Raw genomic sequence first — 288,358 nt, 5'->3', positions numbered from 1 at the left:
CATAGTTTGTAGCTAAAACTTAGGCACAATTTCTAGTGGCCAGCACTTTCCTCCTCGCAGTTCTTGGAAACGAGAGAGGACAGTGTTTTCCATTTTACAAATGAGGAACCTTAATCTATCAGCAGCTTCCACTCACAGTTACAGAAGATGATGGGCTGCCAGGCCACCCCAAAGATAAGAGCAAAACCAAGATGCAAACCCCCAACCTGATCATCTTGAGAAACTGATTAAACGTATTAAAGCCATTCAGGCAGCATTTGAATTTTAGAAAGTCAGCCTCTCTCATCACATCGGAGAGATGGTGCCTCTCCCCGGAGCACGTGATGCTCTGCTTTTGGCTGAGAAAGCTGCACCCTCTAGCACACAGCTCCGCAGCAGGACCTCTCTACTGAGCACGCTCGCTCCCCACATGAGCTGCCATATGTCTTACCCTTCATAAGAAGTTGGGTGTGAATCCATTTTTATTTTAGCAAGGACTCTGATTCTGTTCGTCATTAATCTTCCCCCTTTGTCTCATCCCTCATCTCCTGCCAAATGACTTTTCAAGTACTCGCTGAACTTATTTTAAAGGACAAAGCAGTCCTATACTCCCTCTGTGAAGAGATGCTGTGAGAAATGAAGAAAAGGACAGGAGGACTTTTTGTTTTGTTGTTTGTTTACTGAAGGATTTGTGGATAAGCTTCCACAGTTGAATAAACGGGTTTCACTAAAGGGAACCCATTAAAGAAATTCAGTGAAATGTACTCTAGTCATCTCTAAGTGGACACTGGTACAGGCAGTCTCAAACCTTACTATTCTTACAGTGTCTGGTCACTGTGTTCAAAAGGTAAAACCCGGGGCCCCGCCCCCATCTGGCTCAGCGATTCCTAGGGCCCAGGTAACTCTAATGCAGGTGGTCCTTAGACCACACCTTGCACAGCAGGGACCCAGTAGATGTTTATCCACGTCTCAGAGATAATTTGCAGTCCTGGCTTGAGCAGGGCCTGGCTTCAGGATATTGGAATGTTAAGAGGTCAGGGCTGAAGGTCTTGGGCTGAGACAAGGGGGCCAGAGATGTCAAAGGTCACCTGGCCACTTCTTTTCTGAGTCTAAGGAGTAACTTAGGTTTTCTTGTTTCCATGAGTTCCACACTCACCCATTAGCGAAATAAAGAGCGGCCTGTTCAGATTCTTTCTGTGAATCCTTCCCTGGGTCCCTCAGAGCAAAAGGCCTGTGTTCTCCCAGGAGTCGGCTCTGCTCTTTGTAGGGCTGTTTTCTCCTTCCACTCAGCTCTCAGTACTCAGCCTGTACAGAGCAGCGTTCTGGTTCCGAGTCACATTTTTCACGTGCACCGTAACTAATCTGGACTTTGAAAATCAAAATGGGAAGCACAACATGTGACCTGAATGCAATTTTTTTTTTTCAATAACCAGAGCTCTTAATATTTAGTTTTGCTTAATGACCAAAGACGCAGATCCACACAGATTACAATTTCTGCCCCATTCAATTCATGCACTGGGTAGGATTCATATAACGCGCCTTTAATTTTTTCACATAAATAATTAATTCTACATTGAAAAACACGTTAGGATGTTTTATTTCTTAATCAGCTAATTTGACTGGGAAACAAAGATGCCTTTTATTCCCGTTTTCTTTGAGTCGTGTTACTGTAGTAAAAGTTCCCCACAAGATTTGGCCTTCGCTCACAAGTTTCGCGGCTGCCAATTAGTTTCCAGAGTCGCTATTTTACAAAAATGCTTCTCACTTCTAAAAAATGTAATTGAATGTCTGTTCATCACAGAGTTTCTTGTGTTCAAGCCCAGGGTGTTAAACATTTTTCGGGTTGACTTGGGTCAGCTTTGAAACGTTTCAGACAGTGAAACTTGAGAAGGGACCGTATGCTATACTGTATCCCTCACATCCTGTTAAGTATTAAGTGGATATTTAAATGGACTTGTTATACCTCGAGACCGCCTTAAAGTGAGCCATATAGTTTACAAGACTGTTCATTAAATGAGAGGATTGCATGGGATGCACATGTATTTTCATCATCTTTCACGTTGGCCCAGAGTTGCCCTTTAATTTTCAGACTAATTAAAGTAACACACTGGACTGCAAAGGGTGGACGCCTGCGCTTCTACAGAGACGCGAGCACTGATGAAAGTGGAATGGTGGATTTTCTTTTCTTTAAAAGGAGTGGGAGAAGAAAGAATTCGCCTGAGTGGACCTGACTCTGTTCCATTCAGGGCTCCTATTTGTTCCACTCCTGGATCAAGTTTTTAATTTAACAAGACTGCATTTTGGGGGAGTTTTCGACCCCATCTGTTTGGGGCCAGGGTGTGCCCCACCTGGTGGGGCAATTGATTTTCGAATTAACTGGGCTTTATTGCAGAACAATAGAGTGATTGTTTCGTTGCTTTTAAGCACTAGGATTCTTGGAATCTGATGGGCAAAAAAATAAATCAGACTGCAATGCGCAGCTCTCCGGGCCGCTAATTGCATTTGACCCATTATCCTCCTCCCCAGCCCCGGTTCAGACTTTGACACGGCTGACTTAGAGTTTGAAATGTAAATGGAAGGGCTGCTTTTGCAGGTCATCATACTGTGGAAAGTTCGTTCCTGGAACACTCTTCGAGGCCTGGAGAAGAGAAGAAACAGATATGAGCAATTATCCCAGGATTGTGCAGCTGCTGGCATTTGATGGGCTGGCAGACTCCGCTCTGGGCCCTTCTCCGCCAGCACCACCCAGAGCAAGGAGCGGCGACGGGGGGACCGAGGGAGCTGGGCTGCCCAAAAGCACAGCAGCAGAGGTGCCAACTGCCCAAGGCTCATCATGCCCAAGGAGGTAGGGGCTGAGGGCGTCTCCCCTCCTGCCTCCCCCAACCCACCCTTAAAAAGCATGTTGTACAGGCTTATAGTTAACTCTTTGCTGCCTCTCCTGCTTCCGCCTCACCACAGTGGCTGTGCCTTGCCACCCATAAGGCCTCTTTGAAAAGAGCACAGGGTTTATAAAGCCTCTCTCTTTCTTCACAAAGGAAAGCTCCTCCACTCCTGGGAAGCTCATCTGAAAGCTATAGCTGGTGCTGCTCCCCAGCCTGGAACTAATGACGGATGTGAGTGTGCACCCCAGCTGGGCTCCCCTGCAACCACAGCTCTCTCCTAAGGGTGATCCTCAGTTGATTTTGCAGTCACTTTAAAAATAGGGCCAGGCCACGGCTACTATGGGATGGAGTTGGGCCCTGAGAGGAGAGAAGGAAGAAGAAGGGAGAGCACTGGTGGGGAAAGGGTGATTTCCGTCAGGAGGGGTTCCGGGGCTCAGAGGCAATTGCAGCCAACCGAGGAACTGGGTCCCACCCCAACTCTCCAGGCTGGGAGGAAACTGGTCTTGTAAAAGAAGGGGATGGCGGACCCCTAGAGAGCAGGCTGCTGCCATCACGCCATCACAGAGCCACCTGAGCAAGGACCCCCCTAGCACCGGAGTCTGCAGTAGCCCCTGGAGCTGCACCAAGGCGGCAGTCTAGAGAGAGCTTCATTCGGGGAGGCAGCTGCGTTCAAATCTCAGCTTTGCTACTCACTTACTGGCCTTGGCAAGGTACATAACCCTTCTGTCTCAGTATACCAAATGCTCACATGTGTATATACACAATCGTATAGTCGTGGGGCATTCGGTGCTAACGCCCGGTGCATGGTACGTGGTACGTGTTTGATAAGTTCCAGGTGATGTGATTATCAGAACCAAGGTCTGACCTCATCTTGTTTGCTGAGGAAAGTTCAGGGTCTTCCAAAGCAAAGCACAAGTGCAATCAGCAGAGTCAAAGCAGCACCTATCTAGGGAGGCCTGGCTTCTGGCAGGCGGAGCTCCTGCCTGACCCTGCTCACCGCCCTGGCGAGGAGACAGAGACAGCGACACCTATAAAAGAACAAGGGCCCCACACCGGGCTGGGGAGGGTTCCCCGACTGCCACTGAACTTCGGCCTCCCTCAAAGATTGGGAGTCCAGCCCAATGTTGCTATGGACTGGGTTTGACTATGATTTATTTTCTCAGTGGGACATCAGAGGATGATGCTTTCATGAGTTTAATTCTAGCTCTTGCACGTATGAAGAGGTGTGGAAGGCCCCCAACATTGGCAGTGCGGCAAGAGTCATCCCGCCCATGTTCTCAGCTCAGAGGTGGAGGGATGTACTGTGTTTGGGGCCAGGTCTACACTGCACCTGGATCCCTATATTTGCCAGTAAATATAGAAGCACATGGAGTTATTAATTAGCATTTATGAGCTCATTAGCATTCATAAGAAATGTCAACACAAGATGATGAAGTAAGCTGGATTGTTTGGGAAGGGGAGATGAGGGAGAAAACTTGTCTCTCCACTTGGATTCATATAAATGTTACTTCTCTAGAATCCACCCCCACATAGGAGTCAGCAGAAATAAACAAATACACAAGGCAAGTCAGTAAATTCCCTATGTGTGAGGGTGGCCTCTTTAGAGTTTCTGGTTTCCATTACTAATCTATTTCATATTGAATGGGTTTGAAACTCAGTTTAAAGAAAACACACAGTAGCAATATTGCCATCCAGGGTGGCCATATGTGATTCTTTGTCACGAGATTTTCAAGGTGAAAGGAAACTCGGAGGTCATGACATCACCCTACCATGCACCATGCTTCAGGTGAGGTCCTAACGTTGGAAGCAGAGCTGGGTCTGAAATCTCCACCTCTCCACCTCTTTTTCTAGAACTCAAACCTTCATAAAACAGATCCATAGGTTTGGGGCTGAAAGTCTATCTGGGTCCAATGTTATCTCTTTGTTTAAATTGTCCTCTCTGACAAAAAAAAAAAAAAGACATGGTGGTTGTGTTTTTTCCATTCTAATGTCTTTTGGGAACCAAGCAGAACGCACTTCCCCTTTTGATCAATCTTTCAGTCCAGCTCAACAAGAATTGTTGGCAGTTGATGTTCTGTACTTTGGTCCCTTCTGGGCAGGGCAACCAAGTGAATCACTGTGAGAACCACCTGGCTTCTAATGGAAACAGGATGGAAATTATACTGGGCTTAACAAAATCTAATTTGCTAGGGACTGAAAGGGGCTTTTGCAGAGGAGAGAGCAGCAGTTGGGTGAAGGAGGGGACAGAGACGGGATTAGAAACCTAAAGACCCCCCAGAGGACTTTCAACTCTCCGTTCTTCGAGCCACTTAGAAATCTGACCATTTTAATGCAGATCTACAACATTTGAATTAAATTTAATAGTGGTTTTAATAGGTTAAAAAGAAACCACATTTTAAAGCTTGTCCCACATTCAATTTACAGCAGGTGTTTTGCTTACAAAAAGCTACTCACAAGAGGATGGTCCCACAGTTTCGGTTGAAGCCCTCACCTTTTGTGATTGTCTTACACAATCTTAGCTGTAATAAACTTTTATCTAATGTCTAAAGGATACCCTGTATCTCTCAATTATCATGTCTAATTTCAAACTTGATTTTCACTAGCAGCCCATCACAGACATTCGGCTCTGAGTCTCTGTGTGTAGTATGTAGGTTGACACCTTGGGCTATGTTGGAACAAATTTGGCATTAGATCTGTGTGGACTAGATGGGAAATGAGGGAAGACCAAGTGCTAACCCAGGGTACAAACTGCTCAGTTCTTAGAGGTTTTTATGGATCCCTAATTTGGAACAGTTGGCCCAAGTGGGACATTCTGGTGACATAATTTTTCAATACCGCACTTCTGCAAATAAGCATGGTTTCCATGCTTGTAGAATGGCAATAGTTCTTAATCTGATTGCTGATTATTCCTCAAACCATTATGTTGTGTTTTGCATGTTATTCAGGAATAAAAAAATCACCAAACACAAGAAACCAAAGGTGACCTCTACCTCATATTTGAATTTATCTACATAGAACTGGTGGATTCTACCTGGAAGCCAGTGTTGACTTTTAACTTGGTCAGGAACTTGTTGCCAAAATAGTTCACATGTCTCCTTTGTTTCCTAATACATGATGGTTTTTCTTGACTTTTTTTTTTTTCCTTTTTCACCTATCAGTTCATCCCTGGCTACAATATTGTCTGATCGTTGGAGTTCATAGCCTTTCTTTAGGCTTCCTGGGGATGCTGAAATCTTGGTTTTTGTAACTAGAACTGGGTGGTAATCTTGTGTGGGTTCTCTGTCCTCAGAAGGATCATCAGTGAGTTTTACTAACTCAGTCAAGTGGCCCATACCACCAAGGTCTTTCCAAGCTTCAACAACACCCAGAAGCTTCTAGATGGCTATTTCAAAGAACCAATGTTCTCCTGGAGCTCTGAGCCTACAATCCATCATTGGCTTTCCTTGCTGTAACCTTTGGACATTGCTGTTTTAAATTATTAAGGGGAAATGGGGTAATTGTCAGCAATATAGAAAAGCTAAAAAGGCATCAGCAAGTCCAGTGCTGCAGACCAACCTCAAAGATGTCTTTTCAGCAGCCGGATTCACTACTATCTGCCAGAACTGAGGTCTGCTATCTGTGCAAAATGCTTTTGTAAGGTGTTATGTTTAATGACCAAACAACAATCAGGCAGCTGCCTTTCTGGGAACTGAGAGAGAGAGCTTCAAGCAGGAGACAGAAGAAAAAAGACTGAAGGACACATTAGAACCCCATTCCTCACTGAATCCACATCACCCCCAGGAGAGAGCTGATGCTCCTCCGCAGGAAGAGAAGAGCCCTGCTTTACCTGACCTTGTTCTCTATGCTCCAGCAGCATCCAGCCACGCTATTTTTACCTGTACCTTTGCTGCATCTGGAATATTCTTCCACTGCACCCTGATCTTCTTTTCCTTATTCTACAAGACTAAGCATAGGTATCAACTCCCCCTGGAAACTGCATTCCCATGATTCCTCTCTGAACACCAGATTGATAAGGCATCTTTTCTCTATGATCATCTCTACCACTCCATTTACCATAGTGTTTGTAATAGTTTGGTTAAGTATCTTTTTCCTTCACTTGACTGTGAGTTTCTTAAGGGCAAGAACTATGTCTTATTTCTCTTATTTATTGTCTTATTCCTTGTGCTAAGAACAAAGCCTAAGATATAGAAGTGTAAAAAAATGTTTGATAGATGAATAATAGGCTTCAAATAATATAAATGGCCTGTGGAGAGATGGTAAATGCCATCCAACAGCCTTACCTGATATATCAGCCTGAAAGACAAAAAAGTTGAGCCCCTCAGCGTAGCAGTATTCATCCCCACCAGCCCAGCCTTGCAGACACATTCCCTACTACTAGAGCAAACTCTATCTGCAGCTGGTTTCAGGACTGCAATTCACATCATTATCTCCCTCTTCTCATTACCTTTTTAGATTACCTTTATTCTCAACTTTCTGACTTGGTGGTTTACCTGGTGGAGTGACCCAGACCCTCATCCTTAGGGGCCCTGAGCCTCTTCTCAGGCCATGGTTGTTACATTTGTCCATTTCCCATCAAAACTGAGCAAGAGAATATGTAAAGATGCCCAAGTGGTTCATCTGGGTGGTAAGCATAGGTCTCCCTGCTCCCATCATGTAAGTGCAGTCCTACCTCTTCTTGGTCAGGGTCAAATCCTGCTATTTGCATTGTGGCCCTTGGCACATGAAGTTTGAAGGGCTTAGCCAGTAGCCATAGCCTACAGTTTATCTCCTTTCTTCAGTTTTTTAGACTTTTGCTGTGTCCCCCAATGGGAGCTTTCTTCCTTTGGAAACCAAGACCTCTAAGCCTGCAGAGTCCAGAGTTTGGGAGAAGGGAAGTACGAATTCCCTGAGTGGGTTACAGGGAGTGATGGTAAGCAAAGCCACACTACTTTCGCCCCTTGGCTCCTGGACCCATGTGTTCTTCCTATTGGGTTACAGCTCCATTTAATGGCCAATGATTTAGAATGTAGTCTGCACCCTAGAGGATGGTGCCTGATCTTCACAGGCAACAGTGCTAAGCTGGTGCCTCAGCTTTGCCTTCAAGAGGCCATTCTATCACTCCAGCAGACCAGCATCGTCTAGGTAGTGCTATATGAGAGAGGTAAGGATATCCCATTGCCATGTGCCCTCTGGTGCACCTCCAATGGCGTAAAGTAGATCCCTTGATGTGACAGGATGTGATGTGGAATCCCTGTCAGTAGATACTCTAAGCCCTCAGATGCAGATGGTGGTGCCATCTGAGGCTCTGCAGGCAGGAAAGGCAAAACCTGGAATATTATTTTTTCAAGTTAAAATTAATTTCTGCCCCTTATAGCAATGCAGCCAACTTGCCACCAATTGGCTGGTTGGCGGTCTCAAAGGATAAGGCCGTATTAGCATTGTTCTCTGTTTCGGACAGGTTGGACACTTGGCAGCAGCAATAGCTGCATTAGTTTGGTGAGTGGGAACCATGCTGTGGACACATGTATAGCTTCCAAATCCCCCAAGGCTGCTCCATTTATGTACCTATTGTGTCAGAGCTCGGTTAATCTATGGCAGTGGCTAGTTGAGGTCAACTGGCCTAGCCATGCTATCTTCATGTTTATTTAGTACCTTTTCAGTGCTGGGTGTTCTCTAGTAGATGTTAACCTTTGATACAAAGATTGCCACACTTTCACACCCATTTCCACAGGAATACCTTTTTCTCAGAACCTCTTGTCTTTCCATATTTCTTCTGGCTCCTGATCATTCAGCCAATGACCATGAGTTTATATATATATATATATTTATTTATTCTATTTCCTCACAAAGTAGATGAGCAAGTACATCATTTGAAGCTATGCCCATAGGGAGGATTTCTACTAATTGCTGACTTCAAGGTCACCACTGAGTAGGGCTTTCATGCAGCAGCAGTCCATTTTCTGTCTGCAATCACATGCCAAGTCAACACATTCATGAGCCAAGCTCAGCCTTTTACATTCTCCATCAACTGGTCATAAGGGACTCCCATGTGGCCACAGGTGTGCACTGAGGAAGAAGTGGTGGATGATGACATGGGGGTCTGGGCTATCTCATTGGGTAGTTTACTTATGCCCTCTGGCCTGCTCATGTCCAGTCCTGAGTGCACCCCTTTCATCTTGAAATGGATTATTTCTGGGCTTACCCACTCAACCTATGACTTGTTGGGTGTGTCAGAAAACAGTTTATGATGGACAGTTCTAGCTTCATAATCATTTGACGACTAATAGGCAGAGTACCAGAACATATCAGGAACTGCTTTTCAAAATGTGCATAGTCTGTCTTCTGGACCCTGCCACTGAGTATAATGAATGGGTGGGATTTCTGATCTTACTGTGATATTTCCACTCTCTCATGCCCACTCCTCTGAGACTTTTCATTCTCCCACCAACTGTCATAGTAATTTATTTCTACTTTATTTTACATAGTCTATTACTTTATCCAAGTTTCTGAGAGTCATCCTATCAGAATAATAGCAGCATCCCAGGACCATTGTCGGATGTCCTGTATCCCAGAAGAGTTTTCCCATATAGATAAATTCCCTGTAACATAACATTATATTCCACCCACCTTGATCCAGTACTCTCAGACCCCAGTCCCTTAAATAATGACCAAGATCCTGCCAGTATTTGTTGGCTAGATCTTGCAGTTCCTTCAAAGCATAGTGACTTTCTTCCCCTAGGAGGCCCAGCATTTATATTAGTCTGGCTGCCAACAGAGGAGACATAAGGGCAGATCTTTAAGAGAGGGGGACACAGTTGTACAAGGCAGAGGCCTCTGCTCCTTCCTCAAGCAAGAAAGGAATAGTGGTAGTCTTTAACAGAATGGAGTGGGCGTCCTCTGTAGGCTCAAAGAGTTTAGTGGAATCTGAAGACCCATGATGTTCAAATGTGTCAGCTCAGATGTCACTGTCTCTTATCTCAAAATCCTGTTCTTTTCCAATCAGAACCCTGCTGGCATAGCACACCTACCAAGGATGAGCATTCAATCTTCCCTGAAACTCCACTAATCTTATAATTAGGTTCTAGCCCTAATCTTCAACTTTAACTAGAAGAAATGAGGCTCACCCTATGTCCAATCAGTGAGGCCTTCTGGTTTTCACACCAGGCCTTTAACTGCTAGTTTATTGCTCTTTTCCCCCAAGCATTAACTGCCCCCAGCAATAGCCATTCAATGCCATTGCTATTATCATTACTATTTCTCCGTATTTCTCAAATGCCTGATACATTCACACACTAGTGCAGTCCCTTCCATCAGCAAACTGTTCCAATTCACCTCTGCTACCTTGTGCCAGGATCTTTCATTGCTCTGTCTAACCCTAGAGATGGGGTTCTTGTGGCCAGTAGCTAGCAGGTGATCAAGATCCAGAATCCCTGTTTAGCATCACCTTTCTCAGACTACCTCTGGCACCAACTATGTAGATTGGGTTCTCTGAGAATCTGACTTTCAATCAGATATTTATGAGCAGGAAGTTTATTAATGCATGCTCTTGCTCAAATCACTATTTTCAGAGGAAAAGCAAACGGAAGGGAAGATGACTGGGCCAAGGGAGAAGCTGGGCTCTGATGTAGTGATGACAAAGGCCTCAACCAACCTGGTAGAGAACTCTAAGTTGGTTTGCACTTAGTAATTGTCCCAAGCTGAGGGGAGGTAGACAGACCTTTATGCCCCCCTGGAAATCAGTCTTTGGATACAGGTTTCCCCAGCAAAGGGATGTGACATTGGGTGAAGAGGTTCCCTTGAGCAAAGGCAATTAGCAGAGGGGCTGACAGCTAAGGCCTAAAGGGCAGCAGCATTCCTAGCAGCTGAAGGATTAAGTCCTTCCATCCTGATGGGATTGGGTGGTGTAGCATACTGATGGCTACAGAACCCAGCTCTACCTCTTATCAACTGTGTGACCTTAGATAAGCCAGTATGCTCTCTGGGTCTTAGTTTTCTGATCTGTAAAATAGAAATAATAGTAATGCCAACCTCATAGTGCTGTCATGAACATTAAACGAAATAATAATGTGATGCACCTTCATATCGAGCCTGGCACACAATCAGCACCGGAGCTTCTTGTAGCCGTAAGAAGCTTAGTGTTTGTGTGGGAAGTTAAGACTAAGCTATAAGATACAACAGACTTGCAAAATTGTGGGTAGTAGATGCTTAGAAGAAGAGAAAATCAAGGAAACAAAAAAGGGCAAAAAAGAGGAGATGGTCCATAGATACATGAAGTTTAGAAAGGTGCAACAGAAAAGGACAACTTCCAGGGAGGATATTAACAAGAGTCAAGGCCCAAGAAGCAACAATGGCCTTTGCAGGACAATGAGGAAGTCATTCTGGCTGCTATAGTGCTTCCTGCCCAGAAGTAGACTAGGAGGGGGTGGGTTATGGAAGTTTAGAAATCCAGTCACAAACAGCTGCTCTGGAGACCCCAACAGACCATAGTATAATTGAGTTTACAAGTTGTGTGAGGGACATCCCCAAGAAATGGAACATGTTGGCAGGAGTGGGAAAGAGAGGAGGATGGAGAAAAGGATGAGAGAGGGCCAAGGAGAGACAGACACAAAGGAGAGAGCCATGTCAAGGAGAGAGGAGGCTGAGAACAAATTAAAGTTAAAAGCCAATCCAGAAAGAGAAAACCAGAGATGAAGAAAAAATGGAGTCGAGCTGTAAGAAATCATGGTCTTCTGATTTCAGAAGTTCCAATTCAATGAGAGTGTTGCAGAAAATCATAATAATTTAGGGCTAGGTCAGCTGTGTTACTTCCTTGGAAAACAACACAAACACATGTATTAAGTAGCCCAGTGTTTTGCTATATTATAAATAGTTTTGAATGAATGTCCCTTTCCAAAATGCCTACTTTTCCAACAGATGCAATATAATACCATCTGCCCAACAAAAGGACCTAAATGTCACTAACTTCATAAGAAAATATAATTGGCTGTTTAGGACCCTAATTTATTATGATGATATTTAATAACTAGAGGCCCAATGCATGAAGACTTGTGCAAGAATAGGCCTTCCGTCCCCTGGCTGCCGGCATCAGCTTCCCTCCGGCACCCAGGACCCGGGCCTTCACTCTGGCCGCCGCCTTCCACCTTCGCTCCAGCCCTGCCACCCTCCTGTAGCTCCCTCCATCCCCCGCCTCCTCTATAGCAGGCATCCCGCCCCGCCCTGGCCACTCTGTGCCTACGCATGCACTGCCCACAGGCCTGGAGCGGCCGGGGCAGGGCGGAATGCCATCTTTGTCGCGTCAATTTGCATATTCCCTCCTTATTGGCTGTGGGCACCGCCATCTTTTGTCATGGAGTGATGGTCAATTTGCATATTACCCTTTTATTAGATAGGATGTGTACTTATATAGCACGTAGGGACCTGAAACAAGTTGTGAATGTTAACTCTCTAACTCACATAAAAGAAAGACAAGAAACATGACACTCCCCTTTTAGCAGATAAATTCATTCCACAAACATTTATTGGGCTCCTACAAGCTAGGCATTGTAACAATGCAGAAATGTGGCTACCTGGGTTGGATTCATGCTGTTGGAGCACCTGCCCTTCCCCCAGTGGAAATGAGAGCCTTCCAAGAGTGGACCATGACCTCTCTGAAGTCCTAGGGGCCAGCACTACCCCTGAAAAAGAAGAGTTTGCCCATAAATGTAGATAGATTTTTTTTTTAACAATTATATGCTGAGAATTAGCTGTTAAAGTCTACACTCTAGTTATTATAAACATAAACGCAGACACTCTTGACTTCTGAGCCATTGCTAGTCGCTGGACCTCACTTCCTGTAGAAACCCCCATCTGCGCTCTTGTGTCTGTTCTACCATAAAGCACTCACTCACCCTCTGAACACTGTGGATTATGCAATTCCCATAGCCCTTTGCATTTATTGGAGACAAGGTCGAGGCTAAGGCTGGGCCCCACACTAAGGTTTGCTTTTTTCTTAAAGATTTTGGCTTCTATGAAGATTTTTATATTGAGCGGAAAAATAGAATTCTGGACCTAGAAATCACTCCAAGTCAATATTCTCTTGTTAGTCTGGGTTGGGTGTGGGAAAGTTCCATTTGGCAGTTCCGATTATAATGAGGTCCCGACTGCTATCAAATGGCCAGCAGAAAACAGGACTAAACTGAGCTCAAGGCTTCGCTCTGACTCAGGCCTTAGGGTCTCACTGTGTGGGTGAGGCCACTCTCCAGAGAGGTTCTTCGCAGGTGCCTGGTAATTGAACCCCTTCTCATGGGGTCCAAAACAAACCTATCATGTGCCAGACAAAAATCCTAGTGAACTGGAGAGACAAATAAAGTCATGAATTTGTGCCTGCATCTTGCACCTTCTGCCCCTCCCACATCCCAGTGTGGACGCCATTAAAAAGCTGGACTGCTGATATCTGGAGGCATCCTTTTCTCTCAGGACGAAGGCAGAGGTGACGCCTGGTCCTGATCATAAAAGCAGAATGTCTCCAAGCAAAGTGGCATGAAAATGCCCACATGCTGCCCCCCTGTCCTGGAGCTACCGCCCTTGGACGGTCACTGAGAAAGGTCCATTCCCTCAGATGTCAAAATGAGGCCCTGAACACACACTTGGCCAGAATACACCCTAATTAAGTTGTTGGCCATTTCAATTATGCAGGTTATCGTTTCTCTTTACCTTTGCTCCCTCACTTTGCTCAGTGAAAGGCTGTATAAACCTACTGCTCTCTAAGGAGCTTCAGATGATTACACGTACACCGTGCATGTGCAGAGGGCTGGAAAAGTCTAAGAAAGAGGCCTTGGCTTCCCTCCTTCTTTGAAAAATATGTCCTGTATCACTCAGCTGAAATTTACAGGGAGGAAAAAGAATCTCGGAGTTTCTTTCTTCTGCTTTTTGGGGGAGGAGGGCGTCACAGTCTGTCTACGGCTGAGCCTACGGTTGTACATGAAAGTTAATATTTCCAGGGCCCTTCGTGGGATACCTTTCCCAGAATTCATGTTCTCACTGGGAAACTGAAATAGCGCACGAGAGTTACCCTAAGTAGATTTAAATAATTAAATTCAAAAATTCTCAAACCACTTGCTGTTTCAAATTTATTTCTTTAATAACAACTCAGACTCAGCAACAGACTGGATTAAGATTTCATTTATTCGAAATTTAAGGTATATCCAGCTCTGGGTGTTGTTTTTAAGTATTTAAGGGGAAATTTGTGCATGGTGAAAACGAAGAGACTGCGGCATTATAAATTCATTTCCTCTATTAGAATCAGGGTCGTGCCTGCGCTGCAGCTGTTGGGGGAGGCAGTCGCCACGGGCTGGAGGGCGCGCCCTGGGAGCGAGCGACCCTTTGTTTCCCCACGAGGGAGACTTGGCCGGCCCCACACCCTCAGCAAGAACTATTTCCTCCGTGGCGCCAGGCAGTTGGGCAGAATCATCTGGGGTGGTTTTTATGTGGCAAAGCAAAGCACCCTCTGGGATTCCAGGCGACTTCTAAGGATCCATTTTCATCCGTGACCTCAAACCATGCCTTGTCCCAGGCCCTGAAAGAGGGAAGGCCACTGTGGCCGGAGCTGAGTTCCCTGACCTCCGAAATAACCCGTCCTGACACATTCCACAAGGCAGAGAGTGACTCAGAAAACAGGTGTTACTTCGCAGGTAACAGCCCCACGGTACTTACTATTCATGCTAACAATTTTACAAACAAGTGAGTTTCTTATACATTCATCGCCACCCCCAGGCATTCATATTCTTTTTAAGTACAGAAACCTTAATTAGATTTTGACCACAGACCCGGATTTGACTTACCCTGACAGGGTTTCCATTAGTGTAATCTGTGGGGGAATTCACTGTTTTAACATCTGTGTGCCTGAGGCCTATCTCACATTTACTGCAAAACTCTGAAAAGCCTCCTTGTATGGCTGTATGTTTCCTCATGCTCCCAATTTCACAGAAGTCATTTCAGCACCAAACGGTAATTAGCAAAGGGATGGGCCTCAGCTGACATGAATGCAATTTATTGTTTTCCACGAGGCCCTGAACCAAGCAAACAAAGAACACAGTCTAGCTGTCTGGCATTTTATTAACTTGTATTGTGCAGTGCACCTTACTGGAGGGAGATCTCCGGGAGAAATCCAGCAGTTTGTGTGTGGCAACACGCAGGCTCCTAGAAGAATATTAATTTCAGTTCAATTAGGCAAGTTTTGTGGTACCTCAGCCTGTAATATAGGACAGCCACTTTTATAATTATCTTCCGTATTAACTTTATCATCACCAGACTTTTGCATAAATGCAACCTTTCATCTTTGAAATGCCAACACTTCTTCAATTTTGGCAACCGTACAGCACTGCTAATTATTTGCTCATTATGTGTGGTTAACTGATGAATCATTAATAAATGAATGAATGGCTAATATATTTTTATGGTAATTGGAGATATAACTGATTGCAGACTTCCTTAGCTTCTCAAAACGGCACTGACTGAGCAGTGGCTGCCTAATTGTTTACAGATGATACGTGTGCCCCCACCCAGCGTTTCCCACAGTTGCGGTTTATCACTGGCATATTCTCATCAGTCCAGGGTGGCGGCTCGCCGAGGACCAGTCTGGGCAGAGGGGAGTGGGCAGCAGCATGACTGTGCTTCCGTTCTTGTGTTTCTGTCACCTCATTTGTTTCGGCTCAGCTGACACGTAACCATGTATGGGCCTCAAAGACATTTGCTAGCAATTCGAAGGCTCCGCGTGGACTCTATTTGCCGAGGCACTGGCAGGGCCACGGCTCTAACACCGCCGTGATTACCCTCCGTCAGAAACAGGGAGAGTCAGATGCTGACACACACAGACACACGCCATCCAACTGCCACTTGTCTCGCCTGGCCTGGCACAGACAAAGGAACCGTGGCCAGTGGCCACCCAGCCTGGTGCCTCTGTGGTTGAGGAGTGAACGGTGACTCTTGGCTAACTTTGGTTCGAAGCCTGTAGCTCAATCTGCACTGACAGAGTCAGAAAGTAAAACCAACCAGCGATCCTTAGCTCCATTCACCGACTCAGCCTTCCACGGCTGGTTAATGGGTCTGGAGAGAACAGCTGCATTACACAAATTACACTGATCATACGGCAACATCAGTCACCACCTATAGTTTAAAAACAAAGAGTCTGTATTTGTTGACAATTCTTGTGGAAATGAAAGATAGAATACTGGCCAAATACAGCTTGTTTAGCTTCATACAAACAGACGGAAGATCAAGTTAAAAATGCAAAGGAGATTACCAATTCTTAATTATAATTATTTAACCAGGTGGGTAGTTTCTCCTAATGAACATTTCCATGAAAACAGAATAACTAATGACAGCCTTAAAGAAGCCTTTGTCTTCCCATGTACTAATGATCACGTTTATAAATATGCAGCAAGGCCCCCGTGTACATTGCTAATGATAAGTAATTAAGCACCGGGCGTGGGAAGCCAGGGAAAAGGGTCATGTTAATGCAAGAGAGGAAATTAAAAATGCAATAAAATAAGTTTCCTAGAAAAGATTGAATAAACTTCTGGCTTCCCCTCTTTCCAGAAGGAAAAGTGGGTTTCCCCACTCTCACAGTAAAGCCACGTCAAGCCATCCAACAGCTAGCTGGCTCCCAAGTCAGACGGTGTGAGTGATCAGCTTGCTCTCTACCCTCATCTCCCCATTACCCTACTGGTGTGCAGGCAGAGAATGTGGATTCAAAGGGCAGTTTGGGTCATTGGGAGAGAAGATGGGCCCCTGGAAAAAGGAAGCAGTCAGTCAACAAGGATGGATTCCTGTCATTGCCAAATTAAACTGGACTTTGTTATTGCTGAGGTACCACTTGCTTAATAAACCATGTTGACAACTTGGATTTTTTTTTTCTTGTCTCCTAGATGAAAAAGAGAGGACAAGATGGGTGCCTCTTCCACTGCAATAGAATAGCCTCTGTCTCTCCTCACGGTGGCTGTTTCCCCAGCAGACTGTGAGCTCCTGGAAGGTGAGGCCGCAACTCTGGGTGACTAGACATTATAGCCGCACACCTAGCACTGCACCACATGCAGCGAGTGCTTCATGAAGGCTGGCTGAATACGTGCGTGAATGAATGAATGGATGTTCAGAATACACAGGCGAACTCTAAACCAAGCAGCAGTTTGTCAAAGAGCCCTTTGACATCACTCCCAATCCAAGCAGCCCCACCCAAAGGCCTGGACCTGGTCGAAAGACTGGAGGCATTGCTCTCCCGCAGGTCCTGAGAAAGGCAGCGATTCTGCACTGTACCAGCACCAGAGGGAGCAGTGGGCTGTGAGATTCCTGTTTGGGGACTGACGAGGAACCTCAGCATTTCTATTAAGCATTAAAGACACATAGAATGGATAAAGGGCTTCTCGGCGAAAGAAAGGGGACTTGTATTTGGATCTCCAAAGCTCTTAAATAAGGACAATTTTGATTCTTTTTAAGTGTCTTAGTGAAGCTCTTAAACCACTGAAGATTTTCCTTTCAAACATTTCAAACTCGTCAATCTCGAGTCTCTCAAGACCTCCCATTCCCTTGCTCCTCTAGACGGCTAATCCCTCAGTGAGGGGAATCTCATTTTCTGCAGCTGAAGTCTAGGGTTAACAAGGAGGCGAGCTTGATGTGAAGAAAAAAAGCAGCAACAAACAGGAATCAAACCTTGGTTGGCTATCTTGGGTCGTTTTTCCCTTTTTTTTTTTTTTTTCTGCCTCTGTTTCCTTAAACAAGTCCTTCGAAACAAGCCACAAGGCAGGAAATCCAGGGCTTGGATCTTTCTGCCTGGTTTTAAAACTCCCTCTGAATTCAAATGAATCATTTCCTCTTACATAAAATCTTCAACAAGGCCACGCTTCTTTTGTTATCAGAGTGTTGTCATCGGCAAGCCTGCTCGACTCTCATAAAGGCAATTTAGTACCTGACAGGCGAGCAACGTGTGTGTGGGCCTAGATTTGCCTTACAAATAGGGCTGCGAGGGGGTCCCCAGGCGCCTGCTCGGGGTGCCTCTCGGAGCCTCTGGCAGGCCCTGGCTTCCTCCGGGCCTGCGCATTTTCCTCCGGAGCAAGTTCTGGCCGCAGCCGGGGCGCTCTGCGAGCTTCTCCTGACCCCCAGCGGCCAGCCCTGTCATCGGGCCCGCCCCGCCCCGCGGTTCCCCGGTCCCAGGGACCCAGGCACCCTGGGCTTTCACTGTCGGTTAAAACAAACTTCGGTTCTCACAAGAATCAACCGAGTGAAGTTTCGCAACTGCCAGTTTCACCATTTCCATTCCCTTGAAGCAAAACCAGCAGTTCCCCCGGGGTTTCCACTCCGCACCTCTCCTTTGGTCGTGGCACTTCCCCCTCAAGTTGCTCTTCCCACACGCAGTCTCCTTTCTCAGTCGGTCCTGGAAACAGCTGAACTGTGTTTCTGGGGTCCCCGCCTCGTGCCCGCCCCGGTGCTGAGTCAGCATTCCCGCGGAGCCCGGCGGGGAATGGGCCGCCCAGAGGTGGGCATCTAGGGATGCTGCTGTCCCGCCCGCCGGGTCCAGCTGGTTCACCGGCTCAGCCACGGAAATCAACCTGCAGAGAGAAAAACAAAAAACAAAAAACGTCGTGGCCATGACTGGGAGTCAGCAAACAGCTCCCACCCTGGTGGTCGGGGTCCGGATTTAGCAGGCAAAAATACAGGACATATTTTTGGACATATTCATACAAAAAAAAAAAAAAAAAAGATATGCTGTTTATCAGAAGTTCAAATTTAGCTCAGGGTTCTCTCTTTTATCTGGGAACCCCACCTGGGGAAGAAAGGAAAGGCTCTGTTTTGTGGTTTTCTAGATCAGCTCCTGACCAGACCCTTGGATAGTCCTAAGCATTAGACCAGGGTGTGTGTGTGTGTGTGTGTGTGTGTGTCGGTGTGTGTGTGTGTGTGTGTGTGTGTGTGTGTGTGTTTAAGAGTGGGAAAACAGAGTGAACGTGACTTCTCCGGAAGCTCAGACCTCCCTGAACACTGGCCCATTTCTCAGACTCTCAGTCTTCCTCCTTTCCTCCCTCCCTACCTCTCCAGAGGGGGGCAGGCCCCTGTCTTAAAGGGTCCCTTTCCCACAGTCACCCTTCCTGCACTGTGTCCTTGCTCACACAACAAGGTAACTATTGTCACAACCAAGGTTACTGTTTTTAGGGGGTAATCGATTACACTGCTTCAGGCTCTTTAAGAGCTAGAACTGCTTACATTCCGAACTGTTTGTATCCACTGAAATGTAAAAAAGGTCAACAAACCAAGTTTTGCATAACTGTTATCTTCTGTTTTTAAAAAAAGGCTATAGCCTTGGGAATAGTGTACATATCTGTTACCGACAATTCTGAAAACCACCTTAGCAAGCTTGTCAGTATAACCAAATGTTAAATGGAAAATATTTGGCGGGATTTAAAATTAGACCTACACACATTACTTACAGATGTTTCCATGAAAAACACTTGAAACTGAACCACACCAAGTAATAAACCCCACAATGGTGTATTTTTTATACCCCAAGTTAATTTTTATTATATAAGTAGCCATATGAAGAAGGGATTGCATACTGCTTAAATTAAATACGGAGGAATGAAATCAGCAGTATCCCTTTACAGCATATGGCCCAGCAAATCAAATTACAAAGCTTTCCACATCTCATTAACTGCAATGAGTACAGTGAGTTTTCTAATAAGTCACATCTTTTTCATGTGAGTGGTGAGCGGTGACTTATTGTAAGAATTCACAGGATGACCCTTGTGCTGAAATTAAGAACTAATCTAAAACGGGCAGGGTCATCTGGTCAAGACTGATCATAACATTTCCTCATTATTGTTTTAGTTGGCATTGAAGCATATGTTTTCCTGGTGCCCCAGCTGAAAAATGCCTTTGATAATTTCACTGACAGCAAATAACCCACACACTGCCATTTAATGAGTTTGGGCAGGATTAGCTGACAATAAAGAATATAGTATAAATGTTTTTATTAGAACTGATTTATTTTTTAGCTATGAAAAAGGAAGAAGTCACATGGAAATGCGGAGCTGACTTCTCTCTTTGCTGCGATAGCCGGGCAAGTAGAAGTGTGTGTGTTGGTGGGGGGGGGGGGGACATGGAGCCCAGGGCTGGCCATGACAGTGTCTTCGGGCTGCAAATGGTGAAAGGCAAATGCCAGCTGGAACCCACACTCAGATGTTGGGTTCCTCCTTTGCACACAAAGAAAAAAATACATCTACAATGGCTCATCATGTGGCCTTTGGTTGAGATGAATTACCAATTTGCAACCTCTTGTGTTTGGAGAGAAGCAAACTGTGCTCTTTTGAGGCAAGAATCAGGAACCTAAAATCATTCAAGCCTTCTTGTTTATAAGGCCAGAGTGAGGCCAAAAATCCATTTCCCTCTGTGCTCTAAGCCCTTTCAATGACGAGTTTCTCACCATCTGCACTAATAAATATGGACTGGTGTGTGCACACCCTTACACTGAGGAGGAGAGAAGAGTGAAAGGATTTTAAATGGCTGCAAATTGCTCTCCTGCTGAGATAACAGCAGTTTGCATATGAGCCTCAGTTGTTACACGTTAAGAATGGGCATTTGGCTTCTTTTCACACAGCTGTGAGAGAAGGGGTGGGTTTCTGAACAACTAGAGAGGAAACGGGTCTGCTGTTCTTCGGGAGACAGGCTTGCGAGTGGCATCTTGCCCGGAAGCTCTTCCTTCACAGCTCCGACCATGGGGACTAGAGACGGGATCAGCAGACCAGTGCCCAATGCTGGGAGCAAAGCAATCACTGGAGCTGGGGAGGGGAGCCCTGAGATGGGGGCCAGAAGCCCCGGGACTCAGCAGAGACAAAGAGAATCTAAAACAGAGGCGAGCCGAGAAAATGGATGTAGCCCAGCATGTAAGAAAGTTATCCTTGGGGTCCAGGTGAGTTGTCTGGGAGGATCTGGAGGCTTAACACTGGCTTTTAGGCACAAGTGGTCATAGGAAAATCTATCTTGGGAAGATGCAAAAAACAGCAGTGAGTGTGGTGTAGGAAAAGCACCAGTGTTGGAGGCCGGGTGTAAGCTGACAGAGTCCTTGCACCTGAAGGGACCGACAAGAATTAGTCCCTTCCCACGCAGTGTCCCCTGACTTGTTTCGATCTAACTTGTTTTGATGGCACATTCCTATTGTCAGCAGATGAGTAGAATAAGAGAGACCTTTCATAGCTTATCAAAAGTCTGTAAATATTTACCGAGAACTTGGCCTCCTGACTTCTCTTAGAGATTAAGAAGAACAGAGAGTACATTCCTCTTTGTTGACCTCCTATTCAGTATTTGTGTATAAAAGGCATTGCATAGTCAATAAAAGTTGCCGCAGTCTCTCGAAGACCTGCCGTCCTCCCGATCCCGCTGTCCTGTCTTTCTTTCTTTTCTCAATTCCCACCTCCCCACCTCAGCCTGGTTCAACCTGTCAGGCTGGTCCCTGACACACCAGGGCTAATGAGACTCAGGGTCTCCTCCCAAGCGGAAAGAAGTGACTCCCTGTTCTCAGAATAATGTGATATGTAACTGCGGGAGCTTCAGAGAGACCACCCAGTGAGCTCTGGAAGAGTCACAGGAGCCGAGGAGCGGCCACGTAGAGGAGCGCCTGTGCATCAGAAAGTGCACTTTCGTAAATGCTAAGGAGCACAAGGAGACCCTCCGTCCTGACACTTCTAAACACTCGCTCCAGCAGAAGGCGGGCTGGCCAGCATGGGGATGTGGAGCCCACATCTTCTACCTCCCCTCTCAGGTGATGAAAATGAGAGGGTAGGGGTCCTGGAAGGCCAGGAGGGCTCTGAAGCATCGGGTCCACGGAGAAGGTGGAGAGCAGGGACTGAAGTGGAAGCAAAGGGTCAGGCCCTGAGCCCTGCAGGCAGCGGGAGCAGGCTTAGAAGACAGAGGCCAGAGAGACCACTGAGGAGCAGCAGCTCTTGAGAAGCACCTGTGGCTGAGCCCAGGGGAGGAGAAGGAGCTGCTGAGGGTGCCATGCCTTCAGGAACACCCAAGAGCAAATGTGGGGGTGGGGGTGGGGACAGAAGTTAAATACAGTCTGTGGTATAAAATGCAATTCTTCTCATCCAGTCCTTGGTGAAAAGGAATTAGTAGTTAGCACCAACGCAGCTGTTCAAGAAACTTGTACAGGGTTCCTCCACAGGGTTATTCTAGCTTTCAAAGTGAAACCTGTATTAGAACCTTTGTCATCTAATTTCACCCTTCAGTTGTAATTGAACCTGCCAAGCCAGGGTTACACAGGCCCTGGCCACTTAACTGGAACCCAGACAAGGACAATTCCTGAGTATTGCTAGGTAACAATAACAAACTAATATTTGCACAACTTTACAGCTTACAAAGTGTTGTCATAACGTTTCTCCTTTGCCCTTTATAACTCTGCTGTGAAGGAGGCAACTTGGCCGTCGCTGGGAAGTAAAAGAGCTGGATCTCAGACCTATGTCTTCAGATTCCCAGCCTGGTGTAATTGTTATCACAGCAAGTACCCCTTATGTACTCTTCAGATAACACTAAAATGTTCTGGAAGTCTGAGGAAATCTCCACGTCCTACTCTTGAGAGAATGTAATCAAGGCTTGAGGCAAAGTCCTCCAGAAAAGACCATCCTGTCCTGACCTCCCTCAGAATATATCTGTCTGCCCAGCCAGTGTGGCTCAGTGGTTGAGCATCAACCTATGAACTAGGACAGTGGTCGGCAAACTCATTAGTCAACAGAGCCAAATATCAACAGTACAACGATTGAAATTTCTTTTGAGAGCCAAAATTTTTTAAACTTAAACTTCTTCTAACGCCACTTCTTCAAAATAGACTTGCCCAGGCCGTGGTATTTTGTGGAAGAGCCACACTCTAGGGGCCAAAGAGCCGCATGTGTGGCTTGCCACACTCAAGGGGCCTCACGAGCCACAGTTTGCCGACTACTGAGGTCACAGTTCCATTCCCAGTCAGGGCACATGCCTGGGTTGTGGGCTCAATGAGGACTGCAGGAGGCAGCCAATCCATGACTCTCATCATTGATGTTTCTGTCTCACCCTCTCCATTCCTCTCTGAAATCAAACACACACACACACACAACAACACACACACACACACACACATATATATATATATATATATAGAATAGGTCTATGTCTGAAGTGCATGTAATGGGCCTCTGACTCTATTCCTCCCTGATTGGCAAAGACACGACAGTGTTGCCAAGATGACATTCTTGAGACAGATGACTTCTAGGATCACCCCTTGGTAGCTGCTCATTGGCTGTTCTTGGAATCAAAGCCACAGTGCCTTTGTGACAAAGGAAGAACATGAGGAAAAGATCATGTACAGATTTGAACGACAAGTAATAAAATAAACCATCCCTAAGTAGTAAGGATAAACCATAATAAACAAGGCAGCATGGCATTTAGAGCAGCCTCAACCAGGGGAGCAGCAGCCCAAAGGGACTGGAGCTACCAGGCAGTGCCCTCCACAGGTTCTTTTGCCTTCCCCTCCCCAGTTTTTTCCTCTTTTTTTTTTTTCCATCTCCACGATGGATGATGCTCAGGGTACAGTCACTGTCTAAAAGGAAATAAGAAACTCATCTTTCTCCCTTGCCCCCCAACTCCAGCAAGTAAACAGGGGCCCAGTTTAAAGAGGGTTCCTGAAGAAGAAAGGCTCTGAGTGTAAAAGAGAAGTGCGTAGATTATAAAAGTTCTGCTTCATGTAGGAGGTTTGGGGACCTTGGTCTCTGCCAGTTTCCTGAACGTGGTGTTAAACACTCCCCATCCATTCACTCAAGTCAACCACGTATGAGAAGCCCAAGGCACACTCATGCAGATATTGACATCAGACATGAGTCCTATGTTAACGAATAAGGAAAAGTCTTAAACCTAGAAAAACATTTCTCCTGTTCTTCCTCCTCTTCTTTCCCAAACCTCCCACCTGCTCCCATTTGGCCCTGCACTCTCTCCTGCAGCCCTCCTCAATGCCAGCCCCACCATTCTCCATGTTACCTCCAAGCTCCCGCCAGTTGAACTCCATGTGCTGGGAGCAGTGCCTGCATGTTCTCTGGACTGTCTTCCTTTTAAGTTCTTCTCACAGATTCTAGGAAGACTTCATGGTACTGTATTCCCAAACCTCCAGCTTATCAAAGCCCCTGACAGTATGTTATGTATTGAGCAATTCAACAATAATTTACAAGTTAAGATTCATACAATCTTAGAGTGTGAAAGGGACACTTGAATTAACAGAATTAGTCAGTTTTCAAATAGTTCTCTACTTTATGACAACTTCCATCTGTAAAATGAGGGTTCTGAGCCTTCATTCCTGATGTTCTGAGGTCTAGAGCTTGCTGAAGGTCTCAAAGTGAGCGAAAATCTTCAGCTCTCATCGAGGCCACCCTAGGCTCTCCATCACGCTGTGTGCACAGACAAGCATGAGCCAACTTGCCTGCCTCCACTCCTCTGTTAAAATGCTAATCAATTTGAGACCAAGGAGCGACTCTTATCTTTTATATCCTTAAAAACTTAATACAGTATGGCTACTGAATTCTGTCTCCTGAAATGCAAACACTCTATATTATCCATCTCTATACCCACCCACCACCAACCCCACCACCTCCTTTGATGTTTTGCATGTTGAAGAAGCCTGATAAATGCATGGGAATGAGCAAATGAAGAAAAGGCTCCTCATTGTTTATTATCTCAATGTATACTGCCCACCAGTGGATGGGAACTGGACTCTCTAACCCCCAGGCTAAGTTCACCCTCCAGATGTGTTCTTCTATGATCTTGACTCCCCCATTTAAATAGCTGGGTCACTCAGCAATTATGTGATCTTGCTGCACCTCATTTCCTCATCTAGAAAATGGGGATAAAAGATCCTTTCCTCATAGGGTTGCTATATTAGCTATTATTATTTTTACATCATCTGTTATGTTATATTTCATCTAGCATAATCCTTGTCACACATAACTGTGATTCTTGTTTAACTTGTGGACTTCCCAAAATGATTGTAAGCTCATGTCTGTATTGGTCTTATCCCCAGTGTGATGGTCTGGCAGGTAAGAGGTGGTCAGTAAATGTTTGGATACATTCATGCGAGGATGGGACTACTTTATGGCTGACACAAATTTCCACAACCTTTGGACATTATTAATGATGGTTTGGGCTCCTATATCATTTGAGAAGCAGTTGGAGGCCCTAGTCAGTTTGGCTCGGTGGATAGAGCGTCAGCCTGCAGACTGAAAGGTCCCGGGTTCAATTCTGGTAAAGGGCACATGCCTGGGTTGCAGGCTTGATTCCCAGTAGGGGGCATGTAGGAGGCAGCCGATCAATGATTCTCTCTCATCATTGATGTTTCTATCTCTCTCTCTCTCTCTTTTCCTTCCTCTCTGAAATCAATAAAATATATATTTTTTAAAAAAAATAAGAAGAAGCAGTTGGAGGACACTATTGCAAAGTGGTTACGAGCTCAGACAGCAGAGCCAGAGAGAATGGATTTGAATCCTGACTCCATCACTAACCAGTGTGTGACCGTACATTACTTAACTCTGTACCTCTGTTTCCTCACCTGTAAAATAGGAATGAAAATAATGGTACCTACCCCAGAGGGTGTTCCTGAAGATGAAATGAGTTAATGTTTGAGAAGTGCTTACGTTATGTAAATGTTCCCTGCTATCATCATCACCATCATCATTGTCACTTGTGAGTAAGGACATGACACAAAGAAGACCTGAAAGTAAAGACAAATGTGTCATTGTTCCTGTAGAAAACCTGCTGCAAATACAGGGAACCCATGGGATGGCTGAAAGGCAGTGCTCAAGTAAACGTGATGCTGGGCCATGACGATTTAGCTGTCATTAATATACTGTTGGAATATTGTAAGTTCAGAGGTCAAGGCTACACATAAGGGTAGGGGGTCATGGGAGAGAATTTTCAGAAAAGTGTCTGATTTGCACAATGCGAACAGCCTCGCCCACCGGTTCCTTGCATTCCAATTAGGTGGAAACACATCTGCAGCCCAGCACCACTCCTCGCGTCCTGCTGTGGCTGGGACCACTCTTCCCTCCTTGCCGGCTCCTCCTGACCTGGATTTTCTCATCACCCTCCAGTTCACGGACCTTTCGAACCCTCGCATGGCAGTTCTCTCCTTTGCTGCAGTGTCTCTGAAGCTGTGGGGCTTGGAGAAGCTCTGACACTATAGCCACCCCTTCACTGGCCTCTTCGTCATAGACTGCAGGTCACCAGGGATGTCCAAGAGGGCAGACACCAGCCTCTCCCAGGTTTCCCACTTACCCCCAGAAGAAAGTGGGAGCAGCAGGACCACTGAGTGAGGAAGGCAGCGGGACTCAGCTTGGGAAACATGGGGATCTCTATAGCTCAGGAAAATTTAGGAAAAGGAATCTTAGGTCTCTGAGCAATTAGAGAACAGGAATTGATTTGGAGCAAGGAATGCTGAGAGTGTTGCAACTTCTGTGTTTTATCCCTTTCACCACAGTGGCTTCCCTCACCCCACAGCCCACAGCAGAAAGGTGATTTGAAGCTCACCACACTGAGCCACAGATTGATTTTAAAATTATTAATCATTGGCCATCTTACCGCTATCTACCTACCTCAAGATTAGATGCTGCCACTATCTTACAATTCTCTTATAAGGGGCGGAAATCAAAATCTTTACATGAATGGAGTTTATCTCACCAGTTGTGAATATGCACTGTGGTTTGTTATCATAGAATTCTTTACTCTAGTATTTGCTTAATCTACCTACCCAGTTTATTATATGCATCAGTTGTTATACTTACTGCACATCCAATGTTAGGTGCAGGAAGAAAATCACAACAGAATCTGGCATGGTTCCATTGTAATCAATACCTTATCTGTTGCATCTATTGCATACTCGACTTTTTGATGGTTGATGGTAATTCCCAAACCCCCCTTACACACACACAAACTAAAATGAGTCTCTGAAGATGCATCATGAATAGGTCAAATTTACTCAATATTCATAGCTCTTACACAATATTACTATTAAACATTGGTGTGCCTATTTAATTAATTTTAACAAGATGTTTATAAATGAAAATTATTTCCTTGGAATAGCCAAACTATTGCATCGTGATTGCAACATGAATGCACACACAGGTGCCTAACTGCCAACAGAAGGTGAAAAACTTAAAATCGGGGAGGGTCTTGGGAAGGACCCAATCATGGCCCATTAGGCTTCTCACTCCACAGAGCAACACAGAAAGCTTCACTCCTGACTCATCCAGTCATGTGCTCATTGCCTGATGCTGGTGGGCAGATTCCATCCACGTAACATATGTTTTTGAAGAGATGATGTCCCTCTTTAAATTGGCCTGGCAATGATACAAAGGCTGAAATCAAAATTTCTCCCGACATTCTCATGAGTGCCATCCCACTGTTGGGAGAGAAAGGAAAGGGAAGGGTGGAGGCCTGGTGCGGGAATGTGCGGGGTTTGGGGCTCAGCTCCTCTGGAATACAGGACAGGCACAAATCTCTTGAAGCCGTTTGGAGTCCAAGGTCACTTCACAAACACTCAGCCAATAAGAAAATGTTTTGAAAAGCACTTAAGCTTAATGGGTTGAGGTGGTAACTCAGGAGAAGCTTCCGTGACTAAGGAGAGGGACTGTGGGAGAACAGCAATGCCCCTGGGCTGGAAAGGGACCGCCTTCAGGAAGAGTCATGCCTCACACAGCAAACACACAGCAAGGAGGCCTCCTGTACACAGTGGGTGGCCACGTCGGGATGATGATGTTGTGCCAAAGGGATGGCCCTCAGATCGCTCGATGCCTCTTGGTTTGAAGCAGACTTCTTGATTCACTCCTCTCCCAGGCCTACTGCAGACCAGACTGTCTAGGGCCAACTTCTATATTTCTCACTCTGCCAACACTCTTTTGGCTATTAGGGCAGGACTATGCCAGACACTCTGGAATGTGTAGACTGGGAAGTGCCTACTGGAACCGCAGGTTGTCATGTTACATTTCCTCAGAATCTCTGACACGAGGCAGGCCACAGAGTCATCATCAGGCCCAGGAAGTTCTCCTGCAAGGACGATGATTCGGGTTCTCCATGACTACTCACTCAGGGATTCGTCTTTTTATACTGTTGTTTCCTATCAAATAAAGCATTGCCTTTAACAGGATCCGTCTCCAAACTTGCTGTGATTGCATCACACCCTGAATGCCCACGTTCTAGCACCCGTGCCATTTGGCGCCCATTCTAGTTCAGGGGCTATGCACCCAGGGAGAAAACTGGTTCATCCTAACACCGTTCAACACTTGCCTTCCTGGAGGCCTTCTGTGGTGCAAGACATTGGGAGGGGCTGAGTCCTCAGCCAGTTAAGTGCCTTCCTGACCCATATTGTTGAGTCATCTAAACAGATTCAGAACCATTGCTGTTGGCTCAGAAATATTTTAATACTTTGAAACTGATCCTCCATCGGGAATATCCAGTCTCCTAGTCTGAGGTCTATAATGTTCTTTGAAACAGATAATGCATTTTTTAATGAAAAAATAAAACGACGTAATTATTTCTCTACAGAATGGGCAGACCTCAGCCAACCCAGGTGGAGATGATGAGCACTGGGGTTGATTTTTCTGACTACCCAGAGCTTCTGGATAGGGGTAGTTGACAGGACACTTTATCCTCCCCATTTTGTCATGATTGCTCCTTTGCAGCTAATCAAACTCTAATTCATTAGAAATCAGGACAAGAAACAGAAGAGAAGAATAAATAATGGCTTCCACCAGCCCCTGAAGCCCTGTGGGAGTCTTTCTGATTACACTTGGTGCCTGGGCCCTGCGAGAATGTGCGCTCCAGGGGAGCAGAGGCCTGTGTGTGGCTGCTTTACCAGCGGACCTCCAACACCTAGATGGGTGCCTGGTGCATTGGGGTCACTTAATAAGTATTTGCTAAATGAAGCAATGGATGGATGCATGGATGGATGGATGCATGGATGGATGGATGCATGGATGGATGGATGGATGCATGGATGGATGGATGCATGGATGCATGGATGGATGCATGCATGGACGGACAAAAAAATGAAAGAACAGCCAGGCCAGAGTCATTTAGAGCAGCAGAGGCGCTAATACCATAGTGGACAGAACGTGCAATTGAAATCAATTGCCTTGGGTTGAGTGCCAAGTCTTCTGACTGAACCAACTTTGGTAAACTACCTTACTCCTCTGAGCTATTTCCCTCCCATAAAATGAGAGTAACAAAAATATATATCCCACAGGGCTATCTTGCATCTTAGATTACAAAATTTGTGTGAGAGTATTTCATAAAGGGGGGTGGGTGTGGGGTGCAGGGGATGAAAGGGGGATAAGGGGACGTATGTAATACTTGGAACAATAAAGATAAGTTAAAAATAAAAATAAACTAAAAAAATAAAGTACTGGTTGCCCACACTCGAACTCTGAGTTACTCTCTATCCCACTACCTTGCTCACCCCAAGCTCCTAACCTCGCCCCTCTCACTTCCTCTCTATTTCCACCACCACTGCCTGAACTGCAGTTCTCATGACTCATTGCCCAGATAGCTCCCTTCCTAATGAGTCCCCTGCCTTGTACCTGGCTCCTCTATAGTTCCCTGCTGCCAATAAGCTTCATGGGTAAGTGATCCTGCAGTTGCACAGGGCCCCACATTTAAGGTTTAAGGATGCTCTGCTGCCATTTTGAAATTCTTAATAATTTAGTGTTTTAGAAATGAAGTTCATGGGACAATAGGCCATGCGCTGGGAACTTAGGGCGTTGGCTCATATGTGCCACTCCTTTCACCACCTCCTGCTTCCTGGGACAGGTTCCCAGCCACTCACTCACCCACACGGTGGCACCGCAGGCCCTGCACAGCCTCCCTCCTTCCCAAGCCCAGTAACCACTGCCAACTCCACCCCTAGCAGGCGCCTGGGCACAGGTGGGGGAGGGTCAGGGTTGGGAACGCATGCCTCACCGTGCCTAGGGTTGGGCATGGCAGTGGCTATCTCCACTCTAGGTTGATAGTGCCACAGTGCATTTGGCAGGTGACTTGGTACAAGCAAGCCTTGTGCCCACACCAGATCCAGATACCTAACATAGACGTTGCAATAGCCCTGTGAGTTGCCTGTCTGCCAAAGGCTGGGACACCAGGTCTCTAGGAAGGATAGACGCCTCACTCCCCTGTACCTCTAGCTGGCATACAGCTCATCAGCCCAGCAGCGAACGGGCCACACGGGCCGCACATGTCCCACGTCTCAGGGCAGAGCCCCAGCTCCCGTGAGGGTCTGCACTTGCATCATGAGCATCCCTGTGCCTGGTGGACGTGACATTAAACAGCAAAGTTAAAAACCACCATGACAGATTGAGAGGCTTCAGAATAAAGGGAAAAGCTCTGCATTTTAGTACCTTTAACAGCATTTTCCTTGGTTTGTGAGTAGGGACCCCCACTTTTCATTCTGCACTGGGCCCTGGCTCCCAGTATGACCCGTCTAAAGCATGACCCTGACCATGTCATTTACCTGTAAGACTCCTGCAATGCTTCCCCATAACTTAGAGCATAAAAATCAAGCTTCCTGGCTAGAGCTACCCACCCCCACCACCACCCCTGCACACACACACCCTCCACACCCCGCCGATACTCGCGTATCTGGCACGTGCTGATTTCCTCAGCCTCATCCCCTTCCACTGGCCCACCCTCACCCTCCTCCTTGGCCATCTTGATATATTAGCAGCTTCCTGAATGTGCCTAACAGCTTCATGTCTCATATTCTTCCCTCTATTACCATTCTCCTACCCCCACTTTTATTTGACTATGTACACTGAAGCCCACTTCCTTCCATGGCCTTCCTGACCACCTCAGCCCCCAGGCTAAGTCTCCTTCACCGGGCTCCACGGCACAACCCCTCCCAGGAGAGCCTTGTCAGGGCCTTAATTACTCTGTCCTACAATCACTGACGTTCCTACCTGGCCTCTCCACCAGACATATGCAACCTGGTCCTGATAACAGGGATCGTGGCTCATGTGACCGTATTTCCAGCATCAGGCACAGAGCCTGGCACTTTGGGGGACAACTGAATTTAATACTAAACTGGACATGCTGGCTCACTCTGCCCAACCCCCTCCCTGCCCGCTAAGTGAGGTGATCTGAATCAACAGGTCAGTCACATCAGCTACTTTCTCCCGAGAGAGGAGTCTTTAAATGACAAAGATGCCCAAGCGCCTTTGCAAGCCTATTTTACAGACTTAACCACTTTCTGACCATGTTACCTTCAAACTCGTGAAACCCTTGGGTTCCAGCCCTGCGGATCACCAAACGCCCACTGCAGACACTGGAGGTGGGAAGACCGGATTCATTTTCTTAATGCAGGAGGCCAAGTGGCTGCCCCTGAATCCGACCCCTGGGCCCATGCTCCCCGCATGGCTCCCTACAGTCTCTTGTGAACAGGGAATATTATTTCTTGGCTTTTAATCTCTTTTACCCACCTGGCTTTGAAGATACAAGGTTATCCTTGCTTCTAAGTGTTTTGTTTTGTTTTTTTGTTTTTGTTTTTCAGGATCTCTAGACCACAATATTATCCCATCAATTGTCTGGTAACTGAAAACCTACCAGCCAGCACTAAACTAACTCACAATTCTGGCACTTTCTATTGTTATTTCCCACCGATGCTTTTTTCCCTCTGAGTGTCCATCAGGTGGCTTAGGGAAAATTGGGAAGGGGAGGGATGAGACTATTGATAGCCATCAGTGATGAGACGATACAGTTTACTAGTACTTCACTAAAGTATGGAGGAGCTGATGATAAAGAAATAATCCTTGTTGACATGAAGTATTGACACAATAGCCACACAAACCACATTCAATATCTCTCTAAACCAGCTGCTTGCTTGCTTTTGGGGGCAATGCAATTACTGCTCCTGCGATTTGATGAACAATCCCCTCTTTACTCCACCTCCATTAATGGATTAGTTAATAAGCTAGCAGGGTTCTGTTCCAGGCAGAGAGGAACCTGCAGGTCAGAAGCTTTCCAAATGGACTGGACATGGGTAGTTTGATTGTACACATCCCCAGTCACCTTGCTTACAGCCCTCTGGTTCCAGAAATGTCATTAAATGTTACTTTAAAGAAACACACAAACCCCTAAATGTGACCTACCTCCTTACCACCCTCTGCACACCTTCTCCATCCTTCAGGCACACTCTGCACTTAGAGGGATGTGGCCAGGAGAGAGTTAGACTATTTAGTGTGATGCAATACAGCCTGCTCAACTTTTGCATAGCAATTCAGCAAACACAGTTTTAAGCATTCAATTCTACTTCTACAGCTTCTTAAAATTCCCTGCAATATAATTATACTGATGGGAATGCAGAAAGATAATTGCTTTTAGAGGAAAGTTTCTCCTTTGTTCCATGTTCATCTGGCTTCCAGAAATGGAACAAGAGCCCTTGAACAGCAGAAATACGCATCCATGTGTCTCTAGTTATCATTTATTTACAAAGATAGACCTTGACAAATGTAATTTGTTCAATAAAATTAAAAGGATGCACGATAATTCACTTAGACAAAGAGACTTGAAAGGGGACGTCATCGGCAGCAGTGCCGTCCATCATTCCAAATGATCAGCTGACTTTGAAGAAGTGGCAGGTGTTCCCCTTTTGGAATGCAACATAGAAATAGTATTTAGAAAGGGGGCGGGGGGGGGGAAGGGAGCTAGGGATTGGAGCAATGCTTTATTCAGGCAATAATTATACAAATTAGATCTCTGAAAGCCAGAGAATGACTGTGCCTTGAACCCTGTCTGTGTGCATAGAACAATGGGGAAATTAATAATTAAATCTATTACATATGCTCATAATTTAATACAAAAGATACCTCAGTAGTTCAAACACTCCTGTATTTTCATTTGAATAAGGCTTTCACACATTCTCCTCATTATATATGTATTATATTTTAAATTTAACAGCTTATTTTGTTGCCTTTATGTTTGGATTAATAAGGGCACACTTTAATGCAATAATGGGGAATTGCATTAGCTGGCTCTGCAGACATAACTTTGAAAAATCTCCAGTTTGCCGAGGGTGAAATCAATTTGCCCCATAACGTGTTGTCTCGCAGACACATCTGGAATCTTGGGAGAATAGCTCCCCTCTACAAGCTTCTGATTTGGGCCTCTGTATCTGTGAGAGGACCCCCAGAGTGGAAACCTGAGCAGACCCACCGAGATCAAATTCTGGATTTTGCACCCTCGTAGCCAGCTAACATAGTTTCCATGCCTGGCCCATGTTATTTTTCCAGAGAACAAAAACAATTTTCTTATGAAAAAGTAAAGGTTTATTTTGAATCCAATAATTCATTTTTTTCTTTTGCTTTCTCGCTCCTTCTCTCCCCCTGGATCTCCTCAGATACCCATGTTTAACTATTCATACTACCTCGGAACCACAGAGAGTGGCAAAGAAAAGGAAGTTAGAGAAGAAAAGAGGAAGTATATCTTATGGTGAGTGCTGAGGTGCCAATTAACAGCTCCAGAGTGAGGGGGGCTCTGGGACAGGAGGAGCGTGGGGTGAACTGGAGCAATGGAACCCAACGGAGCAAAATGAGTCCACAAAGTGGGGGTCCCAAGGACCTGGAAAACTGTGATTTCATCCGGTTCTAAGGACTTAACCAACAGAAAACAGCCATCCTTCTGCAACCCAGAAAAGAGACAAAGAAGCCAGTAGCTGAGAGAGAAAGACAGGAAGCTTAACCAGATGATCACTTCTTGGTGGGAAGCGGCTGCCAGCCTACCCGGGCCCAGGCGGGCGCGGAGGCGCGTGCTGCTGCCACTGCGGTGTGACAAGGAGTTTTGTGCCTTCGGAGGCACGCCAAATCCAATGATGCTAATTGCATTGCAGATTTCTAGCATCATTAGCAATTCTTAAAATTACATTTGCCCAGCTTAAGTTCTCTACTTCCAGCTTGAAAGACGGAGGGGGCAGGTCTCTGAAGGGGGTACGGGTTACAGAGAAATTCAATTGGACACGTTGGCTTCAGGTGTGCAGGTGGACGCTGGCCTGCGGGGATTCACAGTCCAGAAAAAACACTTGTTTGTCTTCTTTTAAATACCGATAGCTGGGAGAATAAACAAAACCCGCAGTTAAATGGGCCTTAAAGGAATGCTGGGAATTTTGGAAAGAAAAAAAGCCTTACGGAATATGGTGGAAACTAGCCCTGCGGTGAGGAGCACCATCCAAACACCCCGCGCAATGGAGTAACTTGCATTTGAAATAGTCCGTACAGAAATAGCCACTTCTACCCTCTCCTTTTGTTTGTTTGTATTTAAAGCAAATGAACAAAATCCAGATGAACTGGTGTTTTGCTTTGTTTCCTTAAGGAGAACATATTTGCTCGTTGGGAAAGCTGTACAGCCAGCTCCAGAAACAAAAGCTCAACCCATGTCTCCTTTGCCAAGGACACTTCCTTCAGCATCCCCCGCTCAAGTGTCTGACACCTTTGGGAAGGGAAAGGGACACCCCAATAGCCTAGAGCAGAGGTCAGAACCTGCCTCTCCCAAGGCTGCTGGCCCCGAGGCTGGGGCAGGGCCCTGTGCAGCTTCCGCTTCCATTGTGGGGTCACTGAGAAGCCACCAGTGCACACCCTTATTGGGGGGGGGGGGGGGTCTCTACTCTGAATCTAGCAACAGGAAGGGGCTGGCTCCTGGATATTTTTCCCAACAATTTGTACCATGCAATTAAATTGCTTAGTGCACACACACACACACACACACACACACACTCACACACATATACATATATACATTATATATACAAAGTTCTATGTATAAACACACACATAGGAGGAATGGATAGCTTTTAATTAGGCCGTCTTCTTAAAATAATTAAGCTAGTATTAATGAGTGACTGTTTAAGGCTGCTGGCAAGCAAAGGAGCCTCTTGTGCAGAGCATTAATAAATGGAGTCATTCGCACTAGAGGAGGCCTAGGTGTATCAGTCACTTTCATAGCAGTTGTTAACAGACGAGCTCAGTTCTCTGCCGTGGGCCAAGGACCGCAGGGTCAAGAGCACTGAGACAGAAGCAACAAGTCCGGCCTCTTCTGCTCACTGCGGTGGACAGTCCTCAGAGCTGTGGTAGGGTTCAGGGTCCCCAGCTGGAGGAAAGGTTAGTTTCCTCTCAGGCGGGATCACAGCAGGAATCCAAGTCCATTTGCTCTGCCCCTGGAATGACAAGGTGACCTACCGCAGGGCTGGTGATATCGTCAGAGCTCCCTGGAGCGCTGTGGGTGCTGTTGGGGAGTGGGAACACCTCAGACTGGTGTCCCAGTGTCCTCATCTACAGAGTAGAAGATATGTGCTTGTCAACCCCATCTATATATATAAAAGCCTAAGAGACCATTCAACCAGTAGCTATGATGCACACTGACCACCAGGGGGCAGACGCTCGATGCACAGGCATGGAAACATGGAATAGAGTGATGAATCTCAGAGGCAAGAGGGGAGGGGGAGGGAGAGGGCAGGAAGAGATTAACCAAAGATCTTATATGCATACTAGAGGCCTGGTACACGTGGAGTCCCTTGGCCTGGCCTGCAGAGATCAGGCCAAAACCAGCTCTCTGACATCCCCCAAGGGGTCCCAGATTGCGAGAGGGCACAGGCCAGGCCGAGGGACCCCACCGGTGCACGAATCTGTGCACCAGGCCTCTGGTAGTATCAGTAAGATAAAAACAGACAGCATTCCTCCAATGTGAGGTGTTGACTGTGTTATTATTCTAAACACTTCAAATGAGGGTAACACACCTTCAACTAATACAAAGTTATATGTCAATATATCTCAGAAAAACTGGAAGAAAAAAGAGAGTAGTCTTTCTCTAACAGCACATGGAGCATCTCTGCGGAACAAAACCAGGAATTTAAATGGGGCTTTTCTTTATATGTTTGGCAGCAAGAGGTGTTCAAAGGCAAAGGAATGCCTGGTTTGATGTCTAGTCAAAGGGATGGTTTACACAGTCTCATACTGAGAAATCTTTACAAACTCTACCGACTTTCACCAAAAGCAAAGAGATGGTCTTGCTGCAACTCACAGGCCCATTCTAATGAGATGGTACAGCAATACGTGGTGTCCCAGAATATTTCATGAAAGGAAGGGGCCGGTGTGAAATCCCTGGGATACAGGGAGGAAGCTGACATATGCGGGGGCCTGAAGCGGTGGGGGCCAAACATGGCGGGGATCTCCCTTTTCCGCGTCCCGCACGGAAAGAGAGATGAACGAACCGGTTCTAAGTGGAGGCGGCCAGGGATTGAGAAATAATAGAAATAAAGAAAACAAGACGCAAAAATAGTTTCATGAAGCTGGGGCTGGGTGGGACGCCATCTTTCCTCTCTGATGGAGAGGCAGCATGACGACGACCCTGAGCCACCCAGCAGGTTTATTTTATATCCCCAAAATCCAGGAAGTAACACCAAAACTTAGGATCAAAGGAGCTTATTTGCATTCTTAACTAGGCCCCAGCATTACTGGATTTACATATCTAGACCCGCCCCTGCTGACACCTGGGCTGCTATGAAGTCAGAACTGATTAACATGTCCAGCCTCATTGGGGAAGCCTGTTCCCAGGGCGTGACTTGGCCTAAGACCTAAGGAAATGCCCAGGTGCCTCCCAGGCAGCCCTCTACAGACATACTCCCCTCCCGCCCTGTTACACTACATCCTTTATCCCCAGTGTCCTGGACACATCATGAATTCTTTTTTTTCTTTTTTTTTCTTTCTTTTTTCTTTTTTTTCTTTTTCTTCTTTTCTTTTCTTTTTTTCTTCTTTTTTCTTTTTTTCTTCTTTTTTTTTTCTTTCTTTCTTTTTTTTTTCTATATTGTACAGCCCCCTTCAGTGCTCACAGCCCAAGGGTAAGGAGGCTGGGCAATGGTTTGAGGCTGCAACTTCCTCTGGCATGGGTCCACTAACATCATGAATTCTTCCTCAAGAGTCCTAGGAGAAGAAAACAAGCCACTTACCCTCTCTCCCTTCCTATGGAAGAGAGGACAGTATAGCCCTGAAACAAAGGAAACACTAATAGTCCGGGGAAAGTTCCTCCTGGTCCCAAGAACAGCGGGTAAAGCTAGGACTTCGGCTGCCTGTAAAATCAGCTTGGTGAAAGACCAGAGCAGTGGCTCCGATGGCATCCCCGCTCACAGCTGTCCTACATCAGCCTGTGTTATTTGCCAGGCGGGCACCTCACATGCACCCGTCCATAATCCTCACCACACCCCTACGAGGTAGCGGCAGTGTTCCCATTGCACAGAACAGGGCACTGAGGCTCAAGAAGTTAAGCGGCTTACCCCACAGCCCCAGAGTGCTCAGACACCACGAGGCCTGCCAACCCGGGGCCCTGGTTTCTGTACCCCTTCCTAACCCCCCTCTCTCCCTTTCTCTTCTGCAAGCTCTTCACACTCTGCCTAGTGCAGGGGTCCTCAAACTTTTTAAACAGGGGGCCAGTTCACTGTCCCTCAGACCGTTGGAGGGCCGGACTATAGTTTAAAAAAAAAAAAAACAAAACTATGAACAAATTCCTATGCGCACTGCACATATCTTATTTTGAAGTAAAAAAAGCAAAACGGCAAAAACACCCGCATGTGGCCCGCGGGCCGTAGTTTGAGGACGCCTGGTAGTGCTTCTTTGACCTCCCAGCTGAGGCTAACGTAGTTGAAATTTCCACCAACTTCCCGGGTCTGAACTAGGGCATTGCAAACGTCTGGGGCAGAAGGAAAAACTGCCCTTATTCTCAAATCACTTCCAGACCTGACCGCCCTGGTAAACAGGAAAAGAATACCTGACGTGTGTACTCAGCGCTAAGAAAGAAGAAAAGGGACCCAACGTGGCTAAATTCCTGATGCTCCTGACTCTGGAAGTGGAGGGAAGCCTGGGTATGGAGAGGAATCCCGGAGCGGGCCTAACCCAGTGCCTGGCGCGTCAAGACCAGAGAGTCCTCCTCCTTCTGAGTAAGGAGCCCGGAAATCGGTGGGATGAGGGGGAGCAGGGAACCGAGAGCCCAGCGGGGCCGAGAAGACCTTTGTCTGGATGGGGCCTCGGTAATGGGCGAGGGGTAAATGGTGACACACGCGGGGACGAGAGAGGACAGCGATTGACTTTGAAGTGGGGACGCTGTATTGCCATTTGAGAGACCACCGGGGACCTCCAGGGATCCCGAGAGGGAAACAGAAAAGTGGAGGCGGCCCCAGGGTGCGGGTGGAGGTGCCCGGTGCCGGCTCCAGGCCCGCCCCCAGGGGGCGCTCGCGGCGGCAGGGCGGGAGGACAGGCCGGCCCCTGGGTCCAGGGCGCACTGGCTGGAGAGCTTGGGGGACCTTCGCCGCCGGGCACCTGCACTCCCTCCCGCTTCACGGTCCCCCCGCCCCCCGCACCCCCTCCCCCGCAGCCTCCCTAGGCCAACTCCGAGGCGCCCATCAGGCAAGCCGAATTGTATCACGTCTGCAGTCTTCTAAAAATAAAAAAATAAAAAATAGGGGGATGTTTTTCGCGCCCCCAAAGCCTTGTAACGCTGCCATTCAAAGCCAATGAGTAGTTACTAGCACAGGGGTCCGGAGCCAGGGCGCCCAGTGACGAGGGACAAACGCCATCAGCCCTTTGGCGTCTAAAAGGTTGAATTGGAAACACCTAACACCAAATGGGTCACGACTTCCGTCGCCGGGCAGGACAGCACCAGGCCTTCCCCCGAGAGGAGCCATGCTTTTGATGGGAGGACAGGTTGGCAAGAGGTGCCCCGCGGGAACCCTGACCCTGCGTGAAAGCCCAACAATTCCGCGGCGCAGCGTCCAGGCCTCCTCGGCCGTGAGCGTGCCTGGGGCCGCGTGGATGTTCCTGTGGCGCCACCTAGTGTCCGAGGCGCAGACAAAGCCCTGGCAAAGGCTGCAAAGACTGGCTGAGATCCCTGGAAACCAGTCCTGGGACCTCACCCTCAGGCCCAGGACCCTGGAATGGGGCTGTCATCCTGTGGACCGGTAGCATCCTTCGCTGGGCAGAATGCCTCCCAAGACCCCTGTTCCTGCAGCCACCAAACCTAAACAGAAATTACCAAAATGAGTGGAACAAGTGACTCTCTTCCTCGATGAGACATCCATGAGGTGATGTCTGGTTTTTCCTAAATACAATGGCAAGTCAATTATTAATTCATCCAGAAAAAATATAGATGCTGTCATCGTATAAACTTGAGTCCCGAGCAGAACTGAGCCTCAGAACATCTGGAGGGGACGCGTCTGAGAAACACCAAACTAGAACGTTGGGTAGTACAAAGAAGAATCTTTCCTTGTTATCAGAAGAAGATTCCACAGTATAATGGAAAGAATAGAGATCTGGGAGCCAGGATACTGCCTGCCCCCAATTATCTGTGTGACCTTGACCTGGGGCAAACAGTTGTTAACTCTCACAACAACGCTGCCGGGTCTGGGCTGTTATCTCCACAGGAGAGCTGCGGAAGTAGGGGCTCCAGGAGATTACCCATGGCCAGACAGCAGGACAGAGTCAAAGCCAAGCTTCAAACCCACGTCTGCCCAACTCTACAAAGCACATTGCTTTCACGAGAGATTGAACCCTTCTGTGTTTGGGCTGCTTGGGGTACAGTATGAAGGGGCTGTGCCACGTGGTCACTTGGCCCCTTCCAAGATACAGCAAACTCTAGTTTGAGGTCTCCCTTGGCCCTTAAAACCCACTTTTAGTGCTCACAAACCCCATGGTGATAACAAAAGGCCTTTAAAAAGGATTTATCCACCTATTTAAAAACACACACACAAAACAACAACATTGGATTTTCTTTTCGGTTATGGGCCAAAGAACACCAAAACAGACGTGTTGAAACATCAAACCTCTTTTGAAATTTAGGACGGTGGGGAAAGAGGAGAAAGCCCGCACTGGGCACGGAGGGACGATGCATGGACCAGTGGCAGAAACCAGACCAGCGGGGCAGTGCTTATCTCTTGAGCCACTGGCCTCCCAGGGGATACTTGCCTTCTGATAATTGTTTGGACTTGATAAATACATGAAATCGGGCAGCCAACAGTTTATCTAGTTACCAGTAGGCTCTGGACAGAACTAGATTAAGGAGTCAGGCACATTTGCAATAACGTCAAAGATAAACCCTTCCTATCTGGGGCAGTTTATCTCCTCCCCAAGGGTCATGCTGCCCAGTAACTGCCTCCTCCCCGAGAAGGAAGGGAGAGAGACACCGAAGGGCTCCAGATGGGCTCTGAGCCCTCTCTTCCTGCTGACCCTCCGAGGCCCCAGCTTGAGAGCGAGGGGGTGGGACGCTGCCCTTGCCTGGAAAGCCTGGGACAATGTTAGCAAGATGGGAACTGGGCAATTAGACCCCAAGGCCAAGTTCTCTTGACTCTTGAGAGTCAATGTTTTTCCTCCTAGGTTCTTCCTCTACCTCTGGTCGGCAAAGAACTTCAAAAGTCCCGGCGAAGATAAGACCAGGAACTGCAGAACAGACTTCAGACCCTGCTGGGCCATGAACGAACTCCCCCTGTGACCAAAAGCAAGTGAACACTTCCTCAGTTTCCTCAACTCTAAACTCAGGGCTCGAAGCTAAATAATCTCTAAGGCCCGATTGAACCATCTCATGGACGGACTCAAACCAGCTAGTACGCTTTGGGATTTCAAAGAGGCCACGGATCTCCCTGAAGGACCATCTTCCTTTCCTCCCTCACATGCTTCCTCAGTTCCCTGCCCAGGAGAGGAGTTCCCTACACTCCTCTCCTCCGGCCACACCTCTCTGGTTCCCTGGTTGCACCCCTCCTTCCTCAAAGGCCTCTGACCGCCAGCAGCTGGCTCTCCCGGGCGCTGAGGCGCACAAGCAGAGCATCGCCTCCCTCGTCAGCAGCCCTGCTGGGGGACCTCGGAGCACTTCTCAGGGTTGGGGACACCTTTCACTTGCCATCTGTTCTCAATAAGTGAGTTGTCATTTCCCTCCTCCCCATCAGCAGACTCTTCTTCCGGCTCCCACAACATTCTGTGGGGAGACGGCAGGAGTCTTCCCCAGACAAGGTCACTTGGGGTCAGATGCTGAGCCAGCCCCTTCCCCCCTTGGGTGCACCCCTCCCTCACGCTCCAGCCCTGCAGCAGGGGTTCCCATTAGGAAGGAATGGACTCAGCGGGCAGCAACCACAAGTCCTCTTCAGCTGCCCTGAAGCCCTGGTCTCTTAAAAAAAACACCACAAAAAAGAAAACAACAACAACAACTTCAGGAGCCCTTTGGGAACCCATAATTGAACTGTATTCCGGGGAGAGAAAAAAAACAAAAAATTTAAAAGAAAGGAATAAAGTACTGTTTTTCCAAGGGCCTCCTCTCCCTAAAGAAACTCCAGGTAAACTAGGACTCCTGCGCCTGAGTTTCCCGTTGGCTGTAGAAGAAGAAGGAAAGAGTCCCGCCTTTTTCTGGAAGGAGAAGCCCCAGTGGGTTGAGGCAGTGCCGTGGCGGTGACAGAATGTCTACTTCCTTCAGTGCCTCTCCTCGGTGCTGGCCTCGCAAGAAGCATGTATAGGTGCTGCTTAATTGAGTGGATGCAACTTTCTGGCAGATTTATTCAGTACACTAGTAGTAGGTTATAGAACTAGATGCCGGCAGTGGCTAACCAGTCCACCCCACCCTTCAGACCAGCCCCACAGCTCTCCACTCCTCTCTGCCCAGCCTCAGGCCCAAGCGAAGGCAGGAGGCTAAGATATGCCGAGGCAGCCTGGCCCCTGGCCCCTGAGCCGGGGGCTGTCCCTGGGCGCCTCGGTGCTCTGCCTTCCCGCAGATCAGTGATTCACGGCACACATTAGGGAGGAAACAGCATCTTTCCATTCTTTCTGCCTCTTCTCTTATCTTTACAGGGTTCTTATTAAGCATCGTCTTCAAACTTACTGATGTTGGAAACAGCCTAGGTGCCCGTCAGCAGATGACTGGATCAGAAAACTGTGGTACATCTACACAATGGAATACTATGCTGCCATAAAAAAGAAGGGATTCTTACCATTTGCAGCAACCTGGATGGAACTGGAAAGCATTATGCTAAGTGAAATAAGCCAGTCCATGAAAGAAAAATACCACATGACCTCACTCATTTATGGATAATAAAGAACATTATAAACGGATGAACAAAAAGATAGATACAGAGACAGTAAAGCATCAAACAAACTGTCAAATTACAGCGGGAAGGCTGGGGAGAGGTGGGGGAGATAAGAGATCAACCAAAGGACTTGTATGCATTCATATAAGCATAACCAATGGATGCAAAACTCTGGGGGGTGAGGGCATGTATGGGAGTGGGGTGGGGGGGGCAATGGTAAGATATGTACACATATAATACCTTAATTAAAAAAATGGGGGGAAAAAACCTTACTGATGTGATGTCATGCTAGGAAACAGTGTTGTCAACATGCCATTTTCCACGAGCAGTGAAGTCAACAGAAATAAGAGCCCAGTAAAAGCCACACGGTGTCCATGCAGAATCTGTCGGCGTGACCGGAAGCCTGGATGGATATTCACGCGGAGCGGTTATGAGCCCCTGACGGTAATCAGAGAAGACAGCTTTTGCTTACTGGGCAGAGCGCTCGCCTTTCCTCCTCTGGAGGGAATGATGTGGGGAGCTCAACAGCAAGACACTCTTAGAAGCCAACTCAAAAGCGGGGACACAAAATCACGGGGTGCTGCCCATGGCCAAAGAGCCAGGTCATTACCCTTCACTTCACATTTTGGTCCATTCCTTTCTGAATGTCCTAAAAGACACATAAATGTTTGTCTTTTCATTTTGAAAACGATTGGACGGGAAGACGTGGTGAAGGGGGCGAAACTGGCCTTGAAACATGTCAAGTGCCGAGCACTGTGTTGGGACTTGGGGTTGCTGCCCAAGCCCTCCAGTCCCGGCCAGTGGGGGAAGGGGCGGGGCAGCAACTCCTCCTTCCCACTTGAATAGATGCTCATATTTGAAAATGTCGTGAACCACAGCCACATATGGTGGGGAGCCTCCCAAGGATCTCCCCGTCTTCTTCTCGGAGAGCATCTCCTTCTTCTGTCACACGGACCCCTCTCCATCCTGCATCCCTTTGACCATGCACTTCCCTTTGCCTTCAGTCCTTCCGACTCTCCACACCCTCCTTCCAAACCCCTTTCCACTTTCCCAGACTCCTTCAGACATCATGCTCAGGAAACCTTCCCTGAGTCTCTCCTGTCCGATTCCACCTGGCGGGGGGGCAGGGAGGGAGCACCCACGTGCATAGGTGTCTCGTATCAGATGTCACCACTGAGCCGTAGTCCTCTGCTTATTTGTCTGCTTCCCCAAGTTACTGGGAGCTCTTGGAAGACAGGGTCCTTTTTGTATTTGCATCCCCTGCATCTGTTGGTTGAATGTTAGGCCACCACCTGCCCACACTACCCCTCTGTATTCTAAGAAAAACAGGCCCCTTCTGGAAGAGAGCAGGCCCATCCCTCCTGCCCACCCCGTTCGGACACGTTCAGCCTCCGGGTAAGTCTTGACCCGCACATGACTCCCTTGTTCAAATCAGAAAAAGGGGCTCCTTCCCCTGAGTGGACGCACCTCCACAGCGGGAGCAGGGCTCGGCCGGGAGCACGGGAGCTGCTTTCTGCACCGCCTGCCCCTGTCCGCCCGCCTGCCCCACTGCGTTGGGTGGCCCTGGTTGGGTCACTCAGCAGGGAGCACAGTGACCCACTTCTCCTGACCTCCGGCTCTGCTTTTCTGTTCTGCTTCCTACCCCGCTCCACCTGACCACAGCCGCGCGGCCAATGAATCGCCTGTGTGTCTCCAAAGTCACCAGGCCCCGGGAAACCCAAGCACACAACCCAGAGGAGCGCGCTGAGGGGGTCCGGTTTCTTCCCGGCCCGTGGCTGGCCTCCGTGCAGGCCCGGGCCCGGGGGCTCACCGCCACGGCTGGGTCGGAGCCCTGGGCAGATGACAGTGCGCGGAGAGCTTTATGTGTGTGACTCATCATTAAACCGCCCCTTCAGGGTTTCTCGCCGCGTTTGGTGTGTGTCTCAATCTGGAGCAAATTTAAGCAAAGGTTTAGGCCTCTGTGTTTCCTTGGTTTAATTAATAATTCATAATAAAAATTTAATCAAGGCGTAAGCTTTTGTGGGAGGTTATAAAACACTTTTATTTGCCCTGGAGATCAGAATGACCACTTTCTAAATCTGTGAAATGATTTTCTTCCCCCCCCCCCCCCGCCCCCGCCCAAGTGAGGAAATTTTATTCTCAACTGTAAATTTCAGCCGTTTGCCATATGTAACCACAGAGAATCTGTTTATTGACTTAGTCTATTAGAAGTAGTTAGGCAGGAAGAAAAATAAACCCAAACTCCAGACAGGAGAAAGTGTGGGGAAGGACAGGAGAGCTGGAGGGAGAGCCGAGTAAAGCCCTGGCCTCGGAGAATAACAAGGAGAGACAAATGACTGAGCCCGCCTCCCAGAGGAGAGGACAGGGATAGTAACCAGATGGGAGGCAAAGGAATTGGCTGGATGGTAATCACAAGCTATTCAAGAACTTCGGAGAAACAAGCGGAGAATGCAGTAGGGGAAATGGAGCGATGAAAGGGTATCAGACCCGGGAAGGGCCCCCCTGAGGGAGGCGCCCTGCTTGTTCACGTCTGCAGCTTCTGGCTGCCTGGAGCAGCAGAAAGGAGTTCTTGCCTCGTGGTGGAGAGAGGGGCTAGACAAAGGCTCACTCAAACCCCATCCATGCACAAGCCAAACCTCCAGGAAAAAAACTTAAAATGCAGATTCCTCGGCATCCACGACAAATGCCTTTTTTTAAAAAAAATATATTTTATTGATTTTTTACAGAGAGGAAGAGAGAGGGATAGAGAGTTAGAAACATCGATGAGAGAGAAACATCGATCAGCTGCCTCTTGCACACCCCCTACTGGGGATGTGCCCGAAACCAAGGTACACGCCCTTGACCGGAATCGAACCTGGGACCCTTGAGTCCGCAGACCGACGCTCTATCCACTGAGCCAAACCAGTTTCGGCACAAATGCCTTTTTTTAAAAAAAGATTTTTTTATTGATCTTTGGAGAGAGAGGAAGTGAAGAGGAGAAACATCCATTGGGCTGTCTCCTGCACACCCTCCCCCGCCACTGGGGTGGAGCCCGCAACTGGGCATGAGCCCCAACCGAGAACCAGCAACCTTTCCGTGCATAGGACAATGCCCTACCTGCTGAGCCACACCGGCCAGGGCGCTACAAGGCTTTGAAAACCCAGCAGGTGACTCTGCTGTGCAGCAGGTCTAGGAACCAGTGGTCCAGATGACTTTTCAAGGATCAGCACTAACTTTCTGAGATTTTAAAAAATTAGGTCAAGAGGGGAAGGATATAGTTAATGCCAAAGGGCTTGGGCACTCTCCACCCAGGGATTCAGACGATAGTGCATAATAATCTGTGTCTCCCATGATAATTATTGTAATAACAACACGTTATTAAGTGTGCGGTTTCCTCCCTTAATCTAAATATAACCCAGAAGGAAGGGGATTATAGTCCCCACTTTCAGAGGAAAAGATGGAGTCTCGGAGAGGTGACATGGCCCAAAGCCACGCCCCGGGAGAGAGGTAGGGGTGGGTTTGAGCGCTCCTGACTGCAGCTCCCGTCCTCAGTGCTTACAGCCTGTGTGGACCAGTCCTCCACGTGACCTCCTTGGAGGTAGACAAGGTGACACGATGGGTCTGAAGGCGGGAAAGGTTGTGAAGGAGAAGTCCTGAGGACCCCAACCAGCACGGGGCCAGGCTTACGAGGCCAGCACAGGGTGCCCAAAAGGAGCGGACTCCTCAGGGCCTCATGGACTTGCCCATGTAGGAAAACGACTCCAAGAAAAACAACTCAGCCCCTAGCTTGGTAGCATTAGCTTTAAAGAAAATGTCTAGCCCAAGCTGGTCTGGCTCAGTGGATAGAGCATCGGCCTACTGACTGAAGGGTTCCAGGTTCGATTCCGGTCAAGGGCCCATGTCCAGGTTGCGGGCTTGATCCCCAGTGGGGGGCCTGCAGGAGGTAGCCGATCAATGATTCTCTCATCATTAATGTTTCTATCTCTCTCATCCTCTCCCTTCCTCTCTGAAATCAATAAAAATATGTGTTTTTTTTAAGAAGTCTAAGCCTTTCCTCATTCAAGTTATACACTCACCTGCAATCCCAGCCTGAACCCCAACTCACCCAAACTTCCCACACACAGCACCTTAGAAAGTGCTAAGTGGAGTCCGAAGGACCTAGATGTTGAAGGTGTTTGTACCCCGGGTTATAAGGAAATACACTGCCTTCAGGATGGAGCCAGTCGTCACAGAAGAAGTGACCAGTGGTGCCCTGATCAGTCCCCTGAGCACAGGAGGCAGGAGAGCCATCTGCTCCCGCGGCCGTGGGTCAGCAGCCTGCCCTGCCTGACCCCCCGCACGGGCCCAGCATGAGGGACAGAGCCCAGGTTAAGTGAGACTCGCCATGTTGCCACTTGACTATCAGCAGGTTAACACTGATGTGAGGCTGACGTCCCCAAGGTCCCCAGCCGTCAAGGCTGAACTCTTCCCTCACCCAGCACCTGTGCCAGGAGGCGGCAGGAAAGCCATTCTTCAGCGGGTCCTTCCCACCACAGACGTCTCTGAGAATCCCGAGGGATGCGTCCCCGTTCCAGAGGTCAGGCCCGTGTGTCACCTGTCACACTGCCCTGGACCAGGCTCCACGCCCCCTAAGTCTCCTCTGGCTCCCCCACACGTTGCTGGTCCCCCCGTATCATCGACACAGGCCCCTCTCCTATTTCCCCAGAATATGATCAGACCAGCCTATCATATGGATCAAGATTTTCTGAAAGCTTCGAGATTGCACAATAGAAACAAAAAGCCGACACCCCGAGGACAGGGAGTCCGAGCTATCTTTGTCCTCAGCCCCCGGTTTCCGCCCCATTTCAGGGGCCAGCCTACTTTCCCCCCGTGCAGTGCTTGCACCGTGTGCCTTCACTGGCATCTAGGTTCCCTAGCACCTCCAGGGTCCAACGATTGAGAGAGGAACCTCTCAGGCTGGCGTCCAAGTCAGTGCGGTGATCTCAGAGGTGCAGCTCACACACAGAGAAGACACCGTCACGGCATTTTACAGGCACCTACCCCTCTGCCGTCTCCAACAGCTCCTTCCCACGAGGCTTTGCTTGAACACGACCGGATGCCCATCAAGGCACTTCCTCCAAATAAGGCACCACTTCCCTCGGCGATGAGTCATGGAGGGGCGGTGAGTGTGTCTCCTGGTCTAGTTACCGCGTTTCCAACATGTGGGCTGCCCTCCGTGTTCCAGCAACACCTTCTCCCACGTCCAGCGCGGCGGAGCAGAGGGGGCCGGCCTCGTTCCGTCTGCCCGGCCTGCGCCTTCTGGCAGTGGGCACGAGGGCTTTGCATGTTTGTGGCTTGGGTAATTTTTGGACTCATTTGCAAGGCAAATGGAAACGGTTCTAAAATGAAGGTTCTGTGATCTGAGGCGCTAGCTGAGGGTTGTTTTTTTTTTCTGTTTGTTTTGTTTTAAAACCACAGTCTTGCTCTACAAGATGGTTATCACGGGTCCAGAGGGCTGAGAGCGTGCAGCCCCTGTGCAGCCAGCCCGTTCTGCGCCTCCCGATGAAGCGTGGATGGACTTGGGCCGAATGGAAGGGACCTGAGGGAGGGTGGTGGCTGGTTGCAGCCGAGAGCCAGTGCCTTTGGGGACCAAGCAGGCCAGGCTGCAGGGTTGGCCGGGCCTGGGGGCTGGTTCTGTTACTGGTCCCAGTCCCCAGTGGCGAGGTTTGGGCTCTGATTCCTCCCAGTGAAGTGCGGGGGTGCAGAGTGTTTGGTCAACTTCAAAGGCCCGTGCGACTTCCTCAGATCTTCATTTCATATTCAACCCCGGTCTGATCCAAATGTGGGGGCGGGGAGGGGCAGTGCAGTGTTCAACTTAATTTACTCTTGGCAAAACAGATCTTCCCAAGTCTCGGGGGGAAAGCCGCTGAGACAGAGGTAAACAGGCGCTGAGGCCCTGTGGACATCAAACAGCACTAGCAAAACAACGCTGCGATGAGTTAAGTGTAAATCAATCAGGAACATATGGGCTCCATTTCCCTGAAAATACACAGGGGTTTACAAATTACAGGCACGGGGGTTTGGCAAATGCAAGTCAGGTTTGGCCAAACCTAAACCGTTTGGAGAAGATTTAAAGAAAGTAGATTGCCCCCAAACGCCTTCAACGCTGCCCATCCCTGACACTGATAATACCCCACACAACCACAAGCCTTTAAGTGCATGGGTTTTAAGAGATTTATTTGTTTAGTAAACTTAACGACTCACAACCAGCTGAGATTCTTTTCCAGACGAACGTCCACAGAAAGCGGGACCTGCCAGCAGCGGCACTCACAAGAGGCAGAAAACATCTACCTTTCGAGGCGGGCCGAGGAGATACACCTACACGCTTAGACTTGCAACCAAAAGGGCTATTCCCGGCCTGAAGCCTGAAATTGCAGGTTCCTGGCGCCCGCGTGAGCCTGTCTTCGCACAACGAGCATGTGTGTCTGAGGGCAGCACGGTGCTAAGTCCGCCGGGGTCTCTGCTGCATGGTGGCTCTTCCACGTGTGGCCGTGGGCCACGACGCAGGACTGTCTCAAGGGAAGGTTGTCCCGTGGGACCAGGGCGCCCAGGACCCAAATGTTTAGCTTTTGAGACTCAAAAGGGAAGACATAAAAGATTTGATGGATCTCGCTCTGGGATGAGATCAGGTCCCCAGGCTGGCTGAGAGACCATAAGAGCAGAAGGAAAATGAGGAGATTCTGAAGGGGGGAGGGGTCCCTGACAAAGTCCTACTGCCGCCACCTCCCCCACCCACCCTGCAGGGTCCCCTGGAGGGCGGAGCGGGGTGAGGGAGCAACCAAAGGGCCTGGGGGACTGAAGAGCAAGGACACCCCTGCCGTCTTTCCTGGGCTCCTAGGGCAGCCAGTTCGAAGAGGCACTGGGCCCGGCATGGGTGGGAGCTCAGAGTGGAAGCGAGTCCCGGGAAGCCGGGGTGCAGGCCTGTGACCGCCCCCCCCCCGCCCCCGCTCCCCCCAGTTTCCACAGCCAGGAACAGTGTGGGAGGCGGCAGAAGGCCCGGCCCTCCTCCAAACAGCCTGCGTGGGTCAGTGGCCCAGTGGCCCAGCCTGGGATGGATGGTACAGACCTGAGAGGCTGGTGTGGCTGGAGGACCTGGGTCAGAGACCCCTCTCTCCATGCTCCCACCCCCCATGCTGCCTGGGCGCTCATGAGCCATCTAGAATGGGACAGTGTCCCCAGGGATAGAACAACTATCGAGCGGTAACTGACATTAGCAGCCACCAAAGCAGAAGAGAGACTTGAAATGGAAATGACATTGACTTAACAAAAGGTAATGTTTCTTACATGCGTGTGCTGTGGCCTGAGATTCTTGCCCTCTCCTCGCATGGGTGAGGCCACAAAGTGGGTCAGACAGCCCGGGGCATACCCTGACTTCCGGGAGGCAGTCCACGCTTCCCCCACTTCCCTCCCTCCACCCCCAGGAAGAAAGAAAACTTGATCTGGGTCTTCCAGGAAAGGCTGCGGTGGTGGGAGGGGCGGGGAGGGCGCAGATTTCAGCTGAAGGACACAGGGATTGTGAAGGGAGCACGTGGACAATCCCCTTTCACTGCTTCTCTCCTCATGGGATCCCACGCCACTGAGCACGATGTAGGACGGTGAGGTCCAGAGACGGTTGGGAGACAACCTCTGTCCACCCTCCCCCTCCCTGAGCCCACCCTCAGACACGGCCTGGAAGGCCCAGAGAACATGCCACAGTAAGGCGGGTTAGAGCGAGGGGCCAGACAGGTCTGTCTCAGGCTCCCTGAGAGGCCGGCCTCTCCTGCCCTGTCGCTTCCTCAGGCTGGACTCCCCCTCCTGCCCTCGGAGGCCCTCAGGGTTAAGGCTGGACAGGCCAGGGATGGGAGGCCGTGCAGGTGCCTCTGGTAGGGAAGACCAGCACCTGCTATTCCGCTGAATAGCACAGGAGTTTGGTTTCCAGTCTTAGAAATCGCAAATAAAACTAAAACAATATAGGGGAGCCCAGCCAGCGTGGCTCAGTGGTTGAGTGTCGGCCTATGAACCAGGAGGTTACCTTTCAATTCTCGGTCAGGGCAGATGCCCAGGTTGCAGGCTCAGTCCCTGGTGGGGGCATGCAGGAGGCGGCCAATCAATGATTCTCTCTAATCATCCATGCTTCTCTCTCTCTCTCTCTCTCTCTCTCTCTCTCTCTCTCTCTCTCTCTCCTTTTCCCTTCCTCTTTGAAATCAATAAAAAATATTTTAAAAAAAAACAATATAGAGGATATAAAATTATTGGGGGGAGGAGTTATTGCCTAAAAAATTCTTGATCCTGTAGTGGGGAATCTCTGAGATGTGGTTTTGATAATTCCACGTGTTGGTGGCTGACAGTAGGGACAAACTGGCCACTCCAAAATGCACAGAAATTGGCATGCTCTGTCCCTAAAGGAAGAAGCTGGATTTGTTTCGGGGACAGAAACTTTCTTCCTTTGGAGGGGGGTTTGGGGGGAGAGGGGGGCGGGTCCTTCAGTGGCTCTCTATGCGGTGTCAGTCACTTGCCTCCTCTGGTCCTGACCTGGTGAAGAGCTCCACATGGGAAGGATGTAGTCACACTGGGATGTCAGGAGCAGAAAGTCTTCGTTGGTTAATAATTCTGGGATGTCCACTTAATAGGAACCTTCTTAAGAGAGAGTTTTATAGTAAACTAGAGGCCCGGTGCATGAAATTCGTACACTCGGGGGGGGGGGGTCCCCCTCAGCCTGGCCTGCTCCTTCTTGCAGTCCAGGAGCCCTCGGGGGATGTCCGACTGATGGCTTAGGCCCACTCCATCAGTCGGACATCCTTAGCACTGCCGCAGAGGTGGGAGAGGCTCCCGCCACCAACACTGTGCTCGCCAGCTGTGAGCCCAGCTTCTGGCTGAGCGGCACTCCCCCTGTGGGAGCGCAATGACCACCAGGGGGTAGCTCCTGCATTGAGTGTCTGCCCCCTGGTGGTCAGTGCACATCATAGTGACCAGTCATTCTGCCATCCAGCCGAAACCAGCTCTCTGACATCCCCCCAAGGGGTCCAGGATTGCAAGAGGGTGAGGGACCCCACCAGTGCCTGATCAGGGCTGGGGAGGGACACGGGAGGTTACCCAGCCAGGGAGGGACCACAGGAGGGTTCCAGGGTGTGTCCAGCCCATCTCACTCAGTCCCGATTGGCTGGACCCCAGCAACAAGCTAACCTACCAGTCGGAGTGTCTGCCCCCTGGTGGTCAGTGCATGTCATAGCAAGTGGTTGAGCAGCTTTAGCATATAATTAGCATATTATGCTTTGATTGGTTGAATGGACTACCGGATGACTGGACTCTTAGCATATTATGCTTTTATTATATAGGATAAGAGGGAAAAAATGGTTTGATTGGGCCTGAACTTGGAAAATGAAACTCAAAACTGAAATTAAGCTTTTAAAATCTATTTAACACAATTTACAAATATGCATTAATTTTTAGGCTGAACAAAGAAATGAATCATTTATTTTAGAAAAAAAATCAAAATATTTGTATAATAGCATTGCTAGTACATCCTTTTATGCTTACAGCCAATCATATGAAGAGACATTTCTGTAATAGCACGTAGGAGCTTTGTGAATTTTCCCAAAGGCTTATCATAATTGTTGTTTCTTTGTTTATTTGATTTTTTGTTAATCCTCGCCTGAGAATATTTTTTCCATTGATTTTTAATGGAAGGGAGGTAGGCAGGAGGGAGAGGGAGAGAGAAAGAGAAACATCGATCTTCCCACACTCAGGCTGGGGATCCAGCCTGCAACCGAGGTACATGCCCTTGACCAGAATTGAACCTGAGACCCTTCAGTCCATGGGCCGATGCTCTAACCAATGAGCAAAACTGGTCAGGGCCATCATTGTTTTTTATATACATATTTCTCTTTGAAGTGCCTCTGGGCTTACTATCTCTGGCGATTTTTTAAATTTTCCCATTGTTAACTGGCACACCTTCACCACACCCCTATTTTTAAGACCTTGCTGGTTTGAGCAATTCTACAACTTCATTCTCCTCAACACCATGAAATCCACCTTGGTTTTTTTTTTTGCAAGTGTTCGAACCTGACTTTGAAATAGATTTGCATAGTTACCTTTGTCCTGTCAGGTGTTTATAGTACTCCACGGTGATCCAGAAGGGATTCGAGGCATGGGCGGGAGAAGGGCGAGATGGGGGATGTTGATGAGCAAATATTTTTGTGTAATCCTAACTTCCCCTTCCCTACATAACCTTGTGACTATAGACTCCAATGGTGAATGTTTGGGTAACCTCTATAATGGTGCTTATTAAAACCGGGGGAAGAAGCAGTATATCTCTACAGGCAGGATTGTCGTTTTGTGTTCTGTTTTGTTTGTTTTTTTTTTTAACTCTTCCCTTTCCTCGCTGCTTCCTCAGCTGGCCTTGTTGAGGAGGACATCCGGCAACTGCAGCCTCTGGTCGAGGCCTTGAATTTGCGGTTCAGGATAATTCCCGGAAGTTTGCACGAGGTCCTGGGCGGTTCACCAGGTACGAAGTTGAACCATGACTGGAGGCCAGAGCTCTGGGTAGAAAGACTGGTCACTCGCCTGGGTGTCCAGGGAGCCAGAACTAAAAGCAGCGGGGATGACAACAGCACTAACATAGCCAGTGTCTTTAACAATCAAAGATGAAGACGGGCATCAGAAAGTCCTTGTGCCTGGTCCTCCCCCACTGCCCGTTGTAGCCGGCCCTGGGGGCCAGTGTTCCCGTGCACCCCTGTGGCATCTCAGGCCAACGGGAGCTTATCCTCTCAGGCGAGATAATTGCGTCTTCTGGTCACTTCTAATCACAGGACAGACCCAGTTCAGGAAGCAACGTGTCCAGCTCCAAGTAACAACCGAAAATGCCAGCTCACGGCACCCATCCTGCAGCGTGGGCCTGCTTCAGGCGGGAGGTCCAGAGGGAAAGGCGGGAGGCAGGAGATGAGGGGTGAGCTCAGCGTTTCTGTTTCTCGCTCCCATATTCCTGCTCCTCATGGAGTCGGTCACGGGAGAGTGAGAGGGGCCGAGAGGAGGAGGGCCCAGGGCTGCCCTGGATGGACGTGGTTGCCTCTGATGTTGGTGGAGAGCGACCCTGTCATTTCTTTTGCTTGTTGTCGTTAACCCTCACCCGAGGATATTTTTTCCATTGGTTTTTAGAGAGAGTGGAAGGGAGGGGGAGGGGGGGGAGACAGAGAGAAATATGGGTGTGAAAGAGACACATCGATTGGTTGCCTCCCGTACACACCCTGATTGAGCCTGCAACCAAGGCACGTGCCCTTGACCAGGATCAAACCTGGGACCCTTCAGTCTGAGGGTCAACACTCTATCCACTGAGCCAAACTGGCTAGGGCCGACTCTGGTCATTTCCTGTCTAATTACACCAGAACAACAGATACCGACTAAGACTGACCGGGGCAAACCCAACCTGGAGACACCCTATTTACAGCTGCCTTGGCCTGGGCGATCCCTCCCCCCCCCCCCCCGCCCCCGCCTGGGTTCTCTCATCTGCTAACCAGGTGATGCGTCCTCCTTCGCTGAGTGGCTCACATTCATTCCCTCCTGCCTCAGGAAGTCTGAGATCACTCCCGCACCCTCCTAGGGTCTCTCTGGGGCCCCACTGCCCCTCCAGAAATCCTCTTAGGCCTGGAAGACACTCCTGGCCACCCTCCCATGGGACCCCTCAGGTTGTCAGGAACTCTGCTGGGGGTGGGGGTGGCTGTTAGGGATGGAGAGAGGAGCACAGAACACAAAACATTGCTTTTGTTGTTGTTGCTGTTTTTATATTTTTATAGAGAGAGGAAAGGAGAGGGAGAGAAACATCAATGTGAGGGAGAAACATCATCAGCTGCCTCCTGCACGTCCCCCACCAGGGATGGAGCCTGCAACCCAGGCACATGCCCTGACCAGGAATCGAATCAGCAACCCCTGGTGCATGGGACGATGCCTAACCAACTGAGCCATACCAGCCAGGGCACAAAACATTTCTTTTGAAAGAAATTTTCTTCCCAGTCTCTTCCACTCTTTTGGCCTCTGAATGGTCAGTGAGTCGTTGGGAACCAGTTCTGAGCCACATCCTGCTTTGCACATCCTCCTTTGTGGCCAGCATCTCACCATGAAAAATGGAAGAATTGGCACTCATCATCTTAAGGAGTTCAGTTGAGACTACAACCGAAAGGGTCCCCTTCACCATCCCTAATAAAAATAATAATCGTAGCTGCCCTCCCTCCTGTTATAAACAGTGACTATCCTGAGCACTCATAGGATCATCTCATGTAGTCCTCACAATAACCCCATGAGGTAGGTACTACCGTCATCCATACTGTAGCGATGAAGAGGCTGGAGTGCGGAGAAGGAAGTCTGCCGCAAATCACACAGTTGCTAAAGGATCAGAGGTCCACACTTTATCTCTCTCACCAGAGAGGATTGGGGAATTCAGAACTTTGACTATCAGGAGACTCTACTCATGACAACCATTGGGGCCAATCAATTGCACCCTCTCTCTCGAAGGTTTAGAGCCGGCTGAGGGATGAAACCATCAGCTCTATTGCTGGAAAAGGCTGGGTTGAAGAATGCAGCTGAACTTACAACCAGGTAAGTCTTTCAGCCCTTTCTCCTCTGAGTTGAGCTTCCTTCTCCACCCTGCCTGCCCCAAACCCAGCGGTCAGAGGTCAGAGGCCCACTGTAAGAGCAGAGCCCAAGGGCAGCTGCCAGAGCCAGAGGCAGGCACAGAGGCGGGGAAAGTGCCGTCCCCTCAGGAGTCGGGCAGATTTCAAAGACAGCATGTGCTTCGGTTCCCTTGCAATAGAAATAGGGTCCAGGCTGTGGCAGTCAGGCCAGCCGCCCGCCACCTGCTCTGGGAGAGGAGAAAGGGAGGGGCCGAGACAGGAGACGGTTAGTGTGCTAGACCAGGGCTCTGCTTGGAAGGAAGATGCTGAGGTCAGAGGAGGGGCCTAAAGACAGAGCTCTGGGGAAGGGAGAAACTGGGAACTCTTCATATGTGTGCCCGTGGCTTTGAGAGGCTGGCCTACAAAGGGGAAGTTAACAGAAAGAGAGGAATCCAGCAGAGGAAATTCCAGGTGTTCCCCCGCTTATGTGGCACACAGGATGGTTCAAAGGCCACCCCACGTGTTTCTACTTTGCCCTGCACCTTGCCTCTTGCCTTGACTGTGGTACCAGGCCTCCAGCACTTGTAGCAGTTGGATGCGAGGTTGCATCCATGTTCAGGAAAGCACCCAGAGATTTTACACGGGTCTCATCAGCACGAAATGTCCAGTGAAGCTACAGTAACCACCCTATCCCCATCCCTCCTCACATTTCTACGGCTGCTGGAACAATTACCACAACCTTAGTGACTTATAACAACATAGACTCATCTAAGGATTCTTCCAGTGAGAAGTCCAAAATGGATCTCTCTGGATTAAATGAGGGTGTCCTCAGGGCTGTGTTCCTTTCTGGAATCTGTTTTCTTACCCTTTTCAGCTTCCCGAGGCTGCCCATCTTCCTTGGCTCACAGCCCCTTCCACCGTCAAAGCCAGCAATGGCCAGTAGTCTTTTTCACATCACACGGCCTGGTGCTAGTTTTTCTTCCTCTTCCATCTTTTAAGGACCCTGGGCCCACCTGGATAATCCAGGATAATTTCCCTTTCTAAGGTCAGCTGGTTAGGAATTAATTAAATCTGCAGCCTTAATGCTCCCTTGTCAAGGAACACAACATTCTCGGGTCCTAGGGATTAGGACATGGATCTCTTTGGGAGGTCATTATTCTGATGAACACACTCCCCTCAACCCTGCCAAGTGGTGGCTGGCACATGTGCACCCACAGACAGGACACACACACACACCCCTACCTAAAAAGTCCCAAAGAGAACATTTACGCCAGGCGGTCACTTATACCGAGTGGTTTCTATGTCTGTTATACTGTATATGGTCCCTCTTCTAAATGAGGCTCATTTTTACTTCCTCTGACTTTGGAGATTCACGGCTTGCTGATGTTTAATCTTATATAAAGCTGGAAATGCTTCAACCCAATTAGGAACAGTGTGTTGCACTGAGATGCCATCTCAAGCCAGTTATTTATCTAGTTCAGTCCGCGGCGCCGAGCAGAGCCCTGTCTTGCCCGCCCCCTCCCGGGGGTGTGCTCCTCGCTTCGGCCCAACCTCCACAGCAGCATCTGCGCGGGCTCAGAGCTGCTGCCTCGCAGTGGAAGTGTTAACTGCATGATTAAAGATCATGAGAAGAGAGAAAGATTTTATATTTTAAAAACCCCACAGTTATCAATCTTTATTATAAAAAACATATGTGCCTCCCCTTCTGCGGTAGACTGTTCCTGACTGGGTATATGTAAATCAAATTCTTTATAAATTGAGTCATATTTTAAATGCACTAGGGGAGCTGGCTATTTAAAGGGATCCTGCTGTGAATCTTTTTGTCAAGCCAAGAGGCTGTTTGTGATGCTAATTTTCACCCCTTAATTTGTCTGTTTTGTAGGTGCAGATTTTCATAAAATCCTCCACATTCACAAACCAAAGCAAGGCACACCTGTCTCCTATTATTTCAAGGATATCTCTTTCAGAAGAGCTCAAAGAGCCGTCGTGTGGATTATCTCATTTATCTTCCCAACATTCTTCCACAGGAGTTTGGGCCAGTCATTATCCTCAAAGGAGGTGTAACTGTCTCCCAAACAGCCACTGCCTCGCAGGGGGCCCCAGGAGAGGAGGCGGTGCTCAGATGAGAGCGATTTATTTTCCAATTAACAAAGGCTCTGTCCTGGGAGCAGTGTTCTGGGAAGTTTTCTTTAAAGCCCAGAATGTGCTTTGTTTGTTTGCTTGTTTTTAGGCCATTCTTTGTCACTACTGTACAGATAGAGAAAGCGAGAAACAGGTAAGTTAAGTGCTTACTATGTTTTAAATGTTTACTGAAGGTCCACTATGCACAAGAGGTTTGGGATTTGGGTGGGGTAAGTGCCAAGACAGCTGACTCAGGCCTTGACCTGGAGCTTGCCCCCTAGTGGAGGTGACAGGTATTGACAACACCTGGAATGCAACCTTAGGAAACATGGATACCTTCACCTCTCTCCCACAATTTTCTTCTCCCAAGCTTATAAATATGACCTCATTCAATCCTCCCAACACTGTAAAGTAAAGTGGACTTTGGTTTTACTTTTTGTAGCACAAGGAAATGGAAAAGATTAGTGATTTCCCAAAAGTCACATGGCAGGTGAGTGAGGAGCTAGGGCTTAATTCCAAGCCTGTCTCATTCCACAAGCATGTGCCTCACATGTCAAAATTATTGAACATAGGCATGAGGAATGGGCTTTGTGGGTATAGTGGCAGGAAGAATGGATTCTGACTCTCGGGATTAAAGAAACTGCCCCAGAGGGAGGCTGCCAGAACCAGGCCTTGAAAGATGAGAAGCATTTCTATTGAGAATTGGCAGAATAAAATGGGCAAAGGCATGAAAGTATATATGAATAATCTGGTGTGCCCAGGTTCCTAGAGAATTATAGTAGTGAACAAGGCTAAAGGGGGACTGAGGGACATATCACAGAAGGTCTAAATGCTTCATTAAAGGAGTAGAAGCTCCTTCCCACGGTGGTAGAAAGCCACTAAGACTTTTTAAAAATATATATTATTTTTATTGATTTCAGAGAGGAGGGGAGAGGGAGAGATAGAGAGAGAAACATCAATGATGAGCGAGAATCATTGATCAGCTGCCTCCTGCACACCCACACTGGGGATCCAGCCTGCAACCTAGGCATGTGCCCTGACCGGGGAATTGAACCGTGCCTCCTGGTTCATAGGTTGATGCTCAACCCCTGAGCCACGCCGCTGGGCACCACGGAGACTTTTTGAGGGAGGGAGCAAATTCTCCTGGGGCGGGGAGACAATTCCGTCATTGGTGTGAAGAACAAGTTTGAGTCACAACATCAAATCTTGACACATAAAGTAAGGCAGTATTTTCTCCTCTAACAGAAAGAAAACCAATTTTTTTGGTACACTGCCTAAACCCCTGGTGAGAAAAGGGGCAATCAGAACTGGAAGCTATGGTGCCTGACTCCAAGTGTAACCTTCTCTCCCTTTTATCAAACGAAACGGCTGGAGCCTTGAGTAAAAGGAAGGTCCTGGTCGAAGCCACCACTGGCTGGCCTCCCCGCCTGTGCCCACCATTGCAGAGGAGTGAGTCTGTATTTCTCTTCACCCTCTGATACCTTCCCGGGTGCTGAGGATGGGGGTGTGTGACCGAAGTCGAACTCTTGCCTTTTAAGCTGACAATCCTCTAAGCCTTAGAGTCTAAGGCATCTGTTGTAAGTCATTCTTGCTGTCTGTCCTAAGCCACAACAACAACTGGGCTCAGCGATGCCTCTGGGGGCATGACAGGCCAACATAATGACACTGCACTTCACCTCTTCTTCTAAGATCCATTTATTAGACTCATCCCAATGGAGTTCCAAGGTCTTTGAGCTGCAAAACCAGAGAAAGGGAAGATGGTGACAGCTGGTGGGGTCTGAGGCAAGAAGAGCGCCTCAGGTCCCTTGTCATCCATACCCGCCCACCAAAGTTCATAAATCTTTAATATCCACCCTTCAAACAACTACGAAAGGCCATGGAAGAGGAGGATTAAAATAAGGTGTGTATTTTCCCTCAGTTTCTATTTTTTGGCTTGCAGCATAATTCCTGCATTTGTTAAAGATCTGGGGATCCCAGAAGAAAGGAAATTTAAGGACAAAAGCCATTATAATCCTTTTGCTATTAGCAGTAGCGGGTTTGGCAGGAGGCCTGGGCCACCCGGACTCCTGAGGCCTAACTGACTAAATGGGAGTCTCCGTCTGACTCAGATGGGTCTGATCTGTCAGCCAGGGAGCGGCTGGGAAACCTCCTCCACACAAAGGGAATGTCGGGGGCCCCGGGGGAGATGAGTTGGACTGGGGACGGGGAGAATGCAGAGCCGGTGCCACCTGTGAAGGGAGGTCTCTGGGGGCAGGAGGACGCTGGGCCCCCACAGGCAGAGGTTTTATCCCTTTGGCTTCAGGCCTTGGACACACTGCAGAAACTCAGCTCGGCCCTCCCACCGGGGGAGGCTGGACTCGCTCGTCCTGGTAGCTTTAAAGCCACTTTGCAGAAAGTCCCACAGTGCATGGAGGGAGAGCGTGTGGACAGTCAGCTACAGAGGGCAATGAGGGGATGACAGGAAGGAGGGGCAGGGATACCGGGCGACATCTACACTTTGCTGGGTTCTCACGCTCCATCTGGGCCAAGTCTGCTCCACGCGGTGCCTGGGAGGAGACGTAAGCTGCTCAGCACCTCCCACCTCCCCAGAGCAGGCTGGACCACCGCCTGCCATGGTGGCTGTGGTGCAAGGACAAGGTTTGCACCTGGAGACCCCGCTAGAATCAAAGAGCCCCGGGAGAATTCGAAAGATACCGTGGCTGACCCCTGGGCCTTGGCCTGCACCGACTCTCAGGCACATTGATAAACAGACCCAAGGCACCGACAGTGATTTTTCCAAACATGGAAGCTGGGAATCTGGTTCCTCTTCAGACAGTAACAAACTACCGTTTATTGGTGTATCGACCTGAGAATGAAGTGAGAAATAAGAATAGGAGGAAGCATTAAAAAAAAAAAAAATTAAAGGCCTAAGCATGCCCCTCCCAACTTCCAGCAGGAATCCTTCGCGTTGGAGGGAGGCCCTGCGGAGTTGCAGCCACAGCTGTAGCCCAGCTGGAGGAGTGCCACAGCGCAGGGTCTCACTTCTGCTGCTGCCAAGCTCTGTGGGGCTGTGCGAAAGAGGCTGAACTAGACATGTGGCAAGGCTTTCTAAACAAACCCTCTCCCCTGCCCATCACAGCTGTCAGAGCTTATGTCAGACAATGATTAGCAGCTGGAAATCTGCAGTCAGACATGGACCTGAATCCTGCCTTTGCCACTTCCCAGCTGTGACTGTGGGAAAGTGGACCTGTGTGAGCCTCATTTTCCTCATCTGTAAAATGGGGCTAACAGTACCTCCCTGGGAGGGTTAAGAGGATGAAATAACAAAGGCAAAGCACTTAGCATACTAGTAGTGCCAGCGAATAGAACGTGCTCTATACCTGGCAACAGTTTCTCTCCTTCAGAAACAACATGTTGAGAATGCATCGCACGCACTCAAAGGCTCCGCCTGCTCCTTCGTTATCTCCAGAGCCCGTGTCAGGGAGGCCTCGCCATGCAGGAGGGAGTCAGTTCTGATTTCCCCGGAGGCCCCTTGAGCTATGGACTGAGCCTTGGTTTGGGCTCTTGCTTCAAGTGGAAAAAAAGATACAGATGGGATTCATGAGAAACAGGTGGGCGCTGTTGTTTAAGCCACACAGCTGGAAGAGTCCACGTGACCACAGGCTATCCATCTCAGCTGGGGCAGCCCTGCCAGGGAGGCGGCAGCAGGATGTCCCAGCAGCTGCGGCGTCCGGCAGTGCCTCCCTCCAGAGCTCCAGAGACTGCCCAGGCTGGGAGCAAGGAGCCCTCTCGGCATTAAGTCCAGCGCAGTAAGATATCAGGAGTGCCCACGGCACATGGGCCTGGAGAAGTTCTGGGTGAAATGTGCTCACTCTGGAGACATTTTGGACCCACAGCTGTGTTCCTGAATGTCCCTGCCATGGGCATCCCAGGAGCCGTAGTGAGGCCCACCTCCAGGTCTTCTCGCCCAGGAAGCGTTAGCTGGGGCAGAATTCAGGCCTTCCTCCGGAAGAGTACATCCAGAGACCTTTCCTTCCTACGGGCCTCGCCTCTTCCCCAAAGGTATTTCAGAGCGGAACTGACCAAGAACGGGAAATCTAAGAGACGACAGTGAGGAGCCCACGGTAGAAAACAGATGGTGTTGGGGGCAGGCTCTCCTGGGTTCAGATCCAGGCTCACGATTTCGGTTGCGAGGCCCTAGACGGCTCACTTAACCTGGCTGAGCTTGTCCCCTCTTCTGTACACTGGGGCTTCGGTCCGGTGGTTCTTGAAGGCTGTGTCGGAGCCCCCTGGAGGGTTTAACAGAAGGCTGGCCCTACCTAGAGGGTGGGCCTACGAACTGGCCTTTCAACCAGTTCCCGGGTGACACTGATGCTGTTGGGCCAGTCAGGACTGCACTTCAAGAACCACTCATTGCAACTGTTGGTCTATGTGAGAGCCCTTGTTCCCTGGGAGAGGCAGGAACACGGCAGGCAGGGCGTTCGAGTTGGTGGACTAGGATTGCGAGGGCTGGGTTAGCCCACCTTCCTGTCTGTAACTCAACTGTAACAGGATAAGACATCCACCTTCTGAGTGAGAATCGAATGAGATGGCGAGTGTGAAAGTGCCTTGTAAAGTACAGCATTCTATACAATTGAACACGAGGATTATTCTAAGGGGTTAAAGTTCATAGTACATGGAGAGGTCTGTAGTGGAGTGCCTGGCACATAATGGGGCTCGATAAATATCCTATATAATAAAGAGCTAATATGCTAATTAGACTGAACAGTAGAACAACCATCCAGACGACCTTCCGGATGAAGCCGAGGCTGCGAGGGGCTGCGAGGGATGAGCCCCTTGCATGAATTTCGTGCACCGGGCCTCTAGTTAACTTATATTAAGAAATACCCCCAAACTAAAAATAGCCATTGACTCCATGCCAGAGATTTCTGTCTCTGTCATACATTAGAACAAAAAATGGTAATAAAGTTACAATGCATGAAACTTATATTCCCGTTGCGGGTGGCGGGGACCTCCTTCTTGGCTTCTGCTCCAATTCATTATTCAATCCTTTTACCACAGAGCCCGGCCGCTCAGTGTGGAGCCAACTGTGGATCTTGATAAGAGGGAAAGGCTGGGGTGTTTCCACTTTGCTCTTGGCAGGCCTCAGGCCTCCAGGATAACTCTCCTACAAAATGAACAGTGTCGGCTCCCAGAGAGACCAATCTAATTCCATCCTGTCCACCCGGAAGATCCGTATCAAACACTACAGACTGTCTGACGGCAGGAAGAGGCATCTGATTCCATCGGGGTTTGGATCTGTGTTTAAATGATCGAGGAGGGAGCCATTAGCATGGTAGACATAGAGGCAAAATATAACTGACCCACTTCTTAAGCATTGTTCTTGTCTGAGGCTTTATTTGAAGAGCCCTCAGATGAAGACAAGAGAGGACAAGAGTGAGGAAGAGCAAGAAAAGGAAGCCTAAAGCCAGTCCATCCCCTCCTTTATAAACACAGGAATGAACCAACCTCCTGCGTCTTCACTGTTGATGAGCATGAGCATCTGATCAGATAACCACGCTATGCCAAGGGAGCTAATTACCAATCCTGTGGAGAATGCACATTCTTTTTAAAGGGAAAAACAAAACAAAACAAAACACCTATCTGGTTACTCGTGGTTGAACAGAACTCCACTTATTTCCAGACGGGCATCTTCAGAGAGGTGCTGCCCACTCCACACGCAATCACTGCTACCCGGGAAAGGTGGACTTCCGCCAGTCAGTTTTGCGAGATGCTGAAAACATCAGTTTCTAACACCTAAGACTAAAGCCTTTCTACATTGTTTTTTACCTCATGACCTGACGTGTTATTAAGCCCCGTGAGCTATGGACTGAGCCTTGGTTTGGGCTCGTGCTTCAAGGAGAAAAAAAAAAAAAATACAGATAGAATTCATGAGAAACAGATGGGCACTGTTGTTTAAGCCACACAGCTGGAAGAGAACGGGGGCACCCAGAATCAGGAAAATGGTATTGGCACAAGCACCTTAATAAATCTCTAGGGCTGCTACATGAAATACCCAGATTTAGGTCAAATTGGTTGACATGTGTGAAAGAAAACCGAAGTTTAGAGGCCTGGTGACTTGGGGACTGTAGGTATACCCTTGGCCAGATTTTAACACTCAATTAGATGCAAATTAGAGCTTTGATTTGGTCCTTTCAGAAGGCACAATCTTTTTCTTTTTTTTTTAATCACAAATTGGGTGTCTAGAAAGTGTCAGAGCTTCTTTGATGTCAAGTTTCCGCCAAGAGCCTGAGTGACTGACTGCTGGGATTTCTGGCCCTGAGATCCCTCTGCTTCTCCCCAACTTTATCCCAACTTCCCTTGAGAACGTGGCCGCCTCCTCAGAGGTGTGCTGATTCCCGGTGTTCAGTCCGAGTCCATTCTCCCCGCTGCTGCAATTATCTTTGAAAAACTCACTGAGACTTCATCCTCTGCTTACAACCCCACCACCCACAAATTAAAATACAAACTACTTAGCTTAGGATTCAAGACGGAAAGATCTCCGTGGGGAGCACATAATCCTCAGGAGGACAAGAGCCCTGAGATTCCTCTGCTCTAAGGAAGGGATAATCCATGCATATTTAACTTTTATGGGTTGGGCCCACACATATAATACTGGTTCTACATGGATTTCAAACAATTAGTTTATAATGAATTCTGAGAACACAACTCATTTGTAAAATTGGGACTGTGTGTAGGGCTTTGGGTTTCAATGACTTTGGAATTGAAATAGCATTAAAAATGACATCTGGATGTCAACAGCGCCTCTCCTAGAAAACCTTACCATTTTAACCTCTGAACCCAACCAGGTGTCTAGAGAAGTGAGAGGACACTCGTCATGGAATTAAGCCTAGGAGACAGATGGTTATGGAGGTTTACATTCTAGACTTAGAATCTAGAGCAGTGATGGCAAACCTATGACACGCGTGTCAGCACTGACACGCGTAGCCATTTCTGATGACACGCGGCCACATGCCGAGGATGAAACATTTGCTGCTCCTGAGGATGAGACATTTGCGACTAGAGTCTTGGAGTTAGTTTTTTCCTCAAAGTGACACACTACCCGAGTTATGCTCAGTTTTTTGGCGAAGTTTGACACACCAAGCTCAAAAGGTTGCCCATCACTGATCTAGAGCAAACAAATGGGTCCTAGGTGTCTAGAACATGATTACAGGGCTAGGTTGGTGCTTATTTTAATGTTAAAACTAAGAAATTAAGTGAATTAAATTAAAAGGCCCCGGGGTGCTTGTGGTTATGACTCCTTACAACAAAAGAGGTGGTTTATCAGTAAGGTGGGGCTTTTTGCACAATGGTTTGTATTTCTTCATCTCTTATCAACCAAGAGAGGCCATGCCTCCTGTTCATCTTTCATGTTCCTCATGCCTGACACATGTTCATGGATTATTGAATGGATATACACTTCCACACAGTATGCCCCAATAGTTAATTCCTCACCTTTTCCTTTCATATTTATCACAGGGGGTATAGCACTTCGTTAGTACTTCACGAACAGCACGAAGTACTAAGTAAACGCACATATACTGTATATTATCTCAATCCTCAAATTCACTGTTGATATTAGTGTTGTTCCCATTTTACAGATGAGGAACCTGAAACTTAGGAAGGTTAATTTGCTCAAAATCAGAAAGCTATAGCACTCCAGAGCCCATATTCTAACTGCCATGTAAAGGGCCTCTTCCTTTACAGCCTCTCCTAGATCTCTCTACGCCTTGCAATTAGGTCTTTCAAAAGTGACTTTCAGTGGTCTGGCTGGGAGGACCTCTGGAATAATAGTACATGGTGAAGGACTGTAGGGGAAGTACTAAATCACATGGGAATATGAGAGAGCACAATGTCTGAGAGCTCAATATTCAAGGTAAAAAGCAAGGATATCAAGTTTTTCCAAAAACAGAGTTGTGATGATCTGGTTTTGAATAAACACATGGCCAAAGGTGAGAAGAAAGGAATAACGACCAGCCAACTCTTAGGGATTATCTTTTATTTTTTAAAATATGTTTGTATTGATTTTTAGAGAGAGAGGAAGAGAGAGGGATAGATAGAAACATCATTAAGAGAGAAACATCAACGATCAGCTGCCCCCATCCTCCCTCAGGGGTCAAACCTGTGACCTCTTGGTTCTTGAGTTCACTCCACCAGAGCCCACCAACCAGACTCTTAGGGATTATCTTTTCATGAATCCCACAGTCACTGTTTTCAAACCAAAAAATAATCTATTCAAGGGACTTTATTCTCTCATAGAATGAAATAGGTGAAAGGCAAAGACAAAAACAAATCCCTCCTACATTTCTCCTGTTGTTTACCTTCCTCACTGATGTTAAGTGCTAAATATCTAATCTAGAAGTCCATTATACCTTAAACAGCTCCTTGAAATTTTCTTATCTATTTAGTCTCATGCTATAAGAATATAACAAACCGAAAAGAGAATAGTAACTTTACAAAAAAATTTTCTTGTTTGCTTAACTGGTTATTTCTGGAATAGAAAGGGGGAGTGTGCATTTTGAAATTTTATTGTAAACTAGAGGCCCGGTGCATGACATTCATGCACTAGCGGGGAGGGAGTCCCTCAGCCTGGCCTGCGCCCTCTTGCAGTCCGGGACTCTCTCTGGGGATGTCCGCCTGCTGGCTTAGGCCCGCTCCCCGCACGGGGCCCTTAGCACTGCCATGGGAGGAGGGAGAAGCTCCCGCCACCGACGCTGTGTTCGCCAGCCATGAGCCTGACTTCTGGCTGAGCTGAGCTCCCTCAGTGGATGCGCACTGACCACCAGGGGGCAGCTCCTGCATTGGACGTCTGCCCCCTTATGGTCAGTGAGCGTGATAGCGACTGATTGTTCTGCCGTTCAGTCGATTTGCATATTAGCCTTTTAATATATAGGATGCTGCTTTATTTGTTGTTTTGTTGCAAGGAGCCACACTTGTGCTCTGTGGTGACAAACGTGGGATGAGGTGTAATGAAGACAAGGCAAGGTAACGGTGGGGGGAATTCCTCCAGAGAAAAATGAGTGGACAGTTATCTGAAATGTGCATTTTTCCATTGTTATTATTGGAAGAAAATTCAGATATTTCAACTGCTGCTTAAAAAAAAAAAAAAAAAAAGCTGGTGCCCCATCGGTGAGGCTCAGTGGGTTAGAGCATCGTCCTGTGGGTTAGAGCATCTCAGGTTTGATTCCCGGTCAGGGCACATAGCCTGGGTTGCAGGTTTGATCCCTGTCCCTGGTTGGGGTGTGTGAGGGAGGCAACTGAGAGATGTTTATCTCTCACACCAATGTCTCTCTCTCTCTCTCTCTCCCTTCCTCCTTCTCTCCCTCCCACCCTCTCTCCCTTTCTCCTCTCCTACTTCCTTCCACTCTCTCTGAAATCAATGGAAAAGAATGTCCTTGGATGAGAATTAAAAAAAAAAAAAAAGGCTGATGATAACAGTAGAGTAAAAACGTGCGGGTTTAAGCAATAATCACTGTAAACTAACTTTATTTTTCAGATAGTCTAAGAACCTTGAATTCTAACATGATCAACTAACTTAAAACTCTAAGGCAAATGTCCTCTTTTCTTTTTTAATCCTCACTCTAGATATGTTTTTATTTATTTGAAAGGGAGGAATGGCAGAAACATCGACGGGTTGCCTCCCATATGCACCCCAATGGGGGATCAAAGCCACAACCTAAGTATGTGCCCTGACTGGGAATTGAACCCACCACCTTCAAATGTCTTCTTTTCCTACCAAGTATGGATAGTTGCCTTTCTGGTAAAAGAATGCAAATCATTTTACTCCAGGTTTCCTGAGTTTTACACAGGCACCACTTGGCAGCCCACACTGCTATGTTACAGCTACTTCTGGAATAAGCAAGTCCTAGCTCCTTTAGAACAATCCACCAGCACCTCCACCCCATTTCACTTAGGAAATCAGTAGATGGAAACAACAGCAGGTATCAGAACCAAGAACATCTAAGCTACAGACACATAAGGAGGCATCAGATAACAGGTTGCCAGTAAAAAAGTAAAATCCAATGGTATTCACAAATATTTCCAGTGCTTTGCATCTATTGCACCCAACATTTCCAGCAATCCTGCTCTCTCCAATTACAAGTCACAGTAGATCTATTTGATCTCAAATTCATGTACTCTGTTCTGCCTCTCTGGCTACAGACCAAATTCTCTGTTTAGAAAACTGATCACTGAACTGGTACTTAATTCAACCCAATCTATATATATAAAAGCCCAGCAACCGGAACAGCAGAACGACCAGAACAACCATTTGCTATGATGTGCACTCCAACAGCCAACCAGCCTGATCCAGGCCCTGATCACTGCCCCCCCCCATCGGTCCCCAACACCCCAATCTTGGATGGGGCCGGCTGCCAACCACCCGTGGCCCCTCCCCCTGCTGGCCCAGCCCAATGGGCCCCCATCAGAGCGGGTCGGCAGGATTCCATCCATGCATGAATTCGTGCACTGGGCCAATAGTCTACACTAATAAAAGAGTAAGATGCAAATTGACCGTACCTCCGTGACGCCCACCAGCCAATCAGGAGTGAGTATGCAAATTAACCCCCAAAAAGATGGTGGGTTAATTTGCATATACAGGCACCCAACTGGCTGGGGTTGGGCGATGACGCAGGTGTTCTGCACCACCTCAGCTGCTCTGGGCCTCTGCGCAGCGTGGGAAGGCAGAGAGGTGGCTCCGGGCCAGAGTGAATCGGCCGCTCTGGCCGGAGCGAAGATAGTGCCGGCAGCCAGGGGAAGGAAGGCCCATTCTTGCACAAATCTTCATGCACTGGGCCTCTAGTATCATATAAAAAGAATCAATTACTTGCTCAAACAATGAGCCTATAGCTGGGAATTGGGAATCTACATAATTGAGAGTTTCTCCTTTAAGGGTGAAAAAATGTTATCATTAGAAATGTGTATTCTCAAAGAAACATTATGGACATTGTCCAAAACTATGCAATAAATATTAATCAGACTAACTTTTTTCTTTCATATTTCCTTTTTATTCTACGTTGTTAGCCCTTTCCTTACTTCCTTTTTTCTTCTAAGTAAGTGTATATCCCCAGTCTACCTTGTAAATTTCCTACCTGGAACTTCAATACCAGTGATGAAGTACATAGCAAACAGCAGCACAGGCATACCCCTCTGGGTAAAAGACTGTCAAACACAATTCCGACGCCTCTCTGGTGGCAGTGATTTCTGAGAATGAGGTTGATGACACTGATCCACTTGGAAAATGTCCACCAGCATCCAGGCTACCGAGGACAATATTAAAACAGGACACCAAAACGCTTTCCCCTTCCCGCCGAGTGTTTATTTTATAGCTTTTGCATCAGGTAATCAACTGAAACACTTCAACAACAGAAAGCTGGCAGAATGTTAAGGAAAAGGAGTGATTATCTCTCCAGCAGATGTGACAAAATGGTTTCACGTTGGAAGCAGTATTGCATAAATGAATCAACTGAATGGGGGAAGGAGGAGGGCAGGGGGAGAGAGCAGAGAAAGCAAGGAGTGAGCATCTTCCAACATGGATTGTGAGGGAGGAAAGGCACTACTCAGCTGTCTGCGTATTTATAAACTAAAAATCAAAATACACAATCCCTGTTTCTCAAAATTACATTCGACACTGCTTTAGAGATGCTCACAGACCTCTCAATAGAAAGCTACAGAAGCTTCTATGAAATCAGACAGACAGCACCTGTGTCTAAATCACAGGCTTACCCAGTGGTGTGGTTTAAAGAGATCATCACCATGGGGCCCTTTTATAAATAGTACTGCAAAGGTCACAAAGCTGCATGAACTTAAATTATAGGATAAATCTGACTAACTGAGCACCCATTTCAATCTCTCAAATTCCCACTCCAGGAAATCAGAAAGCAAGCTCCACTCCAGAGGCGCTGAATTGGCAGTGCAGCTGAAACAGGGTCGCTTTCCCCTCCGAAGGCTGCCTGAGCAGCAGTTTAGCTGGCAGCAGACAGCAACTCCTCACAGGGTAAATGGATGCAAAATTTAACACAATGGCCCCGCTTCCTCTCAAACTAAATAGCTGTAATTTATGAAGAGGCAAGTTTTCAAATCATAAATTAGAAGCAGCACCTGCACCTCTCTTAAAGACAAACTTCCTAAAAGGTTACAGTACCGGGTGCTTCTCAGAATTAAGGATTCGAGGACCATAGATGTGTGTTTGACAATGATCCCTGGGAAAACCCAAATACCATGGTTTACACAGATGCTCTCTATGTAGAATCTAAATATAAATTAAAATACCAGCTATGCATTTGGGAACCAGCCTTTAGTTAAATTCTCTAGTGCTTTTAGAATTTTTATTGCATTTTATTAGAAAAAGAGAGAATCATTGTCTACAAACTATTTTCTTTCTAACTATGCAAATACAATGAGCAAATCATCTGCAATATCAAAATACTGTTTGTAAATCACTGATGGCACTAACAATTTTAGGAATTTTCAATAGAACATATATAGAGAAAGAACAACAGTAGATTTCAAATTGTAGACATTAACTGAGTTTTAAGAATAGAAAATAAAATTTAAACTTTAAAAGTCAGTAAGTTCAAGTTCTCCAATTTTCAAAAATTTAAACCCAATCATCAGGAATTCAGAAGTACCCAATATGTTCAAAGTTGCACAAATGAGTATGGATGATAGAAAAGTAAAGTAATCCCCATGCAATATCTTAAGTGTTGCTATCGGATATATTTAAATGATACTTTACAGATTAAAGCTGGGTAAAATAAAAATATATCCTCTCCATTACATTAAAACAGTCACAATAATTTATCAACAGTTGCCATTTCACAGCAATTAGAAAACAGGAGTTGATACAAGTTGAACAAAAAGGTACTTTTTCCTCTTTTGGGAAATAAACATATAGATAGATATATACACACACACACACATAACATTATCTTTTAAAATTCAAACTGGTTGATTTGCTTTTGCATTGTTAAAAAAAATTTTCCCTATGATCAAAATACTGAAAAAGCACAAAGGCTAAAAAAAGAAAACCACATTTGCCATTTTAAAAAAATACATTATTGTCTCAGTGGTTCTATATATTTGCTATAAAGTTAAGTATTATAAGGACTCTGCGCTTATCAGACTCCTGGGGCTATATTGGACCAGATAGAATTAAATCTGACCCCTTCTCGGTCTCCAGGAAAGATAATCCTAACCCACCCTAAAAGATGATAGAATAAGCCCCTATGCTGAACTGTTAAACTGGGGAAGAAAACATGCCCACCTGGAAGCAATCTAAGCCATAAAAGTTTATGCATCAGTGGGAGAGACTGCCTGAATCAGAAAGCTATTCTTTGGATATAAGTTAGGAGCTTTTCAAAGTATATAAACTCTTTTAGGCCACTAGAGTACAGATTCAAAAATGATTTCTCCATAAATAACCATCTATTTTGGGGGTTGGTAAACTACAACCTCTGGGCATGTCACCTGTTTTTGTAATAATGTTTTATTGGAAAATAGCCATCTCATTTGTTTATGTATTGTCTATGGGTGCTTTTGTGCTAACTGGCAGAGTTGAGTAGTTGTGACAGAGACCACATGGCCTGCAAAACCTCAAAACTTTACTCTCTGGACCTTTATAGAGAAAGCTTACTGACTCCCTGACCTAGTGCACTACGTGCAACTCTGGTTAAATGAAGAGTTAATGCACGTCAGGGAGCTCGCAGCATGTACTCCAAGAATGACCGACACACTGGGGCTCTTTAGCAGGTAAATGTCGAACACCCCACCTGGAAATGGTGCTTTCCTTTGGGGCAAGGAAATAATGTGTATATATTTTTAACAAATATCTGTAAACATTCATACACACAAAAATAAAGAAAGCCAAATAAGAAAAGTATGCCTGTCAATGTTCTCTTAATACCTTCCTATTACTGGGGGGAAAGGGTATGAAAATGATTGTTAACTTCCTCTTCTTTAAATTCGTTAGTAAATGTTTTTTGATAAGTAGTGCTCGCTCCTGGCCTCCCATGTAATTAGTAACGGTAAAAGCAACCTGCCCACAATCCTTACATAGTTTGTTGAGGCCTAGTTTGGGAATATTTATTTAAACTATGCATACTAAAGATTATTCTTTTAGAAAAATGTTTCTAAATTTCTTTATCTCTGTCACTCTAAGAAGGTGAAGAAGGTAAAGAACTCCCAGGAAAATGAAACCCTGCAAAATATACCTTAAAAATTAGAGGTATAAAATAGCTACCACTTCTGAATGGTAATGTAAAATAAGAACAGAAAACTCTTCCAAATTTGAAGAACAAATTTTCCCTGCCCTGAGTCAACTAATGAAGACTTTCTCAAACAGGGAACCTCCTGAACTCAAGCAGCTGCTCATGAATTGTTAAGAATTCACAGGTGCTTCATATTTCAACAGTTGAAACAGGGGAGACAAAACACTGAGATGTTTATCAAACCCAAACCTACATCAAGATTAATTTTTTTTCAACCAGCTTGTAAGTGGACTTTCCCTTTCTTTTTAAAAAAATGAACAGTATGAAACTATGTGTTAAAAATGTTTCCATAATACCTTACATTTATATAGCACTTTACAATTTCAAAGTGCTTGCACATGCCATCTCATTTAATCCTCACAACACCCCTGCGAGGTAGGTACAGCAGGTATTACTACTCTCATTTCGAGATGAGGACATTGAGGCAAAGAAAGGTTAAGTGACTCACCCAAGATCACACGGCTGAAAAGTGGCAGAGCCAGGACCAGGAATCAAGTTTTCTGACTCCTTGTCCAGGACTCTTTCCACTTATAGCGACTGCCCCCAGTTCTGAACAGTGTACTGTGTATCAGAATTGAAAGGTTATTAGGGTTAATTTCAGTGATATCTTAAAGTTAAATGAGAAATACAAGAACAGTAGGTCTGATGGTTTTACTTGACATAATAAAATTGGTGCAAAACCACTTTTGTCTAAATACTTTTAACCTTTTGGTCCAAATACATAAAATATGCAATATTTACAGCATTTTCCTTTTTTTTTTTTTTTTTGTAAATGCAATGCTTTAAAACACATTATAAAGCACCGTAGTAAAAATAGTTTACAAGTAAAAGTACAGAAGTAGGAAAACCCTACCCATACCACAGCTCACTAAATGGAGTTATAATATGGAGTCACCAGTAGCTGTTGACAGCTTTACAGATAACCCGGAGAAACAAATACTAAACTTACTTTTGTTTTTTATATTAATGTGTGGAAGCCTTAACTAAAATTTCAACGTTCTCTGTAGTGTCTCCCCAGTCTTAGATACTGGAGAGACAGGAATGAGAAACACGGCTTTGACTCTTTTTACAGTATTAGTAATAGTTTGAATTGGTTTTTAACACTAATGACAATTATTTTTTTTTAAAGGAAATGAACATGACCTACATAAATATGGGCAATTCCAACTACAGCAGAGACACTTCCTAGCAAACATGATCAAACATTCCAATACGTTTCATGAGACGTGACTCACAGGAACGAAGCCTTCGCACACTGCCCACCAGTAGCAACGCTACTCAGTGCGGTTGCATAACCAACCCTCCAGGTGAAGGCAGAGGAGCAAATGGATTGGTCTTCATTCATGGTTAGTTGAAAAAAAACGCTTTATCAAAAACGGAGTATCAGAATTTTTTCTAAAATTGTATTTAGCCTTTTGATTAGAACTGCTATGTGTTTATTTTAAGCGATACATAGGTTTTTCCCAGGCAGGAGGTTATAACTCCCACCAAAATTTAATTAGGGGGGAAAAAAAAAAAAAAGGCTGAAACTTAAACTTCTTCAACCACTGACATACCAGCTAGCATCTACTTTCCTTGATCTTTTTGTTTGTTTCCTAACTCGGCTCAATATGAACTGTGGACCTGAGAACTAAGGTGAAGACAGGGTCAAAGTTTTAGTTGAAAAATCAAATAGTCACACCTTGTACTCAGTTTGATTTAGGGTAAATCTTTTCATAGAAAAAGTTTTGTGCGAGGATGTAGAGATCTCCATCTTTTTCTCGGACAGCATGGGCTCTGATGAATTGGAACTGCTCTAGTGCAAATTCATAGAACTCATTCTCCATTTTCCAAATGTCAGACTGCTGTAGTTTTGCAATGGTTTGTTTAGTGGGGAGTTTCTTCTCTGTGGTTTTCCTAAGATGAGATTTCTTTCCTACTTATAAAGGAAAAAAAGAAAAGGTAAATAATTCTGAAAACATACAAAAGATCAATGCCTCTTCATTTGAAGAGATGGTTTAAGTTAACAGGGAAGGACAGGCAACAACTGTTTTGTATTATTATCACCGGGGAAAACCAATGCCCTAATCCTACTGAAATTGTGATTTATTCCTTTTAAGGTAAATCCTTAACCGGTGAAAGACTTAATAGGCTGTCAAATAGTAAAAGCAAGGATTGTCCATCACTGAAGGCTGTCACAATATACGCCGTACTCTCAAGTGCTCTGACTAGTTCAATTTTGAAAAGAGGGTAAAATATCTATTTCAATCTTAATACTAATTTCTCATTACCTTTACTCCATATAATTATATGTTAGAAACTAGGACATGTGTATATCTTAGAAAAAGACCTCCTCTGACTGTATCTTATCAGAGAATGGCAAAATAACAATGAACAAAGACACAAAACCACCCAAGGGAGACTGGACAGTCACTTTCAGACGTGAACTACTGCCGAGGTTGCTGAAGCACCTCAGGAGGACTGTAACAGTCACAGCAGGTGATGATCACATGAAAGTAACTGCGCTCTACTGTCCTGCCTCTACTCTAAATGGCATTAGTAGGTCTGAGGGTGGAACACAGTCATAATGTTTGGTATCGGAATTATAAAATACTAGAGGCCCGGTGCACGAAATTCGTGCACGGGGGTCTCTCAGCCCAACCTGCACCCTCTACAATCCAGGAGCTCTCAGGGGATGTCCTACTGATGGCTTAGGCCCACTCCCCGTGGTTCTCTGCTCTCTGCGGGCCTGGAGGTTTCGCTGCAGCCATGGAGATGAAGCCCCCATGCCCTGCTCTCCGCTTTCTGCCGGCCTCCCCATGCGCCATATGAAAGAAGCCCCAATGCCCTGCAGTGTGCTCTGTCTGCCAGGCTGGGGGCTTTGAGGACACTGACACACTAAGGAAGCCCCCATGCCCTCCTGTCCAGGCTGTTTGCAGGGCCTGGGGCTTCCCTGCTGCCAGAGAAGCCGCCATTCCCTGCAGTCCCGGCCCGGCTCTGTCTGCAGGGCCTGGGGCTTCCCCGCTGCCAGGGAAGCCACCATTCCCTGCAGTCCCGGCCCGGCTCTGTCTGCAGGGCCTGGGGCTTCCCCACTGCCAGGGAAGCCGCCATTCCCTGCAGTCCCGGCCCGGCTCTGACTGCAGAGCCTGGGGCTTCCCCGCTGCCAGGGAAGCCTCCATGCCCTGCTGTCCAGGCTCTGTTTGCAGGGCTTGGGGCTTCCCCGCTGCCAGAGAAGCCGCCATGCCCTGCAGTCCCGGCCCGGCTCTGTCTGCAAGGCCTGGGGCTTCCCCGCTGCCAGGGAAGCTGCCATGCCCTGCTTCCCCGCTGCCAGGGAAGCCGCCATGCCCCGCCTTCCCGCTGCCAGGGAAGCCGCCATTCCCTGCAGCCCGGCCCGGATCTGTCTGCAGGGCCTGGGGCTTCCCCGCTGCCAGGGAAGCCTCCATGCCCTGCTGTCCTGGCTCTTACTGCCGTGTCTGGGGGCAGATCAAAAACCCCTCCGGAGGTGGATCCAGCTTCGCTGCTCCTGCTGACAGGCTGGACACTCCAGCAGTGGAGCTGGGCGGACTGGGCGCCGCCATCTTGTGGCTATGGGGGTCGCCATTTTGTCGCGGAGGTATGGTTAATTTGCATATTACTCTATTATTAGATAGGATTACACATTTCTGAGATTGGTTCTGTAGTTTGTATCTTTCCACTATTCCTACAATGCCTTCTAATTCTCACCTAATAGATGTCCATTCATTCAAAAAATATTTACTGAACACCATCTGTGTGCCAGGAATCGTTTTGTATTGAAAATGTTGAGGAGAAACAGATAATTTACCTTGAGTACAGACAAGTTCCTTAAGAAACTTCAAATCACACAGATTTCTCAATTTGCAAACGAAGAGAGTTAAGGACAGCTTTAGAAAGAAACCCATCATTTATATACCTGTACGGTAGAGGTCTGTAGCACCCCTGAAGAACCTGGGCAAAGCTGCTTCCAGTAACATGATAAAATCTTCAAGCTCTTCAGTAACTCCCACCAGAAAGTATTCATTAATTAGGTTATACTTGGCTTGATCCATAGCCCACCTGCTTCCCACATTCCTAAAACCAATAAAAGAAATTAAGAACCTGGTTGTTCAATCTGCTAGTATATTTGATGTCTTTGCCACTGTATATCAGAGGAAAAACAGACAAACACATGTCCATCCAAAGCCTTAGCACTTTTATTCACGTCCTTTAAGAGGCACACGTTTTTAGTTTTCTTTGCCTCTATCCCCAGTTTCTGCTCAACTATGCAGTGCGAACTCAGACTTTACAGTTAGTTTAATATTATCAAAATTTAGTTTGAGGGCAGTTAAAAAAATGTATACACAACACATATATTTCTCTTATCTGATTTAGTGTGCACTTAATTTTTTAAAATTAAAGTAACTTTGTTCATTTTAAAAGGTACCTAGTAAGGTCTAAAAGCACTTTGTGTTTAGTGTTTATCTTAATTTAATTTGTGAGCGTAGGTTTTTCCATCATTTCTGAGGAACAGAAGTAAGATAAGAAATGGTCCTGCCAGGAACCTTTTATTTTTTTACATCTTCAGCTAATGGCTCTTAATAGGGTTGGCTCTAAGTAAACTATACTTTTCAGCTGGTGACTTTACCTCTCTAACTTTGTCTTCTCAGCCATTGAAAAGTTGCGGTGATGCCCTAGCCGGTTTGGCTCAGTGAGAAGAGCATCGGCCTGTGGAATGAAGGGTCCTGGGTTCGATTCCGGCCAAGGGCACATGCCTGGGTTGCGGGCTCGATCCCCAGTGTGGGGCGTGCAGGAGGCAGCCAATCAACGATTCTCTCTCATCATTGATGTTTCTATCTATCTCTCCCTCTCCCTTCCTCTCTGAAATCAATAAAAATATATTTAAAAAAAAAAAGTTGTGGTGAGGTGTAGGGAAGAATAAATGAGTTAATTGAGCTTCTTAAGTATGTTTTACAGATTCATAGAACTGGGAGGTCCTATGAATCTGTAAAACATACTTAAGAAGCTCAATTAAAATATCCTCAATAACCCCCAACAGAGCAATACTCTTTATTGTTTGAAGGTGGAGGTTGACAAACTTTCTATAAAAGGCCAGAGAAGAAATATCTTGGGTTTTGCAGGCTATATGGTCTTGGTTCACAGTTACTTAATTCTGCTCTTGCAGCATGAAAACAGCCATAGAGAGTAAGTAAACAAATGAATGTGGCTGTGTTCCAATAAAACTTTATAAAAACAGGTGAGGAGTCAAATTTGGTCTTCAAGTTGCAATTTACCCATCCCCTGTTCTATAAAAATGATTAAAAACTAAGACATTCTTCCTATGCCTTCAATTCTTCTTAAGCTATTATTATACTTTGATATAATGTATTACGTAGGACTTTTAATTTCACAGTAACCAAATAATATATTTCAAACAATGAAGAAAAGAACAGAAGGCGTTTCTTGAACCTCATTGTGGTTTTAAAAAAGATACTTTCAATGTGTTCCTGTTTTTTTCAACTTTTTCTATTAAAATTGATTAGATCAAATGAAGACATACCATTATTTTTAAAAACTGAAAACTCAGCACATCCCGAGGAAATAAACTATTTATAAAAGATAAAATATCTTTATTTTCCACCTTATGTTTATTAGCAGACTAAACCACAACCATAACTGTCTCTCCAAGTCAAAATCAGTTTAACAGTGAAACCAGGTGAATAATTTACCCAGTGGGACAAAAGTCCTACTTGATCTAACATGAATGGCCAAAAGAGTAAGCTTGGGGGAAAATGAGGTTTATGAAATGATCTCTGACCTCTAATTAAGAGCTCTGCTGGAATACAGAAAAACGTGTAACACTAAAAAACAAACAAAACATTAAAAAAAAAATCAGCATCTGAGGAAACAGTGCACGGATATTTATACATGAAGAATCTTTCGAATGCACTTAAGGTAATCACAAGATGAAGTATTACTTAATCACATGTTATTTTTAGTCTGGACTTTCATTAATTCCTTATATCTTACCCTTGACTAACACATTCACATTTGTGAAATACCGATTATAGAGAAATGAGGAAGTTTAAAATGTAAGCCAACTTGATCTCCTTACCAGCATTCCGAGCTGTGGCCGCAGAAGAATGGGATCTGAAGCCAGAGCTTCTCTGGAGCACAGTCTGAGCCGCCCTCCGCTACACATTCATCAAACGTCTGGAACGAAGACACAGCAGCACGTATGAGCCATAAACCCAAGTCAATGTGGGTTCCCAGTCACTGAGATACTGAATTAAAGGGACAAGCAGGTTATGAACACATACCTGAGATCGTTTCCACATAACTGAGGAAAGTGAAACACGGATCTTTCTCACGCCTTTGTCTATGCCAGTGTTTGTATGAGTTATTTTACTATATGAATGGAAAACCCCCAGATAAAAACTCTCCTTAAAAATAAGTACTGGTTTATGTTAAGTTTGTATATTTATAATTTCTAACCTCTTAACTAAATGAAAACAAAGCTAAAGATACTATCATTTCTTTATAATCATTTTATTATAATCATCTATGAAATAATCATTTGAAAAGAACATAAAGTTGGGCTACACTTAAGTCTCTTCATTGTACAAAGCAGAAGTGACCTCAGATACTTACAACCTGCAAGTGCACCTGACTGAAGTAATTAGAAGGAAAAGAGACTCACAGCTTATGTTTCTAAAATTACTCAATTCCAATTTTGTGAGTACTCACTGTCTGTCACAGGCATTTTAACAGTAGCCATTATCTATTGGAAATGCTATAATATTGAGATACCAGAGAATAAACTTGGAAGCTGTGGATGCTGCAATGAGACATCTACAAAGACCACCTACTATTTCTGAGAGGAAGCAGATGGAGTAGAATGAGTCCTAGTCAGAGTCCAGGCTCCTAAGTTTCTAGATTCAGGTTTCTTTGTTTTAGAAGCTTAGCATCTACTCTAACTCATTCACCTACCAAATGTTTTATTATCCTATATAATAAAAGGGTAATATACAAATTGACCGAATGGCAGAATGACCTGTTGCTATGATGCGCACTGACCACCAGGGTGCAGATGCTTAATGCAGGAGCTGTCTCCCCCCCACCCCACCCCCGTGGTCAGTGCGCTCCCACAGGGGGAGCACTGCTCAGCCAGAAGCCAGGCTCATGCCTGGCAAGCGCAGCAGTGGTGGGCAGGAGCCTCTCCCGCCTCCAAGGCAGCACTAAGGATGTCTGACTGCCACGGGAGCAGGCCTAAGTCATCAGTTGGACATACCCCGAGGGCTCCTGGACTGCGAGAGGGCACAGGCCAGGGTGAGGGTACCCCCGAGTGCACAAATTTCATGCACTGGGCCTCTAGTACAATATAAAGCAGAAAAATATGCCCTGCGAGTTTGGCTCAGTGGATAGAGGGTCAGCCTGTGGACTGAAGGTTCCGGGTTCGATTCTGGTCAGGGACACATGCCTGGGGTTGGGGGCTCCATCCCCAGTAGGGGGCGTGCAAGAGGCAGCCAATCAATGATTTTCATCATTGATGTTTCTATCTCCCTCTCCCTTCCTCTCTGAAATCAATAAAAATATATTAGAAAATAAAAAATAAAATAACTAGAAAAAATAAATATAAAAATATTCTTGAGGCCATTTAGATTATTAGTTTAGATATTTAACTCCTATAATTGAAGGTTAAAATAAACAAAATTTGATGCTTGATGGTAATGGCAATTATATGTACATTGCACCCTCTTCTGCAAATGCTTTTGCTTCTTACTTTATATAGAAAACTGAAACTAAGCATGAGCTTCCTCAATTTCCTGCTTAGATAAAAGTTTATCTGCATCTGTAGCCCCCTACTGCCCTCAGCGTGAAAGAGCCATTTGCTTCTCCTATCTTTGAACACCATTCTCACCCCCTTCTGAGACCCTTGCTCCATCAATTTCTCTCCAGTTCTTTGTATGATCACCCCTTGCTGACTTCAGATATATTAATATGCCAAGTGTCTGTCATCTTAAAGAAACATTTCCTGATTTTTTTGTTTCTTTCAAAGTCAAACTTCTATTTCAACAGTAGTCCTTCCTTGGAGTCAGTCTTAACTTACCTCTCAGTGGCTTACCAACGTTTTGGATTCCACCTGAACTCCTTTCTCTGACATCCCTGATGGACTTGCCATTGACAAATCAAAGGGACAGATTTGAATCCTCATTCCACTAACCTCTTTGTAATTGAAATTATTTTCCTAGCCATTTCAAGGACTTGCCAGGTTTGTCTTCTGATTCTCTGACATTAGTCTCCTTGGTATGCTGCTCTTTACCTGCCTGCTCTTTAAATGTTGGCATTCCCTGTGCTACATTATCTGCATCCTCTCTTTTTCTTCTTCCTGTTTCACCTGGTCCTCTTTTCATACTGTATATGTCTCCAAGTGCAATTTCATTCAATCCCTTTGTTTCAACTCCCACCTAATGTTGGTGACTCTCAAATCTATGATTTAGTATAGACTTATATTTTGAGGTTCAAATACAATTTCTAGTGGATACCTCCACTTACTCATACATGACTAAAAATAATGTCCAATTTTATCTCTTTCTTCAACTCCATTACAACGGAATCTTCCTTCTGTTTTCTCTTTCTAGAGAAACCACCAAGATCCAACCAGAAACCTGGGAAGAAGACCGGCCAAGGCTAACTCTGGATTACACACCTTTTACTGAGTAGAGAAAACTCATCTACAATGAAAAGCTCCTGAACCTGTAAATATGTCAACTGAAAAGATATTATATTGCTTTCTTGTGGTGCCTTTTACATATAAAATACTTTTTAAGCAAACATTAAGTTCTTAAATGCTTTTGTGAGACAGCATAGTAAAATGCATGTTCGATAAGCAAACCATTGCCAGGGAGTAGTGAACTGCTGAGGACTATGGAGGCAGTATTCTGTAGACAATGGTAAGATCAGGTAGTGCTAAGTATGGCCTCCTTTCAACCTTATTTACTATATATTTATTATGCAAATTAGTATATATAAATTACTATATATTTTAAATTCATTATAATTCCTATAGCTGTTGACAAGCCTAGTTAATTTAAAGAAATACAAAAAGCAAATTGGGGCAGGAACTGGGATCTCTGGGACCAATGAGTACTTCTTCACATAACCTGACTCTTCTTTAGATTGTTACTTAGAGCACATAACTACTTACTCTTTCCATAAGTATACACCCCTTGGTATTCTGTTAACAAAATAATTAATAAAAAGTGTTTAATAATTGATAGGGCAGTACAAAGTTAAAATCATAAAAATAAATAATTACACACTTAGAAAATGTGAGTGATGAGATTTACCAGTGAAATTACTGTATTTTCCAGCGTATAAGATGACTGACTGAGCGTATAAGACGACCCCCAACTTTTCCAGTTAAAATATAGAGTTTGGGATATACCCGCCCTATAAGATGACACCCAGTGTATAAGACGACCCCCGACTTTTGAGAAGATTTTCCTGGGTTAAAAAGTCGTCTTATACGCCGGAAAATATGGTAATATTATTTGGAAGCCATTAAGAAGGGCATGGAGACAAACTATGGTTATTCAAACTTAGGTAATTGGCAGACATTTTCTCAAAATGAACAAAGTGTGCCTGCCTGTCACTTGAAATCGAACACCTAACAGTGTTAATAGCCCTGTGGTTCTCAACTGGAGCTGTTTTGGCTGTCAGGTAACACTGGCAATGCTGGAAGACATTTTTAGTTCTCACAACTGGGGTGTGTGTAGGAAGGATGTTACTGGGTAGAGGTCAGAGATGCTGGCAAATATCCTACAATTATAGGCAGTTTCCCCACACAAAGAATTATCACCCAAAACAACAACAGTGTTGAGGTTGAGAAATCCTGTGGTAGTCAGTGATATAAGTTAAGCTATTAAGCAAAAAAATAAAATTTTGGAATACTTGACAAACCGTTACTTGAGCTTGACTGTTTTGCAATACTTAAAGACTTTACTGATGAGATCAGTGGTGATACTGATCAGTGTAAATTTTTGATATTGTATAATAAAATGTGTCAGCATTTGGAAAATCCACATAACATCCACATGATGTTACAAAATTATGCTCTGTTAAAAATCTATTCAAAGTGTAAATATATCAATGGATGCTAATGTAACAGAGCATAATGGTTCACTGCTATGGCTTCAGAATCTACACTTCAGCAACGTCAAGAGGCTACTACTTATCAAGTTTCAGTGTAGTATTAAAGAGGGATAGCTGTGATTTTCTGAAAAGGTAATTGAAATCCTTCCCTTTCCAATTACATTATCTGTGTAAAGCTTGATCTTTTTCCATTTTTTAAAATGTTTTTATTTATTTTAGAGAGAGAGAAAGTGAGGAGAGAGAAAGAGAGGGAGAGGGAGGAGAGAGAGAGAAAGAGAGAGATATTGGGTTGCCTCCCGCATGTACCCCGACCTGGGATGAAACCCACAACCTGGGTATGTGCCCTAACTGGGAATCAAACTGGTGACCTTTCAATGAATGGGACAACACTCAACCAACTAAGTGACACTGGCCAGGACAAGCTGGATTTTCTTTATACACTTCAACCAAAAGAATTGGTTAAATTAAACTAACTGTTTTAGCAGTGATATAAAAGTCCAGCTCTTTATATTAAGCTAGATATTTTTTTTAATTTGCAAAAATGTAAGATGCCACACTTTTGACACTTTTTGAAAATGGTTATTTGCATGAAAATATTTATGCTATCATGAGTTTCCTACTGTTATTTTTTAATTACTTAATATTTTTTAAAGTTCTAATTTATTGGTGAATTTACTGATATTGGCAAATATCAGTAGATATAACCCTACGTAAACCAAAGTTCTTTGGTGGTCCTAAATAACTTTTTTAAGAGTAAAAGGAGTTCTGAGTTTTAGGAACGCTGATTTACCTATATCAGTGATGGCAAACCTATGACACGCATGTCAGCACTGACACGCGTAGCCATTTCTGATGACATGTGGCCACTGAGGTGGCCGCATGCCGAGGATGAAACATTTGCTGTTCCTGAGGATGAAACATTCGCGAAATAATGTTTTTTCCTCAAAGTGACACACTACCCGAGTTATGCTCAGTTTTTTGGCGAAGTTTGACACACCAAGCTCAAAAGGTTGCCCATCACTTACCTATATACTTCTTCAATACTTGAGTGCTGAACTACTATTTAATGTGCTTCAAACTGTTACTTGAGGTATAGACAATATACAATTTCATGGAAATGAAACCACTGCAAGGTATTTCCTATCCTATATAATAAAAGCCTAATATGCTAAGTGTCTGGTTGTCCGGTCAGCCGTTCAACCAATCAAAGCATAATATACTAATGATATGCTAAGGCTGCTCAACCGCTCGCTATGACGTGCACTGACCACCAGGGGGCAGACAGTCGACCAGTCACTATGACGTGCACTGACCACCAGGGGACAGACACTTTGACTGGTAGGTTAGCTTGCTGCTGGGGTCCGGTTGATCGGGACTGAGCGAGATGGGCCGGACACACTCTGGAGCCCTCCCACAGTCCCTTCCCAGCTGGCCAACTCCTCGCATCCCTCCCTGGCATCAATCGTGCACCAGTGGGTCCCTTGGCCTGGTCTGTGCCCTCTCACAATCTGGGACCCCTCGGGGGATGTCAGAGAGCCAGCTTCGGCCTGATGGCGGAACAAATGGTCGCTATGATGTGCACTGACCACCAGGGGGCAGACACTCACAGGAGCTGCCCCCTGGTGGTCAGTGTGCTCCCATAGGGGGAGCGCCACTCAGCCAGAAGCCGGGCTCACGCCTGGCAAGTGCAGCAGTGGTGGTGGGAGCATCTCCCACCTCCATGGCAGCACTAAGTATGTCTGACTGCAGACCTAAGCCGGCAGTCAGACATCCCCCAAGGGCTTCCAGACTGCAAGAGGGTGCAGGCCGGGCTGAGGGAACCCTCCCTGTGTGCATGAATTTCGTGCAACGGGCCTCTAGTATCTTTATAACCACCTTTTAATCCCCATTTATCTTCCATTTTCAAAATGTTAACCCTGCCTTTTCAAAAATGTTATGGTGGAATCTCAGTTATCTAACTCAATTAATTCTAGAAGGCTGTTCAAGAAATAATTTGAAAACGGAATCATTTTTTTCTCATTAGAAATAATGTAAATTTAATTAATTTGTTCCAGCCCTACAAATGATTCCATTTTATTTAACATATTTTTATTGACTTCAGAGAGGAAGGGACAGGGAGAGAGAGACAGAAACATCAATGATGAGAGAGAATCATTGATTGGCTGCCTCCTGCACACCCCTATTAGGGATCAAGCCCGCAACCCAGGCATCTGCCCTTGACTGGAATCAAACCCGGGACCTTTCAGTCCGAAGGCTGATGCTCTATCCACTGAGCCAAATCGGCTAGGGCCAAATGATTCCATTTTAACCTTTCTTATATATAGTACATGTTTACTGTACTGTTTAATCTATAAATAAGCACTTTTTTCCCCCTTAAATTTATCAACCATCCCCTACCAGCCTTAAGTGAATCACTTTCAGTAGTAGGTCCAGGGGTGTCTTTCAGGTCAGCATGTAGCATCTTTGCTTGTTCACATATCACCGCCTCCGAAATGCTGTCACCCAGCTAACTGCTTTTTATTTCTCCAAATCAACAACAGTTTTTCTACCTCTTCAATTGCCTCTGATCATTGTTTCTTTCACACCCTTAGCAACATTAGCACTTTTTTTTAAATCCTCACCCGAGGATATTTTTCCATTGATTTTTAGAGAAAGTGGAAGGGAGGGGAGAGATAGAGAGCGATACATTGAGTGGTTGCCTCCCGCATGCACCCCCACCAGGGCTGTGGATTGGGGCCACAACCCAGGTATGTGCCCTTGTCCAGAATGGAACCAGGGACCCTTTAGTCTGAGGGCCAGCACTCTATCCACTGAGCCAAACCAGCAAGGGCAACATTAGCCCTTTTGATGGCCTCTCTCTGTTTTACAATTGTGTTATTAATCCTTGATTTCACCAGCAACAAGAGCATTCTCTTCTTTGTATGTGGTCTGAGAGACAGACGCTTTCTGTCATGCTGAGGTATCAGTATGAAAAGGGTTGTCAGGTCAGAAAACTGCAGTTTTGTTCTACAACCCAGACATATTTTTTCTGCGAACAACTTGGTTGAGAACCGAATTGTTCTAGATAGGAGACATTCGAGAAGAGAACCAAGGTTTGACTGTATATGCCACACAGTCTTATTAACATCACAGATGTGAATTTATTAATGACTTAATATTAAGGAATTATTTGCAATAAAACATCATTGGGTCCCAGAATGTTACCAACATTTGTGTCATGAGGAATAAGCCAAATTAATAAAAATGTGTATGTCTCAATATGTTATAAGACTGAAAAGGCCCATCTGTCAATCACAAAACAAAGGAATTTTCCACTTTCAAAAAGCATTTGTAGATGGCCCCGTCTTCATGAGAATTAAGGTAATGCAATAGTATTTTGCTGATGTTACTACTATTACATCTAAATAAGTAGGTGTATTAATATGTATTTTATAGAGAAATTTAAAAAACAAACAAACCAAGCCTTGTCACCATCAGGGAGAAGAATGGTTAAAAGGGCAAAGGGCCTATCTACCTAAAACGTTCAAATATGAAAGAGAAATTATGTTAAAAAATATCTGCATCTGAGTACTGAATATACAACTTTGGAATATTTCTCACACACACAAAAAAAGTTGAGTAGCATGTTGCATTTCCTCCCTCCATTTTAAAGGGCATACAAGGGTTAAAACTGTGAGCTCTGGAGTTAGAGCAATTGGGTTTAAATTCCAGCTAACACTGAGCGAGGTTAAGCCTTTGTGCCTCAGTTTCCTTATCCGTAAAATGGAGACAATAATAGCAACTATCTCATAGAATTATTGTACAGGCTACTTGACACACACACACACACATACACACACAATTTAAAGTAGTGCTTGATACACAAAAAACACTCAATAAATGTGAGTTATTATTATTGTTGTATCATTACTAAGTGTTATTATTATCTAATTCTCCAAATCACAAAACCGTGGTATCCAGGGTTGACAATGACAAATGGTGGATGTAGGAACCCACGTGACTGTGAATCTTTGCCTTACCAACATTAAAACTGCTTTGGTGGAAGGAAAGAGATGGATACATTTAGTGAGTAAAAACTAATGTAAATCATAAGGTTTTAAAAAAAGTAATGCACTGAAATGCATTTGAAATAACTATCAATACGTTCTAAAGTACTGGGTCAAGAGTTATATTAATAGAGTTTATAAAATTTTATACTTATAATAACATAAGTATACCTTTTTAGGAGATTAAGTAATGCTAAGATATCAGTAAACACTAAAAATAATGTTTTGGTCAGCTATCTGTGTTTGGATTAGTAATGTCTACCTAAAGTTTTGAGACTAAGGAAAGAAACAGCAATTTCTAGAAACATAAAAAAGTAAAATAAAACAAAAAATATTGCCTCCTCATGTGACACACTGAGGGGACATCTAACTTGGAAAAAAAATTGTTGGATGTTAATTGTTCTATTATATTAAACTAGAGGCCCGATGCACGAAAATTCGTGCAAGAGTCGGCCTTCCTTCCCCTGGCTGCCAGCACCAGCTTCCCTTGGGCACCCGGGATCCGGGCTTCCCTCCTGCCCCGCTGGCAGGCACCCAGGACCCGGGCATCTTGCTTTGCTCTGGCCCTGCCAGCAGGCACCCGGGACCCAGGCAGCTTCCCTCCAGCCCCGGCTTCATCTGAAAGGACATCCAGAATGACATCCGGAAGGATGTCCAGTCTAATTAGCATATTACCCTTTTATTATTATAGACTAGAGGCCCAGCACATGAAATCGTGCGGGTAGGGTCCCTAGGCCTAGCCATCGGGGCCATCTTCTGCCCTTCGCCAGTCCCCAGGCCGAATGCTGCCTCCACTGCCAGGCTGTCAGGCCACTGGGATCACCAGCTCATTCCTAGCTGCTCGGGGCTCAGGCCTATGGGAAAGCAGGCGCTGGCGGCTTCACCTCCATGCGTGTGCACCGGGCCAGCCGCTGATTAAACGCAGTGCCTGCTCAGGGCCACTCACGTGGGCACCGCCGCTGCTGCCTCTGCCGCTGGGGCTGGAGGCGCTGATGGAAGCTGCGGGGTGCGCCCATGACCTGCCCGCCCTGGCGTGAGCGGCCCTGAGTGGGCAGCGTGTTCTATCAGTGGCCAGCCCAGCACACGCGCATGGAGGTGAAGTAGCCGGCGCCTGCTTTCCCACAGGCCTGAGCCCCTGAGCAGCCAGGGATGAGCTGGTGACCCCAACGGCCTGACAGCCAGCCCAGTCCTCCCGCCACCCACCCTGATTCCCCTGTTCACCATCGCTGATCCATCAGAGCCTGCCAGTCCCTAGTCCCGCCCCACCCCCGTGAGTGGGAGGGGGGAGGGACCGAGAGGTGGTCAATGCCACCTCATGGCAACTGGTTGAGCCGTCGTTCTGATCGTGATGCTTATGGCCTCTGGCCTTTTATAACGTAGGATATCTAGCATCACTACCTTGTAACACTTCAGGACAAAAAGATGCAGAATTCACTCACTCAACCATTTGTTAAGTACACACAGATGAACTAGATATTATACTAAATACCAGGGGAACAAAGATGAATTAAATAGAGCCTCTGGTTTAGGAAGTTCACAACATTTTGGAGAGGACATATATATAAACAAATAATTCAAATATCACAAAACAAATGCTTAAAAAAGATATCTGAATGGAATTTTCTGGGAGCCTTGAAAAGGACATGACTAACTGCCTGGGGCACCAGAAAAGACCATGGAAGAGTAACATTTGAGCTGGACCTTAAAGGTGGACAAAGAATTTTCCAGATTGAAGGAAAGACATCATAAATACAAGGAACAACACATGTAGGAAAATAAAAAGTGGTAAGTCTGGAGGACAGTGATATTTCACGTGGCTGAAGCGCTGGATGCCTGAAAGAAAATGAGGCAGGTCTCAGGTTATGTCAGACTATCTCCTATGCCTTGGCCAATCCTGTGAGCAATGAGGTTCCGGTAAAGGTGATCCACCAGAAAAGTTGACAAATCAATCTGTTTTTTTAGAAAAACAAGCCTGGTTTTCCCCTGGAGGATGCACATAAATACGACAGAACCCAATACTGAACCTGCTAAGTAAGAATGCTAAGCCATAATTCTCTCCTTGTTTAAAAAAAAAAAAAAAAAAAAAAAGCTGCTTTAGCAACATAGTGTTCCTAAACTGATGATCATAAAGACTAAGAGAACCAAAGTACATACACAAATACATCTTATTAATGAATAACTATAATGGTCTCATAAAATATTGTTAATACAATAACTATAATAAAACAAATACTCAGCCTTGGAACGCAAGTAAACTATTTCTGTAATGACAAAAACATTATGTGTACTCCAAAGTATCAACTGTAAAGTAGTTTTACTTTTGCTTCTTTATACTTTTGGGCTCTTTTCAAATTTTCTACAATTAGCAAATAGAAAAATTGTCAGATGTTAATTGTTATATCAAATATCTAGCATCAATAAACTTTAAAAGCACACTGTTCATTGCATTTTATAAACAATTATCTTTACAGAAGTCTTAAAACTAAAATATTACCTTTTTGTCTCCTTGTTTTCGTCTTCTTAACCCTGGTCTATAATCATCTCCAAATCTTAGAAAGTAATAGTAAGAAACTAGCCTCTCAATAGGATCCCTTATGACATTAATGTAAATTGGCTTCTTTTTCACACCAAATCTGAAATAGAACAAAATTTAAAAGGTGAAATCAACATTATTATTGTATTTATGAGTGTGCTGAAATTATATGTTTAAAGTATTGATTTCATATGAAAAGAAGAACGTGAATTAATATAAATATGTGGAGATTAAAAAATATTTAATGATTTGTTACAATAAAGTAAATAAGAATTTAAAAATCATGGCTGAAAATAAAGAAAAGGAAAAATTAAATAAAAAATAATTTAAAATTTTACAGACAAAGGTACATAAAACATTTTAATTTTATTGCAGCAATGGTTTCTCATTTCTGGCCCACCATACTAGATAAATATTATGAATGGATGCAGCATAAATCCTCACAAGTGAGACCATTTGAATTTGCTTTCTACTGCTGCTGATTTTAAAGATAAAATAGAAGTGAAAGATATTATGTTTTTAGCATTATTTCCTCAAGGAATAAGTTGAAGGAACACAAGGCTTTTATGTTAGCAACATTTGCAGAACCTAGAATTGTCCAGCTGGCTCCCTATTATAATATCCTCATGTGTCCCACTCTTGAAACCTTAGTGTTATCTTGACTCTTCACTTTCCTTTATTCTTCATTTAGTGCAGTTACCAAGTCCTTCTAATCTTCTCTTTTGTAGGCTTTCTCACAGATTTTAACTTTTCTTCCTTGATGACTCCCTTTCTCTTCACCGCTGTCCTCTCCCTAGGTCTCTTGCTTACATTACTGCAATAACCTAGTTGGTTTTCTTACATCCAGTCTCTCTCCCTTTCAATCTACCTACCATACCAATTCTCAGCTGATATTCCTAAAACACTATTTGTTAGATCACTCTTCTTAGAAACCTGAAACAACTCTATGGTTTATATTGACATCATACCCAAACTCCTTTGCATAGCTGTTAATTATATCTATTTGACTTTTGTCTTAGGTAGCACCTTATTGATCTAAGTTTATTTTCAAACTAGAGACCCGATGCATGAATTTATGCACCAGTGGGGTCCCTTGGCCTGGCCTACCGGATCGGGCCAAAACCAGCTCTCCAACATCCCCCGAGGGGTCCTGGATTGCGAGAGGGCACAGGCCAGGCCAAAGGACCCCACTGGTGCACGACTGGGGCTGGGGAGGGACACGGGAGGTTGGCCAGCCGGGGAGGGACTGCAGGAGGGCTCCAGGGCATGTCTGGCCTCACTAAGTCCCGATCAGCTGGACCCCAGCAGCAAGCTAACCTACCTGTCAGAGCATCTGACCCCTGATGGTCAGTGCACATCACAGTGACTGGTAGACCAGTTGACTGTCTGCCCCCTTGTGGTCAGAGCACATCATAGCAAGCAGTTGAGCAGCCTTAGCATCTCATTAGTGTATTACGCTTTGATTGGTTGAACGGATAACAGGACGACTGAACACTTAGCATATTAGGCTTTTATTATATAGGATAAGAAACCATCGATCTGTTTAGAGTTAGGCCTGCCTCTTCTTACCACCCCCATTACTATTTCTTATTATACTGATTCCTATTTCTTCTTACATGCCTCTGCTCATTATCTTTCTTAACTAGAATGCCTTCCTTATTTTCCTATTAATTCACTCAAAAATGCTTTTTTAATGCACCTTATGTATGCCATGCACTATTCTAATACTAGGGATATAGTAGTAAAAAAAAATTCCTTGTCCTCTGATGCTAACATTCTACCTGGAAGAGACAGAATATAAACAAATAAGCAAATATGTCAGATGGCAAAAAGTACAAGGAGAAAAATAATGAAGTGAAAGGGAACAGAGGCTGCCAGGAGAGGTGGGGAGAGGATTCAAATTGTTTTTTTCAGGAAGGCATCACTGATGTTATGTGATGAAAGGGAGCCATGTAGATATCTGGAGGAAAGTGTTCCAGGAACATGAGACTTCCAAGTATGAAGGCCCTGAAGCAGCTAAGTGCCAGGCATTTTTGAGGATTAGAAAGATCAATCTGGGTGCAGCAGAATCGGAAGGGGATATTAACCGAGCATGAGATAGAGAGGTGAGGGTGGGGCAGGGAAGAGCAGATCATGTTGGTCTTGTAGGCCATTATAAGAATCAGGATGCAGTCCTGACTGAGTTAGCAGAGAAGTGTCACGATATGAGACCTAAAGTACAGCATAATACCTATAGTTAACTAGAGGCCTGGTGCACGAATTTGTGCATGGGTAGGGTCCTTCAGGGTAGCCTGTGGGTCCTGCGTGTGGTGCCCATTCTGATGTGGGGCGGGGTGGGGGGGGGCGGGCTGGGACGCAATTGGCCCTCTGGGCAGGCAGTGAAATGCCCTTGCCAGCCAGGGATCTGGATCTATACTGCTGACATCCGCACCGGTTGTCGGGAACCACCTAGTGGCCGCTTTTATAACGTTTCTTCCTTGCGAAGCGTCTAGGGAGGAGAAGCAGCCATGGTGCCCGAGGCCGACTTCCAGGAGGCCGGCAGTGCTGTCGGGATCGTGCTGGCGGCGCCAGTCCATCGGTGACTGGCCCATTCTCTGGAGATTGGACCTGCAGGACTACTGAGGGAGTGAGTGGCTGCTGCTGGGCTGGTGGGCCTCCAGAATGGGTTGGTCAGCTCAGTGGTGCTCCCTGCATTGAGCGTCTGCCCCTGGTGGTCAGTGTGCGTCATAGCAACCGGTCGACTGGTCAACCAGTCGTTTGGTCGTTCGGTTGCTTATATATATATAGTATAGATAATATTGTACAATATACTGTAACTGAGACCCAGGTTCAGCTACCTGCCAAAAGAAAAGCCAAACGTTGGAAGGAAAGTGGTTTATTCAAGTGCAGGCAACTTGAGAAGATAGGGGACTCTTGTCCTAAAGCCCATCTCAACATCTCAGTCCAAGCAGAAGTTTTTATAAGGAGGGAGAGGGAAACAGAACAAAGACATAAGGGGAGGAGGTTGAAAAGTTCTCTACATGCAGACCAACACAGTCCATTCCAATAAGGATCTTGAAACTGGTCAAGCAATGGTCTGGTGTGTGGCATCCTGGTTTTTGTCACCTGGTTTACAGTTGAAGGTCAGCAAATTTCCCAGAACTGGGATGACTGAAGGCCAGAGTCTGTATCTTTTGAAGTTAGTTCCTAGAATTCCTATACAAACATGTTGTTTATGCCCTAACCAGTTTGGCTCAGTGGATAGAGCGTCGGCCTGTGGACTGAAAGGTCCCAGGTTCGATTCCGGTCAAGGGCATGTACCTTGGTTGCAGGCACATCCTCAATAGGAGTTGTGCAGGAGGCAGCTGATCGATGTTTCTCTCTCATCCATGTTTCTAACTCTCTATCCCTCTCTCTTCCTCTCTGTAAAAAATCAATAAAATATATTTTAAAAAATGTTGTTTATCTATAAGCTACATATTAATCAGTCAACATTTACAGAAACAATGTCAAAAGAATGGTGGGATGGGTTAAAATTCCCCATTGTTACAATACTTGAAAGTTGCTATGAGAGTCAATGTTAAATGTTCTAACAACAACAATAACACCAAATGGTAACTATGTGAGGTGAAGGATGTGTTAACTAACCTTATTGTGGCCAACATTTCAAAATATATACTACTCATTTCTTAAGAATTTAGTATAAGCCATCTATAAAATGCCAGCTGTGTGTAAGACACTGTTTGTAATAGACAGAAGTAAGGTAAAAATGTGAAATTGGTTAGTATAGTCATATGCATTTTAGTGCCTTTGGGAAAAGATTTTAGTAAGAATAGAAGTTTAAGTTATAAGCTATTATCTGCATTGAAGGTTTCTGTGGACAGAGGAGTGAGCACGTCAAGAGTGGTTAAAAGGACCCTGGCTGGCGTGGCTTCGTAGTTTAACATCAACCTATGAACCAGAAGGTCACGGTTTGATTCTTGATCAGGGCACATGCCCGGGTTGCAGCCTCGATCCCCAGTGGGTGATGCAGGAGGCAGCCAATCAGTGATTCTCTCTCATCAATGATGTTTCTCCCTCCCTCTCCCTCTCTCTCTCCTTTCATCTCTGAAATCAATAAAAATATATTTAAAAAAAAAGAACAAGAAAATGTGCTTTAAAAAAAAAAATCAGGAAAAGGATTAGGCCCTGGCCAGAGTGGCTCAGTTGGTTGGAGCATTGCCTCATGCACCCAAGGGTCGCGGGTTCATTTCCCAGTCAGGGCACATACTCAGGTTGTGGGCTCAATCCCCAGTCCAGGTGCATACAGGAGGCAACTGATCAATGTTTTTCTCTCACATTGATGTTTTTCTCTCTTTCTCCCTCTCCCTTCTTCTCTCTCTAAAATCAATAAAACGTGTCTTTGCGTGAGGATTTTTAAAAAAAAAGAATGGGATTAGGAGCCCTGCCTGAGTAGCTCAATTGGTTAGAGCATCATCCCCAATACCCAAGGTTGTGGGTTTGATCCCCAGTCAAGGCACATACAAGGAACCAATGAATCCATAAATAAGTGGAACAACAAACCAATGTTCCTCTCTCTCTAAAAATCAATAAATTAAAAAAATTATTTTTAAAAGAATAGCATTAGGAGAGAAAGAAGTAGTTAGGAAAGGAATATAAATATGTAACAAGAAGATACTTTTGTTATTATTCTAAAGTTCTGAATAAAGCCAGATAAATATAACTAAAACCTGGCTTGAGCAGAAACAGGACTGCAAATAAAATGTGTGCTTCCTAGTAATCAGTCTAAATGAGAAAACACTTCTCGTTTTTTATTTCTCTATCTTATTTCCTGAGTTTCCTGGGTTTACACTCTTTTTAGCATCTCTGCTAAGGCAATTGAAAAGCTATGTGATTAACTATTTCTTTCACCAAATTGGACCATTTACTCCTGAAGGCAATTATTTTAATGGAGTCCACAAAGAACTATGCCAGTCAAAAATATATTTTGAAGAATGAAGTATTTTAAAAATTGGTATGATGACATTTCTTTCTCCTTCTTTACTCATCCATGGTGAGTATGACTATCAAACTAAAGATTACTTTAAAAGATACTAGTTATATCTACAATAGTTCCTGACTACATATGTCAAAATGTATTTTCTCTAGTTATTTTTAGATATTTGTTTAAAATCTTATAAAAGTCTATTAAAAATTCTCACAATACTTTTCACTTCCAATAACATGAAACCCATTATGAAAATATTCAAACCCTAAATGTTCATGTTTGTATTTATAAATAAGATTAATTTTTTCAAGAAGCTTTATACTTTTTCAACTGCAAGAACTCCAACATATACCAGAGCTTCGTTCTAAGTACAAGACTTTTGCCAAAAGCAAAAGTATGCAATACATTATTTTAATAATGAAAATCTCAAATATTAGAAACCAAGCTCTGAATGTGGAAAAAATAAATCATTTAGGTGAAAGGGTAACAAACATTCAATTGAAGGATAATGCAGCCCTGAGGGGGAATATGCATATGAATAAAGTTTATGAAATTGGTTCAATGCCTCTGCAAAGAAAAAATAATTAGTTTATTTTAAAGCTGCCTATAAAATGTTTTCAATATTGCAATATGAATTATTTATAGAAAAATGCACATCTATGAGGGAAGGAGAAAGGAGGAGGTAGAGGAAGGTATGGGGGGATAAATAGTGATGGATGGAGACTTGACTTGGGATGGTGAACACACAATACAGTGTACAGATGATGTGTTGTAGAATTGTGCACCTGTGTAATTTTGTTAATCAGTGTCGCCCCAATAAATTCAATTAAAAATAAAAATAAAAATGTATATCTAACTTTAAGGCTATAATTTGATTGAAGATCTTGAATGCAGCGAGAACAACTAGAAAGAAGAATATATTGTTTTGTGTATGTAATATTTGGAAGATTCCTTTTTATTTACATGCTTTTCAAAAGAGTTAAGATTTATTGTCAATCTGAATCAGTAACATTTCATTCTACTTTTTTTAAAATTTAAGAAATTAAATTTACAGTTGGATATCAATTTAATTTTCAAATTTTATACAGAATGCTCTTTAAAGTTGACAAATATATTACTTTGAAATCATAACTGCTAATGAAAAGACTGAGTGAACATGTCTAAGCTTAAATAATTTTTTAAATATATTTTTAATGTGTTTAACGTTGGTGCAGGGTCTCATAAGGGAAAAGACTTGGATTTGGGATGTTACTATAATGGTAAATACTAAAAAGCATTCAAATGGATTCACAAGCTGCCTGTGTTTAGAATATTCCTTTCGACCAGTTTTCCGATTAGTACTTAATGTAGCACAGACTCCACTGGGAGCCACATAGAGCTTGGATGCTGTAAGTATGCCTGTAGTTTTATAAAATTTTCTTGAGAGAATTATGATAGAAATACCTGATCCCATTCTTCTAAAATAATATGGAAAATGAATGTTTTTTATCTCCAATTTCAGCCAATTAGCTATAAAGAAAAATAAAGGAAAATCACTATATTTTAAAAAGTCTCCTTTGAACACATCATAATTTTAAAGCTAAAACAAGGCAGCCACAGGGAATGTGCACACTCACTGGTCCTGGTTGAGCAGCAGAAGCACTGGGCACCATTAACTGAGTGGCAGCTTCTCTGCTTTCTCGTTCTCAGCCAATGGTAAGCAATAATCTGATTGGCCTCTAGGTTAAAACTTGGGGTTTCCTAAAATAGTTTTATTTGGTTGTACAAGAAACCTAAATGTAATGATGATAAATAACTTTAAAGAGTATTACCTAAATTTAATCTACCTCCAATTTCTGAAATTAATATTCACAATTATCAATTTATGAACACTAGAGGGCAGTAAAACACTAGAAGGTATATTTAAATTACATAACTAAAAGTGGCAAAGGCAAGCCAGCACTTTTTTTATTTTTGGTCGAAATCCTAACAATTTAATGAATTTATTCCTTTTTAGGTTGCTGATGCACAAAGTATTCTTTGGCGTGTCATTTTAGGTATAACTTACTTTGCAAAGTCCAAATAAGAAATGTGTCCATGATAAAATCCGGGTTTCATCTCTTTCCAGGAAGTGATATTCTTCACAAAGCGTACCTAAAACAGGAGGACACACTCATTACTACGTGTAATTTAAAGAAAATGAAATTCAATGATAGCAAACTACTTTCCATGTAGGTATTTAAAACCAATCACAATTGTAGTTGGACAATTTCAGAGCTTAAAACACACCTTTCTAACTAAGAAAAGTATAGTGTGATCTGCAACTACTAATTCATCACCAAGAGAGCTATCACCACAGTCAGAAAAGAGGGAAAGAAGACCCGAAAAATGCATTGCACAATGCAGTCATTCACAATGCTGTATAGTGCAGACATTCACATGGAGTGAGGGAAGGTGGTACAAACACACATTGTGAGAATAAACAAATCATCCTTTCTGTCAAAGAACAGTTCACACAGATGCCATTTTGGCTCATGTGACTTGGCAGCCACCATGTTGGCCACATGACTTGCAGCTCCCCTGGGGGCCGCCATCTTGAAATGGCAAAGGCCAACCCCCCCTTTGAATTAGCCAATCATGAAAGACTGTGGGCCTGAGCTCCAATCAAGAGTGAGGAACAGGTCATGGGCATCAGGATTGAAAAGCCAAGCAGACCGCCTGCTCAGTGTGCGAATGCTTCCAGACCATGTGCGTGCGCACCCGACTGCAGGAGTAAAGACATTTGCCTTGCTGCCTTGCTGCCTTGCTCCCGAGTATGTTTTGTGATCTACCAAGACCCCTGAATTTGGGGGTTCGCCTTATTTCTTACAACATGATGAAGCAGGCAGCACTGTAATACAGGACAATTCTAGGCAAATCTGTTTTCTCTTAGAGACCTGTTATTCCTAAAAATTCATTTTTATTAACAACTCAATAAATTAAAAAAATTGCTAAATCAAAATGATTAAAGAAAACATGGTAATTATCAGAAGACTTTAAAGAGTTAAGAGCAGATATAATAAGTTTGTTGATAAAAAAGATAAAATTAGAGATGTGATATAGGTAAAATAAAATTTTTAAAAAGCTAATTACTCCTTTAATTTAATAGAATTAAAAGTATACAAAAGATTAGTTAATATGTAAAGGACTTTGCAAATATATTTTAAAAATTTGCCCAGCCGGTATGGGTCAGTGGATTGAGTGCTGTCCCATGCAGCAAAAGGTCATGGGTAACTCTACACTACTAGCTAATTTCCTTAATTTAACTGTCCAATACAGGGGTCCTCAAATTACGGCCCGTGGGCCACATGTGGCCCGCCGAGGACATTTATCCGGCCCGCCAGGTGTTTTTGCCGCCGCTGCCTATCCTGCTTAGCAGCCGACTTAGCAGTGTGCATAGGAATTTGTTCATAGTTGTTTTTTTTTTTTTAACTATAGTCCGGCCCTCCAACGGTCTGTGGGACCATGCACTGGCCCCCTGTTTAAAAAGTTTGAGGATCTCTGGTCCAATATTTACAAGGTGTTAAAACAACAACAAAACAACCAGAAGGATTTGAAAGGAAAAGAGAGTAGTCATCCTTCATATCGTGATTCTGATTTAAAAACTTGGACATTGGAGAATGTCAAGTTTTACCCACTAAGGAAACCCCTCAAATCCAATCATTAAAACTCCTTGACCTCCAAAAACTCAAAGTTCTGTTGATCTCTCTCTCTCAATTGCTTATTTTCCTCAGTACATTCACTACAATATCAACTTCCAAACCACCCTGTTCACTACTCTCATACTGGACAACCATTTTTCAACAGTGACCACTGACTTATTCTTGCCTTTTCTATTGTCTTGGGTAAACTCAGGGGTTGCTAAAGATTGCCAGTCAAAAGTAAGAAACATACATGGTTTAACTATCTTTGCGTTTTATTCCCTAACTGCTTCTTTGCGTTTTATTCCTAACTTTGCGTTTTATTCCCAACTTCATTCTGAGGTAAAATTCAGGTGGGTTATTGTTGAGACTTTTAACGACACCCATTGCTAAAATCTCCAAAAGACTCAGAATCTTTCTTTAATCCCCAACTAAAAGAATATTGAAGGCTACATACTTGATGCATATGTATTTTTTTCATTTCATCAACATTCAACTAAGGCAATACATTAAAGTCTCATTAATAAAATTGTGGCTGACTTACAATTTGCAATAATTCAAAAGATGCTGAGCTGAGATTTCCCTTCCCTCTATAGGAAAGAAAAAAGTGCTAAACAAACAAATGATGTCAATAAGGTTAAAGCAGCTCTTCAGAATGATCTGGAGAATAGTCTGAGTATTTACAAACTACTGAAAGTCTATACCATTCTAACCTCTTCTTCCATAGTGACCTCCAAGGTCATAACCAACTACATAACCCTCTTTGAAGAAGAGTATTTTCAATTTTTCTTTTCAAAGTATTTAGCCACTTCTCCTTTTAGCCATCTACACTAATAAAAGAGAAACATGCAAATTGACCGTACCTCCGCTATACACACAAGCCAATCAGGAGCAAGTATGCAAATTAACCCAACCAAGATGGCTGCGGCCACGGAGTGAGCAGGAGGCTTGGGTTTCCCCGGCAATGGAGGAAGCCAAGCTTCCTGCCCCCTCTGGCTGGCCCTGGCCTCCGCTCAAGGCTACAAAGTTTCAATTATAGAAGATAAATAAATCCCCCAAAAATGGCAGCAGCCATGGAGCTGGAGAGAGCAGGAGGCTTGAGTTGCCCCCAACGATGGAGGAGGCCAAGCTTCCCGCTGCCCTGGCCTGCCCTGGCCTCCACTCAAGGCTACAAAGTTTCAATTATAGAAGATATATAAATCCCAACAAAAATGGCGGCAGCCACAGAGCTGGAGAGAGCAGGAGGCTTGGGTTGCCCCTGGTGATGAAGGAAGCCAAGCTTCCTGCCCGCACTGGCTCTGCTCAAGGCTACAAAGTTTCAATTATAGAAGATAAATAAATCCCAGATACCAGGGCCTCCACTTGGGTCACCAGGGTGCGTGGCCAGCCTGCAAACCACCACAGGCCCCTCGCCCAGGCCATCCCATGCCCCAAGGTAACGCCCACCCTAACCTGGGACAGCCTTCAAGGCAAACCAGGTGGCCCCCACCCATGCACCAGGCCTCTATGCTATCTAATAAAAGAGTAATATGCAGATTGACCATCACTCCAACACACAAGATGGCCAGCAGGGGAGGGTAGTTGGGAGGTACCAGGCCTAAAAGGGAGGGCAGTTGGGGGCGATCAAGCCTGCAGGGGAGGGCAGTTAGGGGTGACCAGGCTGGCAGAGGAGGGAAGTTGGGGGCAATTGCGCCTGCAGGGAAGGGCAGTTGCGGGGGACCCCAGCCTGCAGGGGAGAGCAGTTGTGGGGGGGAGGGGGGACCAGGCTTGCAGGGGAGGGCAGTTAGGGGATATCAGGCCTGCAGGGGAGGGCAGTTAGGGGCAATCAGGCTGGCAGGGGAGTGGTTAGGGGGTGATCAGGCTGGCAGGCAGAAGCAGTTAGAAGCAATCAGGAAGGCAGGCAGGCGAGCAGTTGGGAGCCAGCAGTCCTGGATTGTGAGAGGGATGTCCGACTGCCTGTTTAGGTGGGATCGGGCCTAAACGGGCAGTCAGATATCCCTCAAGGGTCCCAGATTGGAGAGGGTACAGGCTGGGCTGAGGGGCACGAATTTTGTGCAGCAGGCCTCTAGTCCTATATAATAAAAGCCTAATATGCTAAGTGTCCGGTCAGGCGTTCAACCAATGAAAGCATAATATGCTAATGATATGCTAAGGCCACTCAACCGCTCACTATGATGTGCACTGACCATCAGGGGGCAGACAGTCGACTGGTCAACCAGTCGACTGGTCAACCAGTCGCTATGATGTGCACTTACCACCAGGGGGCAGATGCTCCAACCGGTAGGTTATCTTGCTGCTGGGGTCCAGCCAATCGGGACCGAGTGAGACAGGCCAGACATGCCCTGGAGCCCTCCCGCGGTCCCTCCCAGCTGGCCAACCTCCTGCATCCCTCCCTGGCTCTGGTCGTGCACCGGCAGGGTCCCTTGGACTGACCTGCAACCTCTTGCAATCCGGGACCCCTCTGGGTATGTTGAAGAACCGGTTTCGACCTGACGGTGGACCAACCAGTTGCTATGACGTGCACTGACCACCAGAGGGCAGACACTCAACACAGGAGCTGCCCCCTGGTGGTCAGTATGCTCTCACAGCTCAGCCAGAAGCTGGGCTCACGGCAAGCAAGTGCAGCGGTGGTGGTGGGAGCCTCTCCCACCTACGCGGCAGCGCTAGGATGTCCAACTGCTGTCAGTAGGACAACCCCCGAGGGCTCCCAGACTGTGAGAGGGTGCAGACTGGGCTGAGGGACTCCCCCGCCCTGTGCAAGAATTTCGTGCACTGGGCCTCTAGTGTTAAATATTTGTCGTATTTCTCCTGAATTTTCCCTGTCTCTCCTCTCTTTACCTTTAATCAGTCCAGTTTGTTCCTGCTCCATCACTTTCTGCCTTCTCACCTCTCCTACACCACTTACCTTGTCTTTCAGTATTTCTTCTGTTTTTTGTTTTTTTCTCTACAGTGCAGCATTTTGCTCAAGACCTTGTGATAAAGCTCTGGAGCACAGAGGAGTGAAGGGAAAGGGAGAGTAGGTGAGCAAGCTTCTACTTGGTTTTTAATGGATTCTTATTGTAATTGGCACTAATGAAGGTAAAGTGATAGACAAAAAGGAGCAAAACTAAAAGTATCAAATGAAGTTAAGGAGTCTAAAGTCACTGACAACTGGCTTGGGGAGAAAAAACAGTCACCACAGTGACTTTATTCAAAGAGAATTTCCATACTCTGATTGAAATAGGCTATCAAGAAGGATGTTTCAGCAGTAGTAGTTAGATATAATAGATGAAAAGAAATGTTTTCATGCCTAGCCTGGAGCAGATCCCGAACTGTGATTTTTGTTTGTTTAAAGTATTACATATGTCTCTTTTTTCCCCAATTGACACCCCCCCCCCCGGCCACTCCCATCCCCAAGGGCAAGCCCCCAGCACTCCAGTGTCTGTGTCCACTGGTTATGCTAATATGCATGCATACAAGTCCTTTGATTGATCTCTAACCACCCTCCCCCCAACCCCCTGCCATTTGTCTCTGGATCTATTTTTGTTCATTAGTTTATGTTGATGATTATATCCCACATATAAGTGAGAACATGTGGTATTTATCTTTCTCCAACTGGCTTATTTCCCTTAGCATAATGTTCTCCAGTTCCATTCATGCTGCTGTAAATGGACCTTCTTTTTCATAGCAGCATAGTATTCCATTGTGTAGATGTACCATAGTTTTTAATCCACTCATCTGCTGATGGGCACTTAGGCTGTTTCCAAATCTTAGCTATGGTAAATTGTGCTACTATGAACGTAGGGGTGCATATATCCTTTCTGATTGGTGTTTCTGGTTTCTTGGGATATATTCCTAGAAGTGGGATTACTGGGTCAAATGGGAATTTTTTTTTTAAGAATAGTGCTTGAGGCCTAGTAGACATTGCATAACATTTAATTTTTTTAGGAAACTCCATACTGTTTTCCACAGTGGCTGCACCAGTCTGCATTCCCACCAGCAGTGCATGAGGGTTCCTTTTTCTCCAGATCCCCGCCAGCACTTGTCGTTTGTTGATTTGTTGATGATAGCCACCAAACTGTGATTTTTGTCAGATTTTATAACTGAAGCAGAGTCAGGCTAGCAAGTAATCAGAGAAGACCTTCAGGGAAAACACAAGCAACGTGGGGAGCAGTGCAGTGATTTATTTGCTAGTTGAATCAGACCTGAACCAGTGCTGCAGGAAAAAGCTGAGAAAGCACCATCTTGCTAACAGTGTATGTAGACCTATTCTTAATAAGCTTAATCTCAACATTATGATTATCTGTGATCACAAAAGAACTTGTTTTCACTATCTAAAAGTAAAAATGCCATTCTGAACATCCTGGCCGAATTTCAACTTTTTAATAACTACCTATTTAATGAATACTATTAACTTGGGTAATTACTATATACTGAACTCCTACTCATTTATATACTTAAAGATTCATTGTACAGCGTGGGTAGTTTTATGAGACTAAACTAGAGAAGTCTTATATACAAAGAGGAAAACTGAGTAATTGTTGGATAAAAATATAAGAAAGGTCAGCAACAACTGCATACAGTATCTTCACTAAAGTTCAAAACTGTTATTCAACCCTTTTTTTGTGGGAAGGTGGTAATGGGCCGGGGTGTTCTAAATCACCTGAATTAAGGTTAGATTATATTATTACCCTCAATCAAAGAGGCTCGCTCTGCAGTAATTATCATGCTTTCATGCTCAGCTAAGAATGACTTTCAGAATTATAGCTGGTACATTTGTTCATTCATTTAACAAAGAAAGTTATGCAATGTCTACTAGGCCTCAAGCACTATTCTTAAGCATGGAGATATACGGTAGTGCTGAATAAGACAGACAAGTTCCTTATAACAGAGGAAAAGACAGACAATAAACAAATAAATCAGCAAATAATAGGAATAATACAGAAAGACTTGATGGTACACAATAACTTGGAAGAGGCATTTTATATATATAAAGTAGACATGTTATATGTATGGTGACTAAGTAGGGTTTTACTAAGAGAATGCCATTTAAGCTGAAACCTTAAATGGATAACATGAGACAAATCATGAGAAGTCAGAAGTCATTCTAAGAAGAAATGGTAAGTGCAGAGGCCTTTAAATGGAAATGGCTTGGCACATTCAATGAACCAAAAAGCCAGTGTGGCTGGTAAATAAGAGGTGAGAGCAGAGGAGAAGGACTTGGCCAAAAAAGGGCTCATTGGTCTAGGTAAGGAATTTGGATTTTGTTGGGGAGGTAGAAATATGAATATAAGTACCTCACCTGAGAAGATTATAATACACATGTTCCCATAACCCCACTGAGGATCATGTTCTAGATCTTTGCTATTCCAACTGTGGTTCAAGGCCCAGAAGCATCTGTTTTGACATCAGCGGAAGCTGTTGGGGAAGGTCATCAAAAAGACATGACTGCTGGTTTGGCCCACAAGCTGGGCAGGGGCAACTGGAAGCTCCCACTCCCTCTCCTGTGCTTAGAGTGCATGCTCTGCTTGCCTTCCCTGTGTTCGAAGCTGCCCAAGGACACAGCCTTGAGACAGAATGTGGTGATGAGACTATCTGGGCTGTACATGACTAAACCCAGTTAAGGCCTTCGGTCTCTCCCTGCCCTCCACGTATGGAGGCTGGTTTCAGATTACCTTCTAAGGAGGTTTCAATGCAACAGAAGCTTTTTAGAAACTCAGAATATCAGGCTGCATCTTAGTCCTTCTGAATCAGAATCTGCATTTTAATCGGTGATTAGATATACATTAAAGATTGAGAAGCACTCATCTAAAGTGCTGTGCTGAAAAAGCATTATGTACAACTAATATCTAGCCATAAGATCCAATGCAAATGAACAGAAGTTGGCTAAATGGTGAATTAAAAGAACAAAAAATTACTATGTTGTCCTACACAGAATGCAAATTCTACATATTTTCCATGTCTTACAGAAAGGGGTAAAATACAGTCACAGACCTAAATATATGAGAACAGAAAATAATTAAGAAATATCATAAAAGACAGGTACCACTTACAATTTGACATTGTTATTTTAAAGACAATATGTTCTTTAAATAATATGTAGAGGTATTTTCATGATAGCAGAGTAAACAATTAGAACAACTGATTGAATACTTGTTTCCTGCCAATTCCTGTCTATTAACTGAGTAAAGCCCATCTCAAAAACATACCTCTCTTGACTGAGTCTGCCTTATTATTTTTAAAAAATATATTTTATTGATTTTTTACAGAGAGGAAGAGAGAGGGATAGAGAGTTAGAAACATCGATGAGAGAGAAACATCCATCAGCTGCCTCCTGCACACCCCCTACTGGGGATGTGCCCGCAACCAAGGTACATGCCCTTGACCGGAATCGAACCCGGGACCTTTGAGTCCACAAGCCGATGCTCTATCCACTGAGCCAAATCGGTTTCGGCTATTCTTTTTACTTAGTATTCTCATGCCTTATGTTTTCAAATGTTTATCTTTTAGTCTCCTCATTCTTACTTTCTCTTATTTTATCCCAACTTCTTAATTTAAAAAAATTCCTTATCTACAGAAAAGTTGAAAGAACCTATATATAGTTAGATATGGATATAGATATAGATATAGATATAGATATAGATACAGATACACACATACACAAACACACAAATTTTCCTGAACTGTCTGAAAGCAAATGGCAAGCACCTTTGATCAAGGATCCAATCACAGATCACACATTACTTTTGGTTTTCATGTCTCCTTAGTCTCCTCTAGTGTAGAGAAGATTATCCCACCCCACCCCCAACAACCTTGACTTTTTTGGTTGTCACAACACTGACATTTTTAGAAGAGTTCAGAACAGTTGTTCTGGAGAATATTCTACAACACAGAACTGTTACCTCAAGATAAGATACAAGTTAAACATTTGGGTGAGACATATTTTTGGTTAAACCTTTTGGTGAGAACACCATATATTGATGTTTTCTTTGAACAGTCCTCATATATTCTGTGTCTATGTTTTACATTCTCAAGTAAATCCTATATAATAAAGAGGTAATATGCAAATTGATCATCATTCCAACACACAAAATGGCCACCCCCATGTGGACACAAGATGGCCACCACAAGATGGCCAGCAGGGGAGGGCAGTTGGGAGGGACAAGGCCTGCAAGGGAGGGCAGTTGGGGGCAACCAGGCCTGCAGGGGAGGGCAGTTGGGAGCGACCAGGCCTGCAGGGGAGGGCAGTTGGAGGGGACCAGGCCTGCAAGGGAGGGCAGTTGGGGGTGACCAAGACTGCAGGGGAGGGCAAGTTAGGGGTGACCAGGCCAGCAGGGGAGGGCAGTTAGGAGAAATCGGGCCTAAACGGGCAGTTGGACATCCCTCGAGGGGTCCCAGATTGGACAGGGTGCAGGCTGGGCTGAGACACCCTCCCCCCCGTGCACGAATTTTATGCACCGGGCCTCTAGTTATAAATAAGTTCCCTGAAAGATATGCCCTTGCTTTTTATTCCAAGCCTTAGCATAATCTCTGCATATGTTCCATAGTCAATGAATGAAAACTTAAAAGGAGAGTTAACAACTGATTCACACATTTAATAATTTTATACTAGACTAAAAATATTTGGGCTTTGCCTCTAAAATTTTTGAGAGAAATAATTACACATGTAAGCAGTTTAGCACAATACCTAGTACATTATGTACAAAATAAATCTAGGAAAGAGCTAGGGCTAACTGCAGGCATTAAGCAGACTGAACTGCTGAGGTTAGAAGGGGATGGAATAAAGAGAGTGGTCACCTATATTTATGAGTAAACTGGGCTTTAAATGAAAGATTGAAACAATGGCATATTTAATAAAAATCTAATCTTTTAAGTCTCACTTCAGTCAAATATTGATTAGAAACTATTTCTCAGAGAAGAAGAGAATTTAATTCCTATTTGAATAATAAAGCAGTTGAGGACAGTACATAAGAACAAAAATATGGCATGAAAATAAAATTATGTTATGCAAAATAGGGTTCAGAGAATATTTAAAAAATATTTTCAGAGCATCTAGTATAATTTAGAAGTTTACATTTAAATAAAGTTTACTAGATGGAATGTGAAATAAAAATGCTACCTAATAGGTCATGCCCAGGAGAAGGAAGCAATAATGGTAACTTGTTTGAACAACTGCTTCTATACAGAGCCAGAAACCAGTAAGTAATTTAGATATGGTGCATTAGAGAACATTTGGTGTATATGCCATTCCTAATTAAGAGCAGGTTCTCAGCTACCAGCTGCCATTTTGAAGTATGCGGCTAATGATTAAGACTATTCCTCTACTCGCCAAAACCGGTTTGGCTCAGTGGATAGAGCGTCGGCCTGCAGACTCAGGGGTCCCAGGTTCGATTCCAGTCAAGGGCATGTACCTTGGTTGCGGGCACGTCCCCAGTAGGGGGTGTGCAGGAGGCGGCTGGTCGGTGTTTCTCTCTCATCGATGTTTCTAGTTCTCTATCCCTCTCTCTTCCTCTCTATAAAAAATCAATAAAATATAGAAAGAAAAAAATTAAAAAAAAAAAAAGACTATTCCTCTACTCTCCCCACACAAACATATTTTAAGAGTTGGTCATTATGTAATCCAATTGCTTTTAAGATAGTGTTTATGCTTCTTTTCTGCTGGGTGGTTTTTCTTTTTTTTCTTCTCTATCACTAACAAGCTATTGAGAGGAAAACAGAAGTTTTATCTCAATCAAATGCAACTGGGAAAATGTATCACTACATGATGCCTATAAATGTCATATGTGGTAAGCTTCTGTAGATTTATATTTCCTGAAAAAATGGTAGATGCATTGTCAGACATCTCATAGCTGCCAGAGAACTCTGTAATGCTGGACACAAAACAATTCTAAAAATTGAACAAGCAAGCTAACTTTATCTTCCTAAAAAATACTACTAAATAAATCTAAAATTATATGAGCATTAAGAAATGTTCCTTTTAAACCAAGATACATTCAGAAAAGCAATCATGCAAATAGATTTAAAATATACCACATGCTGTATAAAAACTGATTATTTAGTATACTTGCCTTTAGATATACAATATCACATAATGAATAGTTTTTATGACCCACTTAACTAAATAAGCTCATGTTCCTTCCAATTTATAGAGGAGTTATTTGGTTTGGCTGACAGATGTAGATTTTTGATTCTATGAAAAAGAGTAATTGAGGATGCTGCAGAGAGACAAGAATTACATGGACAAATGATATTCCATATACTATTGACTTTTACAAACAGCTCTCTAGCAAGAAAGCAAACATTAACCTTGAGTGTCAATGTTATTCTCTTGCGTCAGAGTAAGGATTATAGAAATGCTAAATAATGGGATAACAAAGTCAATTCTGTAACTAATAAAACAAGTTCAGATATTTTCAAATAGAAACATTCTAACTATGTGTCACAAATACCTTTCTAATAAGGCTACTCCAATATGGTGTTTAATCCTAGATAGTATTTAAATATTATATTTTCTTCACATGGAACCCAATACCCATTTTCTTCAATACTTTTAGGAAGAACTTTTATCTATATATATAAAAGCCTAAGCAACCTAACGACCGAACGACCAGTCGACTGGTTGCTGTGACGTGCACTGACCACCAGGGGTGCAGGCACTCAACACAGAAGCTGCCCCCTGGTGGTCAGTGTGCTCCCACAGCCAACCTCCCACGGCTGGCCAACCTCCCGTGGCCTTCCCCATGGCCAGCCGGCCCTCTCAATCGGCCCTGATCACTGGCCAGGCCGAGGGACCCCACCCATGCACGAATTCATGCACCGGGCCTCTAGTTTATTTATTTATAATTAGAATTAGAACTCCAGGGGTGGAGAAAATAAGTGCTATTACTGATAAAGAGATGAATAAATCTCATGAGATAATTTCCTCCACTTTTCTTAAAACTATTCCAAAAAATTATCTATCCATCTGTTTATCTAAAGTTTCCTGACAACTTAAAAGGCAAGATTGTGTTAAAATAGAAGCCACAATCCCTGTTTTGCAGACATTTATAACTAATCCTATATAATAAAAGCCTAATATGCTAAGTGTCTGGTAGTCCAGTCATCTGTTCAACCAATCAAAGCATAATATGCTAATGATATGCTAAGGCCACTCAACCACTCGCTGTGACATGCACTGACCACCAGGGGGCAGATGCTCTGATAGGTAGGTTAGCTTGCTGCTGGGGTCTGGCAGATCGGGACTGAGTTAGTCGGGCCAGACATGCCCTGGAGCCCTCCTGCAGTCCCTACCTGGCTGGCCAACTTCCTGCGTCCCTCCCCAACCCCAATTGTGCACCAGTGAGGTCCCTTGGCCTGGCCTGCACCCTCTCGCAATCTGGGCTGAGGGATCCACCCCCCCACCTAATGCACAAATTTTGTGCACCAGGTCTCTAGTATTTACATAAATTACTAGTAAAGATAATATGAAATTCACAAAATTGAGCAATACAGAATACAGGTTTTCATCAAATAAAGCTTTCCGTATCATAAGTTAAAAAAAATACAATGTTTTTTATTGCACAATATCTTGCTAACAATAATGTGTATTTTAAAAAGAATACCATATTGAAGAGCATCAATTTTATCTTAGAAAATTCAAGTTATTAATTCATTTATTTCACATATATTTGAATACATACTACATGCAAGGAAATGTGAAGTACAATTACAAAAGAATATGGTTGATCCCTTCCCCCAACAGATTACAATTCATTGCGATCAGCACACATATCCCTTAAAATGCTTTGTCCCTTGAGATACAACATGCATTCCTTAAGTTGTGCTTACCTGATCTTGTAGTGACATCACTGGATTATTTTTGGTAGTGTTGATATGAAGAACATGGTATTTATTCTTTGCACACAGGTCATAGGCAATATTGGTAAAAGAGGTGCTTGCGGTTTTGGGAACTCTGTTATAAATGATCACCATGTCGTCTTCCTCATCTAAAGCTGCATCTTGCCGAGGGCCATCCATTGTATGACGTTGCTCAATTTCTCGGACTTCATGTCTTGCAATAGCCCTTTCTGCAAAGAAAAACAGAGAGGAATTCAGTTTTTAAAGAGACTATAAGGAAGTTATAAAACAGTGAAAATAATTTTCTACACCTGGAATATAATGTTCTTTTCCAAGAATTGGGTAAGAGCAGATGAAGAAATGTTTTGAGGGCCAAACATCAGAACTACTTTTGAAGGATGATACATCTTATATAATAAAAGCCTAATATGCTAAGTGTCTGGTCGTTTGGTCAGCCGTCCAACCAATCAAAGTGCAATATGTTAATGATATGCTGAGGACGCTCAACCGCTTGCTATGATGTGCACTGACCACCAGGGGGCAGACAGTCGACCAGTCAAACGTCGCTATGACATGCACTGACCACCACGGGGCAGACACTCTGACTGGTAGGTTAGCTTGCTGCTGCGGTCCGGCTGATTCAGACTGAGAAAGACGGGCCAGACACGCCCTGGAGCCCTCCTATGGTGCCTCCCAGGCTGGCCAACTTCCCACGTCCCTCTCCAGCCCTGATCGTGCACAGATGGGGTCCCTCGGCCTGGCCTGCACCCTCTCGCAATCCAGGACCCGTCAGGGGATGTCGGAGAGCCAGTTTCAGCCCAATCCCACAGGCCAAGCTGAGGGACCCCACTGGTGCACAAATTCATGCACCAGGCCTCTAGTATACATATAAAACAGAACTAAAGAATACCACAGACCAGAGAGTTCTTCAGTGAAGTTCAAAAGTCACTTTATAGTCTAATAGAATTCCCATAGTTTGCCCTAATTCTCAAACACACAAAGACAGATTATATGGAATACTAATTTTCTTAGTAAAAAATGCACTTAAAAAATACATCACTTAAAATGTAAGCAAAGATTTTGAAATTTACTATTTGGGATTTAGTTATTCCCTGGTTTATCAAAACGTATCAGGGCAGTGATTACTGTGCTGTGTCAGCACGGCCATGGGTGAACCTGGAGTGGGTTAGAAAAGATAGACGAGAGAATAAAGCTGAGGCTAGGTGACACGCTGCCCTCTGATTAGAGAGACAGTGCCACAGCCTGCAAGCTGAGTCTTTATTTTATAGCCAGATTTCCACAAGGCAAAGAGCATGGTCAAGATGTTTACAATGCTCTCGCGGGTTTTGAATCTTACTCAATTACATGCACCTGAACTCTATCAAGTCCACATCACTCAGCCTCCTGGGACCATAGGTTCGGACCATAAGGTTAAGCTTACAACTTATAGCCTTTGGCTATAATTGTGCTGGGACTTGCACGTGGCTTTGCCATGAGAGGATTGTGCCCTCTCATTAGTCCAAGGCTTGAACCTGTCCAAACGCTGTAGCCACTCTCCACATCTCCCCCCACCCCGCTTTTTTTCTGTTTTTAAACACTTTCATTTACATCATCAAAAGCTCTAGGCAAATTACGCAGCATAACCAAAACATCAAGAACAAACTTCTGGCTATTAAAAAACAATAACAAAACAATGCCAATGCAACACAGCAATAAGAGAAACCAAACTACAGACATGTTAACATTTTCAGGGCTATTTCTACAAAATGAAAGTTTCTTTTGCTGCTGGAGTATATCTTACTCAAAGAGTCCTCAGATTTGGCTGCATAAGACTTTACAGAAAACTGGCAGCTCACTAACGCTAGCATAGCCAGAAACATGGTTGAGGGAGTAGCTTCCACTTCTGGCTTTTCTACCATCTGCTGGGCTTCAGTCACTAACTTCTTCAGCTGACCCCATGTTGGCACCTCGGTCCCTTCCGTAGCCTTCGTTATCTTCTTTTGCATCACAATCATCGGGGAAACTCTCAGTCTTTTGAACGGAGGGACAAGGAGCTTCTCTGGGTCCCCTGCACCTCCTCCAGCCGCTGGTGCTGCTTCTCCTTCTCCTCAATGAGGAGGCCCCACAGCTGCCGCAGGTCAGCGAGCCTCTGCAGGATGGCCTTGGCATTCAGGCTGCTGCTGTCAGTGACGATGCTCTGGCTCCTCTCGAAGATGCCGTCGATGCGAAGATGTCGTTGATGCGAGGCTGGTGCCCATGGATTTCCTTCTGGAGGGTCTGATTTTTCTTTATAGTCCTCAGATTTGGACAGTAGCCACTGCTGCATGGAGTCCTCTCCCAGAAGCGAGCAGCCCTTGGTCCTGTAGAGCTGGAGACCTCCAACTCCAAGTTTGGTGTCCTACACAGACCCAAAGTTCCAGGGAGCTATCAGGTCACACAAGAAAGAGCAAAGCACCTCAAAACTCAGAAATAACCAAAGCCCAGGAACAACGTGACTGCTGCAAGAGCTTACAATCTAGGCCCACTTCTGTATCAGAGCATTTCCCAAATAAAAGTTACTTCCCCAAACAAAAATATTGAACAATCAAAACTCATATTAAGGTCATCAACCACAGACCACAGCAGACAGTCCTTAGACAAAACTTAAGAAATTTAAGAATGCTTCATTGAGCATTGTTTTAGAGATCCCTTTCCTGAGATCGTGAATTTCCCATATTTTACACCTAGCTGCTACCAAACCTCGCTCCCTACCCTACTTTCGTTTTCTGCACATGCTTCACGAGAGCATCCTTTTACCCCACAATCATAATTTCCCCCATACTCAGGTCCCTGTTCGAGCACCATATGTGCCACTCCTGCATGGCCATGGGTGAACCTGAGGGGGGGCGGTGAAGGATTAACCCTTTGCACTCGCTTGCTTTTTTCTCGATTCCTTTATTCTACTTGGGATTTAATTTTTTAAATAACACAGATTTTACAAAGCGCGGCAGTAGAATAACAAACTGGAGTTTCTTTTCATACAAACTTATTTATTTGGATTTTTTAATATTTCAAATTATTGATACATTCAAAGAGTAATTTTAATCTCGATGCTAACCGTGTCAAGTCACACTTGACATCTGAGTGCAAAAGGTTAAAGAAGACAGACAAGAGAATAAAGCTGGGGCTAGGTGGGACACTGCCCTCTGATTAGAGAGACAGTGCCACAGCCTGCAAGCTGAGTCTTTATTTTATAGCCAGATTTCCACAAGGCAAAGAGCATGGTCAAGATGTTTACAATGCTCTTGTGGGTTTCGAATCTTACTCAATTACATGCACCTGAACTCTATCAAGTCCACATCACTCAGCCTCCTGGGACCACAGGTTTGGACCATAAGGTCAAGCTTACAACTTATAGCCTTTGGCTATAATTGTGCTGAGACTTGCAAGTGGCTTTGCCACGAGAGGATCATGCCCTCTCATTAGTCCAAGGCTTGAACCTGTCTAAACGCTATAGCCACTCTCCACAGATTATAAGTGCTTGTTTTGATTTTTAGGTAACAAGAGTGAAAGCAACACCATCACAAAACCTTTTTTTTTTTTTTTTTTTTGGTGCTGCATTATAGATAAGTCCTGGCTATGTTTATTCCTGAAACCCCATGGTTCCTCTAATTCAAATCCCTGTCTACCACATAGTTTAAAAGCAATTACATTTTTTTTCTACTACTCCCAATTTAATAGAAATTTCAGTTTCAAATATTTTTTAGAGTAAGAGAGCAAGAAAGAGGGAAGGAAGAAATGAAGGAAGAAAATCTCTAACAAGATTGCAAATTTCATTGCACAGAAATAGCTGCTCACACATAGTATGCACCTACTATCACCAGATCTTTGTGTAAGCTATCGCACCTTCCTTAAATTAAACACTTTTCCATTCTCTCTCTATCCCAATCCTGCCTGATGAATTCCTCAACCTTCACATTGAATTTAATCATCACTTGCAAGGAAAACATTACCTGCTCTCCCTAACTAGGTCAAATTACACACTGGCATGTATGTATGCACAGTGTACCTCATACTATGTCTTGTCCTTATTATAATTGCAACTTTACATTATATATGTATTGTTATTAGTGTCTGCCTGCCATAATGCCTATAAATTAATAAAGTGACATGAAAAAGCAATGTGCTATAATTATAGTAACAAATTCAGGCTTCCAATATTGTTGGACCACAAATCTTAAATTTTGGTTCAGAAAATAAGGTCACCACGTCACAGAGAGCACATTCAGAGCTGAGGATTCACATTTAGAAGACTTGAACTAATTTTGTATAAATTAAAGTTCCAGGTCTCTCAGCAGTGGGCTTTGCAAAACAGGAAGAAAAGCACCTATATTCTAGATGTAAATGCATATATATGTATCATTTCCTCCCCCCCCTCCCCCCTTGGGACACTTGGATGGAAATGTGAGGAGAAAGATGAGCTTAATGTTGAATATACTGTTGGACTGCCTGAGACATCAGGAGATGTTATGTAGGTAAGTGGGCAGATAGGCTGAGAGTTGAGAATAATGGTTCAAGTAGAAGACATCTGGGAAAACCATGGGAATGAATGAAATTGCCTAATACTTTAGAATATGTAGTATGGGAAGAGATGCTAGGATAGAATCTAAGGAAATACCAACTCTTAAGAAGCAAGTAGAAAAAGATAATCCACAGAAAGCAGCAATAGAAAGAAAAAGAAACAGGACAGACTTCTAAGAAGCACATACCACATTTTAGAAAACATAATATTTTTCAGATTGACAGGGCTTTCCAAATGAAGCTATAAATCAAAGTAGCATATGATGCTATATGCATCTACAAAGGATTTGGAAATTGTCTCAAATTAAACTGAGCAAGTGTTTGAGAGCGTATGTACATTATTATATTAAATAATTTTTAAAAAATCTTCCAAACAACTTCAAACTGTCATCATAGCCCAAACTATTAAGGTATTGTTATGTCTACACACCCTCCTTTTTCTACTGAGAGAAATGAAACATGCTGCTGTCATTCAAGTGCTGAGAGAGCTGTGAGGGCTTTCTCCAGCAGCCCAGATATGCCTGAAGCTGCCTTTAAAATTAAGATTTGCCTACTATCAACAATGCTAGTTTACTTTCACTAGTTTTTCTGAAATTAAGTATTTAGAAAAGCATATTTTATGTTATTTCACAATCGGGTATCCATTTGACCTATAGAAAATATAATGACTACAGAAAAACTGCAATATTAAAAGTTTCTGTAATTATTCTTCCACTTAAACATTTTAGATCCAAAATTACTTTGAAAATTAACTAATTAAAAAATATTTTAAAAAGAAGTTATTACTTAGTCTGTGGAATTTTTATTTTGTAAGGTGCTAAAACTCCACCTGAACCATGAAACTAACATGTTTTCCAAATTAATCACTGTTCTTGGTTCATTATGTGTATTAAATTACATGAACTGTATATTCAGACAATTTTTTAAAATTTCTTAAAATATGAAAAGATACAAATATGGAGTCACTGCTTTCCTCATTTAAATTACATATATATGAATTTTCTATTTTTCAAGTATTTTTACTGCTTAAACAAACAAAATAATTACTACTATAGTGTAATGCCTAAAACAACATAAAAGATTAAAATAGTTTGGAAAATTAAGAGAATTTTTGCTAGAGATATGTTTATAAAAGCAAATCTCAGCTGGTTGAACAATAACAGGAACTACTGTTAATGCTAAACTACTCTTTTCTTTTGTGACAATACTTAAAACTACTAAGATTGCTTGTAATATAGACATATTCTTTACTTACTAAGTACTTGATAGTTCCAATGTTTTCCCCCAAAGATGTTCTGCATCTACTTAATACAGCTTCTTCTGAGACTCTCTTAAATCAATGGGGAAGCTTTATTACAGCACGTTTGTAGTGCACTTTGAGAAAGCAGGCAGTATATTTAAAACAGTTAAGATGCATTTTGTAGTGGTAATGTTTTATCATGTTTGATTTATGAATTATAAAGACTTCTATATAACCTATTTCAGAATCACCACAAAGTATATAGAGTACAAACAACATGAGGTGCAGTCTGAAAGTCATGAAATTACAGGCAGGCCAGGCCACACTAGCACTAATGTGCCCAACTCTGAACTCCATGGCAATTCTAGGTCTTCTGGGCTCCTTGTTGAAAGTGGCACATACCTTAACTTAAGCAATTTTTCCATGTGGCAGATGATCAATAAATTCAAGTCTTTTAAAAGACCATTCATACTAGCAATAAATACCTATTTCTTCATTGATGTGCATTGAAGGCCTCATGTAATAAAAGAATATAATGATCAAACTAAGCATAAAACATTGCATTAAATAGACCAACCTAAATTCTACACAGCATTAAAGTCACAAAGATATATGTGTATGTATATATATGTATGTGTACGTGTGTGTGTGTATATATGTATGTATGTGTATGTGTGTGTATATATATGTGTGTGTGTATATTTCACATGTGTTTAAAACAGAAAAAGCAGAATTTCCTCTACCTCCAAGCATCTACTTGGTCACATTTTTGGCTCACCCCAAACTGGCACTCCTGTTCACCCCCAACTGCTTAAAGTTTATAATTGTTCATAATTGTTCATGAAAGCATTTTTATCATGAACAATTATGAGGTTACTCACAAGTAAGGATTGTAACAAAGAGAAATCACAGAGAAAATGGGCAGTGTCTATCTGAGAAATGTATATGGGTGAGGGTGCCAAGGGGCCAAAAATGTGACCAAGTAGATGCTTGGAGGTAGAGGAAATTCTGCTTTTTCTTTTTTAAACACATGTGTATATATACACACATATATATACACACACATACACACACATACATATATACACAAACATACATATATACACACACACATACACATACATACATATATACACACACATACACATACATATATACATACATATATATACACACACACACACATACATATATACACACACACTAGTGGCCCGGTGCACAAAATTCATGCACGGGGGAGGGGGTGTCCCTCAGCCCGGCCTGCACCCTCTCTCAATCCAGGACCACTGGCTCCTAACCACTCAAATGCCTGCCTGCTTGATCGCCCCTAACCACTCTGCCTGCTGGCTTGCTCACCCCCAATTGCCACCCCTGCTTGTCTGCTCGCCCCCAACTGCCCCCCCCACTGGCCTTCTCACCCCCAACTGCGCCCCCTCCTGGCCTGCTCGCCCCCAACTGCACCCCCTGCTGGCCTGCTCACCCCAAACTGGCACTCCTGTTCACCCCCAACTGCCCTCCCCTCCTGGCCTGATTGCCCCTAACTGCCTCTGTCTTGGCCTGCCACCATGGCTTTGTCTGGAAGGACATCTGGAAGGTCTCCCGGTCTAATTAGCATATTACCCTTTTATTAGTATAGATATGCATATATGTGTATGTATGTATGTATCAGACTACAGAAAAACTGAAGAGATATTTTTTTAACTACAGTGTTTCTTTTAATGACTAATTTTTTACATTTAAGGTTATTTTTTTGGGTAACACCTTTTTTCTTTGAACATTTAATTAATTGTTCAATGCATTAAATAATTACAGAGAGGAATAAGCTATGTGTTTTGTATAAATTAAAGGACCCATGAATATAAAACCTCCTCATTCCACCAAAGATAAATTTTGCAATGGTCTCAGCAGAAAATAAACAGTTCACAAATGTTCCAAAAAGTGTAGTATTTCTGTTCTGTGGATAACAGGTTAGGATTAGAGGGATAAAAGAAACAACAAAAGGAAAGAGCAATAAATTGCCTTGCCTTCAAATACTTAAGTTTCTGCATGTTAAAGTAAAAAGTATACAGAGTTAGATAGTAGGTGAAGAAATGCAAAGAACATTAAGAAAAAATGATCAAATTTCAATATCTATAATTACAGGAAGAAAACATAGACATTGGCATATTAATTTTAAGACTTATGTAGATAATAAGCTAAGGTTGTTTGTTAGAGATTTAAACCATGTATGTATGCATAATGGAACACAGCAAAAATAGGCATTAGTGGCTCATGACTTTTGGGGTCATGAACGCCTTTGAGAATGTGATGAAAACCATGACTTCAAAAAGGTTGACTTGTGCATTTTAGGGCTTCCTCTTAGAGCCCAACCATGGGCATGCAGGGTGGGGTGAGGGGGTGACCCCAGATAAATACTCCTAGAAAAATGACTCCTAGGACAGCATGGCCTTAAAATAAACTGCTTAAAGTTTATAATTGTTCATAATTGTTCATGAAAGCATTTTTATCATGAACAATTATGAGGTTACTCACAAGTAAGGATTGTAAGCAAAGAGAAATCACAGAGAAAATGGGCAGTGTCTATCTGAGAAATGTATATGGGTGAGGGTGCCAAGGGGCCAAAAATGTGACCAAGTAGATGCTTGGAGGTAGAGGAAATTCTGCTTTTTCTTTTTTAAACACATGTGAAAAATCTCTGGAAGATTTTCAGAAATATCAGAATGGCATTTTAATTGAGAATGAGGTCCTGGGTGAACATATGGGGTCAAGACCAAGGGAAAAAGCGGTTCCGTACACACTCACAAGGGTTAGTGTAAGGAAAACTGGAATTATCAGTTTTTGGACACAGTGAGAGTTTCAGGTGCCCATAGAACATCCAGGTAATAATATGTAGGGTGCTGAAGACATATCTCAGGAGAAAGTTCTGAACTAAAGATATAAATTTAGGAGTCACCAACTGATGTCAAAGGAGTGAATGAAATCATGAAGGCAAAGTATAGAATCTATCTATCTATCTATCTATCTATCTATCTATCTATCCATCCTACCTAATAATAGACAAATATGCAAATTGACTGTACCTTCGCTATGCCCATGATTGGCCAGGAGGCGCGGAGGGGCGGGACTCGGGGTGGCTGGGGTGGCTGATTGGGCCGGCAGGACGCTGAGCTCACGTCGCCAGCGGCGGCGCAAGCTCAGTGTCTGCGCCATGGCTGTGCTGCGGCACAGAAGGGGCCTCTAGGGCAGCGAGCTCACGTCCCGCTGCAGACCATCAAAAGCGTGGGAGCTGGGTGCCTGTCCGCTCCGGCACCAGGCCTTTCAGAAGCCTCCCCCGCGCCGGAGGCTTCTGAAAGGCCTGGTGCACCAGCGGACAGGCATCCAGCTCCCCCGCAATCGAAAGCGAAAGCGGAGGGGCTGGGTGCCTGTCCGCTCCGGCACCAGGATGGCAGGTTAGGCCTAGGGGACCCTACATGTGCATGATTTAATCATGCACTGGGCCTCTAGTATATATATGAAAGCCTAAGCAATTGGCCAAACGGCCAACCCACCAACCAGCCAGTAGCTATGATGCGCACTGACCACCAGGGGGCAGACGCTCAACACAGGAGCTGCAGAGTTGCGGTGACTTGGCAGCTGCGGTTCTCGGGTGAAGCACCTGGAACCAGAGAGGAGGGAGCCCGATTCCAGGGTGCGTCACCCGAGAACCACCCTCTTGCAATCTGGGACCCCATGTGGGATGTCAGAGAGCTGGTTTCGGCCCAATCCCCACAGGCCAGGCCGAGGAACCCCACCAGTGCACAAAGCCGTGCATCAGTCCTCTAGTTAAAAATAAACATCAAAGCAGACTTTGGAGAACAATAGACTTTGACCTCTTTTAGCACACTATCTACTTATAACACATACTAGAGGCCCGGTGCACGAAATTCGTGCACTGGGGGAGGGTGTCCCTCAGCCCAACCTGCACAGTCTCCAATCTGGGACCCCTCGGGGGATGTCTGACTGCCTCTTTAGGCCCGACAGGGATCGGGCCTAAAGAGGCAGTCAGACATCCCTTTCACAATCCGGGACTGCTGGCTCCCAACTGCTCGCCTGCCTGCCTGATTGCCCCTAACCACTTCTGCCTGCCAGCCTGATCACCCCCTAACCCAGTGATGGGCAACCTTTAGAGCTTAGTGTGTCAAACTTCGCCAAAAAACTGAGCATAACTCGGGTAGCGTGTCACTTTGAGGAAAAAACTAACTCCAAGACTCTAGTCGCAAATGTTTCATCCTCAGGAGCAGCAAATGTTTCATCCTCGGCATGCTGCCGCATGTCATCAGAAATGGCTACGTGTGTCAGTGCTGACACGCGTGTCATAGGTTCGCCATCACTGCCCTAACCACTCCCCTGCCAGCCTGATCGACGCCTAACTGCTCCCCTGCCAGCCAGATCATCTCCAACTGAACTCCCCTGACAGCCCGGTCACCCCCAAATGCCCTCCCCTGCATATTCTCTCTTTATTAGATAGGGTTTTTTCTTTAACATATTGGACTGCTCTAACTGGTTTGGCTCAGTGGATGGAGTGTCGGCCTGCAGACTCAGGGTCCTGGGTTCGATTCTAGTCAAGGGCATGTACCTTGGTTGGGGGCACATACTGCAGGAGGCAGCTGATCGATGTCTCTCTCTCATAGATGTTTCTAGTCTCTATCCTTTTCCCTTCCTCTCTGTAAAAAATCAATAAAATTTATTTTAAAAAAACATATTGGACAGTGTACCTGCTGTGGTCTTGACAAAACAGTAAAAATGTAAACCCAGACTAAAAGAATCATAAAATAAACTCCTTCAACAGGAATTTCATGAGACTTGGAAAGGTGATATCCTGTGGTTGTTTCTTCCTTTTTTTCTTCTCTTTCTTTTTCTTGATGTTTCATCTTTTGTCCTTTCTTACTTTTCTCCTTCTATTCCTTTTCTATCCTCTCTTTCTCTAAACTTTTCCTTTGGAAGAATCATCAGTACTTGACTCGCTCCCTGGGGGGCGCGGGTGCCTCCCAGCCAGATACCTAGGGCTGCCTCTGGGAGGGGTTGGCGGGGTGGGGTTGAGGTCGCCTCCCATCCAGACACCCCGGGCTGCCTCTGGGAGGGGATGGCAGTGTGGGGTCCTGGGCGCCTCCTATCCAGACACCCTGTGCTGCCTCTGGGAGGGGATGGCAGTGTGGGATCATGGGCACCTCCCATCCAGACACCCCGGGTTGCCTCCAGGAGGGGATGGCAGTGTGGGGTCCTGGGCGCCTCCTATCCAGACACCCCAGGCTGCCTCTGGGAGGTGTTGGTGGTGTGGGGTCGCGGACGCCTCCCAGCCAGACACACCGGGCTGCCTCCAGGAGGGGATGGCAGTGTGGGGTCCTGGGCGCCTCCTATCCAGACACCCCGTGCTGCCTCTGGGAGGGGATGGCAGCGTGGGGTCCTGGGCGCCTCCTATCAGGACACCCCAGGCTGCCTATGGGAGGCTTTGGAGGCGTGGGGTCGGGAAGCCTCCCAGCCGGACACCCCTGGCGGCCTCCCGGAGGGGTTGGCGGCGTGGGGGCGCGGACGCCTCCCAGCCGGACACCCTGGGCGGTCTCCGAGCGGTGATGGCGGCTTGGGGCGCGGATGCCTCCCATCCGGACACCCCGGGCGGCCTCCGGGCGGCGATGGCGGCTTGGGGCACGGACACCCTGGGCGGTCTCCGGGCGGTGATGGCGGCGTGGGGGCGTGGACGCCTCCCATCCGGACACCCCGGGCGGCCTCCGGGCAGCGATGGCGGCATGGGGGCGCGGACACCTCCCAGCCGGACACCCCGGGCGGCCTCCGGGCAGCGATGGCGGCATGGGGGCGCGGACACCTCCCAGCCGGACACCCTGGGCGGCCTCCAGGAGGGGTTGGCGGCATGGGGGCGCGGAAGCCTCCCATCCGGACACCCCGGGCGGCCTCCCGGAAGGGTTGGCGGCGTGGGGGCGGGACGCCTCCCAGCCGGACACCCCGGGCGGCCTCCCGGAGGGGTTGGCGGCTTGGGGGCGCGGACGCCTCCCAGCCGGACACCCCGGGCGGTCTCCGGGAGGCGATGGCGGCTTGGGGCACGGATGCCTCCCATCCGGACACCCCGGGCGGTCTCCGGGCGGCGATGGCGGCTTGGGGCACGGACGCCTCCCATCCGGACACCCCCGGCGGCCTCGCGGAGGGGTTGGCGGCGTGGGGGCGCGGAAGCCTCCCAGCCGGACACCCCGGGCGGTCTCCAGGCAGCGATGGCGGCGTGGGGGCGCAGACGCCTCCCAGCCGGACACCCCGAGCTGCTCGGCTCTCAGCGGCAGTCCTCCCTGGAACTGGGGAACTCCGGCGGGATGAGCGTACTGGTCGCCGCCATCTTGTGGCTATGGGGGCCGCCATTTTTGTCGCGGATGTACGGTTAATTTGCATACTACTCTATTATTAGATAGGATGTACAACAAAAACAATCCTGTAACATTAGTGCTAAATCAAGTGCTTACCTACTAATAAATATTTTGTTTTTGATCATATTGTCCACTTTTAACTATCCATATTTAGTTCATTTCAACATATACAGCAGTTATGAGACACATATCCTTGCTTCACATTTTCCTGATATGCCTTTGGAATATTTTGAGGGCTTGATGAGTTTTGTAATTCACAAAACATATATTTGGGCCTTATCACTATACAATGCATTTAATAAAATAAATCTCTGCTAGGAATTCTTAAAGTAAAAATAAAGATATGATAATGTGGCAGATGTGAAGAAGGTGAAAAGAAAATTATTCAGAGAAGAGACAAAATTTTTTTTAATGGATAGACTGAAGGAAAAATACGAGACACTAATTATATGTAAGCTTTGTAATCCAGCTAAAATATTAATTTTGATATTAAACTGGTAAAAAGATTCAGAAATTTCCTAAACTTTTAGCAGAAGTTCAAACTGCTATTGAAATAGATGTGCTTTGATTGTTGAAATAAATACCATACCAAAAAGAGGAAAGCATTTTCAAAGTCAAGAATGAAATGCCAATACTATCTACAAAGCTGAATTATTTTCACACTTTAACAACTGCACCTGGTACTCCACTGACTAGCAAGTAAAAAGAATAGGAGTAACTAGGACTCAGCTCCAGCTGGGTTTGGAGATCATTAACTAAAACCTAAAGCAGCAGCTGTTTGAAAATTAGAATTAGCGATGCTGAAAACTGGCCATTATTTCACTAGAGCTTAAAATACATCATATTCTAGAGCAGTGGTTTTCAACTTGAGCATGCATCAGAATGACTTGCAGAATTTGTTAAAACACAGACTCCTGACTTCCCACTTTCTCCAGTTTCACTGGGGAGTATAGATCATTTACTCTTAATGGGCAAATATCAATTTTATAATTACAAAAAGGGATTTAAAATTTTAAATAATTTTAGGAAATCCCATCAAGTAATCTTGTTCCTAAATTTTAATTATCCTTAAAATTTAGGAACAAGGTTACTTAGACTTTGTTTTACTTAGACTTATTAGTTCCAGTTTATCTTAGGCTACAAAAAAGGAAGGAAGGAAGGAAGGAAGGAAGGAAGGAAGGAAGGAAGGAAGGAAGGAAGGAAGGAAGGAAGGAAGGAAGGAAGGAAGGAAGGAAGGAAGGAAGGAAGGAAGGAGGAAGGAAGGAAGGAAGGAAGGAAGGAAGGAAGGAAGGAAGGAAGGAAGGAAGGAAGGGAGAAAGGGAGAAAGGGAGAGAGGGAGAGAGGGAGGGAGGGAGGAAAAAGAAAAGAAAGTAAACAGAAAGAGAAAGAAAAAAGAAAAGCCAAATTTGAGAAACAAGCTGGGACTCCATTAGAAATAAAATGGCCTCTGAAGTTGAGAAATTATGCCACACAGAATTCTTTTTATTTTTAATTTTTAAAAAAATATATATTTATTGATTTCAGAGAGGAAGGGAGAGAGACAGAATCATCAATGATAAGAAAGAATCATTGATGGTCTGCCTCCTGTCCGCCCCCTACTGGGGATTGAGCCTGTAACCCAGGCATGTGCCCTGACCAGGAATCTGTGACCTCCTGGTTCATAGATGGATGCTCAATCTCCGAGCCACAGCAGCTAGGCATGCTACAGAGAATTCTTCTATAATATGTTAGTTATGGATGAAATGGCGAATGATACCAACAGGGTCATAAACCAGAGTTAACAGAAATGTATTAGACAAGTTCCAGTGTTGTTCTAATATGCTTTGTAATGGCTCCTATTGATACAGTTTTTAAACAGACTCATAAATTTGAAAGTCTTGGGAGTTGGGAGACTTAGTAGTTTCTTTTGGAAGACTTGGAAGACTTGAAAGTCTTGGGGCTTGGTAGTCCTTTGGTTATGCAAGGTTGGTTTAACATTCAAAAGTCAATGCAATTTATTATGTTAACAAGCTAAAAAAAAACATACAATCATCTTAATACATGCAGAGAAGGCATTTGACATAATCCACATCCATTCATGATAAAAATCACAGCAAACTAGTAATAGAGCTTCTCCAAACTGATAAGAGAATATGTTTGAAAAATCTACAGTTAAGCCAAAACCAGTTTGGCTCAGTGGATAGAGCGTCGGTCTGCGGACTGGAAGGTCCCAGGTTCGATTCCGGTCAAGGGCATGTACATTGGTTGCGGGCACATCCCCTGGTGGGGGGTGTGCAGGAGGCAGCTGGTCGATGTCTCTCTCTTCGATGTTTCTAACTCTCTGTCCCTCTCCCTTCCTCTCTGAAAAATCAATAAAATATATTTAAAAAAAAAAAAAGAAAAATCTACAGTTAACATCATTCTTTATTGAAAGGCTGGATCTTTTTATCCTAAGATGGAAGTAAGGAAAAAATGTCCACTTTCATGCTGGGTGAGAAAAGCCAGACCCAACCTCCCCACAAAAAACACACATATATACTGTTTAAATCTATACAGTTAAAAAAACAAAGTTGTTAGTTTCATGAAGTTCACTTTTGGTTAACTGTTTGTTTCTAAACAGTTTATACCAGTTATATCTAATATTGTAATTGTATGTCAATGATACATGAGTGCAAAAAGTAAGATGTCTGTTGAAATTCAAATTGGGTACTCAGGGAAGACCAGTAAAAGTTGGTCTTGAATCAGATATTGACAAGATAATTGCAAAAACTTCAAGAAGAAAAACCTGAAGATCTAAATTGCTTTGTAAAGGTCTTAAATTATTTTTGTTATGTTTTAAGGAAACCCAAAGAGGAAAATACAGACTAAGTACTATTAATGTGCTTTATGAAACAAAAGTAATGTAGAACTCCTATAAGTAGACCCATACTCAAAGAAAATAAAATCTTTTCTATTTTTGATATGTGCTTGAATGAATGCACATATATATTCTGACTTAAAATATTTAAGGTTCAATTCCCACATCCATCAAACAAAAAAATAGGGGATTAATACTATTGAATAAAAAGAGTTCCTAGAGTCTTTTGAATTCATTTTTTCCTACTGTAAAAGCTAAATACACTTCAGAAATAGATGGACTCACAAAACCAGAAGGAATAGAAAAAATAACATAGCTTACCATCCAAATATAACCATGGTACATATCTCGGGACATTTCCTTACTGTTTTTGCCCCTATGCTTTTATTAAACAGTAATCATGACATAAACACTGTTGTATCTTGCCTTTTCTACTTAACTTTATAAACATGCTATTTCTCTCACATTATTGAAAACATTATTTCAAATAGCTGCATCTGGCACAGGCTTTTAAAATTACAGAAGCCACAAATACATATTGATGTTTATACTGAGGTACAAAGAGAGTCATTCATTTCTCTCCTTGAATTGAAAAGTAGGAATTAAAGATAATATGGAATGAGAAGAGCTAAAAGTTGAATTCCTGATGAGGACACCATAAATAACTGCTACATTTTTTTTAAAGACCTGTCCTATTATTTCTCCCCTTTATTCTCATTACCTCTGTATATTCAAATCGATAATAGCAGCCTCTCAGAAAGACTAAAACAACCAGAAAATTGCTGCTAACTCAAATAGCAACCTGTGGCAATTATCAAAGCACTTTCCACTTCAAAGGAAAACAGTGAAAACAATTACCTATGTGGAGTTCTAAAAGGAGTTTCAAAAATATCCATCACTTATGTGTTAAGACAGAAATACATCCTGACATTTCATGGCTGGTGTGTATCTGCTGCTTTCCTATGTTTGCATTTTAGGAAATCAATACAATAAATATAATAAAGATGACAGAAATGGTAATGGTGTCATCTAGAAAGCTAAGAACAAGTAGAGATGTAATGTCCAAAAATGTGGGTACCAACTATAACTGTTATTTACTTAATGGACTCTATTTTCCAGTTCCCTGTAACAAAAGTAATGTCAAATTTCAAAATTCTGTGACTGAATAATGCTATTATGATTCAATATTACAGAGCCCTTCTCCTGATGTTTTGGACTATTGATTATTTACCAAAGATATGTTCTAAGTCCAACTTTTAATGGCTCTACAAAAAATTTAAAGCATTTTATCTTAATTGCTCTGAGATTCAGAATACAAGAGTACTTTCAGTTATCTCCAACTTTTTAAAAATATTTTTGGAACATGAAGAAAATTTATTCTCACAGAATACATTAAGGCACAAATACAGTCACCCAGCTAAAATACAATACATATATATCTATACATGCCTTTTGTGGCTACATATACCTGTTTGTTGATAAATACCAAAGCTAATAATAGAAACAAAGACTTGATGCATTTAGTAAAGTCCTATTTAAGAATCATTATTAAAGCACATAATAACATACACATTGGCTTTTTTCAACAAGAAAGATGTCACTTTGGTCCCCAATGACTATACTCATAGCAGGGCAAAGACTAGGCAGAATATAAGACAGGACTGTAACAACAAAGTCTTTATTTACTTTCACTTCTGACTGCATTATAATGTAGTAGATACCAAATCTCCACTAGTTTGTTCTTCGAGATAGGAAAAATAATAATAAATCCAGTAACTGTTCTGCTTTCAATAAATCTAGAATATAATTTTATTGGTTATTAAATCAGTTATGTAAAAGGTACTTTAAATAGGTTTATTTGGTTTCTAAAACTGGTTCAATCTCAAGGTTTAACTTAAAGCCACCTATAAAATAATCCTATAGACTAGTCCTTACAATGCTGACTTAAAAGTTTAACAGTTCTTAAATTTATAAAATTGCTTACTGTCTACCCAAAATCATCAATAGGAAATAGAATTAATTGTAAGGATATAGACCTAGGTTATTATTCTTTCCCATCAGCCTCTCTCCCCACAAAACAGAACTTAAAATATTATGATGTTCTTGCCTTTCTAATATCACGTCTTTGTATTATAGTATATTTTGAATTAAAAGGCAAATTAATGAAATGGTCTTCTATTAGAAAGATCTGTTGTATGCATCCCTTTACACAAATGTGTCCATTTCACAAGCAAAATCTAATCCTGAAAGGGTGAAAAAGAGAAAGAATAGAATAACACGACTCTTATCGCCTTCATTTTAAATGACCACCATAAAAGGAGATGGGTGTTAGAAATGCTTTTAGTAAGCATTGTAGTCATTTAATTTTTTCATATGGTCTAAAGCTTTTTAAAAAGCTGGGAAGGAAATTCCTATGAGTCATACACCTTTTACACAGAATTTAACATATTCCCTAATATACAGTATTACAAAATACAGCTAAATATAAACTATTTAGTGAAGACTATGGAAATACATAATCTCCAATAATACATTTATCACCTGGATGCTCTGTAAATACTAACATATAGGCTTTTTCATCAGGAAACTAACACGATTTGAAGAAAAAGGCGTATGAGTTTAGGTATATTTGGTGGGCAATGCAAGAGAGCACGTCCTCTCAATTTAACACAGCTAAGATCTACTATGTCTCAACTGAGAAACAAGTAAAACCAGTATTTTTCCAACTCCTGTGTCTCTATTAAAGTCATAATTGCTCACTGTGGTACTTATTATTATTCACTAGAGGCCCAGTGCACAAAATTCGTGCACAGAGGTAGGGGGTTCCTCAGCCTAGCCCGCACCCTCTCACAACCTAGGACCCATCAGACATCCCATGCACAATCCGGGACTGCTGGCTCCTAACCACTCGCCTGTCTGCCTGTCTGCCTGCCTGATCACCCCTAATGACTCACCTGCCTGCCTGATCGCCCTTAACCACTCGCCTGCCTGCCTGATTGCCCCTAACTACTAGCCCACTAGCCTGCTTGCTTGATCACCCCTGACCGCTTGCCTGTCTGCCTGATCGCCCCTAACCACTCGCCTGTCTGCCTGATCACCCCTAACTGCTCGCCTGCCTGCCTGATCGCCCCTAACCACTCGCCTGCCTGCCTGATCACCCCTAACTGCCTCTGCCTAATTAGCATCTTATGCTTTTATTATTATAGATTATAAGGAATTTTTCTGGTCTACTTAGCATATTATACTTATTATTATAGATTATAAGGAATTTTTTCACTTAAAACAGAAATGGCATTATGTAAATAAAAACTTCTACCATTTCAAATAAAAATTTGCAATCAAGAATCACAGAAAGATGACAATTTCAGAGTTGTACTGTGGAGCTGCTGTGAGAGCATGTCATACACTGCAAAGTCTTAGTAATGTAGTTATCATGTGACACAGTTTTTGAACTCCCATAGAAAATTCATTCCTCCTAACAAAGATTCTTTCTGAAAACACAACAGGATTCTTGGACTTCATCCATTCCAGTTTATCAATTATGTGTCAATAATCCCCTTGAGGAAATGGATAAATGTCTGATGTCTTAGATAGGCTACAGTGGGAGGGGAGTATAGATAAAGTAAGGTTGTATGAGTTGGTAAGTATGTAAGAATTCATTTTGCTACTCTAGTAATATATACAACTTGAAAACAGCCATAATAACTCAAAAATACATATAATCTCAGCTTCCACAATTTATTAAAATATTTAAACAATGGCATTTATAATTATTATTAGGGGCCCAGTACACGAATTTGTACATCTTGAAAGGAACTGTGGGCCATGAGGCTGCGGTGCCACAGGGGCGGGTCTCAGCCCATCCTCTGAACCCCCGCCCAGCCCCTCCCGCCACAGCCCCCAGTCCCCTGTCTGCTGGCAGCCCCACTCCCGCAGCCGCTGCTCCCATGAGCTGACAGTGCCGGCCCCTTTCGCACCCACTGACAGCGCAGAGCGATTGGGGCCGGCACCAGCAGCAGGTGCGAGCAGGGCCGGCACCACCGTCAGCAGGTGCAAACAGCAGCTGCTGCCCCAATTGCCCCTCAGAAACAGGGGTAGGTGGAGAAGCCCTCAGGGGCGATCAGGGCCGGCAGCTGCCACTCGCACCCGCTGACAGCGCCAAGTGATCAGGGCCGGCACCAGGCGCTGGCATTGGGTGTGAGCAGCAGCCCCAGCACTGGCAGTGGGTGCGAGTGGGGCCAGCGCTGGCAGCAGGTGCGAGCACTGGGCAGGACCGCAGCACGCAGGAGCAAAGAATTTTCAGTAACCACCAGAGGCTCACCCCGATGACAGCAACCAGCGCCCCGCCTTGGTCTGGCGCCCCCACTCACCTGCTCCACCATCCTGCCACAGCCAACGCCCACCATGTTCACGGGCGCCCCCTGGTGGTCAGCACACGTCATAGCAACCAGTTTGGTTGTTCCGCTGTTCGGTCTATTTGTATATTAGGGTTTTATACATATAGATTTTTCAATCCAGAGGCTCATTGTGATTAAAAGATTGGGTTTACAACACACTAAATGGATTAGGAAAACCAAAGAAGGAGAATAAGTCAGAAGAAAGGAAGAAAATTATTTTTATAAGGGGCAGTAACTACATATGGTCAAACTGAACCAGCTGTTCATCCAGAAAATCTATAGAAGTTAATCTGGAGCCTAATCAAAACTTTTAATTACACTGGTCTTCCATATACATCTATTCAATAGCTTTTTAGGGCAAGAATATCTGTTATTGGGACTACTTTCACTGCCAAAATAATTGTGGGGAAAAAGTAGTAAAGGGAAAAGCAAAGCAAAATGCATTATTATTAAAAACAAAAAAATTAGAGTAGGTAAATAGTAAACTGGACAGTGGAAAAGAGTATCCTGATTAGTTTGAAAGTTAACTTCAAACTAAAGAGCTGCCACTGCCAATCTAGAATAATCTATGACAATCTAGGAATATTGGCTCTGAGATAAACAATTAAGTAATTTCCTCCACTAATTTACAAATGAATCAACATAAAAAGTATTAAATGTATCAATAACAGAAATATAGTGACCTTAAGATTGGAAGTTAGTGGTTCACATTAGATCTTCAATTAAATTAGCATTTTAATATTAAGATCTATTTTTTACCTTTAACATATAAAATTATGCAGAGCTGGGGAAGAGAACTAACATACCAGTTACTCCAAATAGATACATTTTAAACCAAAACTATTTATAATACTACTATCATTAAATACAAAGGAGTTTATCATTTATATGGTTCACATCATACTATCAATTTTAAATGATTTTCTATAAACTCAAAACTTTCTCATGAGCCTGGTACTCTCAGTCCACTCATGAACAATTCTTTTGGTATGAGTTATTTGCAGAATAATATTTATTGATTAACTGATATATTTAAGAGCAATTATTTTCTTAATTTTCTTTAGCTATCATTACTGGAGTCCTATTAAATATGTCACAGAATATTTTACATTTTAAAACTACCTTGTAATAATTGTTAATAATTAACTATGTGTAATTCAATTATCTCTTGCGATAAGAAGAATGGTGCACTGAGAAGTAAATTATGTAATAAAATACCCTAATAAAGAGGGAATATGCTAATTGATCATCACGCCATTGCAAAGATGGCAGCACCCACAGCCAATAAGGAGAGGATATGCTAATTGACTGCCACATCCTCAAAGATGGCAGCGCCCACAGCAAATAAGGAGGGAATATGCTAATTGACTGCCATGCCCTCAAAGATGGTGGCGCCCACAGCCACAAGATGGCGGCGCCCAGTCTCCTCAGCCCTGCCGCGGTGGCAGGCGCACGGCACTGCCGGGCCCATCCCCAGGCGGGTCCAGCCGCTCCGTGCACCTGCCTCCTGAGTCCCCCAGTCCCCTCAGCCTCCCAGCCGCCCAGGGCCAGCCCGAGGTACAGGCAAGTCTCGGATGTTGGCTGCCCAAGGCTCAGGTAACCAGGGCCAGGCAAGGCTTGCGTTGCCAGCAGTGGCAGCAGCAGAGTTGTGATGGGGGCTTCGCCTTCCCCTGATCACCAGGTTGCCTCCCACCCTTGAGGACTCCCAGACTGTGAGAGGGGGCAGGCCGGGCTGAGGGACACCCCCTCCAGTGCATAAAATTTCATGCACCGGGCACCTAGTTTTAATTATAATATCATGGTGATAGAGTGAAATGTTTTCCCTTTTAAAATATATATTTTTATTGATTTCAGAGAGGAAGGGAGAGGAAGAGAGAAATAGAAACAACAATGAGAGAGAATCATTGGTTGGCTGCCTCCTTCACGCCCCCTACTGGGGATTGAGCTCACAATCTAGATGTGTGCCCTGACCAGGAATCGAACCGTAATCTCTTGGTTCATAGGTTGATGCTGAAACACACGAGCTGGGCGAAACATTTTCTTTTTCTTTACATTTTCAATTTTGAAAGACTGACACCTAAACTTTTTCATCTGTTCTTTAAAGCAACTGTCACCCAACATTTGTATTTTTAACTTTTCAAACTTGGCCATTTCTATTATCTAAATAACATTCTTTAGTTTATTATAATTTTAATTAATAATGCAATAGTGACTTCAGCACATTTTAAAAAACTGAATATTAAGTATTCAGTCACAGAATTTAAGAACTAGGAAAGATAAGTGCCAAAGTGCTCCCTTAAGACCAAATAAGGACTCTGTACATGAGTGTAAATTAAATTCATTACTTCCTTAATCAATAAAGTCTTGCTACTAAAAAAAAAAAAAAAAATTAGCCAAACTAAGTAGCACAATAATGCATTAGCTGATTTGCATTCAGAAGCTCTACAGTCCTTGTGGACTTGTAATAAAGTTTATAGAATGGCAAATACTGTCTTATAGATCAGTGGTTCTCAACCCTGACTCCACATGAGAACTATCTTGGAAACTTTAGAAAATGTGAACAACTGGGCTTCACTTCAGAGAGTCTGATTTAATTGGTTTTGGTTAGGGTGAGGGCATAAGTATTTCTGCGGATCTAGGCCCATTCCATTTTGCAGATGAGAATTTTGAGGCTTAGGGAACCAATTAACTTATTCTTAGTGTACGAGACTCGAGAGGGAAGGAACTGACTTTCAGTACAGTAGTCCCCCTTAGCCACGGTTTTTCTTTCCACGCTTCCAGTTCCCCAAATATTAAATGGAAACTTTCAGAAATAACCAAGTTTTAAATTGCATTCCATTCTGAGTAGCATGATGAAATCCGTGCTCTGTCCTATCTGGGATGTGAATCAGACCTTTGTCTAGCACATCCACACTATATATGCTGCTTACTCCATAGTTAAGTGAGTAGCCACCTTGGTTATCAGATGAACTGTTTGGGTATCACAGTTAATTACTTGTGGTCAAGTTACCCTTACTGTAATAATGGCTCAAAATGCAAAAGTAGTGATGCTGACAATTTGAATATGCCAAAGAGAAACTATCAAGTGTTTGTGTGTATAGGAAAAAACATAATATACACTAGAGGCCCGGTGCACGAAATTCATGCACAGAGGGGGGGTTCCCCCAGCTCTGCCTGCACCCGCTGCAATTCGGGACCCCTACACCTTTTTCTTATCTAACTAACCTCTTCACATTTAAAAAAATTAACGGAAATATCACTTACTCTAGGAAATCCTCTTTGAACAAATGTCTTTACAATCTGTATTAAGTATTTTCATAGTACACCATTCTTTTTAACAGCTACTTAGAGTGGATGCAATGTGGTTTTCATTCTTGCATCTGAATTTTTTCTTCTTGCTCTTGTAATAGCAAAGCTTATGCAATTTACATTTGCCCTTCAAGGGCTTATGTTTGGTTCAGTTTCTAGTTGGCTCCCTGCTTTTTTTTTAAGCAATAAATTTGGGATGTGATAGTAAGTCTCACTTGTAATCAAGTCTGTAGATCTCTCTATCTGAATATTTCTGTAATACCTATCACTTTAGCATACCAGAGATTGTGTTCATTTATAGAAAATAACAATAAATGTCACCTGATCATTTGATCTTCTAGTTATATTTTATAGCAAGATGTATTATTCTAGTAATTTAACTATTACAAAACTGAGGCATACAGAAATAAATTACATTGAACAATAAAGAATGACTCAAATATCAAAGCATGGTACACTTAGGGCCTCCCTTGTCCTGTGCCTCAGATATCATAGCATAGTACACATGGAACTCAGCTTCCTTTGAAATAGGAAGGGATGCCATACTCATGAAGCAGCTACTTCCACACATATTTTTTTTATTTAATTCATAGCACATACTCTTTGTACTAGTTATTTGAAAATCATCCTAGCAATAGCCTCTGTTTCTCTCTGTATAGTTGCCTTACATTCTGATGTTATTACTGTGCTTTTATCATCCACTTGCTCTAATAAGATTGTGAATTTTTTAAGGGCAGAGATCATGACTTGAGCTTGTGTTTCTCTGTCATGGTGTCTAGATAAATATTCAAATGCCATCCAGTCCAAATGACTGTGATGAGAGAGGCCCACTGTTGCTGGAGACCTCTGATTTTTACTTAAGGGGCCTCACTTGTTCTGCACCTTTACAGAGGGGTGAGTAGGTGCTGAGGGAATTTGAGGAAACCCAGACAGAATTCTCCTAAAAGATTTTGCTAAGGTGGCCACCTCACCACCGGGCATTTGTCCAATTAAAACCCGGACACACAGCAATAACAAAGGAACTGGTCTCCTACTGCCAATGCGTGGGGATCAAACCCCAGCCTGCAGGAACTCACCCCCATAGTCAGGACCAGGCCACTGGGTAGACCTGGGCTGGTGCTCCTAACTCTGGGGAGAGGGAGCCTTTCCATGGCTGAAGGCTAGAGGCCCTGGACTCTGGAACAGGTCCATAACGCAGGTTGGTCAGCCAAGCGGCTTCTTCACCTGGGATTGCAGGGGGCTCTGCCTGGCCTGTTCACCCCATGATCACAGGTCAGCTCGGCCTGGCCTGTTCGTCCCGTGATCATGGGGCGGTTTTGACACAGGCTCTTCACCCCACAATCACAGGGCGGCTTAGACCTGGGCTCTTCACCCGGGGTCAGTGATCACGGGACTAACAGACCAAGCCAAGTGATCGCGGGGTAACTTGGGTTGGCCGGTTCACCCTGTGATTGCAGGGCGGCTCAGCTTGGTCTCTTCGCCCCCAGATCATGGGGCGGCTTGGAACGGGCTTGGACCCGGGCTCTCCGCCCCCTGATCGCCCCGAGATCGCCCTGCGGCTTGGCTTGGACTGTTTGCCCCGTGATCGCTGGGCAGGTCGGCTTGGCTGTTTGCCCTGTGACCTCTGGGCGGCTTGGCTTGGTCTGTTCACCCCATGATCACGGGGCAGCTTGGCTTGGTCTTTTCACCCCGGGGGGTGGCTCGGCTTGGCCTGTTTGCCCTGTGATCAAGGGGCGGGTCGGCTTGGCCTGTTTGCCCCCTGATAGCGGGGCGGCTTGGCTTGGTCTGTTCGCCCCGGGGGGCGGCTCGGCTTGGCCTGTTTGCCCCATGATTGCAGGGCAGCTCGGCTTGGTCTGTTTGCCCCGGGGGGCGGCTTGGCTTGGTCTGTTCGCCCCGTGATAGCGGGGTGGCTCGGCTTGGCCTGTTTGCCCCCTGATCGCAGGGCGGCTCGGCTTGGCCTGTTCGCCCCGTGATTGTGGGGTGGCTTGGCTTGGTCTGTTAGTCCCGTGATCACTGACCCCGGGTCCAAGCCACCTGATGCTGCCACCCCCTCCCCATGTCCCCGACTCCATCAGCAGCATAGGGCCTCTGTCTCCGCTATCTTTATCCGCCATCTTTGCTGGGTTCATTTGCATATCACTCCTGATTGGCTGTGGGCATAGCGAAGGTATGGTCAATTTACATGTTTCTCTATTATTAGGTAAGATAGGGTTTAGTACTATCCACCATTTCAAGCATCCACTGGGGGTCTTGGGAAGTATCCCCTGAAGATAAGGGCTTTCCACTATACCCTATGCATAAGATTAGATACAATTATTACAGCACCATTCTATATTCAGGATATTGGGAAAAAAGAAACATTTGTGAAACTTTTGCTTCCTTATTATTCATGTAAGATATAAAAAAGTATAAAGAAAGCATTACATGGTTAAATTTAGGTTACCTGAAGGATTAAACATACCTTCCTTATGGTACAAATACATTAGTTTGTTACTCAAGAAAAATCCCAAAATGGATATTACTAAGTTAAATATTTTGCGATTTTCTTGAAAATATTTATCCAGGAGATAAAAATAATGGGACAAAATTTAAAAAGGTCTAGAAAGCTCGTTTAAGATTTAACTAGGCAGCAAATGAGAGATTATATTATGTTCCTGTGCAAAGCAGTGACAAAAGAAAAGTCTTTAAAATTAGTGTGGCAAAACTGCAACATGGCTTGCAGTAAGAGTTACAAAAATACCCCATCAACTTTAAACCACCATGTGCCCATAGTAACTCTGTATATGAGAACCCTAGAGACCCTAGAGTTGAGGTGGCCTAGAGATAGGTATGAATTAGATGTAAAGAGCACTGTAACCCATAATTTTGTATCATATGTCAAGGAAGTTATAGAACAAATTCAGGTAGAAATTCTGGGTCAGAAACTCCTTGGATAATTTATTATTTCACAGGCAAGCCATGTTTTTTATCCACTTCTTGCAAACATCATCACATTCTTTCACCATCAGAACAAAACACAAACAAAAACAACCTAGTACCTCCCTGCACCACCATCCCCACAACAATGAATTCAATCAAAAAGAAAACACTTGGGAAGGTTTGTTTCTCTACTAGGCCAGTGATTTTCCTGTCAGGAGAACTTCAAATTGAAACTCCCAGCTGAGGTAATGCCCAAAATAAGGATATCCAGATATTTCTAGGGCAAGTTTTTTGTTACCTTTGTATATAATAGTCTCTAAATTCAATAAAGGTAAAAAAAACAAACAAACACGAAACCCCAATACTTTATAGAAGATACATTTTTTTTCAGCAGAAAAATAATAAAAGGATGGCGGCAGTAAACTTTATATATATATATATATCTCCTATATAATAAAAGGCTAACATGCAAATCGACCAAACAGTGGAACAACCAATCACTATGATGCACACTGATCACCAGGGGGCAGATGCTCAATGCAGGTGGTCAGTGCACTCCCACAGGGGGAGTGCCACTCAGCCAGAAGTCCTGAGCTGGGCTCACTGCTGGCAAGTGCAACAATGGTGGAGGGAGCCTCTCCCACCTCTGCAGCAGTGGTAAGGATGTCTGACTGCCAGCTTAGGCCTGCTCCCTAAGCCAGCAGTCGGACATCCCCCGAGGGCTCCTGGACTGTGAGAGGGAACAGGCCAGGCTGAGGGACCCCTGCGAGTGCAAGAATTTTGTGCCCCAGTGGGGTCCCTGGCCTGGCCTGCGGGATCAGGCCGAAACCAGCTCTCTGACATCTCCCGAGGGGTCCCGGATTGCGAGAGGGCACAGGCTAGGCTGAGGGACCCCACCAGTGCACAATCAGAGCCGGGAAGGGACTTGGGAGGTTGGCCAGCCAGGGAGGGATTGTGGGAGGCCTCCAGGACGTGTCCAGCCAGCCCATCTTGCTCAGTCCCGATTGGCAGGACCCCAGCAGCAAGCTAATCTACTGGTTGGAGTGTCTGCCCCCTGGTAGTGAGTGCACATCATAGCAACAGGTCAACCGATTGACTGTCTACCCCCTGGTGGTCAGTGCATGTCATAGTGAGCAGTTGAGTGTCCTTAGCATATCATTAGCATATTACACTTTGATTGGTTGAACGGATGACCAGATGACCGGACACTTAGCATATTAGGCTTTTATTATATAGGATATATATATCAGCTTTCCTGTTTTTAAACTAGTTTCCCACCCCTATAATCCTCTTCAATCAACCAATCTAAAAATAATGGGCCAGTATTGCCTTTAGCCCCAGGGAAAGAAAGCCAATATCAGTCACAGGCTGTTCCACTCAAAGTACCTGCTATTTAGAAATTCTTTTAAAAATATGTTGCTATCCTCTCAGAATCAAACTCTGCAAAAGTGTGTATATGTGTGTATACCCAATATATAGTAGATGTCCACTGTTTAAATATTCAAAATGTAAGGTTCTAATTCACTTTCTAATTTTTCCACACTTTATTTACAAGATGGTAAATAACACAATGTTGTCAGTTTCTTGTGTAAGAATAAGAGAGCATAAGCTCTTAAAAAAATTTTTTTTCCCCAAACTGAGTATGCCAACCATGACAGGAAAAGTGGTATTATTTGTGAGAATGCTCTATGATGGGTATTCATATTATGTTCTAAAGACAGTGGAATTATTTCTTCCCCTAATAAAGTCTTTTATAAATAAATCAAATAAAAAAATAAAAAATGTGGAAGTGTCGTGACCTGAGGGTGATTCGAGCCCAGTAGGCTTTTACCCTGGGTCTCATAGTTGGCCCAGACACACCTGTGTGGGACTCTCAGCTTCCCTGATTCACTTTTTAGAAATCACTGCTCATATTGCCTCAGCTGGGAGCTTCAATTTGAAGTTCTCCTGACAGGAAAATCACTGGCCTAGTAGAGACATCTGAATGATCTACTGAAAGTAGTTATTCTTGATTGTTATCCTCTATTGTTTGATCCTTCAAAGGAATCTTAGACCTAAGAAGTGGGAGGGAGGTAACAGTTAATGCCACAATATGTCCAGATATCTAAAGCAGTATTTTTAAAAATATATTTTTATTTATTTCAGCGAGGAAGGGAGAGGGAGAGAGAAATAGAGACATCAATGATGAGAGACAATCATTGATCAGCTGCCTCCTGCATGCCTCCCTCCCCACCCCATTATTGGGGATCAAGCCCGCAACTTGGGCAAGTGCCCTGACCAGGAATCGAACCCCAACTTCTTGGTCCATAGGTCAATGCTCAACCATTGAGCCACACCAGCCAGGCTAAGGCAATATTTCTTAACATCTTAAAAACTTATATCTTGCTCTGATAATCATTAAAAAAATACAAACCAAAAACCTACCATCCTTCTCAATTAATGATATATAACTCTCATCTCTACCAGTTATTAAAGTTTAGCCATGTGGATTATATTACAAAACAGGATCTTTTTATTTTCATTTTCTCAGTATAAAATCATGCTATTGTAGTAAAAATGGTTTTTCTAATCATATTAGCACCTATTTTTATCAAACTCTAGGATACGATTCTAGTTGAGAGAGAATGATCTTAAAGTTCTATATCCTAGTTCTCATTCAGGTTTCAAAAATCATACCTTTTTCCTATAATTTTCAAACATGTTGTCTACTGTATTTTTCCCTCCCACTGTTCAGTAGTAAAGTGATTCAATTTTAGTGCTTATCTTACAGATCTCCAAGATGTTGAGTAAGCTACAATATAAATCCACAATAATTTAATTATGCAATTGCACTTATTGATAAAAGAAAGTGGACACTAAATGAAGTGTGTGGAAGCCGCACACAAGAATAAATGCTAGTTAGAATTCCAACTGGAGAGAAGGGTTAATGGGTTAACACTGCTTATACAGTGCTTGAAAATTGACATGGCATTCCAACAGTATTCCATAACCAAAAATCTGTACTGCTCTCAACTAGAATTAATTGATTGTCCTCATTTTCATGGCTGCTAAAAAATATAAAGAAAAATAATTCTATACATATTTCAAATGTATATAACATTGTTGTGGAGGGTTCATTATGATTTATGTAAATCAGAAAATCAAGTTGACTTTAATTTCAATATTAAAAATAAACACATTAAGAAGTGGGTTTCATTACATTTAAAAATATTGTAATTAAGAGTTTTCTGATCTTTATACAACTATTATCTTTTTTCTGTTAAGCTGGTAATCGAAGACCACAGTTTGATGTTGCTCATTCAGAGGTTGCAGTGCAGACTTCACACATCTAACGCTGCTAAATATCCCCTGAACTCCACCCCTGAAATGCCAGTAAAGGTAGGGCAGACAATTTAAACCTCAGAATTGATGACAAGAAAGAATACGTCAAAAAGAACTACTATGAAACTTTGCCAATACTCTTTTTTATTTAATAAGATAGTCCTTATTTAACAAAAACTGCAATCAAACTACAGATTTTGAATAATTTTATAAAATGTTTGCTTAGGATATTTGTTTTAATAATGTAAAACCTCAGCTCCTCAAATAAAGGTATTAAGACAATTTACTAACATTTACTTAACTTCCAAAAATCACTATAGTGCTGTGTGTGACCAATTCACATAATTCCCCTCAATGCCTGTTCTTACGCAAAAGAAACGGTGTTTTGAAAGTATGGTCCTACCATATTTTTACAAAAGCTGTGTGCTAAAGCAGGCTTTCAAAACAACTACAAGTATTCCTCATCCTACCTAATAATAGACAAATATGCAAATTGACCGTACCTTCGCTATGCCCACGATTGGCCAAGTGGCGCGGAGGGGCGGGACTTGGGGTGGCTGGGTGGCCGATTGGGCCAGCGGGACGCTGAGCTCACGTCGCCAGTGGCGGCTCGAGCTCAGCATCTGCGCCATGGCTGTGCTGCGGCACATAAGGGGCCTCTGGGGCAGCGAGCTCACGTCCCACCAGGGACCATCAAAAGCTGGGGAGTTGGGTGCCTGTCCGCTCAGGCACCAGGCCTTTCAGAAGCCTTCGCCATGCGGGAGGCTTCTGAAAGGCCTGGTGCACCAGCGGACAGGCACCCAGCTCACACGTGATCGAAAGCGAAAGCGTGTAGGGGATCCTACACGTGCATCATTCAATCATGCACTGGGCCTCTAGTTAGAAGATAAGAACATATCACAGTGAAAGCAAAGACCAATAAACAAAGGCTTCACTGGAAACTGTATAAGTAACCAAAATTTAATGGACATCTGTAATTATAACATAGCTGTGTGTCTTAATCAGATTAGCACATCTGGTATGAATACCAGTATCAGGAAAAAAGCTACTTCCTTCAAAAATACCTAACTATTCTTGCCCTGGCTGAGTGGCTCAGTTGATAGGTTTTGGGTTTGATCGCCAGTCAGGGCATGTATGGGAGACAACTGATGGATGTTTCTCTCTCACGTCAATGTTTCTCTCCCTCTCCTCCCCCTTCCTCTGTGTCTCATAACAATGTATGAGGATGTTTGTTTTCCCATTGAAACAGTTTGTTGTAAATATTTTAAATCTTCTAAATAAGATAGGTTTTAAAAATGTAATTTAGGGTTAATTTGCATTTTGTGTTTTTAATATGAAGAAAATTTATCTTTATAAAATAAAAATATCAATTTTTCCACTTAATAAAACTAGTCAATTGTTTGTCAAATTAAAATTACCTCTATCAAAATAAACCTAGTGACTTCAGCCATTCTACTACTTTTCCTTTCTAATCTCTCAAAATAATTTGGAAATCCTGTGCCAAAACAGCATACCTCGTCCCTTCATTCATATACCAGTAAATTATCTCAAAGTAAAAAACTGTCACCCCAAACCGTTCTGTGATCTTGAACACCATAAGAAGCAGTACATCATTTTCTAATTGGCATAAAATAAATGAGAACAAAACTTTTTGTTGAAATACAATCAGAGATGGTGAATCTGTGATATCAACATCTGTATAAAAATAATATTGTCAATTACCAATTACCTGGTAAGCTTTACTTAATTTCTGTTTGAAAGATATGAATTTGACAAACAAGCTGAGTACCCTAACTTAAAAGGCTATGTACCATTCTTCATTTTATCCCAGAATGGGATTCATTGAAGAAGATGAAACCTTTGTAGGAAATGCAATTATTGGCAAAGAGGAGGAATGAATATCATGTGGTCCATGAACAAGGTCTAAACTGTGTACCTCTTGCAAACTCAAAACAAGTATGCAGGAGGGCTGGTGGGCTTGGCCTGCATCTCCCTATATCAGTATGTAATGAAAGTACAGTATGTAATGAAAGACATGATACTAAAGACAAATCAATGGAAATCTTCAGGTAAACACTTTCCACTAAATTCCTTAAATTACCCCTTTTAACTAGTTTCTTAGCCAGTATCTGGGGTAGGGAAAAAAGGTTATCCTAAATGGGAGGAGAGGTGTACCTAGGTACAAAGACAGTAAAGGTAGAGGGAAAGGACTCAATGTATCTTTATAGAATAACCCTTAAAACTGTTGATGAGGCTAAACATCTCATTATAGGCTGAACTGTATTTATCCAAATATATATATTTGGTTTTTAACCCACCTGCTGGCCAAAGCTCCTAAAACCACTGTAATTGCCTAAGTGAAAAGAATGAAAGGAACATTTTTTGTTATATTTGGTCTTTTGTCCTGTTTCTGAAATAGCTGCAGAACTATAAAGCAAAAATTTGTCTTATGTTATTCTCATAACAAGTCCCTTGTTTATGTTAATGAGGTGACTTTTAGAAATCAGCTAGGTAGCCTCAGGATGAGGGTTGGTTATCATGGGAACCAACCATGTGATTAGAAGGTTCGAAGTTTCATCCTAGCCCCTCCCCACTAGGAAAACGGAGAAAGATTTGAAGGTTGAGTCAGTCATCAGTGGCCAGTGATTTGATCAACCAGATCTTCAGAATGCAGATTAAAAAACAAACAAACAAAAAAATATAAACAAAGGGTTTTTGGAAAGCTGCTGATGAACACATCAAAGTTCTGGGAGGATGGCATACCTGTGTAACGGGGAATGAATACCCTATACTATTTATATTAGTCTAACTAACTTTACTAGGTGTACCGGCTAGTAATGCAGATTTTGTAATCAAAGAAAACACGATAATTTCAAGAGAAAAATCAAAAGTGCTTTATTCAAAGTAACGTCCATTGCTAGCTACACATTTCTCCCATCTTTAGATAATTTGTGGATACCATCCCAATAGAACTTTTCTTATTTTGAGGCAAATGATTCAGAGACCCAATTTTCCCTTCTTCGTACGTTTTGAAGTGCTGCTCATAAAGTGTGTGTGCCATCGATGGGAACAAGTGGTAATCTGAAGGAGCAAGGTCTGGTGAATACAGCGGATGGGTTAATACTTCCCAGGCAAGATCTTTTAACGTGTCTTTAACTGGTTTTGAAGTTTGTGATGGTGCATTATCATAAAGCAAAATTACTTTGCCGTGTCTTCTGGCACATTCTGGTTGTTCAAATTATTGAACGTGGTTCAAATTATTTGTTGTTGATAGCTATCAGTATTAACAGTTTCACCTGGTTTTAGAAGCTCATAATACACCACACCTTCCTGATCCCACCAAACGCAGAGCATTGTCTTCTTTCCCAAGCAATTTGGCCTTGCAATAGATGTTGATGGTTGACCTGGATCAACCCATGATTTTGTGCATTTGGGATTCTCAAAATAAATCCACTTTTCATCGCCAGTCACAATTCGATGCAAAAAAGACTTTCTTTCGTGCCGTTGAAGCAACATTTTACTGATGACTTCTCCGTTTTCCATTTGTCTTTTGTTCAGTTGATGTGGCACCCATTTTCCTTCCTTTAAAATCTTTCCCATTGCTTGTAAACTATTGGAAATGTTTGCTGAGCAACGTTTAATCTTTTTGCAAGTTGTTTTTGAGTTGGACATGCATCTTCATCCAATAATGCTTGTAATTGTTGGTCTTCAAACTTTTTTGGTTGACCTGGACGTTCTTTATCTATCACATTGAAATAATCACTTTTAAAACATTTAAACCAGCGTTCACAAGTACCTTGAGATGGAGCATGTTCACCATTAGCTTCCTGAAGTATACGATAACTTTCAGCAGCACTTTTCTTCAAAATAAAGTAACGAATTAAAACTTCCCGCAAATGCTCTTTTTTTTGGCACAAAATTCGACATTTTTAAGTGTAAAAATATCTATGATGTTAACACCTTCAGCAAATTTGACATATGAAGTTTTGAATCTTGCTGTCAATACAACAAAATAGCATACATATCAAATCGCATATATATCAACATAGGGGTAACTCCATCTATTGAAAAAAATCCGCATTATTAACTGGTACACCTGGTAGAATAGAATTAAAATAAGAATGTACTAACAAAGCAATTCATATTAATCTTGGATATTAAACCCAGCTTGTTACTCTAACCTGATATTGTTCTCTCAAAATTAGAGCTTACATGTTAAAAGTTTTTTTTCTAAGTATACTTTACTAGAGTCAGCAGTTTCAGCTCCTGTGTGAACCTAAGGAGCAGCCTGACCTTCAAAGCCCTGGCTACAATGACTGCCCAAACATATATGGCCAACTCAAGGACACTGACCATGAAAATCCCTATCAGGACCAGCAAGGATACCACCTACATGTCCACAGCCCCTCCCTTCCTCTTTGTCCTACTTTTCTTCTCCCTCTCCCTCTTTTTTTTTTTTTTTTAATATATTTTTATTGATTTTTTTTACAGAGAGGAAGAGAGGGGGATAGAGAGTTAGAAACATCGATGAGAGAGAAACATCGATCAGCTGCCTCTTGCACACCCCCTACTGGGGATGTGCCCGCAACTAATGTACATGCCCTTGACCAGAATCGAACCTGGGACCCTTGAGTCCGCAGGCCGACGCTCTATCCACTGAGCCAAACCGGTTTTGGCTTTTTTTTTTTTTTTTAATTATTATTATTTTTATATTTTTTTATTGATTTCAGAGAGGAAAGGAGAGGGAGAGAGAGAAAAACATCAATGATGAGAGAGAATCATGGATCAGCTGCCTCCTGCATGCCCCCTACTGGGGATCGAGCCCACAACCTGGGCATGTGCCCTGACCGGGAATCAAACCATGACCTCCTGGTTCATAGGTCCACGCTCAACCACTGAGCCATGCTGGCTGGGCTTCCCTCTTCCTCTTTATAAAAACCTCTGCCTGCACTGATTAGTTAAGATGGGTTTTTGAGGACATGAGTCCCCGTCTTCTCAAGTTGCTGGCACTTGAACAAACCACTTTCCTTCTCACCAGCACCTGTCTCACAAGTTTGGCTTCCATTGCAGCAGGCAATTGAACTTGGGTTCAATTTCACCTGGAGAGAACATGGAAGTTCCAAACCCCTTTCCTCATACCTTGTCCTATGCATCTCTTCCATCTGGCTGTTCCTGAATTGTCCTTCTATAATAAATCAGTAATCTATTAGGTAAACCTTTTCTGAGTTCTGTGAGCTATTCCGGCAAATTATCTAACCTGAGGAGGGGTTGGGGGAATCTCTAATTTATAGCTGGTGTGTCAGAAGCACAGGTGACAACCTGAACTTGCAACTGACATGAGGGAGGGGGGGAGTAGACTTGTGGGACTGAGTCCTTAACCTGTGGGTTCTGATGTTAACTCCAGATAAATTAGTGTCATAACTGAATTTTACAACAACCTGTTGGTGTCTGGAGGTTAGAAAATTGGTTGTTGTAGTAAAACTCAAACATCTGGTATTTGCAATGTAGTAGACTTACAGAAAGCAGAAGAGCTGTCCCTTAACAGCCTTCAAATTCATATGCTAAAGTCCTAATATCCAGTACCTTGGAATGGGACTGTATTTGAAAATTAAAATAAAGTCATATGGGTGGGCTCCTATCCAATTTGACTGATGTTTTTATAAGAAGAGGTCAGGACAGACCAGTGCTATGTGAAAACAGAGGGAGAAAACAGCCATGTACAAGCCAAGATGAGAGGCCTCAGAAAAAAAAACAATCCTGCCAATACTTTGATCTCAGACTTCTAGCCTCCAGAACAGTAAGAAAATCAATTTCTATTATTAAAGCCAACCAATCTGTGTACTTCGTTATGGCAACCCTAGCAAAATACAGACCCAAAGAAAAGGAACAATAACAATCAAATTAAGACCTAATGCACAGCCAACATAACATGTTTCAGTGGTTGAACAATGACCTATGAACCAGGAGGTCAGGGTTTGATTCCCAGGTTGCAGGCTCGATCCCCAGTGTGGGGTGTACAGGAGGCAACCAATCAATGATTCTCTCTCATCACTGACATTTCTATCTTTCTCTCCCTCACCCTTCCTCTCTGAAATCAATAAAAATATATATATTTTAAAATTAAGACCTACATATATCTCAAATCTGTTTGAAATTCAGGAAACACAGTATGACTTTGTGATTAAGAATGCAGTAGAGCCTTGATGGAGGGAAGTGTGGTTTTCCTGATTCACTTTAGTACTGCATCTTAGAGTAGAAAACAGATAAGTAAATGACCAGAGAGCAGCTGAATTCCGAGATGCATTTGTAACAGAGACAAACACACAACATAGGAAATAACTCAACACTTTATAACACTTCAGGGACCATCATTTTTAACTCCTTTCTCCTACTCTTCTACCCCTTAACTTTAGAGCCAAAGAGATTTGAAATGGCTAGAGGTCCATGTGATAAGGATAATTAATGTCAGCATGTCCCTAAGAATAAAATTTAGCAAAAATTATATTGCCACATAATAATTTTTAAAAAACTGAAAATAACAACCCCATCCTACTCCCAGAGTTAAGCCACACAAAATAATGAAAGATATGCTCAATGGTAATAGAAAAAAAATTAAAAGATATTTAAAATGACTTATACAATCTCCCCACCTGCCCTGCTTCCATTATTAGTATACATATGAGCAAAACTAATCAATTTCTATGGGAGTCAGAAAAAATTTTTATTGTCTACAGCACAAACACACACTGTAAAACAGATGCTGTCATCAAATTGTAGTACTCAGTTACTTTACTTTGAAATTAAGTGAAGTACTTGTTTAAAAATGTCTTCTCATTAGAATATACAATGATCATTTTAAATTCTATCTGCTGTAATAGGATATTTCTATCACACTGCAATCTGGACTGTGCCATAAACACTATTGTACTTGAACAGATGGAAATCATAAAGTGATATTTAGCTACAGATTTCCTGTCATAGAGTTTTACAAACTGAAAAGGGAGAAATCAACATTTGCAATCAACTAAATTCAAAATACTATCTAGTAAGCTAAAGTGATGCTAATGTGACATAGGAATATAAATGCCTTCAATTTAATATACTGTGGCTTTCAGGAGAAAAAAAAAAAATTAAAGTGACAACCTCACAAAGTTAGTAAAGATTGTGATGCGTGGGGACAAGGCTGGGAGAAGGCATCATATGTAAGATATCTACAGCAAATATGTCTAGTATTGTACATAATAGTTCTAACTAATCAAATGACATATATTCTTGTGAACTTACCATTTAAACGTTAAGAAACAACCAAGGTTACTAAGGAATACCCTTTGAACTTTACAGTCTTAATTTCTTCTTATAGAAAATGGGTGATGATTCCTGCAGCCCACTTCATGAAATTACTAAGGATATTAATTAATTTATGCAAAAAACTAAATATTGCAAAACGATTTTTAATTCCATGGAGGTGTTTGTTTTTTAACCCTCAACTTAAGGTATTTCTTCAATTGATTTTTTTAAAGGGAGTGAAGGGGAGGAAGGAGAGAGGAGGGGAGAGAGAGAGAGAGAAACATCAATGTGAGAGAGACACATCAATTGGTTGCCTACAGCATGTGCCTTGACCGGGCCGAGGCCGGGGCCGGGGAGAGAGCCTGCAATGGAGGTAAGTGCCCCTGATTGGGATCGAGCCCATGACCCTTCAGTCCGAGGGCTGACAATCTAACCACTGAGCCAAACTGGACAGGGCATGGAGGTAATTTTTTTTAACTCATTAGTAAATGATGTCTAATCTATTAACCAGGTGACATAAGAACACATTGCTAATGCATATATCTAAAATTTTGAGTTTTGAACTCATAGTTTGAAAATCAATATAGTCATCAAAACTAACATTATGGTAAAATATATTCCACTCGTGCTAAAAAATGGAATCTAAAGAAGCATCTAAATTAGTAAATTATATGTATTAGACTCCATGCATTTTCCAAACATCAAGTATTTCAGTGAAGGTCCAATCGGGAAATAGAAACTACCCAGCAATTTAAACAGGAAAAAATTAATATAAGAAATCATTAACTAAACAGAGTATTAAAGTAATGAGAGATTGGCAACTAAGAAGTAAAGAGAACTAAAAAATATATAAATAGCAGATATAGGCAGCAACCACTATCCCTAGAACTGAAACAGTGATTAAGAAAGAATCCCATATCCCATGTCTGGTTAAGATCCAGGTATTGTTGGTTAGGTCACAGCTATGGCTCACTAAATGATAGAGAAAGAAGTTGCTGGGTGCCATACCAGCAGAACTCGCTGGAAATATATCCTCTAGGCCCTAGGGTGTTAAGGAAAGCCATTCATGGGGAGGTATCTTATGGGAAGCACTCCAACATGAAGTCACTGAAAGAAGCTGCTGGCTGCCGCACACTGCAGAAGGCAGACACTGGAAGTACTCTGCTACAAAGCCACCTGGTGGGTGGAGGTCAGGGAGGTCCAGGGTGCAGAGAAAGCTACTGACTGTCAGGTACTGCTGACCACTTGCACTGCCGGAACCAGGGAAGCTGCCAGGAACCTCAGCACTCCAGGACTGTGAAAGAAGGCCCCTTCCTCTTTCAGTGGGACTGCTCTAGCAACATCAACCGACAAAACTCGACACTAGGGCTACTGGCTAAGAAAAGCCACTTAAAGGATTCCCATCAATTACTCCAGACTCCAGAGCAGCCAAAGAAGGGCAACTATGGAGTTGAGAGGTAATAAACTGATGAGTGGAACATTAGTCTAGAATTCCAAATTAGTACATGTTTTACTTTGAAAACTAAAAGTAGAGACATATAAGTGAATGAGTCCAGGATAGAAAAATCTTAGATAAAATTCATTCCTTGAACCATTTTCCCTAATTTAATAATGTAGGAACAAACATTTTTATTTAATTAAGACTCATTTGAGGGGAACAGATTAATAAAATACAAAATTTGAAAATTCTGATTTGGGGCCTGTTTTCCCTAGAAACTTAGACTAAGCCTGAGGAAAGGGCACACTTGTAAAATAAAACAAAAACAAAACAAATACACGCCCCTTATATATACTTACTATGTAAATAGCTATTTTGCCAAGTCTACTCTTACTGAGACTTGAAGCCTAATGACTATCCCTCCATTCCCTTTGCCACCATGCCTGCCAAGCATTGTCAAGTGTAAGTAGCTAATAACATTAAGAACATTTCTTCTTACCAAGTGGGCATAACATATTGGTTAAAATAGTTAATCTATAGTATATGGTAAAAGTGAAGAAAATGGTAATTTTTAAAAAATAGAAAGGGAGGCTGCTAGACACAAATTTTGTTTTGGTTCCCATCACTCCTAATTTTAGAGCCTTGGCCTGGAAACATTATTCATTCCCATGTTGATGACTGCATCTTCATCACTCGGCTAACTTCTCTCTTAAATTCCAGACTCTTACATACAATATACCATATGAAATGAACATGTACCTAAAAAATATATATGATAAAAGTTGACACCCTCCACCAAAAATGAAGTAAACCCAGGGGGGGGGGGCGGGGCGGGGGGGAACATGAAAGAAACTAAACTGCTAGTCAAAAATCTCCACAATCTTTATACCAACACATACCCTTTCTTAAAAGGCAATAGAGCCAGACCCTTACCAGGTCATTTTACCAACTCTTAAAAAGTATCAAAGTAGCCTAGCCAGCCTGGCTAAATGGTTGAGCGTTGACCTGTGAACCAGGTCTCGATCAGGGCACATGCCCAAGTTGAGGGCTTGATCCCCAGTAGGGGGGTGTGCAGGAGGCAGACAATCAGTGGTTGATGTTTCTCTCTCTCCCTCCCTTCTTCTTGGAAATCAATAAAAATATATTTAAAAACAAACAAACTAACAAACTAAAACAAGAGTTGTGAATCAAATAGTTATAAATAAATGCATTGCTTATATACTGAAGGAACACTTTGATAATTATATGTTACTATGCAGACACACACACAAAAATGAATTGAGCAAGAATTCAACATAACCTTCCTGAGCCACTAAAAAGTAAAAATAAATTCATATGTACTACATTTGCTACTTGTATCTCCAAAATCACGTATAATGAAGAAAGTTACAGCATCAATTCCTCAAAGTACATACCGGAGACCTAAATCTGTCATGTTGACAAACTACCTTAGGCTTTGGACTGTATTACTATTAAATAAGAAAAATTCTTGTCTATGCTAATAGAGGTGCTTAATATGACATTAAGATTTAAATTGTGCTGAATTTTCTGTATAAGACAGATGGCTGTCCTATAAAATACAATACACAATGCCCTAATTCTATTATTGATGAGTGAACTGACAAATGAAAAGGGAAGAAAACAATTTTATAGAATTAAACCTTTCAAATGGTATTGAGAATATTGTGGATTCAATTTTGGTAAAAAGTAAATGTTAATAACCAGCTGAGCAAGAACATAATAAAACTGGTATCCTGTTGTGACAAAAAGGAGTTCAGGATCTCTATTTTAGATTTATGGTGATTTTCTGTTCATTAATAAGAATATTTCTCTATAACAGACTCAAAGAAGCCTGAAAATACTTAGATTATAAGGTGTCAAATATTGCCACACATCCTAATATATTTTCAGGCAGGGTAAATTTTTAAATCTCACTTAGTTATCATCAGGACACTATCCTGTCTAAAAATTTCCTAAAAAATCTTAACCAGTGTGTTCAGTGGTTAGAGTGTTGACCCAAACACCGAAGGGTCATGGGTTCAACTCCCGGTCAAGGACATGTACCTGGGTTGGAGGTTCAATCTCCAGCCCCACTGGGACACCTGCAGGAGGCAACCAACCAATGTGTCTCTCTCACACTGATGTTTCTCTCTTTTTCTCCCTCCCTCCCTTCCACTCTCTCTAAAAATAAATGAAAAAAAATATCCTTGGGTGAGGATTAGCAACAACAAAAAATCTTAACAATGCTACAAGTTTGGGACTATCCTTACAGATGAGGAAATTGTACCATGAAGAGGTTTAGAAATTTGTTCAAGATGACAAAGCTGGTAAGAAACAGTGCTGAGATATAAGCCTAAAATAAAAGTTTCTGCTTTCTCTCATTTCATCCCATTTTCCTGTATAATTAATAGCAACAGCAGTTAATTTTCTGGGTGAATAGATATTGTTAGTTAAATGCAATTTCTACATGAAAACAAATTATGAGTTACAAATACATTTTACAGAACGAAGCTTTTTTGAAAGTTAGGAACTATTTCTGTATCTTATCACATCTACTGTCTTGGATGCAATAATACTGTGGGGAGTGAAACACAGGTAGATGTATCGAAGGAATATTAAAGAGCAGAGCCAGGCAGGATGGCATTATAGTATAACAAATGCTTTTAGGCTTAGCAGGCACATAATTCAATTCAGTCTGGTTCAAATACTAATTCACAGTTCGCTTTGTTCTGTTTTCTTTCATTTTAAAGACATACAAAACTTAAGAATTAAGAGTAAACAACAGAAATTAGTTTTTTCCTAATGCTTTTATCTTCAATTTCTTAAAATCTCCATTTATTACTGTGTTGTTTTCTTATCCTCCATTTTCCTGTCTCTAGTAATCTTCTATGGCTCTATAAATTACCTTTTTATCATCTCTCTTGCTTTTTACTTTCATTTGGTTATTAATTATTGGCTTCATCCTTGAAACCTTTGTCAGATCCTATCTTTCATCTACAAGGCTACTATCACAGTCTCACTTATTTTCTTCCTTAACTTGGATGTTGCAACTGGTTCCCCTAAATGCAGCAACTCTTAATTGTTGTTCATATTCCACAAAGGAGATAAAATTTTATAATAGGAGAGAGGGGGAAAGATATTTTTTAAAAACTTGATGCCATAAATCCAAACTCCTTCAGTTGACAAACAAAGCTCTTGGTAATCAAGCCCCAAAGAATCCTTTTCAGTATCCATCCCCATTTCCTTACACTCAGTGGATTTCTCCCTATTCCCTGTTTAACATAGTATTGTATGGCTCCCTCCACTCTACTCTTCATTCTTCCCGGAATGTCCTAAACCTCCTATTAAATCTTCAAAGTTGAGCTCAAATCCTGCCTTCCTTGAAGACAATCTTCCTCTACATTAAGTACGGCAATTTGTTTCCATCTACATGATAGCAGAACATATTTTATAGTTTATTTACTATTTATGTCTGTCTTCTGAAATAGAGGTGGTCCTTAAGGATAACAAGCATATTTAGTCCATGTTTATAACCAAAATTTCTAATCTGGAGCCCAGCATATAGTAGGTTCTTGATTAGTGCCCATTGTTTATAGTATTAACACGTTAAGTGCTCAGTCAGTCACTGGTGACTGACACTATACTTTCCATCTGGAAGACAAAACAGGCTGGGCGCTTAACATGTTAACTAGAGGCCCGGTGCACGAAATTTGTGCACTGGGGGGGGGGGGCATTCCTCAGCCTGGCCTGTGCCCTCTCACAGTCTGGGACCCCTTGGGGGATGTCCGACTGCTGGCTCAGGCCTGATCCCCGGGGGTATTGGGCCTGAGTCGGCAGTCAGATATCTCTCTTGCAATCTGGGACCCCTCGCTCCTTACTGCCCACCTGCTCACTGCTCCTTACCGCTCAGCTCACTGCTCCTTAGCACTGCTGCAGAGGCCAGCTGCGGTCGCCAGCCGTGAGCCCAGCTTCTGGCTGAGCAGCACTCCCCTGTGGGAGCGCACTGACGACAGGAGGCAGCTCCTGTGTTGAGTGTCTGCCCCCTGGTGGTCAATGCATGTCATAGTGACCAGTCACTCTGGTCATTCTGCGGTAACGGTCGCTTAGTCTTTTATTATATAGATCAGCAGTCACCAACCGGTGGTCCATAAGGTCCAAAAGGTTAGCAACCGCCAATATAGATGATACCGTTTTAATTTAACCTACTTATGACTAACTGGAAAGGAGCAAAGGGAAGGCCAAATACTATGGGCATGCCATTTGTGCAGCTTTGCCAGAAGCTGCAGTTTAACACTTCCCAGGTTTGTTCCCCACAGATCGCTGGGATAAGGGACTGAACAGGGTGGAGAATAGACACATGCGCAGTAAAGTCTGGGTCACACAGGGAAAGTACTTGTCAGTCACACATAGGAACACTGGCCAGAGTAGGCGTAGCTACTGCAAGCACAGGAAGATTTGAGATATTTAATCTCCTACACACAGGAGTTCCCTCTCTTGGCTCTCTAGATTGCCAGCATTAGACTCCAGGATTGCAGGGCTCTCTCGATCCTGAATTTGCTCACATGGCACACGGCCATGTGGACCCAAACACAATGGACTAGTGAACTGCAACTAGCCTAATGCACAGCTCCACCGTGGAATGGAAACTTTGGATACTGGCCCTGCTTCTAGCTCTACTGAATCCCCAGCTGCACATCATCCGGGATTGGATTAAGGAAAATGGGACTTTGCAAACCAAGGGATGTAATTCCACGCAAATAAAAACCACTCGTCCTCCTGTGCTAGTCTCAGAAAATTCTTTTTCTTGAGATATTGTAAGGATCCTACTCCCACTGGCAATGTTAACATTAAGAGTACAATGTTGGAGTCTATGGCCATACCACCCGGAAAGTGCCCATCTGATCTCGGAAGCTAAACAGGTCAGGCCTGGTTAGTACTTGGATGGAAGAGTACAATGCTGAAGTGACATTAACAAGTTGGTAGAATAATAAGCCCCAGCCCTCACTTCCCCATGGAAGCAGCAATTTAATAACATTAGGACAAAAATACCTTTTTAAGATTTCCAGATTCCAGATAAGAAGTTGCAATACCCCAGGAGAGCAAAAAACCAAGAACAGCCACAGTGAAATTGGTAAGAAGAAAATTTCACTGTACCCAACTCAGTCCCTCCTTCAAGCCAGGTCAGATTAGTACCAGGAGATCACCCTGAGTTGAAACTTCTCCCTCACTGTGGGACAAAAGGGATGAAGCATGCATTGAAGGTTCTGACTTTTCAAAAGGATCACCTGAAGGACCAGTTTTTGTCTCATCCAACTCTTAAACAAGGAGGCAAAAGACTTATACACTGAAAACAACAAAACACTGTTGAAGGAAATTAAAGAAGATACAAATAAATGGAAGGATATCCCATGTTCATGAACAGGAAGACTTAATACTGCTGTAATCCACACTACCTAAAGTGATCTATAGATTCAATGCAATCACTATCAAAATACCAAAAGAAAAAGAAATCCTAAAATTCATATGGAATCACAAAGGATCCAAAATAGCCAAAACAATTTTGAGAAAGAATAACAAAGCTGGAGGCCTCATATTTCCTGATTTTAAAACATCTTACAGAACTACTTAGAACAGTATGGTTCTGGCATAAAGACAGACATATAAACCAATTAAACAGAATAGAGAGCCCAGAAATAAACCCAGGCATGTACAGTAAAATGATCTTCAACAAGGCTGCCAGGACTACATAATGGGGAAAGAACAGTGTCTTTAACAAATCGTGCTGGGAAAACTAAAATCCACATGCAAAAGAATGAAATTAGACCCTTATCTTACACCATACACAAAAATCAAAATGGATTAAAGATTTAAATGTGAAACCTGAAACTATACAACTCCTAAAAGAAAACATAAGGGAAAAAAGCTTCATGACATTGGTCTTGGCAAGGATTTCTTGAATATGACACCAACAGCACAGGCAACAAAAACAAAAATAGACAAGCAAGACTACATCAAACTAAAAAGCTTTTACATAGCAAATGAAACAATTAAAGTGGGAAGACAACCTATGGAAAGGAAGAAAATGTTTGCAAGGAAATATATGCCTGATAAGGGGTCAATATAAAAAATATATATAAAGTGTCTCTTATAACTTAATAGCAAAAATACAAATCAATTAAAAATGGCTAACAACTTGTCCAAAAAAGCAGACAAAAGGCATACGGATATCAGAAAAGATGTTCAGCATCACTTATCAACTAGAAAACACAAATCAAAACCACACTCAGATATTACCTTACACCTGTTAGAATGGCTATTATAAAAAAAAACAAATAATGGCGAAGACGTGGAGGAATTGGAAACCTGTGCACTGTTCAGAGGAATATAAAATGATGCAGTTTCTATGGGAAAAAAAATAGTATGGAAGTTCCTCAAATTAAATGTAGAAGTTCCAACAATCCTACTTCCAGGTATTTATACAAAATAATTGAAATCAGGATCTTGAAGAGACATTTGCACTCCTATGTTCACTGCAGTATGATTCGCAACAGCCAAAATGCAGAAACAACAGAAATGTCTTTTGATTGATGAATGGATAAAGAAAATGTGGTATGTACCTAAATCTAAATATCATTTAACTTAAAAAAAGAAAGAAATCAGCCTGGCCAGTATGACACAATGGATACAATGTCAGCCTGCAGACTGAAGGGTCCTAGGTTCGATTCTGGTCAAGGGCACGTAACTTGTTTGCAGGTTCAATCTCCCACCCTGGCTGAGGTGCATGCAGGAGGCAACCAAACAAGATGTCTCTCTCACATCAATGTTTCTCTCTTTCTCACCCCACCTTGCCATTGCCTTCTAGTCTCTCTAAAAATCAATGGAAAATATCCTCAGGTGAGGATTAAAAAATAAAGTAAAAAGGAAGGAAATCCTGTCATTTGCAACAACATGAATGAACCTGGAGGACATAATGCAAAATGAAATAAGTCAGTCACAGAGGAGCAAATACTGCATGATTCCAGTTACATGAGGTATCTGAAGTAAACAAACTCATAGAAGCAGAAAGTAGTATAGTGATTTCCAGGGACTGCAGGTAGGAGGAAATGGAGATTTGCTGTTCAACACAGCAACAAGGTATAGAGATTGGGTTAAGATATTTTTAAGATAAAGTTTTAGAAATACAACCTTGTACTTATAAACATTGTACTGTACACTTAAAAGTTTCAAGAGGGTAGAGCTTTCGTGTTGTGTGTTTTTTATCAACATCCCTCCCCCCCAAAAAAATTTATAATGTTGATTATGTGTCTGTTGGGAGTTCTATAGAATATCTTGAGAAAAAGCAAAGAGCTTGCTATAGCTCTGCCAGTCACAGGTGGTTCAGGTTGATAGAAATGAAATGTGTAATTTTACCAAAGAGAAAACCTGTAAGCAGACACAACTTCCAAAGTGGAATACTAACTGAATGAACACTTCACCAAGCAACTATTAAGGGTATGTTAGAATATATAAGCACAAGGAACCATACTTAAAATCTGAGCAGAGAGGAACTGGGAAAGAAATCTATTCTGATAGGGTTGTGCACTTGAGAGGAGCTTGTGGCTCGTTTTCACTGTGCGGTACCCACAAATAAATACACCATAAATAAAGCAGTGGTGAAGGTGGGGGGAGGCATGAGATAACTGATATCCCAAATCCTGGGTGCTTATTTAAGTAAGAGTCAAAGTTTTCTGTGGAATTCTTAGAAACAAGTATTACTTCAAGTATCTGAGCCAAGAATTACTAAGGAATCTGATTTATTGAGAAGAGTATAGTCTATCATCAAGCTTGAGAATATCAGCACAAGTGTTGGCATGTGTTCTCTCAGTAAGAAAGAGAAATAAGTAACTCGGGACCATACACAAAACTATCAAATTCTATCCTAAATTCAACATTCTCTTAAATCAGACAATGCACATAAAAGTACACTATAAACTATAAAATCAGAGATATGTTATTTATAGTTATATAGTTACATACTGCTAATAGTTTAGTAATTTATATTATATTACTAGAGGCTTGGTGCACAACATTCGTGCACTGGGGAGGGTCCTTCAGCCTGGCCTGTGCCTTCTCGTAGTCCGGGACCCCTCGGGGGATGTCCACCTGCTGGCTTAGGCCCGCTCCCTGCCTAAGCCGGCAGGCGGACATCCCCTAAGGGATCCTTAGTGCTGCTGCGGAGGCAGGAGAGGCTCCTGCCACCACCACTGCACTCGCTGCCAGCTGTGAGCCCAGCTTCTGGCTGAGCAGTGCTCCCCCTGAGGGAGTGCACTGACCACCAGGGGGCAGCTCCTGCATTGAGCATCTGCCTCCTGGTGGTCAGTGTGTGTCATAGCTACTGGTCATTCCACCGTTCAATTTGCATATTATGGTTTTATTATATAGGACTAGAGGCCCGGTGCACAAAATTCATGCACTTGGGGAGGGGGTCAGTTCCTCAGCCCAGATTGTGAGAGGGCACAGGCCAGGCCAAGGGACCCCAACAGTGCACAATTGGGGCTGGGGAGGGATGTAGGAGGTTGGCCAGCTTGGGAGGGACCGCAAAAGTGCTCCAGGGTATGTCCAGCCTGTCTAGCTCAGTCCCGATCAGCCGGACCCCAGCAGCAAGCTAACCTACCAGTCAGAGCATCTGCCCCCTGATGGTCAGTGCACGTCATAGAGACTGATCGACCAATCGACTGTCTTCCCCCTGATGGTCAGTGCACATCATAGTGAGCAGCTGAGTGGCCTTAGCATATCATTAACATATTACACTTTGATTGGTTGAATGGCCAACCAGGCAACCAGACTCTTAGGCTTTTATTATATAGGATATTCATATAGCAACATTCATATATTGGTAATTTCTACTGTTATATGTGAATTTCATTTTTTATGACACAGATCATCTCAGTCATCTGGATAGCTTTAGGATCACATGTAAAATGTTAATAAAATTACAGTTATTTTCTGTTTACTTAATAGTAAAGGCGAAACATCCATTTTAGTACATTTTATTCTAGTTAAACTAAGATTTATCTAGTATTTTCATTATTTTTTCTTATACAGTATCAATCCTCTATACCAATCCTCCCTACACAAAGTAACCAGCATAACACTAAGAACATAACATTAGACAGGCACTAAGAAAAATCCTGTCATTATATCATTTTCTAACTCTATATCCTAGAATCTAAAGTCCCTTGTATTTATTAGATGACAAATATTTGTTAATGATATGTTTTTAAATCTAAGCAGAAAATTCAGCATTTTAATAATAATGTTAATACAGGGTGGGGCAAAAATAAATAGTTGTGAGTACACGAAAGTTTGTTCTTGTATTATTATTTATTATTTTATTATTTTCCATGCAAACTGTAAATCTACTTTTGCCCCAACCATGTACATTACATAGCATTTGACATTAATATAAAAGCTATTTTAAAAATTTCTAGACTTTTATTTTCTTAAAAGCTGTCTATAATTTTAAACTGTAGCTTCTGAATTAACATGATGAGTCCAGTCTTTCCCTTCCTTTCTATTTCTTACTCTAAATAATATATTTTTTCTAGTCTAGATTGCCTTTTTTATCCCAGTAGGTTGCCTCAAATTCTCTATGCATTCAGAGAAGCTATAGATAAGTGTTGTAAAAGAATGTTTAAAAAGTAAAGGTAATTATTCAAAATTTTTTAATTTCCACAAGTATTTTGGATTAACTGGATGATATTCTGCAGTGATGCAAAATGAGAGTTGGTTTTAGTAATTTAATTTTAGAAAAAAGACTCATCAAGTAAACCAAAAATTATGTTTCAATTACTCTAGCAACTAAATGCAATATTTATTACTACAATCACGACATTTGAAATGTGTTGTAACTTTTAAACTAATACCATCAAGCATTTGGAGAAAAAAAAGCGCTACCTATTTACAATGTGGCTTATTAAGGTTTATTCTGACTACCCCAATTTTGTTTTCTGTCTATACCTGATATTCTGAGGCCAACTTTCTTCTCTAACCTTAGGAAACTGCCTGAAAGACTAATTTTAAGAAGCATAAGCACAGTTTCTGTTTTAATGAAAGATGGGCAGGAGAAGAGTCTGGATAATCTGAAATACATCAATATCAAGTCCCAATCACTAGATATGGAAGGAGTACCCTTTTAGGCTTTGTTGGACTTTGTTCAAATACGATGACTTCAGTTCAACATTCACATTAATCTGTGTGAATAAAGAAAGCACGTTTTCCATTTACATTGGTGATGGAAATGTACTGAAAATGATGATGTACTGGTGTTGGTAACATCTTAATGAGGTACAGTAGTCATACCTTATCCGTGGGTAATATATTCTAAAATCCCCAGTGGATGCCTGAACCCCATTTATATTATGTATTTTCCTATACATATACTTTACCGTTCCTTTTTGGTATATTCGAATTGTCAGCATCACTACTCTTGCACTTTGGGGACATTATTAGGTAAAGTAAGAGTTACTTGAACACAGTACAGTGATACTGAAACAGTTAATCTGATAACCAAGAAGGCTACTTACAGGCAGGGAGCATATACAGCCTGGATCAGCTGGACAAGGGGATAATTCACACCCTGGGCACGAATGAGCTGGATAGAGCAAGATTTCATCATGCAACTCAGAATGGCATGCAATTTAAAATTTATTGTTTTAATCAGATCTGAAAATTTCCATTTAATATTTTAAGACTGAGTTGACTGCAGGTAACTGAAACCTTGGAAGGTGAAACCACAGATAAGAAGAAACTACTGTAGTCTCTCAGGGATAGGTCTCAAGAAGCCCACGCAACAGTGTAAAACCATATAAACCAAATCTCAAAAACAGATTAACAACTAACATGAAACCTGGTTTTATAATACATAAAATAACAAGTACCAACCTCCATTATAGCACTTAAATTGTTTCTTTATTATCAGTCTTTTTCAGAATAACCCATGGCCTAAAAGACTGTAATCAGTCACTAGTCTGCTAAATTAATGAATGGTTTTGCTTTTTAAAGAACTTTTGAAGGATTCTACCTTCCAAAATGCACTAGTTGGTTTTAAGCCAAATAAATGCAAAATAATAAAAATTTCAAAAATAATATTTAAATAAAAAATAAATTCAAGGTGTCCAACCCTGATGCAGAATGTGATGGAACAAAGAATGCAGAAAACTATTCAGGTATACTGAAAAGACAAATAAGTTTACAAATAGAGTAGGACCCAAAATATATTCAGATGTACCATAAGGTATGCTTTTTAGAAAAGGCAATAGGACTTATGATTAAGCTTGACAAATTCTAGGGTACAGTGATTCATATTTTAAGCAGTTGGTTGATTTATGTGACAGATACATGTACCAATAAAATTAGAGTCCTTTCCCAAATATTAACATCAAAGGCTTGATTAACATCATGTAAATATACCCTTTTTCTGATCAGGACCAGGCAGAGTATTTCATTAACATAATGAACACAATACTGAATAACTGAAGTTAGTTCACATTACCACAATAGCATTTCTACAGTAATAACCAAGTGGTAAGAATGCAGGTTAGCTTATAGAGAGCAATACAAGATGAAAAGCCTACCAATAAAAGAAAATGTATACTACTTTTATTAAAGGGAAAGCATGGAAGTCTCTTTTATGTGCTTTTATTGCATTTTAAACTATTTTTTATATATGTTTTTATTGATTTTAGACAGAGAGAAACATAGATCTGCTACCTCCTGCACACCCACTACCGGGGAATGAATCTACAATCCGGGCATGTGCCCTGATGGGGAATCAAAACAGCAACCTCTAGGTGCATGGGACAACACTCAGCAAACTGAGCCACACTGACCAGGGCTTTACTGCACTTTAAATAATAAATAAGACATCTTACTTTAACAGCTTTAGCACTTTATATCCATATGAACACAGGAGCAGAACATCTACTTTTAGTCTACTTACAAAAAAAAATCTAACAAATATAAAAGTGTAAAATGCAAAGTAACTTGTTGGCCTAAATTTCTCTACTGGTTCCTTAATCCCCTGAAAGGTACTCTATCAATAAGAATAGCAAATAAAAGATCTTTTTTTTTTTTCTACATTATTGTCAACTTTCTTTTTTGTAGTAACTTAGAGTCACCAGTATAAATATGCATAACATAATATGCTCTATAAACTAATCTTTCTACACTCATGTGTTACTAATTTTACTGTTACTTCCAACTACATATGTAAATAGCAATTATGAAAAAAAATCAAGAATCATATAAAAGCTAAAAAAAAAAATCTGTGCTTCCTTACCATAAATGGAAAAAGTAGGGGCAGTGGTTGAGGATGAGACCAATGTTAACATTAATGTGATAGATTTTATTACTGTCCTAATATTAGCTACCCCTCCTTTACTGAGCTTATTCCTATATTTCCTGAGAAATATTTTTCCTGAGAGTTATATTTCCTGTGCTCATCTGACCTGCTTTTACTAAGGAAAAGTGACAAGTGCCAGTTCCAAGCAGAAATTTGAAGAGCCATCCTATAAATTCCATAATCTTTTTCCCTCTCCTTCATCCTAGATTTCAGAAGGAAGAAGATATAGATCAGAGCCACAGTGGATCCACAAAATGCATGTAAAGTGAGAATAAATAAGCCACTGGGCATTTGGAGTTGTTTGCTATCAAAACTTGACAAAAGTTATCTAATATACCTTACCTATGTCAAATGAGAAGGTGCTCAATATACAGACGTTAAATAGTACAATGGTGCATATCCATGGCAACTGTTCCAATATAATGTCTATTTCTGTCCATAAGTCTTATCCTAGTTGAATGTCAGGAGACTACTAAACGAAGGCCAGTTGCTTCCATTACTTGGATGTCCCTGTGATATGTCTACTGCATTTAATTTTAGCCTGCTTACCTTTTCTTTTTCTACTTTCCAAAGATTACAGGAGGTCAATAATTGCACGTATTTTGTTACACACAGGGCAAGGCAATGGGGAAAAGGTAAACACATAACACACACTGAACACAACAGAGGAAGTAACAGCCAGCTGGACATTAGAAATACTGAACACAGTAATTTTCTAATCCCACACTCCTTTTGAATTTTGCATTTGGGTAACTAGAGAATTAGTACCTAATTAGCTATGAGGGATTTTAACAAAAGGGGCTTGCCTAGCCTTCTTAAGATATAGCCAGCCGAATATAAACAGTCATTCACTTATTCAAAGTCTTTTAAATTTTATTCTGTATTGTTTCCTAATAAATTCACCTACTTGCCATTTTAAAAAGCTTGTCAAAACATTAAATTATGTACTGGGCTAAAAGGTTAATTACTACTGAATTTAGAAAGTTCACCAAGGAACTGTTTTGAAGCTTTTAGATAACTGATGATGGAGTAAATGCAATTAAATAAAGCATTTAATGTCATTTCTTGCTCAGCAATTACATTTCAAAATATTAGTATGTAAATGCTTTGTCAAAATATGGCACAAGCAATCAGTCTTTATTTTTGATTAAGTGCTAGATATAATTTAATTATCAAATTTTATATGTGAGCCAAAAACTAATGGTATATGTCCTCCAACATGTCATACCTTATTTTGCCCTATGAGAATGTGCTGTGAAAGAAAAATAACGAGACAGATTTCCATGAAAGACTTGATGACCTTGTCTAATTATTTTATAGTCACCCTATATACGTTGATTCTATGTAGGGAAGACTTAAAACAAACTTCTCTCAGATTTAACAGATGAGACCTAAAACAGTGTCCAACAATGCCTAATATAAGTAATTTTCTTCCTAATAAAGTATTATTTCCTTTTCTCTACAATTCAGAAACCTGAGTACCTTTTTTTAACTGTTATATGCTACAATTTAAAGAAGCAATTTTGATTATTAGATTAATTTTACAAATCAGTTTAAGGTAGAATAAGATGTACAATTTTATTTTACTGAAAATAAAGATAACAGTTGAGATTGTTGACAGTTTTAAAAATAGATGCACAGAAAAAATAAAAATAGAAGCATAAGAATATACAAAAAATTATATGTACAGCATTTAACGGAGAATTCTATGCCATTATCCTATCTAAAAAAGAGGGAATATGCTAATTGACCCTCATGCCATCAGAAAGATGGCGGCGCCCACAGTCAATAAGGAGGGAATATGCTAATTGACTTCCCCACCCTCAAAGATGGCGGCACCCACACCCACAAGATGGTGGCACCCAGTCCCCTCAGCCCCACCGGGGCACCTGCCTCTAGTGTCCCCCAGTCCCTTCAGCCCCCCAGGGCCAGCCCGAGGTGCAGGCAAGCTTCGGATGGTGGCTGCCCAGCCACCCAGGGCCGCCCAAGGCTCAGGTAACCAGGGCCAGCAGAGGCTTGCGCTACCGGCAGTGGCAGCAGCAGAGATGTAATGGGGTGTCACCTTCCCCTGATCGCCAGGTCGCCTCCCACCCCTGAGGGTTCCTGGACTGTGAGAGGGGACAGGCCGGGCTGAGGGACCCTGACTCCAGTGCATAAATTTTCATGCACCGGGCCTCTAGTGTTTAAATGAAAGAGAGACAAGAACATGGGTACCAAGAGAGGAATGGTATTATGCATTAGCATTGTGCATAAATGATAAACTATGTCACACTATAACGTACTGTTTAAAAACACTGAAAAACTATGTACCGTGAAGTAGGCTTAGAATGAAAAACACACTGTATCACTGGAGATGCTGGAGGAGTGCCAAGTATTTTGAGGTGAAAAAAATTTTTCTTGAATGGGAAATAATAGGTTTGAAGTTAAATAAGAGGTGGTTTCTTCTATCCCCACTTCACCAGTCTTGCTATGACAGCAGTACATGGATACTAGTATAAATCTTTCACAGTGCTTGAGTGTACCCTATATAATAAAAGGCTAATATGCAAATGGACCTAATGGCGGAATGCCAGGTTGCTATGATGCACACTGATCAGCAGGGGGCAGACGCTCAATGCAGGAGCTGCCCCCTGGTGGTCAATGTGCTCCCACAGGGGGAATGCCACTCAGCCAGAAGCTGGGCACACGGATGGCAAGCACAGTGGTGGTGGTGAGAGCCTCTCCCACCTCTGTGGCAGCACTAAAGATGTCCGACTGAGGGTTCCTGGACTGGGAGAGGGCGAAGGCTGGGCTAAGGGAACCCCCCCCAAGTGCACGAATTTTGTGTACTGGGTCTCTAGTTTTCTATAATACCCAGAGACCTGAGGTAATCATTGTGGGAATCTTGGCAAGATCTACAAATTAAATATTTGGTAGATATTTTTATTCATGTACTAGGAAGCCAAAATCTAAAGTAGATAGACAGATGCACATACATATATATGTGTCTCTTAAAATTTTATATGAATGTATGTGTGTGAGGGTGTGCATACCAGTATAAAAGTGTATTCTAGAATAGCCAAAACAGTCTCATAAATTCTGATGAACCTAAATTACTTCCATCAGATTCTGGTATAATCATGGGGCTGAAGGAAAGAGATTAAGTTATTTAGGTATATCCCATACAGAATTTGTTGAGCAACAAACTCTTACATTGTTAGAAAAGAATCTGACCTTTCTTCCCATTGCAATGAACAGCATTACCCAACTAGCTGAAAAGCACCACTTTAAAATTCTCTTATATAAGATTGCTATTTCACTCAATCTACACTATAGATGAAAAAAAGTTTTAAGTTCAAAAATACTCGTAACCATATAATGAAAGGATTAGAAAAATAATATAACAGAATGTTAATAATGAATTATCTTTAACTCTAACTCAACAGCTGCTAGTGAACAAAAATTATTGCTAATAAAATGATTAAGTCAATACCTTATGTTAGCAAGTATTTGGAGATTCATTCCAGTTTATCACAATTTTTTAATATTTGAAGAATTGATTAAAATTATTCAAACTTTACTTAAAATATTCCTGACATGACTTAACTTTAAGTAGCAATCTTAAACTTTAATAATTTCAAGTAGAATAAGTCAATAATATAATAATGCAATCTATTTCATTCAGGATGTATCTTGACCATTCTAATTAATTAAAATCCATAGTCATTTGGCTATTAATCATTTGTGCATAGAATTACTCGTGTTGCTTTTAATAAATACAATCTCATGGTAATAGGCATCATCAATCAGTAGGCAGGCATTGCCTATGTATGCAAACCAGCCCCTGTTGACTAGTAAGTGCTCTGTATGCATTATTTACTTTGATGCGCTTTATTTAAGGATTCCCTGTGTGTTTGGGTAATGCTATAATAGTGAACTAGCTCAGCAACTCCTAAGGCTCACAGCATTACTGTCTTCTAGATATTTTAGCTGCAAAAAATAAATTGAGTGGATTATGTCAATGCTAAAATTTTTATTAATTCACTACTATCCCTAGACATTAGTGATGCACTTTAAGGTAACAGAAAACATTATGAAGAAAACAGCAAACATTTCCCCAAATCTCCCTGGGGTGCTAAATAGCCTATTACAAAACTTGCTGGCATGTTTCAAGAATTGCATAAAAATATTTACCTAAAATTCTGTTTTCATAAAAGACTGGACAAAGATTTCTTCTGCTCTACCTAATATTTAAAATACTATAAAAAACCTATTTTAATATAAAAATAATATGGTTCTAGGAATACATCTCACTCTTCACTCAATTAAAAATATAATCTTTACATGGAACTAGCGGCAAAGGTAATGCAATCTTCCTATTTTGCTCACAAAATAGGTTATAGAAATCCACTCTTCTGAAATAATTCTCATCCTAAAAGAAATATATACTAATAAAAGGGTAATATGCTAATTAGACTGGACATCTTCCAGGCGACCTTCCAGACATCCTTCTGGACAAAGCCATGGTGGTGGGGCTGAGGCAGAGGCTGTTAGGGGTGATCAGGCCAGCAGGGGAGAGCAGTTAGGGCAATCAGGCAGGCAGGTAGAGGCAGTTAGGAGCAATCAGGCAGGCAGGGGAGCAGTTAGAGGCATCAGGCAGACAGTCAGAGTGGTTAGGGGCAATCACGTAGGCAGGCAGATGAGCGGTTAGGAGCCAGTGGTCCAGGATTGAGGGAGGATGTCCAACTGCTGGTATAGGCGTGATCTCACAGGCATCGGGTCTAAACTGGCAGTCAGACATACCCTGAGGAGTCCAGATTGGAGAGGGTGCAGGCTGGGCTGAGGGACACCCACCCCCGTGCATAAATTTCATGCACTTGGCCTCTAGTCTAATAATAAAAAGTTATTTTACTAAAAGAGAATTTCTCCAAATATACCAAGTTTTGGTAAAGTGATTAAAGGAGAACAAGGATTGACATGTGCTGTCTCACTAATCACATTTTAGGAGCATCTCAGTTCTACCTTATAAACAGGCCAAAAAAGCAATCTAACTACTCAACTACTCAGCAAGTAATGATTTGTAATGGAAGAATATAAAAATATTTATCTCACTCCTGTTGTACAATATATGATTTAGTGCAGGGGTCCTCAAACTTTTTAAATAGGGGCCAGTTCACTGTCCCTCGGACAGTTGGGAGGGCCAGACTATAGTTTAAAAAAAACTATGAACAAATTCCTATGCACACTGCACATATCTTATTTTGAAGTAAAAAAACAAAACGGCAAAAAACACCCACATGTGGCCCATGGGCCGTAGTTTGAGGACACCTGATTTAGTGGGTTGGAAAAACATCTGAGGCAAATGTACAGAACTTTGCTCTTAATGCCTATGTCTAATTAATTTTGCCACTATGTTTTTCTTAAGATTCTTCTCTTTATAGCTACTTTGCATCTTGCTAGAATCTTTTTTACTCCCTAGTTTACTCCATTAATGGAAGCTAACAAAAATATAGTCTTGCTGAAACCGGTTTGGCTCAGTGCATCGGTCTGCGGACTGTGGGGTCCCAGGTTCGATTCCGGTCAAGGGCATGTACATTGGTTGTGGGCACATCCCCGGTGGGGGGTGTGCAGGAGGCAGCTGGTCGATGTTTCTCTCTCATTGATGTTTCTAGCTCTCTATACCTCTCCCTTCCTCTGTGAAAAATCAATAAAATCAAGAAAAAAACAACATAGTTTCATTTAATCTTTAATTATTGAATCCAGGAATGCTATAGAGAGGTCATTCATTATACAGTGTTGTTATTACTGCCAATTGTGAAAATCATTGACTACTTAAACACAGAACTTCCCTCAATTTTGGTTTTTAATATAGTAAATACTCAAAAGACTATACCTTAATATTCACTATACATTAAATATAAAGTTTTCAGGCTATGAAGCCAAAAAACATGAAAGGCTCAAGAAAAATAAGTGTGCCCGCCACTTGCAGCACTTTGTGAGGAGAAATAGACGATTTCAGTGAGATCCGCAGTCTTCTGGGATATGGCGGCCAGTTGAGTAGGAAAAATGTTCTATTTGTGGAGCTGCCTGCATCTGGCTCTTTCTGATAATATGAAACCTCAGGAGCAGATGTACTTCAAAAACCCTGTGGAGACAGCTTTGCAGCATTTTAGTCACATCTCTCAGGTGTGGAGTTTCCAGAAAAAACAAACAGATCTCCTCATCGCCTTTTATAAACATAGAATTACAACGTTAGAAGCAGCCATGCAGGAGGCACGGCAAACAGCGACCAGCCAGAACAAAGAGCTGTCAGTCTTAAGGAAAGAGAATAGAGAACTAGAGAAATTTCTAGCCATCCTGAAGGAATCGCCACGTTGGTACCAAGGAAGCAGGCCAACCACACCTCGACCAGTGGGCATTACTTTCCCAACACAGTCAGTTAATCCAAGACCCAGTTGTCAGCATAGCAGTCAAGTGGTCAGCTGGGCCTCCTCAGTGGAGTCTATCCCTTATAAAATTGTTGGCTTTAGTAGCAGCATGGGACAAGGAATCAGGCATTCAGGGAAGGAGCACTCCCAGAGACTCTTATACTGAAACCCCTTCACCAGCTCCCACTCACAGCCTATCATACAGAACTTCATCTGCCTCTCTGGACTGGGGACTTTTTCTTTCAGACTATTCCTGAATAGTGGGGATTCAGGCCACATACAAGTACTCACCCCCAATAATTCCGGTCTAGAAGCGCACTAGAGTGTCTTCCTGGTTTTCAGCTACCAGCCCTGCAGACTCTCTACCAACAAAGGCAGATGGGATTAGCCAGGGGGAGAGAAGCATGGACCATTCCCAAATCGATCATTTCAAAGTCTGATCTATACATACTGCTGAAGGACAGACTAGCATCCAATACCCATTAGGCATGATGGCCTTCGGAAATGTACCCCTGGCTGATTTCATTCTGTACTTTCTATCTTTACTATGTACACCCTATATTACCTCCTTAGAAAGGGATCAGGTATTATATAAGGCTAGTGCTTCAGGAAGATTACATTTCTTCCAGAAGACATGTAGCTCTCTTATTTCCTATAACTTGAAACAAAGGTTATAGAAACATTTCTTGTCATCCTTAGGGATGGGGGTAATATACTAATTAACTATGTTTTACTTCTGGATTTCATTTTCTAGTTTTGGATATATTCTCCCATTACCAATGTTAACAAGTAACAATTCTGTTCCCTGTATTAATAAAATACTAATTTATTATACTTTTTTTCAGTTTGCCTATTGTTTCCTCTATGCCTAGTTATTATTAAATGTTTATTTCCCTTTCTGTCCGATAAGAGTTGGAGACAAGATGTTCAGCTTACTAAAGTACATAGATAATAAAGACGTCCTTTTATTGCTATTGCAATTCTATTAGTATTGCAAGCTCTAGAATGGTGAGATGGGCAAAGAACACTACCACTGCGATCAATTATTTATTCTTCTTTGGGTACTAAGGGGTAGAATTAAATGGGTAGGCCACAGGTAGGCAGGCCTTAAGCAAAAATATTGGGGGTGGGAGAGTAAAAATAGCAAGCATCTGCCAGAAATAAATAGGTCTTGGGAATGACCTTGTAGATAAACTAAGATGCCATTACCCTTTCTGGAACTCTGGATTTATTTTTAAAGGCATTTCCAGACACACCTCATCTTCTGAGCAAGAGCCTGTGCTGTAGCAGGGATAGGAAACAATCTGCCTACTGATACTGATCTACTGCCTTTCAAAGTTGTTCTTTTTTATTAATATTAATTATTGATTTGAGGGAGAGAGAGAGACATCAATTTGTTGTTTTACTTATGCATGCATTGGCTGATACGTATATGTGCCCTGACTAGGGGGATTGAACACATAACCTTTGTGTATCAGGACAACGCTCAACCAACTGATCTACCCAGCCAGAGCAAAGTTATTGTTCTTTTAATTTACCTCAATATATCTTGCTGCTTCAAAAATAAATAAAATGTATACTAAATCAGGGGGAAAAAAGAAAAATAAGAGTGACCATATACAGAAGAGAATTCTGCCTCTAAGTGGGAAAAATAAAACTTATTCATGACAAATGATCCTTCCAAATTTGAATTTTATAGCAAAATGTATGTATTAAGTATTAAAAAAAAAAACCTTACTGGAAGAACATAATTCTCTTTAAACATATAAACTGCCATCATGTGGAAGGCAAGATTAGATTAGGCTTAACTTTTTCACTCCAGAGGTCAATATTAAAACCACAAAATGGAAAATAAGAGGCATCTTTAGTTCAACAAGGAATCTGCCAATAATGAGTTACTTAAAAATAAAACTGATCCTTTACCAGTGTTACTGTTTCGAGAAATTTTAAGTAGACGTCTGATGATGGCCTACCAAAAACAATATGGAGTAGATTCCTATATTGGTTGAGAGGGTGAACTATGTAAATTCTAACTTATTATCCTTTGAAAAACATGAAGCCCTTATGGCACCTTAGTTAGTGTTCATCATGAAACCACTGCTAATAGCATATTTATTCTTTTACTAGAGGCCCGGTGCATGTGTGGTCCCTCAGCTTGGCCTGCAGGGAATGGGCCGAAACTGGCAGTCTGACATCCCCCAAGGGATTCCAGGGTGCGAGAGGGCACTCTGCAAAGTTGCTGTTGCACAGCAGCTCCTGCGTTGAGCATCTGCCCCCTGGTGGTCAGTGCACATCATAGCTACAGGCTAGTCAGCCTGTTGCTTGGGCTTTTATATATATAGATATTCTCATATCAAACTATGTATCAATTAGTTCAGTGAACATAATCAAACTGGTACATAAAATTTTGTCTTCAGATGATAGTGACTCCAATACACAAGTAAAAATTTCTTTAAAGCATATAAACAATATTTGCTGTATGATGCACTCCTCTGACAGGAAGAGTGAACATTAATTTTTAAGTTTCTGTGTTTTACAGTTAACAAGGTTTCCATGTTATACAGTAACCAACTCTTAAATTTTGATTGTGTTGTATTCTTTTCAGAAGGCTCTTAAAGGGAAAGTGTTCTTTCAACAACAAATTAGTAATTCTCACTAAGAATAAACATAAGCATTAGGAAGCAGGCTTTTAAATCATTGCTTCTCAAATTTTAATGTGTATAGTACTTTTTTGAGTATATTAAAATGAAGATTATGAGTTAGTTAAGTGTCAGGTGGGGCCCAAGATTCTAAATTTCTAATAAGCTCCCAAGAGATGGCCACAGAATTCTATTCCGAGGACCGAAGTTTGAGAAGCAAGGTTTTAGATAAATTCTTAGAAACTTGCCATGAAGTTTGATTTCAGGAAGGAAGTTAGCAAAATATTACATTTAGTGAATTTCACTGAAAAGTTCAATACAAGATGCCTGAAACATGGCAAAAGTAAATATAAATTCTGATCAGAAGAACACTTTTTTAAAAAACCACATTATATATGTGTGTGCATGTATGTAAAAAGAAAGCTGAAAAAACTGAAGACCTTAAGACCCAATAATAAAATCAATCTTGTAAACAACAAACTAGTAATTCCCACTAAGAAGAAAACAGGACTTTTGTGCTTCTGAAGTAAAATTACTGTGGACAGTAGATAAAATAGAGATATTATGTCACTTGAGATAACAACAATTTGTTTATTTTGCTTTATCTATTGCTTGGAAACTTTCTAGTGCAATAGACTTATTAACTTAGACAAGCATATTTGAGGAGTTATTTTAAAAATAATTCTCAGCAATAGTTCTGTCGAAAATTCCTTGACCTGTAAAACACAGGCTCCTGAATGCTGTATGTTCCTGTAAACACTGAATGTACTTGGTCATGTATTAACTATGTTGGTCAATCTTAAGGACATTTTAGTGCTTACATCAAATTTCCCTATGCCTTAAAAAATTGGTTATATATATCAACAAATATAAATTAAAAACTTAGCTAGATTTTTAAAAATAACTTTAAGAATTATGTATAGATCAACACAAGGGTAACCTTGACCTCTCAGTACTTCTGACCTCCTGTAGCAATCAGGTAGATAAATGAAACATCAGTAAGGATCATACATTGCTTTGTCCATACAATGTACAGTTATGACCCAAAGATATATTATTTTAGTTTAATCTCTAAAAATTCAAGCAATATTTGCATTTGAGACACAGACTAACTCTTCTATATTTTATAAAAGATCACAGTATCTGGCCTATTATTCATTTCTTTAAACAGATTTTTCTTTCCTCTTTAAAAGCTCTTAAAAACAAAGTAACAATACACAGGTGAATATATCAGTGGGTACATATTTTTTAGATAATGGCTTAAGTTTGCCATGTACTGGTGTTTGATGGACTTGAATGATCTTGTATCCCCCAAGGTTGATGAAGTTTCTGCTCATCTCTTTAGCTTCAAAGTCAGTATTGTCTGATGAGTTTGAAAATCCAGCTCTGAGGCTGATAGTTATTAAACTTCTAGTGGCCCAGTGCACAAATTCGTGCACATTGAAAGAAAATTAGAAGAAATATTTTAATATTGCTATTCGCCCTTTCTCTATAATGGAAGTGTCAACCAAATTCACAATTGATAATGACAGATGGAAATACACGCATGCAATTGGTGCCATTGAGAGCTTCATATGTATCACGCATGCACGAGTGAACTTAGCCTATTATACATATAGAATAAACTTGCTTAATTAGACCTGCTTTCTGATGTAGCTAAACTTTTGCCAGCCCAGTGATGCACCTCAACTTTTCTTTCAGGTAATCATCAGCAACAAAGCAGTAAATATCAACACAAAGCCAATTATTATTGTAGATCATGCAGGGAGAACAAAGGGTAAAATATTTAACTGCAGCAGTGTTTGACAATATTCTGCACAGTGAGAAAACCTGAAGTCATTTTCAAGGCCCACCATTTTTTACTTCTTTTCAGTCAGGCCAAGTTTCTAAGCTTTCTAAATCTCCGTTCCCTGGCTAATGAAAAGAAAATAAGATTCCACTGAGTCTCCTATCTACCTACTCCAGGACTTCTGTGAGGATCAAATGAGATGAGGCATGGGAAAACGCTTCACAGACATTTGGTTAAAGTGTAAAATGTTTGCACCTGGCTATAAAGCAAATCATGTTCCTGGGCTGAAGAAACTCCAAGAAGGCTAGTCACTAGGGAGAGGAAGCCGGGTGTTGTTACGTGATGTCATTACCTGTAGCCCACAGAAACCATTTCTGGGCTGGGCTGGGCTGGGCTGTGGGCCACATTTTGCACCATGGAGTCTCAGCAGTGTTGGCTGTGATTTGATGGGGTGTCACTCTGGGGTGGTGGTGGAGCCTGGGTCCCGCTTGGAGGAAGCCGAGTGTTGCTTTGTGGGAGCCAGGTCCGCAGTGCTGTTTATTGTTAAACGGCCTGTCGCTAGGGAGAAGAAGCTGGCATTGCTACGTTTCTGGGCTCGGCAGCATCAGCTGAGATTTGGTGGGCTGTCACTATGGGGTGGTGGTGGGGCCTGTGTGCCACTTGGGGGAAGCCAAGTGTTGCTTTGTGGATGCCAGGTCCGTGGCGCCATTTCTCTGTAAATGGCCAGTGCATGTCACAGCAGCTCCTGCATTGAGCATCTGCCCCCTGGTGGTCAGTGCACATCATAGTGACAGGTTGGAGGGACACTTAGCATATTAACCTTTTATATATATAGATTATACTTGAGGAAGAGGTTATATGTATTATCTATATATATAAAACCCTAATATGCAAATAGACTCAACGGCAGAACAACCAAACAACTGGTTGCTATGATGTGCGCTGACCATCAGGGGGTGTGTGCAGAACATGGCAGGCATCGGCCATTAAGGGATGGTGAAGCAGGTGAGTGGGGGTGCCAGACCAAGGTGGGGCACTGGTCGCTGTCATCAGGGCGAGTCTGGTGGTTACTGAAAATTCTTTGCTCCCATGAGCTGTGGTCCTGCCGGGCGCACACACCTGCTGCCAGTACCAGCCCCACTTCCACCTGCTGCCCATACTTGGCACTGTCAGTGGGAGTGAGTGGTGGCTGCCAGACCTGATCACCCCTCAGGACTTCTCCACCTCTCCCTGCTCCTGAGGGGTGATCAGGGCCAGCAGCTGCCTCTCACACCCACTGCCAGCGCTGGCCCCACTAGCACGCGCATCTGGCACTGGAGCCACCACTTGCATCTGCTGACGGCTCTGGCCCTGCTCACACCTGCTGCTGGCACTGGCCCCAGTCGCACCCACTGGAGGCAACACCATCAGCACGTGGGAGCGGCAGCGGCTGGAACATGACTGCCAGCAGACAGAGGGCCGGGGGCCACGGCAGGAAGGTCCAGGCCAGGGTGCTGAGGATGGGCCAAGACCCACCCCTGTGCCCACTGCAGCCTCACGGCCCACAGTTCCTTTCAAGGTTCAAGAATTCATGCACTGGGCCCCTAGTATCCATATATATATAGGTATTATATGAAGAATATTCAATTATCTGCAGTTCTCCCCCTCTGGTATTTGTCCTTAGTTCCCAGGTTCTTTGGACGCTTAGTCCAGTAAAACTGCTGCTTTCTGCTTGAGATCTATTTGGCACTGAGAACCCAAAAATTTCCTCAAGGAAAAAGCAGAATAAATATGGAGATCACTTTATGAGCTTTCCTACTCTTAAGAATCATAACCCCTCAATTCCAGCTTAGACTGGTTGCCCTCCAAGGCCTGTAACTAGTTGTTTTATATGTATAGCCCAACTTATTTAATAGGTTTAATTAAGTAGGAGGTTCACTTGATACAAGCTAATCAGCACAGCCTGAACCAGAAAGCTCTGTAACTTTATTATTGGGTTTTTCATTTCTAATAACTTAATCTGGTTCCTTTTCCAATCTACTGTTGTTTTTTATGGTTTCTTTGCAGATACTTTCATGTAAAATTTGTCAACTCAGTTGTTTTAAGTCTGTGTCTAATAATTTTAATATCTGAAATCCATGGGGTTCCAATTCTGTTTATTCTTGCTGATTCTTATTCAATTATCTTGTTTTTACTCATGCCTTTGACTACTTGCTTGAAAATGTATTTGAAGGTGTTCACTGTAAGACAATGTCCTTCATCTATAGCAGCTTACATTTGCTCTGGGGAATACTATCAGATTAGACCATCTCCAGCCAAGTTGGGCTACATGTACTTGTGACAGAAATATGTATGAAGGGCAGTCTCTGGTCATACTTCTCAGTTACTATTTTTAAAAGTATCTTTCCATTTTATTCTCCTTTTCTGCTCAGCATTCAAACATTCCTCTCTTTCTGACCAAATCTGGTTACAGGCTGTTATTTAAAAAGTGACTATCTTTTCATAGCTTAAGTATTTTTAAGCATTTAAAAATATAGTTATTTAATACAATTATTTAATACTAGAGGCCCAGTGCATGAATTCGTGCACAGGTGAGGTCCAGCTGGCCTGGCCTGATTGAGGCTGATGAGGCTGGGCCAGCCGGGGGCGGGGCCCACAAGAAGTTGGCCGGCCAGCCCCACCCCCAATTGAGGTGGGAGGGCCAATCAGGGTTGGGGCTGGCCAGGGTGTGGGGCCGAGGGCAGTTGGTTGGCCAGCCCCGGCCTCGATTGGGTGGGTGGGGTCAATCGGGGGCAGGGCCGGCTGGGGGGGGAGGGCCACAGGCAGTGGGCCATTCAGCCATGCCCCCTGAATTCCTGGTCGAACTCCCGGTTGAGGGGATAATTTGCATATTAGCCTTTTATTATATAGGGTAGTTATTTAATTTCAGTGAAAAAGTTTATCTGAATAATTAGCTTTCCATTTTAAGAAACCCGACATCACTGTTGTCCTCTCATCATCTTAATGAAACCCTTTTTAGACAGACCTTACCTGAGCACTGAATCAAAAATAAAATAGCTCCCCAATCACTCTTTAACACTCTCTCTTCCATTGTTTCCTTCATAGCACTGGCTACTCTAACTTAATTTTTGGTATCCCTGAATAGAATGGGAGCTCCAATGAAACTCTAATGAATCAGGAAAACTATCTATTGTGTTTAGTAGTATATCCCCAAAATTTATCTATCACAGTTTCTGACATAGTGTATTTGTTCCAATATATATTAAAGGAATATATTGGTTCAATAACTAGATAACAAACCTGAGGTTTCCAAATAAACCAGTAAGCCCTGGGAAGAGACCTTTCATCTTATTTCTCTCTTTAGACAAGCCTCCAATTCTAATAGCTCAGTTCCAAGTGACCAAATTTAATCCCCTCTATCTTACTCTTCATGTCATCTCTATGTTGCCTAGGAACTGCTAAGTATAGGAAGAAATAAAATATAATGTTGGTGTTTTTAAGAGCTTTCAAGTTTCAGACTATGGCAATGACTGTAGATAATATTCTGGTAAGTACATTAAAGCTCATCAGAACACTGAAACACCATGGTAATTATACATGTAAAAAGAGTAGCTATATGTACACAGATATGTTAATGTTTAGGGAAAATGGTTTACAATACATTTAAATTTTTATATTTGAATATATACTTCTGAAAACAAACAGGTCAATTATAAAATTAACTGTAAATTTTTTTTTTAATTTTCCAATTGAGAAACAATAAATCCAACAATTAAATAACCATACTGGTGTGAACTCTTTCATCTCAAGAACGATAAGAGAAAAAAAACTTCCTACAACTTTATAAAGTTGAAACTTTTTATATTTAACACATAGAGCACTATTTATGTCAAAAAATTTTATACAAGTAATAACTAACTTTATTCTTTATTCTGAATTACTATTGTTAATGCTACAAAGAAAGTTTTGTCAAAAGAAAATAATAATTAGAAATTTGAAATATTCACATTCCTATTCTAAGTACCCTTATGCATGTAACAAAATTCCAGAAAACTTAACTATTTAATAAAATAATTTACTCTCTGTTATTTGAAGATACATGGGGAAAGTACTGTAAATCAGTTGTTAAGCAATAAGCATGCCTTTGTAGTTTAATTCTTCAAGAAAGAATACAGCTTTCATCCTATCTAATAAAAGCGTAGTATGCAAATTGACTGTACCTCCACTACACCCACAAGCCACGTCCACCAGCCAATCAGGAGCGAGTATGCATATTAACCCAACCAAGATGGCTGCGGCCAAGGAGCGAGCAGGAGGCTTGGGTTTCCCCGGCAATGGAGGAAGCCAAGCTTCCTGCACACCCTGGCCGGCCCAGGTCTCCACTCAAGGCTACAAAGTTTCAATTATAGAAGATAAATAAATCCCAACAAAAATGGCTGCAGCCACGGAGCGAGCAGGAGGCTTGGGTTTCCCCGGCAATGGAGAAAAACAAACTTCCTGGCCAGCCATGGCCTCTACTCAAGGCTACAAAGTTTCAATTATAGAAGATAAATAAATTCCAGATCCCAGGGCCTCCGCTTGGGTTGCCAGGGGGCATGGCCGGCCTGCAAACCACCACAGGCCCCTCGCCCAGGCCACCCCATGCACCAAGAGAACCCCCACCCTGATCCGGGACACCATTCAGGGCAAACCAGCCAGCCTCCACTCGTGCACCAGGCCTCTATCCTATCTAATACAAGAGTAATATGCAAATTGACCATCACTCCAACGCACAAGATGGCTGCTCACATGTGGTCAAAGATGGCTGCCCCCATGAGGACACAAGATGGCTGCCACAAGATGGCCAGCAGTGGAGGGCAGTTGGGAGGAACCAGGCCTGCAAGGGAGGGCAGTTGGGGGCGATCAAGCCTGCAGTGGAGGGCAGTTAGGGGTGAGCAGGCCAGCAGAGGAGGGAAGTTGGGGGCAACTGGGTCTGCAGGAAGGGCAGTTTAGGGGGACCCAGGCCTGCAGGGGAGAGAAGTTGGGGGGGGGGGGGCGGGGACCAGGCCTGCAGGGGAGGGCAGTTAGGGGTGACCAGACCTGCAGGGGAGGGCAGTTAGGGGCAATCAGGCTGGCAGGGGAGCAGTTAGGCATCAATCATGCTGGCAGGGGAGTGGTTAGGGGGTGATCAGGCTGGCAGGCAGAAGCGGTTAGGGGCAATCAGGAAGGCAGACAGGTGAGCAGTTGGGAGCCAGCAGTCCTGGATTGTGAGAGGGATGCCTGGCTGCCCATTTAGGCCCGATCCTGGTAGGGGTCCCAGATTGGAGAGGGTGCAGGCTGGGCTGAGGAACAGCCACCCCCCGTGCACGAATTTCATGCACTGGGCCTCTAGTTTTATAATAAAAGATAGAGCCTAAAACATTAGCTTTATTTGTCCCAGTATTTTCACACTTTCCTTCTGAAAATTTTATTAAATACCAGAGGCCCGATGCACAAAGTTTGTGCAAGAGTAGGCCTTCCTTCCCCCAGATGCCAGCACTGGCTTCCCTCTGACACCCGGGACCCGGGCTTCCTTCGCTGCCTCGGCTTTGTCCGGAAGGTCATCTGGAAGGATGTCCGGACTAATTAGCATATTATGCTTTTATTATTATAGATTTTTAAAGAAACTGAATCCCAACCAAGACTTTGGGTTAAAATTTTTAATCTCATATTACAGCTTTTATCACAAGTACTTTTGTACCCTAGAATTAGCTAACAGTCAATTTGGAGTTGTTTTTACTATGAGAACTAGTAAACTGTAACAAAGCAAAGGAATTTTTTTGCCTATAATGAAGTTAAGAGAAAACATTTTCATCCAATTTCTCTATACACCACATACATACATCATTGAAAAACAGTGAAAATCAAAATGTATAAAACTGCATATTCTGTGGACATTACTTTGCATCTATACAAACACCAGTTTTACCAAATTGCATCAGAGAAAATGTAATCATGTTGATCAAATTATGTGATTTATGAAATAATTATATTAAGATTTCCCTCTTGGTGTAATTTGCCAAATGTGAATTTATGTAAATGTGCAATAATGCTTCTTAAATTATATAATTCACACAGAAATGGGACTGAGGTCCTGCATTAACATATTTCTTAAAACACTACATATGTAAACTGTATGTATCAATCTAGTTTTGTTTTTTAACTTATTTTTTTGCTTTGAGAGAAAAAGAAACATGGACATGAGAGAGAAACATCAATCAGTTGCCTCCCATATGGGCCCCAACCAGGAACTGAACCAGCAATCAAGGTATGTGTCTTGACCAGGAATCAAATTTGCAGCCATTTGTTGTACAATCCAACCAACTGAGTCACCAGCCAAGGCAACTGTGTTTTGTTTTGTTTTTAATACTGTTAAGATACAAAGACAGGATCTATATAGAAGCTAAATGAGTCAAATAGTAAGCATATGCACATATCTTAGTGATACAACTGCATATAACCTAAGAAAAGGGCATATAACCAATTTTTACTTATCTAGAAAGACAATAAAACTTTAAAATAGCATGCTCCGACAGACATGTAAATAGGAGCAAAATATACCAGTGCTGTCTTTTTGCAAAGGGAAAACAATTTTGATCTAAGTACTACATAAGCCTGTGTAGAAGATATAGGGCCAATTTCCCACCCCTCAAATATTCCTGTCAGTTTTAGATTTCTAAATATGGTTCATAAATTACCAACAGGATCTTTTATCATAGAAGATCAAACAGTTTTTGAAATAAAAGTCAGTACATATGAAGGAACATAAAATTAAATTATTATAAAACTCCAAGTAACTTTCAGAGTATAAGTTACTCAAGATAGGAATGTTTTCTAGATAGTTCAAATCTAATGGTACCATTCATTGTAATTAGCTAGTTATTAATAACTAGAAGCCTGGTGCATGAAATTCGTGCATGGAGGGGGGGGGGGTGTCCCTCAGCCCAGCCTGTACCCTCTCCAATCTGGGACCCCTCGAGGGATGTCTGACTGCCCATTTAGGCCCGATCCCAGTGGGTTATCCCTCTCACAATCCAGGAATGCTGGCTCCCAACTGCTTGCCTGCCTGCCTTCCTGATTGCCCCTAACTGCCCTCCCCTACGGGCCTGGTCACCCCTAACTGCCTTCCCCTGGAGGCCTGGTCACCCCTAACTGCCCTCCCCTGCAGGCCTGGGTCCCCCCACAACTGCCCTTCCCTGCAGGCCCAGTCACCCCCAACTTCCTTCTTCTGCCAGCCTGGTCACCCCCAACTGCCCTTCCTTGCAGGCCTGGTCCCTCCCAACTGCCCTCCCCTGCTGGCCATCTTGTGGTGGCCATCTTGTGTCCACATGGGGGCAGGATCTTTGACCACTTGGGGGCAGACATATTGTGTGTTGGAGTGGTGGTCAATCTGCATATTACTCTTTTATTAGATAGGATAGAGGCCTGGTGCAGGAGTGGGGGCCAGCTGGTTTGCCCTGAAGGGTGTCCCAGATAAGGGTGGGGGTTCCCTTGGGGCATGGGGCAGCCTGAGCAAGGGGCCTGCAGTGGTTTGCAGGCCAGCCACGCCAGCCCTGGTGACCCAAGCAGAGGCACTGGTATCTGGAATTTATTTACCTTCTACAATTGAAACTTTGTAGCCTGGAGCGGAGCCAAGCCTCCTGCATGCTCCACCAGCAGCCATTTCTGTTTGAGTTAATTCTCCTTCTATAATTGAAACTTTGTAGCCTTAAGCAGAGGCCTGAGCCCGGCCAGGGTGTGTGGAAAGCTTTGCTTTCTCCGTTACCGCGGGCAATCCTGGCCTGGTCTCTCCAGCTCCATGGCTACCGCCATTCTGTTTGAATTTGTTTACCTTCTATAATTGAAACTTTGTAGCTTGAGTGGAGGCTTAGGCCTGTCAAGGGCAGGAGGAAAGCTTGTTTCCCTCTGTTACCTGGGAAACCTTGCTCTCAGTGGCTGTAGCCATCTTGGTTCGGTTTATTTGCATACTCGCCCTGATTGGCTGGTGGGCGTGGCTTGGGCTGGTGGGTGTGGCTCGGGTGTAGTGGAGGTAGGTCAATTTGCATATTTGTCTATTATTAGGTAGGATAGGAAAGGAGCAAAAGGGAGGCCAGACATTATAAGCATGGCCATCTGGGCAGCTTCACCAGGAAGCAGCAACTTTACACTCCCCAGGAAACCACTGGTCCATTCCTTGCAGACCACTGGGGAAAGGTGTCCAACAAAGGGGAGATGGAAGCATGCCCAGCGAAGTAGGAGTGACATAGGGAAGATGCCTGTTAGTCTAGCGTGGGGAACCATGGATTGGCCAGAGGAAGTGAGGCCACTACAAACCTGTGAAAATTTGGGGATACATAATATCAAAACAAAGGAATTCTCTCTCTCTTGGTTCTTGGCTCTCTGTTCCTTTGGTTTTGTTCCTGCCTATGTTCCCTCCATAGCCATGTGACCCTGTGGACCCCAAAGGCAATGGACTGATGGACTGCAGCTGGAAACACAAACTAAGCTAGCCTTAAGCTGGATTGGACTGTGGAAACAAGGAATGGAAACTCTGGGCAATGGCTTTAATCCTAGCCCTGCTAAATACACAGCTGGACTTCTTCCTTGGCATGATGAAGGGAAATGGGACCTTGGAAACTCAGGGGTCTAATCCACACAAATAAGTGTCATTCTTTCTCCTGTGTGAGTCTCAGAAATTCTTTTTCTTGTGACATTGCAAGAAGCCCACTTCCACCAGGTGGGGACAAGAAGCACTCCCCACCATTAACACAGGTATATTCAGTAATTTTGGTTTCTAAAATATATCTTCCTTCTAAGAGTATTTTGCACATACTTTATCCTCTTGATAATCAAGAATAGCCAAGTATGTCACCCCAAAATATGACTCAGAGTTCAGGACATGCACTAAATATGTTTTGCCTTAGTTATTATTTTGAGCTTATGCACTTGAAAAACAGCTGATGCTGGGTGAGGCTTTCTCTGAACTTCCCTCACCTGCCTAAAGACAAATCCTCCAAAAGGAACTCAACTGTCATAAATGCCCTTGCCTGGAGTTTCATCAACCAGGGATTACTGACTTGTATCACGGGAGAGGGAACTCTAAGTTCACACCACACATAACAAACTTTTTCATAAATTATCATACCTCCCATCTATACTTCCAAGAGACCATTCATCTTTCATAAAAACCATTTATTCTCTCCTAAGAGGCCTACATCCCCTCATGATGGTGGTATTTAGGTCTAATTCTAAGCTACCCCAGGGAATTACTCATTTTTCCCTGGGTCTACATGAGGCATACATGTCAAGAAGCTTCTGTTTGTTTTTCGCATTAATCTGCTTTTTATTATAGGAGCCTCAGTTAAAAACTCTGAAGAGTAGAGGGGAAATTATTTTTTCTTCCCCACATTACATTAATATAGGCATCAAAGAGCTGGCTAAACTATGCTGGATATTTTTATACATTTTCTGATTTAATCCACATAACAACTCTATAACACAGATCTTAGCTCTATTTTGCAGATAAGAAAAAGGTTAAATTTCTTGAGAAAGGAAGTGGCACGCTTGGGATTTACACTTAAGCATGTTTAACTACAATTACAAGTTCTTTTTAAAATAAGTTGTTCACCAGATTAAGAAGAAAACCTATTAACATGCAAATACAAAGAGCTTCAGAAGCCAAGGTAGGCCCGCTATACACTAAGAGTCAAAATCTTGAAAGAGTGGAAAATAGGAGTTATGTTGCATTCTCGTTTTCTTACATTTCTTAGTGTAAACAAAAGGTAAAATATATTTGTGATATAAGACAATGGAGCATGTCCTTCTGAATTCCCCACCCCAAGAGAATTAGGATTGATTTATTAACTTGATTATTGAACAAAATAAAGTGAGTAGTAACTCATATCTAGGAAGACTGGGAAGAAGGGGGAAACAAAGAGCATAAAAGAGAAAATAAATTTTTTAAAAATCAAAGGAATAGCAAAATGAATTATATTTTTTTAAAGGAGACTTTTTAAAGTGCTAAAAAGCCATAGGAGGAGGAAGCTCTCACACAAGGAAATAAAAACACCCTAGAGATTAAGAAAAAAAAAAAAAAGAAGAAGAAAAAACGATCCTATAGAAGAAACACAACACAGAGAGGAAAGCAGAGACTAAATACTCACTGAGAAGTGTTATGTTGGCATTTTCATTATGGCCTTTAGAAATGTTTGCTTTAGAGCTGACCTACAATTTCTTCTTCCCACAGGAATAGGTAAGGCAGGAAAAAAGTCCTGAACTACAGCCACAATGACAGTTCCTACCAACCCTGCCACCATGCTTCATCACCTTTGCTTCTAATCACAGTAATTAGAAGACTTTTTATTTTAACCTTACTTTCCATCTTCTAGATGTGACCTCAGAAGGAAAGCTTTTGATCTTCACTCAGACCTTCATCTCCCCTGCAAATGAAGCTGATGTGTAAGAGATGAGCAACCCTGCCGAAACCGGTTTGGCTCAGTGGATAAAGCGTCGGCCTGCGGACTGAAAGGTCCCAGGTTCGATTCCGGTCAAGGGCATGTAGATTGGTTGCGGGCACATCCCCGGTGGGGGGTGTGCAGGAGGCAGCTGGTCGATGTATCTCTCTCATCGATGTTTCTAGCTCTCTATCCCTCTCCCTTTCTCTCTGTGAAAAATCAATAAAATATATTAAAAAATATTTCTATTAAAAAAAAAAAAAGAGATGAGCAACCCTTATTTGGATCAGCAGGGGATGTGGGGATGTGTTTCTCATCCTGAAAACCTGAATTGTAATGGGGGAGGGGGAGAGTGACCCAGTAGCCAAAGACCCAAAAAGCAAAAAGAGAGATTGTAGGAGTTAACAAAAGGGAAAGGAAAAATGCTATAAATTTGAAAGAAGTAGGTGTGTGCGCTTGGCTAAATGACCATGTGACTTCTCTTACATGTTAAGCAAATGAATATCTGTTACTATGCAGCAGCTATAGTATATATTCTTGAGCACAATCTTAAGACTTAGTAGAAGAGCATCGTGAGTAGCCTGAAAATATTCCAGGAAAAAAAGAATGACTTGAAATGTCTCAAGAGAAGGGGAAAGAATATATATAGGTCAACAGGTACTCTTAGATGTTACACGTAAACAGTATCTGCTCTTAAAAAACATCTGTGAAATTTCTCAGAGTTCTGTTTGAAAATATCTATCTGGGAAAATAAAGTAAGGAGAGCAAGGTTAGTGTATGGACTGCAAGTAATATGAAGTATGTCTATTAATTTTGAATATTTATTTTATGAATAAATGATGGCTGAGATCCACCCTGATCTCTCACAGGAGCCTTGATACAGTCAAATCATGGATCAACATTTCTTAACAATATAGCCATCATCAGCCACATCTATAAAGAAAATAATCTTGAAGTAAATATTATCTAGTCTTGAAATCAGTGATGGGAACAAGGGAAAGGAGAGTTGGTGCTCTTTCCTTTTCCGACTAGTATAGGAAATAAATAGCTCTTGATAGTGAATGCTTACTTTTTTATCACTGTGGGTAGGTTACAGAAATGTGCAATAAAGCTGTTCACTACCATTAATTCTAGTTTACACAAATCAACATCACTTACAGGGCAAGCAATATTTAGGAAAACAGGATAAAGCAGAGTGTTCCTTCTAGAAAGAATATGTATAAAGAGCAAAGAGTTGAGAGACCTTTAATATGAAACTAAGAAGAAAGCATAAGTAAGGATTTCTTGCAACCTACTCCATGATCCATGATAACAGAGTTCAATATAATTGAAAAATTAAAATAAATATAAACAAACCCCTCTAATTATGACCATTATCTTCTAATTTAGCAATCATAAACTTACTTCAGGTGCTAATCTATCTATATTCTCTCTAATAAAAGAGTAATATGAAAATTAACCATCACTCTGCTACATAAGCCACGCCCAACAGCCAATCAGGGTGAGTATGCAAATTAACCCCAGCCAAGATGGCTACCAGAAGGGAGGCTTGGGTTTCCCTGGCAACAGAGGAAGCCAAGCTTTCCACACACTCTGTCGGGCGCAGACCTCCACTCAAGGATACAAAGTTTCAATTATAGAAGATACATCAACCCCAAGAGAAATGGCTGCCGGCCACAGAGCGAGCAGGAGGCTTGGCTCCACTCCAGGCTACAAAGTTTCAATTGTAGAAGGTAAATAAATTCCAGATACCAGGGCCTCTGCTTGGGTCACCAGGGGCGTGGCTGGCCTGCAAACCACCCCAGGCCCCTCGCCCAGGCCTCTCCACACCCCAAGGGAACCCCACCCTGATCCAGGACACCCTTCCGGGCAAACCAGGTGGTCCCCACCCGTGCACCAGGCCTCTATCCTATGTAATAAAAGAGTAATATGCAGATTGACCATCACTCCAACACACAAGATCAAGATAGCTGCCCCTATGTGGTCAAAGATCCTGCCCCCGTGTGGACACAAGATGGCCACCACAAGATGGCCAGCAGGGGAGGGCAGTTGGGAGGGACCAGGCCTGCAAGGGAGGGCAGTTGAGAGGGACCAGGCCTGCAAGGGAGGGCAGTTGGAGGCAATCAACCCTGCAAAGGAGGGCAGTTAGGGGTGACCAGGCTGGCAGAGGGGGGAAGTTGGGAGCAAACAGGCTGGCAGGGGAGCAGTTAGACATCAATCAGGCTGGCATGGGAGTGGTTAGGGGGTCATCAGGCTGGCAGGCAGAAGCGGTTAGGGGCAATCAGGAAGGCAAGCAGGCGAGCAGTTGGGAGCCAGCAGTCCTGGATTGTGAGAGAGATGTCTGACTGCCCGTTTAGGCCCGATCCCAATCGAGAGAAACATCGATCAGCTGCCTCCTGCATGCCCCCTACTGGGGATGTGCCCGCAACCAATGTACGTGCCCCTGACCAGAATCGAACCTGGGACCCCCCCCAGTCCACAGGCTGATGCTCTATCCACTGAGCCAAACCGGCTTCGGCTAAAAACAAAAAAAACTTTTAAACAAACAGACATGAAGATCATATTGGGAAACTGAGGGCAGAGCCCGGGAAGAATGCAAAAATCATTAAAGGGCCATCATCCATCTTGAAATACGTTTGCAAACAACACATAAACAACATCATCTCATGGCACGTGAAATGCAAAACATTCTATTGTGGGTTTTCTTTTGGCCATCCTTAAAGTATATAATTAGATCCAGCTGGGGGAAAGCTATAGCTTCCAGCATTAGACCCCGCGGCTGGCCCCACCCGATGAGCCCCCATCCAGGCAGGCTGGCCAGACCCCATTCATAGATGAATTCATGCACCAGGCCTCTAGTATGTTATAAGACTGATTTATGTTTTACTACATTCACTGAAATGTTAATAAGCACATAAAGACAGGTAATAAGAATAAGAAAAGAGAAGCTCTACTTTTAAAATAATTTATAATTTGAATAATCAGTCTTTGAATAAACAATGAGTTCACTACATATGTATACTATGAAATGAATATCAGTATTGTTTACTTTTTTCCTCCAAGGTAAGCAAATAATTTTTTTAATCTGCATCTAATAATAATGGTCCTTTTGCAAAATCAAAAATAAAAGCACTTTTTGAAATTTATATTCAACTGCTCTACCATATTTTTAGACAAATTAAGTTAGTAACATTCCCATTCTACCATAAATGAACACTAGAATTTATATAATATGAATGAAAAGCTGTGTGCAAAGATAGAAAAGTGACCTCATATTCTGTTAAATTGAGAGATTTAGATATGTATGGCACATGGCAGTAAATAAAGTAGTAATAGTAAAATTAAAAGTAATTCCTCTAGCACAAAAGAACACTCTGGAAAGCTATTGATACTTTGCAATAATATTCATTTAATCTAGATATTAAAGATTACTAAAGCCACATTCAATGGAATTCTTATTTAGAATCAAAGAATCTCAAGAGACTAAAAATAACAGAATGGGTCATGCAGTCTTTCCAATGCTTGAGAAACCAAACCATTTTCAGGAATATGTACTCATTTCTTCAATAAATATTTACTGAGCACCCACAATGTTTTGACACTGTTATAGGCATTAGAGATATATCAACAAAGAAAAATAATTCCCCTAGTGGAATGAGGCAGGTGAATAAATTACATAGTATATTAAAGGGTGATAAATACTAAGAATAAAAATAAAGCTAAGAGGATTGAATATATTCAGATAGGTTAGGATTGCAATTTGGAACAGGAGAGCAGGGTAGGTCAGGTCTTTTAGTGGAATAGTGTTTTTTTATTTTGTTTTGTTTTTATTTTTGTTGTGTGTTTTTTGTTTTGTTTTGGTTTTTTTTTGAATAGCATTTTTTTAACCCAAGAGTTAAAGGTGAGGAAGTAAATTATCCAGGTATCAAATTAAAGGGTTTCAGGTGGCAAATTATGTCAGTAAAAAGCACAGCAAATGTTAATAAATGCCCTATAATAGGAACATGCCTGATAAGATATAGAACAGCAAAGACAACAATGTTTCTAGACCAAAATGAATAGGGACAAAATAAAAGGAGATAAGGTGAGAAAGGTAATGGCAGAGCAAGACAGTTTGAGGCAATGTGGATAACATAAGATTTAGGTCATGGCAGAGGCAAAATGATCTGGAGCCAGCAGCTGTGGTAGCAACTTCCTGATTCTGTGGCTTTCCAGATCAAAGCTCCTTAGCCTGTCTAGTTTTGCAGTGTGGTTTTGAGAGCCCTTCCTGGAAGGCTCAGCTTCTTTCTTTAGCCCTTCCAGCAATTCTCTATGCTATGAAACCTTTCAAAATCCCTTTGTGCTAAAACTAACTACAGTGGATTCTTCTGTCTGCAACTAAGTACCCTGGCCAATACAACCTAATAATGGAGGAGAGGTCTGTAGTCAGCAGGGAAAAAAGCAGTTCTAGGCTGAATAGAGAGTACCTAACTAGGCTAGAGTGAATAACAAAAAATAAAGGTCATGAGAGTTAGTTAGTGTATTATTTTTCTATATTTGTCATAAATTGAGTGGCTTAAAACACAAATGTATTCTCTTACAATTCTGACGATGAGAAGTCCACAACAGGTGTCACTGGGCAAAAATCAAGGTGATAGCAGGGCTGCATTTCTTCCTGGTGTCTCCAGAGAATACCTCATTTTCTTGCCTTTGCCAGCTTCTAGAAGGTGCCCCCAATTCCTTGTCTCATGCCCATCTTCTATCTTGAAAGCGAACAATGGCCAGTCAACTCTTTCTCACATGGCATCATTCTGACATTGACACTCTCGCCTCCTTCTCCACACTGGGCCCACCCGGACAAGCAAAGATAATCTCCCATTTTAAAGTGAGCTGGTAGCTTTAAATCAATCACCTACTACCTTATTTCCCTTTGCCATGTAAAAAAAATAAATACAGTATTCATAAATTTCAAGGGCTTAGACATAGACATTCTTGGGTGGCCATTATTATACCTACCACAGGCAAGAGAATCAGAAGATTGGCTGGGCAATAGGGTAGTTAAGATAGGACAATGTTTAGCAGTTAGATACCAAACTAGTGGAACTAATTCAACCCTGAAGTAAACAAAGTATGCAACTAAGGTAACCGTAACAATCATGGTCCAGGAAAGGTTTTTTGTTTTGTTTAATATACATGTAAATATTAAAAACCCACCAGGTGATATAAACCTTATCACATATTATGAATCATTTCAATAAAATAAATGTAGAAGTTAAATAGTATTTAGCAAATACATCAGAGACAATAATCCTTGATTGCCTGAAATTGGGCTATTCTGAAAAATCTGGGAGGCTTTTAAAATTTTTTGAATAAAGCCAAGCTCATTAATGCATTGCAAACAGGTAATAAATACCTTAACATGCCATAAACTTAAGATGATTTTATAAAAGAAGAATTTGTGTTACTTTCGAAAAAACTAGGTGTCAATTCCTGCTTTATAGGTGAACAAAAATGATTGGTTTCCTTTGTATAGCTGATATAATTTAAAATTATTAGGTGTACGGGCGTGTGAAATGGGCAAAAGTAGCCTAAAGGTACAAACTTCCCGTTATAAAATGATTAAGTGTCCTGGGGATGTAACGTACAGCATGTTGACTATAGTGAACACTACTGTTTTATTAGAAAGTTGCTGAGAGTAGGTCTTAAAAGTTATCATAAGAAAAAAAGTGTGTCATTATGTATGGTGATGGTTGTTAAAAAATTAGTAGTAGTATGACTTAAGGTAGGAAGGAGAACAAGCATGCAGTAAAATATTGTAAAAGTTTAGAAGCTCTTGCCCTTGAAAATATGTTTATCTTACAGATAAAATCACCCTAGAATATGAGACAGAGTGTCAGATATTTTCTCAAGCAAACAATGTAGGATTTTCATTTTTTGAGAAAATTAACCTCAACCATTTAAAAAATCAATTGTAAATATGTACCAAGATTGAAATTGCGATTATTCTGTTAGGAATATTTATTTATTTTTCCTTTTTATTAAATTTATTGGGAAGACATTGGTTAATAACATATATATATATATATATATATATACATATATATATGTATATATGTATATATATATATTTTTTTTTTCAGGTGCACAAGTCTACAACAACACATCACCTATACACTGTATTGTGTTCACCATCCCAAGTCAAGTCTTCGACCATTTCCATTTATTCCCCCTACACCCTCCTCCATCTCCCCCCAGCAATCACCACCCTGTTGTCCCTGTTCAAGAGTTCTTTCTCATTTTTTTTCTTTTTTGTTCAATCCCTTCCCCAGCTCCACCCACCCTAAGAGCTGTCAGCCTGCTCTCTATGAGTCTGTCTCTATTTTTCTTGTTAGTCCATTAGCTTCCACATCTGAGTGAAATAATATGGTACTTGTCTTTCTCTGACTAGCTTATTTCACTTAGCATAATGTTCTTCAGGTCCATCCATGCTATCACAAAAAATAAAAAATAAAAATAAATAAATAAGTAATATATATACTTTTAGAAACTACTTGACCACAAACATCAGAAGCAACACTGTAGAATAGGTTTAAATTAAATTCCAACACTTTTATCTAAACAGCACTGGAGCAAAACATTATTGACTTAATATTAACCAAGAACTGGCTTTACATATATTTATAAACAATTCTGAAGAACTAATTCATATTAAACACAGAGGCACCTGATTTATAAACCAGAAAACCACTTTGCAGTATTAATTAATGGACAAAGCCAAGACAGGGAGTCTCTATCCCTCACTTTCAATAACCATTTCAATAGGCAGCTCCATATAACACACATAAATATAATTTATATGTAATATAAAATGTATTTAACTGGTAATTAGCAGATGCTAGTAATTAAAGAGTAAAACAAAAATGAATGGATATCAACATTTAGAGGATTTTCAGCATCTTTTAATTTCCTGAAAATTCAAATAGGATACTTAATAGGTTGCACATAATGTGCAACTATTTAATGCCACTGAACTGTACACTTAAAAATGGTTTAAAAAGCCCAGCCAGCATGGCTCAGTGGCTGAGCATCAACCTAGGAATCAGGAGGTTACAGTTTGATTCCCGGTGGGGGCACACTGGTTGTGGGTTGCAGACTCGATCCCCAGGGGGCATGCAGGAGGCAGCCAATCAATGATTCTGATCATTGATGCTTCTATCTTTTTCCCTTCCCTTCCTCTCTGAAATCAATAAAATATACATATATTTAAAAATGGTTAAAATGGTAAAAATGATAAAAATTCCTAGTTAAAAAAAAACAACCCTAGGAATCAGTGTTTTTTAGTTAAAAGATTTCGCAAAAAAAGGAACTAAGATACAGTTCAATAGCTATTTTACCACTATCAATCTATATATATAAAAGCCTAAGTGACCGAACGACTGGTTGCTATAATGCGCACTGACCACCAGGGGCAGACGCTCATGCAGAAGCTGTTCCCTGGTAGTCAGTGCGCTCCCACAGAGGGAGCACTGCTCAGCTGAATGACAGCGGTGTGAGCCTCTCCCGCCTCCGTAGCAGTGCTACCGAGCAACGGCAGTGGCAGGCGCAGCGGGGCCGGGATGAGTGGGAGCGGTGCAGTGCCTGGCCGGGGCTCAGGCTCCTCCCTGACCACCTGCCGCTTCACGCACTACTACATCCCTCAAGAGAATATAAGACTGGGGGTTTTGGCCCAATGCCCGCAGTCCGACATCCTCAAGGGGTACCAGATTATAAGAGGGCGAATTCGTGCACCGGGCCTCTAGTATATTATACTCTCAACTAAAAATAATTTCATCTCTATTACTGTACCCATATAATTATTCAGTTAAGAATGTAATTATGACAAAGTAGATATTTTCAATGTTCAAATCTTCTGCAAGATACCAAATTATACAACCTGAGATTTATTAAACATTCAACTACATTATCATCTGATAATTTAGAGCTAGTCCTTTTAACTACAGTGAGTCTGACTCTTTACCATACAGGAATAAGGATATAGATTTCAAGGAAAAGAACATTTCTCAAGGACTTCAAAACTGATACTCTAGGCCTAAAAAAACAAAATAGAAAACTTTAATATCAGGTATTCCTACCATTTAGAGTAAAATTTGTCTAGTGCAGATACATTTTACTTTGGTCTACCTTTTGACACTGCTAAGGATAATTTATTGCCTAGAGCAGTGATGGTGAACCTATGACACGCGTGTCAGCACTGACACGCATAGCCATTTCTGATGACACGCGGCCGCATGCCGAGGATGAAACATTTGCTGCTCCTGAGGATGAAACATTTGCGACTAGAGTCTTGGAGTTAGTTTTTTCCTCAAAGTGACACACTACCCGAGTTATGCTCAGTTTTTTGGCGAAGTTTGACACACCAGGCTCAAAAGGTTGCCCATCACTGGCCTAGAGCATACAAGGTATATAATAGTTGATAAATTCTTAAAATTTTCTAAATACGTAAAGGCCTTTCCTATTTGAAAGGCTATTTAAGTAGTGAGTAGTCTCATTTAAATATGAGACTTTGGATATTTTATTAGACGGTCTTTCTCATGCTCAGATGACTGAGAAATCAATTCTGTCTCAGTAAATGTCAGAATAGCTGCATTATCTCAGTACATGACATTACATACTAACTTAGATGTGGTATGTCTTAAAGCCATCAAGCCAATATGATACAAAATACCTAAAATTAGTCAAAGAAATGTCTGTTAGCCTTACAATAAACTCTGATACTGCAGGTATATTGAGTCAAAAATCACAAAAATTAAGGGTAATAGTATTAACAAGTAGTCATATGCCAACAAAGGCCTACCAAATAAAAGAATGTTACTTTCAGAGGCACACACATGCAATAAGAAGATTCTCCCTGGCAATCCTGATAACAAAAATCAAGTGAAGACTAAGTTTTAGTTTAGAATGAATAGCCATCAATATTAGTCTGAGAAGAGTTGAATTAAAAGTTAATGTAAAACAAAATATTCAGTTAGTCTTCAAAAAATCACTTATACCAACCAGATTATGTCACTAGAGGCCTGGTGCACGGGATTCGTGCATTGGTGGGGGACATGGCCTGCGGGAATTGGCCCACTGTGGGAGCGCCACTCATTCCGGTCAGCTGAGCAGCTGTGGACCCACCCTCTGAGCAGCTGCTCCTGCTGTGGGAGCGCACTGACCACCAGGGGGAAGCTCCTGCATTGAGCGTCTGCCCTCTGGTGGTCAGTGCACATCATAGCGACTGGTTGACTGGTCATTCCGCCATTTGGTTGCTGAGCTTTTATTATATAGGATGGTTTTCAACAGAAGTGGGAAAATAAGGGGCTGTGGGCACAGGAGGCACTGTCCTTTTGAAAACAAGGACATACAATTTTGTCTTTGAAGATCAATTTATACATTATCTAAACTCTAGAAATGATACTCATTCAAATAAAAGAAAATTATTTTCATAACATAATTTAGATGTTATTCATAGAATAGCCAAAATTAATGTTAAATTAGGCTATTTTTCTTCTTTAAAAATGTTCTAGCTTTATCTTGCCTGTTTTTAATTGAGAAGAATCAATTCTAATTATACCTAACCAAAGCCAATGGTTTCAGAAAGCTTCAGTCTCTCTAACTTACATTCCAGTAAGAAGCATTCAGCATTGTCCTAATGAAAGCTTTCCAACAGCATACAGTTCATCCTTCCCACTCATGGGAATAAGCAGCCAGATCAGCTCAATGGCAAAGATAAAAGATGAGATAGCAAGTTATTTTGCCATGGCAACAACTTTTAAAATTCTAAACAGATCACTTTCTCCTATTTAAATATAAATGTGGTCTCAAGCAGCTGCTGTAATGACTGACAAGTTCTCAATCAAAATCTATCACCATGAAGGTTTCTAACTTAGAATATAATGTGTAACAGTATCCGATACTGAACAGGAACAGAAGCTGAAAATGTACCTTTCCAAACTATGCTTCACTACAGATATCTAAATTACAGCATTTGAGACTAATCGTTATCAGGTGCTTAATAAAAGTGTATATTGGTTTTATTCTAGAAAATTTGGATTTAAAAAATCTTCAAGATACATTTGCCTCAGCATTTTAAGTTTGGGTTTGTAAAGCTGGATCATATGAGGACTATTTAAATCCTCCAAAGGATTTGGTCAAAATGTATAGCCTGCTGGTAAAAGATTATATTTTTAGGTATTAACCCTTGTACCCAACTTAAAATTATTAAGTTCCCAATGGAATATAATTGAGAACAAAATGTGTAAGACTTCTCTATCAATAATGCTTTTAAATACATATATGTACACATATATATAAAGATTATAGATAGATTTACTTAATGCCATCAGTTACATTTAAGTGAGTAACATACTATTTGACAGAAGGTATGAAATATAGAGTGCCTTAAAATGAACCTAAATCCGAGGTAAAAATCCAATCTTGGTTTTTTATTTCAGATTTAAATAGAACACACATTTGTGATTTATCCTGCACAGTTCAAGGTCATCTTGAAATCAACAAAATTTTACTAAACACCAACCACCTGTAAGTCAAAAGCTCTACTCTTGCCTTTAAGCAGTCTATCATCAGGGTCATAAAAGATGAAGAATGTCTGAAGAACTATTACAGACTTTAGGAGAATAAATATGAAATAGCAACTAAATCAAACTGGATCATGAATTTAAAAGGGCATTAGTGGAGGCCTAGCTGGTTTGACTCAATGGATAGAGCGTGGGCCTGTGGACTGAAGGGTCCCAGGTTCAATTCCGGTCAAGGGCACATGCCCAGGTTGCAGGCTCGATCCCCAAGAGGGGCATGCTGGAGGCAACTGAACAATGATTCTCTCTCATCATTGATATTACTATCAAAGGATAACTAAGAAAAGAACCATTTATTAAATTGTGTTTATAAATTTATAAAATTAGCTCCTCTACTTCATAGAATCATAATTCTAAATTTTAGTAATACCTATACAACTACCTGTTTATAATATGTTTGTAATATACTAGAGGCCCAATGCACAAAGATTCGTGCAAGAATGGGCCTTCCTTCCCCTGGCTGCTGGCACTGCCTTCGCTCCGGCCACAGCCACCTTTCCGCCTTCCCATGCTGCTCAGAGGCCCTGAGCGGCTGGGGCAGTGCAGAACACCTGAGTCGTCGACATGGCGCAAACATCCCACCCCGTCCCTGGCCGCTCAGCACCTGCATATGCAAATTAACCCACCATCTTTGTTGGGTTAATTTGCATACTCACTCCTGATTGGCTGGTGGTCGTCGCGAAGGTATGGTCAATTTGCATCTTACTCTTTTATTAGTGTAGATTAAAACTCTAAAACTATAGCCTTTAGAAAAGAAAACCATTAAATCATTCTAAACTTCAAATTGAGAAAAATTATATGAAATTAACTGAGATGGAATAATTTGCAGCTGCAAGCTCCCCTCAACCCACACATCTTTATACACATGCACAATTGTTTATAAAGCTACTTCAACAAATTAAAATTAGAGAAATGATCTCCATTAGACAAGTTAAATATTTGTTTCAGAAAGAAAAGGCACAGAACAAAATATAATCCTTAAAAGAAATCCTAATTGAGGCTTCAGAAAAACCTAAGTAGATACTTGCAACTGGGTACACAATTAAGAAATAAAATTTTAAACCTGAAAGGCAATTTTAAAGATGAATGATTAATGTAACTTTGTTTATGCAGACTTTTAAGAACAAACCCTTGCCCAGCTGGCATGGCTCAGTGGTTGAGCGTAGACCTATGAACCAGGAGATCACAGTTTGATTTCTCATCAGGGCATATGCCCAAGTTGTGGGCTCAATCCCCAGTGTGGGGTGTTCAGGAGGCAGCAGATCAATGATTCTGTCATCATTGATGTTTCTATCACTCTCTTTCTCTCCTTTCCTCTCTAAATATATATATTCCTTGTAGGATGACAAAGTAAATTTATTGTAAGGTTAGAGAAATACCCCTTTATACGTAGGATTTTGGAGCATAAAATTTGAAATCAAATTGCCTTCAGGTTCTGGTTGACCTTGTATTAGCTATATAACCTAGAGTAAATTATTTAGCTTCCCTATGTCTCAGTTTCTTCATCTGTAAGCACGTCAAAGGTTTATTGTAAATACTGATGTGATAATTCATGCAAACTGCTTGGAACTGTGTTTGGACACAGTCCTCAATATCAGCTAGTGTTATTTTTTTAATTGATACAATAAGCGGAATTTTTTACTTTACATAGAGACACTGTTGTGGCATTTTTTAAAGGACCAATTAGTTGTCCCCATATAAAGCTCAAACCTGGATTAACAGCAACTACCCAACCTAACAAAATAATCCTCATGGGAGGTGGTCCTAACTCTTTTTAACCCTAATTTTTCAAATAAAATTGATAAACTAATACCACTTCTAAGAACTGAAGAGATTTATTAAATAGTATGTAAATGGCTTTACTTATAATATTGAAAACTGGAAATACTATAAAATGTCTTAATAGTGGAGGACTGGGTAAAATAGCAATTAATGACTGTCACCACCACTGACAACAAAATCATCATGGTTAACATTTTTTAAATGATTACTAATTTCCTGGCACTATTCTATGCTTTATATATATATTAATTCACTTAATCTACAACTCAATAAGGGAGATAATTTAAGTTCTCCATTTGAGAGTCGAAGTGATAAAATATCTCACCCTAAATTAAATGGCTAGAGAGGGAAGAAACCAAGATTTGAACCCATGTAGTTCCAGGACCAATGCTTTTAACCAGTAGAATATGTAACTAACATTGCAAAAAAGTAGGTTACTATCTTGATTGGATTGGGCTATATCTTATACTTTCAGTACTTTTGAAGAGCTTTTGTTTTGTTTTTAACCTTAACTTGTGACACTTATTCCATATGTTCACTTAAAACAAAACAAAAAGATAATATATAGATTTTTCATAGAACTTCAATATGGTCAATAATGGTTATTAATCTTGGATAAATATTAAAAAGTTACCTGGTAAGCTTTTAAAACATACCAATACCAAGGTCCTAACCCCAGAGTTCCAGTTTAACAGCCATCCTTACCCTGGTCCAATTATACTAGAATCTAAGAGAATGAGACTTAGGCATACATATATTTCTTAATTCTTCGGGTAATTCAAGGTAGAAACAGGGTTGAACATCATGGCTTTAAATAGTGAAGGTTTGAGGGTCAGGGGAGATAATTTACATGAATTTTCAGCAGTTTCTGCCAGCAACCGAGAATCATATTAGTAAACAGGTTAGGTAAGGGAAACACTGGAAAAATAAGTCTTTGGGATCAATTATTAGAACCAACCAAGGTCATGAGATTAAAAGTAGTAAGGTGGTAAGGTCCATGGAGCAGCTATTCTAAGGTCAAAGATCAGAGCTCTATCCTTTGGATAAAAGCAAGCTTAGATGCTAGAGTTCCTTTTGGGGGTGCTGGCTGATTGTTGGTATAAATTTAAAATGGAATGCCCCTGAACCTGACTTCAGAAAAACTTAAATTCTGAAAGAGCACTTTAGAAAAGGGGTCAGTACCTTGGACTAGGACTACAAAGGGCTGCACCTGAAGAGTAATCAGGTGAATCAGAAAGAAAACAGTCCTTGTACAGACTGCAGCAGCCTGGCTTTAAGTCATCTACCTGCCTAGGAAATCTCAAGTTCCCAAACTGAAGGTTATTGTAATTGCTAGTGCCTCCAGGTGCCTGACCTGAGGAAACAGGAAAACCCTCCCTGGAGGAAAGTATTAACGTCCAAGGCTTCAAATGATCTCTATAAATAATTTTTTAAACACAAAGCCCAAAATACAGCCAAAGAAGACAAGACTACCTAACAAGAACCAACAACAGGGAATGAAAAAAAAACACACCCAAAACAGCCTACCAAGACTCCAGATATTGGACTCGTCTGTCACTAATTGTAAAACAACTATGCTAGGAGTTTTTTTAAAAGAGTGGAAAACTTGAAAACTCTAAAAAGCAGCTAAGCAGATTTGAGAAAGAACTAGAAATTCTACAATGAAACAACAGAATAACTAAAGAATTTGATGGGTGAATTAAACAGTAAATTAAATACATCTGAAGAGAGGTGCTGACCTAAAAGGTCAAAAGAAACTATGCTGAAAGAAGCAGAGACAGATAATAATGAAATTACAAATGAGATACAGAGAAAACAGAGTCTAATCCTATCTAATAAAACAGTAATATGCAAATCATCACTCTGCTACACTCACAAGCCACGCCCACCAGCCAATCAGAAAGCGGATATGCAAATATACCTAACCAAGATGGCTGCAGCCTCGGAGAGTGGCAGTTGTTGGAACTGGGATATTGGAGCCGAAGATCAGAGGGGAAGATCGGAGACAGCGGGGGGTCCCCCACAGGTGATCAGAGCCAGCTGGGGTCCCCTGCAGGCGATCAGAGCCAGCTGGGGGTCCCTGCCCAGGGCCAGAGCCTCAGCCAGAGGCTTGCGGCATTGGCTGGGGGCAGAGCTGGGCCATTGGAACCAGCTGGGGTCCCCTGCGGTGATTGGAGCCAGCTGGGGGTCCCTGACCGGGGCCCAAGCCTTAGCCAGAGGCTTGCAGCCTTGGCTGGGGGTGGAGCCCTGCGATGGGAGACAGCTGGGGGTCCCTGCCCAGAGCCCGAGCCTCAAACAGAAGCTTGAGGCCTTGGCCTTGGATGGAGCGGGGGATAGAGCCAGCTGGGGGTCCCTGCCCAGGGCCCGAGCCTCAAACAGAGGCTTGCGGCATTGGCTGGGGGCGGAGCGGGGCGATCAGAGCCAGCTGGGGGTCCTGCCCAGAGCCCAAGCTTTGGCCAGAGGCTTGCAGCCTTGGCCGTTGGGGCGGAACCTGGCGATCGGAGCCTGGCGATCGGAGCCAGCTGGGGTCCCCTGAGGGCTATCAGAGCCAGCTGGGGGTCCCTGCCCAGAGCCCAAGCCTCTGCCAGAGGCTTTCGGCCCTGGCCGCTGGGGCGGAGCCTGGCAATCAGAGCCAGCTGGGGGTCCCTGCCCAGAGCCCAAGCCTAGAGGCTTGCAGCCTTGGCCATGGGTGGAGCCGGGCGATAGAGCCAGCTGTGGGTGTCTTCAGGCGATCGGAACCAGCTGGGGGTCCCTGCCCAGGGCCCGAGCCTCAAACAGAGGCTTGAGGTCTTGGCCAGGGGCGGAGCCTGGCGATCGAGCCAGCTGGGGGTCCCCTGCCAAGGGCTGGAGGCTTTAGGCCTTGGCAGGGGCAGAGCTGGAGATCACAGGAGATAGGTGTGAACTACAGAGGAAATACCTTTTCTGACCGCTCATTGGCTAAGCTCCCTGTATGCCTTGTCTAAACTTTCCTGAAGAGGGTAGAAACAGTCCTATATTCTTTAATGTTATTTTTGATATATAATAATATGAGTACTATATCTAAGCAGTTCAAGCTCTATAGGATTCCAAGGGTCATGTGCCTTGATGGTTAGATTTTAATCACCGGCTAGAGATTTGAGTCACCTAAGGAGTTAATAAAAAACAAAAACAAAAAAGAAACCTAACCAACAACCATACCCCCACACCAATTATATCAGAATCCTCAAGTGGAGCCCAGTCACTGGTAGTTTCTTTAAAAATCTTCCAAAGTCACTCAAATGTGCAATGAGGCTTGAAAACCACTGGTCTATCCAAGATGTTACCAGAATTCTAAGGATTAAAAACTAAAATATGATTAATGACCCTCTAATGTCACAGCCAGAAGAGGGCAGCAAGGAGCCATTGTGGAAGGCCGCAAATGGAAAAATAACATGCTAAGTAAGGAACTGTCCTCAGGGAAATACCAGTGGAGATTTGTGTGTTCTGGGAGAAATGCCATGCCTCAAGTGGGAATTAGTGAATGGTAAGAAACCAAGCAGAGAGATATGCTATCAAATAGACTTGAAGGAAAAGAGAGAGCTGGGGAATGTCAAAGAAGTGCCTGCTACAAAAAAAAAAACCACAAAAACATTCAGTGGATGAAGAGCCTAAGATTAGAGTCACAAGCAAGCAGAAGGTAATTCTCCAAAATAAGAAGGCAGAATTTAGAACAGTATCCTGAAGCCTTCCTCCATCTTCCACAACAATAATCCTGGCTGAACTAGTGAGGTAGTGTGACTCTTGAGATGTGGTTTTGAAATTCACAAAAATATAGCTTTAGCATAAAGCAGCCTAAAAAAAATATTGAACAGCATAATGTAAAGAACCAATATGAGATGTCACAGTGATCCACAATGAATATTAAACTTAAACTACAGAACTTACTACCTTTAGCAATGGATTTATGACTTCTTTTCCTCTTCTACAGAATGCTTCAAAAAAATAAAAAACTAGATGTTCCAATTCAGGCACTTATCTAAAACTATTTATAAACTCTATGTATCTTGGCAAAAAAATAAAAAAAAAAACACATCTCTTTATTTTACAGACTAATCCCTCTTTTTGAAGGCCATTAGGAAACTCAAAACTTTTAATAGTCTCTGTGTATTAATATTATCATTAACTATCCATCTTGCTTGTGCTCATTTTCAAGTCATCCTGATTTCCTTAGCTATTTCCTTTGTCTTATTTCATCACTGAAAAATGTGTAAAATCCTTTTTGAAATGACACTTAGATTAAAGAAATCAATTAAAATGTGACCCATAGATACACTTTGCTATCAGATGACAATAAGTACTATCAGTAATACTACAAATACATGATGTTCAAAAGGGATCTAGTGTGAATACGCCAATACAAATCCATCATGACTACTAAAAAAAAACAGCTCTAAGCACATAACACTTTCTGTCATTCTTTATATATTAAGACAATATACCTTTACAACTAATATCTCTGCTATTAACCACATAATAAAAACAATAAATGGAACTCAACAAGTATACCTTTACTGGCACTGAACCAACAGTCACTTGTTCATTTTTTGTTCCCTTTTTTAAAAATTACAAAGAATTATTTTGTTAGAGTATTTTGAAAATATTTTAGCTTTAATATTCAATTAACCCAATTTTTCTGACTTTTTGACAGAAAATACAGTAAGATACCCAAAATTTCTCAGGAATTTTTGTTTTAAGCTAAAATTTTACCTTCCACCCTTTAGTTTATTCAAAAATAAAATACAGCAAAACCACCTTTTTCTACATCACTACCTTTTACTAGGGGCTGTGGAGTAGAGGGGAATCACAACTTTGTTAGAGAAGAAATCAATCAGAGTTTCACTTGTAATCACAAGTGCCGAGCTAACCACAGCATCCAGGTGAGCTTAATATTCTAACCAATCATATCCTAACTCTATGTTGAGGCCCTTGAAAAAGTGCACTGCTAATTGACTGCTTTTGTAATATCATAATAAAATTCTGCATGCTGAATTATGATTAAACTAGAGGCCCAGTGCACGAATTTGTGCACAGGTGGGGTCTGGCTGGCCTGCCCCAAGGGGGCTGATCAGGGCCAGGCCGGCGGGAGGGAGGGGCTGCAGGAGGTTGGCCAGCTGGCCCTGCCCCCGATCGGGATATGGGGGGGGCCAATAGGGGGCCAGGCCAGAAGGGGCCATGGGAGGTTGGGGGCGGGGAGCGACTGGGGCCCCGATCAGGCGGTTGGCAGTGCGCATCACAGAGACTGGCCATTCTGGCCATTCTAGTCATTCTAGTCATTCTGGTAGCTTGGCTTTTTTTATATATATATACTAAGGTGACCAGATTTTAACATTGGTAATGCGGGACACCATTGACCAGGAGGAGGGGGAGGTGTTCTTTTAAAACACCGCAGGATGCAGGACAAATTGTTAAAAATCGGGACTGTCCCGCCAAAAGCTGGACGTCTGGTCACCTTACACTTGTTTAACTAGCTTACTAGCATGCAGTACGATGTGTATCGTCTGAGAGACAGTTACAAAATGTTTTCGTCGTCGCCAATCCCCAAAACTGCCATTGTTCATGAAGTCCAAACAATGGTGGTCGAATTCTAACAACTGATCAACAATGCGAACTTTGATAAGCAGTTCTTGATAATCAGTTCTCAACAATTATTTGTTATTATTAAAGTTTAACATTATAAAATTAACAAAAATAATATAAAACTCATATCCTGGCTAAATAGCCACATGGCCGCCGAAAACCGTATATTCCCTTCCCGTTCTCCCGTCGTTCCCTAGCTTGTCGTGCATTCTTTCCAAAAATCAGGACTTTTTTAAAACGATGCGGGACAAATTGCTAAAAATCAGGACTGTCCCGCCAAAAGCAGGACGTCTGGTCACCTTAACCTATTACTATGATTGAGCTCTGTTTAGTCAGCATGGTAAAAGAGCTTTCAGTTTCACCACTTTACCTACCTAATCCCCTTAGTGGCGTGTTCCTGAGTTCATGCTATGCTTAAATTCAGAGCCTCATCCTACTGCGCTTTATACACCGCTGCTGTGTTCCAGCCAACTGGTCTACCAACCAAACACCTTCTGACTTTCCTGATTTGATATGCTTCTGTTCATGTCTTTTGTGTGTGAGTGGGTTTTTCCCAGCCTTATTGAGTTATAATAAACATATAAAATTATGATATTTAAAGTATACATCATAATGATTTGATATGTATTTGTTGTGAGTGGATTTCCCCATTTAGTTAACACATCATCACCTTATTTGTTTATTGAGAACAATAAATTTTAGCAAATTTCAATTATACAATAAAACTGTTATCAACTATAGTTGCCATGTGTTATATTAGATCCTCAGATCTTATTCATCTTATAGCTGAAAGTTTGTACCCTTTACCAACCTCTCCCTATTTCCCCACCCCCAGCCCCTGGTAGCCACTTTTCTACTCTTTCTGTGAGTTTGGCTTTTTTTTTTTTTTTTTTTTTTAGAATTCACACACAAGTATGGAATCTATGCAGTTTTGGCTTCCTCTGTCTGGCTTATGTCACTTAGCATAATGTCCTCAAGGTCTATCCCAATCTTTGCAAATGGCAGGATTTCCTTTCTTGTGGCTTTTTGTTCACACTTTTTTTTTTTTAAATCTACTTATATGTTCTCTTCAACTCTTAGGAGATACAACTGCTCCTCTCACCTTAGCAAGTCTCAATTCAAATGAGACTCCATTCTATAACCAGGCTCCTTAACCCCACTCACCCACTTGTACTCCTGATAGAAAGTGAGGTCTGAACCTCCAGTTCTCCAGTGTAATTACTTATCACTCCAGTCATGAGCCTCTGTCTTCCCTTCATGCTTTGGCCAGGTGATCTGTGGTGAACTGTCTGCCCATCGTGCTCTGGCCGAGTGAACTGTCTTTGCCTCATACTCTGGCTGGATGAACTGTTCCCAGCACTCTGGCCGACTGAACAGTCTTCACCTCTGTATTCTGCTTGTGCTCTGGCCAAGTGCACTGTGGTGAACTGTCCCCCTCGCATTCTGGCCAGGTGAACTGTGAACTCTAGTCCCCTTATGCTCTGACATGGTTAACTGTCCTCTCCTCTCATCAAGTGAACTGTTTTCCCCTGGCACTCTGGACCGGTGAACTGTCCTCCTCTGTTACATTCTGCCTGGGTTTGGACAATGTAACAAGCATTGTCCACTCATGAATATTACATAGGTGCCACCTGTGTTATTTTTATGTGTTGTTGTCTAGGTCTTGCTGTGCAACACAGGAATTTTAAAAAAAATCCAAAGACCCTTCTTGCCACCCCTTGCCGGCCCTGTCTCTGGCCAGAGGAAGTGGTCCCATCAGAAGATGGCCCAGCTTGACAGTTGTCAGTGTTTCTCCCCTCTGGGGCTCCACCACAGCTTCTGTGGCTGCTGCTGCTCTGGGTGGCAGGGAAAATCTTATTTTCATGATGGAGTATCTGACTCCTTAATTCCATGCTGCCCGGCTGGCTGGTCGGCTCCCGGCATGTGCTTCCTCGCTGGCTGGTCCTCTGCCAGTGTGCACTGCCCGGCTGGCCGGTCCTCACCACTTGCGCACTTCCTGTCTGGCAGGTCCTCTCCCCGTGAGTGCTGCCCAGCTGGCCGGACCTCTCCAGGTGCGCGCTTCCTGTCTGGCTGGTCCTCTCCCCGTGAGCGCTGCCCAGCTGGCCGGACCTCTCCAGGTGCGCGCTTCCTGTCTGGCTGGTCCTCTCCAGGTGCGCGCTGCCTGGTTGGACGATGTTCCTCCTCACCTCCACTCTAATTGGTGGAGTGTCGGTGTTCCATTCCAGGCTCCCTGGGGAACTGGTGGTGCTCCCTCATACGCTTCCTGAGGGCGTGGTGGTCGTGCCTGGCATGCTTTCTGAGGGCGTGGTGGTCTTGCCCCTAATGCTGCATGAGGAAGTGGTGCTGTTCCATTCAAGGTTGCCTGGGGGAGTGGACACATTGGATTCTGGGCTCGGTGGTGGAGTCACAGGGTCTCTGCCCTTCTTCCCTGATGCCCACATCCCCTGGGCTCTAGAAAGTCTCAGGTTGGGGTCAGAGGAGGAGCAGGGCCTTACCTTTAGCTTCCGGGCACCGATGTTCAGTTTCATATTTAAAATCCGATAAGTCCCCATGATGTTATTGAATTTTCTACCCGTCAGGGATTCTTCTATTTCCTCCTTCTGATAGCCCAGGGTCCTCATGATCTGGGTTACCTGGGGGTCTATGTCAGTACAAGGTGGTTCAATGTAGGGTGTCATTGTCGCTGACTGACCAGTATTTACCCAACGATCTTGCATGATAATTTCCAGGGTGGGTCTTCGGCCAGCGTCAATGTTGGTAATTTTCTGTAATAGTTAGTGGCACGGTACTGATAGAGAATAAGGAATAAAAAAGACCCCGCTTAAGATGTACTCTGTGAGTTGTCCTAAGTTTTTGCCGACGAACGGAAGAACCCCAGTCAACATCTTGTACAGCACGATTCCCCACGCTCCACACGTCCACCTTCGGGCCCTCGTACGGTTCAAGCCGGAACAATTCTGGGGCCATGTAGGGGTTAGTGCCACAGACGGTGGTTAGTTTGTCCTCTATGAACACTTCACTCAGTCCAAAGTCAGCCAGTTTGATGTTCATCCCCACGTCTAGAAGGATGTTCTCGGGTTTTATGTCCCGGTGGACAATATTTTTTTGATGGCAGTAATGGACTGCTGACAGGATCTGGCGAAATGGGGCTCGCGCTTTCTTCTCCGAGAAAGGACCACACTTTTTTATATACTCATGTAACGTGCCCTCAGGAGCGTACTCCATAAACATGTAGACTTGGTGGCTGGTGTTAACCACTTCAAATAGTGTAGTTATGTTCGGATGATTTAGTTCTTTGAGTGAATAAATCTCTCCGGCTACATCTGAGGAGTCTTCATAGTTCACAATTTTCACGGCCACCTCCGTGCTGGTCATGATGTGCCGGGCCAGTCTAACCTCGCCAAAGGAGCCCTTCCCGATGTCACTGAGGATTATATAGTTTCCAATGTGCCACTCCACATTGGCAGAGGTGTCTTCAAAGAAGTCCGCCATGTTGTTATAAAAAAATAGTCTTTGATATTTGTTCCCACTGAAGGGAATCAGTGGGAGGAGGAGGAGGAAGAGGCAGGGGAGGAGGAGGAGGATGAAGGGAAGAGGAGAATGAGAAGGAGAAGGAAGAGGTAAAAAGCAACAAACAAGCAATTCACTAATCCACGAAAAACCAACCACTCACTACCAATCAGCTTCCTGGGCTCAGCCAGCACCTTTTATAGGTTTGCAATCAAATCACAATGGCAACTTATGAGGTCAGAGCAAGAAATGAACTAATCATGGTTGGAAATGAACCACAGTAGTTTTCTCACCTTTTGGTTCCATGATCCTTATACTCTGGTAAAAAAAAAAAATAAATGACTACCAAAGAGCTTTTTTTAAAATATAGAATATTAAAAGTTGATGTTTACTTTATTAGAAATGAAAATCTGTAAGGAAGGAAGGAAAGTCTGACTTATTCTCATGCTCCAGGTCTGAGTTCAAATATCACCTGCTTAGTGAGCTTCCATTCCTACCTGCCTCACCCAGCCCATCACATTTGTCATCTTCATAGCACTGACCACAATGTAGCTGATTCTTGTTTACCGTCTGTCCTTCCTATGAAGGGAGGAGCATGACTGTAGTGTTCCCTGTGTCTAGCACAGTGAGTGGCAGGCAACACCGTAAGTATTTAATCAATATTTGTTCACTGGATTAATAATGAATTTGGGGAACAAAAGAAAATTGACCAACTATTTATTTAATCGGTGATTCCTAAAACATCTTAAAAAATAGTCATGTTCTGTCCTCACTTAGGTTTGGGGGCAGATAAGATAGGAAAGAGGAGGGCTGAAGTCTGGGTTCCCAGGAATTTGGTCTCTTGGTGAGACTGAGGAAGGCCAAGTAGTAGGAGCCTTGCTATAAAGATGAAGGAAGATGATTCGTCCTTCCAGTGGTACTTGCTAAGGATGCAATAAGATTGGAACTGTATTGAGGCTGCAAGGTATTTTTTCACTTTGAATATCCAATACTAGATTACACAAAGGACTTGTCAGGTGACCCTGAGTAGACCATTTAGGTGAATTTCTGTGTTACTTAAATGAACCATCTCTGTGGACAGAAGTGATGTTGAGACTTAATGATTTACATTTGTGAAGACACTGAAACCTCTGAATGGAAGACATCCTGCATGAGTACAAAGGGTGAGGTAATATTTGGGGGCAAATTTTACCCTTTATGAAGGCAGAGAGGGAGCAGGCAGGCTTGGGGACACTTAGGGGGAGCCTCTGGCACATTATTTTTCAAACTAATCTTCGAAGAAAGCTCCCTACTTTCAGTACATTGAGTGTTTTAACCACATGTATACGTTATTATTCTAGTAATTACTTTCCTTTAACATTTCCCTCCTACAGTCTCAGCTCTGTGTAAAGGCAATCTTTAGAGGGATTAGCCTGTGAGCTTTTCCCTCGACTGCACTTTAGTTTGTTACTTTTACCTACATCAGTGACACTCAGCTCCTAAGCATGATAGTCTCTCCTGCTGGGACCCAAAGGGGGTCATCTCATCAATTCTAGACAGCTGTTCACAAGTTCCAGTCAGAGATTAGAATAAGCTCAGAAAGGAGAAGGGAGAATTTCAGCAAAAGCTGCCAGTCTATGACTTAATTGTATCCATTTATAAAAATTGGTATTAGTATAATGTGACCAGATTTTAACATTGGTAAAGTGGGACACCATTGACCAGGAGGGGGGGGGGGGAGGTTCTTTTAAAACGCCACAAGACGCGGGACAAATTGTTAAAAATCGGGACTGTCCCGCCAAAAGCTGGACGTCTGGTCACCTTACACTTGTTTAACTAGCTTACTAGCACGCAGTACGGTGTGTATCATCTGAGAGACAGTTACAAAATGTTTTCGTCATTGCCAATCCCAAAAACAGCCATTGCTCATTAAGTCCAAACAATGGTGGTCGAATTCTAACAACTGATCAACAATGCGAACTTTGATAAGCAGTTCTTGATAATCAGTTCTCAACAATTATTTGCTATTATTAAAGTTTAACATTATAAAATTAACAAAAATAATATAAAACTCATATCCTGGCTAAATAGCCACATGGCCGCCGAAAACCGTATATTCCCTTCCCGTTCTCCCGTCGTTCCCTAGCTTGTCGTGCATTCTTTCCAAAAATCAGGACTTTTTTAAAACGCCGCGGGATGCGGGACAAATTGTTAAAAATCGGGACTGTTCCGCCAAAAGCGGGACAATATATATATATATATTTTCCCCCCCCCCTTAGGAGTAAGAACCATATATAACTCATTTTGATATCTCCCAAAATTTAGCACAATGCCATTGCTGATAATAAATATGGTCCCAAAGAGATCGTTTTCCTTCTCTTTTCATTGTGATATATATCTTACACACATTATAGTTAATACATTACATAAAAATGTACAGAATGTTTATAACAGAATTATTCATAATTCCCAAAAGATGGAAACCCAGATATTCCTCAATGGAAAAATGGATAAACAAATTGTGGTATGTACACATAATGGAACATGATTCAGTTATATAAAGGAACAAAGCGCTAATATATGCCACAACTTGGATGAATCTCAGAAACATTATGCTAAGTGAAAGAAGTCAGACAGAAAAGGTCACATACTACTAGGTGGTACCGGTTAATACAGATTTTGTAATCAAAGAAAACACGATAATTTCAAGAGAAAAATCAAAAGTGCTTTATTCAAAGTAACGTCCATTGCTAGCTACACATTTCTCCCATCTTTAGATAATTTGTGGATACCATCCCAATAGAACTTTTCTTATTTTGAGGCAAATGATTCAGAGACCCAATTTTCCCTTCTTCGTACGTTTTGAAGTGCTGCTCATAAAGTGTGTGTGCCATCGATGGGAACAAGTGGTAATATGAAGGAGCAAGGTCTGGTGAATACAGCGGGTGGGTTGATACTTCCCAGGCAAGATCTTTTAATGTGTCTTTAACTGGTTTTGAAGTGTGTGATGGTGCGTTATCATGAAGCAAACTTTTTTTTTGCCATGTCTTCTGGCCCATTCTGGTTGTTTTACAATCAAAGCGTTGTTCAAATTGATTATTTGTTGTCGGTAGCGATCAGTATTAACAGTTTCACCTGGTTTTAGAAACTCATAATACACCACACCTTCCTGATCCCACCAAATGCAGAGCACTGTCTTCTTTCCCAAGTGATTTGGCCTTGCAGTCAATGTTGATGGTTATTCTGGATCAACCCATGATTTTGTGCGTTTGGGATTCTCAAAATAAATCCACTTTTCATCGCCAGTCACAATGTGATGCAAAGACTTTCTTTCATGCCATTGAAGCAACATTTTACTGATGACTTCCGTTTTCCATTTGTCTTTCGTTTAGTTGATGTGGCACCCATTTTCCTTCCTTTAAAATCTTTCCCATTGCTTGTAAATGAACCAAAATTGTTTATTGAGCAACATTTTATCTTTCTGCAAGTTGTTTTTGAGTTTGACTTGCATCTTCATCCAATAATGCTTGTAATTGTTGGTCTTCAAACTTTTTCGGTTGACCTGGACGTTGTCTTTCACATCAAAATCATCACTTTTAAAGCATTTAAAGCAGCGTTCACAAGTACCTTGAGATGGAGCATGTTCACCATGAGCTTCCTGAAGTATAGGATAACTTTCAGCAGCACTTTTCTTCAAAATAAAGTAATGAATTAAAACTTCCTGCAAATGCTCTTTTTTTGGCACGAAATTGGACATTTTTAAGCATAAAAATATGTATGATGTTAACACCTTCAGCAAGTTTGACATATGAAGTTTTGAAGCTTGCTGTCAATACAACAAAATATCATACATATCAAATCACATATATATCAACATATGTGTAACTCCATCTGTTGAAAAAACCCTCATTATTAACTGGTACATCTAGTATATTATTACTTTTATCATATATTCAGAATGGGTAATTCCATAGACAAAAATCAGGTTCAAGGATATAAGAGGACTGTGGTTAAGGGGAGAATGAAGAGTGATCACCTAATGGATATGGGGTGATAAAAATTGAAACTAGAGAGAACTGTTAGTTGCACAATATTATAAATACCACTAAATTGTATGATTAATTATATACTATGTAAATTTCATTTCAATAAATATATATTTTAAGAAAAACTATATGCATAATTTAAAGTTATAAACACCTACACAACCCACCACCAAAATGGGAAATAGAACTCTTCCAGTACCCCAGAAACCTCCCAAGTGTTCCTTCCGGATTGTCCCTTTTCCACATAGAAATTATCCTGATTTTTAGTAATCATTTCCTAGCTTTTCTTTATATTTTTATCATCTGCCTACCCATCCTTAAACAGCACAGTACAATTTCATCATATTGTATGAATTCTTTAGCCTTATTTTCTAACACTCAACATTTTTAAGATTTGTCTACCTTGTTGGGTGTACCTATAGTTCGTTTTATTGCTTATACTAGAGGCCTGATGCACAAAAATTCATGCAAGAGTAGGCCTTTCTTCCCCTAGCTGCCAACACCGGCTTCCTTCTGGCATGCAGAACCTGGGCTTCCCTCCTCCTGCTGCCAGCAGGCACCCAGGACCCGGAATGGGTCACCCGCAGGCACCCAAGACCCGGGCTGGCTTCCCTCTGGCCACGGCTTCATGAGGAAGGACATTCGGAATGACGTCCAGAAGAAGTCTGGTCTAATTAGGATATTACTTTTATTATTTTTAAAAAATATTTTATTAATTTTTTACAGAGAGGAAGGGAGAGGGATAGTTAGAAAAATTGATGAGAGAGAAACATCAATCAGCTGCCTCCTGCACACCCCCTAGTGGGGATGTGCCCGTAACCAGATACATGCCCTTGACCGGAATCGAACCTGGGACCCTTCAGTCTGCAGGCCAACGCCCTATCCACTGAACCAAATAGGTTAGGGCTACCCTTTTATTATTATAGACTAGAGCCCGGTGCACAAAATTCGTGCATGGGGGGGGTCCCTCAGCCCAGCCTGCACCCTCTCCATTCTGGGACCCCTCGAGAGATGTCCAACTGACCATTTAGGCCAGTAGGATCGGGCCTAAACGGTCAGTCGGACATCCCTCTCACAATCCATGACAGCTGGCTCCCAACTGCTCACCTGCCTTCCTTCCTGATTGCCCCTAACCACTCCCCTGCCAGCCTGATTGATGCCTAAATGCTCCCCTGCCAGCCTGATCACCCCCTAACCACTCCCCTGCTAGCCTGATTGATACCTAACTGCTCCCCTGCCAGCCTGTTTGCCCCTAACTGCCCTCCCCTGCAGGCCTGGTCCCCCCAACTGCTCTACCCTGCAGGCCTGGGTCCCCCCCACCTGCTTTTCCCTGCAGGCCCAGTCGCCCCCAACTTCCCTCCTCTGCCAGCCTGGTCACCCCTATCTGCCCTCCCCTGAAGGCTTGATCGCCCCCAACTGCCCTTCCTTGCAGGCCTGGTCCCCCCCAACTGTCCTCCCCTGCTGACCTGATTGCCCACAACTGCCCTACCCTGCTGGCCTGATTACCCATAACTGCCCTCCCCTGCAGGCCTGATCCCTCCCAACTGCCCTCTCCTGCTGGCCATCTTGTGGCAGCCATCTTATGTCCACATGGGGGCAGCCATCTCGTGTGTTGGAGTGATGGTCAATTTACATATTACTCTTTTATTAGATAGGATAGTTAAGAGAGTGTTTTTAATTAAAAGATTTTATGCATTTGAGGTTCCTCCATGTCTTTTCATGATTTGAGAGCTTACTTCTCTTTATGGTGAGTAATGCTCCATTGTATGGACTGTACCAGTGAGTTTTGTCCATTCACCTATTGAAGAACATCTTGTTTACTCCAAACTTTTGGCAATGATGTGTTACAAACATTCATGTGCAGAATTTTATTATGTTCATTAAGTTTTCAACTCTTTTGGGTAAATACCAAAGAGATTGCGAGATCATATGATAAGAGTAAATTTACTTTTGTAAGAAACTGACAAAGTGTCCTTTAAAATGGCTGTACCATTTATAGCATTCCCACCAGGAATGAATGAAAGTTCCTCAGCATTTGGTGTTGTCAATGTTTTGGATTTTTACCCTCTGTCGGTGTTTTAGATTTTTACCATTCTAACAGGTGTATGGTGATATCCAAATTGTTTTTTCAATTCTCTAATGCAGTGGTTCTCAACCTTCCTAATGCTGCGACCCTTTAATATAGTTCCTCAGGTTGTGGTGACCCCCAACCATAAAGTTATTTTCGTTGCTACTTCCTAACTGTAATTTTGCTACTGTTAATGAATCATAATGTAAATATCTGTGTTTTCCGATGGCCTTAGGCGACCCTGCTAGCGGTTCTCAACCTGTAAGTTGCAAAATTACAGTTATTAAATAGCAACGAAAATAATTTTATGGTTGGGGGTCACCACAACATGAGGAACTGTATTAAAGGATCGCAGCATTAGGAAGGTTGAGAACCACTGCTCTAATGCCATATATGTTGAGCATCTTTTCATATGCTTATTTGCCATCTTTATGTTTTCTTCAGTGAGGTCTCCATTCAGATATTTTGCTCATTTTTAAAATTAGATTGTCTTCTTATTGTTGAGTTTTAAGGGTTCATAGTATATTTTGGATACCAGTTCTTTATCATGTTTTTTTTTTTTCAAAAAAATTTCTCCCAGTCTGTGTCTTGTCTTAATCTCTTAACATTGTCTTTTACAGAGCATTAGGTTTTCATTTTAATGAAGTCCAACTTATCAATTTTTTTCTTTCATAGATTGTTTTTGGCATTGTGTCTAAAAATTCAGTGTCAAACCTATGATTATCTAGATTTTCTCCCATGTTAACTTTCAGTTTTATAGTTTTGTGTTTAACATTACCACTTTGAGATCATTTTTGTGAAACATGTAAGATCTCTGTGTAGATTCTTGGTTTTGTTTTTTGTTTTTGTTTTGTCATGAGAATATCCAGTTGTTCCAGCACCATATGTTGGAAAGACTATGTTTTCCCAATTGAACTGCCATGGCTCCTTAGTCAAAGATCAGTTGACTATATTTATATGGGTATATTTCTGGGCTATTTTGTTTCACTGATTTACTGTTTTGTTTTTTTCATCAATACCACACTGTCTTAATTACTGTCATTTCAGAGTAAGTCTTGAAGTCCAGTAGTATCAGACCTCTGACTTTGTTCTTCTTTGATACTATGTTGACTATTTCTGGTCGTTTACCTCTCCACATAAACATAGAATCAGTTTGTCAATATCCACAAAGTAACTTCCTGGGATTTATATTGAGACTAGAGGCCCAGCACACACAAAATCATGCGCGGTTGGAGTCCCTAGTCCTAGCCTGGCCTCTGCCACCCTGCGACGCTATATGAAGCTCCCCATCCTGGGACGCTCCGTGATGGTCGATGCTCGCGGCCCCTCGACTTCTCTGCGAGGCTCCCCCCACCCCGTGACTGCTTCACGAATTCGCTGCCGCCTGGCTGAGTGCTCCACTAAGCTCATGGCCACCCTGCAAAGCAGCCCGCCACCATCGCTCAACAGTCCCCAGTCCCGCCCTGCCGCCAGCCCCCCTCATGGTGAACAGCTCGGGGGCTGGGGGAGAGGGGGGACCAAGAGGTCTCTACACTTCATGGTGACCGTTCGGTCATGACACCACCTAGCACAGTGGTCGGCAAACTCATTAGTCAACAGAGCCAAACATCAACAGTACAACGACTGAAATTTCTTTCGAGAGCCAAATTTTTTAAACTTAAACTTCTTCTAACGCCACTTCTTCAAAATAGACTCGCCCAGGCCGTGGTATTTTGTGGAAGAGCTACACCCAAGGGGCCAAAGAGCCGCATGTGGCTCGCGAGCCGCAGTTTGCCGACCACAAACCGAGCTCTTTATGTATATTAGGATTACATTGAATCGATAAATCAAGTTGGAAAGAAATGACAACTAAACCATATTGAGTCTTCCCATCCTTGAACATTAAGTATCTTTCTGTTTACTTAGATCTTTCATTTTTTTAATCAAAATTTTGTCATTTTCCTCATATACATACATCTTTCACACAAGTTGTTAGATTTATATTAAGGATTTTAAATATTTTGGTGCTAATATAAGTGGTATTCACTCTTTGATTTATAATTCCAACTACTTGATTTATATCTATTTTAATTTTATGCAAATGTAAATGGCATTATGCTTATAATATAAAATTTCAGTTGTTCATTACCACTTTATAGGAAAACAATGGACTTTTGTACATTAACTTTGTGTCTTGCAACCTCACTGCAAGAACGTATTAGTTACAGAAGACTTTTTATTGATTCTTTGGGATTTTCTACATAAATCATCATGTTATTTATAAGCAAAGGTTTATTTTTTCCTTTCCAATTTGTGTATCTTTAATTCCTTTTCTTGTTCTATTTCCTTAGCCCAGACTTCCAGGATGATGTAGAATAGGAGTAATCAGAGGGGAAATCATTGTCTTTTTTCCTGATCTTAATAGGAAAGCATCTACTTTCTCGCCAATAAGTATAATTTTAGCTCTAGGTTTTTTTGTAGATGTACTTTAACAAGTTGAAGAAGTTTCCCTTATTCCTATTTTCAAGAGTTTTTATCATATATGGGAGTTAAGATTGTTGACCAATGCTGTCTCTGAGTCTATTAATATGATCATATATATTTTTCTTAATTGGCCTGTTAATAGTAATGGATTACACTGTTTTTATAAATGCTGAGCCAGCCTTGCACACCTAGAATAAATCACACTTGGTCATACTATATAATTCTTTTTATACATTTTTAAATTCAATTTGCAAATATTGAGGATTTTTGCATGTAAGAGATACTAATCTGTAGTTTTCGTTTCTTATATTGTCTTTGGTTTGATTAGGGTATGCTGGCCTCATAAGTAAGGAGGTATTCCCTCTGCTTCTCTTTTATAGAATAGATTGTAGATAATTGGTAAATTTTTCCTTAAATGTTTAATTAAATCAAGAGCATAAAAAAAAAAAACATTTAGCTTTTCAGGCAGAAATAAGGAGGCAATAGTGGTTGAATATTTTTAAACTCCTAATATCCTCAAGGCATTGGTTCTAATACTTTAAAAATATTATCTTTATAATCACTTTAACAAACTTATGAGCTATTAATTCCCTTATTAGTCCCTTAATACAATTTTTTTAAAGAGACCTCAAATTAAGTACCTTACCCATGGTAACACAGCTAGTATATACAGATTTGGTATTTTAACGTAAGTGTATTTAACTCAACATTTCTTCTATTTCCTCTAGATTTTGTTATTATTAACACACACACACACACACACACACACACACACACACACACACACACAGGGAGTTAGAAAGCAAAAAGAAAAGTAAAGGGAATGAAAGAGCAAAAACCTTGAAACTTCAGCTTTAGGAGCATAATGGGAGGTAACATGACACAACACTGTTTATTCCATATATTTTGAGAAGCATAACATCATGGTTAAAAGTAAGATTGGCCAGGCTTAAATCTTAATTCCATCACTTCCTAGAAGTGTGACTCTGGGTCATTTTTCCTATGGGAGCTATGTTTCCTCCTCTGTAAAACGGCATGATTACTTACCCTTCAAATGTTTTTATAAGGATTAAATGATCAAGTTAAATAGCCTACTGTATGTAAAGAACTTAAGTAAATCTCATATATTTTTAAATAATTTGTCGCTGCTTTTTAAGATGACAAAATTTATTTTAAAGACTTAGACCATAATGTTCAGAAATTTGCTAATTACCTAAAATTCACTCTGTGCATACTGACAATTTGAGTCCACAACTCTCTTGCTAATTTTGGTTAATATTTGAATCCAAGGATAAGGAGCAAAATGTGGCAGATCTTTAGACAATACCATCTATAATTTCAAATGACAAAACTGTAAATGATTTCAATGTTAAATACAATGCATTTTTACCATCCAAAGATTCAGTAATGAGAAGTTCTATTTTACAGTTTCTGAATACACACTCAAATTTCTTAACTTCCACTAGCACGGATCTGTACATAATTAACAGGAAAATATTAATCAAAGTGAGAAAAGAGAGAAAATCATGTAGCAGTATGAATCTTTCTAAATGCACAATAATTTACAATGGAGATATATCAAGCACCATAGAGTAAGGAGACATTTTTCCTGGTAGGAAAATCTTAGTGTCATCCTTTAAAGAAGCCAATCCTTTCTATCAAACTATAGGTTTTCCTTTTTAAAATCACAACTCAAGAGCTGAGCAGCCGAAACCGGTTTGGCTCAATGGATAGAGCGTCGGCCTGCGGACTCAAGGGTCTCAGGTTCGATTCCGGTCAAGGGCATGTACCTTGGTTGAGGGCACATCCCCAGTAGGGGGTGTGCAAGAGGCAGCTGATCGATGTTTCTCTCTCATCGATGTTTCTAACTCTCTATCCATCTCTCTTCCTCTCTGTAAAAAAATCAATAAAATATATTAAAAAAAAAAAAAGAAGAAGAAGTTAAGCTTTAGAGGAGGTAGAAAGCCACCAATGGCTTTAAAAAAAAAAAAAAGAGCTGAGCAAAAAGTCAGATCATAGAAACTGACTGAAAGTAAAGGCATCACATGGAGATAATCTGAAAGGGGAAAAGTTCCTTTTACCATCCATCAGGTCCTTTGGAGCAGGTTCACATTACTCAGAACCAATTTTAATGGGAACATTACTGATATTTTTCTACAGTCACATGACCAGTTGAGAATATTTGTTTAAAATTATCTTCCAGTTAAAAGTATGTAGGCCGTGTTATGTTTCAAAAAACTTTGAGGAGTTAACTGATTCCTTTTCAGCATTGAATCTAACATAGAAATGTTCCTTCAGAAAACTCTGGCTTTACCTGCAGATTCTCTATTGGCCTACTTTCCTCTGAATGTGGAACACCTTGAATTCAAAAGGAAATTTTTTTTTAAATCCTGAAAACAGGAAATTATCACCTACATATTTATTCCTTAAGGCAATAGGTCGACTCCTAGATGATAACCCCAAATAACTGCTGCTCAAGCCTTCTCTGCCCACATTTTATCAAGAAAAGAGATTTAACAAAATTATATATGTGCACATGTAATATATACATATATCCTATATAATAAAAGCCCAGCAACTGAATGGCAGAATGACCAGAATGACCAGTCGACCAGTTGCTATGATGTGTGATTGCACTAACTACCAGGGGGCAGACACTCAACGCAGGAGCTGCCCCCTGGTAGTCAGTGCAATCCCACAGTGACCGGGATGAGCAGTGCTCCCACAGAGGGAGCAGCCACTCAGAGGGTGGGCCCACAGCCGCTCAGATGACCAGGATGAGCGGCACTCCCACAGCAGGCTGATCTCCACAGGCCATGCCCCCCACCAGTGCACAAATCCTATGCACCAGGCCTCTAGTAATACATATAAATATGTATACAACAAACATATTTAGACATACATAATTTATAAATGTATGCTATATATGAAATTTATATGTATGTGTGTATAAGTAGGTAGATAGGTAGATAGGTAGGTAGGTAGGTAGGTAGATAGATAGATAGATAGATAGATAGAACTTTTATTTGAAGGATATACCAGTCAACCATTTCTTGATATACTCTAGGTATATTTTTGGATAAAGACTATTATTTAGCTCCCCATCCTTAACTCCCTCAGCTTTCACTGAGGATACTGTAAGAAAACAGCTTTGTGAAACCCACTACATTATTCAATACCAAGTTAATTAATTAAGCTGTACACCTAGTATTTACACATTTTACTGTAGGTAAATTACAATTCAAATAAAAAAAAAAAACACACAACACAACACTTTTCAGCTCAACCTTGGTAAATGATTAACCTTCTGCACTCGGATGTCGAGTGTGACTCAACACGGTTAGCATTAGAATAAAGGAATCGAGAAAAAAGCAAGCGAGTGCAAAGGGTTAAGGACTCTAATATAGCATATACACATATATATTCTCACTGTCCCTATAGTCTTCACACTCGATTCTAATTTATGTATTTTACCCTGATCCTAAAACTTTCTCCTCTTTGCTCTATTTTGTTTTCCACTGAGATGATCACAGTAAAAATCTAAAAATGCCCTTGTAACATACAGGAAAAGAAAGCAGAATAAAACAGGCTAGAACTTTGATATAGCAAATCCTAACTAGTGAATTATCATCAGTTCCCTAGAGAGAAAAATAAAATTCAAGCTGGTTGCTTACAGTGTATAGGATATTTAAAATTAGTTGAATATTGTGTAATTAAAGAATTTGATAAGCCTATAAGCAATGCATTAATATTGTGCATGATGACATTATATCAAATAAATGTTTTTTATCTTAAAATCCCAATTCAAGAATCTTAAAATCTTATTTGCTAGATATAGCTTACTCTAACTGCTCACTAAAATGTTAAAAAGGCAGAAACAGTATGAACAACTACATGCCAACAAAATGGACAACTTGGGAGAAATGGACAAATTCCTAGAAATATACAACCTTCCAAAACGTAGGAAGAATCAGAAAACCTGAATACACTGGTAGCAACTAATGAAATTGAAGCAGGAATCAAAAAAACACCCAGCAAACAAAGGTCCTGGACTGGACAACTTGAGATTTGCCAAACATTCAAAGAAGATCTAACACCTATTCTCCTCAAACTATTCCAGAAAATTCAAGAAGAAGGAAGATTCCTGTGCTCTTTTTTATGACACTAACATTATCCTAATTCCAAAACCAGATACAGACACTACAAAGAAAGAAAATCCCTGATGAACATAGATACTAATATTCTCAACAAAATATTAAAAAGGACCATAAACCATGAGCAAGTGGGATTTACCCCAGGAATACAAGGCTGGTACAATATTTGCAAATGAATAAATGTGATATACACCACATAAGCAAAATGAAGGATAAAAATCTCATGATCATATCAATAGATGCAGAAAAAGCATTCAACAAAATCCAGCACCCATTTTTTGATAAAGTCTCAGCAAAATGGGAATAGAAGGATTAACATAATAAAGGCCATATATGATAAACCTACAGCCAACATCATATTCAATGGGCAAAAACGAAAAGCATTTCCCTTAAGAGGAACAAGAAAGGTTGTCAGCTTTTCCTACTCTTTCCTACTCTTATCCAACATGGTACTGGAAGTCCAAGCCACAGCAATCAGACAAGAAGAAGAGATAAAAGGCATTTAAATTGGAAAGGAGGAAGTAAAACTCTCATTATTCACATATGACATGATACTGTACATAGAAAACTCTAAAGGCACCACCAAAAAATTACTAGATTTAATAATGAAATCAGCAAAGTAGCAGTATACAAAATTAACATCCAGAAATCAATGGCATTCTTATACACCAATAATGAAATCTCATAAACTAAATAAACCAAAATCCTATTCACCATTGCAACAACAAAAAAATAGGATACCTAGGAATAAACTTAACCAAGGAAATAAAAGACACGTACTTTAAAAACTACAGGACATTGAAAAGGAAATAGAGGAAAATACAAACAAGTGCAAGCGTATACTGTATTCATGTACTAGAAGAATTAACTTAATTAAAATGTCCAGAGATCTAGAACAAATACTCCAAAAATTTATGTGGTACCAAAACGGACCCTGCATAGCCACGCCATCTTGAAAAAAAAGAAGCAAGTTGGAGGGATCACAATACTGGGTATCAAACTATACTAAAAAGCCACTGTAATCAAAACAGCCTGGTACTGGCACAAAAACGGGCATATAGATCAATGGAACAGAACAGAGACCCCCGAAATCAACCTATGCCATTATGGTCAATTAATATCTGACAAAGAAGGCAAGAGCATACAATGAAATAAAGACAGTCTCTTCAATAAATGGTGTTGGGAAAATTAGATAGGTACATGCAAAAAAAAAAAAAAATGAAACTAGACCACCAACTGACACCATATACAAGAATAAACTCAAAATGGATAAAAGATTTAAATGTAAGTCATGAAACCATAAAAATCCTAGAAGAAAACATAGGCTATAAAATCTCAGATACCTCACATAGCAGAATTTTCACCCATACATCTCCTAGGGAAAGAAAAAACAAAGGGAAAAAACAAGCAAATGGGACTACATCAAACTAAAAATCTTCTGAACAGCAAAAGAAACCATCTTCAAAATGAAAAGGGAACCCACTATATGGGAGAACATATTCGCCAATGATGCATCTGATAAGTGGTTAACTTCCAAAATATATAAAGAACTCATACAACTCAACACCAAGAAGATAAACAATTAAAAATGGAACTGCCATTTGACCCAGTGATCCTACTCCTGGGAATATAGCCTAAGAATCCAGAATCAGAAAGAATATATGCACCCCTATCTTCACAGCAATATTATTTACAATACTGAGGATCTGGTAACAACCCAAGTGCCCATCGGTAGATGAGTGGATTAAAAAGCTGTGGTTCATTTCCACAATGGAATACTATGCAGTTGTAAAAAAGAAGGCTCTCATCCAGCCGGCATGGCTCAATGGTTGAGCACTGACCTATGAACCAGGAGGTCACGGTTCGATTCCTAGTCAGGGAACATGCCCAGGTTGCAGGCTCAATCCCCAGTGTGGGGTGTACAGGAGGCAGCCAATTGATGATTCTCTCTCATCACGGATGTTTCTCTCTCTTCCTCTCTGAAATCAATAAAAAAATATATATATTTTTTAAAAAGGTTCTCCCCCTGACCAATGTTGCTTAGTTGTTAGTGTTGAACCATGCACCAAAGGGTCTTGGTTTACTTCCCGGTCAAGGGAACAACCTGAATTACAGGATTAATCCTTGCCACAGTTGGGGTGCCTACAGGAGGCAACCAAGAGATGTGTCTCTCTCCCATCAATGTGTGTGTGTGTCTCTTTCTCTCTGTGTCTCTCCTTCTCTTCAACTCTCTCTAAAAAATCAATGGAAAAAATAACTGTAGGTGAGGATTAACAAAAAGAAGGATCTCTTATCCTTTGCAAGAGCATGGATGAACCTAGAGATTATTATGCTAAGAGAAATAAACCAGCCTGAGAAAGACAAATAAAACATGATCTCACTTATATGGGGAATCCAATGAACAAAATAAAGTGATGAATAAAACAGGTCCAGATGCATGGAACAGACTGATGGATTTCAGATTAATGGGAAGAGATTAATGGGAAGAGATTAATCAAAGAATTTAGATGCATATATGCATAGCCCATGGACATAGACAATAGAGTGGTAAGGGCCTAGGGTGGGGCAGGAGCTGGGTGGATGGGGGCAAAGGGGAGGAAATGAGGGACATCTGTAATGCTGTCAACAATAAAAAAAATTTTTAACAGCAGACACAGGCAACTACCTGCTGAGATACTCAGAGCATCTGTCAGTGACAAGTGCTAATAAGAGAACTGATATATGCAAATACTTTTAACATGCATTCCAATTTGCCATAAAAGGAAAGAATGAATCTGAATAATCTACTGTGAATAAAGTCTGGATGAAATAAATATTAAAACATATACTAGTAAACTACTAAAATGCTTTTATTATGTTGTTTCCTTTGCCTGAAATGCCTGTCCTCCTACTAGTTGGTTCAGCCACTTACATACAACTCGTTATCCAAGTTTCAGCTCAACATCTTCTTTTGAAAGGGGTACAGAAACTTGACAAATCCATTCCACTGCAGTCATATATTAGAAAAGATGAAGGGGCATTTCCTGGAATTGTCTACTAGGACGATGGAATAAGGAGTCACATCTTTTACTCCAACTTTTTATTTTGGAAATTTTCAAAGTTCAAAAAAAGTTGAAAGAAACTACAATAAAACGCTTACATCCTGCATCTAGCTCATTCCATTTCAGTGGGGCAAAACTGATTCTTGGAGGGGAGTGAAAAAATCTTAGACATTACAAAAAACAGGGGCGGGGGGGAGACCTAGACTGACCTACTGTTAACAGTTTGTCACATTTGCTTTCTCTCTTCACACACACACACACACACACACACACACACACACACACACACACAGAGGGTTTGGGGTTTTTTGGATTGAACCACGTGAAAGTTACTTATAGCATCCTGACATTTGTCTCCTTAAATATATCAGCATGTGCCCAAAGAAGAGCCTGGATATTTTCCTCTATAGTCACAATTATCACACTCAGAAATACCTATTGTTGTTATTGTTGCTGTTGTTATTTATACCATCCGTTCTCAATTTCTTCAACCATTCTAGTAATGTCATTTATATGTTTCACCTCCAATCTAAGACGCAATGAAGAAACCAGCACAAAACAGTTAATTGCCATGTCTCTTTAGTCTCTTCTAATTTTCTTGACTATTTACTTAGTCTTTCATGATACCTGTATTTTTTAAGGTTCCAAGCCAACTGTTTTGTAGATTTCCTATCTGACTTTCGTTGTGTCTAGATTAAATTATAACTGTTTTAAAACTGGCAGAAGTACAACTTAAGTGAAGTTGTACTATTCTTTGTGATACATCACATCAAGAAAAATAGTATTAGCTCACCCTATAAAGTTAAGTTTAATCATTTGGATAAATTAGCAAAATTTCTCCATATCCTATTTCAAATCTTTCACTCAATGGTTTCAGCATCTATCTCAATCAAATATTTCTGTGGTGCTTATCCTATTTATAGATTTTGCTATTGCTATAATTCTTTCTATAATTATTAATTGGTTTAAAAGAAAAGTAATGGCCACTTCCCAACTTTGGATATAAAGGCCAAGGAAGGTTAAGTAGAGTGAGGGCCATGGGAAGGTTAAGTAGAGTGATTCGTGGGTCTCCTGAAGAATATTTCCGCATCTTACTACCTTTTAGTTTAAAATTTCACAACTAACAGTTTCTACTAATTGGGGGATAAATACTGAAAACCACTACCATAGAGCAGCATTGTCTAATATAACACTGCAACAATGAAAATGTTCTACCCCATCAACAGTTGCTACTAGCCACGTGCAGCTATTAAGCACTTGAAATGTGACTAGTAGAACTAAGGAACAGAAATTTTCAATTAATTTAACTAAGCACATGGTGCCAGATGGGCAGTGTAGACTTACAGAATTTTATTTTAAAACTAGAGGTCCAGCACACAAAAATCGTGTGTGGATAAGGTCCCTAGGCTTGGCCTGCGATCAGGGCCATCCTCCCTGACTGCCCACAGCCGGGCCCGCCCCCGCTTGCCACCACCCACCCCCGGTTCCCCTTTCGCCATAGGATGATCAGTGCCTGATGGCAGGGGGAAGAGACTGAGAGGTTGGCTATTACTGCCCGCTCACCAGCCCTGAACCCACCATGGGTTGCCCTCTGTGTGTGGGGCAACCGGCGGGGCTGGGGCCTTAGCCTGGCACCGCCTGCATCCCCCACCTTCCAACCCCAGCTCCTCGTTCGTCATCAGGTGATGGGAGCCTGCCAGCCAGGGAAAGGAACCAAGAGATGGTCAGTGTGCCTCATAGTGACTGGTCCAGGGGTTGTTCTGATCATTCCGCATTTAGGGTCAATTTGCATATTACCCTTTTATTATATAGGGTAGAGGCCTGGTGCACAGGTGAGGGCCAGTTGGCCTGCCCTGATATATAAATACCTGTATCTCACCCAGCTAAAATCAGTGCTTTAGGGATCCAGCCTCATAACCAGCAAGTGGCTTCTACTGTTACAGTGGTGGTCTACATACACCTTCTAATAAACACTATCTTGAAGTTCTAACAGCCTTAAATGAATCAGTAACTGCTGCCACATCATCTATTCCATGCTTCATTTCCCTTACTTGTACAAGAAGACTTCATTGGACAATTACTAAGATCCCTTCAATTCTACAATTCTTTAATTCACATGCTACTAGCTACTAAAATTGCTATGGTTCAATGGAAGACATTCACCTCCTATGACAGCAATGCCAAATACACTTCAGTTTGGCATTCCTTCAAGAAAAACAATAGGCTAGAAAAAATTTAAAACAAATACATAAGAATGAGATTCTAAATTCAAGAAGCCAAAAGGTAGGTAGCCATATTATTAGTAAAACCAGATGCTTTTGGACCCAGACATAAACTGTCAAATACTTATGGACTAGATAGAGTGATGAGGGTCTCCTTGAACATACAGCTTTGAGCAATTGGCCCAAAGGATTTTTTTTTTTTTAAGCCTCAGATATCAAGAAGTTACTTTATTATTTAAAACTAGAGGCTCCATGCACGAAATTCGTGCAAGGGGCTTGGCATTTGCAGTCCCGGCTGCCTCAGCCCTCGCAGACCTCACAGCCCCGGCTATCACATGGCCCCGGCTGTCTTGCCCCCTGCCCACTGATCATTCCGGAAGGTCATTCCAGAAGGTCATTCTGGAAGGTCGTTCTGCTGTCCAGTCTAATTAGCATATTAGCTCTTCATTATATAGAATAAACAGTCTTCTTTTGGGGCCACTGGTTTATGTTCCTGTAATAATATATTTGTATTTTAAGTTCTTCTGAAGCTTGGCATATTAATAATCATGGTTCGTCCCTCAATTCAACATAACAGTAATCACCTAGTCTATGAGAACAAGTTCAAGATTGTTACAAATGTCTTGTATAAAATCTACAGGTCACTGCAAAGCAACTATAATTGGCTAAGAGGTCTATAATGGCAGCACATTTTTAGAGATGTGGATTCAAACCTAGCTTATTTCCTCTTTAAGTCTTATCAACCTAATTAGCCTCCTTCAGACCTGGTTTCTCCAAAAGATAATATCTGATACTAGGGCTATTTTTTGTAAGAATTAAATGAGATTATTTCATACAGGATCTAACAAGGACACCTACTAAGCATTCAATAAAGAGATAATATTACTAAATGATCTGGAACATAGTGAGTTCCATAATCTTTTCCCTATCTTCACAATGGTATTCCCTACTATATCCTAACAATATTGTATATTTCTATCACACCTCCTATGTTGAATAGACCTTAAGGGCCTCCATTTTCATACCTTTGATCATGTAATAATCTCAGCCTGAATTTTCCCTGTCAAATTCTTATCCATTCTTAAAATTCTTGATCAAATTCATTCTCCCCCAAGAGAACTTCAAACATGTAATCCTTTCAGAAAGTTAGTCAGACCCCTGGTGCTTGCAGCTGGTGCTCAAGGGAAACAAATTATTAACTTACATAAAAATTTAGAAGGCTATAAGAGATAACAGGTGCTGGCTTCATAGAAAGTAGAAACTAGCAGTTTGAATGCTGGAAATAGGCCAAAGGAATAAATCTTCATTTTTGAAGCTAAACTTATACTGAAAGCAACACAAAGATAGCAGAATGTCCAATATACACAGGAGTTGTTTCATGACTATTTTTGAGTTAATGATTGTAGGGGAGAAAAAATAAAGCCTTTTAACATTTAAAGGCTCACCATACCCTTTCTAGCCTTCAAGCAATTATGCTTTTCACCATTTAAAAAAAAAAAAAAAAAAACCACACACACCTAAATATCAAGATGTCATTTAGAAAAACATGTCAATTTTTACTAAACTTCATTTTTTAAATTAGTAGGTCAAATAATTTTATATCATTCTGGCACTTAATATTTTCTAATTTATATACTCAAACTTACCTCTCACTCTACCTCAAAAGCTATCTGCCCTCAAAACTTTGTTTATGCTTCTTATCCACTCTTCCATACATCTTTTCCACTATCAAATAATTTTTTCTTAATTTTACAGTATTTGCGTGAGACCAAGCTATAGAGTCTCTCTTCACAATTTATGATCCCCAAAGGAAATAAATAACAGAAAATCTTTGAAGGTAACTTCTGAATCCTTTCTAAGAAGCCTTCATAAATAAAATTAGGAATTAAAATTTTTATCTTTGGGGACCAGGTTCAGGAGCTGAAGGGTCCCACTTGCCCAGATGCTGGCTGATAAGATGATAAATTTTCTCTTCTTTCTTCATTAAGAATCCAAAGTTCTTTCTTCAGAAAGAGCTACACAGCTCAGATTTAGACATTTAAGCCACATTAATATTCAGTGATTCATATGTAATATTAATACTAAGACTACACTAAATATAAAGTTCTAAATGTATTTTTCTGAATTTTTAGAATCTAATAAGATCTTACTTTTACTTTTTATATTTTTATTCATTTCAGAGAGAAAAGGAGAGGGAGAGAGAGACAGGAACATCAATGATGAGAGAGAATCATTGATCGGCTGCCTTCTGCATGCCCCACACTGGGGATCAGACCCAGAACCTGGGTATGTGCCCTGACCAGGGATCAAACCTGACCTCCTGATTCATAGATCGACATTCAACCACTGAGCCACACCAGCCGGGCTAGAATCTTTTTATAAAGTTTGATGAATCTGATCAGTACTTTTTGTTAAAAATTTATTGTTTATAATTCTTCAACAAGCCTTTAACATTACATTTAATTGTAGATATTAAAGGTCATCATAGTATTTTAAAGCTGGAAGAAACCTTGAATATCTCATGATTGTTACAAAATGTAAAGCTTAGCTTCAATGATACAGTAACTGTTCAGGAAGTTCATGACCAACAGACTACTTTAGTGGAAACATGTGGTCATTGATGTCCTTCATCCTGGGAAGACAACAGTACCTAAGACAGAAATTCAGTAAAAGCTAGACAAAATGTATAAGACCACACCAGATGTCATCTTTATGTTTGGATTCAGAACCCATTTTGGTGGTGACAACACAACTGGCTTTGCATGATTTATGATTCCTTGGATTATACAAAGAAAAATGAACCCAAACACAGACTTGCAAAACATGGCCGCATGAGAAGAAGACCTCAAAGAAATAGAGAAAGGAACGCAAGAACAGAACGAAGGAAGTCAGGGGTACGGCAAAGGCCAAGGTTCGTGCTGCCAAAAAGTGAGCTGGAGACTGGACAACAGAAGGAGTAAAGATACTTCAGTGACTTTATCTGTGGTGACTGTACAGATTTTTCATGAGAGAATTAATAAACTAAGAACTTAAAAGAAGCCTAGAAGAAACAAAAGGTAGAACCTAGAGAGTCTGGTGATTGACTATATATAAAGAAAAAAAAAAGAATCCAGGATGACTCCTAGAGTTTTCAAGCCTAAGAGATATGGAAATATTAAGGAGTCACTGACAGAGGGAAACTAATTTTGAAGGCAGAAGAGTGGAGTAAGAAAAAGGTTGTTTTGTTGTTGCTTAAAATATACTGAGTATGACACTAACACCTTACCTTACCTTATCAATGAAGGAAAGCTTATTTCTTCTTAGAGAGATGGGGGAGGCGGGTAGGAGTGGAGAGGAAAGCAGGTTACTCGTTGCCTCCGCTTTAAGTAGGAATTCTCTGTCTCCACCCCATTCATAAATCCTTTTTCATTTTCCACAGATAAATAACTAAAATAATGCCCCAGAAGAACATTGCCCCAAAAACTTGATTTTTCTTAGAAATAATACAAAATATTTCATTACTTGTGAAATAATTTTATTTCTATTTTTTACTCTAAAAAGATTTATGATTTACAATCTTTGTCCCACCCTCTTTGGCATTACTTAAGCACTTTTCATGTGAACCAAATAGCATGAAGAACCACAATAATCTAATCAACAATAACCTATTTTTAGCTGTGCATTGTAAATTAAAGTCTAGCTGAATTCTATTCATTATCTAAAATTTAAAGAGATTGATCTCTTATTTGACAGAGGATTACCAAAAGATCAAAGAGTTGGCTGGTTTCGGTGGTGCTGGCACTGTTCCCTGTTCCTGCCAACAACACCTAGTCCCATAAACACTGAATCCTGTTCATCCAATGGTTCCTTGTCAACAAACCATAATCACATTTTGACCCACCGTAATAGATTTTAACAAAGTGGAATTGATCCTTTGTGTCCCCTTATAGCTTAGGTTTGGAAGCTTTTAACAATTTTTAACAGGAAAGTCTTTGAACAATCGGTACTGAACATTCAGATATAAGAGGTTTGTAAAAAAATCTAGATGCAGAATTGTTTTTATTACTTTTCATACCTCTAAGTGGTGTATCAAGTTTCTGTTCATAAACACTTCCTTCCCCAACTTCACTCATTTTTATTTATTACTTAAGAGATTGATTTGGTTCGTCAAAATATTCCTGGAAAAGATAAACTCCACACAGCAGTTACCTGTGAAAGGGTGAAAGTGAGTCCAGTGAGAAGCACCAGAGGCTTTGATGTATCTGTGTTATTATAAATGTGGAATATTAATATTTAATGAAGCCTCAAGCTATATGGTAAGTATATGGTTAGGGAGAAAATGGTATAAATTGCTTTGTCCGTCTCTCAAGTCACCAAGCCCCACATCCTACTCCCAATGAAAGCTCTATGGCAGAGAAAAATTTTGGTCAAGAGGAGAAAAAGAATAGTTTAGAAATATTATACATTTCATTGGAAGGCAAATCCAGGTACTTTCTAGAAGGTAAATGAGAGGAACAGTGTCGTAGCACTAGAGACTGAGTAGGAAAGATTCCAAAACACTGGCCTGCACCAAATACAAACGATGATCATGATTTTGCCAAGAATCAGCCTGGATCAGTCAACTGTCCATGGAGATACTTCTAAAAATTATCCTTAATATCTTTTTTTTTCTTTCTTTTTCAGTTCTATAGCTGATTACAGATGCTTGGGCCACAACTTTTGGTTGGCGTATGAGCAGCTTTTTTAATTTACAATGTATTCTTAACTTGTGAGAATTTTGGTTTAATTTTTCATATCCAATTATGCTGAAACAGTAACCAGCCTTTCTCCAAGTGACATCAATTACTCTTAGAACATTAAATATCAGTTTAAATCTAATTGAACTTCCCACCACAGCCTATTGAATTTAAGAATAACATGTGATGTCACCTAAAGAAGCTATTGAACATGCAGCTTTAGTAAATAGTAATTATTAGAGTAATGAATCTATTTTAATAATATTTGCATATGCAACTTCAAAAATCTCTGTTCCAGTTTTAAGAATGTGAAAGAAAAATGACTAGAATGCAAATGGATTTATAAAACATCTTGTGAAGAAAATATTTTTAGTAGGAAATGGACTGATACTTTATTCAGCCCCTGAATTATATGTGATGTAGCTAACCAAAAAAATAGTATTTCTGTACCCATCATGTAACTTCTTATATTTTTTTCTTTGCTTTATTTCCCCCCATCACCATTTATTCCCTCTATACCCTTCTCCACCTCCACTCACTGCCCGCCCCCCCCATAATTTTTTATATTTTGAAGAAAATAACAGCTCACCATTCAAGACAGTGAATTATTAAGCCTTTTGGTCTTTTGAACAAATTTGGTAAAAAAAAAAAACAAACTTTAAAATATAGTATCATTAACAATGCTCATTTTATAGTGACCATGGTAAACTAAAAAACATAATTTAAAAACATTCATGATATATTACTCTTGTAACTATCACCATAAATTTCAGGAGCTAATAAGAAAATGTTAATGTGCATTTGATCTGTGTAGGTTCAGTCTAAATCTCTATAACCAAGGCTTTCAACCTTAGCTGCACAAGTGAATCACGTAGGGAACTGAGGCCCCAGCCACACCCCAAATCAATCAAATCAATGTTTAGAACATGGGATCCAGACACAGCATTTTTGAAAGCTTCAGAGGTGATGCCAACAAATAACTAAGATTGAGAACCCTGGCTCTAAAGATCCTAACAGTATAAATCTGAGTCAGTATTCCACAAAGAGAAAACATAAACACATACATGATATGTAGAGGGCCACCTGGGAAGACACAATGGGCATTTTTCTTTAATTATCGTCAGCTGAACTCAGGGTGTAGGCAGAGCCACACCTTGGGAACATGCTTCCCCAATCATAGCAGCCCAGGTGTTGGCCGGGGCGGGACTAGATATGTAAATCTAGGTCTATAAAATAAACTCGCACTGCGTGGCTTGGGTCGTCATGCTGCTTCTCCATCAGAGAAATGGCGTCCCACCCAGCTCCCAGCTATAATCTATTTCTGCCTCTTGGTCTCTTTTTTTCTTTAATTTCTTAATCCCCAGCTCCTCCACTCAGCAACTGGACCAGTACCTTTTCCGTGATGGAGATGGACGCGGAAAAGAGAGAAATACCAGAACATATGGCGCCCAACATCAGGGGCTGAGTACGGAGGGAAGGAAGAAGCAAGGGGGTCACTCCCACAAGCGTGCACACCACAGACTTAAAGGAATAAGGCAAGGGGAGTGTATTGTTCTGAATTGATATGAATTAGCCGGGTGTAAAACGTGGGTAATCCTCAAAAATGCTTTAAACTATGCTCTGTTAAGTGTAGTCAAATTCTTGATTTCTTAAGTTTTGTTGATGAAACCTGGGAAAAGGTTAGAAAGCAGTTGTGTGACCAATATTCAGCAAAAGTCCAGAGAAAATTCCTATTTTAATTGGTGATGGCCTTGCTTCAGAGCAGGAGAGCTTAAGAATGTCTATGTGGGATGCAGTGGAAGGGTGCAAGTCTCTAAGAATACCATCTGCACCTCCTCTGCCTCCACGTGTAAACTACTTGTAACCAAGTAGAAAAGGATTAAAGGAATTTCTCAGCAACTGCCAATAATTCTTTATCTTAAAAATCTTTTCTTTCCTTAAAAATAAAAATAAATAAAATTGAAAAAAAATAAATGAAATAAAAACAGTAGAAGCCAGACCATCACTGAATCTTCCCGCTAGAAAGCAAGGAGGTGGGGGAAGACAGACAAGTGGCAATCCAATATGGACGTCACTCCCCAAGAAAGCCACTTCTTCGCCTCATCTTCGCCATCTTTACCTTTTTTTTCCAGCTAATGACTTAAAGCTTTTTACAAATTCATAAATGCATCCGGGATTTCTGTGCACATGTAAAGGGAAAAGGCCAGTTTAAAAACGAGTGTGCATAGTTTTGAGCTGAACTTGACCTTTTGCTGTGTACAGAATAAAAACCCGAGACTGTTTTGGCCTTAAAAATGGTGGAGATGAACCGGAGAAAGAAATACAGGCTAGTTTCCCTAGGCAATCTAAGGTAGCTCTTTTGAAGTTTCCCGCCAGAGGCAGGTAACCAGCAAGTAAATAGTCAAGTTTACATATGAATGGCTGAGAGTTTGCTTCTTGACTTCCCCAGCAGGAAAATTGTGACCATTTTGAGATTTAGTGGCTGGGCCAAGCCTATCGGCTGGAAATTTAACAGAACTTGGAAGTTTACTAAATCAAATAATAAATTTAAGTTATCTAAATGTATTGAAATTGATAATACTGAAATGTTGATCTGAGTATGCACTGTATGAAGTCTAGAGGATAGAAGTTAATCTATTAACTGAATATGCCTTATATTTTATTTGAAATATATCCTTAAAAATGTAAAAGTATTATTGATTTAAGAAATCCTAAGTATTTAATTTTGCTACCAAAAATTTAAAGTTCTGACACCCTTGTTAATGCAGGAAGGCATAGTTGCCCTTCCCCCAGCATTCAGGTAGGCAAGTTCCTGACGGTAGCCATTTTTAAGAATGTAATTTATATTGGAATAGACCAAACTTGTTTCGCCATCTTTAGGTTTGGCTTTGGCAGCTTAAAAATCTTAAAAGTTTGCTTAATTATATAAATAATAAAAGTTTATTAAAAATCTAGATATTTTGAAATGAAAAAACGCTAAAATATTAATCTAAATTTGCCTCATGAAAGATTTAGAGGACAGAATTGAATCTATTTGATTATGTCTTGTGTTTTAGAAATTTATTATTAAGAATATAAAAGAGTTGTTAATCAAAGAACTGCTAATATTTGACTTGCAAACTCTGAAAGTTTAAAGTTTAATTGGGAGAAATTAATTAAATATCTAAAGTATAACGTGTTTTCTGAGAAAATAAAATGTGTTTTCTCTGATAATTAGAAATTCAAAATGTTACTTCTTGGTCTGATTTTAAAAAGAGAATTAATTCTATGATACAGTTTAAATTTAATTGATATTCTTTAAGATAATTTAAATATATAATCTATAAGTCATATATATTATATGTTTGATCTGTCCAAGTGTATTTCAAGGTTTTGAGAGAAGCTTTTGGACATTTCATTGGGCCCCGAAATGTTACAAAAGTCTATTCTCTCTTAAAAGAAATATTTTTTTTCAATTAAACTGATTGATACTTGAAATTGCATGGAAAGCTTTATCAAATAAAAATTAATATATTTTATTTATATACATATATATTAAATGTTATGAAAGTTTTCGCCTGTAAGAAAGGCAAAAACAATATATTTCTTAAATATAGCCAAAATTTTCAACAACAGTAGAATTTCAAGAAAGACAAAGCCTCAAGCAGCCTGCATTTTTGAATCAGCTGGAGGTGAGACACTGTTTATGCTTTTAGATCAGACCAATAAAGTATCAAATAAGTTTACTGAATAAGTTTCTTTGCCTTTTTTAATTAAAGATACCTACTTAGGTTGCTTTATAAATTAAATTTTTAAAATATAATCAATGTCTCATATAAATTAAGTTACATGAGAAGCCAGTGTTTTTATAAGTAATTGAATCCTGACTCATAGCTGCCTGCATTCTTAATTAAGCTAGAGGCGGGGCAACATTTGCAGCTTGTGAGACAGCCTCCACCTTGCCTGCCCCTCTGGCCACATGGCTTACTGCCGGCCATCTTGAAATGACAAAGGCCAACCCCTTCCTTTAAATAAGCCAATGTCTTTGCAAACAATTTAAATAAGTCTTCTAAAAGGGTTACTGAAGCCTTCCCATTATTCCTTTGTATATTCAAATTAGCTAACGGGAATACTCTTTAAAAATAAATTTCTAGCTTAATAAAAAGGAGAAATTTGAACATTTTGAAATCTCTTTCACTGGTATTATAGGATAAACTGAGGACTGTTATTAAAATATTAAATCTAATCGATTCTAGTGGTCACCATACTTTTAAGAGAAATTGTTTCATGTGACAAAGATTTTTAAATAAAACTCTCTGTAGCCTGAAAAATTACTTTGGAAGGAAATAAAGAAAGGTTTCCTTCAAGTATCGTAGGGATGGTAATTGATAACCAATGCATTAGGCCTCCGAAGGTGGAGATAAGAAAAGATTGTCTTAAAACTTTAAATGACTTTTAGAAATTATTAGGGAACTTTAACTGGTTAAGACCTTTTCTATACAAAAATTAATTGACAGCCAGTTTGAAATTGAATTGCCATGGCCTAGAGCAAATATCCTTACATGGTATTATTCTACAATTTCATTATAATTTTTGATATTTTACAACAGCATATTGTACAATTATCCCAAACTTACAAACTAATTCTTTGAATGTTTGGCAGCAATTTATAAGGACATGAAAGGACTTAATCCCTTCCACTGTGTGGAAGGCCCCCTAGGAAAACATTTGAGCATTCTATATTGGCTCCTCTTGCCCTTTTTGCCAAGAGGGACCCTCTTCTCACAATTGCCCACAGCTGTTGCCTGAGTTTTCTGTTCATGCTGAGGTTGAAGCCTCATGGTGGCTGGTACCATGGCTCTGTCTCTCGCCCAATGGCATGAGCTGGGCCCTCCCTGGAGAAGAAACCTGGGTTCCCCAAGATATATGATCAGTGCCGGGGCCCTGCCAGCAGGCGAGGGAATCCCAAGGCAGGTGCTGGGCATGGAGGCCATAGGGGCATAGGCTACCAAGGAGAAAGAACTGAACCTCACATCACCCTGCTTGGCCCCAGAGGATGGCTGGTTAGTCAAAGACGGGTAAGATTCCTCAAGGGAGGAACAACCTAAGACAGGCACAGTCGCAGAGGGGCCATCAGGAGAAGAACTTGGGGGTCAACAGAGGTGTGGCACAGATCCTCACCCCCCCCCCAACATTACAGAGGTTTGAACACTCGCCCCTTCTGAAGGAGGTCTCCTGCCCCATGGCTGCTTCGTGCTTCCCATGCCCAGCTCAGATCGGGACCCAGGCAACAAACAGAGACTTGGCCCAGCTCAGATTGGGAACCAGATAACAGAAAGAGACTTGGCCCAGCTTGGATTGGGACCCAGGCAACAGAGAGTTGACCAATGGCAGCTGCCCTATGTCTAAATCCAGCCTAAATCTAGGAATGCTCAGGGCTTTCTCAAGGATGCAAAATAATCCTTTCCATTAATATTTACAGAGTAAAGTAAGATTGTTATTAGAGTATTAAATTTGACAGTAAAATAGTCAAATTTTCAGATTAATTTAAATTGGCTAAATGAAATAAGTGAATATTCAAGAAAACTTAATTGTACAAAAGGCTGTTCCTAAAGTATTAACCAAAATTTTATTGATAGTTCATTTCATGGTAAAATTGCTTAACACCCAATGTATCCAAAACAGTCATATTTTTGTTGCAAAAATTAAAAATAAAAAGTCATCAAGACTGCATTAATTTTTTTAAAAAGCCTCATAATAATTAATCAAAAAAATAGAATAATATCCTGTAAGAAATATCCTGTAAATAAATTACATCAAGCCTTAATTGCTTTAAAATTTTACTTTAAAAATTATTTTTCATTTATAATGCTGATAAGGCACCCTTTAAAAATCTTATGGTGTCAAAATAAGCCAAAGGAAAATCATTTAGACAAAAATCAAAAAGATCCCAAGTCTAATTTATAGAAAAGAGTTCTTTATTAACCTTTGGTCGAGAATATGTTTATATTTCCAGAAAACTCCAAAGCCCATATGGATTCCTGCAACAACGAATCCCAGAGAAGACCTGATAGGACTACTACAGCCACAGAAGAAGCAGTGACCCACAAGAACAGAGGAGAAATAGTCCAGAAATAAAAATAGTGAAGATGCCTTGCCATGCTAGCAGTCAGCACCTGTGCATTGCTGCAGGTTAACCAAGACCAAGGACAAGGAAGGTCAGTGTGCACGCTTACAGACCATGTGTGCACACCCTTCTGCATAGAAGTCAAAATGTTTGATGTTTTGTGTTTTTACCGGGACCCCTGACTTGGGATCTTGCTTTATTTCTAACTCAAGGAATGGTATTAACTGCCACATTAAAAGAAATGCCATACCTCAAACATTAGCCATTTTTACAAATGGATTCAGTTCTGGAAAGGCTGGATCTACTGCAGCAGTAGAGCAAAGGTCCTTCAAACCCCTTATATTTCAGTAGAAATACAAGCTCTTATTTATGCCTTAACAGATCTTGCTATGGAGCCCATCAACCTATAGTAATGATGCTTATGTGATAAGTATAAGCCAAAATTATTGAAACAGCTACAATAAGACACACTAATTCAGAAGAACTTTTCATTTAATTTTCAGCCTTTAAAATATTATTTAAGAAGGACAATGTCCATGTTTTATTGGAAGCAATGTCCTCAGTCTGTTATCCACCTCTCTGTGCTAACTTTAGGAGTAAGTCCCCGAGAACTTAAACATAATCAAATCTGACAAAATGGATGTCACTCAATAGTGGAAAGAGCCAATCGTACTCTTAAAATCATTTATTAAAACAAAAAGGGGGAGACAGATGTTATGTGTCACCTCTAAAGAGGCTAAGGCATGCTTTTTATACTTTAAAAATATTTTAATTGTAATGCAAAGGATTGTACAGCAGGTGAAAGGCATCAGGCCTCCTGTACAATAGCTTCCACTGAGTCAGCTAGGTGGAAGGAAGCATAAACCAGACAAGAGTTTTATCAGATTCAGTAATAATGTGGGGAAGAGGTTGTTTTTTATATCTTTCCAGAAGGAGCAATGCAGCCAATTCGGGTGCCAGAGCATTACGTCCATCACCACAATGGACCCAGAGAAGCTCCTGTGTCCATTCACTCAAAAGGACTAAATACTGCCCTGATGACAACGAAGCAGAGGAAAAAGAAAACTGAAAGCTACACAAGGGACTGAGGTGCCAACATGGAGTCATCTGAAGAAAACAACTGAAGCACAGCAGATTGTGGAAAAGCAAGAAGTGGAAGCTACTTCTTCAACCATGTTCCTGCTCATGCTAGCATCTGTTAGCTGCCAGTCTTCTGCAAAGTCTTGTGCAGCCAAGTCCAAGGACTCTGAGTAAATATACACCAGCAGCAAAAGAGACTTTCATTTAGTAGCTAAAAATGTTAACATGTCCATAGTTCTGATTTCTCTCTTACTATTGTTTTGCATTGGCATTGTTTTATTATTTAATAACCAGAGTTTTGCTCTTGACATTCAAGTTTTGAAAATGCTAACATGTATGTAGTTTAGTTTTGCATTGGCATTGTTTGCAATTGTGTTAATATTAGAGCCTTATTTTTAATGTTTAAATTTTACTTTTATTATAGTAGCTTAAAAAACAAAAAAAGGGTGAGATGTAGAGGGCCACCTGGGAAGACACAATGGGCATTTTTCTTTAATTATCGTCAGCTGAACTCAGGGTGTAGGCAGAGCCACGCCCTGGGAACATGCTTCCCCAATCATAGCAGCCCAGGTGTTGGCCGGGGCGGGACTAGATATGTAAATCTAGGTCTATAAAATAAACGCGCTGCGTGGCTTGGGTCATCATGCTGCTTCTCCATCAGAGAAATGGCGTCCCACCCAGCTCCCAGCTATAATCTATTTCTGCCTCTTGGTCTCTTTTTTTCTTTAATTTTTTAATCCCCAGCTCCTCCACTCAGCAACTGGACCAGTACCTTTTCCGTGATGGAGATGGACGCGGAAAACAGAGAAATACCACTACAATGATATGAAGTAAAAAAAAATTAAGTAGTCTGCTTTTATTGTGGGACAATACAACCTAATTATTTTCTAAGTCATCCTGACATTCTTCAGCTCAAACAAATTAAATTTCCCACCACAAAAGCAAACTCACAGCAAAATGATGAGGTAAAAGAGGCCACAGAACTGGAAGGAATGGAAACACCATTTTACAACTGATTTTTTTAAAATATATTTTTATTGATTTTTCACAGAGAGGAAGAGAGAGGGATAGAGAGTTAGAAACATCGATGAGAGAGAAACATCGATCAGCTGCCTCTTGCACACACCCCACTGGGGATGTGCCCGCAACCAAGGTACATGCCCTTGACCGGAATCGAACCTGGGACCTTTCAGTCCGCAGGCCGACGCTCTATCCACTGAGCCAAACCGGTTTCGGCTACAACTGATTATTGTACATACCAATAGCTGCAACTAGTCTGTAGCCTGAAATAAGTGTGAGAAGAAACATTTATTTTTCCTAAATACTTACATTTAACTCTTGCCCTTAATGGAAATAAATGTCCAAATGATAATGAAAATTGTTCTTCCCTATCAATAAGAAAAGATCAAGTTTGAAAGCAAACTTCAAGAGCCCTCCTACACATTTTACATGGCAAGAAATTTAAACTGAATTCCTTTGCATAAACACTTTACAACTGTATTTATTTAAAAATAAACACACTTAAGTTATACATATGTTCAAGTACTAATTGGTATTCAGAATGAAAGACCATATAGAAACTCAAATCCAGTCTTTCCCTTAAAGGAAGTTTCTCCTACCAGCTTGAATTACTTTTTTTCTTAAAAGCAGCTTTTACTTTATCATAATAGTAGCTTGCACTTATACTGTTTTGACATTTCCTAGGCTCTCTAAGAGTCAATTAATCAATCCAACACCTCTGTGAGGTGGATACTAATCCAACCCACACATTATTCTCAACACCTTATTTCTAAGACTGTGAAAAGCTTACTCATAAGCAGTTACTGAACTGAGCCAAGGTGAATGAGACCAAAGAAATAAGTGAACACTTGCCAACATTCACCATTTTGGGTTGTTTTTTTTAAAAACTAATCCGCCCCACCCCAGTCGATAAAAGAAAGTTAAAACATGTGAAAATTTATCCCACTGTTTTTCATAACTGGACTATCACAAAAGCTACGTAGGAAGTCCTTGTTTCCCCAGCCCTAAAAAAACACTGTCAAAGAGAACCAATATAAAAACCTCAACTGGGAAGAGAATAGAAAAGCTGGAGATGAATGGGCAGAAGGAACTATTCATAGCAACTTAATTAAAAGTGATTGATATGTTAAGTATTGGGAAAGAAGATTCTAATTAAAATATTAAGCAACAATGCTTTAATTGAGTCTAGAAAATAACCCCATTCTCATACAGAAAAGTCTATGTACACTTTAAATTCAAATTTTCAGGCTGTTTACCTCTGAAAGAAAATAAGCCTGCCCAACTTCTCATTAACTTAGAACACAACTCCTGAGAAAATATGTATCTAGATATAATCCATCTTCAAACATAAAACAGAATATACTTTATATACCATTCTACCAATGCATCTTTCTTTTGATCAGAAGAAATCAACCTTATCTTTCCTTCCAGAGGATTTCAGAGTATTAATGTTACAGTAACTGCACAGAGCAAGGCATCCAAGCTAAAAACATTTAACAAGTCATCTAATTAGATATCAGAAAATGATTGTTGTTTTGAAAGGGAAAATAAGACATTTTGGGGGGCTAGCTATCTGAATCTGTGCCAGTAACCTGCATTCTGACGCACACTCTTGCTAGCTCAAAATTAACTCCATTCTTATCTGTGATGCCTATCCTGCCTTGCAGAACCTGTTTCCAGAATACTCCCATTTTACAGAGGCCATAAACCATGAACCATACATAATCCCGGAGGGGGTTGGCAGCACTGACACCAGACAGGCCAAGCCTCTGAGTGTGATCTCACTTCCCCCATCCCAACTCGTGGGGGTAGAGGGGGGGGGTTGCAAAGCCTACGAAAAGTCCGGAAGCCTGATCCATATTTGGGGGACAAAGAAACTAAGGGTATAAAGGGAAAGCTTCATCCATATTCACCACTCAGGCTTTAGAAACGGACTCCCCTGAGTCACCGTACTAGTACATCTGCAAATAAAGGGTTTTTCCTGAATCTTCTGAGTACCTATAGTGTGTTTTTCAGTCGCCTGGTAAATTCTGCAACAGTTTGAATTCATATGTAACAAAGGACAATGACAAAAATAAAATAACATTTTAAAGGAATTACTACATAGTTAATATCTAAATTGTAAGTGTGGATTTACAGTTTTTACTTAAGTTACTGAAATAAGTGTAAGACAGGTGGAAGAGAAGGTACCAATGCAGAAGATAAACAGTATAAACAAAGTAAACAATATAGCAATACTAAAATTGATTGGCTCAGATTTGAAAGGGATATATACACAAGATAGAAGGAAAGGAAATACCTAACTTTGGTCCTCTCTATCCTTCCTGTCTCACCTAAGTGTTGGGGGAAGGGGACTAAGAAGCACTCAGAAAAGTCACAGCCAAGAGACACAGGCGCACTAAAAGACAGAGAGCTAGTCATCTATATATCTATATATCTATATATCTAAAAGCCTAATATGCAAAGTGTCCCCTTGTGAGTTCAACTGACTGGGAGTTCTATCACTCGCTATGATGTGTGCTAACCAGCAGGGGGTGGTGCAGAACAAAGAAAGGCCCCAGCTGGCAGCCTGCAGCTGCTAGGGACCCTCCCCTCCAAAATTCCATGCACTGAGCCTCTAGTAGGATTATAGAATGATGCTTCCTCTCCCTCCACACCTTACCTACCATCAATAAGTCTCCTATATAACCAGAAGGTACAGCTGAAAAAACTAGGAGCCTCAGGAACTAGCTAAGGAAACTGAAAGACAAGCACACTACAGGTAATTTTAGCCTCTGACACCACAGTTATAATAATCCGCAAACACAGCCTAGCCCCTAACCAGATAACATAAAACCCTCACTAAAATTCCATTTACTCAATACATAATGTCGAACTATCAACAAAATAATTACAAGCTATGCTAAAATACAAAAAAAAAAAAAAAAAATCCCCATGTCTCTTCTGAAGAGAGCAAGCATAAGAATCAGACTCATCTATGACAAATATTTTCACAATTACCACACTGAGAATTCAAAAACTATGATTAATATGCTAAGGGCTTTGATGGAAAAAGTGGACACCATGCAAAAATAGGCAGATAATGTAAGCAATGTAAGCATAGACATGGAAACCCTAAGAAAGAATCAAAAGAAAATGACAAAAATAAGTAACACTGTAACAGAAATGCCTTTGATTTCATCCGTAGAATGGACACAATGGAGAAAAAAAATCAGTGAGCTCAAAGATATGTCAACAGAAACTTCCCAAACTGAAAAGCAAGAAGGAAAAATAATTTAAAACAAAAAACAACAACAACAACAAAAAACAACCACAGATTATCCAAGAACTGTGGGACAATTACAAAAGATATAGCATGTGTATACATGTATAATGGGAATATCAGGAGAAAAGAACCAAATAAATATCTAAAGCAATAATGACTAAGAATTTTTCAAAATAAATGAGAGACACCAAACCACAGATCCATGAAGCACAGAGACCATCATGCAGGATACCCACTGGAAAAAAAATCTACACGTAGGCATATCATATTAAAGCTACAGAAAATCAATGAAAGATAAAGTCTTGAAAGAAGCCAGGGGGAAAATATCTTATGTAAGAGGAACAACCTTAAGAATTACATAGGACTGCTTCAGAAACAGTGCAAAGAAGAAGACACTAAAGGGAAATAGTGGGGAAAGAAAAAAAAGTGTTGAAAGAAAAAAATGCCACCAATCTAGAATTCTGTATCCTGCAAAATGATCCTACAAAGGTGAAGGACAAGTCAAGATTTTCTCAGAAAAACAAAAATTGAGGGAACTTATCAGTACTAGTAGACCTGCCCTGCAAGAACTGTTAAAACAAATTCTTCACAGAGATGGAAATGATACATGTCAGAAACTAGATTTACATAAAGAAAGGAATACCCTTACAGAAATAAATGAAGGTAAAATACCATTATAAAGTTGTGTATGTGTGTGTGTGTGTGTGTGTGTGTATCTTTACTTAAATATGTATTTTTACCAAAGGAAAAAAGCCTAAAGGATAAATGATTTTGAATGTATCAAAATCCAAATCTACAGCACACATAAAAATACCATAAACCAAATTGAAAAGCTAGCTACTATTTAGAAAAATTTATGACAAATAATTAATAGTCTTAATATATTGGGTTGTGTTGGTTTTTTAATCATCCACAGTTTGGGGAGTGGGAGAGTAAAGGGTTGACTTCTCTGACCAGTGAATTTGGGAGATGAGACCAGGCATGCTTTGTTCAGGGTCTCACAGATTCTTTCTCATTTACAGCCAGTCTTATCTGCAGATGCCCAACATTCTGCTGCTCTGTGCTGTACACTTAAAAGACCACATTCCGACTCTGTAAAGAGGCCTGCAGTTGTCCAGTGCAGTGTCTGATTAGATAAATCTTAATCAGAGATGAAGTACTGGGAGGCCCATTGTGGCTACACATCTAAGCCAATTTTTCCAATTAAGATTTACCCAACCAAAATTGTGATCTCCATCTGATTCCCTTATATATTTACTCAACTGGTACAGAATTCGAGGGGGGGGGAAGGGGGAGGGGAGGAAGGGGGCAGTATCAATTATCTGCTTCCCAGACCCAAGCAGTTATCTCCAATATTAGCCATGTTTTATAAGTTCATTTAAATGTTTCCCAAACCAAGTATTCACATTAAGAAGGCTAGAATGTAGATATATAGAAGAAATATATAGATGGAGAGATAAGTACAGATAATTTGTTTTAAGGTAAAAAAGATTCAGCACATTGAAGAGAATATTCCCCCTGGGACACTGAGTATCTTGAGGCATCAGAAGGATACAATCAGGGGTAGATTTATAATGTGAAGCTAATAAAGTTCAACTTTTAGGGCCATACAGTTGGCATGGGCCCTTCCAAAAGTGTTAGACATGATTTTATATTCTTTAAAAGGACCCCTTAAATTATAAAAGCTTGAACTCTCACAAAAGTTAGATCAGCTCTGGATGAAAACCAGGAAGAAAGTAGAAAAAAGTCAAATGCATTCTGGATTGGAATCTTTCATTGTAGTCCAATTAAAAAGGTTCTGAAACATACAAGTTACTATAAAAATTATAGAATATATCGAGGCCGGGGACTGAGCCTCTTGTGCCCTTGACCAAATGGGACCTGCAACCCTTCAGTCTGAGGGTTGAGGCTCTAACCACTTAGCAAAACTGGACAGGGTGCAACTGAATTTGTAATGTATAACTTTTTTAAGGCAACCACTTTGACAAATAATATATTTTTGTCCCATATTTTATGAGCACAGTATAATTATGTTACCTTCTTCAGAACTATTCTCAGGAGCACTGAAGGAAGACAGACTCACCATATTAACTTAAACTAGATTGTTGCACTTTTCCTGCCTTCTTCTGTCTCCTCCCTCTAAAAGAACTCCCAATTCGTATGTCTGACAGTGCATGTGCTTTTAGTACCTATCCTTATTTTCTATTACTAATGCTGTTCTATTCAGAAAGTGGAAAAGACTGACAGTTATTACTATTGATTAAATCAGTAATTTTAATTTTATAATCATAAATGAATGTTTGATCATGACCTAAAATAAAATGTTACATGACTTTTGTGCATCACTTTATTTATTCAGGAATTTTTTAAATCACCAGGCAAGATTTAGGCTGTTACTGCTTTGACTATAAAATAAATGGGTACATTACATTAACTATGTGAATTTTATGTACTATACTATAAACAACCAGAGCAATGGCAGAAGAAGAAAAAAATAAAAAGCAACAGCTTTCCTCAAAACTATATTTAAGCTTTGGCAATTTTATTTTAGATTTCATGTTAAATTTAAATTAACAAGACTTTCCCACTTCACTTTTATTCTGGACCAAAATGCAAGTAAGGAATGTGCTTTCCCTGGCTCCATAAATAAAAGACAACAAATATGCTATCTCTCCAAAATTTATCTCAGAACCTGAAGTGTTATATTTCATTGCAGTTGAAAAGATAATCTATAGCCATCTCTTTAGTGTTTTAATATCTCAATGCCCACTAAAAGAAAAGAAAATAGGCTAAAAAATTTAAGATGGCAATTATTTAATATCTACACAAATATTTAACTCTTTTCCTACCTCATTCTGCCTTTTTCATGCATTCCATATTAGAGGTACATTGTAAATCTCAACAGTTTTTCAGGAAAGTCAGGATTAAAATGCATGATAAACATGAAAAAATGTATAATATAATTCAAATTAGGAAATCAATTGCAAACTTTTAACGACAATGACCACCATTTAAGTAAGTCAAAAATCTGAAAACCAGCTATAACACACATCACATAGAACTCCATTTTTGGAGACTATAAACTAGGCTACTGTTTTCACTAAGTAAATTTTAGAACTACCTCTTATCTCAAAGAACATTATTTCCCCCCATTAACTGGTCATTCCAAAGCATTCATTCAACATACTGTAAGTTTTACTTTAATCATTTCTTTTAATGTTTGAAAAAGCTCTCTTCCTTACCTCTTTGCCTCATCTCTCTTAGCATTTCTCCTATAAGAGCCAATGTTACTATATGCACCTAAGTAGACATGTAAGAACATACAAAATCTTGCATACTCAATTAGGCAGGCAGGTAAAAGTTTTCAAATTAAACTGATAATTCAAGGTGGAGGGCAGTGGAAGAGAATGGTGTCCTAAGACATTGCTTAAATAGAAAACAAAACAAAGCAAAATAAAGCCCATTCTCCCAATCCTATGTAATAAAAGGCTAATATGAAAATCGATCCAACGGCAGAACAACGGGTCGCTATGATGCACACTGACCACCAGGGGGCAGATGCTCAACACAGAAGCTGCCCCTGGTGGTCAGTGTGCTCCCATAGTGGGAGCGCCGCTCAGCCAGAAGCCGGGCTCATGGTAAGCGCAGCGGAGGTGGTGGGAGCCTCTCCGCCTCAGGGGCAGCGCTAAAGATGTCCTACTGCCAGCTTGGGGTGCAAGCCAGGCTGAGGGATGCCCGCCCCCCACAGTGCACGAATCTCGTGCACCAGGCCTCTAGCATTATTATAAAATCAGAATAAAATCTACTTAGGAAATTACAGGTTCTCTTGATAATTTTCTTCTAGATGGTAATTCCTCAAGGCCTAGACTAACACATGCTTAAATTTTTGTAACCCAAATGAAAATTAAGACATAGTCTCCACTTATGGGGTACTAATACTTCATATGAGGATAAAGGAAGGATGGGTCAAAGATTCATGGAGTTCTTTAATTCTGTCACCCTCAATTCTGGATCAGTAAACTCACTAAGAAATTAAGAAAAGTCTTGAAGGCACCATTGAAATAAAAGTAAATGGAGCTCCCAACAAATCCGCATCTCATTAAAAATGTTTTCATTGCTAATTAGAAAAACCAAGAGTTACCCACAAACATAAAAAATTATTGTAATATGCAAATCAAATCATTGCTCTATTCATGAAACTGTGTATATCAACTTCATGGGTTGACCAGTAGTTAAGAATAATGCTATTGGGTTGAGCAGGAAATAAATAAGTAGCAATAATATATGATGAAAGAGGTGATCACAACATAGTCTCTATCATTCTGGCCTACCGAATTTTGTGATTGCAGAATGGCAAATAACTGTTGACCTGATTTAAAAGCCTTTGAACCTGTGTCCCAAAGATTCTTTGGGATACTTATAATTCCAGGAATAATTGTAAAAGTACAACCTATTCAATATAGTTTAAATTTATTTAAAGTTGAAATTCATAAATTAAAATGAAGGACACAGAACATATTTTTCCCCCTCTGTTTGACAATATGACAATGAATCATTGTGGGAAAACTGACAGTAAAGGAACTATCACATAAAACTTTTTCCATAGTGAAGAAATAAGCTTGGGTTCCTCTTTCTTCACTAATTTGACTATCATCAGTGCTTTAAAAAATATTTAGAAGCTAAGGAGTTATTTTATACATGTATGCACATGCACAGAAATTCCCCATCACAATTCCAACTTAATTTGCATTTTATAAAAGTCTATCCTTAAAACGTCAAGTTGGCAAAGATTAGTTGGAAAGAGTGAAGAAAGTTCACACATGTTAAAAAGCCACTGGTGTGGCTCAGTGATTGAGCACCGACATATGAACCAGGAGGTCATGGCATGATTCTCGGTCAGGGTCAGAGCACATACCTAGGTTGAGAGCTCAATCCCCAGTAGGGGGTGTGCAGGAGGCAGCCCATAAAATCCTCTCTCATCATTGATGTTTCTATCTCTGTCTCCTGCTGCCTTCCTCTCTAAAATCTATATTATAAAAGGCCAGTGGCTGTAACACCGGAAGGACCAAATGACCAGTCACCAGGAGGTGCATTGATGGGTCCTGTGGCAGCAGCGGGAGGGACTCTGGGTACCGCGGCAGCAGCGGAAGGGACTATGGGTCCCGTGGCAGCAGGCAGGACTCTGGGTCTCACACAATTTCGCGCGCTGGGCCTCTAGTCAATAAAAATAAAAAGCCAGAGGTTTTTGATAGTTTACATAAAAGTAAATAGATCTCTATCTTTAGGAGTAAATAATAATATTCATCACCGGTGACTTTTACTCTTTCCTAAGAAAGGAAAGAAAGAAATAGCTATTCATAATGTCAAATCTATAACTCATGTAACATCATTTGATTTACCTGAACACTTATTAGACAAGTGTGATCCTACAAGGTGAGGCACTGGGGAAAGCAGCAAGAAATGCAAACTCTAAACTCCATTAAACCAAAAAGGTAACACCACCAAAGAGAAAGTAGATACATTATTATCACTATCAAGAACTTATAACTGTAGTTTTTATAGTTTACATTTTCATATTCATTATATCTTTTTAAGATCATTTGATTTTCCCAATAAGTCTCTGAGGAATTTTCAGAAGTTATGATGGAGTGCCATTGGTGGGAAAAGCAAAATAACATATAAGAAATATGGGTAAAGAAGGAAAATATTCTAAACAAGTAAATAAAAGACCAGAGGGAAGTCAAAGTAGTCATGAGGAAGAACTAGGCTATAACTAGTCACAGGTTTAATTAGTCAGAGTTCCAACCTAGGACAATAGGAAAAGGGTACACAATGGCATCTCATCAACAGACATTCCTGAACAGGCTCACCTCTAGTCAGAGACTAACACTAATAATCCCCAGGTTCAGGAGCAAAAATCACACACCGCCCTAATTCTCCTCACTGAGAAACCTATTTTGAGACACTAAAATATCATCAGAAGTTAGTTTGCTTTTTTTAATATATTTTTATTTATTTCAGAGAGGAAAGGAGAGGAAGAGAGATAAAAACATCAATGATGAGAGGGAATCATTGATTGGCTGCCTCCTGCATGTTGGACCGAGCCTGCAACCCAGGCATGTGCCCTTGACCGGAATCGAACCTGGGACCCTTCGGTCCACAGGCTGACACTCTATCCACTGAGCCAAACCAGCCAGGCTTTTTTATTTTTAACCTTCAAAAATTGAAGGGAAGATAAATTTATTCTAGAGGACGATAGTGAATGCTTTTTATTCTATCCTATTTAACAAAACAAAGAAACTGCCTATCAAAATATACCTTCAGATCATGTTTAGCCAGTCTTTCTAATCAGCTCTTCTATGGAGGCATCAACTGAGCTAAGTTGGTTTTCTGTTAGCGGTATATACCACACCCGGAACACGCAACACTTAAGATGGATGAGTTTTGTTCAAACGCAATAAGACTTTATTAAAGAAATTGGTGTATTTTGTTAAAAAGCAAAAAAACTACGGTGAAATATTTTTAAAGACTGGCAATTAGAGGCAGCCTAAATCCAAATACAAAATAACCACAAATTTCTTATTCCTATTAGATCAAGCATCTGTGTCAAAACTGATGGCTAAACTAGTTTCAGTTTGACATGGACTGAACATAAGCAACAATTACAAGTTTGAAGGAGGATTTTACTGATTTTATTTTAATCCAACAACTCAATTAACTCAAAGCTCCAACATTCCTTCCTATATTCAAAATATTACATTTCTTATCATTGAATACTTAAGATATTGTCCCTTTATATCATACCTTAGAAATTAAGTTCCCAAAGGAGAGTAATATACATAAAATTTTTTGAGCAAAAATTGCCAAAATATCCCAAAGTTAATGAAAACTATAAAACCACAAGTCCAAGAAATTCGACCAACCCAAAGCATAGGAGACATAAAAAAACTACAGCAAGGCCCATTGTAATTAAATTACTTAAAACCTAGTGACAATCTTAAAAGTAATGCAAGTATAACATAGTATATAGTGTATATACTATACTATATACACTATATACTATGTGTATAGTGTATACACACTATTATACACACGGGTGTATATATATACTATACACACACACACACTAGTATATATGTATATCCCAGCCGGCATGGCTCAGCATCAACCTATGGACCAGAAGGTCACGGTTAGATTCCTGGTCAGGGCACATGCCCGGGTTGCATGCTCGATCCCCATTGTGGGGCATGTAGGAGGCAGCAGATCAATGATTCTCTCTCATCATTGATGTTTCTATCTCTCTCATACTCTCCCTTTCTCTCTGAAATCAATAAAATGTTTCTCTCTCTCTCTCTCTTGCTCTCCCTTCTCTCTGAAATCAATAAACATATATTTTTAAAAACTCATATATAAACCTAACCATATCAATAATTACATTAAATGCTTGTATGAGATGAAGGATGAACTGTGACTTTGCTTTATTTTCTTCCTGTAATTTATGTAGAATTTTGTACAACAATCAGTGAAATTAGCACCAATCTTTTTAAAATTTTTCTATGACTTGAACTAGAGGCCTGGTGCACGAAATTCCTGCATGGGAGAGGGGGGTCCCCTCAGCCCAGCCTGCACCCTCTCCAATCCGGGAACCCTTGGGGGATATCCGGCAGTTGGACATCCCTCTCACAATCCTGGACTGCTGGCTCCTAATCGCTCACCTGCCTGCCTGCCTGGTCGCCCCTTACTGCCCCCCCCCACCCCCTCCGGCCTGATCGCCCCTAACTGCCCCCCCTGCCGACCTGGTCACCCCTAACTGTTCCCCACTGCCGGCCAGGTCGCCCCCAACTTCCCCCTCCCTGCCGGCCTGGGTGCTCCTAAATACCCGCCCCCCGCCAGCCTGGTTCCCCCCAACTGCCCCTCTGCCAGCCTAGTCGCCCCTCACTGCCGGCCTGGTCACCCCTCACGGCCCTCCTGCCAGCCTGGTCACCCCACGCAGCCTGCTGTTCAGTCGTTTGGTCGTCCCTCACTAACACCCCTGCCGGCCTGGTCGCCCCACGCAGCCTGCTTGTTCAGTTGTTTGGTCATTCCTCACTAACCCCCCTGCTGGCCTGGTTGTAGGCAGCCATCTTGTGAGGCTGTGAGAGTTAATTTGCATATTACCTCTTTATTATATAGGATAGGAGGAATATTTTTCTCATTTCATTTTTTTTTTTTCATTTTGCTTCAACAGCAAGAGAACTGTTGTATGAACAAATAAAAATGCAGAGAATAACTGTCAAGTGTTTCTGAATTCTAGTTTTGTGTATACATTGTAATTTCACAGCTCTGATAAACTCTGCTTACATTCAAATAAGAAAATGTTCCAAGTACCCCTATTTCCAAGGGAGATTGTAAAATTAAATGGAAGCTCTGAATACATACTGCCTACAAGAAATCTACTTTAAATTAAAAAATACAAACAAGTTAATATTTTTAAAATGAGATAAGATACCCTATGCTGATGCTAGTCAAAAATGGCTATATTAGTATCAGACCAAGTTTCAGAGCAAAGAATATTACCAAGGATGAAGAGGGTCTCATAATGAAAAAGGGATGAATTAATCAAGAAGACATGCCATTCCTAAACGTTCATGAACAGTACTTCAAAATACATGAAGCAAAGAACAACGAAACTTCAAGGAGAAATAGATAAATCCACTATTATCACCAGAGACTTCAAAACTGCTCTCTCTGTAATTGAAGGAACAAGTAGGCAGAAAGAACCAAAACAATTTTCCCAACAACAGGACCTAAGTGACATTTTCCACACACTCCCCCCAATAACAACAGAATATACATTTTTCACATTCACACAGAACATTTACTGACAGTTTATATTCTGAGTCATAAAATAAGCCTAACTATCTTTTATAATATACTAGAGGCCCGGTGCACGGAATCGTGTACCAGTGGGGTCCCCTGGCCTGGCCTGTGCCCTCTCGCAATCTGGGACCCCTTCGGGGGATGTCGGAGAGCTGGTTTCAGCCCAATCCCCACAGGCCAGGCCGAGGGACCCTACCAGTGCATGAATCCGTGCATTGGGCCTCTAGTATGCATATAAGATCTTTGGTTAATCTCTTCCCGTCCTCTCCCCTCCCCCTTCCCTCTGAAATTCCTCAGTCTGTTCCATGTTTCCATGCCTGTGGTTTCTGCTCCTGCATTGAGCATCTGCCCCCTGGTGGTCAGTGCGCATCACAGCTACTGGCCAGTCAGCCAGTCGCTTAGGCTTTTATATATATAGATTTATTAAAAAGGATTCAGAAAATTCAAATATGTATATGCTCCCCCTTTCCATATTATCCAATTTTAACTGGTAAATGACTGTCAGCTAAAAACCCCATTTCCCAGCCTCCACTCTCACATGTAGATGGTGATTAGTACATGTCAATAAATTGAGGATAAAAGAGACCAAAGAAATTTAGAGAGGGGGACTTGCTCACCCTTCACCCTGTCTTGTTTCTTCTCTGGCTGACAGCAGAGAACTCTGAAGTCTGAGGGGATGGCAGAACTACATACAAAAGGTATCCAAAGACCCTGAATCACCCGTGCAGAGGAAAATCATCCCCAAATGGTCACCTAATACATCAATAAGAATGAAAAAGTTATTTATTGTGTTTAGCCAATAAAATTGCGGACTTTGTTTTAAAAAAACAGCTAGGGAAAGTCAGCAGATATGCGTCACTGCAGACTGCCCAGGACCAAACCAGAGAGGGTCGGACCTGCAATACCACCATTTGTCCACCATCCAGAACTGAAATATCATTGCTGTTATGAACACATAAACAACTGTTGGACATAGAAACCGGGACTCAAAAGAACTGTTGGCCCAGAAAGAAACTCACTATAGACTGATTCATTTGCCTCTCAGCATAACTATTATTGCTTGTCTCATTTTCGGTTCCTATAAGTGTATTCCTAGTATCACATGAGCTCACTCATCTAGGGGAAAAGATGAACAACATAGACTGAAGAACAAGAACAGCATTGATCAGACTGTCAGACCTCAGAGGGAAGGTAGGGGAGGGTGGGGACAAGGGAGATAGATCAACCAAAGGACTTGTGTGCTTGCATATGAGCCTAACCAGTGATCACGGACAACAGGGGGAGGGGGGCATGCGTGTGGGGGGGTTTGGGAAGGGAACAGGGGAAGGGGGTTGATGACAAATATGTGATACCTTAATCAATAAAGTAATTTAAAAAAAAAGGAAAAAAAATTTTTTGTGGAACAGAAATAACTTACTGGATCCATGGAACTAATGTAGAAAATCTTAAACATTTAAAATATAAAAATCTTAAACTCATTTGTACTAACTACATTATTTTGCTAAAAATTTTTACATGTTAAAAAATTAATAAAAAGACAGTGTTGATTTAAAAAAAAACAAAAAATAAAAAATAAAATAAAATAAAAATTAAAAAAACAGCTAGGGAAACTCTGATTCAGGAAGCTTCTAAGGATTTTATGCAAAAGATTAACATGATTTGATTTACATTTTAGAATGATTACTCTAGCTGTTATATTAAGAACTAGAGGCCCAGTGCATGATTGAATCATGCACGTGTAGGGTCCCCTACACGCTTTCCCTTTCGATCACGGGGAGCTGGGTGCCTGTCCGCTGGTGCACCAGGCGCCGGAGGCTTCTGAAAGGCCTGCTGCCTGAGTGGACAGGCACCCAGCTCCCACGCTTTCCTTTCGATCGCTGGTGCACCAGGCCTTTCAGAAGCCTCCGGCGTGGCGGAGGCTTCTGAAAGGCCTGCTGCCTGAGCGGACAGGCACTCAACTCCCCCGCTTTTGATGGTCCGCGCAGCGGGACGTCAGCTCGCTGCCCCAGAGGCCCCTTCTGTGCCGCAGCACAGCCATGGCGCAGACGCTGAGCTCGTGCCGCTGCTGGCGACGCAGCTCAGCGTCCCGCCGGCCCAATCAGCTACCCCGGCCACCCCGAGTCCCGCCCCCCCGCACCTCCTGGCCAATCATGGGCATAGCAAAGGTACGGTCAATTTGCATATTTGTCTATTATTAGAGTAGATAGTTCATAGGGAAGCAAGGGTGGAAGGAGACAAACTAGTTAAGACATGGCAGTAATCCAGGGAAGAAATGATGAGTATCTTGAATTAAGGGTGGTAACAGAGAAAATGTTGAGTAGTAGTCACAGTCTAGAAATATTTTGAAGGTAAGGCTACCAAGATTTTTCTGACAGTAGAAACAGAGTGTGAGAAAAGGAGTCAAGTAAAACTCTAGCAATGAGATGAATGGAGATAGGTCAGAGATAAAATGGGTTAGGATTAGATGAGGTGAGCAGTGGACAGAGATCAGAAGACCCATTTTGGATATTGAGTATGAGAAGTCTACCAATTACTCAAAGAAAATTTCAAGTGGGCAGCCAAATAACATCAATCTAATGTTTAGGAAATAGGTCTGAGTTAGAAATATATATTTGGAAGTTGTAAGCATATAAATCACCAACAAAGGGAGAATAAATAGAGAAGAGTTTCAAGAACTGAGCTCTGGGATATTCTTAGTTAGGAGCTTGAGGAGAAAAGAAGAATCTAACACAGAAGACAAAGAAATGACCAGTAAGGTGGGAAGAAAACCAAGAGTATAGTATCTTGGAAGTCAAGTAAAGTAAAAAGAGGAAGTGATCAACTTCTGCTCACAGGTCTAGTACAATAAAGACCAAAAACTAAACTGCTCCATTGGTCAAGAGAAAGTATTGTTTTATGGTTGGGAGAAATAATAGCATATTCATATGCTAATAAGAATAATCCAGCAGAAAGAGAGATTATTATTATAGGAGAATGAGAGAAAACTTCTGGAACCATTTCCTTAAGTAGGTGAGGGAACAGGATCATATGCACAAGTGGCCCAATAAGCATTTAATCTATAGTTAACAGACAGAAAGGCAGAGTATATAAATGCTGTTATAAGTAAGTGGATAGGTAATTGTAAATAATTAGGCTATAGTGAGCCATTATTAAAGTCCATCTATATGGACATCCCTCAAAAGTGGTCTTTCTGCAGAGGGGCGCTTGAATATTCATTATTATTTCAATTTCACTAAATGCCAAAAAGCTATTGGAAGGCTCAACAGAGTGGTAGAAAGACATCCTGGGGTTACCTTAATTGAGATCAACTGTTTCAGGTCACTACTCCAGGGCACTAGACATTGTATCCAGGACTCATAAGTGAGGCACCAATGAGCAATTCTAGAATAACTGCATTTCAATTATCCAAAGTCCTCTAAACAGTCACTTCTATGAGGTTTTTCAACAATTTCAGAAGTAGAGAAATCTAGCATTCTTGGGACCATTTTAAAGGTGTTGTATGGTTTCAGGCACTTGTAAAAACTACCCAATTCCAAAGAGCAGTCCAACCTTGGCCCTGGAATTATTAGTTCATTAATTTAGCAGTTCTTAAGAACAGTGAGTAACAAATTTCACCAATAAAAATCCTATATATAATAAAAGGCTAATATGCAAATCGACCAAACAGCGGAACACCCAGTCGCTATGATGTGCACTGACCATCAGGGGCAGACACTCAATGCAGGAGCTGCCCCCTGGTGGTCAGTGTGCTCCCACGGGGGAGTGCCAGTCAGCCAGAAGCCAGGCTTACAACTGGTGGGTGCAGCAGTGGTGGCAGGAACCTTTCCGGCCCCCGTGGCAGTGCTAAAGATGTCCGGCTGATGGCTTAGGCCCGCTCCCTGAGTGCTCCTGAACTGTGAGAGGGTGCAGGCCAGGCGGAGGGACCCCCCTGAGTGCATGAATTTCGTGCACTGGGCCTTTAGTAACTACATAATCCATTCTGAATTACTGCCCTTATTGAAAATATCATGACCTAAAGCATTTATAAACTTATGTAGTGGTATTTTAAGCATATGAACAACAAATATTAAATTCTTAGACCCTATAGAAAATAAAAACTATCAAGCATATAATTCTAACATTTAGGTAACAAAGTTTCATTGCACTGCTTCACAGTCAGCATTAGCAACAGGTGTGTTCTTGAGATTCAGAAAGGACTCCTTTGTAAAAAATAAAGCAACAATTTCTGACACACATAGTTCTAAGTAGACAACTAAGTAACTAGTAAACTACATAACTTTTCATTTGGACTCCATGTCATCTTCCATATCTCATTAGGAAAATTAAGTATACATTTTAATAAACTTTAGTTTTTTTCAGTACAACACCCAAAGAAATTTTTTCTTAACTTATATGCTTATATCCAAAATGTAACTCAGAAGTTTCATGTTGTAATATATTACTATTATAAACAAACAAAACACATACTCCATTAAATATGAACCACCTATTACAAATCAGTGATTCTTACCATTAACAGGATCTCATACTTCTTTGCAAATCTGATGAAAGCTATGCAAATAATTTCAGGATATTCATGAATGCCTTGAAACCTACCGATGGGTCCGTAATGTTTAAATAATACTGATTAGTGGAAAAGAATGGAGTCCAAAACTGATCCAAGAACATACAAAAGCGTAATCTATACTAATAAAAGGGTAATATGCTAATTAGATCGGGAGACCTTCCGGATGTCCTTCGGGACAAAGCCATGGTGGCGGGGCCGAGGCAGAGGCGGTTAGGGGCAATAGGCAGGCAGGGGGGGACAGTTGGGGACAAGCAGGCAGGCAGGGGGGGCAGTTGGTGGTGAGCAGGCCAGCAGGGAGGCAGTTGGTCGCGAGCAGGCCGGCGGAGGGGGTAGTTGGGGGCGAGCAGGCCGGCGGGGGTGGTGGGGGCAGTTGGGGGCAAGCAGGCTGGCAAGGGGGACAGTTGGGGTGAGCAGGCCTGCAGGGAGGAGGGGGCAGTTGGGACAGGCAGACTGGCAGGGGGGACAGGTGGGGGTAAGCAGGCCAAAGGGGGGGCAGTTGGGGGCACGCAGGCCAGCGGGGGGGCAGTTGGGGGCGAGCAGGCCAGCTAGGGGGTCATTTAGGGGTGATCAGGCCAGCGGGCAGGTCAGCAGTTAGAGCCAGCGGTCCCAGATTACGAGAGGGATGTCTGACTGCCAGTTTGGGATCGGGCCTAAACTGGCAGTCAGACATGCCCCAAGGGGTCTCAGATTGGAGAGGGTGCAGGCTGGGCTGAGGGACACCCTCCCCCATGCATGAATTTCATGCACTGGGCCACTAGTATATAAATAAAAGAACTATAACATACAGTGAGAAAAATGGATTATTAACATAATATTTGCCATAAGTGGCTATTCATTGAGATATTACAATAAATCTCTATAAACATATGAATGCTTTAATGAGCTAAATGTAAAAAACTAAAAATTATAAAATACAATAACAAAATATAGACAATGTACATAATCTTGATTGGCAGAAGTCTTCTTAAACAAGAATAAGAAACTGTGTAATTGTTGTAATTTCTTTATAAGCAAAATGCACCATTAAGTCAAAGGGCAAATGACAGACTTGGAAAAAACAGATGTAAAACATATGACAGATAAAAGATTACTAATTATAATACTTAAAACAAAAACCTAAAAATTGGTAAGATAAACTACCCAATAGAAAAATGAAAATGAACTAACTAAACAACATTTAACCTAATTAGAAGTTGAGGAAATGTAAATTAATGGAACAATATATTTCACAGCTTCAGACTGACAAAAATTAAACGCTTACAGTATTCAGTGTTTGTGAGTGTGTTTTAGCAGTGTAGATTACTGTAATCTTTTGGAAAACTAGTTTTTTGGAAAGTAAATTTTAAAATCTCTTATATTATAAAATGCATATATCCTGTCCCAGCAATCCCAGACAGAATTAATCCTAGTGAAAAATGATGTCAACACACAAGGAGTTAAATGGACATATAAGGATGTTTCTTGTAACACTTTTTATAATACCAAGAAAAGAAATTATAAAGAAGCAAAAATAGGCTGGGGGCTTAATGGTCATTATTGGCATAACGGCTTAATAATTTATGATACATGCAAACTATGCAATATTATACAATTATCAAAATGAGTAAGTCAAACTTGTAAGTACGGACCTGGAAAGCTGTCTATGGTATTAACTGAAAAAAAAAGCAAAGTACATAATAACATGTATACCATAATCCCATATTCGTTTAAAAAAAAAACACACCTATATTGTGTGATATTGGTGTGTTGGTGTTTTTTTTTGAATTCCTGTTTATATAGTTAATTTCCCAAGTAGTCAATGAATACAACTAAGTTTTGAGCACATTTATTGCTCTGTTAGGGTTTCGCCATCAAAATACTCTTAAATCAAGGTACATAAAGCACTACCAGACAACACAATCTTTTGTAATCTTTTACAACACAACAGAAAAGATAAATAATAAAAACTACTTTTAAAGAGCAAAAGTGTTTAATAGTTTTTCTAATGCCAAAATAAAAATGCTTTTTTTAAAAAAATATATTTTATTGATTTTTTACAGAGAGGAAGAGAGAGGGATAGAGAGTTAGAAACATCGATGAGAGAGAAACATCGATCAGCTGCCTCCTGCACACCCCCTACTGAGGATGTGCCCGCAACCAAGGTACATGCCCTTGACCGGAATCGAACCTGGGACCCTTGAGTCCGCAGGCCGACGCTCTATCCACTGAGCCAAACCGGTCTCGGCAAAAATGCTTTTTTTTTTTTAAATATATTTTATTAATTTTTTACAGAGAGGAAGGGAGAGGGAGAGAGAGTTAGAAACATCGATCAGCTGCCTCCTGCACACCCCCTATTGGGGATGTGCCCGCAACCAAGGTACATACCCTTGACCGGAATCCAACCTGAGACCCTTCAATTCACAGGCCAATGCCCTATCCAGTGAGCCAAACCAGTTAGGGCTAAAATGCTTTTTAATACTGTGATTTTACACCACACTTTTTTTTTTTTCCTGTAGCAGAAATAAGCTATTTCAGTTGCTTCATTGGGTAATATAATTATGTTCATTATACAGATATAAACAAGAGCCAGACATTACACTAAACCAATTCCTTTGTGTCAGAAATTGGATTTTCTCAAAATGATATTCATTCTTCACAATGCAATTAACATATTACATTTTTAAAAATTCTATTCAAATTGCTAAATCTTAGTATGATCCTATCTAGTAAAGAGCGAATATGCAAATTGATCATCACGCCATCACAAAGGTGGCGTCACCCACAGGGGAGGCGGGATTTCCGTAACACAAGATGGCTGCACCCAAAGCGGAGGCCGAGTTTCCATAACGAGCCTTAAGGAGCAATTAGCAGGAATCTGAGGCTGCGAGGAGATGGGCCAGGGCAGGGGACCTGAGGCTGCTCCACCCGCCCAGCAGGACTTGACTGGGGATCTCAGGTCACGCCCCCCGCCCAGTGGGGCTTGACGGGAACCTCAAGCTGTGCCTCCCGCCCTGGTGCTGGTCCAGGGGACCTCAGGCCGTGCCCTTTGCCCCAGGCCAGGGGACCTGAAGCCGTGCCCCCCGCCCCGGCGCTGGCCCAGGGAACCTCAACGCGCACCCCCTGCCCTGGTGCCGGGCTGGGGGACCTCAGGCCATGCCCTTTGCCCCAGGCCAGGGGACGTGAGGCCGCACCCCCCGCCCCAGCGCTGGCCCAGGAAACCTCAGGCCACGCCCCCCACCCAGAGGGGCTTGACAGGGGACCTCAAGGCACACCCCCTGCCTGGTGGAGCTTGACAGGGGACCTCAAGGTGCGCCCCCCACCCTGGTGCTAGGCTGGGGGACCTCAGGCCGTGACCTTCGCCCTGGGCCGGGGGACCTGAGGCTGCACCCCCTGCCCACCGGGGCTTGACAGGGGACCTGAGGTTGCGCTCCCCACCCAACGGGACTTGACGGGGGTGGGGCCGGCCAGGTCTGGGTCTTGCGCAATTTCGAGGCATGCACAGGTGGGCGGGGACTTGACTCTGGGTCCTGCAGCGCGCCTGACTCTGACAGAAGGAAGATTTTCATATACATTTTACTAATTTTCTTTCATCTCTGACACTTCTATTACAGAGAAAGGGCAAATTGCAATATTAAAATATTTCCTCTAATTAATTCCCTTTTAATGTGCACGAATTTCATGCACCAAGCCACTAGTGTTAATATAAAGTCCCAAGCAGCCTGGTATAATTAAAGGAACACACTTGATTTGAAATCAGATGTAACCTGTGTTCAAACACTTACTAGCTATGTGGTCAAGTTATATAATCTAATACTTACTAGCTATGTGGTCAAGTTATATAATCTTTCAGACTGTTCCTGCATTTATAAAAAATGGCTTTCTATAATGTTCTTGAAAGATTAAATAAAAATATCACATATATATGTGCCTAGCACTGACTCTGGTTGTCAAACTACGCCTTCTTCTGCCTTCCTTTCCTAAGGAAGATTACTAACTGGCGACATCTGTTTTAGTACTGCCTTTTATAAGACTTTTTAATTCAAAAGATTACTGATATAAAGTAATACATTTTATTTGCCTTATTTTTGCATCTCTGGAGTATAAATTCAAGTGTCTTGTATTTCTTGGCTCATTTTTTTAGAATGATTTTGTTTGATCCATATTTATTGGAATTTAAATTTTCTCTCTTTTTTTTAAATTATATTGTGTTGATTTCAGAGAGGAAGGAGGGAGAGCATGAGATAGAAACATCGATCGGCTGCCTCCTGCACACCCTACACCAGGAATCAAGCCCACAACCTGGGCATGTTCCCTGACAGGGAATTGAACTGTGACCTCCTGGTTCATAAGTTGACATTCAACCACTGAGCCATGTTGGCCAGGCTAAAATTTTCTTTCTTGAAAAAAAAAAAAAAATCACACACAAAACAAAACAACCCACCACGTTATTTTCTAGCTGTGGCTCTCTACATCTTCAGATAACTCTCTTTTTAAAATCATTCAGGTTGTGTCTATGAAAACCACTTTCAATATTATGAAAAAAATGTTAGGCAAGGAGAGAAAATAAAAACTTGAAGTTATCCTAACCCACCGTAATGTGTCCAAAAATATAGCCATTCAACAAAGAATAAGTACAAACTTTAATTTTAACATGTCCAATTTCTCTAAGTCATTTTTTTTTTCTGTAAAGCTGGATCATTAATGAGGCCAGAATATGACCCTGGATGCTGCTAAATGGATCCAAACAAAAGAAAAAGTGTATTGACCAATCTTCAATACTTAAAGTGAATACTTTTCCATCATACAGGATTCATTAATAAAATCACAGTAAATAAATTTGATATCTCTTCAAAACTATAAAGGGTAAGTTTTCCCCTTGAGTTGAGGACTGGAATTATCCTTAACACCTCTTCAACTTTGGTTGCACTTCAATTGGATTTGATGCTCTTGGATAGATTGCTCTTTATATCTCCAAGGCTTTTTGCAAATTCTACCAAAACAACAAAGAGTCAGCTACCATTGACAATATTACAATTATTTCCTGATACATTTGTCTCAAATACTAATCACCACCCACAGCAGCATCTAGCTGTTACTTCTAAGTCTAAATTATACTGCTGCTGGTATTTTATTGCTTGCTTCTCAAAAAGTATTTAAAACGACACTGAGGTGAAAATGTATGCATAAAAACACTTCATATTACTTTTCCATATTCAAAGTACGGCCTCTTGAGCTGATTTTTAAGTGCCAAGTACATTTTTAAATCAAAATGTACCGCTCACATCCTTTTAACACCCCCTTGCCCATTCCGTGCTCCTCCCAAATGCCAAAGTTCCCTTCTACTCTGAAAGTACTTATTAAGTCTGTGCATTTTTCTGGTCTTTCACTTCACTCTCCAACTTTTTTGCATTTCAGACCTCCTCACCCATTAAAGTAAGCACTGTTAGCTCCTTAAGGTACTTAACTATATGGTTAACTTTTTGCATAATCCTGCTTTTCCCTTCATGAACTTAAACCTCAGTAATTCGGCGTCCCCTCCTCTAAAGTCATAAACATTGCCGCGAGGCAATGTACAGATACATATTCCTATCTCAAGCCCAAAATATTAATCAGTTTGGCACTACCAAAAATCAATTTAGAAGCCAGCATGCCTCGTTTCAGTATCTCGTTGAAGCGCTTTATTTGCTTTCCTGTCCTACCTGGACAGCTTATTTTCTCCCGTCGGTTGTGCGGTCCCTTGCTGCCCCCAGCACAGGAGTGCAACTCACTACAGCGCATTTCTTTTACTCACCATCATGCCCAGTATCTCCCTCCATTTCTGCGCATCTATCCCCAGGTGTACCTCCCCGTCCTCAAGATTCTGTATCCAGGTGCCCACATCTCAAACTAGAGTACCCCTCGCCTGACACTGCCCGGGCTTTCTGGACGACTTCTAAGAGAGCAAACACACAGGCTGCACGTTTCTGAGTTCGGATCTGTCTTGCTCTCTCCCCGTGGAATGCCTACTTTGGGGTAAGGTTTCGGCTCTAGGAAGCCCGACCTCGCTACCTCTGTCCCGTGACCTCGAGAGCCCAGCACAGCACTCGAGCTTTATTCACACTATTCTTGGAGCTTGTGCTCTCGATGTCTCCAGCTCCCTCTGCAACCTTCTTCAGCCTCTAGCCGCCAAACCGGACCCCAGGTTAGGCGAACGCCCGCTGGCTCGGGTTTGCAACGCCTCCCCGGCCCGGCCCCCCATTCCACACCACGCACTCAGCCCGGAGTGGCTCTGCTCCTCACCTAGCTTCGATCGGGACTCCTCCAGTTTCTGGATCTGGTTCTCCAAGAAGAGCATCGCCACCGCGAAGGCCACCACCGCCAGCAGCTGCAACTTGGGCGGCATCATAATCCTGAGGAGCCCCATGAAACCCGCTGCTCGGGATCAAGACATACCGCGGGGGGCGGGGAGCACAGCCCCGGAGGCGAGGAAGACGCCGGGAGGAGCCCACCGAGCCGGCAGAAAGGCAAGGAGAGCGCGACAGCGAGAGCACCACCGCAGCGACCCCCCTCTCTGCCTCCCAGTCCCCCGCCCCCAGGCGCCAGCACCAACGCCGCCGGTGCCCGCTTCTTCTCGGACGACTCGACGGCTGCCCCCTCCAAAAGCCCGCGCTGCAACACAGCGCGAAGCGGCTGCCGAGCTCTCGCCTCCCTCTACTGCCTCAGTCACCGACCCCCGCGCCTGCCTGCCTGCCTGCCTGCCTGCCTACCTTGCTCCCTTCCTTCCTTCCCTCCCTCCTTTGCTCGCGGCCGCGCGCTCCTCCGCCAGCGCTGCGGCTGCGGCTGCGCCGCCCCCGGCCCCGCCCCCTGCCCACCCCCCCGCCGCCACCCGGCGCACGCACCCACGTACGCTGCTTGGCAACCAGAGGCTCCACCCTCTGCTCCCGCTCGGTTGTGCTTATTGGACCGCGGAGCCCCAGCGCTTCGCTCTCGGTTCGCGTGACGGTTGGTTTCCTTTGCGATAGGCGTCAAGCAAAGCGGCCTCCGATTGGGTAGATTTGGAGCAGGAGGCTGGCCGAAACTGACGAGGGCGGAGCTTCTCGGCTGATTAGGCGACGTCGTGAATGAAAGGAAGGAACTCTTTAGAAGCACAGATTTGGGGAGTTTAGGAAAGTGCCTGATATGGGTTATGGAAAGGACCCACGATTTTATACGTATATCAAATGTAAAGATATCTGATCACCTTTAAGCTTCCGTATGCCCTGGGGTAATCCCTCTCTGCAGACTGACAGATTTGATGGCAACCGCTCTTAAGCAGCCCGTTTTAAGTCAGGCTCTGGAGTGGACTCCCCTGGCTGAGGGGACCTTGGGGCAGCCGGAGACCGAGGGGGGGTGGTAGCGATGGCGGCTGGACCGAGCGGATGGCTTGGGCCGGCGTTTGGGCTGAGGTTGCTGTTGGCGACCGTGCTTCAAGCGGTGAGTGGAGATCACCCCTCCGCGGCGGCCCCCTAGCGAGTGGGAGGGGCTGCGCTGAGGAAGACGGGTCGCTGGGTCACATTTGGGGGTCACACTTGAAAAGGGTGGAAGGACTGGGTTTCCGTAGCCACGGCTGCGGCCGGAGTGCGACGTGGCTGTTTCCTCATTTGATGCTTATCCTTCCCGGCTCGGGGTTCCTAACGGTTCTTTCTCCTGGCTTCCGAGTGGCTTGAGAATTTATCTTCTCTTGCAGAGTTCCTGCTAAAAAACAATCTGCAAATCACACCAACTGGGAGAAAGGCAATGAATCTTGGAAAGCAATGAAAATTGCTTTTTAACGGGAGGAAATAAAACCGTTCTTTAGGACAAGGTTCCCGAGCCTTAAAAGCCCGCAAGGCTTTGGTACAGGGTGTACTTCCTATTTACTCCTTTCTCTCAGTTTTCAGTGTTCCCTTAATTTAAAGACAGCCTTTATCTCCGTTCTCTGACATTCACACACCTGGATGCACTTCAGGGGTGGTGGATGGGTGTGGTTTTAAACAACATTGTTGCAATGAAAGCAGCTACTCTATACTAAAGCATAACTTATTTTTTAAATGGATTTTCTAAAATGATAGTCTTCATCTCGTTTGAAATCGGGTAGTATTACCCAAGGTGTTGTGTTTTTTTTTTAACTTCATTTTTCTTCAACAGAGCAGATGCGTATTTAATCTTTAAGGAAAGGCTAGTTTTTGCTGCTTTTCCTATTCACCACGAACAACTTAATATTGGTTAATTCCTCCTAAAAAGTTTGCCATCCGTGTTTTGCTGGGTGAGTAAAAACTTTTTTAATAGGCACTGTGCTGCGATCACACATTTCTTTTATCAGCTTAATTCTTCAGGTATTCTTACCAGCCTGCTGAGTTTTTTCCTAGGAGACCTGGGTTAACTGATTTGTCCAAGGTTTGGGGGAATTAGGGCCAATCGAAGGCCTCAGTAAATACCTCTGCTTTTCTTTCATCAAGGGGTTTGAGGGTCCTGCCTGTTTGCTTTTGCAGCCAGCCATAGGTAGAGGTGAATTATTTCCTTTTGTAGTTAGCATGACAGTACTCATTATTCAGGTTTTGATGCCTTAGAAATTACTGGGCGAACCCCTCTCTAAACTTTCTACCCAAGACTTTTTTTTTTTTTTTTTTTTTTGGCAAATGTTAGGTGATTTGAGTTCACCATCATGCAAAAATAAAAAGGAATAACATTCCAAGTTGCCTTCTCTTTATTTTCCTATCTCTGACTGTTTCATTATCTATGGCTGTATAATCATCTCAAAACTTAATGGCTTAAAGTAATGATTTCTCATGATTCTGAGCAGTTCCTTTGTTGATTGCCTCTGGCCTCATTTATGCAGCTGTCCTGTGCTAGTAGGTCAGCTGGACTGAAAGATCTGAGATGGCTTCATGTTTAGTCGGTGCTTACTGGCAGCTGAGGCCGCTTGGATCTCCTCCATGTCCCCTCTCATCCTCCAGTAGGCCAGACCACTTCTTTTCCTGGCGGTCTCAGGGCAGCACTCCTAAAGAGCAAAAGCTGCAATGCGCCCTAAAGCCTAGCCTTGGAAATCACTTCAAGTCACAATATTTGTCAAAGCAAATCACAAGAGCCATCTAGACTTCAAGGATGGGGAAATAGACTCCATCTCTCCATGCGAGGAGTGACATAGTCACATTGCAGAGAAGGGTACATACCAGGATAAAAGGAATTTATGCCCATTAAACAATCTACCACAGTGATCATCCACACAGAATTTAACTAAATTTCTCTCAAATCCATCCACTTATTCTTAACCCCTTATTCAGGCCACCATCATCTCCCTCCTTAGAAATAGCCTTTTGGTTCACCCTTTGAGTTATCAGAATTTAAATGGTTGACTTTGGCTTCCCAATAGCCTAAACCAGAAATTACTCATTTTCAATTTTCTCTTGCCTGGTCTGGGTGCCTCAGTGGTTGAGTGTGGACCTATGAACCAGGAGGTCACAGTTCGATTCCCGGTCAGGGCACATGCCCAGGTTGTGGGCTCAGTCCCCAGTAGGGGGGGGGGGGGCATGCAGGAGGCAACTGATCCATGATTCTCTCTCATCATTGATGTTTCTCTCTCTCTCCTTCTCCCTCTCTGATATCAATAAAAATACATATTTTTAAAAAATTCTTCTCTCACTCTCTGAATCCAGTTAGTCATCAAACCCTTAAAAATCTCCAAGCCAATCCACTTAATCCATTCTCTAGTTGGGTACTACCTAAATTCAAGCCACCATCTCTGCTTGCCTGGAATTACCACACCAGCTTCCTTAACAGGTCTCCCCATCTCTTTCTTCCCTTTTCAATCCAGTCTCCACAATGCATTCAAAGTCATCTTTCTGGAACGTAGCTGTCCTTATTAAAATTCTTCTATGGCTCTCTGCTGCCTTTTTTGGTGGGTAGTGGGGGAGAGGACATTTATTGGGTAAATTAGAGGTAGAAAAAGTAATTCCTAGAATCAATGGGCTTAGGAAATAAGTTATAGAGGTAAGGGGTGAGAAAGGGAAAGGCATAGGCATATTCCCAGCTTGTTTTTAAGATGGTCTGTCCTCCTTCACTTTCCTTAACAAGGCCTGTTGACCTGATACTTGTCTATCTGGACTTAATTCCCAGTGTTTACCTCTTTGGGGAGTGCAAAAATGTAGAGGTGTTCTCCCTGATCAAGCCTAAAGTAAGGTGTTTAAAAAATACAAGACTTAACTTATCATCCATTTCCAGATTTGCAAAAGAAGATATACAGTACTCTTTCCTCTATCATCAAACTTCATGCTGTATTACACAGACCCCCAATCTTTACTGCACCATATGGCTCTGTGTATGTGTCTGTACTCCACTGTCTCTGCTCCCATGGTAATTAGAATGTAGCTGAAGGGAATACAGGGACTGTTTTATATAGTGCCTTACATGTACTTGTTCATTGAAATCCCTCTGAAGTATGACTAACTTCCTATTTATTTGTTCCTTCTTATTAAAGTCATCAGGATATCTGTAGTTTGTGTAGAGCAGTGAGTGTAGCGTGGTAATGATCCCCGACTCCTACTGATACAAAATGACTCTGAAAATACAAAGGGAGTCCTGAGCAGTCCCCCCTTCTTGAACTGTTTTGACTTCCCTAAGATTTATTCCTGTCTCTTCTTTAATGACTAGTGTTTTTAAGAAAAGGCGGAAATAAAATCCTTGAAAATGAAAAGGGAGGTGTGTGTGGAGGATTGTTGAAAAACATTTAGAAGTTAGAAAAACTGCATTTCACATTTAGCCTGAGGGAGTGCAAAAGACCAGGTGGAATAAGTAGTTTTCAGTAATAAAAATGAACTAAATATCTGTAACCTGACATTGAATAAAAAGAGAATAAGAATATCTCAGCTCCTTGAGGTTGAGCTGATGAAATGAATAGAGAATTTTGTTCCCACTTTAATTCACACCTCTGAGTCCTTACACTAGACAAGTTGAGTTTTTATCACTGTCTATGCCTCTGAATAGCTCTAATTTAAAGCAGTCGTGGTTATCAGCTTTTCAGTGAGGTAACAACTGAGAGAATAGAAAGTGATTTAATATGAAAATATATTCTGAGTATGTTTAAGCAATAGAAAAGTAATATTTTAGTATGGCCTAAGGGAGCGGTTTCTAGAGTGCCCCAGAACTAAGTGGTATTCAATTCTTCATTCAGCTCATGTATAATTGTCTACATTCAGAAAGGCACTATACTGACAGCAGTATAGATGATACTGTGTGTCATTGGTTCTGACACAACTCCCACTCCTATTCTTCAAAAGTTAACATCTGGATCAGTCTTATTTCAGTGGGTAACACCGTTATAATTGTCAGCATTTTTGCTGTTATTCTTAGTGGTCCATACAAGAATGGTGCATCATGGATTCTGGGAAACATAGTAGTTAATAACAGTGGTTACGGGTTTTGCAGGCAGGCCAGGATTAGAATCTTGATGCTGCCACCTATTGTTTGCTGTGTTGTCTTACTTAGACAAATTACTTTAACTGTCCTAAGCCTCTGTTTACTTCTCTGTAAAATGGAGATAATACCTTCTTCTTAGGGTAGTTAAGATTAAATAAAATGATGATGTGAAGTGTTTAATAAGTGGTGTAAGAGCTTGATGTTTCTTGTATTCATTTTCATGGGGTTCATTTATTTAGTCTCAAATTTGCAATCTTTTTGAAATAATGTGAGAAGCCTATTATTTTTCATAGAGTAAAGGCCAGTAGCAATGTACAATGCATGGAGGAGAGAATGGCGTCTCTTAGCATGTCAATCCTACTTTGAATTGGGGAAAGTTAAACTGTTAACCATTTGTACGCCATAAGCATCTATAGACGCAAGTGGCGGACCTTTTCTTAATTAAATTCAAAATATTGTGGCTGTTAACTGGTTAAATGGTTAACCCAATCAGGGTTATCCTACCCTATCCTTAGAATCTATGTCTTTTTTTACAGGTGTGGCTACTTATTTTAAAATTTAATATTTAACCTTAATGTGCACATTTAAATGCTGTTTAGTTGCTTTTTGGTAATAAAAAGATAAGTAGGCATAATTTTGAACTCCTCTTCTGTATTTTTAGCATTTAGTGTTTATCTTGAAGTGCTTAAAAATATGTTCTAATGTCCTCAGATTCAAAGCTTGAATTTGCCAAACCAATGGTAGAAGAACCAGAAAAAATTTTCACTCATGAAACTCAAGATACATTGTATCTCCCATACACTTATTCTGTATCCTATGTCTAAACAATGATTAAAACATAAGTAGGTTGTTTTTTTTTACCCTCACTTGTGGATATGTTTTTCATTGATTCTACAGAAAGAGGAAGGGGGGGTGAAAGAGAGAGAGAGAGAGAGACTATCAATTGGCTGCCTCTAGGACTCACCCTGATCCGGAATCGAACCCACAACCATGCGGTGCAGAGAACAATGCTTTAATCAATTCATAAATACTGATTTGTAGTTATTAAGTATGCTTTCACAGTGGAAGGTGGGAATAATGCTAACATTTATTAAGTACCCACTCTGTGCTTGTTCTCTTTCCCTTGTCAAAACTCTGAGATTTCTATTCAGAAACTAAAAGGTAAGGTTGCTCTGTGCTGGATTTAAATCAAGATGTTGTCAGACTTCAATACATGTTTTGTATATTCATGCCACCTGTCAGTTGGTGCTCAATAAATGTAAGAATAAAATCAAGTAGTACGATCGCATGATTATTCATTTGAGGAATTCATTATAGCTGAAAAGTGTAATGGGATTGGAGAAGTAATTAGAGGTACAACTGTCAGTGACCATTTAAAAGCCACTGAGGCAGGAAAAGATTTGAGAGCTCTCTAAGAAACAAAATTACCAAAACTTGTTAACTAATTGGTTGTAAGAATGGTGAAAAGTGTGCAATCTGGAATGACTGACCTGGGCAACTTCCTGGTCAGGGAAAATGGTACCATTTTTACTGAATTACATTGGGTAGGAATAGATTTAAGGAGAAAAGGGTAAGTTTCACTCTTGGATATTTGGGGGGAGGGAGTGGCTTTGTTTTTTTGTTTGTTTTTTCACTGTTGGAGTTTTTTAATTTGCAGTGCCTTTTGCAACATCTAAATAAGACATCAAGTAGTCTGTTGGCGTTGGAAGCTTGCCATTCAAGAAAAAGACTTGGGAGTTTCCAGTAAATCAGTGTTTAAAGCCATGGGGGAGAAAAAGTTGCTTGTGAAAGTATATACACCAAAGAGAGAACCAAAAATAGAAATGGCAAACAATAACATTTAAGAAATGCATAGAAGAGGAAGGAGGAGGGGGACAAGCCCATGGAAGGGGCAACTAGAGGAGAACAGTTTTGAATGCCTTTGCATTAGTGATTTTGGGCAAGTTTAGATGAGTGGTAAAATCAGAAATCAGACTAGAGTAACATTGTAGAAATGGTGGAATGTGGGGAGAACAATTAGAATGTAGGGCTTGCATACACCAAAGAATTACCATTACTGGTAAAATTAAGTCCCTATGAAGATGGCAGAGGCTAGAATCTGAAGCACAGGTAGAGGGATTGAGTTTAGACAGATACATGTACTAGTATGCCCCATTCACTGAAACATGAAAGAAGAATGGGTGAGGGAAACGGACTAATATTTCTGAAAGCCTACTTTTGCCAGTCATTCTGATTGATTACATAAGTCATTTCATTTTTTAACTGCAAACTATTTTATGTAGGAAGTACTGTTCTTTGCTTTATCAGTGAGAAAATTAATGCTTAGAGAGGTTGTCTTGTCCATTGTCACACATTTTGTAAGTGGGGGAGCTAGTACCTAAACTCCAAAGTTTTATTTCTGATGTGCTCCTGTTCTTTCCCACTCCCCTTTCCACTCTTCCTCTCCTGCACGTGAGTGAAGATAATTCTGTAGGATGTGGTAGGGGCCAAAATAGAAGTTAATGTTACTCCATAGATCCATATAAACAGGTATTAAGTTTTTTAATATAATGGAAATTTGTTTTTAAAAACTATTGAATATTTAATAAAAGATATTATATGCAATATACATATCTAAAGAGATAATATATCTTTTAATCCATATTTTAGCTAAATGTGAATGATGACACATTTTTAAGAAAAGTTATATGGGGATGAGTAGGGGGGAACAAAGACTCATATAAGATTATGGAGTAACTTATCTCCAGTGTGTTAGATTTTGACAATCCTGGTTTCTCTCTTTTGGGAAATTTTATAATGTAAATATGGAATTAAGTTTTGTTTCTATTTTTTATTTTCAGGTATCTGCCTTCGGGGCAGAGTTTTCATCAGAGGCTTGCAGAGAGTTAGGCTTCTCCAGCAACTTGCTCTGCAGCTCCTGTGATCTTCTTGGACAGTTCAACCTGCTTCAGCTGGATCCTGACTGTAGAGGATGCTGTCAGGAAGAAGCACAATTTGAAACCAAAAAGGTATTATTTTCTAGTATCTCTCTCCCATTAGATGTTTTAGTTAAGATAAGGTAAAATACTAAATCAGCTTAAATATACTGTATATAAAGAAGTCTTCAGCTTTTACATTTTGTAGTTTTAGAAACTCAAATGGATTTCTTTCCTGTCTCGTTAGATCAAAACAAACAGGAAGGAAAAGTACGATTACATGCCAAGACCCCATGCTATCATGTTGTCTTGCAGAGGAGGAGCAGAATTACTATAGTATAACATGCTTGGATCCTGAAGCTCCACTTTCTTTCCAAGAAATGGCCACATGAAGTCAAAGAAATAATTGATCAGATGCTTTTATTCAAAAATCAGTTTTATAATGAAATTTGGGATGAAAACAAAACACCCATTATCTGGCACAAAATTATAGAAAAGAAATTACAATTTTTAATCTGGTTAACAAAGAATATGATCTGTTAATTTACACACATATTACTAGTATTTCCAGGCACAACCTCACCTTTAACACCAAGGTTAGGTAGCTCTAACTGTTCAATAAAATCTGCTATGTTTTGACCCACTGTTGAAATTAGTAACTTCCTTAATTTTTTTAATGTTATTGGACACGCACTTATTTAAAATATCCTAAATATTTACAAAAGTAAATCAAGTATCACTTCTGTTTCTCAAGTGTCAAAGTTAACTACTTCACAATGTATAGGTTCACAGTAAGAAGGTATGCATACAACCATATACACCCATTTTGCATAGGAATGGTTCTAAATATACATGTAAAGAACCTAACACTGAAGTATTATGCCTTACTAGCCACTCCATAGTGCCAGATGTGCCATTATACAGAAACAGGTGTAATTGTACAAGCATTATCTAACATACAAATTAGTGCTCATTATCCAAGATGACATCTTCATGAGGGATGCCCAGTTTAATGTTTCTAGACAAGATAGTAATTCTTAGTCTATGTAAACCATTAGTTCAACAGCCTTATTCATTGAAAATATACAGTGAACTTAAAATATATTTCAATAAATTAAAAAACTTTCTTAATTGTTAAATCTTTTTATTACAGTCCTTAGATTTCTTAAAATTGTAAAGTACCCTGAAAAGATCATTTATATTATTCAGATGAGTAAAATAATGGTGGCATCTCTATGTTTGGGGATGAGTAAAATAATGGTGGCATCTCTATGTTTCCTTTTAATATTTTTTCACTTCTACATAGTGAGGTGTTAAAATACATTTAAGGATTAACAGTTTGTAAAGCTTTCAGACAGTAATTGTATCTTCTCATTATTAGGTAGTAAAAGTTTATTTCTAACACTAAGTACAATTTTATAGTTCTAAAAAAAAAATAAGCAGAAAAGCTTTAAAAATGTTAGTATTCAACCATAATTTCATACTTGATTTCTTGGTTGTCAACCTGAAATTTCCAGTGTTCCAAAATTGGCTTTCAAGTCTTCCGTGTTTTTCATTTTCTTGTTTCAAATATACCAATAATATAGTTTAATGTTTAGGAGATTTCCATAATATGTTAGTCATTTTTCCTGAAAATGAAATTTAAACAAGTTTACACAGGACTTAGTTTAGTAGGACCCTTCCCCCTTGTTTTGTTGTTGTTGTTGTTTTGTTTGTTTTGTTTTGTGGATTTTTTGTTTGTTTGTTTTTGATGGGATAAATTGCTGAATGAATCTGTATAAGTCATCCTCTCATCTTTAAGCTACTATTCTATGGTTTTCCAAGGTCTGTGCACTGTTCAACCAATAGTTATTATTTCCCAAGACACAAAACTTCAAGGATTGAATAACAAGGGGTGTTCTATAATAAACAATTTTTACGACACACACTCCCTTATAATTAAAAGTCAGTTGAGAGGTTCTGCCCTTTGACTGAAATCAAATGTGCCTAAACCAGTGATGGGCAACCTTTTGAGCTTGGTATGTCAAACTTCGACAAAAAACTGAGCATAACTCGGGTAGTGTGTCACTTTGAGGAAAAAACATTATTTCACGATATTTATAGTTTAAATAACATAAATGTTTCATCCTCAGCATGCGGCCGCCTCAGCGGCTGCGTGTCATCAGAAATGGCACTGACACGCGTGTCAGAGGTTCGCCATCACTGGCCTAAACTATAAACTAAGTGTATAAAAAAGTTATTTTTACTTATTGCCCTTTCTCAGTAGTATTTTTAATCTAACACTTGATAAGCAGATTTCAGACGTTTAAAAAAGTTTTAGAAAAGAAAAACTTAAAAGTGTTGTTGTTTTTTTAACTCTACAGATTGAGAAGAGATTTCTTTTATTTGAATTTTGGAACATCTTGGTCTCATTCCCAGAATACCAGTAGAAGCCTAGGCTACAGATCCCCAAATTATACCATAACTGGTTCTGGAAAATAGCTCAATAGTTCAGGTATTTGCCATAGGGCTTTTTCTTTCTTTCTTTTTTCACTTAAAAATCTACTTTATAGGTAATACTAAAACATAATAAAATTATTCTCAATAATTATTATAATTCATTAGATTCAAATAAATGGACCTAAATACGTAGTGCATAAAATAATTTTAAGAATATAGTCAGATCCTCTCCACTTCTCATCCTGTTACCTAGTTGGAGTTAGACTAATGCTAATTGGCCATCTTTATATAGTAGCATTCCCATTTTCTATGTGTATCATATTCTGCCTTCACATTTACCTGCACTCTAAGCAAGCCAGAGAGTACAGAGGTAATATTATCATGTGGATAGTTCAGTGGAAGTTTATCCCTTTCTCTCCTTTTATGAGAGTTTTTGAAGAGTTCCGTTTTCATCTCAGCTTCCTTGCTTACTAGCTTTGTGACTTCTAACCAGCAAATCATTCCAGGATTTTCAGTTTTATTGAGATAATTAGATTATCTCATATTTGAGTGTTTCTTTTACCTTGGTTATGTGCTAAAGTGTTATCTACTTAATCCTCACAATAACTATAATGTAAGTACTATTATCTATATATATAATCTATATATATAAAAGGCTAATATGCAAAGTGTCCCCTCAGGAGTTTGACCGGGAGTTTGGTTGCTTGCACTAACCACCAGGGGGTGCCAGCCAGCAGCCAGAAGGCCCTGATCGGCCCTGATCGCCGGCCAGGCCTAGGGACCCTACCCGTTCATGAATTTCGTGCACCAGGCCTCTAGTTCCTATATAACAGAAGAGAAAACGAGGGTATAATCTGCCCTAAGTTACCCAACAATTGGGTGCCACAACTTGATTTTATCTCAGGTCTATTTGACTTTAGAGCCCCAAGCTTTTAAACCTCTACACTATTTTGCCTCTCATCTTGAAAATGTTAATAGTAACTGTAAAAAAATGAATTGAGTTACATGGAAAACACCAGATTGGCTTTCTGAAGGTCAGCATTTATAGTTCATTTTGTTAACATAATTCCTTCACTACTACTTATTTAAAATTATGAGATTCTTTTTTTTTTGGGGGGGGGGAGTCACTAGGGGAAAAAGGGAGGGGGAACATCTGTAATACTTTCAACAATAAAAAACTTTTAAAAAATAAGTCATGTAACTTTTCTCAATTCTGGTAAAAGAATCAAAACATTTAGTTACTTTCAGTTTACTTGGAAATTCTGTAGCCAATTAAGAGTAATTTAGAAGTCAACTTAAATAGCATTATTCAAGATAGTAGCAAATTTTAAGCTTTAGCCTATCAGAAATAGAATGTTATTAGTGTATAAAACTTAGAAGAATGAATTAAAGTTAAGCTAACTATGCATGAAATTGTAACCACTAAAGAAATTTCACAGTTGTTAAAATACTGCACTTTATTGTATTGTCTGTAGTATCAATACATGAACTGATTTCTTCAAAGGAAACTAAATATAAATGTCTTCAACAGATTATTCTAATTATAATATAAAAACATTCTCAAAAAAGCTTTTTTTACTTATCTAAATAATGTTTGGCAACAGTTCAAATTCAGTTTAAAAATCACTAAGGCTCCTGAGTAGCAACAATAGTAAATAATGACACAAATATTTACTTAATAGCCACTAACATTAAGTGCATATTATACGAAGGTGCTGTTCTAAGCACATTATATAAATTAATTTATATAATCCTTATAACAACTCTGTAAGGTAAGTACCATTATTATTCCCATTTCATAGTTGAGTCTGCTATAAATATATGTATCATATATTTGTGTAACAAGTTTTAAAGTTTGTTTTGTGTAGTTATTTAATTGAATTGAAAATATTTAAATATTGTGTTTTCTAAGTGTGACATTTAATCTGGCTTTTTTTTTTAATATATTTTTATTGATTTCAGAAAGGAAGGGAGAGGGAGATAGAAACATCAATGATGTGAGAGAATCATCGATTGGCTGCCTCCTGCACACCCCACCTTGGGGATCGAGCCCACAACCCAGGCATGTGCCCTTGACCAGAATCGAACCCAGGACCCTTCAGTCCGCCAGCGGATGCTCTATCCACTAAGCCAAACCAGCTAGGGCCATCTGGCTTTAATATGAACAATAAATGTAGTCAATTTTTTTAGGTATTTACTAATTAGGGCCAGCTTCTATATAAGCATATTAAAACATTCTGTCTCATTTGCATATTATATTTAAAAAGGACATAAGCCCTTAAAGTAATTCATTATTTATCCTCAGGTTATTTTATAACTACATTTTCTAGACATACCTACCTACCTCAGAGCCAAAATAAACTTTCCACACTAAATATATCTTCTTAGTATAGGCTCTGAGAATGCCAAAATAAGACAATAGTCATTGTCCTTGAAAAGTAGAAGAAATAGGGAAAATAGACTACTAGAATGTAGTTAGCAGCATATTCTCTTAAGCTAAAACCTAATATCCAGTGTTATAAAGGTAACCACTAAAAGAATCAGAAATAAAAGTTGGAAGAATATAGGCATCAATAAATCTCTTAAAGTTGATATATTGAGAACTATAGATATAATCACGTTAATCATTATGGAAGTGACCAACAAAAGAAGTAAAAATAAACTGTTCAAAATTTATTAAGTGGGGATGGGAGGCAGAGGAAAATTTTTACTTATTTTATACCCTTCTGTACTGTGTTTTGTTTTTTTTTTTCAGTTATTATTTACAGATGCATTGATTTCTTTAAAGAATTTAGTGGAAAAAAAGGATGGAAAATTGTATGTTATGTTTTTCATCATCATAATAAAAAAAAGAATTCAGTGAGATGTGTACTGTAAACAAAAAAGATTCATGTGCTATGAAAGCACACAGAAGGTCCCTGGCCAGTGTGGCTCAGTTGGTTGGGGCATCCTCCCTTATACCAGAAAGTAGCGGGTTTGATTCCACTCGGGGAACATACCTGGGCTGCTGATTTTATCCCTGGTCAGTACGGGAGGCAACCCATTAATGTTTTCTCTCTAGCTCTCTCGCTCTCTCTCTCTCTCTTCCTCTCTCTCTCCCCTTCCTCTCTCTCCCTCCCTTTCCTCTCTTTAAAGTCAATTAAAAGAAAACACAGAAGGAAGGTTATAACCATTTTACAGGTCAGGTAAATATTACCACCTGTTTATATAGAAGTTGATGCCTATGATAAGTTAGAAAAATAACAAGGGAAAGATCATAAGATCACCTCTGGCAGAAGGAAAAGTTGATGAAAAGGCAGTCATGAGAAAGATGGCCATCTAAGATAAATCAGATAGCTTGATTATGATGAAAGATGGTGACTATTAAGTAGGACCTATGTATGTACCTTGCTCAATAAATTTGAACTCTATCCTATAAGCAGGGAAGAAAATTAAAGAATTTTAAAAACAATGGACTGGCATCAGATTCAGAATTTAATAACTTTAGTTGTTGGTGTAAACCATAGTTGATAGGGCAGAGGGGAATACTGTTGCTGGAAAAAAAATATATAGCAGAATATAGGGGCTTAAGCCAACATATTGCTAGTAAAGATGGAGAAGGAACAGTTCTAAAAAAGATTTAGGCAAAAAATAAAACTTAAAGGATTTATTTATTTAACTGGATTGGACGGGGAAGGGATGAGTGAGAATGCTTCCCAGTGTTCTTACTTGAGAAACCTATCACCCTACCCAAGAAAGCTATAATGGACTTCAACTAGTTATAAGGTAGCCCCTCAAGGCAGTGGTGGATGGGAGAAGGGGCAGCAACAGAGGGTAACTTTTTTTAAAATTCTTTATTGTTTAAAATATTACATAAGTTTCCTTTTTCCCCCATTGACCTCTCCCCAGCCGCCCCCACCCCCCAGCACATGCCCTCACCCCTCTACTGTCTGTGTCCATTGGTTATGCTCATATGCATGCATACAAGTCCTTTGGTTGATCTCTTACCCTCTCACCCCCACCTTCCCTCATAGTCTAAACTTTTTTTTAAATGTATTTTTATTGATTTCAGAGAACAAGGGAGAGAAAGAGAGAGATAGAAACATCAGTGATAAGAGAGAATCATTGATCGGCTGCCTCCTGCACGCCCCCTCTACTGGGGATCGAGCCCTCAATCTGGGCATGTGCCCTGACCGGGAATCTAACCGTGACCTCAACCACTGAACCACACTGGCCGGGCCAGAGGGTAACTTTTAATAAAGCATACTTCTTAGCAACAAACTGCATTTGCAGTTTACTTTTTGAAGAAATGTGTTAAAAGTTTTAATTTAGAAGGCCATGAATTCTAAAATTGATAGTATACTTATCAAACAGTAGGCAAAAATAAAAATGTGTGTAATGGCCTAGTCTTTTGTTCAAATTTTATATTGTTGCTCTTAAGTTTTGAATTATACTGTTACGGGTTTTGGATTATTATAGGCTTGTTTTTGTATCTGTTTTTTTTTTGTTGTTGTTGTTTAATCCTCTCCTGAGGGCATGTTCATTGATTCTGAGAGAGAGAAAGAGAGAAACATCCCTGTGAGAAACATCAGTCGGTTGCCTCCCCCACGCACCCTGACTGGGCCTGGAGATCAAACCCAAAACCCAGGCATGTGCCCTGGCAGGAAATCAAAACCTTTTCCTTTCAGTGTACAGGACAACATTCCAATCAAATGAGCCACACTGGCCAGGGCTGTATCTGTTCTTAAACTTAGAATATCTTAAGTGATTATTATCTGTAAAGATGATCATAATTGCTCTTCTTATGACAAATTTTTCTCTTTTTTTGGTTAACCGTTTAGTCAGAGTCTCTAGTCCCCAGTGACCTTTTCTTCTTTTTATTTTTCCCTTGTGGATGATGTAGACAGTGTTTTGTCTAAGTGGTTGGGAATAATCCAGTGTTGGTAACATTTTAAAAAATTTATTTTTTATTTTTTTAAAGAGAGAGAATGACAGAGAGAGAAACATCAATTTGTCGTTCCATTTATTTTGTGAATTCATTGGTTGCTTCTTATAAGTGCCCTGACCGGGAGTCAAATCTGCAACCTTGGTGTATCAGGACAACGAACGCTCAAACCAAATGAGCTACCCATGAGGGTCAATTTCTTTCAGTAATGAAGTGGTAATAGCAACACTAACACAAATGTGTTCTCCTTTGAAAAGCAGCTTTTGCTACCATATATAGAATCTTCATGTTCTGTTGATGAGGCTGTTGAAAGTTTGGATGTTGAACCATATTTTGTCTGGATCTCAGTTTTTCAAATTGAAAGGAAATAGGTTGTATTTTTTTAAAACACTTAGGAGCAACAACAACAAAAATTGAATTTTTATGATTGAATACTCCATACTAAATAGTATGCCATTTTCTAAAATATTTTTACTTATTAGGAAGAGGCCTAGTGGTTTTATTAAAAACTATTTACTATGATATTTAAGCTTAGACTCATTTTTACGAAATCTTTGGATAATTTGACCTAACGATGTTGTGTCAAGTTATTTCCTTTCATTGTATATTTCCTAAGTATACAAATATTTTACTTATTTGTATACTTAGGAAATATCTGCAGAATTGAATGCATTGTTCCCAAGTGATGAAGTGGATTATTCATACTTGCACCTGAAGTATGTATAAAGATATGTCTTTATCTGTGGGTTGTTTTGTTTCTAGCTGAAAATCTAATCAAACATCCTCAACTCTAGTGATGAAATTGTTTTAGGTGCATGTACAAATTCTATTCCGTTTCATAGAATTGAAAGAAACCTATTCTTTTATTCCTCAGATTTTAGAGTTTGAATGTTCTAATTTAGAATGGAGTAATGTAAAAAAAAAGATTTTTTTTAATTTTATTTTATTGTTGTACATTTTCATTGAGCTTTCTTAGTGGAACAGTGATTATATGTTCATGGAACGATTCCCCCAGTGTATTCTTACCTTCCTTAGAGCCTAATTTGAGTTAGGTAAATGTTACCTTGATTATTTTGTATAGCTTTCTCTATCTTAAGGCAGAAACTAAAGATACAAAAAGGAATAGCATTTTAATAATGTAATAGAATAAGTTTTCAACTTAAGGAACTTCCTTAGGTATCTATAATAATAAAAGCGTAATATGCAAATCAACCGAACAGCAGAACGACCGTTTGGACGACCACGCTATGACACGCACTGGCACCAAGCCAGCCAAGGCGAGTGCGATGCGATTGGTCAGGGGGCCCCGCAGAGGGAGGCCCAGGCCACCGGCCAGTGGGGCTATCGATCAAGGGAAAAGGGTGGGGCGTGGCGGCGGACACAGGCAGCACCAGGCCAAGAAGCCCGGGTGCCAGCAGCTGGAGGGAAGCCCGGGTCCCGGGTGCCAGAGGGAAGCTGGTGCCGGCAGTCGGGGGAAGGAAGGCCTACCCTTGAACGAATTTCATGCATCGGGCCTCTAGTAGTGATACATTGCTTTATATTTTTTGAGTTGAGTAGATTTTTTTTTTTTTTTTTTTGAGAGTTCAGTAGACAACACCTAAAAATGAATCTCAGGGTTATAATATAGAATTCTATTTTCCAACTTGGTTTGCTAAAAGGTAAAATTTAAATATATTTGCCTAATCCTCTGTATTCATTCATTATTCCTATGTAAGAATACCCTTAGAGTGTGTATGGAAGTGTCAACAGATACACCATTTGCCTTATATATCTGCTGCTTCAGTGACTTAAAGTGAAATCTTGACAGAAGCTTGCTATTAGATCACAAAAGAATTATTACCCTAATCATTTGTCCATGTGTAATTATAGCATATTGTTTCTAGCACTCCAGGCATTTTTTAAAACATCAGAAAATATGGAATGATTTGATGATGAATAATGAATTAAAACTTAAAACATAAAAAAAAAAAAAAAACTTAAAATATCAGCATATCACTCACCATGTGGCTTTGGTGAAAACATTTTCCCTGAAAATTAACTGGCCAAATTTTGCTAAAAATCTGCATGTTTGAAAGGAGTAATACTGAATTTGAGAAATTACACTGAATAAAATTAATATTTAAAGAGTGGCTCGCTTGTATATTTGAGTGTAACATAATTGTCTTTCATTTAAGTCTAACTTTATACTCAGCTTTTGTCATGTTAGAGTTATATTTCCTTATTTTTAAATTCCTACATTTTATTCAAGGGCAAGCCTTCAGTAGACCTATAAAATAGTTACTCCTCCAGATCTGAATTCTGATCAGTAGTTAAAATTTTCCTTTTGTTTCACCTATTAGAGCATTTTCTTCATATTGCAACTTAATAGTCAAAGTGTTTCCAGTTTTTTCTAATCCTCCTATTGCGTTTCAGTAATACTAAAGTTTTGCCTTTAAATAAAAGAGAATTTTGAAAATAAGAATGGCCACAAGCAATACTTCATAAAGGAAGACAGAATAGTGCAGCATATGTCTTGCTTAGTCAATCCTTACCTCATTTACCTTTTAGAATTTGTTTAGTCTGTTGAGCAAAAGCCTACTGTTTGATTGTTTTGTAATTTTTGCCTCATTAATAGTTGACTATAGTCCAAGGCAATGATTCTACTCTCATCCCTGGCTGCCCATTGCAATCACTTGGGTAGTTTTTAAAGTAGTAACACAAATTAAAATACTGATGCCTGGATCTCACCAACAAATATACTAACTTAATTGGACTGGGGTAGGTTCCAGGGATCAGTAATTTTCAAAATCTTTCCAACTAATTCAAGTGTACAGTCAAGGTTGAAAACACTGCTCTAACATAATTTGAATTTGAAAGCTTGAGAAATTTTTGGAGTGGCCATTCTGATTACAGAAGAATAATGAATGACAGCCCTGAATAGTCCCAGAACAGAAAAAAATATTAACTATGAAAATGGTTAAACTTAACCATCAGTATGAAAGTATTATCATAATAGCTATTGTTACTTATTGAGCATCTAAAAAATCCAGGATTTTTGCTTTTTTGTTAACTCCTTATAGCTACTTCAGGAGATAGTGAATATATTTTGTTCAAACAGTAAACTGAAGCTCAGCGAGAGTGACTCATCCAAGGGGACATGCTTATAAATGGTGGAGCCAGAATTAGACTATATACACATTTTATTTTATAACTTTGAGATCTTTTCCCTGTACTGATAAAAGATAAACCTGGGGCATATTAAAAATTTTAATAGTTTGAGCAGAAATCATCTCAAATCCAGCAGCATCAGATAGAAATGGTAGAAGCATCCCACCAACAGAAGTTAAGGGCAAGACTTTTATTATAGAGAAAATGCAGAAGCAAAGCAAGGAAATTATTTGATTGACTATAGCTTAAGCAGTTGCCTTATTTGGGAAAGACTAGTTGGCTGTATCTGATTGTCTTAGGTTTTGATTTCTTAACTTTGAAGCATTTTACAGGCTTAGGTTTTGGTTTGCTTACATCGGCTGCTAATGCCTTAGAACCAACCCAGTGTAATGGCCTCCTTGTTTAATGTAACAGTACCATGCTATATGAAAATTTTGATATTTAGTTTGACTTAGTTTATTTCAAGATTTTCTTACTGTCATCTTTCTTTAGAGTCACGGATATCATCACCAACACAGTTATATTAAACTAGAGGCCCAGTGCACGAATTCATGCACCAGTGGGATCCCTCGGGATCACATCTGAGCTGCTGTTCATTAGAGATTGTGTTTCTAGTATTTGTAATTAATCAGTTGGTGTTTTATGATGTAGATAAGTGCTTTCCATGCATGGGTTACAGGAATGCTAGGATACTGAGTCCTTCAGTCCTTAGACAACCAAATGGGGAGGAACTAAGTGAGCAGAAACCCCAGCTATAACAGCCTCCTCCTTTTATCCCAATCTCTATACGGTTGTTGCCATTTCCCCGTGTGATGATATGAAGAATATTGGAAAATAGTGGTGTAGAGAAATGCTGTTATATAAGGTAATGGAATCTCCACTAGAGATTACAAGGGGTCACAAACTTGCAAATAAAAGATAAATCTAATAACCAAATTTTTAAATGGCTTATTTTTTTATTTTCTTAAATTAATTCTGATAAAATACTAGTACACACAACAAAATTCACCATTTTAACCATTTTTAAGTGTACAATTCAGTGACATTAAATACATTTACATTGTTGTGCAGTATCTTCACCATCTATCAACAGGACTTTTTCATCTTCCCAAACTGAAAGGCTATACTCATTAAACAGTAACCCCCTCCACTTTGTTCTTCCTTCCCCCAGTCCCTGGCAACCACAATTCTACTTTCTGTCTCTGAATTTGACTAAGTACCTCATAAAAGAGGAATTACCTGTATAGTATTTATCCTTTTGTAACTGCTTTATTTCACATAGCTTAATGTCTTCAAGATTCATCCATGTTAGAGTATGTGTCATAATTTCCTTCCTTCTTAAGGCTGAATAATATTTCATTATATGTATAATAACATTTTATCTGTCTTAGACATTTGGGTTGGCTTCACCTTTTGGCTGTTGTAAATAATTGGTATATAAATCTCTGTTCACACCTCTGCTTTCAGTTCTTTTAGATATATACCTAGAAGTAGAATTCCTGGATCATACAATTCTTTTTTTTTTTTTTTTAATTTTTTAAGGACTTACCATTCTATTTTTCATCGTGATCACACCACTTTACATTTCTGCAGCAATTCACAAGGGTTCAAAATTCTCCACATCCTCACCATCACTTGTTTTCTGTTTTGTTTGTTTTTTGATAATAGCCATCCTAATAAATATGAAGTGGTATCTCATTGTGATTTTGATCTGCATTTCTCTAATGATTAGTGATTAGTTGAACATCTTCTTATGAACTTTTTGATAATATGGCCTGATATTTTTAAAGGTATTTGTGGGTGGGGAGACTGGTCTAATCAAGATTCACCAAATCTTACTCAAAAGCAACTTATTTTATAGAATTAGTTCAGCCTAATCTTAAATTTTTGCTGCTACAAAGAATCTTAGAGATCCTCAGAGTTTTTAATCTGAGATCCATCAGTGATTCCAGAGAGTCCGTGAATAGCCTGAATTAAAACATAATTCCATCAGATTCTCAAAAGTATTTTAGAGCCTTAAAAATCTTAAGAACCACTGATATAGCCCAGAAACACCAAAATGGGAAAAAGTCACTATATTTCTGATAGGTAGAATTAGCATAATTTTTAAATTTCTACTCTGCTTTTCTATATTTTTCAAAGTACCAAAAATAATTATGCAAAGTTCACGTAATTCATGCTATTTTAGAATTTAAAAGGTAAAATCTATCTTTAGCTCTTGAGTGTACAATTAAAAAAAAAGTCTTAATGCTAAGAAAACATAAAATGATTATAGAGTTTTCTTCTTCTTCTTATTATTATTATTATTATTATTATTGTCTAAAGTTTTACATATGTCTCCTTTTTCTCCAGTTAACCCCCCACCCCCGCTCAGCCATCCCACTCAGCCATTCCCACCCTGGGCAAGCCCCCACCACCCCAGTGTCTGTGTCCATTGGTTATGCTAATGTGCATGCATACAAGTCCTTTGGTTGCTTTCTTTTTTTTTTTTTTCCAATTTTTTTTTTTATTAAGGTATATGTGTACGTATCTTACCATTGCCACCCCCCACCCCATTCCCATATATGCCCTCACCCCCCAGAGTTTTGCATCCGTTGGCTTTGGTTGCTTTCTAACCAACACCCCCCACACACCACCATTTGTCTCTGGATCTATTCTTGTTCATCAAATTATGTTGATCATTATATCCCACATCTGAGTGAGATCATGTGATGTTTATCTTTCTCCAACTGGCTTATTTCGCTTAACATAATGCTGATTATAGCATTTTCTTATCACTGCCTGCCTTCTCTTAGAATCACAGCATTCCCAAGTCCCTACAAAAAGAATGGGCAGGCTCTACGGCTACAAAATAAAAATAAATAAATAAATAAATAAATAAATAAAAAATAAATAAATAAGTGATGTTTATCATTGAATCCATTTCAACTGAGTTAATTGCAATAAAATATTTGTGCTTGAGCTTTTTATAATGAGCTTTTACTATAAAGAGAGTGCAGGTTCTATAGCTACAAAAGCAATATTTACCACCGAATTCATGTCAACTTAAATTCCTGAAGGGAAAATATTTACTTTTTTTATAATGAGATTTTACTGATTTTCCTATAGTATCTTTACATAGTACATACTGTATTTACATTTTAAAGGTATGTGTTTTTGTTTTGTTTAAATTTAACACAATGATCACTTAATTTTAAAAGCAACCACAATGTATTCTCATTAAGTATTTATGTGGATGGATGGATACATGCCTGTGTTCAATTTAGCATCCTAAAAAACTGTAGGAAATTTTTTGAGATTATGAGGCTCTACAGCAGCGGTTCTCAACCTGTGGGTCGTGACCCACAGGTTGAGAACTAGCAGGGTCGCCTAAGACCATCGGAAAACACAGATATTTAATTACGATTCATAACAGTAGTAAATTACAGTTATGAAGTAGCAACGAAAATAATTTTATGGTTGGGGGTCACCACAACATGAGGAACTGTATTAAAGGGTTGCGGCATTAGGAAGGTTGAGAACCACTGTTCTAGGACATCTTACTATTCAAATTCATTGTCAAGTCTTCATATCTTCTTCTATCTTTTTGGCTAGGTTTATAATACTCCAAGTAGGACTTAAACTACTACCATTTAATATCTTGGACCTCTGTTTCCTTTTCTGTTGGACTGGAACTAGATAGTTCTATCCAACTTTAACATTTGTATGATCTATATATCTGCTTAACTGTTATATTTTAGAACTACATTTAAAAATTTATAGCAGTTTTTAAATTTTTCTGTTTTTTTTTTTTCTTTTGCAGCTATATGCAGGAGCTATTCTTGAAGTCTGTGGATGAAAATTGGGGAGGTTCCCACAAGTCCAAGGTATGTAAAATTAACTCTAGTAAATTCTCAGTTTAATAATTTAAAATCAGCATTTCACAAGAATAATTTTATTAAATATTCTCACAAATAAAAACTTTTAGGATGATACTTTCTCAATAGCTTATGAATTCCTACCACAATTTTCTTCATAGAGGTAGAGTTTTACAGTAATTGTTGAATACTAGGTTACTTTAAGTAAGCATAATATATGAAATTTAGATTTAAATACAAGACATGATGACGTGGTTAATTTTTTCAAAGGAGTCTTTCGTTTACCAAGTATAAATTTTACAAGAACTTTTTTTTTACCAGATGTAAATGTCATCCCTTTAAATAGCATTTCATTGGAGTATATTTTAAATGTAAATTGATTTATGTAAAACTCCTAAGGAACAATTACATTAGTGAGACTAGACCTGTCCTACATGACAAATTGTCGAGAATGGAATTAATTACCATAAAACCTGAGGTGCAGAAGAGAGGAAGTAATACATGCTGTATGTGTCCACAGGAAATTTTAAGAAATATATGAAAGGATAATTATAAAAGTATATTTATTCTTTTGGTTGAATAAGCAAACAATAGAGGAGCTTTGCAGCTCCAAAAATACTTGGGATAAGGCTTTTTCTATTCTGTTCCTGTATGGCACTTGAAAATCAGTTTTATGAAACTGAACTTTTCTGAGGTATCAATCAACATGGTTGTTGGTACCAGTACAGTGCCAACAGGAATCCCAATTCGGGGTGCAGTGAAGAAGAAAAGTTTGTTCAGAGCAAACAACTCAATTGTGATACAGACAGCTCTGCTCCACTCTGCCCTTCTCTGGTCCACTCCACTCTATCTGCTCTGCTCCAGCAAAAGGTCTTGAGTGTTTCAGCTCCAGCCAGGGAAACAGTCTTCATTCTCTGAGCCAAAGGGGAGCTGACTTATAGAGAGAGTGGTGCCTGCCCCTGGTGCCTGATTGGTCCATATTCATGCAGATGAGGACTCCAAGTCCTCATGGTTTGATTGGTCCAAAAGGCACTGTGCTGATTGGTCAGAATGGAACCACTCTGGTCAGTGAAGATGCTGATGGAGATATAGCTGAATAGCTCTGAAAGGACAGGGAAAGTCTCAGTCCTATTGGTTAAAATAGGATTCCAGGAACTCCTTTATAAGGGTGGGCTCAGTTGACCGGAAAACTCTTAAGCAGGCAGTTCAGGCAGGAAGCTTAGTGCAGGCTTCTCCTTAAGCCTGATTTGCATGAGAGGCTTGTTTAGAAATGGCAGCTAGGTTCTGTTTTTAAATTTGAGCCCTGTTCACCACCTAGTGCAATGTGTATGTAATAAGTACTCAAATAAATGGTTAATTTGTTGCCTGTAAAATGTGATTTGCTACTACAGGGCATTTAACAGATACTCTCTTCATTCAAAATTAGAAGGCTTATGAATCTATGCTTAGAGAACTGATGAAAATAGTCATTTAGTGACTCTTAATATTTCTTTTAAATTTGTTCATGCACTTCAGCCTGTTAAAAATTTGTTGAATGAATGAAAGTTATTACATGTGCGAGGCTCTGTTATAGATGGATACAGCAGATATAAGAATAATCCTTTTTCCCCGAGAGGTTTCTTATATAGTAGGGAACATACTGTGGATCTAATGGTGTTTTACACAGCTATGCATATAGTCAGAGGGATAGTGAAAATGCAACAGCATTTCATAATACCAGTTTTGCTTGTGGATTCAGGAGTCTACAGAGTATTTGGACAAATTCTAAGGATAAAATTAATAGAGAAGATATTATAATAAGCCAGAATAACATAATCAGTTTTATTTTGAACTAAATTTTGTAGGGGAAATTTAGATGGGATATAAACTATTTTCGTACAAGTCCTCAAAACCTTAAAAGAAAAAGAAAACCCATTTATTAAACTTTGTGTTGTCCTAAATCAGTGGTTCTCAACCTTTCTAATGCCGCGACCCTTTAATACAGTTCCTCATGTTGTGGTGACCCCCAACCATAAAATTATTTTCATTGCTACTTCATAACTGTAATTTGCTACTGTTATGAATCATAATGTAAATATCTGTGTTTTCCGATGGTCTTAGGCGACCCTGCTAGCAATTCTCAACCTGTAGGTCACGACCCATAGGTTGAGAACCGCTGCTGTAGAGCCTAAGACCATCAGAAAACACAGATATATACATTAAGATTCATTAACAATAGCAAAATTACAGTTATGAAGTAGCAACGAAAATAATTTTATGGTTGGGGGTCACCACAACATGAGGAACTGTATTAAAGGGTTGCGGCATTAGAAAAGTTGAGAATCACTGTCTAAATGCAAGTATATAAAGACTTTCATAATGGAACATGTATATAGCACTATTGCTAGTTAATTCTAAGTTTAAAAAATAAGTTCTGAAAGAATGATGTAAATGATAATAGAACTGGTATTAAGCACTATCAGATATCTAAATGAAACATCTCATTTGTTTTTATTTTAGAAAGATGTATTCTAAATTTTTTAACTTAGACTATTAGACATAATCATTACTTAAAATATTGGTAAAATGTAGATGAACAAAACCCCAAAAAGGAAAATTATCCATTTAAAACTTCCCCAAACTGTATACTTTAGATATGACCCCTCCTATTAAAATAATAGTAAGCATTTTTTGTTATATTTATTGTGCTAAGTATTTTATATTTTCTCACTTAATTTTTATAAAGATTTTGCTTAGTGCTTCTGGGCTTTTTTTTTCCTTTGTAAATGCTGCATTTTCACCATCCCTCTGACTATATTTATGGATAACTATATGTAAATATGAACATAAATGTATAAAAATAATATTTATCCATCTTTTTTAACAATCATAGGAAACAAATTGATCTATAATCTGCTTTTTATATTTGTGTTTCCTTCTATATCACTAGTATCTATATATATAAAAGGTTAATATGCTAAGTGTCTACCCAGGTAGTGACATCATGTAGCAACGCCTGGCTTCCTCTCCCTAGCGACTAGCCTCCTTAGAGTTTCTTTAGCCCAGGAACACGACTTGCTTTATAGCCAGGTGCAAACATTTTACACTTCAACCAAATGTCTGTGAATCATTTTCCCATGCCTCATCTCATTTGATCCTCACAGAAGTCCTGGAGTAGGTAGATAGGAGACTCGGTGGAATCCTATTTTCTTTTCATTAGCCAGAGAACGGAGATTTAGAAAGCTTAGAAACTTGACCTGGCTTTAAAGAAGTAAGAAATGGTGGACCTTGAAAATGACTTCAGGTTTTTCTCACTGCACAGAATATAATCAAACACTGCTACAGTTAAATATTTCACCCTTTGTTCTCACTGTGTGCTCTACAACAATAATCTGCTTCATGTTGATATTTACTGCTGTGTTGCTGACAATTACCTGAAAGAGAAGTTGGGGTGCTTCACTGGGCTGGAAAAAGTTTAGCTACATCAGAAAGCAGGTCTAATTAAGCAAGTTTATTCTGTATTTATATAAAAGGCTAGCCCTAACTGGTTTGGCTCAGCCTGGCATCTGGCCCCCATCTATTAGTTGAGCAGCGCTCCCGCTGTGGGAGCACACTGACCACCAAGGGGCAGCTCCTGCATTGTGCATCTGACCTCCACCCCCGTGGTCAGTGCACGTCATAGCAACCGGCCAGTCGCTTAGGCTTTATAACATATTTTTGCATCATCATGTAATTATATCTTTAGAGTAAAGAAATTCCTAGAAGGGGACTTGCAGATTTAAAAAGTATGTACATTTTAAGACTTTTGATTCATTTGTCTAAATACCCTTTAGGAAGGATGTGTCTGTTCATATTTTTCCCACAACTAATCCCCAGAAAAATTTTTCTCTCTAACCTTAAATTTTCTTTTTCATTTTTGTCACTCTGAATGAAGATGTCTCATTGTTTTATTTGACACTTATTTGATTATTAGGTTGGACATTTATTTCAAATGTTTGTTTACCATCTGCCTATTTGCACATGACATATTCCTGTTCTTAGTTCATTTATCTGCCTAGTATTTTTTTAATAATTTACAAGAGCACTTTTATAAATTATATGTTAGAGATGAATTTTCTACCATATGTTGTTTCACTTTTTATTTTGTTAATGGTGCTGTTTTACTATTTTGAAATTTCCACTTTTATGTAGGCATATCTATAGAGCATCTCTTTTAATGTCATGCTTAGGAGAAGAATTTTGTATTCCATATTCAAGTTGTCTGTATTAAATTTTGTGTTAGTATTCTTAACCTCTCTCTCTTTTTTTTTTAACTAAATGTATTTGTTATGTGATTACTTGTTCATCTTCTTTTTTTCCCTCCAGAGTGTAAACTCCTTAAGATCAGAAATGATGTCTGTTTTATATAGCTTTATCTCTGTTGTGCAACATGCAGTAGGTATTCCATAAATATTTGTTGAATAAATTTAAAACGTTAATCCATCTAAATTTATTTAGATATAAGATATGATGTAGGCACCCGACTATTTTTCTGTGGTTTTTTTTTTTTTCTCAAATAGTTGGGCAGTTTTCTTAAAAGTATGTATTGACTACTTCACTCACATACTCCAGACGCAAACACCGATAATCGGTGTTTCCCTTCCTGCCTTGCTCTCTCTGATTTGATAGTTTAATCGTATTAAAAAACTCCTACAGATATTTGTATCTCTAGATTTATCTATTCTGGTATCAGTATCCTACATTAAAAAACAATTGAACAAATTTTCCTTCCATATTTTATTTTTTCTGAACTGTGACTATCCTCACACATTTACTCTTCTAGCTGACCTATCATTTTGTCAAGGGCTCAGAATCCCATTGGAATTTGGGGTTTTAATTAATTTAAAACAACACCTTGAAATATTTTCTTAATAATTTATAAGAGCACTTTTTCCATTGAAGTGTATGATATGTCTTTACATTTTTATATCTGTTTGAATCACCTTAGTTTTTTTCATACAGGATCTAATATTTTACTTATTGAGTTTATTTCTACTTTTTGTTTTGATCTTTGTATCTTGCTTGGATTTAGAAATGAATAATTTTCATCTTTTTCTTTTCTCTTAAGCTTTTGTCAGAAGTGATAAACCCAAACTATTCAGAGGACTGCAAATCAAGGTAAGTTGATTTTTTTTTCTTTTTATTTATTTATTGTTGAGAATATTACAGATGTTCCCCATATTCCCCACTTTGCCCCCTTTCACCCCGTCCCCATCCTACCCTGAGCCTCCACCACATTATTGTCTGCATCTGTGAGCTATGCATATATGTTCTTTGGTTAATCTCTTCCTGTCCGCCCCACTTCCCAAGGTAAGGTGATTTTAATGGAATCCCTTTTTTTCAGCATTAACTTATTTCTTTTTTGAAGATTGAGGTCATGTTTGTTGTCACATTTACCCAGAGTTAGGATTTTCACAGGTCTCTGGTGAAATATTGGACCCAACTAGTAGGTTGGAAGTTTCAGAAATCCAGCTTAATTATAAACTAATTACAATAAAATTTTTAGGTTTCTTAAACCAAAGAAAATTCAAAGTCCAATGCAGAATTCTATCTGATAATTTGTATGCACAGCCTATGTCAGCATTGCTCTTACAGTCATTCTCTCTCGTTAATTATTTTGAACTTATCTACTTCCTCCATTAGATTTTAAATTCTTTTGAGAGTGAGAGAATAACACGTATGCAATAAATATTTGTTATAGTCAATAATAAGCTTAAATCCCAAATAAACTATGTTGATACTAACAAGAATTTTTCTCTTTAGAGATGAACTATAAGTTTTTAGATTGCCCTTTTTATGAAATTTTATTCAATTTTTCCCCAAAAGATTTCCTTTGAATCCTGTTGTGATATGTCTAAAGCTTTTTTGTATTACTATTAAATTCATTTAAGCTGTATTGGATTGGTTTTGATTTTAGTTGAGGCAAAGATGACCTTCTAAGCAGGTAAAATGATGATATCCCTTTTTTTTTTTTTTTTTTTTTTTTTTTGTAGTATGTTCGTGGTTCAGACCCTGTACTAAAGCTTTTGGATGACAATGGGAACATTGCTGAAGAACTAAGCATCCTCAAATGGAACACAGACAGTGTCGAAGAATTTCTGAGTGAAAAGTTGGAACGCATATAAATCTTGATTAAATTTTGTCCTATCCTTTTGTTACCTTATCAAATGTTAGAACACCTAGAAAATAATTTAGTTTTGCTTTTATCCTTTGATCAATCTTTTACTGTGAGGCAGTAAACATCTAATTAAAAGTTGAAGTGGCAGCACAGCACAGGATATCTAAGGACTTGGCAAGTTTCACAAATTCATGTTTTATAAATTTCTAGCCTCCTACATTTGTTGGTACCACTAACAGAGTGCTTTGTAATAGACTTGTGGCTAATTATGCAAATGATAGTTTGTGATAATTGGTCCAGTTTTACAAACTACAGATTTTTAAATTAGGGAGGTTAATAAGGGAGATAATTACACTGTGCCTCATGCGCTATGTGCTCTTTGAAAGTAATGACAGTAAACTACAAAGCAAATAAGATAGACGGAGCCTCAACAGGTTGCTTGATCCTCAGATTTTCCCATATTTTTATATTCCCCAGCTTTACTTTTAATAGAATCGCTATGGTATATAATGAATGAACTGCATAAAAACTTTATGGCTTTGTTATTGTGAAACAGATTCAAGATCAACTGTAAGAATGAAATATTCACAGATTTGCGTTAATGAAGACTACACAGAAAACCTTTTTCAGGATTTGTGTGGATCTGATATTTAGCAAATTCTTGTGCTTTACATTCTTACAGAAAAGTCATTTAAAGATGATTATTTGTAAGACCAAAATATAAATTAAAAGTTTCAAAAATCTGAATTTAAAATTTTCTTCTGATTTGTCCTTTCATGTTTAAAAATGATACCTTTCTCTGTATACTTTTCTTTTCATATAAGCCTTTATTTTCTTTAGCCAAAATGTAAAATGGCTGTACTGTTTAAAACTTGTAACTTCTTCTTGTGAATAATAGTGCTTCATATTTGTCTAGCAATTTTATTTTTCAAAGTGCTTTCATTTATGAACACATTTTTATCTTGCATAAGAAGTATCTCAAATTATAGAATGTTTATGAGCTGTTAAAAATGATAATGTTTCAGGAACATGTGACATCTTGCTCCCTGGCATACGTTGTCAGTTTGACTCGAACTCTTTCATAATAATTTTTTTTAATGATGATTTTTTTTTCCCCTTAACCCTCTATTTGGTGAAAGTGACTTCACTTCATAGAAAGTAGTTCACTAAAAACAACATTCATCCAAATGACTTTAGGTCATTTCAACTGCCTACTAAAAATTGTTCAAAAATTCTATTCTGTCAGTTTAATGTCAGGTTAAATTCTTATAATCTGGAAACTTTCTTAATTTTTTATTTTGAATTAAATCATCTTAGTGAAGGATATTTGGAAGTCCTTAAAGACAACTCTACTAGAAAATGTTTATGTAATGCTTATTTTTTATCGAGATCAGTTATTAATCTTTACTAGCATTTTGTATCATGTTATATTTAAAATTAAGACGTATGTCTTTAAAGCCAGCAAGAGAATGAATACACCCTGGGCAATTTGTTTAGTCAAAATAAAATACTATAAGAAGTCCTAACAAACAAACAGATTATGGTCTACTTTTGATCATCAGTAATGGAGAGGGCCATTACTTTGATAATACAGGGCACTGGATAAATTGGCACTAATATCTAATGGTGGTTATTACATCAGAACAAGAGGGAAGTGGAGCCAATCATGGACAGTGGAAAAATACCAAGAGAGGAGTTGCCACCACATACAGAAGAATAGTGGGATAGAAAGGATAAAACTGCAAAAGTTATGGGATTGGCATAGAAAACTAATTGGACTGGTCTGCAGGCAGGAAGAGCTTGTTAAATGAGTATCTGGCACTGAGATTAAAAAAAAAAAAAAAGTGAAGAGAAGCCTAAAATGTCTATTCAATTTATTATGAGAGATCAAAAGAGGCTAAAGAACCCCACAGTATCTTAAAGCTTGAAATTCTTGAATAAATGTGTAACTACCAAGCTTCACTATTTTAATTGGGAGGTTTGAGTTAATCAGCCAATTCCAACTCTAAGCAATTTCAATTAAAGAACAGCAAAAAGCTTTTTAAAGAAATCTTGATTACCAAAAAGGGGGTATAAGTATTGATCCAAAATACCATTTTGTAGCCAGATTCTGACATTAGATTACACTTAGTCAAGCTCACAAATATAGGTATGTAATAGTCACTTGATATTTATAAATGTGCTCCCCCTGCCAAAATTGTTACTTATAACCTAAAACAGTTCATTTATCTCTCAATTTCTGAATTTGGCAAAAGCCTCTTATAAGAAACTATGAGCAAGAACTGACATTTCCTATTTTAGGGGGTTGGAGGCTTGAAAGCTAGACTAAAATTAAAGTTAATAAAGTGTAGAAAATACTTTTGAAAGCAAATACTGCAAAACTTTGGAAATTAAAACTGGCAGTAGCTAGTATGTGAAAGCATGTCTACAAATACATGGAAAGTAGGAGTACAGAATCCAGATATAAGTACAATTAGGTAAGTATTTCTTTTACCTGAAAATTGAAGTACCTTTTAATTAAATTCTGTGGTGACAAAGGACTTTTTCTGGGAGGAGAGCCTGCATTTGTGCTCAAAAATTCAAAACAAACTTTTGCTAATTAAATATAAACATTTGCTTTCAAAGTTTTGGCCCAGGAATCGGTAGCATGAAATATGGTTATTTAAAAATACTGAGGAAATTAAACTAAAAATAATTGTGTAAAGCCTCTAAAAGTTTCCTTTCACCACTTTTTCCTATTAACCACTCTTGAAACATAACTTCAGTTCAGCATTTTATCTATTCAGCATTATGACCACATTGAAGTTTAGACCTTAAAATTCAAAACTTTTTAAAAAACCTTTGTGGGAGAAAAATTAAACTACAGCTTATCCTTATTGGTGAATTCCATATTTACATATTCACCTATTGAACCACTAAAATGTAATTGTAACCCCACAACTGCAGTACCTGAGGCACACCCATACATTCCCAGCCAAGTCCAAACAAGGTGACATTGCCTTGTTTCAGCTCATGCTATAGGTAACCTTTTCAGTCTATTAGGGCCACATTTTTGTGCTTTTTGTTGGTGAGGTAGCTCTTTAACATGATCCCCAAGCCTAATGCTGAAATGCTCTCTAGTGTTCTTTAAGTGCAAGAACGCTGTGATGTGCCTTATGGAAAGATACATGTTTTAGTTAAGTTTTGTTCAGGAATGAGTGACAGTGTTATTGTCCGTGAGTTCAATGTTAATAAGTCAACAATCCTATATAATAAAGAGCTAATATGCTAATTAGATCAACAGTAGAATGACTGTCCGGATGACCTTCCAGACGTAGCCTGGGCTGCAAGGCCCTAGGCAGCCAGGGCTGTGAGGGCCGAGCCCCTTGCATGAATTTTGTGCATCGGGCCTCTAGTATATATTAAATAAAGTATCTTTAAGTAGAAGCACATAAAACAAGGGCATGTGTGAATAGGCTGACAATACTGTTGTGACCAGAGACTTCCAGGAAACTAACCTTATAATTCCCCTAAGAGCAACGGTTCAATATTTGCTAATTCAGTGTTTGCAGCAACTTTATAGAACATAATTTACTACCATGAGTACTAAGAATCGACTATATTAAAACATTTTTATGGAGATATAATTGACATTTAAAATTCACCCAGAGTATGCAAATCAATGGATTTTTAGTATATTCAGAGTTGTGCCACCAAAACCACAGTCTAAATTTAGAACATTTTCATCACTCCCCCTCAAAAATCCTATACCCTCTGGCAGTCACTCCACACCTCATACTCCTAGTCCTAGACAACCACTAATCTAATTTCCATATGAATTTGTATATTCTAAACATTTCATTTAGAGGAAATCGTACAAAATGTGGCCTTTTATGTCTGGCTTCTTTTGTGTCTTCAAGTTTCATATTCTAACATGTATCAGTACTCCGTTCCTTTTTGTGGCTGAATAATATTCCTTTTTTATGAATATACCACATTTCACTGATTATTGGGTAGACATTTGAGTTGTTTCCACTTTTATTATGAATAATACACATTCATGTACAAGTTTTTGTGTGGAAATGTTTTCATTTCTCTTAGATATATATCTAGAAATGGAATACTGTCTATGTTTAACTCTTTGAGGAACTGCCAAACTTTTCCACCAATACCATTTTACATTCCCACCACCAATGTACATGGGTTCTAATTTTTGCACATCCTTAATTTCTTGATCTCTCATTAAGAGTACTCATTTTACACATATTATCAGGGCCCATTGACGTGTGTTAAGCACTTTGCCCTCCACTAAGTGGTCTTCAGACTGAAGTTCTTTTTTAATTCTTTGAATGGCATGTTTTATTCTCAACTTTACCTGCCTCTTCTGCCTCCTATCACTTTACTGAATTTTAACTCATTTTTCTCTTCCCCAGCTTCAGTCATAAAAACCATACCTAGAATGTCCCCACATCTGATAGTGATCACATGCTAGTGGGACAGGCAACCATTACATAAAAGTACATATATGTAATTGTAGTTATGGTAAGTGCAATGATAAGAAAAAGTTACTAGAAGAGAATTACCAAGGCGACTAATGAGTTTAGGGATCTCTGAAGGATGTGACATTTAACCTAAATGGAAGCTACCTGGCGGGAAAGTGGATTGAAATGCCTTCCACTGAGAGGGAAGAACATGTGCCAAGAACCTGACTTAGTAGCAAGTCAGGTTAGTACCCTTCACATACCTGAACGGAGGCCAATGCGTCTGGAAACTAATAAGCAGAGGGAAGAATGGTAGCAAATGGGGTTGGAAAAGGTAGGCAAGGAGGATCCAGTTCACTCCATCTTAATAATTTAGCTGTATTCTAAATTGCTTTTAGAATAAAACCAGAAAAGGAAAATAACAGAAAATGACAAAATCCAATAAGACTAACTCTAAACATCATGAGCAATCAGCAAATATCCAATAATGCCTATGTAAACAACATGCTTTATCTAATGCTTTCACTAATTATTAATAACCTTTTTAGGAGCCTCTAGTATACAATTTGCTTTTTAAAGGTACTAGTCAACTTGCTTTGAGAACAAAAAAGACAAGCCTAAGTATAAATGTTAAATTTTTTGAGATTCCAATGTTCATCTGTATATATACTCAAAGGATTTTTAGAATATTCACTCAGTTACGTGAGCTAACGGAAGTGCCTATTAGTTCAAACCACGCCAGCATTCCTCCTCGCCCATCTTTGAGCAGAGCACTAATCTCAGTTCTAGCTCCCATGAGTGGCCGTGGAGTTCCAGCCTTGAAACTATTTGACTCCATCTCTATGATACTTCCTTTTTGCCACCAACACTATAACTAGTCCCAGTGTTCTGGCTGGTTTTGCCTCCTCCTGCACTCAGACTGAAGACCTAAGTCCCTAGTTTCTGCTGCCTTATTTCCCACATCAGGAATGACTATATGACCCAGCTGGAACACCCTATTTGCAAGTCCAGATTTTGAAATCTACTTTCCTGGCCTGAATTGTGTTTGCATTTCTTCCTTCTTGGCTTGAACATTTGGATACTGACCTGGAGCCCAAACTCTGTTTTTCTACCTAACCTGATCCTATGAACAATGAATGACTAACCCATCTACTTTAAATCCATATATCTTACCTCTTCATCTTAGTCCAACAATACAGGACTCTTCAGTTCTTCCCCATGTGGAATGAAATCTTGTCTGCCTCTACCCTTTGTCTATCCACTCAGTATCAGCTAGCTCTTACGTACCCTACAGGCCCAGCCCAGATCCCAGCCAGGCATCTTCTAGTCTAGTTTTTATCACTGCAAAACAAACCACCCCAAAACTTAATGACTTAAGTATTTAAAACGATGATTATTGATTTTGCTCAAAGTTGTATACTTTAGACAAGGCTCAGGGAGGACAGCTCACCTCTGCTCTACAGGTGTCAGCTGAACCCACTCAGCTAGGGCAAGTGGATTCAAGATGGACCATTTACACACCTGGCAAAATGGCACCAG

General features: G+C 41.3%; 2 protein-coding genes and 1 pseudogene across 3 annotated transcripts; 1 reads left to right on the top strand and 2 right to left on the bottom strand.

Moving 5' to 3' along the window:
- Positions 1-36,702: 36,702 nt before the first annotated feature.
- On the bottom strand, positions 36,703-36,803 carry LOC129150414 (small nucleolar RNA SNORA42/SNORA80 family; annotated as a pseudogene).
- Positions 36,804-69,002: 32,199 nt separating this feature from the next.
- On the bottom strand, positions 69,003-254,267 carry HS2ST1 (heparan sulfate 2-O-sulfotransferase 1). Of its 2 annotated transcripts, none has more exons than XM_028134326.2 (7): positions 253,809-254,267; positions 107,096-107,334; positions 94,678-94,763; positions 87,626-87,764; positions 77,046-77,143; positions 74,868-75,025; positions 69,003-72,875 (listed from the first exon to the last, which is right to left on the bottom strand). In XM_028134326.2, the coding sequence occupies exons 1-7, from the start codon at positions 253,930-253,932 to the stop codon at positions 72,646-72,648; spliced, it is 1,074 nt and encodes a 357-aa protein (XP_027990127.1). In that variant the 5' UTR covers positions 253,933-254,267; the 3' UTR covers positions 69,003-72,645. The 2 variants fall into 2 exon arrangements, with proteins under 2 accessions (XP_027990127.1, XP_008156005.1); XM_008157783.3 differs by having other exon boundaries at positions 69,003-72,872.
- A 424-nt stretch (positions 254,268-254,691) lies between these two features.
- SELENOF (selenoprotein F) lies at positions 254,692-283,106 on the top strand. The gene is made up of 5 exons (XM_008157782.3): positions 254,692-254,981; positions 261,782-261,949; positions 276,169-276,232; positions 281,310-281,359; positions 282,235-283,106. The coding sequence occupies exons 1-5, from the start codon at positions 254,907-254,909 to the stop codon at positions 282,364-282,366; spliced, it is 489 nt and encodes a 162-aa protein (XP_008156004.3). The 5' UTR covers positions 254,692-254,906; the 3' UTR covers positions 282,367-283,106.
- The last annotated feature ends 5,252 nt before the right edge of the window (positions 283,107-288,358 follow it).

The sequence above is a fragment of the Eptesicus fuscus genome, chromosome 9 (genome assembly GCF_027574615.1).
Source record: "Eptesicus fuscus isolate TK198812 chromosome 9, DD_ASM_mEF_20220401, whole genome shotgun sequence".
Lineage (NCBI taxonomy): Eukaryota > Metazoa > Chordata > Mammalia > Chiroptera > Vespertilionidae > Eptesicus > Eptesicus fuscus.
This window is presented reverse-complemented; position numbering and strand designations above follow the sequence as displayed.

Excerpts from the sequence above, each read along its gene's own strand:
- HS2ST1 (XM_028134326.2), bottom strand. The coding sequence starts at position 253,932 with ATGGGGCTCCTCAGGATTATGATGCCGCCCAAGTTGCAGCTGCTGGCG. Across the intron at positions 94,764-107,095 it reads TGATGTCACTACAAGATCAG|GTACGCTTTGTGAAGAATAT; the intron begins GTAAGCACAACT and ends CTCCTGTTTTAG. Across the intron at positions 87,765-94,677 it reads TCTTATTTGGACTTTGCAAA|ATTTGGTGTGAAAAAGAAGC; the intron begins GTAAGTTATACC and ends GTTCTATTTCAG.